Source organism: Talpa europaea, assembly GCF_964194135.1.
Source record: "Talpa europaea genome assembly, chromosome: 2".
Lineage (NCBI taxonomy): Eukaryota > Metazoa > Chordata > Mammalia > Eulipotyphla > Talpidae > Talpa > Talpa europaea.
The window spans coordinates 153,092,818-153,381,175 of record NC_140068.1 but is presented as its reverse complement, the minus strand read 5'-3'; the positions used below and the strand labels follow the sequence as shown (position 1 = coordinate 153,381,175).

Genomic DNA, 288,358 nt, shown 5'->3' with positions numbered 1-288,358 from the left:
TCCATCAGCAGGAAATACTTCATCAAGCCCTGCTGACCATGGCCCCTCTGGGTGGGGCTGGCGACAGCCTTGAGCTGGGGTAGCACCCTGGAGACGCAGCCAACACAGTGTCTGTTCCTGGAAAGGCATAAAACAGCAGGTGATTGTTCCTCTGGGAAGTTAGGGGACCGACCCCACAGTTCTTAAGAATACATTCCTCATCTACCTCATTATGACACGAAGGTCCCACAAAGAATTCGAATCATCACCTAACATCTGTCACTTTGAGTTGTGATTTGAGTCCTCTAACAGCTATGTGTTCCAACCTCGCCCACCCCGCCTTCGCGCCCGTCTAAAGCTGGGAACAACAATTACAAAGATGAGTGAAAGAAACCAGACCCAGGGCCTCCCCTGGTGGCGCAGCGGTTGAGCACTGGGCTGCGAAGCTGCCCACAGCCTCTGTAGCGCCGGTTCGATCCCCGGCCGCCAGGTGAGGGTCCCACATGGCGCAACAGACCTCTCCTGCCACGCCCGCTGCTCCCCTCAGCAGTGTACTTTGTCAGTCTGCCTGTTCTGTTCCCTGCTCTGGCTCTGGTGAATTCTCTCACCCTCCCACACTTCTGACTGTACTCAGTGCTTATAAATAAATACATAAATAAAATCTTAAAAAAAAAAAAAAAGAAACCAGACCCAAAAGAACACATGCTGTATGATTCCATTTCCAGAAAGCACGAATAAATGGGCAAAACTGAGCTGTAGTGATTAGGGATACAAGCTGAGGTGGTTAAAATGATGAGTTCTGTCTTTGACCTGGGGGATATGGAGGCATGTTCACTGTGCTGCACGTAAGTCCACGTTCTGTGCTGCTGCTATCTTTCACAGCAAAAGGTAAAAAGCAAAGAAATCTGTGGCTAAGTGTTTTAGGTATTTTTATAGTCAATTTTTCTGTCCATGGATAATTTGAGTCAATTTATCTCTTTTTTTCCTGTGACCTGTAAGCCTGTTCATTTTTTCCCACAAAATTGAAATGTCAGTCATTTATTTATCACCTTAATGTCCAGGCATTTGGGTAGCACAATTTAAATTTACTCCTTAGTATTTTAATGTTTTAGACATTATTTTCATTTTCTCTCTTTTCATTTCTAAGAATCTATTGTTATTATCGGAGAAGGAGCTCTTGCTTTTGGTTATTTATTTTGAATCCAGTCACTGACCAAATTCTCTTATTCATTCTAAAAGGTTTCACTGGGAGTCTCTTGGACTTGCAAAGTATACAATCATATCATTAGGAAAGAGATCGTTTTAGCCCCTTTTTTCAATATTTATTCCAGTATATTTATTCCAGTCACTCATTTTTCTTGTTTTAACCAACTCATTAAAGTTTCCAGTGAGAAAAAAAGACAAACTTTTGTCTTCTTTATTCATTCCTCAGAACAAAGAACAATACCCTGGTCTAAAATAGGTGCAGAAAAAAATCACTGCTGTGTGAGTCTAGTGATGGCCAGGTTGCTAGTTTCTAATTTTAATTGTAATGTTTTGTATGTTTTGCTGTTTAGTGATGATACTTACTGTGGGTTTGGTAAATAATCCATTATATTAAAGTAGTTTCCTCCCATTCTTTCTGTTCCAAATTTATACTTTATATTTATAGTGTCTTTACATTTTGTTGAATTCTTTATTGCTATCTACTGATATGATCACATGGTTTGGATTGCACTGATAAATTTCCACACTTGTATTCTTGGGATAAACCTACATGACCATAGTTGGGTCCTCACATACACAGATGGGTTCTTTCTGCTAATATTTTATTTAGGATGTTTGCATCTATATGCAACATGAACACTGTCTCCAGACATGTTGTGTATGAGAATTTGAAATTAAATGTATAATTATTTTACAAATGAATTAGGAATCTTTCATCATCTTCTAGAATATTTTAAATAATAAGAAGATAATTTATTTCTTAAAGGTTACATAAAATTCAGGGCCTCCCCTGGTGGTGCAGCAGTTGAGCGCTGGGCTGCAAAGCTGCCCGCAGCCTCTGCAGCGTCGGTTCAATCCCCGGCCACCGGGCGAGGGTCCCACATGGTGCACAGACCTCTCCTGCCGCCCGCTGCTCCCCTCAGCAGTGTATTTCATCAGTCTGCCTGCTCTGCTCCCTGCTCTGGCTCTGGTGAATTCTCTCATCCTCCCACACTTCTGACTGTACCCAGTGCTTGTCTAAATAAATAAATAAATAAATAATTTTTTTTTTTTTTTAAAAAAGGTTACATAAAATTCAGCTGTAACTCCACAGGACCCATTGCCTTTTGCTTTTTTTTTTTAAAGATTATTTTTTTATGCACACAAGAACTGGAGTACAAGCCAGAGGTGTGTGTGGGGGTGGTGAGAGGATTCACCAGAGACAGAGTGGGGAACAGAACAGGCAGATCGGCTGAAAATACACTGAGAGGGGAGAAACGGGCGAGTCAGGAGAGGTCTGCTGCGCCATGTGGGTAGCTCCCTGGCCGGGGATCAAACACATGTGCAGTGGCTGCATATATCGGTTGCCTTTTAACCCCTTGCACCACCAGGGAGGCCCCCCTTATTGCCTTTTGAAAGGATAAATCTTTACTCACTTTTCCACTCTCTTCTGTTACTATCAAATTCAAATTTTACACTTCTTTCTGAGTCAAGTTTAGACATTTATTATTAGCAAGGAGATAGCCCATTTCATTTGTTCTTTCAAATTCCTTGCCATAGAATCTTTGTTATCTTTAATTGTTCCTGCATCTTTGACCGTGTCCTCTTCCTCATTTCTAATCTTAAAATTTTTTAAATCTTTATTAATTTCCTAGTCCGACACACAAAATCTTTAATTTATTGTATTGTGCAGTTCAAAAAAAATTATTATATGGGGCCTCCCCTGGTGGCGCAGCGGTCGAGCGCTGGGCTGTGAAGCTGCCCGCAGCCTCTGCAGCGCCGGTTTGATCCCTGGACGCCGGGGAGGTTCCCACATGGCGCGCAGACCTCTCCTGCCGCCCGCTGCTCCCCTCAGCAGTGCATTTTGTCAGTCTGCCTGTTCTGCTCCCCGCTCTGGCTCTGGTGAGTTCTGTCACCCTCCCACGCTTCTGACTATACCCAGTGCTTGTAGAAATAAATAAATAAATCTTTAAAAAAAAGTTATTATATGTATTTTTCACTTCTGTTTTTTGATGATTTTTGTTGACGTCACATTGCATCATAGTATTATATAAGTTTCAGGTGAGTATCATTATTAATCAACATCTGTATGTACTACATTACTTTGACCACTAAAAATCCAATTGTACAATTCACCATACAATTGTCCCCTTTTACCAAATTCACCCTCCCACCTATTCACTTTCGGTAACCACTAATTTAATCTTATGGTCTAAAAGTTTATTTTTGCCTTATTCATTCATTTGTTTCTCCAATTAATTTCTATCCTTTTTATTTCATCACTTAGGTATTGTTGCCTCTTATATTAGGTTGTTATTATTTTTTCTCATTTCTTAACAAGAATGCACTTTGTCTTACTCTTAAATGATGAAAACATTGCTAAGACTATAAATTTCCACTGGTACAGCTTTCACTCTATTCCACACCTTTTGAATAAACTGTGCTACTTTCATTGATTTCTAGATAACTTCTAAATTGACTTTTGATTTATCCTTTGATACAGAGGATATATATATAATTGTTTTTAAATTTCCAAGTTGTAAAGTTTCTTTTTTATTACCTTCTGCTATTTAATTCTACTATCACTAAATTATGATCAGAGAACTAAATCTATAAAAAATCCATTTTCCTTTGACTTTGTTAAGGTCTTCTTTAGGGTCAAGTGTATGATCAAGTAAACCAGAAAAGAATATTCTATATTAAAGGATGTAAGGCTCTTGCATACCTATTAAATTTAACTTTTCTATGTTCACTTTATCTTAAGGGTCTATGCAAAGTTAAGACATATTGAGACATACAGGAGGAAAGCTTATTAAAGTATCATTATAACCATATTTGCACTGTTAACACTGGCTTTACAGATTTAGTGGCTACATTATTTTGTATATACAAGTCTATTTATTCTCCTCATAAACGGTGCTATTTTAAAAACATACCATGTCTTCAGGCCTTTTATTTAATACTGCCTGTCTAAACCTAATACTGCTAGTTCTTCTGACGCTGTATTTGCCTAGATGTTTATCCAATCTTTTATTTTCAATTTCTATCATTGTGTTTCAAGTGTTTCTTACAAGCAGCACATAGTTGGGTTTTACTTTCTTAACTCAGTCTGACTGTTCCAAATGATTAATAGGCAAACTCAGTTCAGACACATTTAATATGAAGACTGTTTGATCTGAACTTCTTCATTCCTTCTCATATGAATTAGTTGATGCAGAAAAATTTCCTCTCTTATTGTCTCTGCCTCATTCCCAGGTGTTTCCATTTAACTTTTTGTTTAGATACTTTTCGCTTGATACTGTCTTCTTGAGTATTTTCATTCGAAAATGGGTGAGGACATCTCTAAACTCTTCCATACAGTATATTTCTTTTGCCCTGGCAGGGAACTGGCAGCTTGCCTACCTGTAGATTTTCAGGCTGAGGGCTCTCTGACTCCATGCCCCATAGAAGTTACTCCATTATCTCTTGCTTCTGGGTCAGGAATGAGACTCTGCTAAGTCTGATATACTTGTTAGCGGTAGGTAGGCAATTTGTTCTCTCTACCTGGAAGCTTCTAAGAGCTTGTTTCGTTTCTTTCTCTTTTTTTGGAATTAATGTGTCAATCGTTTATATGATGCCTGTTATGTAACTTACACAACTTTGGGTTATACTTTTATGTCTCTGTATGTTCTGCACCAAGCCTCCTGTGCCAATACCTTACCCCCTTCACTCCCCAATTCCCTCCTCCTTTTCTCCCTCCAACACCCTTTCCTCTCTGGTGACCAGTATAATTTTCACGGAGTTTAAGATTTGTTTTTGTTGTGCTTTATAGCATAGTTTTTTCTTTTTGTTATTTATACACCACTGATAAGTGAAATCATCCTACGTTTGTCTGATATATCACTTTACATAACACCCCATGGGCCACCCCTTTTGTCCCAAAGGGCATAATTTCATCTTTCTTAATAGCTGAGTAGTATTCCATTGAGTATCTATTCCATAATATCTTTATCCAGTTGTTTGTCACTGGGGACTTAAGTTGGTTCCAGGACTTGGCAGTTGGGGACACTGCTGCTATGAACATAGGGGTGTATTAAACTTTTCACATTAGTGTTTTCATGTTATTTGGGTAAATACCTACCTAGAGAAGAGTTTTTTGACATTCAAGAACCTTCCGAAAATATACACAGATGTCTTTTTTCATAATCTTCCCTGGAACTTGATAAACCATTTGAATTTACAGACTCAAGTCTTGATTTTTAAGTTCGGAAAATTTTCTTATAGTTATTTAATTACTGCCTTTCCTCCATCTGTTCCTTTTTCTCCTCCTGGCTCTCTTGTTACTTACAAGTTATATTTCCTAGATCTATTTTTCCTTGTGATTTCCATCCCTTTACACTTTTGTTTTGTGCTCTCAGATTCCTCCCTTTGACGAAGCAGGCTACTAATTCAAGTCTCAAGAATGATACCACCTCCTTTGATTCATTGACTGAATTGTGTGTTTGGAAAATAGTGCATCTCATCTCCAGGAAGTCTGATTGTACTGCATCTAAATCTCCTTATGTGCTCTATTTTTTGTCAGGTTGTCCTTTGTCTCCAGCCCACTGTGTGGCATCAACTACAAACAGGACCATGAGTTACATCTGTGCCCCATCGAGGACTCTTCTCTTTGATGGCAGTGCCATGACTTTCCTTGGCTCTACCACTGGGGTCAGGTCTGGTGTTGCAGGGCCCACATGGCTGCAGCTGTAAGAGCAGAGGGGAGCCCAGAGGTCTCCAATCCTGTGATTAGACCTGCCTGTGATCTAGCACTGTCACAGCAGGCAGGTTGCCAGGCCTCTGCCAAGATGCCAGAAGACTTTCTGCTCCAAAGCAGTCTCCTCACACTCTCTCAGCCTCCAAGATAGAAGCACCAACTCAAGGTACATCTTCTCCTTGGTCTTTTGTGGGTCTCTCTCTCTCTCTCTCTCTCTTTCTCTGTCACACACACACACACACACACACGCACACTGCACACACAAATACAAATGCACACACTGACGTGAGGGCAATTTTCCTCCCGGAGTCCCCAAACCTCTCTATGACAAGTTCCTGAAAGAATTTCACCTGCAACACTGACAGCTCTTAATGGCTGCTTGGAGGCACACAGAGTGCTTCCCGGAAGCTGTCCTCAAACATTAAAACTTCTACTTTACCCCTCCTCCAAGACCAGGCAGTTTAATTTGATGGGGAATCATAATCTATTTATTAGAATATAGTCAGCTTAATGATCTGGAATTCCAGGCTATTAATTTTGAATGAGGCCACTATTTATGAATAGAGAAGAGGGATTTATGATGCAACATTTGCCAGCGGTTTTAAACTAATGTATGTTCTGCAATGAAGGAGAAAAACAAGTACTCCTCACTCATGGACAAATACCCACTACCTGGTCTGCAACCTCAGGACCCCAGGTGTGCAGCAGGAGCATGACCATCACTTGCAGTAAGTCAGAAATAGAAGCACACAGACTCTGGAGTTAGGAGACCTAGGTTTGGGGCCTACTTATGACACTGACTGATTATATGACCTTGAAGTAAAAGGTAACAATGGGAGGATTCAATGAAATCATATAGGTCTAAATAATTTACATAAATAAGCACTATATGGATGCTTTAGAAATTTAGAAATAATGTACCCATAGATATTTTTATAGTTCCTCAGCATTCTAAATTTATGGTGGACACAGAATATGCACTGAACACAGGTTTCTTACCCACAGAGAGTGCACACAGCTAGTAAGACAATCTACCAAGTTCACAATATCATAACAATCTCCACTACCTAACGAGTTCAGAGGGAAATTTCATTACCTATTTTTCTTGTTTATTCTACCTGCATATATAAGTTAATAACAAGCAATGCATGAAGTTTTGCAAGTTCATACTATCTCCCTGGTACATTACTTATTAGTTAAAAGAAGCCAACAAGATAAAATTTTAAAATTAAAATAATTCATAATTATTTAAACGTATAATTGAAGAAGATCACAGGTTAATAGTAATACAGGCTGCAAATTCCATTATTCAAAGTGGCTTAGTCCTTGCCAACTAGACAAATCTCTTTGCTATTCAATCCTTCCTTCTTAATTCCCTTCATCAAAGTTTAATAAAACTCTCTAATCATTTCAAGAAAGAATAAAATGTCTACAGCCAATAAAATGCTTCGCACCACTTTTACGATTTCAAATTTATGTGGGAGTAGGTCAATTACTTTGATGTTGATTTCACTAAATGAAACTGATATTACACATACACTCAAATGTTTCTTCTTCTTCCAAACCAGTATGACTGCCCTTCTTTTCAAAGACAAAATAGACTCACTGGCTAAAAACATATACATTTCTGCTGCTAAACCCAGGGCTGAAAAGCAGATTTTCAATATTTTAACAATTGATAAAACGATAGGCTAATCATGTTTAACGGCTACCGAAATTCACTTAAAAAAGCAAAAAATTTTGATTCTTGATGAACCCACTATGTAGTCCTCTTTTGATACCATCTCTTTCACATAATCATTTGACAAGTATTTACTTAATACCCGTTATGTGCCTGGCTGGGTGCTAAATGCTGGGAATGCAAAGACAAATTAAGACAAGGTTTCTGAAGACAGAAGCTGATTATAGAAAGTAAATGGTTCCAGGCCTCCCTGGTGGCACAAGGAGTTAAGATGCAACCTATGAAACTACCCACAGCCACTGCAGCATGAGTTCAATTCCTGGCCAGGGAGCTACCCACATGGTGCAGCAGACCTCTCCTGACTCACCCGCTGCTCCCCTCAGCAGTGTATTTCAGTCAATCTGCCTGTTCTGCTCCCCACTCTGTCTCTGGTGAATCCTCTCACCACCCCCCACACACCTCTGGCCTGTACCCCAGTTCTTGTATGCATAAATAAAAAAAAATCTTTAAAAAAAAAAGTAAATGGTTCCTTTTCTGCCCTTATCTTGCTTCACCTCTCAAGAGCTTTCTACTCAATAAACACTCTCTTCCTCCTGAAACTATCCCACTTGCCTGTTCTCATCCTGATCACTTTCTCAATGTGTCTATAAGTCTTTAAATGTAGAGCATGCTAGCACTTGGTTTTGAGCCACTGTGCCTTCTCCACTCACAGTCTCTCCTGATTTTCTTCTCTACTTCATCAGCTTGAAAGCCACCTGACAACTCCCCCAATTTTGTGTCTGCAGCTTATACCTTCCTTTGAGTTCCAGACTGCCCACTGGACATCTCCACTTATGTTTGTACAGATAAAAATTTAACCTGAGTTTTTTTGTGTGTTTGTTTGTTTTGTATAGAAGAACTGGGGTATAGGCCAGAGGTGTGGGGGGGGTGAGACGATTCATCAGAGACAGTGCAGAGAGCAGAACAGGTGGATTTACTGAAATACACTGCTGAGGGGAGCAGTGGGCAAGACAGGAGAGGTCTGCTGTGCCATTTGTGGGTTAGCTCCTGGCCAGGGATTGAACTCAGGCCATAGCAGTGATAGTACTGAGACTTAATCCATAGGCCACCAGGGAGGCCCTAACTTGAGTTTTGATCCTTACCTCTAACCCTCAGCCAACATAGTTTCACCATCACATTAAGTGGCACCACCATTCTCTCAGCTTTTCAGGTCAAAACCTGGGAGCTACCATTGTTTCTAGATGGCATCTCACCTTTAACACTCCACCCAGGCAAGTCAATTCTTCCTTCAAAGTGTGTCTCCAATATTTCCCCTTCATCCAATCTGTCCTTTAAAGCTACTTCCTAACTGATCTCCCGGCTTCTAATCTTGCCCCACTACAAATTATTTTCTTCTCAACTGTCAAAAGTTAGCTTCTGAAAATATGAGTTAGAGTATATCTATTGTCTGTCTGTTCAGGAGCCATCCATTAAGTAGAGAGTAAACTCTAACTCCATACAGTGAGGTATTGCATAATCTGGCCCCATCTTCCCACAGTTCCATCTTGAACTGCTGTCCAACTGCCTCCCTGGGGCACAGGGAGTTAAGTTCATGGAACAGTCCAAAGTGTAGTTTGTTGCTTTAGGATGTTTCCTCAATGTGATATGTCCTAACTAAGATCATTCCTTTCTACAGCTCTCAACTTCAATACAAAACACTCAAGGAGCTTCTTCCTGATTATCTTAATCTTTAAATCCCTCACCCTTTATATTCTGTAATAGCACTGTTCACTTTCTTCAACTTCAACAAGCCCAATTTAGCTAATTTGTTTGTTCTCAATTCCTCCAATGAAATAAAATGTAAATTCTAAGAATATGAGTTAAATGATATGCCATTTGCCACTGTAGCACACCACCATCAATCAGGCCAGTACAAATGCTCAATAAACACCTGTCATATAAATAAATGTACTGAATTATCTCTGAGACATCGTCTATTTCCACAAATGTTAGGGTAGACCCTTCCCTTCTAAGTGGGAGGAGGTCAGCATATTATCTTTTTTTTAAATACCTTGTCTTGATAAATAGTCTTTGATACCACATGTATTTTATAATCAAGATTTTAAAATCATAAATCTAGTATCCCAGAATTTCCATAAGGAAATATTAAATCTGATCAGCAGAACTTCCCAAGAAATATTTAATCATAAGATAATATATATATAAAAAATCATGAATCACAGCATCTCAAAATCCCTCAGTATATGTTGAATAAATAAAAGAAACTCTTTATCTTCATCATTAAAAATCCCTAGTTTTCATAAACAATTGTTCATAATCAACTTTGGGTTTAGGCTCAAAGATATTCATTAATAAAATTCATAGACTATAACTGCTCTAGGACTATTTTTCTGTATATGTCCAGACATCAGGCCAAGGAGGGATGGCTTGGTTTCTATGGCTTTTAAATTTTCTCTAGATGTTTCCTTATATGCTAAGTAAAACAGTCATCACTGCTATATCTCAATACTCACAGCTTTCTCAAAAATTATAAATAGACCAAAATCTAGAAATGTTATTTTTATATTACTCTAATATTAAAAAAGCCACATTTTTTTCCTTTTCATCTCTCCCAAAAGTGTTTTACTCACCTGCCATAATCCTGAAAATATATCATTTTTCCGCCAGCATTAATAAAAATTACTACCACAACTCTTGAAATGGAGCATCTTTATACTGAGCAAAGTCTAGCTGTACTGATTCAACAAAATGTGACTACCTCAATTAATGAAATGCTTCAATTAATAATAGGCATAATGGGGGCCTCCCCTGGTGGCGCAGTGGTTGAGCGCTGGGTTGTGAGGCAGCCCGCAACCTCTGCAGCGCCGGTTCGATCCCCGGCCGCCAGGTGAGGGTCCCACATGGCGCGCAGACCTCTCCTGCTGCCCACTGCTCCCCTCAGCAATGTACTTCATCAGTCTGCCTGTTCTATTCCCCGCTGTGGCTCTGGTGAGTTCTCTCGCCCTCCCACACTTCTGACTGTACCCAGTGCTTGCATAAATAAATAAATAAATCTTTAAAAAAAAAAAAAGAAGCAATTAAAAAAAATAATAGGCATAAAGGTTTTCAAAGAAAAATAAAAGCACTTTCTTAATTCTACTAGATGCCTTAATCTTAGCGTGGCAAAGAGAAACAGAAATGGAGATTAGATTTTATCGAGTATATTTGCCCAGAATGGCTTTTCTCAGCAGGCCTTTCGGGCTCAATCTTAATGAATGTGTCACTTTACAACACAGCTACATAATGTGTCATTATTGATTAACATGTACTCAACTGTGAAGATTAGGATAAAGCAAAAAGCAGAAGTGTTACTTTAATGACCTAAAAATGATATTCGTATAAGAAAGGAAGGACACTGTTAGGAAAGATGGTTTGTATTTACTACATATTAAGGTTACATGAATCTGTGGTGTGACAGACTAACCACTTGTCTCCTCAAAAGGCAAACCCAGGAGAGCATCGCTTCCTTTCTTCATGGAAAGAAAGGCAACTGCAGTGGGATGAGCGGCACTAGAAACAGGACGTCACAAAGCGTGAGGACACCAACAGAGATGAGGCTAAAACAGACAGCAGACACAAGCAGGTCGCCACAGAAGGGGCTTCTGCAGGATTCAGCCTACCTTCAAGATGTTTCTACTCAGTTCCTGAGTGACATGAACATATTTAAGCTACCCCAAGAAAATGACGTATTCTCCTCCCCTGGATTTTATTTTCAGTTCTTAAAAAAAAAAAAAAAAAAAAAAGTCAGAGCCTCCCTGGTGGCCTAGGGGTTAAGTCACAGCACTATTACAGCCTGAGTTCGATCCCCAGCCAGGGAGCTGATCCACAGGGCGCAGCAGACCCCTCCTGTCTAGACCACTACTCCCCTCAGCAGTGTATTTCAGTCAATCTGTCTGTTCTGCTCCCCACTCTGTCTCAGGTGAATTCTCTCACCCCCCTGCAACCTGGCCTACACCGCAGTTCTTCTATGCAAAGAAGTTTAAAAAGTCAAAGTTTAAATATCTTATACTTAAAAAAAATAAAAAGTAAATATCTTCTACTTGACAGTGAACACAGAAACAGAACTATCAGTGCTATAAAATAGGGACATAGCAATAAAGCTCGTCTGTCGGGAGAGAGACTGAAATCAGCAAAAAGAGACTGGGAGTTGTGAGTTTCCCCCAGAAGTTGAATGAACATAGAAAGTGAGAAACACCGAGAATATAAAACAAGATTCAAGGAATACCGTTATGGGTTGGAGAAGACAATAGAAGAAAACATCGCCAAAACACTCCACGACACAGGCCTCACAGATGCCTTGGGGGACTCAATTCCAATGGCAAAGAAAATAAAAGCAAAAATAAATGAACAGGACTACATCAAACTAAAAGGTGTCTGCACAGCAAAATAAATTACCATTAAAACAAAAAGACACCCTACTGAATGTGAGAAAATATTTGTATATCATACATCCAAGATCTACAAAGAACACATACAGCTCAAGAAAAAGAAAGCAAAAATCCCAGTCAACAAATGTGTAGAAGAGGGCCTCCCCTGGTGGCGCAGCGGTTGAGTGCTGGGCTGCGAAGCTGCCGGCAACCTCTGCAGCGTTGTTGGTTCTATCCCCAGCTGCTGGCAATGGTCCCACATGACACGCAGACCTCTCCTGCCGCACCCGCTGCTCCCCTCAGCAGTGTATTTCGTCAGTCTGCCTGTTCTGTTCCCTGCTCCAGCTCTGGTGAATTCTCTCACCATCTTGTGCTTCTGACTGTACCCAGTGCTTGTATAAATAAATAAATAAATCTTAAAAAAACACAAAAAACAAAAATGGGTAGAAGAGCTAAACAGACACTTCTCCAAATGAGACATACAGATGGCCAACAGAAACATGAAAAATGCACATTGTCATTTATGAGGGAAGCCCAAACGAAAACCACAATGTGATTAAAACCTTACTCCCATAAGAATGGCCTACATCAAAAATACAAGAAACAACAAATGTTGGTGAGGGTGTGGAGGAAAAGGAATCCTTAATAAATAAATCCTTAAAAAAAAAAAAAGAAAGAAAGAAAAGGAACCCTTGTACACTGTTGGGAATGTAGACTATTCCAGCTTTATAGAAAACAAGATAGGAATTCCTCAAAATACTAAAAATAGTATATACCATATCATAGGATCCAGCAGCTTTGTTCCTTGGTATTTATCCAAAGAATGCAAAAACGAATCTGAAGGAATATAAGCACTCCTATGTTCACCGCAGCACTATTTACAACGGCCAAGTTGTGGAAACAATCTCAGCATCCAAGGACAGATGTGTTGATTAAGAAGCTGTGGTGCATACACAGTGGAATACTACTCAGCTATACAAAGAAAAAAGATGAAAATTTGCCATTTGTGACAACAAGGATGGAACTGGAGGGGATTATGCTAATAAGTCAGAAGGAAAGAGACAAATACCAGCTGATCTCACTCACAGGAAAAATCTAGAAAAATAACAAAAAACTGACAGAACTAAACCAAAAATAAACCCTAGAGATATGACTGCAGAATTAAGGCTACTAGAGGGGGGAGTATGAAGCTGGGGACAAAGGGGAGAAGGTGGGCCCCGGGGACTATGGCGGAAGATTGTGGGTGCTTTGGTGGTAGGTATGGTGACACGCGTCTGAGGAGGTGTGACTCTACACCCCTCAATCATTAAATTCAATTTCAAATTCTAGGTTAACCAAATGTCAATTTTGCTTAACAGTAATGACTTAGTACTGGGGGAAAAAAACAATTATGCTAACATAGATGAAAATTATATAAAACTGATAAAGAATGGAATCTAATAAATCTAAAGAATCTAATAAAACTGAAAATGGTAACATCATGGATTTAACAGCTGCAGACAAAGAGCACTGGTCCTCTTTGTGACATCAGCACAACCAGGACATCCTCCTGGAGTGACTAGTGGTTCAGTAGTGGGCCTGCGGCAGACACTTCCCCAGGGCTCTCCTGAGCACCTGCAGGGCCCTCAGTCTAGGAAGAAACATCAAGCATATTAAAATTCCATAATTTCATGGTAAGACTTTAAAAAACTGACTGCTTTTGGAAGATGCTAGGAAATCAACTCCTTATTTTAAAATTGAATAATAAATAAAGGTCTGCCCTATTACCCACAAACACACCATTCCTTACCATGCCTACATGGTATGATTTGGTAGGTTATTTTGAGGGTCTGGAGACAAGCAAAAAATTTCCTTTATAAAAGAACAGAGAGAGCATAAGGTAATACTGGGAAGGTAATACTGTCGAATAGTGAAACTTGGAAGGGGAAAGTGGAGAGACTCAAGCAAAGCATCAATTCTGTCTTTCCTTTACAACCAAGTAATTGGTGTGATGAGGCAAAATTCTTTTTTTTTATAGAAGCATTTCAATTAATAAGCAAAGCGAGAATAACATAATTATAATATTATTGTGCCATCCCTAATGAAAAAAAATTGATGTAGGTGAGGAGCAAATAATAGCCAGCGGGCCATGGGATCTGGTAAATAAAGTTATACAGGAACACGGCCAAGTCCATTCATTTACATATTGCCTCAGGCTGCTTTCGAACTACAAGGACAGAGACCATATGGCCCACAAAGCTGAAAATATTCACTATTCGGTCCTTTACAGAAAAAGCTTGCCAAGCCTTGATCCAGACAGTAATTATCAACGGTGAAGCTAAAAGCAGATGAGAAGTTTATAATGGATGAATCAGAAAGGTAACACCTGCGTGCACTGGTCAACCCTGATCTCACAGAGGGGGACAAGGTAGCATGTTACGCCTGACGCCCCCAACAGAAAGTACGTAGCCCACCTCCACAGTCTTCTTGCCAAAAAATGGGAAATCTGATCAAACCTCCAACTCTAATGACTAGTTTAAAGGAAATACAGTGACGAGAAAAACAGGCCAAGCCATACCACGGGGCTACAATTAGAAAAAATTAAATATAGGAAATTCTACAGGCAAAGAATCTGGTTCCTTCAATATTCGATTACAAACTGAAAATTCAGATGACAAAGAATAAAAGATATGGGGCCAGACGGGTGATTAAAAGAAACCTAAGAGATGTATCGACTAAATGCATGTGTGATCCTTATTTGGATTTAGATCCTAACACACCAACTGGAGAAAAAGTTGACAAGACAATCAGGGGAAATGTGAATACTGAAGGCAGGTCTTTTCATTGTTTTATAGCTACATCCCGATGCATGTACAGATAAAATAATAACAACAGCTGGGCTTTGTTGAAAATAATCCAATGGGGAGAGGAGAGATAAATGTAGCAAGATGGGCCATATGTTGATCATTGTAAGCTTGAGTGATTGGTAAACGGGATTCATTCTATCACCTTCTCTTCTTTTGAATATATGTAAAGTTTTTCCATAATAAAAAGATAAAAATAAAACTCATTTGCAAAAGCTTTCTGTCTCTACTTTCCAACACTGGGGATCCTGGTTTTTGTGTTTCTCCCCTGCACATCTGCCACATACACCAGGTCATTACACTTCTATAGCCTGCACCTTGTGCCAGGTCGTGGCAATGATCTTACCTTCAAGGATTATACAGTCTAGAGGTGGAGCCCAGCAAGTGACTTTGTTGTTAGAGCACTTGATGATAAATGCTGCCGAAGGATTCAAAGGCTGCTAGGGGGCACCACCCTTTCTGTGCTCCTCGTTCCCACCATTAATAGTCTATGCTGATTTTCTGCTTTTCTCTCCTAGGAAACAGATTTCACTTCTCTAAGTGACCTTATCACCTACTGAGTTTCCTACTGTCTACTGCATGACTCCACCAAACAGAAACACTGGCTTCTTCCACCACTCTATTCCCCAGGGGAGCTTTACTTCTGTGATCGACTTACTCTGACTGCCCCAAACTCCCATCCTTGCTCAGTGCTCTCCTGCTTACTCATGCTCACCTGCCATTAACCACCACACAGCGACATACCCCCCAGATTAGCATCAACACTCTGTTCTCCATCTTCACTCACCTGTCCACTATGTAAAACAAAAGAATAAAGAGCCAAGCATCGCTTCCACACCGAGAGATCTACCTGTAGAACTGAAAAAAAAAAAGGACAACAAAAAAGGTGAGGGAAATATGGGACAATATCAAACTAAAATACACCTGCTCGGCAAAGGAAACAATCAGCAGAGTGAAAAGACAGCCTACAGAATGGCAGAAAATACTGAAAACCATATATCTGATAAGAGGTTCATAACCAAAACATAATAGGAACAACTATAACCCAATGGTAGAAAAATTTTAATGCCACTGAAAACACACTAAGGACTTGGGCAGACATTTCTCCTAAGAGACCCGCAAATGGCCAACAGGTCTATGAAAAAATGTTTAATGTCACGAATCATCAGGGAAACACAAATCAAAACCATAATGAGAGACCACTTCACACTGGTCAGTTTTACTACTATCCAAAAAATCCAAACACATCAAGTTTTGACGGAGGTGGAGAAGTCAGAACTCCTGGCACACCACTGGTGAGATGCAAAATGGAGCCGCCAGTATGGGGAAACATCATGCGAGGTCTTCAGAACTACTATAGGATTCAGCATTCCTACTTCTGGGTTTTTATCCAAAGGAAATAAAATGAGGATCATAAAGAGATTTTAGCATTGCCATCAGTGAAGCACTGTTATTCACGATAGCCGAGATGTAATAAAATCCTAAACGTCCACGCACAGATGAATGGATAGGGAAAATGTGACACACACACAGTAATACAATTCAGCCATAAAAAGGAAAAACAAAGCTGCCACTTTTGACAACATAGATGAACTCCGAGGACATTACTCTAAATGAAATAAGACAGTCACAGAGAAACAGGCACTGATGACTCCGCCGACATTAAGGATCTAAAGTAGCCAAATCCACAGCGTAGGGTAAATGAAAATTATCAGGATTTTCCGCCCTCCCGCCATGACATTAATGGTAGACCCCTGCGGTCCTACATGCATGCTTGATGGTGGGCATCTGGAGGAGGGTGTGGGCATGCAGAAGTGGGTGCACCGGGGCTAAGACTGGGCTTATAAGGGACAGCAGAGAGAACAGGATGAGAGCAGAGCCAGCAGAGCAGCAAAGGAGAAGCAGAGACCATGAGAGAAGGCCAGAGAACCCAGAAACAGTGAAGATTCATAGGGGGCTTGGAGGCATGCCAGCCTCCTGGACCCCGGGTCCCTCACCTGCCGTGTACCTGGGTGCCTCACTAGAAATGGTGTAAAAAGCTCAATAAAGGCCTGAAAAGCCTCCGAGGGCTCCAGGACTCTCCGATACCCATCTGCCCGGATCATAGGGAACCTGCCTGTGCCTTGCTGGCACTACACACAGAATCAAAGAACAGAATGTAGTTGTGGGGTACGGGGTGCAAGGAGGGGACAAGGAACTGTTACTAATCAACCAGCATAAAGTTTCAGTTGCACAAGGTAAATAAACTCTCTGGTCCTGCGTATAAACATGCCTCAGTGAACACTCAAGTATTGCACACTTATAATATGTTAAGAGGATGGCACCTAGGCTAAGTGCTCTTGCTACAATTTTTAACAGGTTATGTCAGTATTAGAAAAAAATAGGGGAAAACTGTCAAGCGAAAATGCAAGCATAACAATAGAGGGAAACTTCAATGAAAAGCAACCCTCTTTCCTATTTTACACCCAGAAGAGTATCAATTAATAGCTTTTAATAGAGAAATCTGAAACATTTAAAACATTAGAGAAAATGTTTTTAAAAGCTTGGTTTTTTCCCATCTGTGTTGGTAGTTTTGTGGCTAATGCCATGTTACTGTTACTGTGGTTTTGCCTAAGCTATAGTTTGGGCCAGGCAGGGGGAAGGTCCACTCAAAAGAGATGCAACAGATTTCCACAGAAGTGAGGGACAGCTCTGCTCAATCACCCGATGGGGGTACCATCCACCTACAGTTACTTTCTCTAAGGACTCACTGGCAATACTATGGGTCAAATCCACCCACCAGTCACTAACAATAACCCTGGTCATGTCATTAAAAATTCCACAGCCTCTTCATTTAACATGGAGCTCGCACTGACCTTACAGAGTTGTTAGATCAAGTCGAACCTGGTTAAACATTCTTTCCTTTCCTCCTTCCCAGTTCTGGACAGTGAATTCTTTTAGATATCCCTGACCCGCCCCCCACCTCCACTTACGGTTTCATTCTGGATTCCCATACACAAAGTGCCCTTGCGTTGCCTGTGTTATTGACAAACACTGTGTCCCTGACTAAACTTCAGGCAGGCTCTGCTGAGTCCTGTCCTCGACGCAGCCTCCACAACTTCCACCATCATGCGAACAAAAATTTCCCCAATTTCAACCATGTCCCACAATAGGAGACTTAAATACTAGCCTGGTTTTCTATCAACTGAAGGTTAGGAACCCAGAAAAAGGACCCAGCTCCCTAAAAGGCCTGCCTGAGAAAGCTCAGTCCTGCCAGTCAAAAATCTGATGACAGGCTACTGCCCTCCCTTTTGTTAGAGCATTTGCTTGAACATGCTTGCCATTATAAATTCTCTCCCTGCCCCTCTGAGATGTAAAACTTCCACCACCCAGAAATGTTCCTCTGGGTTCAAGGACCTGGGAGTGACCTTTCTGCACATGCACATCCACCAGATACTCTCCTGTGGGGGAGAGACCCCCAATTTGCAAAGCTACTTCCTGCCCTGAAGTAGCTTTTTTCTCCTGCAGATAAGAGCCAACAAACCAAGCGAGCCAGATCGCCTAACCACACAGACCAGCTTCCCTTGATGACCATGCACACCTTTCCCTTAGCACATCCCAGGACCTAAAGGCTTCCTGCCTTTTTTCTAGGGACACTGAGCTCAGTTTACATGGAGGCGTCTCTCCCCCTTCTGCAGTCACACTGAATAAAATCTGCCTTGCCATTTTTAATAAATGTCGGGTGCAACATTTTTCTTTGACATTATTCACTTAGCCAACACTTACTGAATGTTGGTATCTCACGTGCCAGATACCAGATGTCGAACAATGAGCAACACGCTGTCACCTTCCTCGTGGAGCTCACAATCCAGCCTAGTGACAAGGACTGGCATACACGCAAAATACATCAGTTACAGACAGAGATAAGTGCTGGCCACTCACAGTTTTGCTGGCATCTCAACATTCATACTGGGTCAAAGTTTGTTAAAGGTATAACTTACTTTCTATTAAAAAAAAATCCTATTTCTGTATCTCCATTGAAAAACCATGTACTACAAAGCAGGCACCCAGTCCCAGGGCCTAGTAATAATTGTGCAGCATTTTGTAATTTTATCAAGGGTTTTGCCATACATCCTTTTGTTGGATACACTTTGTTATTTAGATACATAAAATTATATAGCATTTTATATTCTAGAAACAACTACTTGCGCTACTTCGACATCTATAAGGTATCCAGTACCCAGCAGTGTGTCCTATGTGCATTAAATATTTATATAGCTCTACTAAGGCTTATTTTGTTTCTACTAATCTACCAAATAAGAAATCCGGGCCTCCCCTGGTGGCGCAGCGGTTGAGCGCTGGGTTGCGAGGCTGCCCGCAGCCTCTGCTGCGCCGGTTCGATCCCGGGCTGCTCCCCGGCCATGGGAGGAGGGTCCCACATGGCGCGCAGACCTCTCCTGCCCCGCCCGCTGCTCCCCTCAGCAGTGTACTTTGTCAGTCTGCCTGTTCTGTTCCCCGCTCTGGCTCAGGTGAATTCTCTCACCCTCCCGCGCTTCTGACTGTACCCAGTGCTTATATAAATAAATAAATTTAAAAAAAAATAAGAAATCCAGAAAAAGACCCCCCCTCCCCCAACAAAAGAAAGAAAAACCAGGGGAAGGTTTTCTTTCATGTGGTGCTAGAAAAATCACTGGTTTTCCTCCTTTTTATTCTTTGGTGTAATATAATCATACACTTAATACCTGGGAATTTTTTTATTTTATAATGCTATGGGCTCAGCTCTTGAGCTAATATTAATCCCAAATTAACTCCTATCAACAGTACAGCTTTTGGTCATGATAGTTCACCATAATATTCACTCACTACAGTGGGTATAGGGGAAAAAGCACTTGTTAATAATCGAGGGTTAGGGGCCTTCCCTGTGGCACAGCAGGTTGAGCACAGCACTGTGAAGCTGTCCACAGTCTCTGTAGCGCAGGTTCGATTCCCGGCCGGCCACAGAGGTACCCACATGGCACAGCAGACCTCTCCTGTCTCGCCTGCTGCTCCCCTCAGCAGTGTGCTTCAGGCAGTCTGCCTGTTCTGTTCCCCACTCTGTCTCTGGTGAATCCTCTCACCCTCCCGTGCCTCTGGCCTGTACCCCAGTTCTTGTATAAATAAAAAACAAATCTTTAAAAAAAAAATCAAGGGTTAATATCTGAATATTTCCTCTAGCAATATATCAACTTAACACTAATACGTCAAAGTCAGTTAGTGTAATTTCTGTGGATCTCATAGTTTTTTGGAGTCTTATTTTTTTTAGAGCAGTTTTAGGTTCGCAACGAAACAGAGAAGATAGCAGAGCAGTTTCTCACAGACTCTGCCTGCCCCACAGCACAGCCTCCCACCTCATCAACATCACTTAACAGAGTGGTACATTTGCTACAACTGATGAGCCTTATCCAAAATTTTAAAAGCTATTTTCAAGACTGATTTTTACTTTCTATTATTAGAGAAAAGTATTAAGTCCCTAAAAAGCTGCATTTTAAAAAGCACCCTGTGTCATTTCACCAGAAAACTAATACAATAATTGGACATTAATGAGTAAAGTCAAATATTTGTGTTTTCCTAGTAATAAATACAGTTGGTCTTAAAATTCCACAAATTACAAAGATCTACATTAAAAGTCATTATCAAATTTGTATGAAGTTGCCTAATTATATTTTACTGTGAAAAAATATCTGGTTCAAAAAAAAGTATTTAAAAATCCAATATTATCACACTGCAGGTCACTTTATCCTTTTATACAAAACAGTTAAATCTCATATGCCAGCATATACTGAGTAGAATTTCCCTACTTCACGTCGTACAAGACAACTTTTAATCTTTCCTGTCTAGTCATTGTCTCTTGAAAAAAACTACTTGTTTATTCCTTCATTATCACATATTTCGATCTACTTGAGTCAAATAAAGTGGAGACAGAATGCTTTTGGAGTTCCACTTCCACATGCAGCGAACTAGCTCATCTCAGACCAACCCACCCACGAAAGAAAGCTGTGAAGTTGTTCAAGGTCTAAGGCAGCAACCAAGACTCGAGAGAACAGAAGGGAAGGGAAATGCACTGAAGTGAAGGTGACAGTTTACTACTTTGTTCACTGAGGCGTTTGCTAATTTCTGTGCACACCTGAGGGCTGAGAGACCCCCAAGAAAGCAGAAATTCAAATATATTGGCTTACTGCTCTCGTTGTTCAAAAGTTAGTTTGCGTTTACCAAAGTAGGAAGGACTGGCAGAGCCAAGATCACAAAGGAAAGAGCAGGTCAGAACAGCAAGACCAACAATCTACAAAGCATTTTCCTTCAACATTCCTAAGTGACATGATACAAGAAGCCAGAAAGCCAAAGGCAAAGTGATACGTAAATTCTAAGCAGAGTTTTTGGTAGACTCACAAAGCTGAGAAGAAAAAAGTGAGGTTCAGGCACACCAAGGAAGAAGGTCCCTGTAGCGGCAGGAAGGGACAGAGCTGGTTCTCTATGACCCGAGCAAACTGGTAAGGAGGAATCGTGGAGCCCTCGGTGGCTTTTGCAGACTTTTATTGGGATTTTACTAGGTACACGGCAGGCAGGGGTGTCGGGGTGCCGGAAGGCTGGCAGGCCTCCCGGGCCCCCTGCGAATCTTCACTCTCTCTGGGCTCTCCTGCGTTCTCTCCTGGCCTTTGCTTCTCTGCTCCTTTCACTCTGTTGTTCTGCTGGTGACTCCGTGATGCCGTCCTTCTAAGCCCAGTCTCTCCACCCAGAAGTACCCCACCTACGTATGCCCACACCCCACTCCAGGCACCCTCCATCAGGCATGCATTCTAGACCACAGGGATCCCTCATCCATCCTAACGGCGGGAGGGCAGCAAAGCCTGACAATTATTTCAATCATTACCCTACAGTCCCCACAAACACCTCAAGTTTTCCATTGGGATCTCTAACAGACCATGCCCTGGGAATAAAGGAAAACCAAAAGGAAAATATTTCTCAGAAAATAAGAAACTCAAAATCCAATCTTTTCAATCCTTGACTGAATCAAAATACTCCCCCTACTCTGTCTTCCAAAAGAAAATCAAGTGCACTCTGAAGAAGGATAACATCATCATAACAGAATTTCTACAGTATTTTTCAAATAAACTGTCTGATAGTCTATCAAAAAATAACCACGTGTGCTAGAGGACACGATCAAGTGACCAAAATCTAGTGGGAAGACAGAGAAAGACACTGAAGTTATGAGATACGGACACTGAAAGCATGAAGATCACTACGCTCAAGAAAATAGATGACAAGTGAAGAATTGCACCAGAGCACTTGTGGAGGGCAGGACAGGCCACAGAGCAGGTTTTCTAGGATCCAGCAGACCGGGGTAAAGGAGGAGTCAGAGTCCTCAGTGGCTTTTGCAGGCTTTTATTGGGATTTACCTGGTACACAGCAGGCAGGGGTGCCGGGGGGCCAGGGGGCTGACAGGCCTCCCAGCCCCCAGCAGGTCTTCACTCTGTCTGGGCTCTCCGGCCTTCTCTCTGCTTCTCTGCTCTTCCTCTGTTCTGCTGCTTCTTGGCTCCCGCTGGCGTCCCCGTGATGCCACCCTTAAAAGTCCAGTCTCAGCCCAGGTGAATCCCATCTCCCTATGCCCACACCCTACTCCCGGTGCCCGCCATCAGGCATGCACTCAGGACCGCAAGGATCCAGCATCTCTCCTGATGGCGGGAGGGCAGAAAAGCCTGACATTTTTCCTTACCCTACGGCACCGAAATCTGTTTTAAAAATAAAAAGGAAAGAATCAAATAAAGAGTAAAAAGGAAAGAACCAAATAAAGAATAAAAAGGAAAGAATCAAATAAAGAATAAAAAGGAAAGAATCAAATACATCTCCTAATTACAATCACTTCAGCATGACGGAGTGAAGAGGGTGAAAAATCCTCTCCCCACAAAGCAACTATAAAGCTGGTCTAAACTGTCAAAGACAATCATTTCCACACTGTAACTTCCAGCACACCACAAACTGAGAAGCACTTCCTCATGAAAAGGACTGAACCCTGGGTGAGATTAACATAAATACTGCCGTGCTCTTGCCTGCAGCTGTGTCCATCACCTCATCCCACCCACCCCACCCCTTCAAGTGTGGTAGTTCAATGAGCACATTACTGACTGAGAACAGCAGCTACACTGCGGCTGCGGAGAGGTTATGAAACGTTGTTGTTAAAGTGATGCTCTCAGTCCAAGCTAATAGGGAGAGACAGCAGCTCCACTACCTTAAGATAACAAATTCTGAACTTCTCCAAAGAGGAAATGCGAATGGCCAACAGGCATAAGAAAAAATGTTCAAAGTCACTTGCAATCAGGGAAATGCAAATAAAACTACCGTGAGATACCATCTCACACCAGTGAGAATGGCACGTATTTAAAAAACTAGCAACAACAAATGTTGGCGAGGGTGTGGAGAAAAAGGAACTCTCCTGCACTGCTGGTGGGAGTGCAAACTGGTCCAACCACTATGGAGAGCTGCGTGGAGATTCCTCAACCTGCTAAAGATGGAGCTTCAATATTACCCAGCAATCCCACTCCTAGGTATTTACCCAAAGGACACAGAAACATTAAATCAAAAGGACACCTGCACCCCTATGTTTATAGCAGCACTGTTTACAATAGCTAAGCTTTGGAAACAACCCAAATGCCCCAAAATAGATGACTGGATCAAGAAGATGTGGTCCATATACACCATGGAATATTACTCAGCAATCAAAAAGATAAACTCATGCCATTTGCAGCAACATGGATGGAGCTGGAAGGGATCATGCTCAGCGAAATAAGCCAGAAAGAAAAAGAAAAATACCAGATGGTCTCACTCATAGCAGGAATCTAGAAAACTTAAATAAGGGACCAGGAAAAAGACTAATTATAATGAAGTCAAAATCAAAATCAACAAGCAACTATAAATCAGAGACACACTATGGGGGGAGGGGTAGGAGGGATTACCGTCAAAATAAGGGGGGTGGGAATTGTACGAGGACTATAACCAAGATGAAAATGCATACATTGTGCAAAAATGAAAAATATTGTAAAAATATATACAATAAAATACACATATATATAAATAATAATAATAAACAAATTCTGTTTGGCACAAGTCACAGAGGGCAGATTGGTCAGATAAGGAGTTTCAGAAGTTAAGAGAAAAAAAGGCTTGAAAAACTTCCCCTACAGTCTGACTTGACTAGAGGCTGAGCATAGTCATAGTTGGAGACTAGCATCCACCTCACTTAAACATTCCTGGTCTAAAAGAGCATAAATCCATGGACAAAGAAGACCTAAGCGTGTCCTTCCCAAAGCAAGTGAAAACTAGGGCAGGCGTCAATGGTCCCAACTCTGAAGGGGCTCCACAGCCCATATGCAGCCCATCCTAGAGAGTGAGAGCCTAATGGCTTGAGATACTGAGCACAGCCTCTGACTCATCTTTGGCTGAACCTTCGGCTGATCAGACACAGAAAGATCCCCAGGAAAGCAAGTTTAAAAATAAAAACAAAAAGAACTGAGCAGACATTAGCTGTATATTACGGGAAGACACACTTCACAAATGTAGGCCAGTTAAGCTTTAATCCCAAAAAAATGAAACAGTATCAAGCACCCCGGGGGGGGGGGTAAATCACAGTCCACAGTTGATATATAATTCAAAATGCCCAGTAGTCAACCTTTAAGATGTAAAGAAACAAGAAAGTGCGACCGATATTCCAGAGGGAAAAGAGCAGTAAAAAAAAAAACTGTCTCTGGGTGTCTCTAGATGTTGGATTTAGCAAAGGGCATCATACCGCTATTACAAACACACTGAGAGAGCTTTCAAAATAATCAAAAGAATTAAAGTTGAGTATGACAGTACTCAATAGAGACTCTCAATAAAGAGATACTATTTTTTAAAAAATTGAAATGTAACAACAAAGTTGCAGATGTTGAAAATGACAACAGCTAAAATGAAAAATTCGGCCGAGGGGCCCATTAGTGCCTTTGAGATAGCAAAAGAGAAAATCAATAATGTTACTATATATAAAGGGATATTATCGCATCTGGAAAACAGAAAGAAAAAATTTAAAAATTAACAGAGACCTGTGGAATATCAGCAAGTGCACCAACATGCATGGATGGGACACTCATATAGAAATACTAAAGAGTTCTTTAAGCTGAAAGGGAGAGACATCAGACATTAACGTGAGTTGACATGAAGAACTCTAAAGTATTCCAAATGCCCAATATGTAAGTAAATACAAAATATTCTATAAATAAATATATACTTCAAATTTCTTAATGTCTTTAAAGCCCCAAAATGTATAAAGTAATAATACCATTGGGCTTGAAAAATATAAAGAAGACCAATTTAGTTTTTAATATATAAACATGTAGTATACACCAATAAAAACCCAAAGAAAGGGGGAGGAAAAGGCGATATATTAGAACCAAACCTCTATATTTCACTGGAGTTAAATTACTATTAATCCAAAATACACTGCTCTAAATTTCAGAGCCATATTGTGATCTTTTAGAGCAGCCACTAAGAAAATAACTGTAACAATAAAGAAAATTTAGAAATCAACAATTTAAATGTCCCATTAAAATCAGCTAACACAAAAGAAGGAACTCAAGGAAGAAGGCATGTATGAATAGAGAACACAAATTGCAGAATGGCGGACATAAATCCCTATCAATCATTGCATTAAGTGTGAATACAGGCGCAGCAGACCTCTCCTGTCTCACCCGCTGCTCCCCTCAGCAGTGTATTTCAGTCAATCCACCTGTTCTGTTCCCCACTCTGTCTCGGGTGAATCCTCTCACCACCCCACCCCCGCATCTCTGGCCTGTATCCCAGTTCTTGTATGCATAAATAAATAAATCTTTTTTAAAAAAAGCGTGAATAGACTAAACATTCCCCTCCTAAAGCAGAGATCTTCTGACTAGATAAAGGAGCACAACTTAAATGGATGCTATAAAGAGATACATGTCAGAGTCTAACAATAGATTTAAGGTCAAAGAAGAGAAAGATAAATCACGTAAAAAGTCAACCAAAAGGAACCGAAATGACTATATTAATATCAAATCCAGCAGACTATAAACCAAGAAATACTACTAAAGTCAGAATGATACTTCATAATGACATAACTGTTATAGGCACATATACAGCAACTAATAATCCCAAAACTCAAACAGCAAACTCTGAATAGATTTGGTAGCACATTTAAACTAAATGTTAGCAATGATAACAAACACTTAAAAAAAAAAAACAAACCAGCTTGACCTAACTAGAAATCTCTATTCAGTGACTATAGGATACAATTTCTTTTCAAGCACATATAGAACATGCTTGTTAAAATTAAGTATATTTATTCTCTGATCAAGTATACTTATTCTCTGATCACAATGGAATTAAAGAGCCACAGAAGCTGAAAGAATTGAAAGTCCAGAAATAAAGTCATATATTTACCGTGAATTGATTTTTGACAAACATGCTAATTCAATAAGTACATTACAGTCTTCAACAAATGGTGCTGGTGACTGACTGGCTACCCATATGCAAATAAGTAAACGGACACACAGATAAACAGATCTCTACCCCACACCATATGCAAAAATTAATTAAGAATGGATCACAGATCCAAATGTGTTACTTGAAATTATAAACCTTCTAGAAGAAAATATAGAAATCTCTATGTATTATGAAAATTTAGAAAATCTCAGGTTATTAAACACATTCTTAGGTACAACAACAAAAGGATGTTATAGAAGGCATTAATAAACTGGAGTTCTCCAAAATTAAATCCCTTGTGCTTCAAAAGAGGGCACATTAAGAAAATAACAACATTAACCACAGATTTGGGGGAAATATATGCAAATTATTATCTAAAAAAGTATCCAGAATATATAAAATATTCCTGCAACTCCATAAGATGACCCAATTTTAAAATGGGCAAAAGAATTGAGTAGATACTAGGAAAATGCAAATTAAATCACAATTTAATGCAAATTAAATCACAAATCAAAATCTATCCACCACAATGGCTGTAATCAATAGTTGGTGCAAATGTGAAGAAACGGAAACCTTCCCACATTGCTGGTGGGAATAAAATGTTACAGGCAGTTTCTTAAATTAAACTTATACATGCCACACAACCCAGACAGTGTACTCCAATCTAGTTCTCTGAAAAAAATACGTGTCTACACAAACACTCACATGAATAGTCAAGGCAGCATAATCCACAGTAGCCAATACCTGGAAACAATACAAATTTTCATTAGCCAATGAATGGAGAAACAGACTGTAGTATGCCCATAAAATACTGCTTAGCAATAAAAAGGAATAAAATATTAAAGCATACTACAACATATATAAGACTTGAAAGCTGCAAAACATTATGCTAAGTGAAAGAAACCTGGCCCAGAAAACTACATATTGCACAATCGACATATATTGAAAGTGTAGAAAAGGCAAACAGAAACAGTGGCTGCCTAAGATTAGAGATGGGAGCAGACACTGCAAATGGAGTCAAGAGACTTTCAGGGGGTATGGAATATTCTTTTTCCCATTCTGCAGGTTGCCTTTTTTTGTTTTTGTGATGCTTTCTTTTCAGGTACAAGAGTTTTTTAGGTTGGTGCAGTCCCACGTGTCTACTTTTGCTTTTGTTTCCCTGGCTGCTGGGGCTGAGCGCCCACAAAGATCTGTCCTGTGGTGTGTCCCCTGGGTCTTCTTCGTACAAGTACTATATGGTTTTGGTTCTCATATCCAGATCTTTAACCCACTCTGAATTGATACTTGTGTTTGGAGTTCACCATGGATCTTGTTTAGTTATTTTCCACGTAGCTCTCCATGCTTTCCCTACAGCGTTTATTAGAGAGTCTATCTCTTCTCCATTGTGTAGCGCTAATTCCTTTGTTGAAGAATAACTGTCCATATTGGGTTTATCTCTGGATTTTTATTACATTCTGTTGGTCTGAGTTTCTGTGTTTCTTCCAGCACCATGCTGTTTTGAGTGTTGTGTAATAAGGTTTGAAGTTAGAAAGGGTGACGCCTCCATTTTTCTTAGAGAAGACTATTTATTGCTCTTCCAATTTTAGCACTGGTGATTGGACTGTTTAAACGGGGTCTCTTTCACCTTGAATCAGTCTTTGAAGGTCGTCTAAGTCTAAAAATTTGTCCATTTCTTCTAGGTTGACAAGCTTGTTTGTGCAGAGATGGTAATAACAGGATCTTATGATCTTATTGTTTCTACAGCATCTAATGTAATTTCACCTCTTTCATTTCTGATTCTACTTCTTTGGGTTTTCTCTCTTCTTTTCTTCACAAGCCTAGCTGAGGGATTATCAATTCAGTTTATTTTTTCAAAGAAGCAACTCTTGGTTTCATTTATACTTTGCATTTTTTGTCTTTTTGTTTTCTATTTCATTTATTTCTGCTCAAATTTTTATTCTTTCTTTCCTTCTATTTGTTTTTGGATATGTATGTTTTCTTTTTCTAGTCCGTCAGTTACAGACTTAGATTGTTTACTTGAGATTTTTCTTGTTTATGTGGGTCTGCATTGCTGTAAACTTCCCATCTATCTGCTTTTATAGCATCCCATAGGGTCTGATAGTTTGTCTCTTCGTTTTCATTAGTCTCAAAATACTTTTTTTTTTTAAAGATTTATTTTTATCTATCTACACAAGCACTGGGTACAGTCAGAAGCACGGGAGGGTGAGAGAATTCACCAGAGCCAGAACGGGGAACAGAACAGGCAGAAAGACCGAAGGACACTGCTGAGGGGAGCAGCGGGCGGCAGGAGAGGTCTGCGCGCCATGCGGGACCCTCCTCCGGTGGCCGGGGAGCAGCCGGGGATCGAACTGGCGCCGCAGAGGCTGCAGGCAGCCTCGCAACCCAGCGCTCAACCACCGCACCACTGGGGAGGCCCTCAAAATACTTTTTTGATCTCTTCTTTGATTTCTTCTTTGCCCAGGAGCTTTTCTGAAGCATTTTATTTAATTTCCACATTCGGTTTATTCTGGGATTCTTTCTGCAGTAAATTTCTAACTTTATAACCTTTATTATCTGTGAAGATGCTTAGTATAATTTCTATTTTCGTATATTTTCTGAAACAGGATTTATGTCACAATTTATGATCTGTTCTTGAGAATTTCCATGTGCACTTGAGAAGAAAGTATATTCATTTCTTTGGCATAGAAAGTTCTAGAAACTTCCATTAAATCTATCTGGTCCAACATTTCATTTAAGGACTTTATTTCTTTGTTAACTTCCTGTCTGGATGATCTATCCCTTCACGTCGTTGGTGTGTTGAGGTCTCCAACAATAATTGTATTTTTGTCAATCTGGTTTTTTAGGTCTAGTAATGGTTGTTTTATATAACTAGGTACTCCCATATTAAGTACATAGATATTAATAACATTAATATCTTCTTGCTGAATTGTTCCCTTGATCACTCTATAATTTGCACCCTTGCCCTGATTACCTTTTTCAGTTCAAAGTCTAGTTAATCCTATATAAGAATAGCAGTTCCTGTTTTTCTCAGTACATTATTATCATGTATGCCCCCACTCTAACCTTTTTACTTTTACTTTTAGTTTTGGGTTTTTTGTATTTTAGGTTTAAATGGGTTTCTTACACACAATGTATAAGTAGCTGAAACTTTTTTTTAAAAGATTTATTTATTTATGCATACAAGAACTGGGGTACAGGCCAAAAGTGCAGGGGAGGAGAGAGGATTCACCAGAGACAGAGTGGGGAGCAGAACAGGCAGCTCGACTGAAAAACACTGCTGAGGGGGGCAGCGGGCGAGTCAGGAGAGGTCTGCTGTGCCATGTGGGTCATTTCCCTGGCCTGGGATCAACAGATAGCTTCATAGCACTGACACTTAACCCCCTGCACCACCAGGGAGGCCCAGTGCCAAAAACTTTTTAAGCCACTTTGTCAGTCCATGTCTTCTAGCTAGTGAGTTCAAGTCATTCATATTTATTGATTATTTATTGATATGTTTATTATCAGTCATTTGTTTTTTATTTTTTATTTTTCTGTTGTTTCTTTTTCCATTTGTTTCTCTCTGGTCTTTCTGAATGGCTTTCCCTAGTGATACTATCAATTTATGCGTTTCCTTAACTGTCGGCCTCTATTCTGGATTTCTGGTTAGTGATTTTGCTTAAATTACTATGTTTCAAGTCCTTTATGAATTGGTGTCCATTCTCCAACATTTTAACTACACAGGTTCTGCCCTTTTCTCCCTCACCTTTAGTGTTTTGTTGTTGATATATACTGCTCTTGCTCATGCCTCTGGTTTTGTATTCCTATTGTCATTTTGCTCAGGATTTTGTATTTCATTTTTTTCTTTTCTTGTAGAACTCCTTTCAACATTTTTTGTAGAGCAGGTAGGTCTATTGGTGATAAACTCCACTAACTTCTGTTCATCTGGGAAAGCCTTTATTTCACATACATATTTGAATGATAATTTTGCAGGATAGAGTAATTTTGGCTGGTAGTTCATGTCTTTTGCCTGGAGAGTATCTGGCATGAAATCTGAGGAAAGCCTAGTTTGGGTGCCTTTGTAAGTTATTTTCATTTTGCTTGCTTCCTATAAAATTTTTTCTTTATCTTTGATTCCTGATAATTTAACAGTGATATGTCTTCATATAAGTCTTCCTGCATTTAAAAATCTGTGTATTCTCTCTGCTTGCTGGGCATCCATATTTATTTATTCCTTAGGTTTGGGACATTTTCAGTTATTATGTCTTTAAATAAGACGTCTGCTCCTTCTCTCCCTCTTCACCTTCAGGGATCCCAATTATTCTTAAGTTTCCACTTCTTCTTGAGTCTGATATTTCTCATAGTTTCCTCATTTTTCCTTTGTCTTGTTTCTCTCTTTCTAATTGAATGGTTTGTTCACTTTTGTCTTCTATTCTGGAAATTCTTCTGCCAGCTAAATTCTATTTAAAGTGCTTTCTAAATTTGTCTGCATTTCATTCGGTCTCTTTTTGTGATCTTTTAATATTTTCAGTCTCTTTGGTGAATAACTCTCCTTCCTTCTGGATCCCCTTTCTAAGACTTTACACCTGCCTATCTGCCTTTGACTGACCTTCATGTATCTCATTTAGCATGTTTAATATTGTTGTTTCGAAGTCTTTGTTAATAGGCCCTCCATTTCTAAATCCCTCACCACTGCAATGCCTCGGGATTGCAAGATCTGCTCACCATTTATTCATCTCCCAAGGGAGTCATGAGTTGTATCACAAGCCCTCTCTGCTACGGAATCCAGCCTAGCTCAGTCTGACATCTTTTTGCTCTCTTCTGAGGAAGGAAGTTGGGGGAGTGTCCATGTCCCATGGGTCACAGAGTACCCAGTGTCCAGGTTCAGGTCTGCACTCACGGCATTCCCACTGCCCCAGGAGCAGACCTATACCTGCACATAAGCACAGTACCTCCAGGAAATTTCACAAAGTCCCTCGGTGTCCTGTCATGGCTTGAATGGCTGAACCCTACCCAGCCATTCTGCCAGCTAAGATGTCTGCTCTCCCAGCCACACCGCCTTCACATCCTTTTACTCCTTCCCCTCAGTAGCCATCAACCTTAGTTCAAGATCTCTGTGGAAGAGTCCTGGGTGTCTTTGGGACAACTTCTGAGCAAATATTTTTAAGAGTTGTTTTTGGGGGAGAAGGCAATTCCCCTCTCTCTAATCCACCATGTTGTGGGTGAAGTCACAATGGCGAATTTTATGAAAATTAAATTATACCTCAATAAATGTGAAACAAAATAAAAGCTCAATACATGTTTGTAAGAGATTAAACACCAAGGAAAAACAAACACGAGGGCTCTAGAATATAAGCTAGAAATGTTTAAACTAAAGCAAAGAGAAAAAAGATGGAAAATAAGGAAAAGAGTATGGGTCAAGTAGGACACAGTGAAAAGGGCTACGTCTAACATATGGAACATTTCACTTTCAAGGGGAGAGGAGAGAGGCTGAACCAGAAGAAGAAATATTTGATTAAATATGTGCAAAGAATATTCTAAAATTGATTCAAGAAGCTCTATGCCCCCAAGAGCATAAATATTAAGAAAAACTCTCTGGGTACACTGCAGTAAAATTCCTCAATATCAGAGACATTGAAAAAAAAATGTTAAAGCAGACAAAAGGCACATATTTTTCAAAGGTCTGACAATGAGACTGGCAGCTAGTTTGTTAAACAAATTAATAAAATATAGAAGACAGTGAAATTATACCTTTAAAGCATGGAATGAAAGGACAACCTAAAGGCCTCCCTGGTGGCACAAGGGGTTAAGCACCACACTATGAAGCAATCTGCAGCCACTGGAGTTTGACACCCTGCCAGGGAGAAACCCACAAGGTGCAGCAGATCTCTCCTGCCGCGCCCACTGCTCCCCTCAGTCTTGTACTTTGTCAGTCTGCCTGTTCTGTTCCCAGCTCTGTCTCTGGTGAATCCTCTCACCCCCCACATCTCTGGCCTGTACCCCAGTTCTTGTATGCATAAATAAATAAATCTTAAAAAACAAAAAATAGAAAAAAAAAGTAGAAAGCGGGAAGAACAGATGGAATTAGAAAACAAACAGGAAAGTGGTATATTTTAATCCAAATATATTATCATTATTTTAAATACAAATGGACTACCAAATGTTCCAAACATTGTCCGGTGAAATAAATAAGCAAAACAAAACTATAGGCTTTTTATAAAAGAAACAATTCAAAAATAAAAGTCCAAAAACTTAGGTATAGAAAAAGATAAACAATGCAAATATTAATCAAGGAAAAGCTTGTACTGTTGACCCTTGAACAATGGAGGAGTTAGGGGTGCCAATACCAGAGTGGGATAACTTTTTTTTAAGCTGGTTTAACTTTATTTATTTATTTATTTTTTTAAATATATTTCTTACATCATTTTTCATTTTTGAACAATGTATGCATTTTCATCTTGGTTATATTCCCCATACAATTCCACCCCCCCCCCTTATTTTGACCCCAATCCTTCCTCTCCTCGCCTCCCCGCTCCCAAGTAGTATGTTTCTGGTTTCTAGTTGCTTGTTGATTTTGATTTTTTCTTTATTATAGTTATTTTTTTCCTGGTCCCTTATTTAGGTTTTCTAAACTCCTGCAGAGCAGGATAACTTTTAACTCTCCCCAAATTTAACTACAGTAGTCCCTTGTTACATCCATGGTCGGTTGGATTCTGAAAACCAAAGTCAGTACTGGCTCAAGTCCCTTCCAGTTAGCCCTCTGTATAGTGAGTTCCACAGATTCAACTCATCAACACCTGTGGTTTACTGAATGCATAAATATGAACCCACAGATATAGCGGGTCAATGGTATTTATGAAATAAAGTTCACATACAAGTGGATCCTCGCAGATCAAACCTGTGTTGTTCAAGGGTCTACTGCATTCTATTACTTTCAGACGAATAGATTATAAGTGAAGGACCATAATCAGAGCTAATTAAAGGCATTTAGTAACAATAAAAGGGTCCAATAAAATGAGAAAGTGTAACAATTATAAATGTATATGTACCTAATAACATAGCCCTCGGAAGTTATTTGAAAAAGCCCAAAACCACTCATCATAGTGAGAAATTTACCTTATCATTCTCAAAGACTGACATAAGCAGGAAATAAAGAAGCAGCTAGGAAGATTGATCATACAACTAATAAATTTAATCTAATGTATAGAATACTGCACTAGTAACTACAGTACAGTGTCATTTACCATAAGTGATCATTCAAAACATAAAACAAGGCTCAAAAATATCAAAAGACAGCATGTTATTTGACAGTAGTTAGGATAAGCTAGAAATCAACAAAAAATAAACAGGATATCCCAAGTAATTGGAAATTAAGCAATCAGTACCCAAATAAACTATAGGCCAAAGAAAAAAAGTACAATGACCATTTTAAAATACATTAAGCAAAAAACTTAAATTATGATATCAAAACAAATAGAATGTTATTAAAAACCACGGCTCAAAGGAAAATGTAGCACTTTGTATGCATATATGTTAGAATAACAAACTTAAAATCAATAATCTAAGTATCCTTACAAAATTTTTAAAAGTAGCTAATAAAAGCCAAAAAATATTAGGAAGGTAATGATATGCCAAAAAAAAAAACCCTAGAAATTAATGAATTAGAAAACAAGCATATCATAGCAAAAACAAAAAACCCAAAATTCAAAAAAATCCCCAAAAAATCAAAATATACTTATTAAAAGAATGATAAATTTGATGAATCACAGATGAGCTCAAGATTGATCACGAAAAAAAGAGCACAAATTGTGAATTTTAGAAATGAAAATTACTCAGGTTCTACAAAGGTTTTAAGATTATTTTATTATCAACTTTCAATTGTAAATTTGAAAATTTAGACCAAATTCCTCTGAAAATCACAACCTACCAAACTTAACAAAAGAGGAAATAGAAAATGTGAATAGGTCTATGCTCATTTACACAATTGTATCCATAATTTAAAACTTTCTTATAAGGAAAACTTCCGTCTCGGATGAATTTTCTATCAAGCATTTAAGGGATGAGGAATATCAATATCTTTCAGAAAATTGGACAGAAAAGGGAATGTTTCCCAAATTGACTTTATAAGACCAACCTATCCCTGATACCAAAACAAGGCAAATGCATTGCATATAAAAAGGAAAACTAAAAGCTAGTATATCACCTAAATATACAGACAAAAATTACTTACACAAAATACCAGCAAATTAAATTCAACAAAACATAAAAATGATAGCACATCTGCTCGATTTATAACAGGAATACCAGCGTGTTTGAACATTTGTTTCAAATGTGATTACCACATTGACAAAATAAGAGAAGCAAATCATAAGAGCATCTCAATAGATGCAGAAAAAGCATTTGATAAACCTTAATACATTTTCATGATTAAAATCACAAAATAAAATGACTTTGTAATCTGATAAAAAGGTTTCAACAATAGACAAAAGTAAATGCCATATTATAAATATTGAAAGCTTTCCCTCTGAAATTGGGAATAAGAATAAGACAAGCTCCTGCTATCATCACTTCTACTCAAAATTGTAACCAAGGCCTCATCCATCTAGTGCAATGACACAATAAAAAGACATATGAAAAGTGGACAAGAAAAAATAAAACTCCATCACATAGAAGGAGTTTGTACACAGAAAATCCAAAAGATTTTTTTTTTTTTCCAGCAGCCCCGGCACTGCCTGGAGCTTGTTAGGGTGCTTGAATGTAGCAAAATCCTTGGTTCACCGACAACATACCAAATCTGTTGTATTTATAAAAAAACATAACAAGAAATTAGAAGGTGAAACTTTTAAAAGTCACTTGCAAAAAAGAACCAAAAAGAATCAATGCAATGAAAAAGTTCTAGAGAACTTCACTTGTGGAAACATGGATGAAACTGGACGGGATTATGCAAAGTGAAATAAACCAGGAGACCCCATGGTCCATTTCTAATACCGCACTATAGTGAGGTCTATCTTAAATGAATCATAAATCTTGTTTTTAAAAATTAAATAAATCAGAGACATTCTGCAGGTGAGGGAGAGGGATCAAAACAGGGGAGGGAAGAGCACAAGGGACTCTGGTGATGCTGCACAGGTGAATTGGTGGTGGGAATTTTATGGGGACTACACTTGAGAGGAGTAAGCAAATACTGTAAAAATAACAGATATAAAATATAAATAATTTTTTTTAAAAATAGAAACTTTCCACCCATTATTACCATGATTAAATGATCCTAACAATCTTAATAGTTTCAATGACATCATATGCTATCCTTTTTGACTATTTAATGTTCTGACAGATTCCCCATGAAAATATCTTTTGCTTATTAACATGTGGCTTCTAGAGGTTACACAGTTAAAACAGGAGCGAATGATTTGCAATTCTAACCTAAATATTTTAATAAAAACCTTGACATTATGACTTCAAGAATTTTTTCCTGCTCGCTATAGTAATTTCTTTGGCTGAGCTACACATAAATCCCCTGTGTGTGATGTAAGGAAAACAATGACTCGATAGTTAAGTATACATACTTGAACTATATCTTATTCATTGTTGTTTCTCATCATACTTATCTAGTCACTTAAGCTCTAAGTATCCTGGTGTCCATATGGTGCTTGCTCTGAAGTGAACACTGGGGATATAACTCTAAGCAAAAAAATAAATTGCCTCTGCCCTGGTGTAGATTACAACCCAATAAGGGCAATATCCATCAAATAACCTCATAAATAAATGTAAGATTACAACTGTAGTTAAGTACACCATCTCTCATTTAGACTGCTGGGGGGTTTCTAACAACTCTCCCTGCTACCGCTGTGGGTCTCTCATGACCCACTCCTAAAATAGAAGCCAAGTATGCCCATCCCCTACCCTCAAAAGCCTTGCCCATGGATTCCAATTGCATATACCCTAAAACCAAATCCTCACCCTGAATGACAAAGCCTCCCACTAGCTGGCCTTTCTAACATCATCTCCTATCACTCTCCTGCCTTCTCTCAGCCTGCGGCCTTTGCACTTAATTCTTTCTCTCTAAATTCTTTCTCTCTAAAGCGACTAAGGTTCCCTTTGTCACCCAGATCTCAGCCTAAATGACGCTACCTTGTCTTCTAATCTGAGGTAGCCATCCCTTAGTTCAATTACTTTAAGTATCTGCATTTCCACTCTGCAAGTTTTCTTGTTTATTTGGCTCTTGTTTGGTTTTGCATATCTCATCACTAGAATGAAAGCACTGTGCTGAAATGAACAATGGTATAAATATATATATATAAATAAATGTTTTTGTTTATATAAATAAAATCATGTCTTCTTGTATTCCCAGAGCCTAGAACTCCTCCTGGCCCCCGGCAGCCACTCAGTATTTGTTGAATGAGTAGCGATGTCTAATGAGGTCAAGAATTTATTTTTTTTTTTATTTTTATATTCCCCATACAATTGCGAGACCCTTATTTTGACCCCAATCCCTCCCCTCCCCACCCTCCACCCCTCATAGAGTGTCTCTGGTTCATAGTTTTTTGTTGATTTTGATTTTCACTTTCTTATAGTTATTCTTTTTCCTGGTCCCTTATTTAAGTTTTCTAGATTCCTGCTATGAGGGAGACCATCCGGTATTTTTCTTTTTCTTTCTGGCTTATTTCGCTGAGCATGAGCCCTTCCAGCGCCATCCATGTGGCTGCAAATGGCATGAGTTTATCTTTTTTGAATGCTGAGTAATATTCCACGGTGTATACCTAAGCTTTGGAAACAACCCAAATGCCCAAAAATAGATGACTGGATCAAGAAGAGGTCAAGAATTTAAAGGCAGATTTCTCTCAGGCAGCACAACTGAGTGGAAATCTGAAAAATGAGCAAGTATTGACTGAGTAGAAGAGAGACGGGCAGTGCATTCAAACAGGAGAAACAGCCGGTGCAAAGGACCAGGGGCAGGATGAAGCATTGCACAAGTGAAGGATTGAAAGACCCAGGACACTGGAGCTCAGGATACAAAAAGAAATATAGCTGAGAAGGAAGACAGGAGAGAACTGCTAGCCTTTCAAAGGCTACAAAGGCAAGTATCACACAACAAAATGAATATGCTTGTCAGATTTGAGAGAAAACAAGAGCTGTATATATTTTTTAAATCACTACAGAATTCTTTTGCAATAATAAAAAATTCAGGCATTGAAAAACAAGATAAAATTTTTCTGATTAGTAATACTTCCAGAAAAGAAGCTACTGCAGCATATTTAACCCAATCCCACAACTTATTAACATGTTCTTATTTTTTTATCCTGATTCTAAACATTGATCCATCTTTTAAAAAATGCTATTCTATTACATGAAAATGTTTCACAAACATATCAAATTAATGAAAATTTATTTGTAGATTTAGTTTAATAAAAATACTTGGATTCAGATCTACAAAGAGCTGACAAAACTCAACAAAAACAAAGTAAACAACCCAGTCAAAAAATGGGCCCAAGAGTTAAAAAGAGGGTCTCCCCAGTGGCACAGTGTTTGAGCGCTGGGTTGCGAAGCTGCCCACAGACTCTGCAGCGCCGGTTCGATCCCCGGCCACTGGCGAGGGTCCCACATGGTGCACAGACCTCTCCTGCCTCCCGCTGCTCCCCTCAGCAGTGTACTTCATCACTCTGCCTGTTCTACTCTCCGCTCTGGCTCTGGTGAATTCTCTCACCCTCCTGCGCCTCTGACTGTACTCCAGTGCTTGTATAAATAAATAAAAATAATCTTTAAAAAAAAAAAGAGCTAAAAGGACACTTCTCCAAAGAGGAAATGCAGATGGCCAACAGGCATATGAAAAAAAAAAAGTTCAACATCATTGTAATCAGGGAAATGCAAATCGAAATTACAATGAGATGCCATTTACACCAGTGAGAATGGCACATATCAAAAAAATTAACAACAAATGTTGGCGAGGATGTGGAGAAAAAGGAACTCTCCTGCACTGCTGGTGGGAGTGCAAACTGGTCCAACCACTATGGAGAGCTGTGTGGAGATTTCCGGACCTACTAAACATAGAGCTTCCATAGGATCCAGCAATTCCACTCCTAGGTATTTACCCAAAGGACACAGAAACATCCATTCCAAAGAGCACCTGCACCCCTATGTTTATAGCAGCACTGTTTACAATAGCTAAGCTTTGGAAACAACCCAAATGCCCAAAAACAGATGACTGGATCAAGAAGATGTGGTGCATATACACCATGGAATATTACTCAGCAATCAAAAAACATAAACTCATGCAATTTGCAGCAACATGGATGGCGCTGGAAGGGATCATGCTCAGCGAAATAAGCCAGAAAGAAAAAGAAAAATACCGGATGATTTCACTTATAGGAGGAATGTAGAGGATCCAAATAAGGGATCAGGGAGGAAAAAAAGTTATTATAATAAAATGAAAATCAAAATCAACAAGCAGCTATAAACCAGAGACATTACGCAGGGGGTGGGGGGAGAGAAAACAAGGGAAGGGAAGAGCACAAGAGACTAAGGTGATGGTACATGGGTGATCCGGTGGTGGGAATTTCACGGGAACGATAACCGAGATGAGAAAGCACACATTGCACAAAAATGAAGAACGATGTAAAAAAATAAAATAAAATAAAAATATAATTAAAAAAATACTTGCAGTCTATGCAATGAGATGTTGATGCTATAGTGACTATGTCTGACTTTTTCATGTTACACTATTATTTTTTTTTTTAAGTAGAGTCGGTGCCGTTCTTAAATTACATGGGACTGGACATTTGAAGAGAGCTGTAAAGAACTTTGGCACTAAAAAATACAAAACAGAGATCTGGGGGGAAGTAAAATGCCAGAATTATTTGTTTAAAGAATGATTAAAACTGAGCTTCAAGCGTAAGTCTCATCTCTTGCACAAAAAGGCAGAAACGAGAGGTCAGATGATAGAGGGAGATGATGCCAAGCAGCGGAGAACTGACATTATTAAGTGCTTCTGTCAAGCACGCGTGTTGTAAATGTCCATTCATCCATCACTGACTCCGACAGCCCTATCAGGTGACGACACTACAGTCATTTCACAGTTCGGCGCCCACTGCTTCCTGGTCTCCTCCTTGTATGGATGCCATTTATTTTACCTGTGTAAATGTACTGCATCAATGAATACACTCTCATAAAACCAGGAAATTCCTGGGGCGAGTACAGGGCTGACACCTTCTGAATATAGAAGAGATTTCACAGAAAGTGTTGTTTATCCTGCTCTTTAAAATTGCAGACCTTCATCACTTATCAGTAGGAAGAACTTCTACCTTATCCTAACAGGTTTATCTGTTACAACAGTCCCCAAATGATCCCAACTCAGCCCTCTCTTCAGGGATACAGCTGAATCTGATCATTTCCAACCTACAAACTGGTGTCAGGTACAAAAGCAAGCACTTTGCCTCAGTGAAATTGGCGGCTAAATGGCAAAACTCCTTTAAATGGACACAAATCAACTTCCATTGCTGGGAGTGTTTATGTTCAAGATGGTTAAACCATCTTTCTGTATACAAGTGCAACCACTACAAGTTACTTCTCCTATAACACTCCCAAGCTAATGACATTGCAGAGATAATAAGAAATGTAATAAATAAGCTGATAGTAAGTACATCTACTCCTTCATCTAATCCTTTATCCTTCCAGACAACTCGCTATGTTGGCCCCATTAGGATCCCACTTTGCTTTTTTTTTTTTTTTAATTTTTAATTTTTTACATCACTGTTCATTTTTAAACAATATTTGCTCCCCGCCCCCATAAAGTGCAGTCCCCATAGAGTTTCCTTCCCCAAGGCACCCGTGCACCATCACCTCAGTCCCCTGAGCTCCTCCCGCCCTCCCTCTGATCCCTCTCCCTCCTCCTCCCCTGCAGGATGTCCCTGATTTGTAATTGTCTGTTTTTGCTTTGTTGTGTTTTGCACTGTTATTATTTTTCCCCTGACGTCTTATTTGGTTCTCTATATTCCTGCTATAAGTGAAATTATCCGATTATTTTTCTTTTTCCTTCTGACTTATTTCACTGAGCATAATTCCTTCTAGCTCCATCCACGTTGCTGCAGATGGCATGAGTTTATACTTCTTGATTGCTGAATAATATTCCATGGTGTATATATACCACATCTTCTTGATAGGATCCCACTCTGTAATGAGGAAAGTGAAGCTGCCATTAGGGGAGCGAGGTAACGCAATGCAGGCCATGCAGTTTATTAAGTGGCAAAGCCAGATGTGACTTCACACCTAGATGTGACCCCGAGGAAGGACATGCTCGTCATGTGGGTGCAATGCAGGCAGGGCACCAGCGAACAGACCACACACCCGTAACCACCTATTGATTTAACTTCCATCTTTGAGTACCTGGGTTGATAATCTTCAGTAAGACTGTTCACTTTCTCAGGAGACAAGATCACAAGCTCAAAAAGAAAAGGTTCATAAATAACACATGGGCATCAGCTCCAATAATCAGCAGGACTGTTTTTAATTCATAGGCTGGGAGTGGAGATGTATTTTGTGTTTTCTATTTCCTCGGTCTTTATTCTGCTGCTGTTTTCTATGCTCCGTGGCTGTGCTGAATTCCATGGACACTGTGAGAACTGTTACCTTGAATTTCTCTTCAGGCCTGTACTGCAGTGCTGCTGGGCTGAGACCTCCCTGGGTTTCCTTGCTCCAGCACTTGTGACATCTTCGGTGTCTTCACTTCTAGTTTCCATGGTCTGTAATCGGGCCAAACTTTCACAATGGGCTCTGCACCTGTTGAAGTGATTGGAGAACTGGTACCAACAAGGGGTAGACAGGATCTAAGGCGGCCAAGTACTGAAAGGTCACCTCCAATGAAAGTCAGGGACTCCAGCTTCCTCTTGTGCTGTGGGCCCCTGAGCTGTGTAGTGGGGAACCACAGCGATCCCTCCTCTAGGCCAGCTCTTCCATCTAAGCGCTACTTAGGTAAAGTCTTTTTTTATTTCCACCTCTACGCTATGCTTGAGCCTAGATGAGGCAGTAGGCAAGGACTGCAGTTGAGAAAGGGTCCCTTCTTTACCACCCCAGCTATAGTGCAGCTTTTTTAAGACTTCAACAAAATAGTTAAAAATTATGAGATACGAAAAGTTACAAGATTAGCAAAATCCCTCACCCATTTGCAAACATGTCTGCCATGGAAAGGCTCATCTCAGTGATTACAGATGTCTCAAGTTTTACGAAGTAAATAATTCTGATCTCTTTGCCAGAATAGAGGACCACACCCTTTGTGCTCTTCTCTGGGATCATTTGACTTGACAACACCAAGCAACATAGCTTGACAATGGAAATACAAAACAGTCTGGAGTTTGAATATTTCTTATTCACTTAAGAAATATTTATTGAGGGCCTCCCCTGGTGGTGCAGGTGGTTGAGCGCTGCGTTGTGAAACTGTCCGCAGCCTCTGCAGCACCGGTTCGATCCCGGCCGACCAGCAAGGGTCCCACATGGCACGCAGACCTCTCCTGTCACACCCGCTGCTCCCCTCAGCAGTGTGCGTCGTCAGTCTGCCTGTTCTGCTCCCTGCTCTGTCTCCGGTGAATCCTCCCACCCTCCCACGCATCTGGCCTGTACCCTGGTTCTTGTATAAATTAATAAATAAATCTTTTTTAAAAAGAAATATTTATTGATCATTTACTATGTTCCAGGCATTGCTCTAGGGACTGTAACTATAGCAGCATAAAAAAACAAATGAGGAAAGGCACTGTCTTAGTGGATTTTGCACAAAAGAAGACGACAAACATATACTTTGTGTGAGTTTACATGATGTGCCAGCAGTAATGGTGCTACGGAAAAGACCAGGCACAGAGAGTACAAGAGACAAAAAGATGTCGACTTTCACGCAGTGCTTGGGCAAGGCCTTCTGATAACATGCGAGTACGGACCTGAAAGGCACAAGGGAGTGAGTCATATACATATTTGGACAAGGAGCAATCCCGGTGAAGGAGACAGCAGCCCTGAGGTCCAGAGGCCAGAGCAGACACGCAGCAGCGTGGACTGCAGGAGCAAGGGCGCCATGGAAGATGAGGCCGGGGGCTCGCAGAGGACAAAGAACTTTGGAGGCCCTGAACTGCCTTCGCCACTTCTGCCTGAGAAGGGAGTCAGGGTAGAGGTTTCAGAAGCAGGTGGGGACCAGTGATTCAGTGGTGGAAATTTATGGAAGTTGTTACCTGCAGACAATAAGGAGAGAAGAGAGGCTACAGGCTTGAGGGATAAAAAAGAAGATACTATAAATGGTTGTCTAGGATAACAGGATCATGAGAGACCAGGAGAAAGAAGTAGTGTTTCTAGTCAGCACTTGGACTCACACATATATCACAGTTAAGTCTTAACATTTATCTCTAAATGGTAAACTACTTATAATGAAACAAAGATGGCACATGCCTACTTTGAACCTACATGAACCTACTGTTGTAAACAAAGTTGAGAAACCACTTAGAAAAACAGACAAAACTATGGGATATTTGTATTCCATGAAATGACATTAAAATGTCTTTCAAGTCAAAACAGCATAAATAAGAGACACCCTGCAGGGGAGGAGGAGGGAGAGGGGTCAGTGGGAGGGAGGGAGGCGCACAGGGGACTGGGGTGATGGTGCACGGGTGCCTTGGGGAAGGAAACTCTATGGGGACCACACCTGAGGGGGTGGGGGGAAGCCAACATTGTTTAAAAATGAACAATGATGTCAAAAAATATTAAAAACTATTTTGATTAAATTTTAAAGCATGAAATTTTTGATATTGTGGTTAAATAAAATCTAATATTAAACTGATTTTCTACTTTTTAATATGGCTATCAAGAATTTAAAACTACATCTTGGAACAGCACTGTTCAAAGGGTTAAAATACTGTCTGAAAAGCATGGTTTGGAGTCACCCATCGTCATGGTGAATATAAATAAAAGAGGGTCAAGCCTGTCCATCATTATCACAGGAAGAACTGTCCAGGATGTATTCAACCCACGTACAGCACCTAACCCTGAAATGTGTGAAATAAGGAACCATATTTCAATGAAAAATCATTAAGCAGAATTTGCAATCAATATGGAATCGTGCCATGACTCAAGCTCACCTGGAATAGTACCTTCACCTTACCTTAGATAATAAACTTCCTTCTATTAGGTATTTTCCCATCTAGAGAAGGTTTTGAATTAAGTAGAGAGATGAGAAGGTCAGACTTTTATTAATACTTTTTAGAAAAGTTTAGAAATATGTGTTATTAAATGAATAACATTGCTACATTGTTAGTATTTAAAAGATCTGACATTAAACTAATAGAGTAGCCTTGAGATTCTTGTTTAAAATGTGTAATAGATTTATTTAGATGGAAATGTTTTTAAAAATTTGGCCATATTTATAAAATATTGATTTTGCAAGTGATGGAATAGTCAGAGGTGCCTGAGCTAAGTATTTGGAAAAGTTTTACTTATTTGGGTCATAAATTTGCCAGATAAACATCTTATTTATTTAAACAGGAAAATCAGATACGTTAAATTTATACATACAAATGAAATTATTTAAGGATTTCAATTTTACTAAGTTTGTAACTGAGACGGATAGTTTAAAAAATTCCATCTGTTCAATTTGAATTAAAGTTTCACTGAAGAAAACATGAAGGATATTTCTTGTATTTATCAGATTTATTAGCATAATAATAAGTAAGTCTGAACTCAGAGACCTAAAAAAAACTAGATTTTTATTTTCACCTGTAAAGAAAGCAAATGTTAGTTGTCATTTCTGCACAAAAACTTACCCTTAACAGTTAATAATTAGGCATTTTTAAAATTCACTTAATCCTCACAACCACCCAGTGAAGTAAGAAATATTACTCTCTCCATTTTACAGGTAATGAAGATGAAGAGATGGCCCCAAGGTCAGACATGGAGAAGGTACGTACAGAGCCCAGTGTCACACTCAGGCTGGCAGTCGGTAAACCACTGTTTTATTGACTCTCATACTGTCCTTGAATGGGGGAGGGAGCCTTCACACTGGCCAAAATAACTAGCTGTTCACAAAAGGAAGCTTTTTCATGCTGTTACAATTTTAACTAAAAGTCTCTTGTTCTTCTTTTTTCCCAGTAGCTATCAAGAAAGATTTGCACTAGGAATTCCAGGAAAAGCCCTGATTACAGAGGAATCACCCAGATGACAATAGCTTTCAGGCTTAGAACTTCATCTGAGTCTGCACCCCCCTCCCCCCACTGTTGCTCTGCGCCTCAGACAAGGCCAGCCAGAGGGAGATGGTATTTGAGTTCCTTTTCATCTCATCTCTTTTCATCCTGTATCACCTCATGTGGCCCTGTTCTGTTCATTCCCAATCCAGAGCACAGTAAAACGGAAAACAAAGTTCAGGAGCTAGAAGCTAATGCCACTTAATTTTGTTTTTAATTCTAAAGTGGACTCAGAGGAAGGACTCTCTCACCCTTTCCACCCTGAAATCCCACCTGGTCTCTGCAGCAATATGCATAAACAATTTTTTCTTGGGTGCCCCCTGAGAACCACTTTTTCCCTATCAATTGCCCACAGGAATCACTCTGAATCTGCCCCACGTAGGCAGTCCTCAAGGCCACTGTCCTAAGCAGACATAACCAAAAAGGTGCTCTTTGTCTGCTGATAATTAACAAAGCCATCACAGCCAACTTCTGCTCGTGTTTACCCACAAATCATGCTTTTAAATCTATCGACTCTGTGGTCTTGGATAAGCTAGTTATTGACACTTCATGGCTGAGGAAAGGGGAAATTAAGAGACAGTTTATGAAGCATACTCGGCCGAGGACAGGGCACCCAGTAAGTGCTCAATAAGTGGTAGCTATTACAACGCTTGTCATTAAAAGCACCTGCAGGACTGTGCTTCATTACTGGCTTTTATGGACACATCTTTTATTTAATCACACTTCCATGGAGGCAGTGAGAACATGCTGGTAAATGGGGGACAGGGAAGGAAAAGGTTGGGGTGTAAGACACTAAAAGTATTATCAAGACAAATACAAATGATTTTCAAAGATCATTTTTTTTGCTTTCTTTGGGCAGAGCAATCAAAAGCTTATTCATAACCGCTAATATAAAATTAAACGAGCTCATTTTTTCTGCCTTTATATATAACATCTCAAGAAATCCAAATAACTTGACAACAGAATTGTGATATTTGATTTCTACTGTTATTTTTCAGAGTTAATTAAAAGCTCAAATTAATTTCATAGCACCCTGATTTTTTTTCATTGATTTATCTTCTTATAACAGGTTCGTTTTTCTACAGTAATTGGTTTCTCCCCTCAGGTCTAGTCCCCATAATTTCCCCAGCACCCCAGCACCCATGATCTTCCCCACAGTCCCTGTGCCCTTCCTCCCGCTTTGGCCCTGGCCCCCGCAGGCCTGGCCATTGGAACTCGGTTCAAACAGTAATTTTCTATCACATGAAAAATCTTTTAATCATTTTGTTCCAGAGAGGACACCTGTACCCGCCTTGGCTTTGGAAACAAGCAAACATAGCTGTCGTTCTTGAGAAACTTCGAGGGTAGCACAAAAAACAGGCAGATGTAGGTGTCCACACAACTGACTTGTTTTTTTTTTAAGAGAGTAGAAATGGAGTTTTCTCCAGAGAGAGTGTGAGAAAGGATAATCCCTGAATCCTTAACAAAGGAGGCCTCCCTGGGGCTCTGGGGGTGAAGCAGGGCACTGTGAGGCTTTCTGCAGCCTCTGCAGCAGGAGTTCCACCCCAGGGAGCTGTCCACATGGTGCGGTAGACCTCCCCTGCTGCTCCCCTCAGCTGTGTATTTCAGTCAGTCTGCCTGTTCTGCTCCCCACTCTGTCTCTGGTGAATCCTCTCAACCCCCCCCCCACCCCGCATCTCTGGCCTGTACCCCAGTTCTTGTATGCATAAATAATCTTTAAAAAAAAAACATATGACAGGTTAGAATTAGTTCAGGAATAAACAGGTGAGGCCTGACTGATAGTTCACATAAGCAATGCAAAATAGAAAAACATTTAGAAGATATAGTTACATACATCTAGCAAAACCCGCACCATAGAAAAATACATATCCTTGTGATTTATGAATAGAAGTGAAGAACAACCATTCAGAAAGTATCTTTTTTTGCGAATTAATCCTAGTTTCTATATACAGAAAAGAATATTAGTACATATCATACTGTGCCATGAAGAACTCTTGTTTTATGAATTTAGGTTTTCTTCCTTTTTATTAGGAAATAAAAGCCCAAGTGCCAGAACAATTAGTGCAATTATTTCTACTGTTAATATCCATCAGTGAATTGAAGTGTATTCTTTGATATCAAGAAGACAGGTTTCTGGTTTATTTTGTGGACCTTTGGATTAGTATAATAGAGAGAGATCATATCTGTTTCCTCCTCCTTGAAATGGAGATCGAAATAGTACCTACTTCATAGGGCTCTTGTGAGGATTAAATAAGTTAATATTTTGGGGCACTTACACAGTGCCCATAGAGAGCACTAGGAAGGTTTTGACTGATAGGAAAAAGAACTACAATCACAGGGTCTAAGGAAATCGTATATATCAAGAGGAAATACCAGATAAGGCCACAAAGAAATCTTTCACGAAGAAACCAAGAGTGAGTAAACATCTATTCTTCAATATAACTGTGCCTGACATGTTAAGTAGTAATCAAATTCTATAAAATGCCATGCCTCCCTTGAATCACTATGTCCTAAGAGAAGCAAGATGGTTTATGGTGGACAGATAATCAGAAACATAAACTCTTATTCAAATCTATTAGGCACATAATTTTATTTTATAGCTCCATTAACGTCTCCATTATGTACCTGACCAGTTAGATTCCATAACATACCCACACAAAACCTTTGACGTTCATAGTGCACTTATGCCACAATTCAAGGGAGTCACTTCTTAAGCAAGAGAAAAGGTAAAGGTAAGCAACCTGGAGCAGCATCTCTGTTGTAAGAGTGGCAGCTTCTGGAAACTGTGTAAATAGTCCTTGAGTAATTACTTCAGGAGCCTGGCCCATAAGGCGTTTAAGAAATTATTAGTGCCAACAGTCTTTTTTTTCCTGCCCACCCCTTCACAGCCAAACCCTGCAGGCTCTGAGTACATATTAATCTCCCTTTTTAACACCTTTTAACTCACTAGCCTCCACCTCGTGGCCATTTAGCTTTCACTTCAACTGATTACAAGGCACAGCAGCAGAGAGCTGGTCCAAGACACTTAGGGAAGTGGCACTCAATCACCTAACAGGATCCAAAATTTCCTATCCACCATATAACCTCTAGAAATGTGAAATGAAAGATTATAATGTGGTTTGCTGTTTTTTTGAGTGCACACCATTAAAACTAAGTTTCTAGTATTTTTCTGCTTGAATACCAAATTAACATCCTGTTTTTCTAAAAAGCCCTGAGGCTATAAAATTATTTTAAAAGCATTAAGGAATTCACTGGTAACTTTTCCCCTAAGAAAAAGAAGGCTAAAAACTAGGCCAAAAAGGATATTGGGTATTGTATAATGAGTTACACATAAATTTTTAAATAATCATAATAATTGGAAAAGAAGTAATTTCTAAATCTTTAGAGCCAAGATGACTTGCACTGAGCACTACGGAATATATAAAAAGAGACACTCAAACATTTGCGATGTCGGAAAAGTCATGACACATTTTTGCTTGAAAAATACAGAGAAAAATATGACTTTTCTGACAACTCAATATACAGTTGCTACAAATAACTGGTACAGAAGGAAATCAATCATTAGCCTTGAACTCTATTTATATCACTAATTATGTGGCCAACAGGATAAATGTCTACCTTCTCCCCAAGCATTTGTTTCACCAAGTGGCTTAAGACATCTTATCTTCATTTTAATTGACAGCACAATAAATGGAACACATGCCCACAGAAGTTTTTCAGCCTCCATCAATCGCTATTAATAATCCATGTCACAAAACACCACTTCCTGTCACATGTCTCCCACGCCTTTTCTCAGCAAGGTAGTCACAATCACCACCACCACAGCAGGTCAGTTAACAGTACCTGGTGTTTACAGCCTTTCTCCTTGAGGGGCTGCAGTACTCCCCGGGGCCCCAACTCTAAAAGTAAATGTTTTGGTAATGAAGACATCGCTAGGCACTACCATCCTTCCTCCATGGGCTTTGCACATGCTCACACACATTGCCCGACATGCTGAGTGACCGAGCATCGTCATGTTACCGCTGTGCAGTCAGACACTGCAAAAGAGCGCTGACCCAGAAACAGCCAGCACAGGCTTCCGTGGCCTCCCACTGCCGTGAAGGTCCACGTGGTGACAAATCAGTGCCTTTCCATGGCACGGATATCATGTACACCCTGACTCCACCGAGAACACTTCTTGGCTCGTTTCAGATTTGTGGACATCCTTGATGTGTTAAGTTGTAGAATTCTTCACAGGTTGTGGTTACAATTACCAGACCTTCTTCTACAACTTATACCAACAATTAGGACCGGTTTTATGTCACAAAATTAAGAGTCCTGAGCATAGAAATACAGGTGAAGGCTCACACAGCTGTACATCGGGGACAGTGACAGCAGCATTTTACCCCTGAAGACACACAGTGCCGTTGCCAACTTCCACCAAGCGGCTTAACCCGGGACATGAAGTTCTTTCCATCTGCATTTCCTAAGGAGACACTGGAGCAAGCAGAGTCTGTTTTTTTTTTGTTTTCCCTTCCTTACCTGCTTATGCACATCCCTCAAAACACCAGTAACACATAGAAAATAAAAATTACTGTCTTTTACTGCACCGACAAAAGTTTCATTTCATGCTTCAGAGCTTGTCTAAATAAACCACTCAGCAAAGCAGGCTTGCGATACATGGCTGTTCATTCCAGATATTTACTGATTTTATTTTTTGGCAGAAAGCAATACAGCTCTAAAGATGCCAAGCTACATCGAGCCTGGTGCCCTGTGAATCCTAGTCCTGAATCCACACTGGCTGTCCCCATTCTTCAGCACACAAACTAGGGCCACCATGGAGAGGGGGAGGCTCGCACTGAGAGTGGGGCTCCACCTGGCTGAGATGCAGGTCCAGAGACCCTGCATCTGAACGGCGGATTAGCCAACAAAGATCTTAATAAAACTGTACTCTGGGTACCACAGAAAGAAAACAAAAATAATTATTTTTAGTCCACAACATGAAACTACATATTCTGTGTTTACATAATATGCCTGGATTTCAATATTCTGATTGCCTTTCCTGAGTAAATGAGAAAATGCTGATTTTTTTTTCCTCCTGGTTATCTTCTCAAAACAGATCTACTTCATTTTAATCAATGTACCTTTTCATTACTATCAACAGAGTATTTAGCAGGGCATCTGTGAATCACTGTACAGGTATAACTCGATTTAAAAACAAACCGAATTATAAAATGATCTGCGAATTGCTGTTGCAACTTAATCCTTTAGATCCAATACAATCTTTTAATGAAGTGACATTACCTAAAATTGCTAGCAAATATGAACAGACTTAGAAGCCTAGCAATCAGCAGGCTGACAGGTGTTAAAATCCCAAAAGAGGGAAGAGCAATATTAGATAATCACTTTACGCCTGGCACCTCAAGTAGCTTTAATAGCCATAATTCCAATCAACTGCAATTCAAAACGATCAGTGACATGGGCTTCTTTTCATTAACTACCTGTTAGCAAAGATCTAATTTCTTCCATTCCATAGAATGTTTTCTACCTGACCTATTCTAACTTATAAACTATTTTACGAAGTTGGATATCCAATTACATGAGTTGAATCATTTTCCCGTTATGCTTGTGACAGCTCTCCTCAGTAAAACAAATCATGTCAACAACTATACTATTCCTTTAGAATAAATCAGCTGTATTTCTGTAAATGAATCCTATTTTGTCTTTGACGCTATTTCGCAGGTGACTTCTAAGTAGGAAAAAAAACAGACTTCACAATCTTATTTTTAATTCATTCTCTGCATCTGCACAAATCAAATATCACGAAATAATGGTAAGGCTTGGGGCCACTGAGAAAAACGAGGCGCACCCGTCACTGGAGCAAGTCCCCATCCAGTACCCCGTGCCCTTGGCAACAGCATCCTAACCCTTGTCGTCAGGCACATAAACACCATGCAGGTAACACCCAGCTACCTGCTCTCAGAGGTGCTGGGGATTTTAGACACAAAAACGTAAGGTGCTTTGCAGGTCCTTAAAGCATGACCACAACACCTTCCAGAAGCAACAGCAGCGACATCGGCACCAAGTATCTAGTCTGCAAAGTACCGGGCCTGTCAACTCCGGTGTTGCAGGACGCACTCCGGCTCCCACCCCCTCGCAGGTGCACCTGCCCCTTCCAAACAGAAAGGTCACCGTGCTCACAGCCCAAACGAGGTGCAGAAGCACCTGGGAACGCCTCACACTGACTGGGCTCACTCTCCCGGGGCTGCAAAAGTGTTTGATTCCCCTTAGGACCCCCCCCCCCATCCGGTGCTCCCCGAGAATGATCCATGAAACATGCAAGTCCAAAGGGAAATATTTATCATACCTTTTTTTCCTAAAAGCCTCGAGAACACACCAAAAGGAGAGCAGGAAAGAGGAAAAGCAGAGAGAGAGGAAGACAGTGAAGAGGGGGTGAAGAGAGGAAGGGAAAAGAGAGACTCGAGGAAGGAGCGAGGCGGGTACCTGTCGGCAGGTGCCACCCATGGCCTCGCCGCCAAATCCCCTCGCGGAGCAGCGGGCGCCCGGCGGGGCTGGGGAGGCTGTGCCCGCGCGGGGCTGGGGAGGCTGTGCCCGCGCGGGGCTGGGGAGGCTGTGCCCGCGCGGGGCTGGGGAGGCTGTGCCCGCGCGGGGCTGGGGAGGCTGTGCCCGAGGGGGGCTGGGGGAGGCTGTGCCCGAGGGGGGCTGGGGGAGGCTGTGCCCGCCCCGGGGCCGCCGCCCGCCGCGAAGTTTGCCGGCCCCGGGCTCGCGCGCGGGCTGCGGAGCGGCCGGCGGGGGCTGCGGGCGGGGGAGGCCGTAGCCCGGCGGGGCGCCCCCCTCGGGGCCGCGGCCGCAGCCGGGCCCGGCGCCCCGCGGCCCGAGCGCCCCTCCCGGCCGCGCCCGCCTTACCTGGCCCGGGGGCGGCGCGGGGCGGGCGCGGGGTCCGGAGCCGCTCGGGCGGCGGCGCCTGGAGCCGAGGGAGGCGCCCGCGGAGGAGGAGCCGCGCGGCGGGAGCGGCGGGCGGCGGCGGGTGGCGGCGGGCGGCTTTGTTTCCTCCGCGCGGAGCCACCGACCCTGCGTCACCATGGCAACCGCCCCGCGCCCAGGGTGCGGCGGGGACCCGGCGCCCGGGGTCCGGAGGGTGCCGCGCCGCCGCCGGCAGGGCTCCGCCCGCGTCCTCCGAGGCGCGGGGACCCCCTCGGAGCCGCCGCCGGCGCGCCCCACCCCTCCCGGCTCCCGCCCCGCGCGGCGCCCCGGCCCGAGGGGAGAAGACGAGGGGCGCCCGCCCCGCGCGCGTTTCCCCCCCGCGAGCACCCTGCGGCGGGGCGGGACCCTCGAATGGAAATTCACTCCCGGGAGAGCAGAGGAGCAGCGTGAACCCACAAAGTGTGGAGCAACTGGTGCCCCGCGCTCCGGGCTGTGGCCGCTGCCGCAGCCCGCAGGGACTGCCGGGCACCGCGCCTGCCCCGCCGCCCCTCAGCAAGCCCCCCTCACAAGCCCCCCTCACCAAGTCCCCTCACAAGCCCCGCTCACCAGCCCCCCTCACGAAGCCCCCCCTCACCAGACCCCCTCACCAGACCCTCTCACCAAGCCCCCTCATCAAGCCCCCCTCACCAAGTCCCCTCACAAGCCCCCCTCACCAAGCCCCCCTTACCAAGCCCCCCTCACAATCCCCACTCACAAGCCCCCCTCACCTAGCCCCCTCACCAAGCCCCCCTCACCAAGTCCCATCACAAGCCCCCCTCACAATCCCTGCCCACAAGCCCCCCTCACCAAGCCCCCTCACAAGCCCCCCTCACCAAGCCCCCCTCACAAGCCCCCTCACCAAGCCCCCTCACCAAGCCCCTCTCACCAAGCTCCCCTCACCAAGCTCCCCTCAGCAAGCCCTCCTCACAAAGCCCCCCTCACAAGCCCCCCTCACCAAGCTCCCCTCACCAAGCCCCCCTCACCAAGCCCCCCTCACAAGCCCCCCCTCACCAAGCCCCCCTCACCAAGCCCCCCCTCACAATCCCTGCCCACAAGCCCCCCTCACCAAGCCCCCTCACCAAGCCCCCCTCACAAGCCCCCCCTCACCAAGCCCCCCTCACCAAGCCCCTCTCACCAAGCTCCCCTCACCAAGCCCCCCTCACCAAGCCCCCCTCACCAAGCCCCCCTCACCAAGCTCCCCTCACCAAGCCCCCCTCACCAAGCCCCCCTCACCAAGCCCCCCTCACCAAGCCCCTCTCACCAAGCTCCCCTCACCAAGCCCCCCTCACCAAGCCCTCCTCACCAAGCCCCCCTCACCAAGCCCCCCTCACCAAGCCCCCCTCACCAAGCCCCCCCTCACCAAGCCCCCCTCACCAAGCTGCCCCTCCGCTGGGTCTGGCCTCCCTGCGCCCCAGTCCTGCATCCTTCTAGTGCAGGGCGCCAGCAGGAGAAAAGGCAGGGGCTTCGCTTTTGATTGCAAACCCAGCACACACTTGTCAACACAACAGGCTAACGCACAACTTTGCTGCTGCATTGTGAACCGTAGCTGCTGCCCTGCTCAGTTACTGGCTGTGCCTGCTAAGTGCCATGAGCGCGGGCTGTCCCTGCCAAGGACTGGCTGTGCCCTGCAGGGCGTGGTGCTCCGGGGAAGAGAAGGGCCAGACTCACCTTGGCACATGCCACGCATCCTTCCAAGGAAGTTCTTGGAGAGGGAAGGAAAAGTACTAGCAGACCCTCGGTCATGCTTCCTCTGAAGGACAGCCCTGGAGGACAGCTACCTTGGGGTGCATGAGTCATCACCCCAAACGATGTTTTCTCGAATCACCAGTTACTGAATACAAAGTCTGCAGCATCTTCATTTAGACCCTGGGGAGCATGGCATTTATTTGCTGCCTTTGTTAATCACCAAAGGAATGTCAATGACATATTAAAACCCCTTGGTTGGCCGTATTTTCTGGGTTTGCTACCTGTCTGAGGAAACAGAAGGTGAAATAATGTCATTACCGATTGAAACCACACGTACTAAATAATGAAAATAAAAGATCCGCTTTCTGGTGAAGAGCAACAGCTTCATCCTCAGAAAGGTCTGCCACTTGCCTGTAATTGCTACTTCTAGATGAAGTCAAGATACAAGGTCTTTCCGACAGGCCGTAGGGCAAATACAATATTTATCAAAATGTAAAAGGTACATACCTTTCCCCCAGCTAACTCATTTCTTAACAATCTGTCATGCAGAAATACACCAGTATGCAATGAGAGATTTATGAGGATGTGCATTGCCACAGCTTGGTAATTGCAAAAAGACTGAAACAGCTTATAGATCCATCAATAGTGATGTGGCTAAATAAATTTGGCTCATTCATCTCATGTAAGGGTATGCGGCCATTTGAAAGAACAAAATATATAGAAATATCTATTTTCTTACTGAAAAAAAAAAAGAGGGGCCACAGGACGATATGTATGGGGTGATCCCATGTCTGTATGGATAAATAAACATACATATAGATATATGGATAAATATCTAGAAAAGTACACGGAGATTCTTAAGTAGTTGTTGATGTATATATTACTGCCGACTCAAAAATACAAAAAAAAAAAAATACAGAATGGAGAAGAATCACATGCTGCTGAAGGCTTGAATGGGTCCACTGTTGCTGAATTCCTTAGTGACCTGTTCTGCCTTTTTCTGTGAGGCATTCTTGTAAACATTCACTTTTCCCAAGGAAGGTTTTAGTTTTATCTGAAGTTCTACCCCCATTCTAGCTCCTAGATAAAGTTACAAGATTGTAAAGAAGTTCTAAAATTTGCTACTTTACCTGCCAAGGGACAGCATTTAAATAGGTTAAGTGGCAGCCGTTAATCCACATAGTTATGTTGGAAATGATGGTACCAGAAGGGAAAAATTAGTGAATGGATACATGACTGCCTTTCTTATTCTCACCATCTTTGAAATATGTGAACTAATTAATTCATTTTCCTAAAAAGATCTTCTAGCACTGCACAGTCCAATTCAGCAGCCACTAGCCACACCGGCTACTGAGTATCTGAAATGGTCCAAATCCACATGTTCAGTAAGTACAAAACAAAGACCAGGTTTCAAAGACTGTGGGTGCTTCCATAGCTGTGGCCAGTATGGGGTAGTAACACACATCTGAGGAGGGGGAGCCTATTCCCCTAAATCAATATTACCTCAATTAAAAAAAAATAATTTTAAAAAAGAAATAATGTTTTTGATAAAATTAACCTCAAGAAATCTAAAGCTAGTTGTTCTTTTTAACCTTTAGTTATAACAAAATAAAATTACCTCTTTAATATTTCTCAATTCATAGATATGCCATAATGTAGTAATTTAGATTAAATTGTTTCAATTTATTAGAAAAATATATACCAGCATTAGCTCATCTCCTTATATTTTAGACACTAAATTAGATTACCTGGGCCTAACTCCCAGCTTTGCTGTTTAGCAGCTACGTGACCTGGACAAGCGACTTAACACATCTGGTCCTCAGTTTCTATATCTGTCAAAGGGATCTTAGTGGCACTTACCTCATTGCTTTGCTTATTCATAGAAAATAACGCACGAAAAACTTTCTTTTTATACCTGATCATAAACAAAGCTAAATAAATTTTAGCTGTTATTACTTATTAGCTACTATTTTATTTTAAAGATTTATTTATGTAAAAGCTGGGATACAGGCCCGAGGCACGGGAGAGTGAGAGGATTCACCAGAGATAGAGGGGGGAGCAGAACGGGCAGATGGACCGAAAGCACTGCTGAGGGGAGCAGTGGACAAGACAGGAGAGGTCTGCCGCACCATGTGGGTATCTCCCTGGCTGGCCAGGAATCAAACCCACACTGCAGAGGCTGCAGACAGCTTCACAGCATTGCGCTCAACCCGCTGCGCCACCAGGGAGGCCCTATTATTGTTATGCTTTGTTGCATCTGTCACTATTCTATTAACTTACTGGTCATGTTAGTCTACAGATATATAGATAATGATGTAGAGATAGATATAGATAGATATATCTTCCTTTAGTTAGTCTGGATAGATAGATAGATAATAGGTAGATATCTTCCTTTAAATTGGCTGATTGGAAATGTGGCTGGGTCATCAAAATTTAATTCTCTTCACCTCTGAACTTTAATAATTTATAAAATTATTATTAAAAATAATTTATAAAATTATTTTCAATATCAGAAATATTTTGGTCCATTTTAAGTTGGTAAAATAAATGAAGTTTCAATTACCAGATCAGCATTCATAATAACCTCATTTTGATAAATATTAAAATTAAATATTAAAATTTTCAGCTTTTGCCAAATACAAGTGTCCCCAAGTAGCTTACATTCCATTTATTATCTTCATATCCCTAATGTGTGAAGTAAAATAAGATGTCTTTACTGAAGCATTTATATATAGAAATTTTCCTTTTCTACAAGTTGGGTTTTTTCTACCCAAATCCTCATTTTTTTTCCTTGACTATAAATAATAGTCTATATTTATTGTACACTATATCCAAGGTCACACAGTTCTTTAGTAGCAGAATTACTAGGCTCTTAACCAGTACACATGAAGAAGTACCTTAAAATTATTGAGAGCTTGTTTTTATCCTATTAAACTGTGAGTTTTGGAATAGGCAGAACAAAAATAAGCAAATTTCAATGTTTTCTCATTATAACCTCATTAAGCAACAGCTCCTTTACCCCTGCCTTCCAGCCACGTTCTGACATTGTTTAATGAGGTGATAGCAACACATTCATAACATGAAAAAAGTATTTTTGTTGTCTATGTCTTAAAATGCATTTTCTTCATGGCTAGTTTTAAAATTGGATTGGCAAACCCTTGCTCTAGCCATTCAGAAGGCCTTAAAAAGAAAACAAGTCTCTGCTGAGTCCATAGAAGCTGAAAATTCAGAACTCACAAATTCCTCTCCTCCCAAGAGTCCCCCAGGGTACTCGCAAATCTGCTCTGAAAGGCAAATATTGACCATCACATCCCTGCAAGTAGAGAAAAATGCCCTCTCTTCTACACTGCTCCTAAGCAGCACAGACTCAAAGAAAGTATATTGGTCCATTGAACTAAAAAAATCTCAGGCCACACCCGAGAGTTTAAATCGTTTGTTTCAAAGGGGCCAACAGGCGCTCAATAAATATTCTCAACTCCCTCCTTAGAGCGAATCCCTTAGAGAAATATGAGAGCCATCAAATGTATGGGGACTATACCAAGATGAAAATGCATACATTGTGCAAAAATGATGTAAAAATATATATAAAATAAAATAAAAATGCTCGGAAAAAACAAACAAAAAAAGATGAAATACTATTCTGCTATTTAAAAATGAAAAAAAAAAAAAAAAAAGAAACACCTGCTTTCTTTGAGCGAAGCTTTGAACAGGAGCACATTAAAGTGTTTGTTGGCCAGGAAAGTGAAAAAGGCTTTGCGTTCTCTGGGAAATAGATTCGTACCTTCTACTAATGATTCCTTTTTTTTTTTTTTTAATTTTTTTTTTATAAATTTTATTGTTATATTCCCCATACAATTGCAGCCCCCCCATTCTGACCCCAATCCCTCCCCTCCCGCCCCCGCCCCCCTAAAAGTGTCTCTGGTTCATAGTTTTTTGTTGATTTTGATTTTCACTTTCTTATATTCATTTTCCTGGTCCCTTATTTAAGTTTTCTAGATTCCTGCTATGAGTGAGACCATCCGGTATTTTTCTTTTTCTTTCTGGCTTATTTCGCTGAGCATGATCCCTTCCAGCGCCATCCATGTTGCTGCAAATGGCATGTGTTTATCTTTTTTTGAATGCTGAGTAATATTCCATGGTATATATGTACCACATCTTCTTGATCCAGTCATCTATTTTTGGGCATTTGGGCTGTTTCCAAAGCTTAGCTATTGTAAACAGTGCTGCTGTAAACATAGGGGTGCAGGTGTTCTTTGGAATTGATGTTTCTGTGTCCTTTGGGTAAATACATAGGAGTGGAATTGCTGGATCCTATGGAAGCTCTATGTTTAGTAGGTCCAGAAATCTCCACACAGCTCTCCACAGTGGTTGGACCAGTTTGCACTCCCACCAACAGTGCAGGAGAGTTCCTTCTTCTCCACACCCTCGCCAACATTTGTTGTTGCTTGTTTTTTTAATATGTGCCATTCTCACTGGTGTGAGATGGTATCTCATGGTAGTTTTGATTTGCATTTCCCTGATGACAAGTGATGTTGAACATTTTTTCATATGCCTGTTGGCCCTAATGATTCCTTTTAAGGAAGCAGGACTAGTCAGTGATCCTTCTCTCTCTCTCTCTCTCTCTCTCTCTCTCTCTCTCTCTCTCTCTCTCTCTCTTTTAAAGATTTATTTATTTATGCATACAAGAACTGGGGTGCAGGCCAGAGGTGTGGGGAGGGGTGAGAGGATTCACCAGAGACAGAGTGGGGTGCATGACAGGCAGACTGATGAAATACACTGCTGAGGGGAGCAGCGGGCGAGACAGGAGAGGTCTGCTGTGCCATGTGGGTAGCTCCCTGGCTGGCCGGGGATCGAGCTCTGGGCCTCCCTGTTGGCACAAGGGGTTAAGCACCGCACTATGAAGCAATTCACAGCCTCTGTGATCCTTCTCTTATCCTCCAATGGGGGCGCCACTATGCTAACACAGACACTTCCTTGGTGTCTCCAGGATACACCCTCAGTGAACTGGAGAGTTCTCTAGTGTCCAAAGGAGCTTCTGTCTAGGTGACTCACCAAAAATAGCCTTCTCTGGTGGGTCTAGGCAACAGAGAATGATGCGGTGCTTTGGAAAGGTTGGATGGGGCACTGCTGAAGCTGTTTAGTCCCCAGTCATATAAATACATGTCTTCTAACTCACTAAGTTCTCACATATTTCAGTGACTTCTCAGCCCCTGCCGAGACGGAGAAATATAAGGTCTTGTAAAAAAAAAAAATTAAAACACGATGTCTTATGTTCAGAAAGGAAAACAATGAAATTAAATAACCCACCATTACATGGTTTACCAGTTTCTGCCGTGAAGCATGGTTTTAGTAATGGGACGGATATGTAGACAAATAGAAGCACGAACAAGAAAAAGGAAGCTCATTTCTCTTTTCTCATCTTCTCTGGATTTCTAGGTGACTCTGTTGGATTCTAATCTCCATAAATCCAAGCCACGTTACCCCCATGTTGTACAAGCACGCGCAGGGCGAGTTCATTGTCCATTTGGGCAGACGGATAAAGGAATCATGGAGCCTCTGATAGATTTTTTACAAGACTTTCATGCTTTTTTAGGAAAACAGGTACCTGGGCTCACCAGGCAGGGAGGCTGGCACTGGCTTGGCAGGGGGCCTGGGAAGCAGCAGGTATTCAAGGCTCTCAGCCCCCAGGATCCTTCGCACTCTCTCTTTCTCTGGTCTCTCTGATGTTCTCTCTCTCGTATCGTCTTGTGGTCTCACCTCAGAGTGGTCCTCGTGTAGCCGTAGTGGTAGTCTTGTCTCACAGTCACACTGCCCTTCTATCCCTGGCCTCTGGGCACAGTTGCCTGCACTTACAGATACGCACGCCCTTCCCTTGGCCCAAGTGTCCATAATTGAAGGCGTGTGTGCCCGGTTCTGGGCCTGGGGCATCCACGCTAGCAGCGGGTGGGTGGAAGAAAGTCTGATTTTGATTTACTTCACCCTGTACCCTATTTCCATGGAAACTATGCATCTGAAAAATGGTTGCCACACCCCCAATTGCATCAAATCATAATTTGATAGTGAGCTAAGTCCAAGTTTTATAGTTTTTTGTGGCTAGCCTGAAATCCCAGCCTTGAGACTTACCCAACCACTTCCTGAAACTTCCTGAACTTCTATCATATGAAAATGAGTGGGGAACATCCACATCATCATTTGACAGGTGGCGAGAGAGGGTTAAATAGTATAGAATGTGAATAATAGAGCATAGCACCTAGAGAGGGTTCAATAAATGGTAGTGATCATTAAAATGACGATTGTGTTTTGATCTCAGATGTGTATTTCTCCTATCCAGACAGATAAAGCTGCAGGTAACATAAATGACTCCAGGGAATGATCATAGAAGCCAAGCCACTGGGCTGTTAATTCTCCAGCCCAGGAAAAGGGCATGCCACTCAAGAGGATGCTTATCAGATGCTTCTCCTTGTCTTGCAATAAAAATAAGTTTCAAGAGTTTCCTGTGCACGCTAGATATTATTGAAGGCATACGGAGCGAAACACTCTTTTGCAAATGCTGATCTTGGGGGTCCTGAGTCTTATGGAAACCCTATTAATACTGACTGAGTCACATCCAACTAGATACTACCCTGAATCTGGGATGTTTTAACAACTGGGGTAGGTTGGGAGTGGTAAAATTTAAAATGTATTATTTTAAATGGAAAATAATACAATTTAAGTGGTAAAATAATAAAATTTGTTACTTGTCTCTACCCCCTCCCTCTGAAGAGTCAGCCACTTTTCCTAGCTGCTTTCTCTCAGTCACTATTACTGTGTCAAAACGACGGACTCCTTCAAGAATCAAATGGTGCTCAATTCAGTGACAGGAGAGTTGTGCAAACATTCCAAGTGAACTCTCTTAGGCTGTGGGAAGTGAAGGAGCTGAGAGGGAATTTTCCCTGACCCCACAGTGTTCTTTTCAGGTTGGCTGAACAATCAAATTAATATCGGGCAGATTAGAAGGAAAAAGAACACATTTCCTTACACATGTACGGAGACTCTATATGGATGTAGATTCTCAAACTCAATAGAGAAAAATGAGGTTTTTATTCTGTGCTCATGCTCTAGATGGGTTTCTCCAATACAAGGTTTCTTTCTGATTTAAAAAAATCCTTATTTTGGGCAACACCCCCAATTTCCAATCTCCCATGTGGTTAAGGGAACAGGAAATATTTCTTGTGGGCCTGTAGGGCCTCAATAGCAGAGGGGAGCAATCCACATGCCCAGAGGCGCCTCTTGGGAGGGTCAGCTCTGAACACCATGGGGAGGCTTGTCTGAAGATCCTGGTGCGGTCTACCCTATCGAAATAACTGGATTCTTAAGTCTGTGAGTTGATCATTCATTCAGTCTCCCAGACACATCCTGGAAAAAAGTAATTATTTTGTTCAAAACGGAACTGTGTCCTCCTGTTAGAGGATGTGGTTCTGCACAAACGAGGAAAGAAAAACCCTCACTATTCTTACAGCCCGCTGACAATTTAGTAATAAAAGCTATTGAGGAGCTTTTCCTGGTTGAGGGCTGTTGGGTAATTTACTCACTTGATAATGACCGGGTTGTTCCCAGTTGCTGAGGGAGATGCCAGGCAGCGCAGGGAATGTGGCTTGCCCTCTGCTGTCCTCTATCGGTTGGAACAGGGCATGTCCCGGCCCTCAGCAGCTGCTCTGTGCTCAAATTCTTCATCTCCTGCCTCTTGCACAGCTAGGTGAACCTATAAAGGTCTATTTGCATTTCAAATGAACACATTTTTATTGAATGTACTCTACTCTCCTTACCTTATCTCCTGACTTTGTTTAATTTCTCTTCTTAGCATTTATCCCATCTGACACACATCCACTTGTTAATTTATTTTCTGCCTGTTTCCCTGACTACAAGGTTAAGTTTCATAGGATAAAAGACTTTACTGCTGTGTTCTTAAGCCCAGGAGTTTCTGGCATGTAGTAGGTGGTCTGCAAATGTTATTGAGGAAATGAACAAGTACCAAGTATATTTAAGAACTGGATGCTGGGAAGAACATTAATAAAACAAGGTCTTGGCCTTCTAGAGGTCTGTAATCTGGAATAACAGGACCTAGGACTATGGTTGCAGAGGAACTGTCAACGGAACTAGTGCTTTGTAATCTGTAGAAGACTGGCCCGAGGGGGTCACTCATTCTTATCTCTGGTATCTGAGGAACTGTTAGGAGGAAGAAGGATTGGACTAGATCAATTATAAAAAAAAAAATTGATAGAAAGTACAGGGAAAGGATTTTGGCTCAACACAAATTTCAGAGTTCTCTAAAATGGCTTTGATCTACACTGAGTATCATCGAAGGTATTTATTTATTTTTTTGCATTGCCCATCCACAGTAAGTGCCCGGTGACTGCCAGCTCTGGAGGTGGAAATCTGTGAAGTCCCAGGGCCAGGATGTGAACTTAAGATGCATCACCTGTGGTCCCTGTTCTCGAGGAACTTGGGGTCTGGTGGTGATGACACATTCTCAACAAAAGTGACAAGGGTTATATTAGAGTCCTTACCACTTGAGCAAAGCAGCAGCAACCCAGTCTGAGCAGAGGTTGTGTGAATGGTGTGAGAGAGTAATCTAGTTTCAATTTTCTGCATGTGACTCTTCAGCTTCTCCACACCGCTCGTTGGACTCTTGGCTCTTTTATTGTAGATTACCTTTCCATATAAATTCATTTCTGGGCTCTCAATTCTATCCCATTGCTCTGTGTGTCTATTTTTTCTAATTCCATACTGTTTTTATTACCATATTATTGTAGAATAGTTTTTTAAGTCTGGAAGCATTATACCTCCATTCTGCTTTTCCTTTTTTTGGGGGGAGATCTTTCATAGCTCTACATAATTTTCAATAATGTTTGTTAGTTCTGTTTCTTTAAAGAATTCCACTGAAACTTTGATAGGAGTCATCACTAACATTTTTTCCATCACTTTCTTAAGACTGTAGTGCTTGCCAAAGTCTGTGGTACAAAAGCTTCTGCCATAGCTGATTTCATGCTACCCTCACATGACATCACTGAACAGAGATGTGCAGCAGCATGCTATTATGTGGGATTTCTACGACACAGGCACAGTAGTGGAAAATAAACTTGAGAACACAGATAACAGCAAACTGTAGTAAAATAGGAAGGACTTGTGAGTACTTATATATTTATTTTTTAATATAATTTAGTTGTAATTTATACAACGGGCTTGCAAAGATCCTAAAAAGTTAGCAATTGACTCTCAAGGCCTGGCACAAACTGACCTGCCTCACTCCCATTAGGTGAGAGAGACAAGTTTAAAACCATAAATGCTGTGGCACTGGGCTGCTAATGAGAAGCACATAAACAGGTGTCTCCTACATGTATGTTGCGTGAATGAAGAAATTTAGAAAAATACTACTTGCTCTTATTAAAGTATGCTCTTGCTTCTTATAAGATCACATAGCTGGATGGTAGAACAAGAACCTTTGAAACAGCAAATACTGCACTCACTGCAATCAGATACTTTTCTTGGCTGCAGGCTGAATTTCTTCCTTTCCTCTAAGGCACAGTTTGCATTTTTTAAACCAAGTCCACCCCCCCCCCCAAGTTTAATCCTATATTGTTCAGTTTGGAAGAACAAGCCATAACAAAGCTAATTTTCAAATACCATCAGGCTGCTTAGACCTCTGAATATAAAGTCCTCGCAGTTGAGCACCCGCTAATTGGCTAGCAGGATTCTGGCCTTTGGGGACTTGTCTCACCAGCTGCGCTGAGACAGGTTGTTTACATTAGAACATACTCACCTTTATCCCTACAATTAATCAGTGGTTGGGCCTCCCTGGTGGCGCAAGGGGTTAAGACTCAACCTATGAGGATATCCACAGCCACTGCAGCACGAGTTCGATCCCTGGCCAGGGAGCTACCCACATGGCACAGCAGAACTCGCCCGCTGCTCCCCTCAGCAGTGTATTTCAGTCAATCTGCCTGTCCTGCTCCCCACTCTGTCTCTGGTGAGTCCCCCCACCACCCACACCTCTGGCTTGTACCCCAGTTCTTCTATGCATAAATAAATAAATCTTAGAAAAATCAGTGGTGGGGCCTTCTGGGTCTTGCTTTGATTCACAACAGTCAAACAAATTCCTCTCCTACCCACTGCCTTGGGGAGTTTGTGGGCTCAGGGAGGAAATAAAGGAAGGCAAACCTAGAGCTGCACTGAGTCCCTGCTCTGCAGGCACAGTGGTGCAGACAGTCCCGGCTCTGCTCACCCACGCGCTTCTCACTCTCTTACTCATCCGGCTAATATGTGCCCTGTACCCACCTGGGATCTGAGCAGTGGGCTTTTTCAAATGTGTAAAATCTTACTGAATTCTTCTTACAAAAAAGCAAGGCACATTTCTTGAAGAAGACAATGCTATAGTAGAGATAAATGAAAGCAAAAGAAGAGCATCTATAATTCACCCTCTAAAAATTTATTTTGAAAAGTAACATTGCATGTTAACATTATTTAGGTTTCTGGTGTCCATCATCATACACCAACACCTGTATGTACCGCGCTCAGTTCACCACCAAATGTCCAAGGCCATCCTTCACGGCACAACTGACACTTTCCCTCTGGTAACAAGTGACTTGGCATTATTTTTCTTTTATTTAGTTCATTCCTTTGTTCCTGTATTTACAACACATGAGTTAAATCATATAGTGTTTGTCTTTCTCTGACTTATTAGGTCCATTCATGTTGTTGCAAATGGTAAGATAAAATGCAGATATCTATATATAACTTTATATATAATATCTATAAAGTTTTGTTTTATAGATAGGTCTTTTTTAAAGGATTTATTTATTTGTGCATATGAGAACTGGGGTACAGGCCAGAGATGTGAGGGGTGAGAGGATTCACCAGAGACAGAGTGGGGAACAGAAGACAGATTGACAGAAGTACACTGATGAGGGGAGCAACGGGCCAGTCCCGAGAGGTCTGCTGCGCCATGTGGGCAGCTCCCTGGCCGGGGATCAAACTTGTGTTTTAGTGGCTGCTGGTAGCTTCATAGTGCTGAGACTTAACCCTTTGCGCCACCAGGGAGACCCCTATATACATCTTGTTATATGTATTATACATACACACATATCTATATTACATTTATGTTATTGAGTGAGTAGTATTCCATTATGTGTGGGTATCCCATCTCCTTTATCCATCCGTTAATGGGCGCTTGGGCTGTTTCCAGCTCTTGACGTTCATGCATAGTGTTGTAGTGAACAAGGGGGTGGCTATGTCTTCAAATTAGTGTTTTTAGTATTCTTTGTGTAACTCCCCAGAAGTAGGTAAATGAAGTGAATTGTATGAAATCTATTTTTTAAATTTTTTGAGGACTCTCCATACTGCTTTCCATAATGGTCATACCAATTTAGATGCCCACCAGGGGTATATACAAGCTTCCTGTTTCCTCACGTCCTCTACAATACAATACAAACCTGCACTGACCTTACTTACAGAGGCAGCATATTTATTGTAGAAGGCAATATTAGAGTACAGATAAGTGAAAACAAACAAAAAAGCACAAGTCACTCAAAGACATTCATTGTTGTCCAATTGGGATCACACCTACTAGAATGCTTTTTTTTATAAGTTAAAATTACATAGCGCAGGGCCTCCCCGGTTACTCAGCGGTTGAGCGCTGGGCTGCGAAGCTGCCCGCAGCCTCTGCAGCGCCGGTTCAATCCCCGGCCGCGGGCGAGGGTCCCACAGGGTGCGCAGACGTCTCCTGCCACCCACTGCTCCCCTCAGCAGTGTATTTCATCAGTCTGCCTGCTCTGTTCCCCGCTCTGGCTCTGGTGAATTCTCTCACCCTCCCGCGCTTCTGACTGTACCCAGTGCTTGTATAAATAAATAAATACATCTTTTTAAAAAATTATATAGTGCAGAAAAAGTTTTCATTTTAATAAGGTTTTCACTCTGGTCCTAGGGGTGAACAAAATGTCTCCTTGGATGCACTGTGTTGAGGGAAATTAACGACGCCTCTCTCACTCCCCACCGCCCTGGGGAAACGCGGGGCTGGAGCAGAAGAAGTCGAGGGGCTGGTGCAAGTCCTAGCCTGTCTAGAAGATGGTACTCCAGGGATAAAGGAAACTGAAGTCTTGGACTCTTGCCACTGTTTTTTTATTTGTTTTTGTGATATCATTTGAATCAGGATCTTTAACTTTGGATATCAGGCTAGTAATATGTGCATACTTTTATAATTATTTCGCTTAGTTTACTGAGTGCAAAAATATTTTTAAAAGGTGAATGTATGTTACCTGTGCCTAGAAGAAACATGGGAAAGAGCAGAGGCTAAAATAGAGTCGTTCCCTCCACTTTCTCCAGGGACGCAGTGGGGCAGCTGAGATCAGATTCTCCTGCCCAAACTACCACCCACTCTGACGCCGGCAGCTTGTGGGCACAGTCGTGTCCTTGCGTCACGAAGCAAGTCCCTGCAATGCTGAGGTTTGGCTCTGGGCCCAGCCACATGTAAGCATAATAAAGGAAGGAAGGGCAGCAGAGCAGCCCCGCCTGGGAAGGAGGCCTGCCCTCCCTGCGGCTCTGCTCTTTCCACACCCATCCCCCCGGGGGTCACACCCCACACTCAACAATGACTTCAGCCCAGACCTCCTGCTCCCCCGAGCCCCGAATCCTCACGGCCAACTTTCACCGGATGTTCCTACCTGCTGTCCTGCCACCACTTTTCACACTTGGCTTGTCTAAAACTGCATGATTAAAAGTGAGCTCTTTTCCCTGCACCCCACCCTCATCCCTGTTCCTCTTCTGGGGTTCTTGGAACAGTCTCCATCCCTCAAGCCTGGTCGGTCCATCTCTTTACAAACGCTACAATCTGTCTCTCCTGTCCTGACATCTGTCACTGCCTTGGCGCAGGCCCCTTTTGGCCCACCTGCATTGCAGCCCCCGGCCTCCTCCTTCCAATCATCACTTCACACATTTCTCAACAGCCCTGCGGTTGCAAGCGTCACCCCTGGGTCAGCAGTGCCAGCAGCACCTGGGAGTTTTTTAGGAACATAGACTCTCAGGATCCATATTTTCTATCAGAGAGGATGGAGTCTGAAGACAGAAAATCCCATGAATGTGAATAAGGAAAATGGAACCTAGCCTAAGGGGAACGAATTAGTACATTGTATGCATCTATACAGTGAAGGCTATGCAGGGGACATCAAGAATGCATCACACAGGCATCTCACATCTCATAAAAATGACTAGGACTATAATTCTATTTATGCCACAAAGCAAAGCCTGAAAAGGCAAAACCACAGGGGCACAGATCCATGGTTGCCAAGCACTGGGAGCAGGGGAGGTCTGACTACAAAGGGGCAGCATGAGAATTCTTTTTTGAGGTGTGGAAAGTGCTCTGCATTCCGATTGTGATGGTGAGAACATTTGTTTAGACATGTTAATTCTCATAGAACAGTACACCAAAGCAAGCCTTGGACACTGGATGTAAGTGAAAAACAACAACAACATAAATACGCCTCCCTGGTGGCGCAGGGGTTAAGTCTCAGTGCTATCAAACTACTGGCAGCCACTGCAGCATAAGTTCAATCCCCAGCCAGGTTGCTAACCCACATGGCACAACAGACCTCTCCTTTCTAGCCCCTGCTCCCCTCAGCAGTGTATTTTCGTAGATCTGCCTGTTCTGCTCCCCGCTCTGTTTCTGGTGAATCTTCTCACCCCTCACACCTCTGGTTTGTACCCCAGTTCTTGTATTTGTAAATTAAAAAAAAAATAATAATAAACAACGAGTAATGAATAACACTACTGAATACAATTGGAAACTATGAATTTGTATTGATGTAAAAGTGTCTTCCCCTGACCACTTACAAAGAGGAAGAGTAACTTTCTGGAGAAGAATTCTGGCTGGCCCCATGATGGGGGACCCCCGACATCATTGGCCATTGATGATGCTAAATCACCTGATGAGATGCAATGTGTAGAGCACAGACAGGGCCAAACTCATGGGCAGGAGTTGGCCGTGAGCCTAGTGCTCTGGTATTGCCATCTCAAAATTCTCAATAATTAAAAAAAAATGTTCACATTTTCATTTTCCATTGAGCCCTGTAAATAATTTAACTTGTTCTGAACATAACATCATTTTTGCAGTATTCCTCCCAGAAGATGTAAAACCTGAATTTGATCCTGATTAAAACATCCTGACAAATCAAACTGTGGGACCTTCCACAAAATCAGTTGTCGATACTCTTCAAAAGCGTCAAAGACATAAAAGTTTCTGAAAGACTGGAGAATACGGATCTTGGAAAACATGGTGTTTTAAATCAAAAAAGACCAAGACCCATGACAAGTGACAGCAAGGCAGTTGGCTGTGTTGGGACAATTGGTGACACTTGAGTGGGGTCTGAATATGAGGTAGCAGTTATGAACCAATGTCAATCTCCCCATCCTGCTGGCTGCATTATGGTCCTATAGGAGAATGTTCTTGTTTGTGGGACTTTGAAACTTAAGTATTTAAGGGTGATGGGACACCATATTGGCAACTGACTCACACATGGTTCAAGAAAAAAGTTTTTCATACTCTTTTTTCAACTTATTAAATTTAAGATTATTCCAAATAAGAGCAATGAGGAGTGGGTAGAGTTGGTGGAGAGGTAGGGCCTCTTGAAAAAGATGACTTTTATTCCAAGACCCAAATAAAGAGAGGGAGCAAGACAGTGTGTGTCCAGAGGAAGAGCATTCCAGGCAGCTGGAACAAAATGTGCAAAGGCTTTGAGAAGGAGCCTGCCTGAGGAATTCAAGAAATAGCCAACAGTCCATTAAGGTTAATGTAGAGTTAACATTATGTAACCTTAATTAACATAAGGTTAATGTATGGGATAGGACACCAGTAGGTGATGAGCGGCCAAATCAAAGTCCTTGTAAAGATTTTTTTTTAAAGAGTTATTTATTTATGCCTACAAGAACTGGGGTGCAGGCCAGAGGTGCGGGGGGTGAGAGGATTCACCCGAGACAGAGTGGGGAACAGAACAGGCAGGCTGACTGAAATACACTGCTGAGGGGAGCAGTGGGGAGTCAGGAGAGGTCTGCTCGCCATGTGGGTCAGCTCTCTGGTCGGGAATCGAACTCATGCTGCATTGGCTGCGGATTGCTTCATAGTGCTGATGCTTAACCCCTTGCACCACCAGGGAGGCAGGGAGGCTCAAGATTTTAGATTTTGATCTCTTTGCTGGGGACATATGGGATGATTTGCTGTGCAGAGAAGTGCATAAACCCATTAATGTATTATAACTTCTGCTCTGTGTGGAAAATAGACTGTTACAGAGGGGTAAGAGTGGAAGCAAGGACACCAGTTGGGTGACTGTGGGAAACCTCCATATGCAGAAACCTCCATGGAGCGTCAATGAACCACTGACCAGCCCTAGAGCACAGAGCTCTGGGACCTTCCTCCCAGCAGCAGCAAAGCCATCTGACTGCTCCTGCCCATCTCCTCATCTCTGCATGGACCCCTGCCAGGAGGTGCCCACACAGAAGCTGCTCACCAAAGGGCAGCTCTAATCATGACTTGCCAAGAAGGTTAGGAACCATCTGGTTGCATCTTTAATAGAATTTTTCAATTATTTGGTACAAGTACTAGTGTGTCCTTTTAAATTAATTATCACAAAACCAAAGACAAGTACAGGAAGAAATATTGTAACAGTCAGATCTTAACTGGGGTTGCCCAAAACCACAAATGTTTTGTCCTGTGCAGAAGCTCCTCAAAGAAACCGCTCTTGGGGTTTAGATCTATTCCCAACCAAGGAAGAAATCTGTATTGATTGCTGATTTTGGACCCTAGAGGAACTTGGTGAGGAATAATTCCAGGCCCCGCTTTTCTGCACCCACTCAATGAACGCCAGTTTGTAGATTGAGTGGTTTTGCTTTGCCCCAAACTTTCCCTCAACTGTCCATTCAGTCCCAATGAGACAAAGACATGCAGTAACTTCTGAGTTGTGTCCAGCACCTCTGTGTCCTCTTGCCTTCCTGGAAGCCCCAGGGATCTCAAGGGCAGACCCAATAGACAATTTGATATTCCATTTATGTTTGTACAATGATATCTTCATCTATTATCTGATTCTTTTTATTTTTTTAAAATATTTATTTATGCACACAAGAACTGGGGCACAGGCCAGCAGTGTGGGGGGTGAGAGGATCCACCAGAGACAGAGTGGGGAACAGAACAGGCAGATTGAGTGAAACACACTGCTGAGGGGAGCAGCAGGTGAGACCGGAGAGGCCTGCTGCGCCATGTGGGAATCTCCCTGGCAGGGGATCTAACTCTCGCCACAGTGGCTGCTTCACAGGTTGCATCACAACCCCTTGAGCCACCAAGGAGGCTCTATCTGATTCTTTTTAAACATAAATATACACGGGTGGTGTTATACTCAAAACACACATTTTAAAATCCAAGAGCAGTTTCACTCTCAAAGAGTAACATTTAAAAATGTTTCTCTCCTACTGTTATTAACATATTCATTTCAAGTGTGATCCTAATCCTCTGAGATGGTTAATCTACAGTTTACAAAGCACAGACCCACACAATTTGAGGAGACAAAGCCAATGACCTTGGCAATGAGGCAGTTAGTTTGGGTTTTGGGATTTCCGAGTCATCTCGGGATGATGAGCAGCCAAGCAGCTCTTCCCACTAATTTTGTTGGGTTGATGATGACTGAACTAGTGGTTACTCAGCCCATGGTGCCTGTCCTTAGATTCACCCAGCATGGTGGCTTGACTTGAAGCGATTTATACCATTCAAAGGCTAGAGATGAAAACACAATTGCCTTAGTAACTTTTAGGATTATAATTCTGGGGCAGATGAAGCATTTAATCCTAAAAATGCATCAAAAATTGTTAAACCTGAAAATAATAGCATTTCAAACGATTTATAAAAGGGACATGACCCTGCTGTGATCCATCAAATCCCTAGTAAGCCTTTCAGAATCCATGGCCTTTCCCATGATCTTGACTGATCTTTTTGTCTTGTTTCCTGACAACCATTCATAGGTCTACTTACTCGAGACATATTTCCACTACCCTTTTTTTCACCTTAATAGGATATTAAGAATATATGGGTCTTGGGCCTCCCTGGTGATGCAAGAGGTTAAGATGCAACCTGTGAAGCTATCTGTAGCCGCTGCAGGAGAGTTCAATCCCCAACCAGGGAGCTACCCACATGGCGCAGCAGACCTCTCTTGTCTCGCCCGCTGCTCCCCTCAGCAGTTTGTTTCATTCAGTTTGCCTGTTCTGTTCCCCACTCTGTTTCTGTGAATCCTCTCACGCCCCCATACCTCTGGCCTGTACCCCAGCTCTTGTATGCATAAATAAATCTTAAAAAAATATGAGTCTTGGCTTAAATTTCTATGCTCATTAATGTTCTCCCCTGAGGCTACTGTCTGTTATGGGCTGAATTGTGTCCCCCTCTAAAATTCATAACTTGGAGTCCTAAGTCAGTATCTTTGGATATAACTGTGTGGAGATAAAGTCTTTAACGTAGTTAACATGCAGCTTTTAGGGTGGCCTCTGTAAGGTCAGGAAAGGGCACAGTGCAGGTTTTCTGATCCCATGCAGACCGGGTAAAGGAGGAGAAAGAGTCCTCAGCGGTTTTTTGTAGGTCTTTTATTGGGGTTCACCAGGCATATGGCAGGCAGGGGTGCTGGGGGGCCAGGAGGCTGGCAGGCCTCCCAGCCCCCAGAAAGCCTTCACTCTATCTGGGCTCTCCTGCCTTTTCTGCTTCTCTCTCGGCTTCTCTTTCGGCTTCTACTGGCGTCCCCATGATGCTGCCCTTAAAAAGCACAGTCTTAGCTCAGCTGAATCCCATCTACCTATGCCCACACCCTACTCCAGGTGCCCGCCATCAGGCATGCACTCAGGACAAGGATCCATCATCTATCCTGATGGCGGGAGGGCAGAAAAGCCTGACATTTTCTTTACCCTACACCTCTAATCCAAGAAACTGGTGTCCTTGTAAGAGGAGATTTGAACAGAGCGTACAAAAAGGGAAGAGGTCCCAGAGACGTGATGACAAGAACAGAGACATAAGACAAGAACGGAGGCCTCAGAATTAACCTAACCCTGCCAACTCCGGAGCATGGCCTCCTAGCCTCCTGAACTATGAGGAAATTAACCTCCGCTGTTGGAGCCACCCCCACCTGCGTTACTTTGTTTTGGCAACCCTGGCCGACTAATACAGCTCTCCTGGCTGGGAGCAAGGTGCAGCTCTAACAAATACCTAAAAATATGGAAGTGGCTTTGGAACTGGACAATGGGTGGAGGCTCAGAGTTTTGAAGCACATGTTAGAAAAGCCTCACTTGCCTTGAAGAGACTGTCGGTAGAAATATGGATGTTGCAGGTGCTTCTGATAAGATCTCAGTGGAAACAAGGAAGATGTTATCGGGCCCTGGAAAAGCAGTCCTCGCTGTGAGGTGGAAGAGACCTTGACTGAATTGTGTTTAGAGTTTTGTGGAAAGTAGAACTTTCTAACTAACAAACTTAGGTAAGTGGGGAGATTTCTAAGCAGTGTTAAAAGCCTGGCCTGGTTTCTCCTCACTGCTTATACAGAATACAATTCAAGTGTAGAGAACAAAATTGAAAAAGACATTGTCTTTTGCATCAAGGAACCAGATCTTGAAGACTTGGAAACTTTTCACCCCACCCATGTCACCACACATGAGTAACTGTTTTTATGTTATCAGGTGCCATGAGGAACAAATGCAGCAGGGATGTATGCGCTGAGAACTTTATAAATCATCATTGTTTTACAAAGATGAGGTGTGATAGTATTATTAGTGCTTTATATATTTGATAGCTCCCTCATGGAGTCAAGGGAGAGGAACGGTCAGCATGTTTTTTTTTTGTTTGTTTGTTTTTTGAGATCCTTGAGGTCTAGAGAGATGAAGTGATTTATATAATAATTCCATAGGGGCACAGGATCTGGATGAGTCTTGGGTCTTTCAAGTCTCAGTCCAGCATTTTCTTTTACTATAACATTCTCTCACGCCAAAGGATTTCAGCAAATTAAGTCAACAAGCATTTAATTACATATCCTGGCCTAGCACATAGCTACAACAAGTAAGGAATATTAAATAAGCAGAAAGCATAGTCTTGTCTGTACATTACCCACAAAACAAAAAGTAAACATAGATCACAGCTAGCAAACTACATAACTGTCTATAAGATGATAAATTTTAACGTTCCACATTCATTGGTTAACCTCTAAAGCCAGGTGGTGATTTCCATAACATTGTTTTCTGAGAAGTAATAAACACAGATTTAGAGTTTTAAAAGCTTATATTTTGCTTTTCATTTGCTGGGGTTACAATTTTTTTTCCTTACAAATGCTACAATTACCTTGAAAGGAAAAGGTTTTCAAATCGGAGGCTGCCATCACAGCCTGCAGTACCAGTAAAGCTAACGAGGTTCCAAAGGGGAATATTTGTGAATTTGGTTACTGATTTAATTACTGGAGTTCTTTCACATTAAAATGTTCCCAGGAGTGAAACAGGGCTAGAGGGGTGTCCTAGCCATCTACCTGTTCACTGCCTGTGGGGCCTGTGGGCCTCACCACATGCACAACCGCAAGAACACTCAAGCGCAGGGAACGCCGCGATGGGGTAAACCCCATTTAGCAAATGCAGAAAACAAAGAGTTACTGAGACCACAAGTGACCAGTTGTCTCACCTCAAATAGTGTCCACAGTGTCCAGAAGTCCCAAACTAAAGGCCACTTACCCAAGATGGCGCCATCCTGCTGAGGGCCTGGAGCTTGTGGCCGAGCTGGCGGGCCAGGATCCAGCTGACGGGGTCCTGAGAGGATGCTGCAGCAGCCATAGTAATAGCCCGAAGGTCTGGATGAACAGCACCGAATGCTGGAGTAACAGCAGCAGCAGCAGCACCAAGGTGGTGCTGGACTTGTGGAGACCCCTAAGGCATGAGGTGCTGAGACAAGGACAATGACAAGGTCGTGACTGGAAGACTGGTCATCACGGGCTGGAAGACTGCCTGTGTCCAGCCCGAGACGTCCTTCCTTCTGTCAGCAAAACTAAGCCTGAGAAACAGGCAAGATTAGGAAGGGAGTAGATACACCTGAGAAGGCAGAACCCTGGCGGTGAATGAGCCCGGACAAGGCTAAATACTAAGAGATGATTCATTGCCTGATAACTAGCAAGGAGGGGAGGGGCGGTTTGTATCAGTAAAAATGAGTTGCACTGGGCACTCGAGACACTTGAGCCTGAATGGAGGAGCCTTGCGTCCCCCGGGTCCTGCTTCTCTTTACCATTTTGTGTCTGTTATTTCGTCATTCATTGCTTCTTTTGGATCCTCTCCTCAGCCCTGTTCACCGGAGCTGGTCTCCGGCACCGGGTGATCTGATAAACAGCTCTTCATGACCCACTGGCCCACACCAATGACACACAGCTCACGAGACAGCAAGCCTGGGGCCTGGGGTGCTCTTCCCAGGCGGTGGCAGCAATAAGACCAGAGGCACACCCAGCTTCCAGCTCCATGCAAAACCCTTCGGCTTCTCTCTCTTCAGAAGTCAGCTGCTGGGAGCCTTCTTTCTTCTTTTGGAGGCCAGATAGAGAGTGATGAATCTGGGGGATCCCAAGCTGGCTCCTGTGCTGCCTTATTTATCCTTCAGAGTCCCCCACCCTAGATGACACCTCTTGACTGGACCATTTAACCTGGATGGTGCCTGAGGGGCTGCCCAGAGGCAGCTACCTTTGGTGTGGGAGGGTAAACCCATCACATTTTCTCTCTCTTTTTTTTTTTTAAAGATTTATTTATTTATGCATACAAGAACTGGGGTACGGGCCAGAGGTGCGGGGGTTGAGAGGACCCACCAGAGGCAGAGTGGGGAGCAGAACAGGCAGAATGACTGAAATACACTGCTGAGGGGAGCAGCGGGAGAGCCGGGAGAGATCTGCTGTGCCCTGTGGGTAGTTCCCTGGTCGAGGATGGAACTCAGGCAGCAGTGGCTGCGGATAGCTTCACAGTCCTGAGATTTAACCCATGCGCCACCAGGGAGTCCCCCTCACCACCATGTTTATCTACTGTCCATCACAAGCATTCTCTCCTCTAGGTTTACATGGTGTGTGTGTGTGTGTGTGTGTGTGTGTGTGTGTGTGTGTGTGTGTAGAGAGAGAGTGAGTTTCCTTCCTTCCAAACACAGTTGTCCAGAAGAGACAGGTGGTGAGCTGACCCGAGCACAGTGTCAGGTTAGTTCTGGCACCGAGTAATCTAAGCATGAACATTTTCCTCACCGTTCTTCTCAGCCTGGAGTCTTGAGACTGCAGATTAGCAAGTGAGCCACAAATCTCCATGATCTTCTACTGCCACCTAGAGCTCTTCTGTGGAAACACAGATTTGTGATAGAAAAAAGCAAAACACGCATGCACACGCATGCACAAACACACGCGCACACACACACACGCATGCACAAACACACATACACACAAACTCCCAATCCTGTCCAAAAGCAATCAGTTTTAGTCCGAGCAGTTTAGATCCACACCGTGATGGACTTTAAAGTTATGTGCCTTTGCTCAAGAGGCCAGCTTATCAAATCCAGTGTATTAAAAGAATTAAAAGATGAAGCTTGGGAGAGAAAGGAAGAGGGCTGTGAGGGAGAAGGGGAGGGGCAAAAAGAGGGAAATGCAGAGGAGAGGGGTGAAAATGCATTTTTGAAAAATGCAGCTTTCCATCACCTGACAGATGAGGATAACTAATAGGGTACTGGCAAGGTTGGAACACAGGGCTTGCCTGAACTTTTATTAAAAAATGGACTAATCGGGCCTCCCTGGTGGCACAAGGGGTTAACACACAATCTATGAAGCTGTCCACAGCCTCTGCAGCATGAGTTCGATCCCTAGCCAGGGAGCTGCCCACACGGCGCAGCAGACCTCTCCTGTCTCACCCGCTGCTCCCCTCAGCAGTGTATTTAAGTCAATCTCCCTGTTCTGCTCCCCACTCTGTCTCTGGTGAATCCTCTCACCCCCCACACCTCTGGCCTGTACCCCAGCTCTTGTATGCAGAATAAATAAATCTTTAAGAAAAAAAATGGACTAATAATATTGATCTAATATAAAACTTAAAATTTCCTCTCATTGAATGTTTTGAGGACTTTCAACTGCTCCACCCACAGTCCTGTGAAGGTGAAGGGTGTGCCAACTTGCGGGGCTGTTGAAAGGTCACCGATGGTAAGGGCTGGTGGTGAGGTTATTTCCCCAGGAGCGTGGGGTATCCACCACTCTGTGTACACCCTCCCCAACAGCACACACTTTTCACATGGTGGCCGAGAGCAGGGAGAGGTCTGTGATGGTAAAAGTGGATCAAGACTCTGATGTACAAGGAAAATGAGCACAAAATAAGGCCCGACAACGTGTTTTAAAACAAGACGTCTCCACCCTGGAGGCAGGAGCAAGCTGCTGCTATTAAGCAGAGATGTGATGGAGGGATTTGTGAGATTTCTGAGACGTCTTGTGCCAGGAATAATGCTTGCAAATGCTTCAAAGGAAATACTAAGGAATATAAAGGGAGCCAATTATGTGCAAATAAAGTTAACGGATTCTTTTATATGTGCTGCTGTGTTGTATGTGTGTCTTAGTCAGTTTGAGCTGCTATAACAAAGCACCGCAGCTTAAACAACAATTTATTTTTCACACTTGAGGCTGGAAGACCAAGATCAAGGTGGCAGCTGACTTGGTTCTCGACGACGGCCTGCTTCCAGGCTTGCACAAGTCACCATTTTGCTTCTGCTTCCTCTTATAACTTTATCTTGGATCCTCCTTCCTCATGACCTCATCTAACTCTAATTATCTCCAGGGTTAGGTGTTCGACATATGAATTTGGGGGGGAATACAAATATTCCTTAACAACATGCTTCTTCACTGATGCATTAAAAATAAGCCCCCTTGCGGACCTAACCACCACCATACTTTTAAAGAGGTGATGAGCACAATTCATCTTTTCAGCTGGTTGCTTTTAATGTCACATGATAGGAAAATACCAGTGATTTCCATTGGCGACAAAGTCACATAGGAATATGATTATATATATATATTTTAATGATTTTATTTTATTTATTTATACAAGCACTAGGTACAGTCAGAAGCACAGGAAGGAGGGTGAGAGAATTCACCAGAGCCAGAGCGGGGAGCAGAACAGGCAGACTGACAAAGTACACTGCTGAGGGGAGCAGCGGGCAGCAGGAGAGGTCTGCGCACCATGTGGGACCCTCGCCTAGTGGCCGGGGATTGTGCTGGTGCTGCAGAGGCTGCAGGCAGCTTTGCAAGGCAGCACTCAACCGCTGTGCCACCGGGGAGGCCCGGAATGTGATTTTTTTTTCTCTCTGCATTTGCAGACACCTACATTCTGTCCATGGACCTTGGTTTGTGAACCTCTTACTTAACGCATCACTGGACTACAAGGAGTTGAGGAATACTCTGTACCCCGCTGAATTAATGGTCATTTACACATGTGCCCGCAGAGACAATTATGAGGGTGCAGGCAGGGGGAATACCTGGGCGGGGCTGCTCCAGGGCCAGTCCTGTCCCCAGTGTGCATCTTTGCTGTGGCCCTATCACCTTTCTGGAATGGGGGACGGACGTGGGTCAGTTGTAGAGTCTGACCTTTTCTCACTGTTTGGCCTTGGGTGATGTGGTGAAAGGGAAAACAGGTTAAGTTGACCTTCTGGCCCAAAATCACTAACCCCAATAAAAACATCTGCTTTACTTTATATGCTTCCTGGAAATGTTATGAAACCCACAGATTTGTGTTCCTTAGGGAAACAGTTTGTGTTTCTAGCATTCAAGACTGAATGAATCCTTTCATAAGTAGAGTAAAAATTAAAATTAGATATGGGAGAGAGGTGGAATTAGTTGGAGGGTTGACAAATGTCAACAGAAATATCTTAGTAAACTCAAAGCAGATTTTCTAGAATAATTTCAGAATCTAAACTAGTTAAAGACAGATCAAAATAGCCTTTCTTTTTAAGTCGAGAGTAAATATTTTTACACCATCCTTTTGGGCCCGTCTTGTAATCATAACATTCAGGGAGGCATTTTAATTATACTTTCTAATTGCAAAGAAAAATTCACATAGCTTTATTTTGATATCCACTTCACCCCCCCCCAAAAAAAAGTTATTAATGTTATTGTTTAATATACAAGAGTATGTTAAACTCATGGAAGTCCTCCAATCTAGGTAGGCTTGGAGGCCACTGGGTCAGGTGTCCTGACTGTGGCTTTTCTGCAACAGCTCAGGGGAGGAAGCAGCCTTCAACTGCAGGCCAAGTCCTGGTCAACTTTCCAAAGTCTGGTGAATTATTTTTTCTCTACCTTGTTCTATTCTTGTGTTCTCTAACATTGTGTTTTTTTTTTTTTTAAAGATTTATTTATACAAGAACCGGGGTACAGGCCAGATGCACGGGAGGGTGAGAGGATTCACCAGAGACAGAGCGGGGAACAGAACAGGCAGACTGACGAAATACACTGCTGAGGGGAGCAGCGGGCGAGGCAGGAGAGGTCTGTGCACCATGTGGGATTCTTGCCAGCCGGCCAGGCTCAAACCCGAACTTTTTGCGGACAGCTTCATAGTACGACACTCAACCACCTGCACCACAAGGGAGGCCCTAACATTGTGGTTTTTAAGCTCATTAATTATCTGAGTTGCTTCTGTTTGTTTGCTATTAAAACCCTCAATTTTTAAAATCAGCTAGTGTCTCTTAACTCTATCATTTCTGAATGTGGCTGCCTCATAGTGTCATTATTTTTATTGTGTTGTTTTATATCCTGTTTTTTTATTTTTTCGACTTTGCTAGGACTGTTGCCTGAGGGCCCCTTCTGTCATGCACTGCAACTCCACTGAGTTGGACTCCTTTTGCGTGTTGTTCTGGCATTTGTACTGTGTTTTGTCTCCTCATCTCTGATTTTGTATGGGTCTTACTAGGGATAGATTTTTAAACTATTGTTTTTGCACCTGTTGGAGTAGTTGTGGAGTGGTACTAGTGAGGGGTAGTAGGTATTAAAGAGGACAGGGACAATAGACATTTCTAGTAGACTCAGGAATTTAAACCTCCTGTTGTAAAGTACTTTTTTGGGAGGTCGCAGGTGTTTTGAGAACAAGAGACTGGGGTGTGGGAGGCAGCAGGTATTTTGAGGACTTGAGGTTGGGGTGTGGGGGGCAGCAGATGTTTCAGATATCTTGGCCTGGAATACACTAGTAGCTTCTTCTATAGGGAAGTCCATGTGCTCTGACCTGATTCAGACAACACCTGTTCTGTGTATTGCAAACCACCAAACTGGGTCTTACACTCATTTCTGGAGTGTCAAATTCTGAACCAGAAAATATGTCTTTACACAGAGGAGTCAGTGGGATAAGCGCCCCTCAAAAAGTAGCTCCTTGAATGGCACGGATGCTGGTGATGCAGGGCAGCACTGTAACTGGCCAAAGACACTGCCCAAATAGTTCACCGGTCACCGTCTGAGTTCTTCACCTGCGTGCACAATTGCAAGGCTACTCAGGTTCAAAGAGCAACAGTAATGGGATTTATTTAACAAACAAGGGAAAACAGTCACTGAGGCCACAAATGGCTGTTTATCTCACCCGAAGCAGCGTCCAGTGTTTTAAAGTCCTATAAGCAAAGGCTCCCAAGATGGCAACTTCCTGCCACTGAAGGCCTGGAGCAAGCGGCATCCAGACTATAGGCTGTGATCCAGCTCACGAAGACTGCAGGAGACACAACAGGAGATGCAAACCAGAGCTGCTGAGATGCGCCAGCACAGCACGACAACCGACACTGCAGCAGCCAGACTGCTACGGGGCAGCCCCAATGGGAAATGGAGTGGCCTCAGTGTGGGTCCTCACCTGCATGCTTAAAAGGAACTCATAGTGAGACTCAACTGCAGGCACACACAAATAGGTTAATAGAGAGTTTATTTATAAAAAGGGGAAATGAGAGGAATACCCAGGGAGAAAAAGAGAGATAAATTAGTGAATGTGTCCTACCAGTTCCTCTGAGCTAGAACCCCAATAGCACGCTGAGAGCTGCCAAAAAACCCAGAGACTCCCCCAAGACCCACCTGTCAGGTTATACACCAAGCCTGGCTGCTTAACTCAACCCTCAGGTCCCAGCAACCCTCCCTTCAGTGGCGATGACATTATGGGATTTGTAGTCCTTGGTGCCTTGGTTCTCTTTGGTCTGGGGTGAGGGTGGGGTCCACAAAACCTATTTGGAGTCTGTTCAGGACCTCCTCTCCCCCCAAGGGAATGACCCCACAAATGGCCCACACTCACGCAGCCCAGCGAGCGAGTCCCAGCTCAGGGCTCTAGCCTTTTCCTTCCAGGTTGTAACAGCAACAAAGCTGGGGACAGTTTCAGTTGCTCGGCTGCCTGCAAAGCCTCTGAACTTTTCTTCTCTGAGGTTGGCGGCTGGAAGCCTCTTTGCATCCTTCAGAGGCCCGCAGCAGCCTTCTGGAAGATCAGTGTGGTGGGGGCAGGAATGGCTGACGGAATCGCTGAAGATCTGAAAATGCTGAAATCTCGAACACTGAATACTGAACACTGAGTCCTGAACACTGAGCCCTGAACACTGAATCCGTGCTCCTCCCTCCCTCCCTCTGGTCCCTCTCCCGCCTCTTCCCCTGCAGGATGTCTCTGGTTTATAATTGTCTGTTTTTGCTTTGTTGTGTTTTGTACTGTTACTATTTTTTTACACTGATGTCTTATTGGGTTCCCCTATATTCCTGCGATAAGTGAAACCATCTGATATTTTTCTTTTTCCTTCTGGCTTATTTCACTGAGCATAATTCCTTCTAGCTCCATCCATGTTGCCGCAAATGGCAGGAGTTTATCCCTTTTGAATACTGAATAATATTCCATTGTGTATATAGACCACATCTTCTTGATCCAGTCATCTATTTTTGGGTTGTTTCCAGGCTTTACCTATTGTACATAGTGCTGCAATAAACATAGGGGTACAGGTGTTCTTTTGAATCAATATTTTTGTGTCCTTTGGGTAGATCCCTAGGAGTGGAATTGCTGCTCATACTAAAAATGGAGCTACCTTCAGGATACTTTGTATCTCACCTGGGGCTACTCATCCCCACCAGTACCCCCTCCAGGGGCACCACCTGTAACAGTCTTTGGCTTCAGCCCCTTCACGCTGGGATTATCTAAGGGGCAAAGGAAAGTGAGGGAAGAGCAAGGCTTTTCATTTCCAGGATCAAGAAAGTGCCAGAGAATCTCAGTGACATGAGTCAAGGTGTTAACTTTCCTAGCAGGGTGTTTGCTGGGCAATCAGCAGGTGTTTGTTTCTGAAGCCAGTATCAACCCCTCAGGGACACAGAGAAATTTATTATGGAGGTAAAACAATCAATATTCCAAATTAAGTTAATGTTAAGTGATCCAAGCCACTTCATGTTAATCACCAGAAGGGAGTAGAGGGAAGCAGATCAAAGGGTGGTTAGAGTTTAATTCCATTTATTTCTAATTTTTAGGTCAGGGAAATTCTTTTCATTGCAGAATGGAGGGGATCTGGCTACATTCTGAGCCTCCGATTCAAGCCAGTAGTCCTGGCTCTGTGCTCCCACACCTGCTACTCTCCAACAGTGCACCATGGGTCCTAGGTGCCTGCTCCTGCACTCCCTATCCACTGCAGCACAGGCTCTAAGGAGTCCCGATGTTGCTTGAGTCAACAGCTGTAGGTGCTCTGTCACTCCTCCTGTATGGTCCCATTATCACTCTAAACAAAATTCACTTAGAGTTTTTCCTATCCATACCCCTTTCTATGGTGCTGAGGCTCCCATTATGTGTGCTGATAATCAGTTTTTTTTTTTAAAGATTTATTTTATTTATTCATACAAGCACTGCGTACAGTCAGAAGCGTGGGAGGGTGAGAGAATTCACCAGAGCCAGAGTGGAGAGCAGAACACGCAGACTGACGAAGTACACTGCAGAGGGGAGCAGCAGGCGCGGCAGGAGAGGTCTGTGCGCCATGTGGGGCCCTCACCTAGCAGCCAGGGATCAAACCATCAAACCGGCGCTGCAGAGGCTGTGGGCAGCTTCGCAGCCCAGCGCTCAACCGCTGAGCCACCAGGGAGGCCCTGATAACCAGTTTTTCCTCAGAAGGTTTTAGTTTTGTTTTGAATCAGTTTTATTGAGTGTGTCTGGAGGAGGAGAGCCCAGCAGCTTCACTTTGCTGCCTTCTTGCTGGATTCCATAGGGGTTTTTTCTTAATTTGAATTAAGGATATGCTTTTTAGGATAAATTTTCTAGATTGCACAACTGCATCATGGAATAGGAATATTTTATCTAAATCAATACAAAATCATTTTGTTTTGCAAAAAAGATATACAAATTGACGATGGCAGCAGAAATAAAAGAAGTTCTAATTTCATCATAAATTCAGCAGCATAGGGCTCTTTTTAAAAAGAAAAACAAAAGGACTCTTGACTAATTTAGAAGATATGAAATATCTGTTAGTTAATTCTAGTTAGTTCTGTTAATTCTTATCTGCTCATGGACAAGACTGTACATTTCCTCAAAGGGCTTTTTCCTATTTGCATTTTTTTTCTTTTCGAGAAATGCTTGTCCATGTCTTTCTTCATTTGTCTAGTGCACACTTCAAGTTTTCTTGTCGATCGAGGAAAATAATAGAAAAGCTGGAAAGGAGGCAACACAAGCTCAGAAACCTGGCTCACAGGGTTCTGGGAGCTGGAGGTGGGGGCAGAGGGATTAACATAGGCACTAAAGCAGATACAGAAATGAAAAATCCTTAGGGACCAAGGTGGTGGCAGACCCACGCCAGCCTCAGGCTGCTGCTAGGGAGTGTAAGGAGGTGAGGCTGTGGAGATGGAGGGGCACTGTAGAATCTCTGCTTCCTTTCAAATTCTACAGTTATTCAAAATCAACAAAAACAAACCACTCCACAAAGGAAGAAGAAAGCTCTATGAGTGCAGTCCCTGCACTAGCAGGGGGGCAGCAGTACTTTTGCCCACTTGTGGCTAAGCAGGTGTTTCTTTTTGCCAACCTTTTCCTTTTGTAGAGCCACCAACTCTCTCCCTCGGCCTCTCCCTCCACAGGGCAGCAGCCTCCTGTCTGCCCATGACCTGTGACCTTGCTAGGCCTTCTCTGCACTGACCTCCCTCAGCAGAGGCCTCTCTCCTGAAGGCAGCCCGCCTGTGACCATGCAGGCCTCACTTTTAGCAAACCTGCCCCTTTCTGGACAGCCCTTTCTGCCCACTTGTGTCTATGCAAGTGTCCTTTATTCTTCTCCCCCTTTTTGTAATAAACCTGCCATTTTGTATATAACTAATGTCTCTGTCTCACGGAGACTGAAAGGGGAGCCACTGAAAGGGGAGATCTGGTGAAACTTTTCCCAGAGTTAACCCAAGGACCCCACTCTCCGAACCCAACACCTCCAAAAACGACTTCACTACTACATTGGAAGGACTTCGTTATAGATAGTGACCTTGTGTTGTTATTCATATTTGTAGCAAATAAATTTTTATCATATAGAAATATTTTACATGGTCAAATATGTCGATCTCTATTTGTGGTTTCTCCTTATGTTTCAAATTTTAGAAAAGCATTAGCTCCACAGATTTGTTTCATTCTCCTTCCTGAATTTTTTTTTAAGATTTATTTATTTATACAAGAACTGGGGTACAGGCCAGAGGTGCGGGAGGGTGAGAGGATTCACCAGAGATATAGCGGAGAGCAGAACAGGCAGAATGACGAAATATGCTGCTGAGGGGAGCAGTGGGTGAGACAGGAGAGGTCTGTCGCTCCATGTTGGTAGCTCCCCGGCTGGCCAGGAATTGAACCTGTACTGCAGAGGCTGCGGACAGCTTCACATCAAGGCACTCAATCCACTGCATCACCAGGGAGGCCCCTCCTTCCTGAATTTTAAAAACAATTTATAATATTGAAAATTATCAGTCTTTCTGAGCCTCCCTGGTGGCGCAAGGGGTCAAGATGCAACCTATGAAGTTGTTCACAGCCTCTGCAGCATGAGTTCAATCCTTGGCCCCCCCACTGGCCAGGGAGAAACCTACATGGTGCAGCAGACCTCTCCTGTCTCACCTGCTGCTCCCCTCAGCAGTGTTTTCAGTGGATCTGCCTGTTGTGCTCCCCACTCTGTCTCTGGTGAATCCTCTCACGCCCCACCCCCTCTACACACACACACCTCTGGCCTGTACATCAGTTCTTGTATGCATAAATAAATAAATCATTTTTTTTAAAAGAATAATCTGGTATGGGATTAGGAGCCCAGGAACACTAAGGTAGACATTTACTTCCCGGCAAGAATGATGCAGTTACAAATGTCTGGTCTCTCAGATAAGAATGAACAAGTTTGTCTTTCCCTTATTTCTTGCAATTACCCCCTTGCTTGACAGGTTTGTCTTCTTGCATTCTAAGGAAAAGGAAGGACATCCCTAAGAGGATAATAAGGAAGTTAAACATCAGGTGTTAACAAAGCAAGCTGGCGCCCACCTGAAATCTCCGCAGGCCTGCATCAAAAGGACATGCTGACCCTTTCCAGCTCCCTTTTGTTTTACTCCTTTGTGTAAAGACCCTGCCCTCTGCCAAGGAGCAGGACGGTGGCTGGTCTTTCAGACATGAGGCCGCTGCCTACCTCCTTTGTCGACAAATTTGACCACTTTCCTTTTCCTCAAACTCTGTTTCCTTTTATTGGCTGAGGGAAACTGAGCCCCGCGTTTGGTATCAAGACTATCAGGTGTGCAGGCCCCGAAGAGACAGACCCCAGGATCCAGGGTTCCAGGGTCCCTGGAGTCTCTGCCCAGTAGCCTGGAGAGGTGAGGCCAGCATGGCGGCAGGTGGTGGCAGCTCTGAGGTCTGCCCCATGTCTAGGGGGCAGACCTGGCGCTTGCACAAGAGCACCCTTCTGGCCACTGGCCACGCCTCCCAACATAAAGTTTGCTGAGTTTATTTCCTCGTGAAAACAAAACCTGACGTAAGAGAGTCTGGACACGTAGGTGTTAGCCCTTGCTCTGTGCTTCTCCCCAAGCCATTGCGCAACACAGAAGAGGACTTCGGGTTTGAGAGCCTCACTGTCCTTCTTCTAAGATGAAATGGTTTGGGGTGAGCGCTCTTCCTCCTGGCCTTTCCAAACCCTTGGGGTTAGTGGCAAAAGGTTTACTTTGTAGGTAGGATTCTGGGCACCCACCATCTTAAGCGAGCAACTTTACTTGACCTGGCTTGTGTGAAAGCCTCCTCTTGAAGAAAGAACCCCGTTTTAAAAGCACAGTGAGCCATACAAATAGACCTCTCACTGGCCTCCCTGATGGCACAGGGGTTAAAGTGTCAGTGCTATCAGGCTATCACCAGTCACTAAAGCATGAGTAGGATCCCCAGCCAGGGAGCTACCCACATGGCGCAGCAGACTTCTCCTGACTCACCCGCTGCTCCCCTCAGCAGTGTATTTCAGTCAGCCTGTTCTGTTCCCCGCTCTGTCTCTGGTGAATCCTCTCACCCCCAGCACCTCAGGCCTACATCTAGTTCTTGTACTCATTAAAAAAAAGAAAAAAGATTTGGCTTCTCTGAGGTCCCTCCTTGTCCCAGCCTTCTGTGACTGTAAGAAAATAGGGGGTGATATACATGCTTTTCATTGTGAAGGAGGTGATTAGAGCAGGCACCCTGTGGTCCCACCACCATCAAACTGTCCCCACAGTTGCATGTACTGTGCTGACTCCTGCCAGTGTCTTCACACAACAGCTGCTCAAGGGGCTGGGCCTTAGCCAGGTTGTGTGGGGCACAAGGCCTGTGGCTGAAGCCTGCCCTCACCCACTGCCTGGGTCTCTCCCTGAGGCCATAGGGGGAAGTTTACCAGGAGCCACAGACGGGGTTTTCTGAGGTGGTGCTATTTTCAATACTTGGACATTTTAAGACCAGGATGACCTTTTCTAAGCTCATGGGAGTGGTTTTCTCAGCACTAGTTCCTGTAAAATCCTCTTTGAAAAACTTCAAATCTTCAAACTTCAATAGATCTGACTTTGCCAAGTTGGTTGCCATTGTCTTAAGTTCCTAAGTTTGTGGGATTATAACAGTCAAACACTGATTTTTTTTATCATCTCATCTCTCCTTGCAATTTTACGCTTGATCTTAGCCAAAAGGCTGAGAAGCAATCTCTCCTTGCAATTTTAAACAAGTTAACCAACCAAACTAGCTAACTCTATTTAAACATTCAAATGATCTAGGTTCAGGTCAGAACAATGCTGATACTGGGTGCCACCTTAAGGGATGTGATTTTGATGGTGCGGGGTATCACTTGGCATCAGTTTTTAAACTTTTTCTCCCCTGAGATCTACTGTGCAGGCAAGTTTGAGAATCACAGAACTGAAGGAAATTTGCTGAGAAGAAAAATAGTAAACACACACACACACACACACTATACATATACGTATACATATACCTCACACACATGCATACCATATATACATATCACACATAAACATACCACATACATTCATACCACACACACACATACACACCACACAAATACTTATCACACACTTTTACACACTACATATACAGACACTACACAATACACACTATACACACATACACATTAGATTTAATATCTTGAATGTGTCTATTTAAAAGTGTAATTTCTGTAATTTCATCTCTCAGTGTATAAAAGGTCACAGGGAGAATATTTGCTTCAGAGGAAAATGACTTCTGAATCATGGGAATGATCCATTTAAAGGGAACAGCTAAAGTAAAAGTCAAGGTCTAATTTATAATGAAGTTTATGCTCTCAATTTTCTTCGCAGTTCCTTCTTGCATTTTAAATCACATAATAGATTGTCACAAATGGGAACATATTTCCCTCCAGAGATCCTGCTCTAATTGTTGGTTGACTCCTGATGAAGGGCCAAGCATTCCATAAATAAATCAGAGATGGTGGTAGAAGTCTGTCAGAAAAGCAGCTATTCCTTCACTACAATATCTTAATTTTACACAGTAAAAAATCCAGCACTTGGCTGCAATGAGCTGTAGGCACAGATCATAGTAGAGGGACCCAGCTTCTAAGACATAGATGTGGACGCATATGGACAACCCGCCGGGCTATCCGACTAGCCTGAAGCACATAAAGCCAGCTGTGAGAAAGGCTGTTACAAAGGAAGGAGAGCAGCAGGCATTTCTGAAGATGAAGTGAGGATCACGCTCCTGAAGAAGCTTACTGAACGCCTGTGATGACCACTGCAGTTTGAGTGTCGCCTTTCTGCTGGGACCCGGGCACTGAACACGCTTCATCTCACTTCATTCTCATATTATTCCTTCGAGTGGGAATGAACTTGCCCCCTCTCCAGGCCACAGGGCTGGGAAGCAGTGACCCAGGGCGAGAACCAGCATCATCTCTCTGCTTCCCAGCAGGCAGGGCAGCGCCCTGGGCTTTCCACAGCGGGGCCCAGCCCCAGGGTTTCGCTATGAGGTGACCTCTGTGATGTAGTGGCTCAATCACAGGGCGACTTGGGAGATCCCGGAGCTGTAAGATGCAGGCTGAGGAGGCTTGAGGCCATGGTTTCTTTTTCACTGATGAGACACTTCTGAAACTCATGGGGAAATAACACCTGTCTGTTGACCTTGCAGCTGTAACTACAGAAAAACGTTTGCAAGACCTCACATTTCAGCTCTCTCTGCAGAGTGATCTCTGGGACATAGTGAAAAAAAGGAAAATGAGGTTTCAGAGCAGATAAAATGCTAAACTCTAGATAAGAAATAGGAGAAACCAATATGCAGGGTCTTATTTGCTTAGTTTATTATGTAATAGGATAAAGCAAAAAAAAAAATGATTACTTACAAGGGGAAGGAACAGGTTAAGATGGTGGGGATGGAGGCTAGACTCTCTGAATTTGCCTTGCTCTGTTGATGTAATTTTGGGCTTATATACATGTTTTATATATTTACAAAATAAAATTAAATCAACATAGAAGGCATCCTCAGAAACCAAAAGCAAAGCAGAAGAAATTACCCTCAGTGGATGGCTCAACCACGCCAGGAGATCCCTACCACTCTTAGAGTTTTCAAGGAATTATAGAAAACTCTCATAGCTATAGACTCTAAACACTGAATCTCATTTACTTCATTTTAGTCTTCGGTTTGATAATCTACAACAATTACCATGGTAATAATACTAATACTCTTACTATATATCATTATAATGATAATAATTCATATCACTGCAAAGCACAACATTTTCATTGTACATCCCTAGTGGGTTATGCCTTAAGGTACCAAACAGCTACAAATAAATCTTCAGTTGTACTAATTGCATATTTATTAGGCAATAAAATTGATATTGTTTATCTGAAACCTGTGTGTGTGTGTGTGTATATATATGTCCAAATAGGCAACTAATGTTAAAGTTATCAGGAACCAAGGTTCTTCAATTCATAAGAGATGTAAGTATAAATTAAACAATTTAAGTAAAGATCCTATAATTCTAATTATTGATTTGAACTCAGGACATATTTTCTCTTTTTTTTTTTTTTTTTTTTATAGAGGCATGCTTTATTTATTTGTTTGCTGGTTTGTTTGTTTGTTTTGTTTATACATGCACTGGGTACAGTCAGAAGCACGGGAGGGTGAGAGAATTCACCAGAGCCAGAGCGGGGAGCAGAGCAGGCAGAAGGACCGAGGTACACTGCTGAGGGGAGCAGCGGGCGGCAGGAGAGGTCTGCGCGCCATGTGGGACCCTCCTCTGGTGGCCGGGGAGCAGCCGGGGATCGAACCGGCGCCGCAGAGGCCGCGCGCAGTTTCGCAACCCAGCGCTCAACCGCTGCGCCACCGGGGAGGCCCAGGACATATTTTCTCTTAAAAACTATTTCCCACCTCTGGCCATTGGAAAGTCTAGCACTCAGATATTTGTCTCTAAATACCAATTTCCAATAAAAGGAGCCAGTGTTGCTTGGAAACAGCTGATGCTGAGTTTGGGAGAAGAGAGATATAAGGTGACCCTACAATACACTGGTTTACCAGAAAGTAAGGGACCAGCAAAGACTCTTTTTGGATTTGTGCCAAAACAATTCAGTACAACTTGAGAGTGCTCTCTCTGGGCAAGGCTGGAAATTTTGAGCATCAGAAACAACAATTTCTGAATCAACTAACTGTCATGAGTTGTACATACAAAATAAAATCATATACTCTAAAATACTACAATGAATTCATGAATTAATATACTCAATGAATTAATATATATTATAATACTAAAAAGTCACCTTCATTTTTTTCTTTCTGAAGGAGTCTCAGGAACCAACTCATTATCTTGAACCAATAAGGAAAGAGAAGACTGACACATGTATTCTGACTTGCCTGTATGAACTCTACTTCAGTGTAAGCAAGTAGTGGATATCTGGAAGTTCTACATGGATAATTTCAGGTAATCAGTGCAGAAAATATTTAAAATTACAGTTTTCAACCCCTAAAAAAATAACAGCTCTAGACAGTGACCCCCAGTGACATTCATACCATTCAGCGAGGCTGGTGGAGATCTTTCTATGGATGTACCTGACTTCATCTCTCAGCCTGGGATGATCAGCTATAACATCAGACACAGACATGAAGAGCCTCCTAGTGAATTCTCGCTAAAATTTATTTATTTATTTGCTTATTTTTAAAGATTTATTTATTTATGCATATATAGAGCTGGGGGTACAGGCTAGAGGCTCAGGTGGTGAGAGAATTCACCAGAGACAAAGTGGGGAGCAATGCAGGCACATTGACGAAATACACTCTGAGGGGAACAGCAGGCACGACTGGAGAGGTCTGCCACGCCATGTGGGTAGCTCCCTGCCTGGGGATCGAACTCGCGCTGCAGTGGCTGCCAATAGCTTCATAGCACTGTGTTTTAACCCTTGTGCCACCAGAGAGGCCCCTCTCGCTAAAATTTAAACCGTGTGTGAATCTGGTTTAGTTCTGTTTACCAGTCCACAAAGAATACAGCGGGACAAAGAAACATGTTCTATGGAATTTAAGGAAGAAATCAGCAAAATCCAGAAGAAAGTGGACAGTGTTCTGGATTCTTCAACAAATAAATCACAAGAGAAAAAAAGAGAGAAGGTAATTATTGTGGGATGGATTTTGTGTTCCCACCCCAAAGCCATATGTTGATGCTCTAATCGCCTTTATTTCAGAAAGTGGCCTGATTTGGAAAGACAATCAATTTAGAATGAGGTTGGTAGGGTGGGCCCTAACCCAGTGTGACTGGCCTTTTAAAAATGGGAACTGCACACAGGGTGAATGCCTTGTGATGATGAAGACATAGATCAGGGTGTGGGTGAGGCTTCTACAAGCTGGGGACACCAAACTGGCAGAAGCCAGGAGAGCCGGTGGGACAGATTGTCCCCATAGTTCTGACATCCTACTGCCACCACCATCCTGACCACAGGAGGTGCCCTTTGCCTTCGGATATTCTAGGCCTGGGTATGAGGGGTTCTTAGTCTTCAGGGGTACAGTAAACCTTCTCTTCTTTTTAATAAATGGTCCTGAAGCGGGCTTCCCCTGGGGGTGCAGTGGTTGAGCACTGGGCTGCGAAGCTGCCTGCAGCCTCTGCAATGCCTGTTTCGATCCCCGGCCACCGGCGAGGGTCCCACATGATGTGATAGACCTCTCCTGCCGCCCGCTGCTCCCCTCAGCAGTGTACTTCATCAGTCTGCCTGTTCTGCTCCCCGCTCTGGCTCTGGTGAATCCTCTCACCCTCCCATGCTTCTAACTGTACCCAGTGCTTGTATAAACAAACAAACAAACAAACAAACAAACAAACAAACAAATAAATAAAACTAAAACAAAACAAAACAAAACAAAAACAAAACCAGTCCCTCCTAACACCACCCCCCCAATAGTGTGGCACAATAGCAGGAGAAGGATCCTAATGTTGTGGAGCTAAGACCTTGCTGACTCCCTCTCAGGGTTGGCTAAGGGGCACCCACAAGGTGTGGATGCCTTAGCAGTTGAGGTTCTAGCCTTCATCTGTTCATTGGTTCGTGAAAATGGGAACTTGGAGCACACCTCTGTTAGTGTCCTCTGACAGACACGGGATGCTGAGATAAAAGGAATGTGGCTCAAGACTCTGAAAGGCAAGGTAGTGTTTAAGTGTGGGCTCTAGAGCAGGCTGATGTGTGACCTTGGTCTTGCTACTTGATGTCTCTGTGCATCAGTTTTAGTGATAAAATAAGGAGTTTAATAGACTCTCCTTCCCAGAAGTCTCGTGATGAACAAATGCAAAAACACTTAGAACAGTATCAGGCACCTAACGTGCACTCAATAAATGCTTATATTATTATTGCTGTTATTAGATTGTATTGTAGTATATTGCAGATACTGTTTTATCTAGATGCTTACTTTATTTATTTCTTGTTTTTGTTATTGGCGTCCTCACCATAAATCTTTCTGATTTCTGGGTATCAGAGCAAATTAAAAGCAATGTTCTATTCATGCAAGGACTTTTTTCAAAAATCCATATACTGCCTCTCTACAGGGCCCCAGAGGCTGCCTCAGGGGTGCCTCCTCTGCAATTAGGAGACAACCTGGCTTCAGATTGTGCATTATCCGTCTGAATGGCTCACTTTCTCAGCCATCATGCCCCCTCCCTGGCCACACCTCCAGAGTGGGCACAAAGCTAGCAGCCGCTTCATCAGTTTCCCTCCCAGCCTCTGCGGCTGCACCCGGCTTGTCCCTCAGCTCAGCACTGGACATGTGTGTCCTCCTTCCTCTGGTGCGCGTGTCCTTGTCCTGGTTTCCTGACCATGAGGCGGAGCAAAGCAGCCTGTCTCATCTTCTGTCACAACACCCACCATTTTCCGTGCACCCTAGTCCTAAAATCTCCATAGCTCCTGCCTGTGGGGATCTCAGGTGAGAAGGGAGGACCTCACACAGTAATGGTGCACCAGTTCCTGCTCTGTAACCGAGGTGTGCATGAAGCTCCAGCAGCCAATTTCACTGACCTGGGAGCTGAGGAAGTGACTCTGAGGTAGGAGCCTGTGACTTTCAAGGGGTGAAGGAAGAGGCAGGCAGGAGACTGTCCAGAATGGAAATCGTAACCATTTTTTCCTTCAACATCTGCTCCTCATGTTGTGATCCCTGATTTGAGAGGAGTTTGTCTGTTTAAATCGCTTTCTCTTTGCTTCAGTGGTGAAGAAGCAGTTCCCACCCAAGGGTTCCTGAGACAGTGGGACACTGGACACTGACTAGAGATGACAGCCCACGTGGGCTCACAGCCTGGTGAAGACAGTGCACCCCGCGCAGCAACGTGGGCATGCACTCGGGAGCAGAGTGACAACCCAGGTGAAGGGGCAGGCTTTGTAGGAGCAAGAGGGCAGGATGTGCCCCTGGTTCCCATGGGAAGATGATTGGCTTGTCTCAATAACTCCAGGGCCTGCAGGCAACTAAAGCCGATGACTCAAAGAAATTCGTCTGTTCCCTTGAAAACCAGGGTTGCTGAGTTGGGGAAACATTCCTGAGAGAGCGTGGGAGGGGAGCTTGCATCTGCACCACTCAAGGTCTTCCTGATTTTGCCAGATGTCAAGCACATAATGTCAGTTTTTGCCTTTACACCACATCATCATCCACTCAAGTTGCACAAACTAGAGGGTGGATCTCATACTTGACCTCTTTCTTTTTGATTACTCATGGCTATTTCTTTCTCAGTCATTAACCATTCAGTGCTGTGACTGCTGTCTTTTTGAACACATGGAATCCACCTGCTTTTCACTGTCCCCACAGCCATCATCGTCAACCTAGACTCTGCATCTCTCACACGCTTTTTGCCAAAATATCTTTGGGTCTCCCTGTGGCTTCCCCTGACCCTGTGTAACAGTGTAATTCCCATAGAAAAGGAGGTTCTGGGTTCCCTGCTCCACCTAAAGAAGGGTGGAGATGGTGGCAAGACGAAGCTAAAAAAGACTAGAAAAGGGACTTGGGAAAAAAAGGATGAGGGAGAAGACCTAGAAGAGGCACGTGGAGCAGAGAAGTGAAAAGAACCAGCACTTGCTTCTCAGCCTTGGACTTGCACCAGGGACTTGGGGGAGAGACTTGTGGCAAGCTTTCAGGACTCAGTCAACCCTGTTTGACTAGGCATTTACCCAGGAGAGGATGTTTCATAGGGAAATTTTTTTTTCTTTTTAAAAATTAATTAATTACTTTTCTTACATTATAGGCCCCGTAGTTCCCCTGCCACTGTGTCACCTGTGAACCATCACCATATTCCCTTGTGTTCTTCCCTCCCCTGTTTTGACCCCCTCCTGCCTCCTCCTTTGCTGTATGCCTCAGTTCTATGGTTGGCTTGGTAGTTTTGATTTTTTCTTGATCTTTGCTTTTGGTTTCTCTACATTCCACATGTAAGTGAGCCCATCCAGAACTTTTGTTTCTCCACCAGACTAATTTCAGCTAACACGATCCCTTCCAGCTCCACCCATTTGCTGCAAATGGCATTCGTTTGTCTTTTTTGATTGCTGAGTAATATTCCATTGAGCCATTCATCTATTTTGGGGCATGTAGGTTGTTTCCAGGTTTTACCTGGATAAATACTGCTGAACAAACATCGAAGTGCAGGTTTTCTTTTGAATTAGTGTTTTTGTGACCTCTGTGTGGATTCCTAGGAGTGGAATTGCTGGATCATATGGTCGATCCATTTTTAATGTTCTGAGGAACACCACACAGCTTTCCATAGTGGCTGGACCAGTTTGCATTCCCACCAGCAGTGTTCAGAGGGTTCTTTTATCCCACACCTTCTCCAGCATTTGTTGTTGCTGTGTGTTTTTTTTTAATGTGTGCCATTCTTACTGGAGTGAGGTGGTATCTCATTGTGGTTTTAATTTTCATTTCCCTGATGACTAGTGATATTGAACATTTTTTCATATGCCTGATGGCCATTGGCATTTCTTCTTTGGAGAAGTGTCTTTTTAGATATTTTGCCCATTTTTTGACTTGGGTACTTGCTTTGTTTTTGTAGTGCTGTGTAAGTTCTTCATAGATCTTTGATATCAGTCCCTTATCTGTCATATGAAGTGCAAATATTTTTCTCCTATTCAGTAGGATGTCTTGTTGTTTTGATCATTGCCTCTTTTTTCTGTACAGAAGATTTTTATTTTAATGTAATCCCAACTTTTTGTCTTCTTTGTTTTCCTTATTTCTGGAGAAGAATCCTCAAAGATGTTTCTGAGGTTTATGTCATGGAGATTTTGCCTATGTTTTTTTCTATATATTTTATGATGCCAGGTCTTACATTCAAGACTTTTATCCATTTTGAGTTGATTTCTATGTGTGGCCTGAGATAGCACTCTAGTTTCATTTCTATTTGCATGTTGCAGTACAGTTTTTCCAACACCATTTATTGAAGAAGTGTTCCTTGTTCCAGGGTATATTCTTTGCTCCTTTGGGAAACTATTTTATCTCTATTCTTTGTCTTCTCTCTATTGCACACTAATTGTATTAAATTTCTTTTTTTTATTAAAGATCTTAAGCATTAAGAGTATGTCTGTCTTTATGAGGTAGATGGCAGAACCAATTTAGAGCAGGCAGATTTGGGGGCCCCGGGATGCCCCTCACTCTGTCCGACAACACCTATGGACTATTTCACCAGAGCACACAACTTGGTGAATACAACGACGCTGGTGTCCACACCACTGTCTATCTGGCACTGTCATGCAGAACACATCTTGCACTGTTTGACAGACTTTGGGCCTGCCTCACCTATATACAGCTGTAACTATGCCATGCCTACTTGCTTCAGAAAATCTAAACTAATTGTCTTTGGTGTGAAGCCTTTCATAAACTGTTCCTGCCCTCCTGCTTTCCCCCCTCTTGCACAGATTTTTATCTCTGATAGCCAGCAATATCTAGCTCCAGTTCCTAGATCTGCACCTTCATTCTGGGCCTTTGCAGGAGCTGGCCCCTTTGCTGGGCTACTCATCCCCAAACAAGCACATGCTTCAAGTCTCAGGGGAGACCTTACTTCCACAAGTTTCCTTGAACCTGGCACCTCTAATGGGCTTTTAGCGTAATCCTGCGTTTGCACTTCCCGTGCTTTAGTGTTTGCTCATCTCTCCACTAGCCTGTAAGATCTTCAAGGACAGGGAATGCATCTTTTCACCACCATGCCCAGCCTCAGGCACAGTACAGGGCACAAGGACAGCTATAATAAATCTATCAACTGGGGCACAAGGGGTTAAGACACAGCCTACAAGAAGCCAGAAGCGCAGCCACTGAAGCAAGAATTTGATCCCTGGCCAGGGAGCTGCCCACAAGGTGCAGCAGACCTCTCCTGTTTCACCCACTGCTCCCCTCAGCAGTGTCTTTCAGTCAGTCTGCCTGTTCTGCTCCCCACTCTGTCTCTGGTGACTCCTCTCACCCCCACACCTCTGATCTGTACCCCAGTTCTTGTATGTATAAATAAATAAATCTTAAAAAAAAAAACCAAACAAATCTATCAACTGTATGAGGGGCGTTCACCCAAAGGAAGAATGTTAGCCACTACCAGCAACTAAGGGTTTATCACGTATCAGCTTTTGTACTGTGTTTCCTAAGCCAACCCTGTGAGAGAAATACTATAATCACCCTCATTCTACAGACAAAAGCAAAATGAGAGGCTCAAGTTTGCACCACTAATGAAAAAGTAGGGACACTTCTCAAATCCAGGGCCACCTGATTTCAGACACTTATTCTTAACAGAATCCAGTCCTGCCTTTCTGCAAACACAGGGCTGAACTGGAAAAGGATGTGGAGGTAGAAGGTGTGGGAGTGTTTCTGCTTAGGGAGTGTGGCATGGAAAGACTGCCTGAAGGGACAGAGGGACGTAATAGGTGTTAATGAGGGACACTCACAAGAGCACCTTAGAAGGCCCAGTGCCCACATGGCATCAACATTACAAAGTGCCTGATGGGGGGGGGTTTCGAACTAGGGAGGGGCAAGAATGATTAAGGTCACATTTACTAGGACCCACCGAGGCAGGGAATGCAGGAGGAGAGATGTTTTTTTGAGGTCCGAGAGAGAACAAAGAGAAAGTTCCCATCATGTGATACAGGGTTTAATTTATGTAAAGGTCGAAAGTTTACTCAAGGAGTAATGAAAGAAAAGGAGAAGAAAAAGCGAGAAAGACAGAGGGGAAGAGGGAAAGAGAAGTGCAGTGAGGAGAGGAAGAAGCTGGAAGAGGGGCAGAGAGAACTTGAAAGATCCAGTTGTTCCTTGAGCCGCTTGGGGACTAGGGTTGCTGACCTCCACGAAGTTAAAAATCTGCAGATAATTTATAGTTGACTGTCCTATTTGCAGCTCCAAATCTGTAAATACAACCAACTGACACCGTGGTTGGTGAGTCCCTGCACGAGGACTCACACAGTTCAAATCCCTCCTGCTCAAGGATCAACCATCTATGGGCCAGTCAACTGCATTCAACCAAAGAAAGTGTGGCCTGCACGATGAGTGGATGGGAGATGTGTCCAGTGGCAATTTCTGGAGAGACCACAGATTGACTTCCAATATGGTGCTAAGGGATTTGTCCAGGGCAATTTTGACTCACTGATTTCACTCACAGGCTGGCTTTAGATCCTGGCTCCCTTCTGATTCCATGTAGTATGCGTTGGTCTTGCCATTTTGAGTTTCACGATCTTGATGGTAATTTAGCAGGTAAATTCAGGTCAGGTACTGCTGGTTTCAGGTACTTCCCTTCCCTGAAGTACGTGGATAATTACCTTCTCTCTTGGCTGGTGATGTTGAATTATAAAATTTACAGCTAAAAGTAATTTAAGGATGAAGGGAATCAAGCTCCATCTTACAGATGAGAGGACTGAGACCCAGGGATGAGCCCTATGAAAATCGCAATCACCAACAATACAAATGTTAAGTCCTACTCCTTTACTCAGTGATCTTGTAAAAGAATTTCAGATTAGAAAAACCCCAGCGGAGCAGTAATATTTGTGCTTGCTCTTTACCTGGTCATGAATAGTGGTGCTCATTTATTTCCTGCTTTAGTACCGGCTTTGGAATTAGGTCTGATAGAATGATTAAATTTGCAACTTAATGAATTTTGAATTGGAATTTGTGGATAAGGAAGAAACAATCTGCCTCTGGAGGAAAGGTGAAATGAAGCAGTTATAAAGAAACTCCCCCTTGGAAGGATCTAGTGTTAGAGGAGCTGGGGGTGGGGTGTGGGGTGTGGGGCACAGATTCCAGATGTCTTCAGAGGAGATTTCTGGATTTAGGCCGCAGCAAGTGTCAGACTTTAGTGGTGAAGTTTTGAAGCTCAGCACTAAGAAAGAAGCTGTTGCTTGAAGCCCATGTTTTATGGAACACAGATGTAATATTGATGCTCAGAACCTCTTAAGGAGTAACTCTGTGCAGGTTTCCCAGGCGATTTATTGCACAGGTCTAGAGATTTGCAAAATGGATTTTATTAAATTCATATTTTGGTACTTAATCCCCCTTTATGCCAAATACTTCACATTTCTATTTGGTATTTCAGAACCTATTTAAATAAATCATGAGAGCTTAATGGAAAATCAAAATCAAATTAAATAAATGGGCTAACTGTTCAGCAGCTAGGTTTTGCTTCAACTGTTACAGGGTTAGGAAAAACCACAGAGCAATTTATAACGAGCCCATCTGCTTAGGGAGCGCCTACTACCTCCACCATACCCTCCTGGGCATTTAACCCATCGCAGATGGCACATAGGGAAAACAGCTTTTTTTTTTTTTTTTTTTGGACAAATCCCTACACAAGAGCAATTCAGACTGCAAACCCAAATCAATATCAAATGTACATCCTGCTGCATTTTAAGTAGAAATGGGAGATCTAGCAATGTAGATTTCATTGCAAGTCATTAAAGTTTATTTACCAAGCTTAGTGCTCCAGAGGGAGTTAAATTCCTTAAAACACAGAGAATTAAAGGAGGAGAGAATATGAGAGTGAAGAAATGTGTTTTCCTGAACTCATCCCTCTCTTTGGGTCTCTAAGCCTCTCAAATGTCTTTGGGACTTTATTTTCCTCCCCTTCCCTGAAAAATAATAGCTATGCTGATATTCTGTCTCCTACTTCCATTGCTGGATAAAGTTTCTGAAAAGATAATTTCCCCTTAATTCTTAAATTTTTCTTTTATTTCAGTTCACAGACCTATCTTTCCTCTCTTCCTTTTGATATGTTAAACACTGATCTTTGCTGGTGATGTGCTAGATTTTCCTGCAGTAATAAACCCCAATTTTAATGGTTTAGGAAAAACACTAATTTCTCAGCAGGTCAGTTGAGGCTCAGCGTGTGTCACCTGCCCTTGGCTGGACCCCACTGGACTGGACTAGGTTCTGTCCATGTTGAGTTCAGGTTCAGATCACCTCCTTGTGGCTTTCATTTGAAGACCCAGGCTGGAGGAGCACTAGCTGCATGAGACATCCTTTCCTCATAGAGGATGGCAGGGGTGCAAAGCAGTGAAAAGACAGTGCCTCTTCAATTCTCTTCTCAGTGCTGGCTCGCCACCAGGTGTAGCACACTCCATTGGTCAAAATAAATCATATGGAGCCTCCCCGGTGGCACAGCGGTTGAGCGCTGGGTTGCGAAGCTGCCCGCGGCCTCTGAGGCACCGGTTCGATCCCCGGCTGCTCCCCAGCCAATGGAGGAGGGTCCCACATGGTGCGCAGACCTCTCCTGCCGCCCACTGCTCCCCTCAGCAGTGTACTTCGTCAGTCTGCCTGTTCTGCTCCCCACACTGGCTCTGGTGAATTCTCTCACCCTCCCGCGCTTCTGACTGTACCCAGTGCATGTGTAAACAAAACAAACAAATAAATAAATAAAACATGCCTCTATAAAAAACAAACAAAACAAAAAAACTATTATAAAAAAAAATCATATGGCCAAGCCCGCTGTCAGGGGGATGAGGAAGTGTAGTCCATCCTGGAGTGGATGGTACCAGCAAGGGGCATGAATGCTGACTGGAGAATAATATAATCTACCCTCTCTCAATCCTTTTTCCTAAAAGAAAATTCAAATAGCTCTCTTTTATTTTGCTAACTGTGCCCTGCTCTTCTTTTCAGTGCTCTGGGTTAATGTTTCAAATTGCCTGAAGGGGAAAAAAAGGCAGATTGAAATATACAATGAGTAACAGTAATCGTGGTCAAACTAACTTAGAATTTATTCGGTGACTAACTGCAGGCCCTTACTGTATTTATTCACAGAGTGAGTACTCAACTCAGGTTTTGAAAACAATGCAACTTCATGACTGTACTTAATTTCTATTTCAGTTTTTGTTTCGTGCTCCCATTCCAACTGTCACAGAAACCCAATCTTAGTCACCGTGGGGCAGGGCCGCTGGAGGGGTGGGAGGGGAGTTACTGCCTGTCAGCGTCATTCTGTGCGTCCCAATTTCCACCTGGCTTCCCGTCAGTGAGGTGTGCAGCGCTGCTGCTTGAGCACCTCCTTTTCATGAGGCCCTTTGGGTCTGGTTTCCCCTCAGCCATTTCTTGCTAGTACCCCAGCCCCTCCCTTCTCTGAAGCCTGAAAAATTTCTCGTGTGCTGAGCAGGCCCCATGAAGAGTCCCACCTACCCCTCCACCTACCCCTCTCTGCCCCGCTGCTTCCCATCTGGTTGGGTCCCGGGACTGTGAGGGGTCTCATGGTGTTCCAAGATATTACATATGTTCTTGGGTCTTTCAACTGATTTGGGGCTTCTAGGGGTAAGCAGCCCACCCTGGGCTTGTCCCAGACAGGGTGGAGGGGCCAGGGCAGGTTCTTCTGGCCACCCCGCAATGACCAGTTCTTTTGACTCCTACCAGTTTCTCAAAACTCTCACCTGTGGGATTTTATCTAGGTTCAGGAGGACTGACCTGGCCTCAGAAAGTTTTTTTTTTTTTTAAGATATATTTATCTATGCATACAAGAACTGGGGTACAGGCCAGAGGTGTGGGAAGTGAGAGGATTCACCAGAGACAGAGTGGGGAACAGAACAGGCAGATTGATGAAATACACTGCTGAGGGGAGCAGCGGGTGAGACAGGACAGGAGAGGTCTACTGCGCCATGTGGGTCACCTCCCTGGCCTGGGATCGAACTCATGCTGCAGTGGCTGTGGATAACTTCATAGTGCTGCATCTTAACTGCTTGCACCACCAGGGATGGCCTCAGAAAATTTTCCCAGATGTTCAAGAAATAATTTAATGTTCTGATTCCTTCACTATCCTGTAGCTAAAGAAATTCCTTTTGAAGCAGGTGAAGTTGATGCTCAAAGCTAAGTTAGCAAGTGGGGAAACGAGGATTTTTTTGGAATTTAGCAGTGAACATTCCTTCTAGCATGTTAAGCTTGTTCTCTAGACAAAGAAGTTTTTTTCTAATCAAAAAAGGGCAAAGTGGAGATTTTCTGGCCCTTCACCTCCAGTATGAAGATCGTAAGGACTGTGTGAGACCAAATCAGACATCACTTGCAGCTCGGGACTTCCTGATGGGTGGAGACAGCCTCGTTTTGGGGGGCCAAGTGGAGGCGGAGCACTTTCAGCTCTTGTTTCTAAGCTTATAGAATACAATTTTGGTGAGAGTCTGAGACAAAATGGCCCCATTCCAGAACAAAATTCAGGGTTCCAAGACTGGGCTGGGCCACCCTGAACTCAGTGTTTGCTCAGATTTGGGGTTTGGAAACACACTGTAATCTGTGTACCCAGATAGTGGTGTTCACATGTGGCATGTTGGGGAAAGATAGGAGAAGTGTGAACTGTCACCTCATCTTCTCTACTCTCTACTGCAAGTGGTGCTTCTTCCATTTCAAGAGACTTGAATTCACTGTTGATGGGCGAGAAATAACCTTCTGTGCCTTGTAATGAAAACCAACTGTACTTACACACATTGGCTGGAGTGAGACAGCCCAGTCTCTTTATTTTCTGTGAGAACCACCTTTCCTCGGTTTCTCTCTCATTTGCCATGCGTTGTGGTGTTACATCCAAATACTATTCTCACAAGATACCATCACCAAAGAACAGGGAACAGGAAATCACACAACTGTGCTTTTCTGTGTATCTGTTTACCCTTTTTGGCTTCTTTACACTTTCAAAGAACTTGGAAGTTAGGAGTTCCAACTGTCCATCTGTTACTCAGCATCTTTGAATCTCATAAAATGGGAATAATAGAAATATTGACAAAGCATCAAATGGGGAGACCCAAACTACATAAATGGTGTATTCCATTTCTGTGAAAATATATACATGATGATAAACTTGCTCAACAAAAATCTCTCAGTGTGGCAGAGGTGGTGATCTCTGGGCTTTGAAATTATGGGCAAGTTTTATTTCTTCTATATATCAAGCAGCCTGATATCTCCTCTTTTTCACTAAACTTACTTCCAAATGACTTTTTCTATTTCCGAAATGACATTGATTCTCAGAGGACAGAAATTGACTGCCTTTAAAAATATTTTAAAAATGGACAGGTGTTGAAGGAAATCACAAAAATGAGTTTCAGCACAGGTCTGGACAATGGCAGCTCCTTGGGATAAGTGGATAAGGAGACTGATTTGAAGGATGGCATTTATTTGGCATATAACTTGTGATATATCATAAAATCAGTCGTGGTGCTTTGGTAGTTATGTCCATAGATGGGAGGAAAAGTCAGTTTTATACCATTGTTCAATTCTTTTTTTTTTTAAACTTAGATCAATGTACCGTGTGAATACAGTAATTTGACCAGTCATCTGGAAATTTCCCGTATATCAAAAGTAAATTCGTACCTCAGAAAAACCCAGGACATTGAATGCTTTAATATAAATCAGGTCTTTCTGCTTACATAAATAAAAAGAGGAACTACACTGTGTTTGAAACTAAATTGTGGAAAAAAATGCAATTCTGAAGAATTGTCTCTGCTTTTAAATATAGAATATGAAAATCAAAGTTTATTACCTCTCATATATAAAAGTATGTTTTATGAATAAAAATGAAACCTAGAGAGCTATCAGTTGGATGCGAATACTTACTTTTCACAAGGTTTTACTTCCTGAGTAGTTTAAATAGGTGGCTTCTCTAACTCACTTTTATTTTATTAATATATTTTTAGATGGGAAAGGGAAATTTTTTATTTAATATCTCATGGAAATGATTATCTTTATCAAAAGAAAATAAGGCACATGAAACTGAACGTTAATGGAACAGAGAGATTTATCTGATTGACAAAAACTCAATTATAATTGTTTTCCGAAGGACATTTCATAAATATATGAATGCCTCCTATGGCCACTGTGCACACAGCCTTACGCTAGTCCCGATATATAGAATCACCAAACGTTGCCAATTAAAACTAATCCCCTCATTCTGACAAGGATGGAGGGTAGTGTGGTACAGACATGTAACATGCATTGGGCGACTTCTCTCAGAGACTTCATGCATGTCTTACTAATAATCTCAAATATGAACATTTTAAATAATTTATCAAGCTGAGTTTTAGAAAGTATCATATTGAATGCAAAAAGGTGCACCCAAACAAATTCAGCACCCAAACATAAAAATTTTGAATGGTCAAGTTGTAGAGGGGCTGAAATAACCAGGGACCTTCTCATGGAAGAAGTTGTCTTAACGGGTCTCCATGCAGTGACCAGGGAATAATCTGGATGAGTTTGAATTAGACCTTGCTTTGGTGATAATGTTGTATAACGAATAACATCCAAATCTCAGGTGATTTATACCCCGGGCATTCATTTTCTTGCTCACAGTTGACTGAGATTCAGCTGCTCTTGGCTGGACTCAGCTAAATACGTCTCTGTGTTTTAAGTGCACTCTTGGCTTCTTTCTATATCTCATTCTGGAACTGGCACTTCCTGGGGCTGGCACTACCTAACTCTCATTATGACAGCAGAAACACAAGAAGCCCACTCAAATCATGCAAACAACATTGGAAGCCTCTGTTACATCATTGATCATTGTTGCTAACATCCTGTCGTCCAGGCAAGGCAGGCATCAAAGGGTGAGGAATTAATTCTAGTCGGGACACTGCAAAGTCATGGCAATATCGATCTGTAACTCGATAACAGGGGTGAAGACTAGTGAAGACTAGGAAGCAACAATTGGAAAAAATAGTGGAAAAACCGCAAATGGTATAATATGCCTCCTGCCGTGTAGAAACTGTGCAAAGAGCACAGAGATAAATCACTGTGCTCTGTGGATCCGAAATGGAAAGACTAATAATCACACTTATCTTTAAGACTTTGGAAACCGATTGATCTGATGCTGACTGCTTCATCTGTTGTTATGAACAAATAACAGACTGAGGTTAAATCAGAACTGGAGCTGGGAACTTCTTATCTGGAGACACAATGCTGACAGAAACTACTGAGGAGGTGGAATCTATTTCTGGCTCTTCTGGGAGAAAGAGCTGTATCTTGTTTCATGGAGGTGCCTACATGAGACAAACCCTTCAAGTCTTTTTCACTTCTATGTTTCTGTGACGTCAGTGTTACTTCCCTTTGCAAAACCCCGGCAGTGGCCAAGTGTCAGGATACTGCAAGTGACTGGACCCGTGACGGTCCTATGAGTTCTTCTTTTGGTTTCCGGGAGGGTGGGGGAGGAGTGAAAGGGCAGAGACTGCATTGGAGTTGTGGGGGCGGAGTGGCTAATTGAGACCCAGAAACTAGGCCCGGACACTGGCTGCTGACCTATGGCCACTAGCAGGGCTGAAGAGAATTGTGTGAGGAACAGCAGAGGCTTGACTAGCGTGACTTCCAGCAAAGGCTCGATTTATTTATTGATTGATTGATTGATTTTTAAAGATTTATGTATTTATGCCTACAGGAACTGGGGTGCAGGCCAGAGGTGTGGGGGCGAGAGGATTCACCAGAGACAGAGTGGGGAACAGAACAGGCGGATCCTCTGAAACACACTGCTGAGGGGAGCAGTGGGCGAGACAGGAGAGGTCTGCTGTGCCATGTGGGTAGCTCCCTGGCCGGGGATGGAACTCATGCTGCAGAGACTGAGGACAGCTACATAGGCTTCGTCTTAACCCCCTGCGCCACCAGGGAGGCCCGCAAAGGCTCGATTTACTGGGAAGTAATGTAGGTGGAGCTAGTATCAGCCAGCCTCAGTATCCTCAATGTGCTGTCTCCAGCATATTATATGTAGTTAATAAATGCTAGGTTTTTTTGCTAAACATAATATTGAAAACATCCCCTTATTTGGAAGCATTCAAATAACTTGTTTTTTTCCTTTTAAAATTCAGTTTGGTGTTATACAGTCACACAGGCAGTGTTACTTGAGTCCTGGTTAAGCAATTCCTCAGATGCTTCCAGCTCGGGGAGTCTGGTTAGGAAATCAGTTATAAGGAAATACCTGGATAGCAACATTATCTGGCCATCAGCCACACTGCAAAGGTTTATGCGTAATGTGTGCTTCCCTACCCCACAGGTAATGGCCCCAAGACATACACTGACCAGACTTGCCTGTAACTTGTTCCAGGGTCAAGCAAAGGCAGCATCTTATCGGTTGTTGCAGGCTCCACAATGGGAGGCATAAGGGCCTGCAAACCCTACACACTCAATTAAAGAATGTTTGCCAACAAACGTCTTAAAATATGCAGAATCAACCCATATCCTCTGTGCATAGTCACCATCTGCATCAGCGCTGGGGCATCACCAATTTTCAAACCATGGTTTAAACATGAGCGTAAGGCTCGTGACTATCCATCATGCTCTGTCTTGGAAGACCTTCATATCATTCAAGTTTGAGAACCAGGACTCTGTGCTGAGTGTGCCTTATAAGAAACACTGGCAGGCTCACTCACCAGGCTGAAATTTTATGAAGCTTGATAGACTTCTCAGATATTTACTGAGAACTTGTATTTCCTCTGTCAAAGGATAAAACTAAATTCACATGGACTTCCCTGTAAATGTTTGAAGACCAAATCTGGCTGCTTGTGGGTTCCACATGGCCACCCACTAGAGTGGCACCCAGCCTTCATGTTTCCACCTGGTTTCCTGTCCACCGTCAGTAGTACCTGTTCATACCACCTCCTGGGTTTAGGCCATCGGCACCCCCAGATCTACTACCTGGTCCTCATATTCTGTGTTTCTTGCTTCTGTACTTGCTTCCCTCTGTCCTTGATCCTGGCCCTGTACTGACCTCCCCTCCTGCCCAACCCCCTAGTCCAGCTGCCAATCTCTCACTTTCCCCGCTGTGGGGAGATACCCTAGGTTTGGTATCTCAACCAACAGAACTTGAGTCTTGATTCTCATTTCCTCTCTGTCAACCATGAATTTTATGTAGCAATTTGCATTTATAGCTGTGTCTGCAATTTCAGATGCCTCTGCGCCAAGGAGTTCAGTCATGAGCGAGACTGGTGGGCAGTGTGAGAAGTGGGGATGGGAATGACATGGGCCTCTGGTCTGATCTTTTGTTTCCCCACTTCGGAGGGGATAATAGAGTTATAGTTCTCTGCTCTGAGACACAGTGTGAGATGCTGAATGGTCGCGAGAATCCACCCCAGGTTCAGCTGCGGTAAGCAGGTGTGCGGGATGGGCTCCTGGAAGGCACATTGGCTTCTCATTCTTGGACAAAGGGGACATTTATGTTGCAGTGCTAGCCAGCATCCCTAAATTGTGTTTCTTTTCAAAGGAAGGCAACAACTGGATTTTTATGTAAAATGTCCCAATTATGAACAGTGGCTGGTTTATTTAAAAAATTCTGTGCTGGCCAATTGAAAGAGCCATGGGGTGTTTGCTAGAGGCTTACCTGGCTTACTGAGGCTGCTGCATAAGAGTATCAATTCTTTGATTCTGAGGGGTGTTGCTGTTGGTCTCCTTTCACACAGAAGGCTGCACAGACACAGGAGTGAGTGGAAGAACCAGGATCTGACCCCACATCTTCCATGGGTCTTACTGCTGCGGAGACTGATTTTCCAGTTGCTGAGCTTTCTCCATCCTGATTGTTATTCCTGGAATAACAGAACCTTCATTTTATTCTCATGAACAAGGTGTTTATTAGACCCCAAAGGTCTGTCTGGGCTGGAAGCCTAAGTGCATCCCAGTGAAGCTGAGGCCGCCCCAGGGGAGCTTTGTTGGCCAGGATATCCCCTGTCTCTGCCTGAAGTTCAAGACATCCCCTGATCATCTCAAGACATCCCCTGTCTCTGTCTGAAGGGGTGCAGTGAGTCCTGATGAAATCCACTGCTGCAGACAGCCAGGGGCGTGAGAATCTGCACTGCTAAAGAAGGTCTGGGGTACATGAGGTCGTAGGAAGAGGAAGCCAAGCGTTCTTCCTCTCTTTCCCTCTTCTAGTTTGGATGTAACCTGTTCCTCGGTTTCTCCCTCAGGTAAGCCTGAGGTGAAGGTTACCTACCACACTGCCTGTAATCTAAACTTGGCCCCTGAGCCCAACGCAAGCAGGGAAAGGCAAAATCTTGAAATGACTGGTTCATGTCATCAAATAAAAACATCAGATGCTTGAACAAAATTTCCATAAATTGGTCTCTTAGACCACTCAGCCCTGCTCTGCATTTGGGCTTCATTTCCAGGCTCTACGGGAGGCTGGGGGAGGAGTGAAAGGGCAGAGACTGCGTTGGGGTTGTGGGGGCGGAGTAGCTAATTGAGACCCAGAAACTAGGCCCGGACACTGGCTGCTGACCTATGGCCGCCACCAGGGCTGAAGAGAATTGTGTGAGGAACAGCAGGGGCTTGACTAGCGTGAATTCCAGCAAAGGCTCGATTGATTGATTGATTGATTGATTTTTAAAGATTTATTTATTTATGCATACAAGAACTGGGGTACAGGCCAGAGGTGTGGGGGTGAGAGGATTCACCAGAGACAGAGTAGGGAACAGAACAGGCAGATCCTCTGAAACACACTGCTGAGGGGAGCAGTGGGCGAGACAGGAGAGGTCTGCTGCACCAGGTATGTAGCTCCCTGGCCAGGGATCGAACTCATGCTGCAGAAGCTAAGGACAGCTTCATAGGCTTCGTCTTAACCCCCTGCGCCACCAGGGAGGCCCGCAAAGGCTCGATTTACTGGGAAGTAATGTAGGTGGAGCTAGTATCAGCCAGCCTCAGTATCCTCAATGTGCTGTCTCCAGCATATTATATGTAGTTAATAAATGCTAGGTTTTTTTGCTAAACATAATATTGAAAACATCCCCTTATTTGGAAGCATTCAAATAACTTATATTTTTCCTTTTAAAATTCAGTTTGGTGTTATACAGTCACACAGGCAGTGTTACCTGAGTCCTGGTTAAGCAATTCCTCAGATGCTTCCAGCTCGGGGAGTCTGGTTAGGAAACAGTTATAAGGAAATATCTGGATAGCAACATTATCTGGCCATCAGTCACACTGCAAAGATTTATGGGTAATGTGTGCTTCCCTACCCCACAGGTAATGGCCCCAAGACATACACTGACAAGACTTGCCTGTAACTTGTTCCAGCAAAGGCATCATCTTATCGGTTGTTGCAGGCTCCACAATGGGAAGCATAAGGGCCTGCAAACCCTTAGTGTTGACTTCATTGCATCCAGGTTATAGGAAAAATAAAACATACTGGAAGATGAAAAACTTTAGAGAAAATAGTTTATACGAGTTTACACATCCGGGTTCTCCTAATCACTAGTGGTCCTGAAGCAGTCAGTGAGTTCACCGAGAGGTCAGTCTTAATTACTTGGGGGTCATGAAGAGGTCAGTGAGTTCATAGAGAGGTCAAATCTAATTACTTGGGGTCATGCAGAGGCCATTGGGTTCATGAAGGGGTCAGTGAGCTCTGAGTGGATTTTCCTAGGCACTGAGGTCATGCAGAGGTCATCAAGGTCACAGAAAGGTCAAACCTAATTACCTGGGGTCATGCAGAGGTCAGAAGTGAACTCCTAATTGATAGCCTTATTAGCCTTATTTGTTCTCCAGGGCAATCCATTTTTCCCTGTGGAAGATTTAAAATAATGAAAAACTTCAGAGGAATGTCAAATACATGATCTCTACAATACCCTTTTTATGTGATATGTATTTGTAGGGGCAGGATGGGCACGGAGCAGGTTTTCTGATCTGGCAGAGGGGTATAGGAGAGTCTTGGAGGCCTGGGTGGCTTTCTCCGGCTTTTATTGAGCTTTACATGCAGTGTGGCAAACAGGTACATGGCAGGTGGGGGGGGGCAGGATACTATGAGGCCTCCAAGGCCCGCCCCCCCCCAAGTCTTCACTCTGGGCTACTCTGGCCTTCTTTCTCCCCTTCTCTCTCCTGCCTCTCTCTGTTGCTTCTGCTTCTCTTGGTGACTATCTCAATACCCCTCCCATGGCCCACAGAAGTAAATAAGACAGTTTGTAACAATGCAACAACTGCAGGTGCCCCACCAGGCAGGGCAAACCTAAGGTGGGAGGGCAGAAAAGCCTGAAAAACACTTACCCTACAGTAGTGCTTATAATTTTTAACAGGAAAACCATTTCCATGCTATTTCTTAGAAATCTAACAATGACAAAAATTATACTTTGAATTTATTTAGATAGGCAGTTAGTTAAAATTTTTTCAACATCAATGACACTATAATAGGACTAAATATATCAGGAAAAGTTTGTCTTAAATCCTATTAAGCTAATGCACTAGATTGTTTAAAAAACAAAAATTGGTATTTGTAAAAATACTAGTAGGAAAATTATAGGTATCAAACAGATTAAATAGTAGATAAGAATTTCAAGTTCTTGTGTTATTTTAAAAGAAAGCAATATATAATGATTTTTTGAGACTAGAGACAATGTATCCATAAGATAATTCACCACGACCAAGTAGGATTCATTCCAGGGGCACAAGGATGGTTTAACATCCGAAAATCAATCAACGTTATCCAACACATCAACAAAAAGAAATATAAAAACCATATGATAATATCAATAGATGCTGAGAAAGCTTTCGACAAAGTGCAACACCCATTCATGATAAAAGCCCTTGAAATTCTTGGGATACAAGGAACATACCTTAACATCATAAAGGCCATCTATGACAAGCCAACAGCCAGTATCATTCTCAATGGTGAAAAGCTGAAAGCAATTCCATTAAGATCTGGAACAAGACAAGGATGTCCACTCTCACCACTGCTTTTCAATATAATACTGGAAGTCCTAGCCAGGGCAATAAGACAAGAGAAAGACATCCAAGGAATCCAAATAGGAAAAGAAGAAGTCAAACTATCACTATTTGCAGACGATATGATGTTATACATAGAGAACCCCAAAAACTCCACAGAAAAGCTAATTCAACTCATCAATCAGTTCAGTAAAGTGGCAGGATACAAAATCAACATGCAAAAGTCAGTAGCCTTCCTATACACAAACAATAAATCTGAAGAAGAAGAAATAAAAAAACCCATCCCTTTTGTTATTGAAACAAAAAAAATCAAATATTTGGGAATAAATCTAACAAAAGAGGTAAAGGACCTATACAAAGAAAACTATAAAACACTGTTAAAAGAAATAGAAGAAGACACAAAGAAATGGAGAGACATCCCCTGCTCGTGGATTGGAAGAATAAACATTATTAAAATGGCCATCCTTCCAAAAGCAATATACAGATTCAATGCTATTCCAATCAAAATTTCAATGTCATTCTTCAAAGAAATAGAACAATTATTGATGAAATTCATATGGAATCACAAAAAACCCCGAATAGCCAAAGCTCTCCTGAAAAAAAAAGAATGGAATGGAGGCATTACACTCCCAGACTTCAAACTATACTACAAAGCCATAATCATCAAAACTGCATGGTATTGGAACAAGAACAGACATACAGACCAATGGAATCGAATAGAAAATCCAGAAATAAACCCACAGATTTATGGTCAACTAATCTTTGACAAAGGAGCAAAGACTATGCATTGGAGCAAAGAAAGTTTGTTCAATAAATGGTGCTGGGAAAACTGGGTCGCTACATGCAAAAGAATGAAGCTTGAACACTACCTCACACCATACACAAAAATCAACTCAAAATGGATTAAAGAACTAGACATAAGACCTGAAACCATAAAATATATAGAAGGAAATATAGGCGAAACACTACGTGATCTGCACATCAAAAACATCTTTACAGACACATCACCCAAAGCAGTGATAGTGAAGGCAAAGATAAACAGCTGGGACTACATCAGATTAAAGAGCTTCTGCACAGCAAAAGAGACAATAACAAAAACAAAGAGAAACCCCACCAACTGGGAGAACATTTTTGCACCCAACACTAATGATAAAGGACTGATCACAAAAATCTGCAAAGAGTTGATGAGACTCAACAACAACAAAGAAAATAATCCAGTCAAAAAATGGGCAGAAGAGCTAAAAAGAAACTTCTCTGAAGAGGAAATGCAAATGGCCAACAGGCATATGAAAAAATGTTCAACATCACTTGCCATCAGGGAAATGCAAATCAAAACTACCATGAGATACCATCTTACACCAGTGAGAATGGCACATATTAAAAAAACTAGCAACAACAAATGCTGGCGAGGGTGTGGAGAAAAAGGAACTCTTCTGCACTGTTGGTGGGAGTGCAAACTGGTCCAACCACTGTGGAGAGCTGTGTGGAGATTTCTGGACCTACTAAACATAGAGCTTCCATATGATCCAGCAATTCCACTCCTAGGTATTTACCCAAAGGACACAGAAACATCAATTCCAAAGAACACCTGCACCCCTATGTTTATAGCAGCACTGTTTACAATAGCTAAGCTTTGGAAACAACCCAAATGCCCAAAAATAGATGACTGGATCAAGAAGATGTGGTACATATATACCATGGAATATTACTCAGCATTCAAAAAAGATAAACACATGCAATTTGCTGCAACATGGATGGCGCTGGAAGGGATCATGCTCAGCGAAATAAGCCAAAAAGAAAAAGAAAAATACCGGATGGTCTCACTCATAGCAGGAATCTAGAAAACTTAAATAAGGGACCAGGAAAATGAATAACTATAAGAAAGTGAAAATCAAAATCAACAAAAAACTATGAACCAGAGACACTTTTAGGGGGGCGGGGGCGGGAGGGGAGGGATTGGGGTCAGAATGGGGGGGCTGCAATTGTATGGGGAATATAACAATAAAATTTATAAAAAAAAAAAAGAAAGCAATATATAACGATTTTTTGAGACTAGAGACCTAGCAAATATGTATTTTTTACAACCATATGTAAGTTGGTATCAATTGTCTTTTTGATGTTAATGATGTCTTAAAACCTCTCCTACTTAACACTTCATGTATTTCGTTATTTGCAACATATACTGCATTTTCTCATTATACACTAGAGAAATTATTTTTAAAAACATTCAACTGTTTCATGACAATAGGCAACATCTCAGTCTTCATTTCTTTACTACTTCCATGAATTTAATCTACTTTTTACAGAATGAACTAATGGCTGTATAATTTGGACCATTTTCTCCTTTATTTTTGATTTTTAAATTATTTAACAGTATGAAACATCAGTCATTGTTGATCAGACACTTCCACCCTTACTCCCAGCCACCCTCTACACTCACTCTGTTACCCTCTGATAACCTCAGTTTTGTTGACATGCACTGGCTTATTTTTATTTTGTTGTGTTCATTAATGTGTTTTGTCTCCTTATTAATCCCCTTGAGTTCCTTCCATTTGTGGCAAATGGTAAAATCTCATTTACTTTTTATAGTTGAATAGTACTCTACTGTATGTATACATCACATCTTCTTTGTCCACAAATCTGTCAGTGAGTTTCCATATTTTACTACTGTAAATAATGCTACAACAAACACTGTGGTGCAGATAACTCTTGCAAGTTAATAAATTCACATTTGTTAACAGATACCCAGAAGTGGGATTGCTGTATCATGTGATTTTACCTTTATTTTTTTTTTTTTGAGAACGGTACATACTTGGTCACACCAAGTTACATTCCCTCCAACAGTGTATGAGGTTCCTTTTTCTCTACATTCTTGTCTACTCATTGTTATAGTCTTTTTTTTTTAATGTAAGTCAGTGTCAATAGTGTGAGATGACATCTGATTGTGGTTCTGATTTGCCTTTCCCTAATAATAAGGGATGATAAGAATTTACTCATATTCTTGGTGGCTGTCTGTGTGTCCTTTCTGGAGAAGTATCTATTCAGATCATCTGTCCATTAAAAAATTTATTGTTGAATGATATGAGAAAAATAATCAACGATCAGAAGAATGAAATTGAGTCCCTAAAGAGGGAAGCAAAAGAAACGCAGGAGATCAAAGAATTAATGGAGGAACTAAAGAACTCTGGGAAAAGCAATGAAAGCAGAATAAATGAAATGGAAGAACGAATAAGTACTCTTGAAGACACAGAAATAAAAAGAACCAAAACAGAAAAGGAAAGAGAAGTACGAAGGAAAAAGAACAAAGAAAGACTTCGGGAACTATCTGACTCCTTGAGGAAAGGAAATATAAGAGTTATAGGAATTCCAGAAGGAGATGAGAGAGATGTAGGAACAGAGAAAATATTCCAGGAGATAATTGAAGAGAACTTCCCAAATGTGAAGAAGGAACTGAAAATTGATATACAAGAAGTAAGAAGAACACCAAATTTCCATGACGAAAGGAAAAATACAGCAAGACACATAATAGTAAAGATCCCAAGAATCCAGGACAAGGAAAAAATAACGAAGCTGACAAGAGGGAAGAAACAGATAACATTCAAAGGAAAACCAATCAGGCTGACATCAGACTTCTCTGAAGAAACACTACGGGCAAGGAGAGAGTGGAGGGACATAGTCAACAGACTCCAAGAAAACAGATGCCAACCAAGAATACTCTATCCCGCAAAGCTCTCCTTCCTCTTTGAAGAAAGAATAAGGACCTTCCCAGACAAACAGAAACTCTGGAATTTCATTATGACTAAACCCCCACTCCAAAAAATACTACAAGGAATCCTAAAGCCAGAACCTCAGAGGGACGAATAACAACGAAAGAATGCCAAAAAAAAATTATTAAAAGAATAAATAAAATCAAAGGAAAGACAAACATAATGGCAAATACAGATGCTAACATATCAATATTAACTCTAAATGTAAATGGACTAAACTCTTCAATAAAAAGACACAGAGTTGCAGCCTGGATTAAGAAACAAAACCCAACCTTTTGCTGTCTCCAGGAAACACATTTAGCTACAAAAGATAAAAATAGGCTCAAAGTTAAAGGATGGAAAACAATCCTACAAGCAAATGGACCAAAAAAGAAAGCAGGAACAGCTATACTTATATCAGATAAAACAGACTTCAAACTCAAAAAAATAAAAAGAGACCCCAATGGTCACTACATTATGATCAAGGGGACAATACTTCAAGAAGAAATAACACTCATTAACATATACTCACCAAATGAAGGAGCACCAAAATATATCAGACAATTGTTGTCATCTCTGAAAACAGACATCAGAGAAAACACATACGTAGTGGGAGACTTCAACACACCACTATCAACAATGGATAGATCAACAAGACAAAAAATAAGTAAAGAAACTAAAGCTCTAAATAAGGACCAAGAGCATTTGGGCTTAACAGAAATCTATAGAACACTGAACCCCCAAAAAAACGGAGTACACATTTTTCTCAAGTGCACAAGGATCATTCTCCAGGATTGATCACATACTGGGGCACAAGACAAACATCAACAGATACACCAAGATTGAAATCATACCAACCATATTTTCTGACCATGAAGGCATCAAACTAGAAATAAACCACAAAAAGAAGGCAAGGAACTTTCCTACCTCATGGAGATTAAAAACCACACTACTGGAAGAGGAGATCAAAGAAGAGGAGATCAAAGAAGAAATTAAAAAATTCTTTGAATTGAATGACAAGGAGGACACCAGTATCCTAAATGTATGGGATGCAGCAAAAGCAGTAATAAGAGGAAAATATATAGCAATAGAAGCTCACATCAAGAAACAAGAAAGAACTCAAAGAAACAATCTACTCTCGAAGCTCAAAGATCTAGAAAAAGAACAACAAAAAAAACCCAAAACCAGTAGAAAAGAAATAATAAAAACCAAAGCAGAAATAAATGAAATTGAAACTAAAAAAACAATCCAAAAGGTCAATGAAACCAAGAGCTGGTTCTTTGAAAAAATCAATAAAATAGACAAACCCCTAGCCAGGCTCACAAAGGAAAAAAGGGAGAAAGCACAAATAAACAGGATCATCTATGAAAGGGGAGAAATCACAACGGACACAGCAGAAATCAAAAGAATAATCAGTAACTACTATGAACAGTTATATGGAAACAAGTTCAACAATCTAGAGGAGATGGACAAATTCCTACAACTCTACAATCACCCAAAGCTAGATAAAGAAGAAATAGAACACCTAAACAGACCAATTACAAGCAGCGAAATTGAAATGGTAATCAAAAACCTCCCCAAAAACAAAAGCCCAGGACCTGATGGATTTACAAATGAATTCTACCAAACATTCAGAGACGAATTAGTGCCTATCCTTCACAAACTCTTCCAAAAAATTGAGAAGGAAGGGACAATACCAAACACGTTCTATGAAGCCAACATTACACTAATACCAAAACCGAACAAGGACAACACAAAAAAGGAAAACTACAGGCCAATCTCCCTAATGAACACGGATGCAAAAATCCTCAATAAAATTTTAGCTATCAGAATCCAACAATGTATCCATAAGATAATTCACCACAACTAAGTAGGATTCATTCCAGGGACACAAGGATGGTTTAACATCTGAAAATCAATCAACATTATCCAACACATCAACACAAAGAAATATAAAAACCATATGATAATATCAATAGATGCTGAGAAAGCTTTCGACAAAGTGCAACACCCATTCAACACCCTTGAAACTCTTGGGATACAAGGAACATACCTCAACATCATAAAGGCCATTTATGACAAGGCAACAGCCAGTATCATTCTCAATGTTGAAAAGCTGAAAGCAATTCCATTAAGATCTGGAACAAGACAAGGATGTCCACTCTCACCACTGCTTTTCAATATAATACTGGAAGTCCTAGCCAGAGCAATAAGACAAGAAAAAGACATACAAGGAATCCAAATAGGAAAAGAAGAAGTCAAACTATCACTATTTGCAGATGATATGATAATATACATAGAGAACCCCAAAAACTCCACAGAAAAACTAATTCAACTCATCAATCAGTACAGTAAAGTGGCAGGATACAAAATCAACACGCAAAAGTTGGTAGCCTTCCTATACACAAACAATAAATCTGAAGAAGAAGAAATAAAAAAAAAATCCCTTTTATTATCAAAACAAAAAAAATCAAATATTTGGGAATAAATCTAACAAAAGAGGTAAAGGACCTATACAAAGAAAACTATAAAACACTGTTAAAAGAAATAGAAGAAGACACAAAGAAATGGAAAGACATCCCCTGCTCATGGATTGGAAAAATAAACATTATCAAAATGGCCATCCTACCAAAAGCAATATACAGATTCAATGCTATTCCAATTAAAATTTCAATGTCATTCTTCAAAGAGATAGAACAATTATTGATGAAATTCATATGGAATCACAAAAAAAACCCGAATAGCCAAAGCTCTCCTGAAAAAAAAAAAAAGAAGGGAATGGAGGCATCACACTCCCAGACTTCAAACTATACTACAAAGCCATAATCATCAAAACTGCATGGTATTGGAACAAGAACAGACATACAGACCAATGGAATTGAATAGAAAATCCAGAAATAAACCCACAGATTTATGGTCAACTAATCTTTGACAAAGGAGCAAAGACTATGCATTGGAGCAAAGAAAGTTTGTTCAATAAATGGTGCTGGGAAAACTGGGTCGCTACATGCAAAAGAATGAAGCTTGACCACTACCTCACACTATACACAAAAATCAACTCAAAATGGATTAAAGAACTAGACATAAGACCTGAAACCATAAAATATATAGAAGGAAATATAGGCGAAACACTATGTGATCTGCACATCAAAAACATCTTTACAGACACATCACCCAAAGCAGTGATAGTGAAGGCAAAGATAAACAGCTGGGACTACATCAGATTAAAGAGCTTCTGCACAGCAAAAGAGACAATAACAAAAACAAAGAGAAACCCCACCAACTGGGAGAACATTTTTGCACACAGCACTAATGATAAAGGACTGATCACAAAAATCTGCAATGAGCTGATGAGACTCAACAACAACAAAGAAAATAATCCAGTCAAAAAATGGGCAGAAGAGGGCCTCCCCGGTGGCGCAGCAGTTGAGCTCTGGGTTGCGAAGCTGCCCGCAGCCTCTGCCGCGCCGGTTTGATCCCCGGCTGCTCCCTGGCAACCGGAGGAGGGTCCCTCATCTGCTGCCGCCCGCTGCTCCCCTCAGCAGTGTACTTCGGTCCTTCTGCCTTCTCTGCTCCCTGCTCTGGCTCTGGTGAATTCTCTCACCCTCCCATGCTTCTGACTGTACCCAGTGCTTGTATAAATAAATAAATTTAAAAAATAATAAAATAATATATTAAAAAATGGGCAGACGAGCTAAAAAGAAACTTCTCTGAAGAGGAAATGCAAATGGCCAACAGGCATATGAAAAAATGTTCAACATCACTTGCCATCAGGGAAATGCAAATCAAAACTACCATGTGATACCATCTTACACCAGTGAGAATGGCACATATTAAAAAAACTAGCAACAACAAATGTTGGCGAGGGTGTGGAGAAAAAGGAACTCTCCTGCACTGCTGGTGGGAGTGCAAACTGGTCCAACCACTATGGAGAGCTGTGTGGAGATTTCTGGACCTACTAAACATAGAGCTTCCATAGGATCCAGCAATTCCACTCCTAGGTATTTACCCAAAGGACACAGAAACATCCATTCCAAAGAGCACCTGCACCCCTATGTTTATAGCAGCACTGTTTACAATAGCTAAGCTTTGGAAACAACCCAAATGCCCAAAAATAGATGACTGGATCAAGAAGATGTGGTACACATACACCATGGAATATTACTCAGCATTCAAAAAATGCAATTTGCAGCAACATGAATGGCGCTGGAAGGGATCATGCTCAGTGAAATAAGCCAGAAAGAAAAAGAAAAATACCGGATGGTCTCACTCATAGCAGGAATCTAGAAAACTTAAATAAGGGACCAGGAAAATGAATAACTATAAGAAAGTGAAAATCAAAATCAACAAAAACCTATGAACCAGAGACGCTTTTTGGGGGGTGGGGGGCAGAGGGGAGGGATTGGGGTCAGAATGGGGGGGTTGCAATTGTATGGGGAATATAAAAATAAAATTTATTATTTAAAAAAATACAGGAAACATAAAAAAAATTATTGTTGAGTTGTAAGACTTATGTACATACCTTGAATATTAACTATCAAATGTATGCTGTAGAAATATCCTCTCCCATTCAATAGGCTGTGTTTATTTTGCCTGTGTTGCTATTTCTTTTGCTGTGTAAAAAGGTTTTTAATGTTATATAGTCCCAATTCATGGTGTTTTCACACCCTGCCTCGTCTCTAAAAATTTCTGCTTGTTGATTTGATCAGACAGTCCCAAATCAAGGACAAAGCAGTAGCTTTACACATCACTGATAACTAGTAAATGAAGAGAGGGTAGTTTGCCACTTACTTTCCTATTTACCTTTAAGCCTTGTGGGACCACATAACACTGGGCATAGGGGTGGGTCCTGGAAATGGGGCATGTAGGTGGATCCCATCCCTGGTATCATGCCCAGTAGTTGGGGATATGGGCCCATTCTTGTGTGTGGTGTTCTCCCTCGGATATGGGGGCAAGAGTTCTGTCTGCTACTTCCAGGTCCGTGTCCTTTCCCTTGGATCTCTCTCCCACCCCTTCATTCATCCACTGGATAAAGTAGAGAGTATCCATAAGATACTGAGGATAACAGAGCTATAAGAATATTCCCAGATCTTGGAAATATTGTATAGACCATCTGTCAATCACTGGTACTACTGCATACATTAGGAAAAAAAAAAAACCTATTGTGATAACTCAGATATTTTCAGACTTACTGTTAACCTAACCAAAATGAGAATTAGATGAGAATTAGATCATTAGGAAAGCCATCAACTAATTTAAAACAGTGGTCTCCTGGGAATGAGCAGAAGACTCTGTTGGGGATGTCTGTAATAGTTACAATTTGTTCGTTATCATATGCGTTAAGTTGAAAGGAAAGAAGTCTTACTGACATTAAATATATGCCTTACTGGTAGTATATACTTCTCATTAAATAAATTTACATATTTTCTTTGGGATGAAAGTGAAGAAAAATTTTAATAAAGTAGTGGGACAAGATTAAAATGATTTAGATCTCTCTGATCAAAGATCCAGCTCCAGGTGTAAAGTAGATACCTTGGATAGGAGCAAGATGTCCCAGCTGTGCACAGCTTAAATGGTAACCAAATATGAAACTTTGTTTTTAAATCACTCACTTTGGGATGATTTGCTGCACTGGAAAAGACAATGCATAAAAATGGTTTTATAGAAGAAACAGTATTACTTAGGTGAAAGTGCAAAGTTCATTATAGTTCAAGTTAATATGTTTAAAGAATCATAAAAATCATGTTAAGTTAATAAAAAATGGTAATCAATATGGTGCCTTGTAATTTCCAAGCTACCTGTAAAGGGTGAAATTGCTTACCAAGTATGTGATGATCTGAGTTAGTGATCCTACTTCATTTTATATCCCCAATGAACAGATCACTGTTACCATAACATTAGTGTAGCTAAAGTGAACTTCTCTACTCCATGACTTTAGACTTGGCCATATTACTCACTTTGGACACTTAAAATGTGCTTGTGTGGCTGGACTTGTCCTATTATCTATCGTCAAATACTCTGTTCCCAGATGAAATCCTAAAGTGAGACATCCTGAACTCAGGTCCTTCTGATGGCAAAGGACAAGCCTTGAGCTGCGAGGTTCTCTTTATCTGGAGAAGCAGAACTGCCTGGGAAGAACATGCTCATCTTGGTAATGCAGCCAGGCCAGAAAACAAAATAGTTAGACCTGGTTGACAGTTAAGCTATGAGAAGAAAGAATGCAGGGCTATTTTGGGGTGCATTTAAACCTTTGGGGACCCCCTGCTTTCAAAAATGAGCGTTACACAACAGTGTGCATGTATGTAATGCCACCAAACTGCGCACTTAATAGTTAACATATGCCTTCCTATGTACAAATAACGAACTAGAAGAAATTAACAAAGCCACCCCATTTACAATCTCACACACACACAAATAATCACCTTGGAGTAAGCCTAACAAAGGAGGTGAAAGACCTCTATAAGGAAAACTGTAAAACATTGTTAAAAGAAACAGAAAACATAAAGACATGGAGAGTTATACCCAGCTCATGGGTTGGAAGGATCAACATTGTCAAAATGGCCGTCCAACCCAAACCAAATTATAGATTTATTGCAACCCCAGTAAAAATCCCAATGGCATTCTTCAAAGAAATAGAACAAAGATTGCTGAAGTTCATATGGAAACACAAAAGACCCCAAAGAGTCAAAGCTTTCCTGATTTTTTAAAAAGGGGGGAAATGAAGGTATCACACTTCTGACTTCAAAGTGCACTAGAAAGCCACAGCATCCGCCCAGAGGAGACATGGGTGCAACCAGAATCCAACAAGGCCACAGCGGTCCACCTGTCTTCTGTATTTTTAGCGTCAGCCACTCGCCCAAGATGGGCTTCCCCCCACCCCCAGCCCTCAGTGGCCGGGCTCTATCTCCCCGTGGCTGGAGGGGCTCACAGGCTGCTGAGACCACCCAGGGCGCCCGGCCACAGCAGGCAGCGCGGCGGGACGCCTGTCCGGGGTGCCATGCTGGGGCAGACTCCCCAGGCTCTCCGCTGCGGCCTCCTCTGCCAGAGGCTGTGCACAAACCTGCCCAGTGGTGAGCCAGCCCGCTGAGGGGGCTACCAGCGTGGGTGTCACCTCCCGCGACGGCGCCGCCTGGATGCTGCCTGGAGGCGTCCTGGCCACCACCTGCCAGGTCCTGGCAAAATTGCTCTTGGTTGTTCGCAGGGATGGGAGCTATTCTTTGCATTAGTGGGATGTCTAACAACTTTCCTGGTCTCTCCCGGCTAGACGGCAGTGGCCCACGCACTCCCAGTCCAGTTGTGACAACCACAGATGTCTGCAAACACTGTCAACCATCCCCTGGTCTAAATGAAGGGGGTGTCCCTCATTAGGTGGGGGACCAAGTACATGCATGGGGGTCCTAAAGAGCAACGCATGAGCCAAGCACGCTGGCGCGAATGTGTGTGTGCGCCTGCCCGCAGGCCAGCAGCTCTCCAGGCTAGAAACACTGTTGAAAACTGCAGTGACCAATCCCCATAGGGCTTCCATTAAAAATTGTCTAGAAATAGACACAGGAGTCTCACTCAGAATTTGGAACATCAAAAACATTCGTTTTGAAACAGAAAAGTACAACTGGATAGATCAGTCAATAAATGATGGGAGGGCGCTCAGCCTCCTGCCACTACCAGAGTGGGGTGGGGGGTGGAGGGGGTGAGGTGGTGGTGGTGGTAAGGCCAAGCTGGTCGTGTTTCCCAGTTTATGCCCTGCAACTGCAGTTTCACAAGGACAAGTGACTTCAACACTTGACTTCTTTAATAGCAATGTAGTATTCAATTTATTCTGTCCATTAATAACTAATATTTGATGGCTCTGCCAAATGACCCAGGGATTGCACTCCTAGGACACAAAAACACTTAATTGAAAGGAAACCCTGCTCCTACGTTTCCGGCAGCACTCTTAACAATAGCCACCATATGGAAACACCCTAGACGCTCCAACAGATGAATGGATCAAACTGTGGTCTACAGACACAGTGGAATACTACTCAGCCGTCAAAACAGACAAACACATGCCATTTATAGCAACATGGGTGGAGCTGGAAAGGATGATGCTCAGTGAGATAAATCAGAAAGAAATACATAAATATCAGACGGTTTCATTTATAGGTGGAATACAGGGAACTGAATAAAGGGTCAGGAAAAAGACAAAACTTGCAGGCAAACCACAGGTCTGAGGCACACAGCAGTGGAGGGGGAGGGAGTCAAAACAGGGGAGGGAACATCACAGGGGACTGTGGTGAGGGTTCATGGTGCTGTGGTGGGGGGGATTATGGGGACTAAGCGTGAGGGGAGAACCCAAATAGTCTACAAAAATGAACAATGGTGTAAGAAAACAAAAATGAGTACTACAGTAGAGGGGCTCCATAGAGTTAACAGCAAGTGATGCGAAGAACCTAAGAAACTGAATGTAAAATAGAGAAAACAAAACAGCACGGAGAAGACAGAACTTTTAAAAAGCTAGTATTCGCGAGCGTTGACAGCATTCCTGGAGCTTGACGGAAGGGAAGAGCAGCTCACACTGTTGTCGTCCTCAGCACCGCTCAGTAAAGGCCAGGGACACAGCGGCGGCCCCAACGATAGGGTCAAGAGGTTGTGGCTGCCGCGTGGCTCAGCCCGGCGGGGCCGACCTGCTGCGCCTGCGGAGGGCGGGGAGCGCCCCGGGGCGCGCGTTCAGTCAACACAAGGTGAAAACGCTTTCGCACCTCGCCTGGAGCCGTCACCACGCGGAAGGCAGCCGCGGGGACAGGCAGGAGGCAGGTTTCTGTGATGGGGCGGACGGGGCGAAGCGGCGTCCTGGGCCTGGGCGACCCCCGCAGTCCCGCTCCCGCGGCCGCAGAAGCCAACGCCGCAGGGGGACCGGCGCAGGCCCCGGGCAGGGCCCCCCTGACGGCGCGGGCAGGACAGCCTGACCCCCTTCACCCCGCAGCCGCGCCCACCGCAGGGGGACGGCCTCGCACGCCCCGCGCCTGACGGGGGCTCCCCGCAGGATGGCCCCGCGCCCGCAGCCACGCGAGGAAACGCGGGCCCCGCAGAGGCGGCCCTGCGAGGGGAGCCCCGCGGCGCGGACCCCGGAGACAGAGACCGTCACCCCCAGACACCGCCCGGAGCGACCCCCGGGCGCGCCACGCGAGCCGCAGGGGGGGCCCAAGGGAGAGCGGCCGAGGGGCTCCCGGGGGGCCACGCGCTGAGCCCCGCGGACCCGCCCGCGCGCGGACGGGGCTGGACACCAGGACACTGACCCCGGGTCATCGGGAGGGGGCGCCCGAGTGCCCGGGAGTGAACCCCGCCAGCGGGGCCCCCCACCAGCGGGGCGGCCTGCCTGCCGAGGGGAGCCGGGCACCCCCCTTCCCTCTGGGCTCGCAGCCCCTTCTGGGCCTGTCCCCCGGCCCTCTGGGCTCCCCCTCACCGCGTTTTCTGCCTCTGCCCGCACAGGGCCCTCTGCGCGCCGCTGCGCCCGCCCGTCACCCCCGTCCTGGCTCCGGCGCCCCCCCTGCCCCCCCCCTTGTGCCCGCTGCCGCCGCCAGGCCTGGGACGGCCCCCGGGTCTGGCTCTCCAGCCGGAGGGGACGCCGCGCGCGCCCTGGCGGGACGGAGAGGCCGGGCCGGGGTTGTCTCCTCCGGGTGCGGGGGGGGGGGGGGGGGCCAGGCGCCGGGTCCTGGGGCGGGTGGGGGGGCTCCGGCCCACGAGGAACCTCTTCCCGGGCCCCTCCGACCTCCCCGCGGCCTCCTGCCCCCGCCGCGGGCGCCCCCGCGGCCCCCACGCGCGCCGGTGGCTCCGCCCAGGCCCAGCCGCGCGCGCTCGGCCCACGGCACCCGGCCCGCCCCGTGGCGGTTGGGGGAGGAGACGCCCGAACGGGGAGATGATGGAGAAACGACACTGGGGCGCCCTCGTCCCGCTGTTTCTACTGAAGAACAATAAAAATCTTCTGGATTCTGAAGGGCGGGTGGCGCGTCTTCCCAGGAACGGAGACGGGACGCGTCGTCCCTCGTCCTCGCCCGCGTGTCCTTCCGCGCCCGTCTCCAGGCTTCGGCGCCAAAGTCTCCGCCCCCCCCCCCACCCCTCCCGTCTGCGGGGCCTGACGTCCTCATGCCCCGCGGGCCTGTAACGGCTTCTCCACGCGGGCGCCCCGCGTCCCTGCCCGACCCCGGGCCCTCCCCTACCCCCCTTCCTGCCCCTCCCCCCTTCCTGCCCCTCCCCCTTCCTGCCCCTCCCCCTTCCTGCCCCTCCCCCCTTCCTGCCCCTCCCCCCTTCCTGCCCCTCCCCCACCCCCTCCCTTCTGCTCCCGCCCCTCCCCTCCCCCCCTCCCCTCCCCAAGTCAGCGCGGGCTCCGCCATCCCGGGCCCTTCCCCGTCCCGGCGCTCTGGCGCGTTGCTCCTGTTCGCCACGAGGCGGCGCCCTCTGTCGTTGCCCGGCACTTCCGCCCTGGAGGCGCTGCCCGTCCCCCTTCGCGCCCGTCACTTCCCGCGTTTCCCTCACCAGCGGCCCCGCCCATCACTATGACGTGCTCCGCTCCTTTCCCTTCTGCACCACATTCTGCGCCTGGCGCCCCGCCCTTTACCACGCGGCACCATCACTGTTGTCCCGCGTTCTTCCTGCACTACCCCTCCAGCCCACAAGACGGCGCACTCCGCTTCTGCCGGCCTTGTTTGCCGCAAGAGCCTCTCCTTCCTCCCACCACTTCCGTTGTCAGGCAGCGATTTTCCCATGTTACCACCACAGTCCACAAGACGGCGCTCTCCGATCCACCCGCCCTTGCTTGGGTCAAGGAGCCTCTCCTCCTCCCACCACATTCGTGTCGCGGCGCCTTGTGGGACAGGGCACCCTCTAACACGGAAGTGGCGGGAGGAAGGAGAGGCTCCAGGGGCAAAAGGAGGCGCGTATAAATGGAGAGCGCCGTCTTGTGGAGCGCGGTGGTAACATGGGAAAGAAACGCAAGCGGCAGGAGGAAGGAGAGGCTCCTGCGGGAAAACAGCGTAGGTAGAAACGGAGCGCGCCGTCTTGTGAGCCGGAGGGGTACTGCAGGAAGAACGCAGAATAATGAAGCCCCTGGGTGCGGTGAGGGGCGGGGCGCGCGAGGCACCGGGAGGGAGAGGGGCCGAGTGCAGAATAATGAGGGCGGGGCTGCTCGGGAAACGCGGAGAGTGACTGAGGCCCGAGAGGGAATGGAAAGCGCCATGAAGGTGACAGCGCGGAGAAACAGCAGAGGGCGCCGCCTGGCGGTGAGGAGCAGCAACGCCCTGGAACGGGCAAAAAACGCCCGTTCGAGGCGGGCCGGGGCCGGCGCGCAGGGGCGGGAGGCAGCAGTGGCAGGTGTCAGAGCCTTTCAGAGGCAGCTGGAGGGAAGGAGAGTCGGTGAGGAAGGGCTGGGAAGAGTGCGCCTGGCCCCTCCTGAGGAGACACCATCACACCCCCGTTCTGCAGAGAATTTTGAATTTAACGTTTTTATTTTAAATAGAAATAGGCATTCTGTATTTCGGAAATGACTTAGGAAAGGCTTTGAAAAACAGATAAAAATACATGTAAAAATGTTCACCAGCACTTTCTTTACAGTAATGAATGATTGGAAGAAATCTAAACGAAAGCTCCAAGGAATGGTTAATTACAGCATATGCATAAATGAAATGTAGCAATTAGCTACAATACTTATTAAGTTTTTTAATGTTGCAGGAGAATACTTACAATGTTAAATGATGAAAGTGGAATATAAAACCCCGGAGACATTTATAATTCCATCATAGAAGAAAAAATGAAATAATCCTTATGTGTGTGAAGACCAGAACGGAAAAATTATTACTTTGCATCAGGTGGAATATTATAAGCAGTGAAATTAGGCTCTAGCTGCATCCAATGTGGGTTAATCTTGCCTACATACTGTTGAAAGTGCCAAGCTAAGAAAATAAACATCATGTGATTTACTTTAATGTTAAATACTAGACAAAATTAAAATCATTTTAATTATACATTTCATGATACATTCTTAGGTGATATAATTTAGATGAAGGAGGAAGAAGATAATGAAAGAAGAAGATTATGATGTGTTGTGATTTTATATTTCTTGACCTGGTCAGCTGGAGGGATTTCATTTTGTAATTCTCAAACTCTACATCATTACTACCTGTCCTTACACACAATGAACAATATTGGAAAATATCAGGAAGAGAGTAAGCTAACTCATACCAGTATGTATGTTTTGATGGAAAAATCATAGTTGACAATATTATTCATTATATTACTTTTCAAAATTTCTATAATGTGCACACTCCCTTTTATTATCAGAACCAGTAAACTGAAGCTAATGAAAAAACATCATTGCTGAAATTGCCTCCCTGCTCCATAGCAGGAGAGCTGTAACTGGTAATTTTTTTTTTAAGTCTTCAGAATTCCAATGCGGTTATAGAAAAACATTTCAGGGTGGAAATATGGACTCCTGCTGGTCAAGCAGGCACGAGCAGAGCAGCAGCATTTGGAGTGTTAATGCCAAGGTCACCTCTTTGATTTTAGTGACGGGGTTTGGGCTTCTAGCCTGAACCATGCTCCTGCTAGTTTTCAAATCCAAGTAACACATTTTACCATTTTTGTTCATTTTTAAATTTAGAAAATTATTCTGTTTAATACACGGCTTTGGGTAGCTTGAGTTTAAAAAAACACAAACAACAGTGAAATAAGACAGGAGTTCAAAGACTGGGCCCTTTCAAGCTTCCCAAATAAAAAAGCTCTGTAAGTCGGATATACCTATGGGGGGGAAGACAAAATTAAGAATGGAGCCATGACATTTCATCAAACATAATTTTATATAACTGAAAGAAACTTCCTGGGGGTAGTGAATTTTCTTCACAAAAAGAAAAAGCAAAGAACAGAACACAATGAAGTTCCTGTGTCCAAATTAACTTGTCCCACATCAGTCTAACTCCAGTGTTCTGGCAACTGCTTGCTTTCATTTTCATCTCATCCTAGAGCTCAAATCCTGACTCATTTCAGCAGAGACTCCACAGGCCACGGGAAAGACTGTGACATTACAACACTCCCTGACACACTTTTGTGGTATTTCCACATGAGTTTTATTCGGGGCAGGCCTGCACACCATACAGGTCAGAAGCACCATAACCCTAAGACACTGTTGCTAAGATTCAAATAGGAAAAAGGAAGACTCCTGATGTACAGCTGATGGGGTGGGGGGGCATGAGAAGAGGATGGTGTCAGGCAGGGCTACCTAGAAAGCAGCTAATCTGAGGACTTACCCTTGAGGACTTATCCTTAGCCTAAAATAGAAGTGGGGGGGGTGCAGAGAAAAAAGAGAGTGAGCAGGTAAGAGAGGCCGGGGGCCTTGGGAAAGTGAGGGGCAGACAGCAAGAGTCTCAAACTGCATTCAGAGGCTTGGACTTAGAGACAGCGGGAACCAATGATGGACTTTAAGGCCTTGAATAAGGACGTGACACGTAGGTTTGCCTTTTGTAAGGGGCAGTGAGGCCAGAGGGAGGCTGCAGACGGCCCTTGGGACCGTTTGGTTCTTTCCTTTTCTCTCCCCAGCTCTGCACAGACAGCAGAGCGTGCTGAAGACGTGAAGTCAGCCCACCCAAAAACTAATAATATGCTGTTGCTCTCCTGTTAGCAAGGTCAGACAAAAGTGGAGTTTCAGAAAGCGCAGTCCCCTGGAAAAATGGATGAAAAAGGCCCTGAAGTTTTCAGTGGAGGGTGGCCAACTTTCAAGACTTGTGTATTTTAAGTGACACACGTGACCAGAGAGACGGGGCTGAGATGGGGTGCTATGTATTACCGATGTCACATTTTCCAGTTTTATGTAAAATTTCCTCACTTCATTCCCATATTTGATTACTTTATGAAACACACCGATACTCTACTGGAATTCAAAAGCACTGTAAGTGCAACATGTCATCTGGGTGTCACTATAAAGCAGCTGACAAAGAACAATCCTACTAGAGTTCCATCCAAGGCAAAGTGGGAGAATTTCATAATATTATCATAACTTGTCATCTATTATGTAAGAAAACACCTTTTATCACTGAAATATTCTGTCTTCATCTCCTGCAAACAGACCTATTGTGTCCTTAAAAAAAAAAACAAAAACCTAGTTTTTTTATCCTGATTTTAAAATGTCCCATAATTGGGAAAAGGGAACACATCTAGATGATACTCACTATTTACATGCAATTTACTTTAATTCTTTTCAATTTGGGGATAAATTTTTTTTTGGCAGATCAAAATGAGAAAATTATATACGCATGGGACTTATGATTTGGGAATGACCCATAAATAAAGTGATTTTTAAATGCAATTACAAATCTTGATTAACATGGATTCTTTTTCATTGTTATGTCACAGTAAAAGCTAAATAAGTCTCATTTACCTGAGCATCTTGTTCAACCTGAGCTTTGTCCACACCATCATCAGGGTCTCTATTAGCCTAAAATAGAAAATGTGTCAGTGTATTGAACCTCAGGAGCATTTTCATCCAATAGGAGAAATGGCTCCATCTAAAGATACATAAAGCTTTTCTTCTTAGGAAGAACATGTTTTTATAAAGATCGTAACAATTCTGCAAGATTTCACTTTATCAAACATCACTGTGCAAATCCAATATGACCCAGTTGATTTGAAATTCAAATATAATGATATTTAAAAAAAAAAAAAAGCACCTCTGAGTTAGCCATTAAAAGTTTAGGTCAGATGTTCCAAAACAACCAAATTCAGGCAGCACATGCCAGGATCCAGCAAGGATCAGAAATGGTTAAAAGAGGCAGCAGTCCTTCTGCCCACCTGTGGCTATGCAGGTGCTTCCCTTCACCAACTCTCTCCCTCTGCAGGGCAGCAGCCGTCTGCCTTGCCGTGACCTGCACCTGCCGGGGCTTCTCTTCACTGACCTCCCTCAGCGGAGGCCTAGCTCCTCAGGGCCGCCCGCCTGCAACCATGCAGGCCTCTCGCAGCAAACCTGTCCCTTTGGGACAGCTCTTCCTACCCGCTAGTGTCTATGCAAGTGTCTTTTACTCTTCTGTCCCTTTTCTAATAAACCTGCCCTTTAACTATTAAAAAAAAAAGAAATGGTTAAAAGAATTTGAAGTGAATTTACCTAACCATATTCAGGCCAGTCAGGCTTCAGATTTTTTAAAAAGTCATTTTAATTACTTTCTAGTGTCCTTGGGTTGCATCCTCAAGTGTCCCTACCACATCACCTTGCAGGCTTGAGCCATAATCTGCAATGGAATAATTTCCAACTTATTTACAACTTCTCTTCAACTAGGAAAAAAAAATATCCTTCCCCATTGATCAAATGGGAATGACATAAATAAGGAAATGCTTGATTCACGTAGATGTTCTCGAGGCTCCCCGAGTGCTCTAAATGCTTTCCCTGCGTGGCTAACAGAGACCAAATCATCTGCTAACTGGCTGGTCATGATTTAGACTAGAACCAAATGCTTTTTGCTCATGTTGTGTCCTAGAAAGGAGAAGGGGAGCAAGAGCAGCACAGAAAGAGGAAATTTACCCTCCTTCTAGCTCCTTCTACACAGATCTGAGGCCACACGTGCCATAGAAGTGACAGACTTCAGAATTTTCCTATCAAGGAAATCATGTTATTTGAATTTGTGAACCAATGATTCTATTTGCAAATGACACACTTTGAATTTCTTAAACACACCATGGAGACACATGTGATAGCAACTAAATAAGAGGGATGCTGCTGAAGCTTTTGTCTCTTTGATAGTTTTTTTTTTCTTTTCTGGAGGAATCGAGGCAAGTGTAAAATGCCTGTTGCTCTCTGGTGTCAAGGAAACTTCTATGCCTGCAGCCTGGTCATTTCTACTTGCAAAAGCCAATGTCTCCAAAGGTGACAGCCTTCATTTTCCAAATCCAAGACAAAACAGTGAATGTAAAGAGAGATTTTTCAAATTAAACATGATGTTTTAGGTACATCGCTCGGTAACTCTCTCCCTCACCTTTACTAGTGATAACTAGAAAATTCACTTGGCAGTGGAGGGAATGGGCAGAGAAGTCCAGAGCCAAGGGAACGGGGCTGATGTCAATGTAAAGGGACACGTGGGCACCGGGCACGTGGGCACAGCCCTTGGGAGGGCCTCACCAGTGGCAGGGAAGGGCGGGAGGGACGAGCCCTCACCCCCGTGGAGCCTCCCTCAAGGTCTCCCAGATCTAGAGGTGGAGGCGGAGGTCCTGGGACGTGCGGGGCCAGGTGCTCCTGAGTTACCGGATCCAAATAAACCAGTGCTTGAGTCCATGACCTGGTCTAAGGTCACCTCGTTGCCTTGACCATCTAAATTTTGAAAGTAACCACTCAATCTTCCAATATTACCCTGGCAGGAATGAGAAGCACCTCTATAAGTGAGGCTTAATCTCCTCACCTCTGTCTCCCAAAGGAGGCAGATCCTTGATCCTGTTCAGTCATTCATCTGTTACTATCTCACGTGAAGGGCTAACCGAACAGCCCTGCCCTCAGACAGTGAAGCTTGATTCAGCCGAACCGTCAGGTAGCCACTCAGCAACCTGAGCTGGGGGAGGGGCCGTGTTCCCAGGTCCCACTTAGTGAGGGGCGGCTGCGTGGCCAGGTGACACTCTGTGACATGGAAGGCAGAGGGTTCAAGAGAGACACTTGCATAAGAAGTGCTTGCTTCTTGGCTTTGGACTTGTATCTCGGCCTTGAGGGACTAAAGAAGACAAGTGGAGAGACAGAAACATTTGAAAGAGACTTGTGGGTGGGAGACAGGCAGGAAGGTGGAGGATGGCAGCCATTCTCTTGATTTGTAGATTTTGCTACTTTCATCTGAGACTTGCCTGGCTCCATCTGCCCACCCCCATTTCTGTGACTCCCCATCATAGGGTGTCTTAGACTGTAGCAAGCTTTTGGGCCTCTGTGGCCCTGCTCTGGGAGAGCTCTGTTTGGCTGGGCATGATTTATCCATGAGTGGATTTAACTACTCTACTTTCTTCTCTTCTCTCTCAATGCACACTAATTCTATTAAAGTGATTTTACACCAAGGGTCCTTTTGTCTTTTTTTTTTCTTTTAAATTTTTGCATAGAAGAACTGGGGTATAGTCAGAGGTGCAGGAGGTGAGAGGATTCACCAGATCCAAAGTGGGGAGACAGCAGGCAGATTGACTGAAATCCACTGCTAAGGGAAAAGCAGGCGAGACAGGAGAGGTCTGCTGCGCTGTATATGGGTTAGCTCCCTGGCCGGGGATCGAACTCAGGCCGTAGTGGTGATAGCAGTGTGACTTAACCCCTAGGCCACCAGGGAGGCCCCATCTTTGTGTACACAGATGGCTGAACCCTGTTAGATAATGTAAGTTTGAAAGCCCCCGGGGCTGCTCCTGGACATATATTCTGTACTCAACCTAGAAACCTATTCTGCTAACAGAAGCCATCAGATTATCATAGCAGTGCAGGGAGTACTTTTGAACAAATGAGATTCATAAATTAAAAGCATGATAACCACTGAAATTAAAACACTGGTGTCCATGGGATAAACAAATACAAAATCCAATGTGGCACAGAGACAATGTCATAGTCACTCTTAAACAAGGAAGGAAATTCTGATACTTGCTAAAACTTGTAGAAAACTTAGTCACTATAGTAAGAGCAATAAATTACCTAGATACAAAAGGACAAATGTAGATACTCACTTAGGTATGTATCCATAGTAGTCAAATTCAGAAATAGAACTTAGAATGTTCTGTCTCCAGGAGACTGGTCTCGCAAATCAGTCTTCCCAGGGATGGAGCTTTGGTTGGTTTTACGGGGTTGAAGAACAAATATATAAAAAGCCAGGGGATGAGGGGAAAGAGTTAGTGTTTAATGGGTAGAGTTTCAGGGGGGAATGATAAGGCTCTGGAGAGTGGAGATGCCCAGCTCACCTCCTCCTCATGCTTATAACCAAATTACCCCTAAACCAAGGCAGCAGCCTATGTGCCCACTGAGAGGCCTGGGTCAGGAGGATGTGGACAGTTCATGCAATGGGACACTATTCAGCCACGTGGAGAGACAGAATACCACCAGTGACAACAAAATGGAAGGAATTTGAGGGGCTCTATAGTAAAGCCAATCAGAATGACAAAGAGAGATGTTGGCTGTTTATGTAGTAGGTGAGAATACAAAGTAAAATACTCATAAAAACTACTGAACTCAGAAACAAGAGTGGTTTCTGAGGTGAAGAGGGAAGGGGTAGAGAGAAAAGGCTAAAGGGAAAAATGTCAGGTACTGCTGGGCCTCCCCTAGTGGTACAGGCAGTTGAGCGCAGCACTGTGAAGCTGTCCACAGCCTCCACAGCCTCTGCAGCGCTGGTTCGATACTAGCCCCCCAGCGAGGGTCCCACATGGTGTGACAGACCTCTCCTGTCACGCCGGGCTGCTCCCCTCAGCAGTGTATTTCATCAGTCTGCCTGTTCGGTTCCCCACTTTGGCTCTGGTGAATCCTCTCCTGCACTTCTGACTGCACCCCAGTTCTTGTGTAAATAAAAAAATAAATCTTTAAAAAAAATGTCAGGTACTAATAGGTATGAGGAACAAAAGTTCTGGAAAATAAATTGTGGTCACAGAGATGCTATTGTAGATTGTGATCTCTGAGGAGGGAGTTATTTGACAATGACCCAAATGAAATGCTACCGTGGGCACTTCAAACAGAGAGAGAGAGCCTCAAGGGCAAAAGCCCTAACATTGAAAATGTGTCTTATTTTTTGTAATGTCAATAGAACCAATGGGGGAAGGGGAAACATTAAGAAATCAAAGCGGAAATATTGGTTTGTTTTCATCATGGTTGTATTGTAATTCACCTTAAAGATGATAATTTCATTTTTTCTTTGGTTTAATACCACCCAAGAACTCAGCTCCATATCTGAGGAAGCAAACTCTTCAGTGCCCATGCAGGTAAATAAATGATGGAGGTGGAAAAAAAAAAAGGATGAGCATGAAAACCTAAGAGAAGGGTTAATTAGTGTTAAAAAGAAAAGACCACCCAGATTGTATGTCCTGCGTGCACATTAAATCCAGCAAGGCTGTGAAAATGAGCAGAAACAGCTTCCAAAAAGAGAAGATCAGAAAGGAATAAGATGTTTTCACGAAGTTGAGGCAGGGGGTCAAAACTGAAATGGGCCTTTGGATTGGATTGTAACATGGGAACCATGATGATAACTCCTTGGAGGCTATGTGTTGGGTCCCTAGAATACTTTGGTTAAATACAAAATGGAAAACTATGATGGAAACACCACAGAATGTTTCATATTAAGTCAAATACATGGTAAAGTTGGAATGTGAGTATAAGACAATGGTATCTGTACTGTTATTAAAGTTTTCTGTGCTTTAAATAAAGCCACACTTATATGGACAACTAATCTTTGACAAAGGAGCAAAGAATATGCAATGGAACATGGACAGTTTGTTCAATAAATGGTGCTGGCAAAACTGGACCACCATGTGTAAAAAAATGAAACTAGACCACTACCTCTCACCATGCACAAAAATCAACTCAAAATAGATAAAAGACCTGGACATAAGACCTGAAGCCATAAAATATATAGAAGAAAATATAGGTAAAACACTACAAGACATACATCTCAGTAACATCTTTAAAGACTCATCATCCAAAGCAAAGAAAATTAAGGAAGAGATAAACACCTGGGATGACATCAAATTGAAAAGCTTCTGCACAGCAAAAGAGACATTAACCAAAACTGACTGGGAAATAATATTGGCACTCCATAGAATTGATAAGGGACAGATCACAAAGATCTACAAAGAACTCACACGACTCACTAAAAATAAACAATCCAGTCAAGAAATGGGCAGAAGAACTTGAAACAACCCAAATGCCCTAAAACAGATGACTGGATCAAGAAGATGTGGTATATATACACAACGGAATACTATTCAGCAATCAAAAAAGATGAACCCATGCCATTCGCAGCAACATGGATGGAGCTAGAAGGAATTATGCTCAGTGAAATAAGTCAGAAGGAAAAAGGAAACCATTGGATGGTTTCACTTATAGGAGTGTTACAGCGTAGGGAGAGGGGCACCCGAGACCCTGCAAACCTGCCTGCTCTAAATAGGTTCTGCCATTCGCTGCATCAACACAAAACATATGAGACTTTAATGGGAAGGAACTTTCATACAACTAGGAAACAATACAGGAAAGGCAAAGAATCTAGTTTCTAAATCAAGCACCCAAAGTGACCCGTCCCCTCGGGGGTAAAAGTCCATCCAAATGGGATTGGCCCAGAGCAAGGCCCCAAAGCCTGCCACAAGTCTAAAGCATCTTCCAGTGGGGACCCACAGAAAAGGAGCAGAAACAACCAGACAAGTCTGAGGGAAAAGAGCAAAATCAAAATCAAGACAAAACCCGCCACTGTCCCCTCCCCACGGGTCTCACCCACATCTGTGTCACCCCGTCCACGACCACAAGGCAAGCGCAGTTTCCTCACGTGTCTCTCGGCTCCATGTGCCTCCTTTAAGTCTCCTCCTGGCTCCATCCTGCTTTTCTTCCTTCCTCAGTCTCCTCTGCAGCTTCTTCTCTCCTTGCTCAGCTCCACCCTCCCTTGAGTGGGGCAGGAAACCTGGAACCTCCACCTTTCCTGGGGACCACCCTGTTACAGGAGGAATATAGGGGAATCAAATAAGACATCAGTGTAAGAAAATAATAACAATACAAAACACAGCACAACAAAACAGACATGTATAAACCAGAGACATCCTGCAGGGCAGGAGGCAGGAGAGGGATCAGAGGGAGGGAGGGAGGAGCCCAGGGAACTGAGGTGATGGTGCACGGTGCATTGGGGAAGGAAATTCTACGGGGACTACACCTGAGGGGGGGCAGGAAGCAAATATTGTTTAAAAATGAACAATGATGTAAAAAATAAAAAAAAGTGAAAAAAAAAGTTTTCTGTGCTTTTGAAGTAAAGTAAATTACTTTTCAATGCCTCTCCAGAAAAACAAAGCAGGCAGTGAAATGCATTATGGAGCACAAGCTCTGATCAGATCCAAACCATCCAGTATTATGGAGTTAAGTTTCTTTTCAGATTACACAAGTTATTAAGAGGCACTGTGGGAAGATTTTATTAATAGATAGTATATCTTCAGTGTTGCAGATGACCCAGGTTGTGGTAGAAAAAGTAGTTTTTAAATTCTAAATTTCTACAGAACACACACAAGGAAAAAAAAAACATTAGAAGAAAGTGATGCCGGAATTGTCAGGCCTAGTCTCCCAGCCAGGAACGGATCCCAGGCTGCAGGGCAGCGCTGAGCCCCAGCCACTAGACCCCCACGGGGTGGTGTCTCACGAAGCCGCAGCAGGAACTTCGCAGACGCTCAGGCCAGCAAGCGAGAAGAGGCAGGTTTGTTTAGAGAAAGAAAAAGTTTATTGAGGAGAAAAGGAACAGAAATAAAGCGGGACTCCCAGGCCAGGGAACCAGGCCTGGGAGGGGCAAGGAAGCCCAAGTGGAGTCGTGTCTCAGGGAACATAGACCTTCTTTCACTCATGATCCTAAAGCTCCACCCGTCTCTCTGTGCTGGGTTAGTTCTCGGCTGTCTCACTTCATCTCCTACTGAGCGGGGGATCTTCACATTCCTTATCTAACGGGTCTGTCTTTCCCCATTTGTTGCATCTTTATCTTTATGGCCCAGTCCTCTGGATGGGCATCCCTGCATTGAAGCTAAACAGCTGCCCTTCTAAGCTGTCCATAAATTAAACCACTCTCCATTTCTCCAATCTCCGCCTCCCTTTACCACCTGAAGGAAACCAGGACCAGCGTTAACAATGTTGTCCTTGGTCCTGGGATGTTTGTTTTTCCAGGTGGAATTAGTTACACTCCTCTTGCTGCCCTTATCTCGGAAGCCTTCCTCAATTCTCCGAGGTCCCCTCCTGCAGTGTCCCTAAAACTGCCTAATTCCTAGCTTGCCCTGTGTCTCAAAAGGAATTCAATAAAGTTACAGAACACAAAATACCTGGGAAAACAATTAATGAAGCAGAAGAAAAACTATAAAATACTGCTGAAAGAAATTGAAAATATAAGTAAATGGAATGATATTCTGTGCCCATGACTGAAATAATTAATATTACTGAAAGGTGCAGACTTCCCAAAGTAAACTATAGAGACAGTGCAACCCTGATCAACATTCCAATGGCCTTTTTCACATTAACAGGACTAACTATCCTGAAATTATTAGCAGCTGGGTGAGGGCCACCCCAGGGTCCCCATAAACCTGTACATTCTAAATAGATTCTGTTATCCACCACATCAAGACAAAACATACTCTAATGCATAAGACCTTGGGTGGAAAGGAAACTTCAATAAAATTAATGTGTAACAATTTGTGTGCAATAAAGAGAAAGAATATAGTTAAAATAGCTTCCAGATGAAGCACCCAGAGTTACCCATCCCCCTGTGGGTAAATACCCAGCACGTTGGTCCAAAGCAGGGCCACTGAGGCCCGGAAGCTTGCCCCACTTCTAAGGCCCCTTCTGATGAGGATCCGCAGGAAAGGGGCAGAAGGGGCCAGGCAAGTCTGGAAGGAAAGGAGCAAAATCAAAATCCAGATTAAGAGAGAGGCTGCCATGGTCAGCCTCCCCATGAAAGGGAACTGCTAAGCAAATAAAATCTTTCCTGTTTCCTAAAGAGTCACAGGCCTGGTGCAGTAAATAATGCAAAGTAATTGTAATAGCAAGTTTGTGTCCTCAATAAGCATATCTAAAGGAGGTGCCCTGGCCTGGCTGATTAATTTCCCGGGGCCATCCTCTGGTATCTGCATTTTCCCCCCTTTTGTCAAGAACTTTGTGCTCACTGACCCGAGGTTATCACTGTAAGATGGTTATGTGTAAAAGAGACTCTTTGTCCTTTGTCTCTAGACCGGCGCTCAGACCTTACAGGGCTGCCCAGGTCTGGGACCTCATGCCTGAGCAATAAAGCTTCTCCTGACCTCACCATTCCTGAAGTACCGCTTGTGTTTCCCCTGCCTGGGTAAAGGGCTAGAATTTATTTCTGCAACACCCACAGGTCTCTGTCTCTTGCAAGGGTCTCCATCCATGTCTCCCAAGTTCAAGTCCAAGGCTGAAAAGCAGGCCTGGCTTTCTCCTCCACATGGCTGTCTTCTCCCTGCCCTTTGCTGCTTCTGCTGCTCAGTCCTCCCAGCCATTTCTAGCTTCACCTCCCTTCCCAGCTCAACCCTTTCGTAGCTGGGGGCACAGAACCCTGAACTTCCCCTTTCCTTGGGGATGACCCTGTTTTACAAAAACTTTCTGGCAGCACAAAGGACAGGGAAGAGCCAAAACACTCTTGAGAGGGAAGCTGGAGGCTTTTTGCTCCCTGGCTTCTAACTTAATTGGATGCAAGTCTCCACTAAAGTTAGACGGTGTATTAGATAATTAAAGTGAGGACTTGAACCCAGGAAGCAGGCTGTCAGATTTTCTTCCCAAAAAGCAGAGCTTGAATTTAGTTTCTCTGCACAGGAGAGTGAGTCACGGGCTCTGAGAATGTCACTGTTCTGCAGGGGAGAGAATGTTAGGGGGAAAAGGCTGTCCCAAAGCTAATTCCATACAGGCTTTGTGGACTCCACCCCCACCCCAGGCCAAAGCCAAAGACACTGGGAACTCCACATCCCATCACCACCCAAGGGAAGGTGGCTGGGACCTGAGGGTGGGGTTCAGCAGCCAGGTGGATAGAAAAGGCAGACACGTGGGCTTTGGGGATCCCCCATTTTTGGCTCTCGGCCAGCTCGCAGCGTCCGGCCAGCTTGGAGAGTGCCTTTGGGTTTCCAGGTCGTTGGATCGGGTAGGACACATTAAAGACTTTATCTCCCTATTTTCTCCCTGAGTTGTCCATTTTCCTTATTTCCTTTTCTCTTGTAAATAAACCTTTTATGAACCTTTTGTGTGTGCCTGCAGTGGAGTATTCATAAGTCCCTTTAAAGAGCGGAGTGAGGACCCACAGCCAGGAACCCGTTTAATATCGGGGTTGCTCTATAACAAGACCATTCCAGGCCGCCCCGACCTCGCCAGGTGCTGATGCTGGAGGGTTCAGTCTCCTCCTTTCTACAGAACACCCCGTGGAGAGGCCAAGGCTGAGCGCCCCGGGTTCAATCTTCACCCTCCACCTCCAGGGGCGACAGCGGGGTGAGGAGCCCGCCCGGCTTCCCCTTGGGGACAAATGCCCGGGACAGAACAGGGGGGGCTGCTCAGGCCCGGCGTCTGGGAGGCGGCTTTGCCCTCCCGCCTGCTACACCCGGGGCTCAGAGCGGGGCCGTCAGCCCCAGACTATGTTACCTGTGGTCCCCAAACTCTAAGGTCCAGCCGCCGTGATAAACACTCAGGGCAGCAGAGCGGAGTCCAGAAACCACCCCAGGTGCCTCCGGTTCAGCAGCAGGCGCCGGGGAGGGGGCAGCGCGCGCAGAAGGGGCCTCTCCAGCCGCGGGGGCGGGACACGGGGGTCACGCTCAGGAATGAACCCGGACCCCTAAGTTCCTCCAAGCCTAAGAATAAGCCCATTAAAGCTCCCCAGTTTCCTATGTGCACTGGGTCCTCCAAGGGGGACCCCCGCGCAGTCAGGCACCCACAGGGACAAGTTCTCACCGCGCCCTCGCCTTTGGCTCAGCTCCTCCTCTTTCCACGCAAGGAGCCCCCACATCGAAGCGCAGATGCGGCCTCCTCCGCGCTGGGTCCAGAAGAGACCAGGTTCCCCTCCGGCACCAAGTGCTCTCCAAACTGGGGGAGCAGCCCGCTGCGGAGAGACCTGCTTGGGCTGCGCGCATGCACTGGTCAGAGGGGCCGCGCAGGTGTCGCGGGCAGGTTGGGGTGCGCAGGCTGGACACACCCCCAACACGCTCCTGGGGGCCACGCCCGCCCGGCAGGCCCGCTGTTCCCTGAGAGTTTGGAGGCAAGTTATCCACGTCTTCTCCAAAAATACTGTCAATGAAAATTCCAGGAGGCCACTAAAATGGCAAACCGGGTCTACTTGCATTTAAAAGCTTGTTCAGGTTATTTAGCAGCGACCATGATGATTCAACCAACCCGACCCTCACCAGGGTGCGCAGATTCAGGCCTCGCTCTGCGCTTTGCCCCAGCCCCGGGGCCTCGCTCGCTGCAGCATTTGTCACCATCCTCCGCTGTCCAGCATTACCCCCTCGCCACCTCTCTGAGTCTTTTTAAAATTTTTTTAAAAGATTTTTTTATTTGTGCATACAAGAGCTGGGGTACAGGCCAGAGATGGGGGGTGAGAGGATTCACCAGAGACAGAGCGGGGAGCAGAACAGGCAGACTGACTGAAATACACTGCTGAGGGAGCAGCGGGCGAGACAGGAGAGGTCTGCTGCACCATGTGGGTAGCTCCCTGGCCAGGGGGAGAGCCCCGCGATCGAACTTGTGCTGCAGAGGCTGTGAACAGCTTTACAGGTTGCGGCTTAACCCCTTGTGCCAGCAGGGAGGCACTGTTGGCATTCTTATTAATACCATCTTAAAGAAAGTGATTGGCGCAATGTGTAAATTTTTCCTGAAATGAGATTCCTGCTCTCCATAGAGATGATTCTCAGTAATAACTATCATCTAAAACTTTTTAAGTGCTTATGAACCCAAAGTGCCACTTGACCCCAAACAACAACTCTGGTTTTGCTGTTACAATCATTTTTCTTAAACAAGGAGAAATAGGAACACCATGACCTACGGCTTCTGTTGGCTGTTCAGTTTATGTCTGCCACACGTGTTCTGCTTGTCGGTAAATGTATTCATTACCTAAAGGAGAAAGTTAATTAAATTTGAAAAAAAAAGCACTTAAATCTGTTCCTTCAGAATGTAAGAGTGTGAGCTCCATAGATAGGACAGAGGAGGAAGAGAAGACCTTGAGGAGGCACATGGAGCAGAGAGACGTGAAGAAGAAGTCGTGCTTGCTTCTCGGCCTTGGACTTACACCAGGGACTTGGGGCATCTGAAAGGGGACACTTGACAGAGACAGAGACATGGGTAAGAGACCAGGGGGAGGTTGCCAATGGTAGTCTTTATCTTGACCTGGATTTTGATTTTGCTCTTTTGCTTCCAAGCTGACCTGAGCCCTCTGTCCCTTTCCTGTGGTCCCACCAGCCCCCAGAAGGCTCCCTAGACTTGGGGCAGCTTTCAGGCCTAGTGGCCCTGCTTTGGGCCAACCCTTTTGACTGGGCATGTGCCACGAGGGGATGGGTAACTGGGTGCTTGATTTGGAAGCTAATCTTCCTTCTCTTTCTCTTCTTTTTATTGCACACTCATTGTGTTGGTTTCTATTGAAGGTCATATGTACTAGTAGTTTGTCTTTATGTGGCAGGTGGCATTTAGAGTAGGCAGTTTTGGGAGTCCCAGAAAGCCCCTCTTGTGCCCAATAGCAGATTTGGTGCCCAATGTGGAAGGAATTTAAGCCATCCATGGTTAGTCAGCCCTATGGAGAAAGTTGGCTTCCCCATGGCACCAGCTAACTGTAAGTGCAAAAGTGCTTTTTGTTTCTCTGCTGTGTGTTTCTGATACATGTAGATTTGCTTCCTGACCCTTACATTAGGTAAAGTGACTTGCTTGGACCTGTGCATACTTTGTGTGTATGTGTGCAATTTGTTTCTGTCCATTTTCACTTGTGTTTTGACTCTACTATGGCTTAACGTATTTTTTTGTGTGGTCAAATTTATCAAGCTCATCTTTATAGCATCTGGAGTTTTAGTCATACCAAAAGTCCTTTTGCTGCTCAGCTCAGATGTTTATTCACGTTTTCTTCTTATTTGTGCAATTTCATTTTACATGTGAATCTCTGATTCATTTGGCAATTATTCTTGTGTATAGTGCCAGAAGTAGATCTAATTTTTAAAATGACTATCCAGTTAGCCCCAGTGATTTGGGGGCAACCTTTTTATTTTTTATCATAACTTAGGTTTCTATAGGCATTTGGGCCTCTCTCTGACTTCTTATTCCACTGGTCACTTGGTCTTTTTAGGCACTAGTACTGTGCTGCTGTGATAACAGAGCCCTTGTAGTCTGTATTAGTATTTTATAGGATTACTCCTCCTTGATACAAGATACATTTTTAAAAGAGGTGTTGTAACAGAATATCTGTGGGCTGCTGGGAATGACCAAGTAGAGAGCTGGACCAAGAGAGAGGGTGGGTAAATGGCTGGGCAAAAGTGGAGATGGATTTGGGGCCTCCCCGGTGGCACACTGGGTTGAGCGCAGCGCTGTGAAGCTGTCTGCAGCCTCTGCAGTGTGCGGGTTTGATTCCTGGCAGGCCAGGGAGCTACCCACATGGCACAGCAGACCTCTCCTGTCTCGCCCACTGCTCCCCTCAGCAGTGTTTTCGGTCAGTCTGCCTGTTCTGCTCCCCACTCTGTCTGTGGTGAATCCTGTCACCCTCCCATGCCTCTGGCCTGTACCCCAGCTCTTGTCCAAATAAAAACAAATCTTTTAAAAAAAAAGTGGAGATGGATTCAAGAAGTCATCGATTTGTTGATAAGAATTCTCCTCTGATTTTGAACCACACTCACCAGTTGTGTGCGGGCAAGAGGAGGAGATGAGGGTGTGCCACGTGCAGAGGTGGCTTGGGGGTGACTGGGGGATTGCTTTATATTGCTGAGCCAACTTGAGGTTTGTGGTAAGTAAACGGAAAGTAAGACCGTTTGAATGGTTATGTGTTCTCCTTCTAACCTTATACAGAAGTTTGAGTTTGAGAGCTGAGTAAACAAGAAATTGAGGTTGAAGAGTTGGGATTTAGTCATCCAAGTATGACAAATGGGGGGGGCATGTAGTGAAAGGAGTGTGGGTACAAGTGAACAGAATGATAAGGGTCCACATTGGGTAGAGGGGGAATGAGTCTGTGGTTGGTTGAGGTGGGTGGATGTGAAGAAGCTGGGCATGTCAAGGGCTTAGAGATCCTGAAGGGGGTCTAAGAAAGCTTGGGAAGCTTGAAAAGCTTTGGAAGGGGAGTAATAATAATAATAATCCTGGGTAACGATCTAGAGTATGATCTCCAGAGGGGTGGATAAGGTAGCATAGAAGAAATGATGTCAACAATATACTTAAACACTGAAGATTTGCACTATTAGTGACAGAGAAGGAGAGCAGAACATTCTCATGAATTAGGGGCAGTGGCTACAGGAGGGTGGAGATGACTAGTCCATGAATCATTCCTCAAGTACCTGAAGAGCTGTAGCCCTAGTACGCGCCAGTGCTGCCACCCCTACAAATCTCCTCATGGTATAAATTCTATTATGGAAAAGATCCTGGGATTCCTCTGTGGTGTAGATGAGGTAAATGAAGAGTATGGTTGTCTTGTAAGAACTCAAGGCCTAAACTTTCAAAGGGTTAAATAGGCAAAACCCTATTAAAACCATAGACACTGTGGCTGCATGGAGAGGCACTGAGCACCCCAAGGACAGACACCTTTGCTTCAAAATCAAAACCTTAGCTCTTTCTCCAAGAGTTCCCATGTGGAAAACAGCCCTCCTACTTCAAACTTCCTTTTCCACCCAGCTTCCTAAGACAGCCTCTGAAGTCAAATACTGCAGGACTATGGTTCCAACCAGGTGAACTGGATCTGATCCACCTTCAAAATACCAAATCTTGTGTAATTATCTCTGGCTTCACTGGTGGCCCCTGTGTGGCTTTGACCATGCAGCTGAGACTGTCCATACTGAGGGAAAAATAATATGGAAGCCATTGATTGCAGAGGAAGCAGGAATTGTTAATGGACTTAACGATCGCATCCCTGTGTAAAGGGCAAATGAGACCTGTGGAGCAGAAGATCTTGGTCTTTGTTAAGAATGAAAGATTAACTCAACCAACTATGGTGTTAGAGATGAAAAGAGATCAATGTTATTTTCAGTCATAACACACAGACATTTGGAAGTTTGCGTAGAGGTGGAAAAAAGTGTGCACTGGGATTAGGGGTCCATTGGCTTATGCTCACATGGAGTGAGAACAGGCAAGGAAACTCTTCTTCTATGCTACGTCTCAGAAGATCCTTGTGTGTGGGGGGGAGGTAATGGGCTGTCAGCTCTTCCTTTTACACTGTAATCTACCAATGGAATTGACATCCAAGGTTAATAGACGGGGCTCGGATTGGGGTTGAATAGGGGGATATGTGGGGGAGGGGAGGTTTCAGACAGCTACACCCTCTGGGCTCCTTGACTCAGAGAGAGATGGTGCTTGGGGATTACCAACTCCTAATCCCCATCTGAAAGCTATGCCTCAGATTTTGTAGAAACACACACACACTCCAAATACAGGCATATCCTCAGCTTCAGAAACCCAGAGTTGTTGTTTTTCTCACCCAGACCTAAGCAGCAGCTATAGACCCTCTACTGAGGTCCAAAATAAGAGAGAAGCATCTCGTTAAACAAAGATCATGCTTTGAACCCCAAACACTAACGTTTGCTGAAAAAATACAGATCTATGGAAATATCCTTTTATAAATGAAGGCTCCCCAAATCCTGCATCTCCCAGTTTTTGGAGGATTACGTGTGTTTACAACACCCAGCTGTAGGCTCAGCACCCACAGGTAGCAGAACAAGACAGAGGATCCTATGTAGAAACTCTGCTTAATTCGGGTGGTTTTGGTCACACCCCTCCCCAAGACACACACATATACAAGCATATGCACTGTCCTTTTCTAACTTGGATCGGCTTACTGTACTTCAGACACTGCTGACATCTTAGCTTTTGCTCCCTATGTCTCATCTCTCCTTTTCCTGGTTGATTGACCTCCTTTTCCTGCCATATCTTTTGGTCTCATGTCCCCACTCAAGCCTGTCTTTGGAATCGTAGGCAGTTAATTATATTATCCTGTTTATATCTCCATTAAGGTCTGTTCTGTTAGTCATGAGAGGCAAGACTGACAGCCTTGAATTTACAGACATCACAGAATTTTGCCCTGTGTAAGTATGTGTGCTCTTGAAGAGCTGTCATTTGCTGACTTGCTTCTTTATTGTGCAACTGACCACAGACAAATTTGATTTCTCTCTTCTCTTTTGGCTTGACTCTTACTTGTATTACCTAAGGACATTTATACATTATGTTTTGGAGGGCTCTAGAAGCACAGGGCCCCTGATCCCTCATCAGCCTAAAGACAATGTGAGACAGATTCTGAAGCCCCAGTCAGGGAAGAAGCTTCAACTATGGATCAGACATACGGGAAGTTTCAGACATATGCTTATCATATCTCACAGGGCCGTTTGGGTCAAGTCTTTGGGCATCAACTACTTCAGGTATAGAAATAGACAGCGTACTGTCGCCAGTGAGTATTTTAAGGATTCGATGGTGTAATGTGAGTCCAGTGAGCATCATGCTCTTTCTGGTTCCAGTGACATGTACTTTCTGTTTCACTGTGGGTTGAGAGTCTTGCAAATAAAATTCTTAATAAACTGTCAGTGCTTTTGCGCCTGATGCTCCCTTGCTGCCATAACCATCAGCCAGGAGCACTGCCTTCTCTGCTCTTCCTCGGCAGCTGCTGCAGGTCTGTTCAGGTGGGGGAGACCTCTCCTGGCCTTCTTCAGAACCATCATTTGTGCGATTTCCCCAGGGCTACAAACAGCAAGGAAATGAGGGAAAGCAAGCAACATCTGCTACTAAACAAATACCATCATCTTACAAATGACTTGTCTCTGGGATAATGATTCTTGCATATGTGGAGCAGAAGGGAGTCGACACCAGAACCAATATCCTAGAATAACCACCTGAAAGGCAGCCATAGGTGTCTGTAGTTACTGACAGTCCTACAGTATCTGTAGTTAAATTCCTTTTTGGGAAAAAGTACAGGGGCTGATGTTCGTAGCTTTTAGTCACACCCGACAGAAAGTTAACCCCTTGCTCTCGGTTTGAAGAGCAGAATTCTGTGAACATAGTTATGTTAGTGTCTCCTGCCTTATTCCTTTGCACTGGCAAACATCATTTCTGTTTCTCTGTGTGGGTAGCTGGGATTTCCTGAAATGTCCTTAAGCATCATAGAGAGATTTATGCATGTAAATGACTAAGCCAGATGCTTTATGCATTTTCTGGTTACTCCTGGTATTATACCCCTAAAGAAGAAATATGTTAATGAATCATCAGTAACACTTAACTCCAATTAAGCTGTGCTGGGAATGTCCCTGGGCCAAATGGTGATGGAGAATTTTGTCTTTAGCATCTACTTTTTTATGTTCTCTCTATTCCTAGCTTGATTTTTCCTCTCTCAACTGAAATCCATCACCTGGTCCCATGTGAGGCAACCAGTAGCCTCATGCAGACCCAAACCATCAAGGATCTATTTTGCAAGTCTCAGACAACCCTGCTGCCACCAGATGTTTCACACCATGACATAATTGAGAGGCTGTACACTGACAAACATAGATGTGTTTAATTTGACTTGCATAGTGTTTTGAGCAAAAATAAATCATTTGTAGCATTTAAGAGATTTTATATAAATATCTAAATTTTCAACCTTAAATAAATTTGAAAGATTTGGCAGCACTGGGTTAACATTTTCACATGAACAATTGACCATAACTGAGTACTGATTGCTCCTTTAAGGTGGGCCATGACTGTTTAGTTTACCATAGTCTCCACTACTCTTTACTGCCTCCCTTCCCACGTAGGCAAAATTTATCAGAAGGCAACCTGCTCTTTTTATTCACTCACTTTTACTTTCTGCTTTGGAAATTCCAAGCTTCCTCCTTCCTCATCTGCTTCCCTCTAAACCCTGCCAATTTGTGCCCATTTTCACAGCTATTGTTTTTCAATGACAGCCCAGGGGATTCTTATTGGACCAGCAAACTCAGAAAAAATACCCATATCTTTATCAGTTAAGTGTGGGCATGTTGAAAGTAGGCTGCTTAAAAACTAATCACAAAATCTTTGCAGGCTCACAACATAAAGACTTTATTTAATTCAAATGGTGTGCTCAATGGGCCAAAATCAGTGTTCCAGGTGTGGTTTAATTGGAGGAGAGAGGGAAAGTAGCTTTGCTCCACATATCTCTCATATTCTTCCTTGGACTAATGGGCTAGCCTGGACATGTTCTTATGGTGCAAGAGAGAATTGGCATACCTTTTTGTCTCATTCTATTGATCAAAAAGTCACATGACCAACCCCCAGGGTCAAGAGGTAGCAGATATTTCCACTCACAGCTCAAGGTCACCGTGAAGTTACAAGGCATGTGTGTAGGAAAGAGTTAACCTTACCTAAAAAGAAACCTGGTCTATACCATTGGACACCAAGAAGTGATTGTGAGGGTCCTGGTCTATCTTGGCTGATAGATAAGAGTGTCTTTGTTTACTTGTGAATTCCGGCCACTTGTCTAACAATGAGATTTCCATTGGGAGCTTTATATAGAGGTAGGAGTATTCTTTCTCTGGAAAGATGAGACTAAAGGCCAGTGGTGCAGGTGAGTACGTGATTGAGTCCCAATAAAACCTCTGGACACTGAGGCCCGGTGAGCTTCCTGGTTGGTAGCATTACATGGTGTTGTTACACTTCATGACCAAGAGGAGGTATCACCACGCATGACTACAGGGAGAGGGAAAGCTTGTATCTGGACCACTCCTGGATTTTGCCCCATGTGTCTCCTCCATAGCTGATTTTAATCTGTCTACTTGCCTGGTCTAAAACCATGACTGTGGGTATAATATGGGTATAATATTTATCAGTGAGTTCTGTGAGTTCTGGTGAATTACCAGAACTGGTTTGGGGAAGTCCCTGAACTTGAGTTGTTGCCAGGAGTAAGGGTATTCTTGAGTGGGCTTTTCCCTAATTTTGTAGTTATCCTAAACTCTCTTACCCAGCATGGAAACAAGGAGGGTTGAAAATTCAAGCTGATAATGCAAATTACCAACATAGTGCTATGAAGTACATTTTTATTTATTTATCCATTAGGCAGACATTTATTAAGTACCTACTATGTGCCCCATTGTTGTATCTGAACCTGAGACTAAAACAAGTGCATAAAGACACAGCCTTAAGTTTTAATGGAGAAAATAAGACATGAAAAGCAAACAAATATGTACAATAATGTCAGACTGTGGAAAACATTATAGAGAAAAACAAAGCAGAGTCAAGTAGATGGTGGGAGTTAGCTCTTTTACACAGGGTAGTTAAAAAAAAAAATCTCTGAAAAAGTGACGTATGAACAGATTGGAGTAAAATGACAGAGAAAGCCAGATTATGGTTCAGGGAAAGAAGGTTCTAGAAGGGCAATTACGCAAGCCAAAGACACAGGAAGCCGCATATAAACAGAGCACTCCAGTATGGATGTTGCCATAGTGCAGGGAACCCATCCCAGGGAAGGTTTTCTTCACCTGGAGGTTGTGATTTGCCTCTGAGGAACCTGGGCCAGAGAGAAGAATCTCCTCCCAATGTCCTCAAACCAACTCAGAGGCCAATTTTTTTTTCTTTTTTCTTTTCTTTTTTTTTTAATATTTGTACATCTTGCATAGTTTGTGTGACTTCTTCCTCATTTCATCCCTCACAGAGGATGAGCAACATCTCCCAATGTCTCTAGCTTATCAAAGGGAAAAAAAAAATGAAAGCAAGAGAAGTACAGAAATAACTTATTTCTATTTATTTTGTTCATTAAGTGATGAACAAATAAGACCTGGAAAGTACAGGGTGACGAAGAAGTAGCCGAAAGGGAAAAACCTAATGGGGAAATTTTATTAAAAAACATAGTTTACAGGCTCACACTTTGGGCTTCCCTCTCAGTCTCTCTGTGGTTCTTGAGGCCCTGTGGGTGTGCAGGCATCGAGACGGGGGAAGCTTGAGAGGTGGAGGGTGAGTGAAAAGTCCTTATTGGCTTGAGGGAACTGCTGTGTGGGTGGGAGTCAGGGCCCAAAACCCTGAGCCACCTAGTGAGAGTTTTCCACTGAAGGTGCTTCCCATACAGCCTGACGCGTCACAGGACCCAACATTGGTAGGTTTATTAGAAGGATTAGTTCAAGTGCGTTCTTTTCTGTCAAAAAAACCCTTCTCTGGCAAGGAGGTTCAGAAGGCACCCTTGGGGCAAAGAGGAACCTTCTTCTTCCCCTTTTGTAGGACTTCCTCATCTCTCAGGGTAGTCAGCCTAAAAGTCCAGAGGTTGGGAAAAGAGGTCGGAGCACAGGGGAGTAACCATGGATTATGACCCCTCAACCAGCAGCCATCTCCACACGAACTATCCTGAGTCTGTAGCAAGCAGCTTTGGCGTGTTTGTGACATGCACAGCATTTAATGGACGTTTGAGGATAATACCGAGAATGTGTTCCCTCGCCCATCCTGTGATGCTTTTCCTTAAAGGGCAGCTTACTTCATTTTTTCCCTCCTTGGAGATCGCCAACAACCTTGAATGCTCCCCTCACTAATTCTTTCCCTCCTTGAAAGGCCCCCCACCTCTTACTAACTTACGTAATTTCCTCCTCTTCCCAGTCTCAGACTCGCAGAGAGAAAATGTGTGGAATAGAGACATAGCATGGTTTGCCTTAAGAAATAGTGTCCTTACAATTGTACGGGGAATATAACCAAAATGAAAATGCATGCATTGTGCAAAGATGAAAAAAGATGCAAGAATTATGTAAAATAAAATATTTAAATAAAAAAAGAGAAAGAAATAGTGTCCTACCATGCCAGCATTTTGAGAACAATCTTCTGTGTGTGACTTCCATGCTGCATAGTCAATGTCCAACAGTGAACTAAATGTTCTGTTCTCCGTGTCCAGCTCCCCTGAGCCCCTGTTTTGGGAGGGGGAGCTGAGGAGAACTGTTAGAATGTTCTAGAGCTCTCTCCTCTTCTGGCCTCCAAACTCTGCTCAAGTTCTCCAATGTCTGAGCGCCAAATGCGACGGCATGTTCTCTGAGAAAAATAAAATAACAAAACCACAGTCTTTTATTTTTAAATATATATTTTAAAGATTTATTTGTTTACAAAAACTAGGGCACAGGCCAGAGGTGTGGGGGTGGTGAGAGGATTCACCAGAGACAGAGTGGGGAGCAGAACAGGCGGATCCACTGAAATACACTGCTGAGGGGAGCAGCGGGCGAGACAGGAGAGGTCTGCTGTGCCATGTGGGTAGCTCCCTGGCCGAGCATTGAACTCATGCTGCAGTGGCTGCAGACATATTCATTGGTTGTGTCTTAACCCCTTGGGCCACCAGGGAGGCCCCAAAACCACAGTTTTGAGGAAAGTAATAAGAAGAGAAGATTTGAAGGTCAATTGAAATGGGAAGGACACTGGCTATCTTTGCTTTTTTTTTTTTTTTTTGGCCCAAGGTTAATGAATCCTGCCACTACAGTGAGAAGAGGTAACTACTATGTTTTCCAATGATGTGGGTTTTTTTCCTTTTAAAGTAACACAGCAGAAATACAGGATGGTGATAGCTAGTGGCTTCAGAAAAACAATAAAGCACTTCCTTTGTATTCACTTTTCCTTTCTCTAAGGAACTGAGCTTCAGCCTCTCAGAGGTGACCCTCTCTCGTATGTTCAAGGAGGATCCCAAGTTACAGCCATATACCTTGCCACTTCATATACATGCTGTGAGCATTTTGCTATAACATGGCCTGCAGTTGAGACCAGAATGTTCTATCAAGAAAAGCCTTCTCAGAAAAATCATCACAACTCAGTATGAGGGACTGTTTAATAAGGGAGTTGCTGTAAAGTTACAGTTTAGGTGATGTTGTCAGCATTACGGTTTTCTGTATAATACAAAAAAGAAAAACAGTTTTTACAGATTTCCAGACATGATGAATAAAGTCTAACTAAGATCAAGCTGTACCCAGAAGAAAGTAGGGCAATCTGAAGGTCCAAACTGAAGAAAGCTATGCACCAACAGGGACTGACCTTGGGGCTTGGGGTTGTGGGGGAGCTGGGGCACAGCAGTTGTCTAGGCCTGGGACTCGGCTGGGAATGAAGGGGTTTAGGATTTAAAGACCAGCAGGCTTGGGCTCTGGTAGAGTAGGAAATCAGAACTGAGACCACCTTCCCTCTTTTCCTTCTCACTGTAAGGATGAATTAAAAACAATTGCCTAGTCACACAGCAAGGTGACAAAGATACTCTCTGTGTGCATGTATTTAAAGTCTCCCTTTAAATTTCATAGTCAGATGTATCCTGACATGGATATGGTATTTAAATTTATTTTATTTAAGGATTACAAGGTTGTCTTTGAAGCAAAAAAACAACACTGGGTGGGTAGGAGAGTCACTAACTAAATAAAGATAAAATAGAACAATTATTGGGAAAAGATAACTGTAAGTTGCAAGCATCTAAATATAGCATTGTTTTATGAAACAAAAAAAATTGACAAAATTTCAAAGATAATTGGAGAATTTAGGGGAAGTTTCTAAACACATCATTTGCAGTAACTGATAGTTTAAGATGACAAATGTAACCAACAATATAGATCTGATCAACATAATGAACAAACTTGATCAAAAAGACCCGTGGGGAGAAGGCACATTTCTCCCAAGAACACAAGACACACTTATCAATGATTACATGTTTGACCACAAAGCATGTCTTGAAAAGCAGCAAAGAATCATAAAGATCAGCCTTGACATGCTCAACTATTAAACTCCAGTAGCAGCAATTAAAACCAAACCATATTATTTGGCATGAAAAAAAATACTAAAAAAAAAATCATGACTAAAGAAATGTCTCAAGGATGAGTTTAAGAACAAATTGCTAACTTTAATAAGAAAATCCAACAAGATTGGATTTTTGTTCACTGATAATGAGCAACTAGAGAACAACAGTTTAGAAAATATACATGTGAAAATCACAACCCAATATCTAGAAATAAATCTTCCAAAAGATAAAAAATAATTAGGTATGAAATTTCAAAAATTCTTGAAGATCTAAATATATGGGAAGAGGCCAAATATTGATGGATTTGTAGAATCAATTTATACATTCATTTATACAATGAATGTCTTCCCATTAAAATTCAAACGTGGTTTACTGAGGATCAGAAATTGATTCTAATGTGTGTAAAGGAAAGTGTAAAACCAAGAATACCAAGACAATTTTGAAAAGGAAGATAAGGACCTCCTCGGTGGCACAGCAGGTTGGGTACAGTGCTGTGAGACTGTCCGCAACCTCTGCAGCATGGGTTCGATTCCTGGCTGGCCAGGGAGATACCCACATGGCATGGCAGACCTCTTCTGTCTCGCCCACTGCTGCTCCCCTCAGCAGTGTATTTCAGTTGTCTCCCTGTTCTGCTCCCCACTCTGTCTCTGGTGAATCCTCTCACCCGCCCTCGCATCTGGCCTGTGCCCCAGCTCTTGTATAAATAAATAAAATCATTTAAAAAAAAAAAGAAAAGGAAGATAAGACTTAACTATGGTTGAGTAACTAGAAAGTACAAGGAGAGAGAGACTACTCTAGAAACAGGCCCACACATATATGGAACTCTGTCTATAGCACAAAATACCATAACAAATCAGTGGGGAAATAAAGACTTTTAGCAAGAGGCATTGGAACAATTGATTATTCACATGGAAAAATAAATGAGATCACTACATTAAACCATATTTATTTTTTTATTATTTTATTTTATCATTACATCATTTTTCATTTTTGCACAATGTATGCATTTTCATTTCAGTTATATTCCCCATACAATTGCACCCCCCCTTATTTTGACCCTAATCCTTCCTCTCCCCAGGGCCCTGCCCCCATGTGTCTCTGGCATTAAACCATATTTAAACGATTAAAGACCTACATATGGAAAAAGCATGACTTCATTAAAAGTTTGGGAAGAAAATGAAGGAGAATATTTTTATGATCTCAGGGTAGGAAAATATTTCTTAAATACAAACCATAAATGAAAAGAATAAATTTGACAACATTAAATTAAAAAACATAAACTTTTAACTCTTTTGTATATTTAAGATACAATAAAGCGAAAAATATAAACTTTAGTTAGACTTGGAGAAGCTATGTGGCATGCACCTAAGAAAGGATTTGTCCCGAAATAAACAGTCTCAATGCAAAAGGCCAAATGACATGAATGAGCAACCTCAAGGAGGTCACCCAATGATTGACCTTGAAACCTAAGAGGTTCCTCCCTCCTCATAATGTCACATAAGTTAAGCAAAAAGGAATTTATATTCCATGCTCATTAGGTTGCTAAAAACCTGAAAGGAAATCTGATCATGCCAAACTGTGCCGAGGGGAGCGTAAATGAGCACAGGCACTTTGGAGGATGAGACGGTGACATCTAACAAGGCAATGGAATTGCTGGGCTGGAGGCCATGACTATCCCAAACTTCCCGCCATATCGTTTATACACACACGCTTAAGCGCCAGGAACAATAGCAAGGGACAGGTATTTTATTTCTTAAAAATATATTGCACACAGGGCCTACCCTGGTGGTGCAGCCGTTGAGCACTGGGCTGCGAAGCTACCTGCAGCCTCTGCAGCACCAGTTCAATCCCAGGCCACCGGTGAGGGTCCCACATGGCATGCAGACCTCTCCTGCTGCGCCCGCTGCTCCCCTCAGCAGTGTACTTGTCAGTCTGCCTGTTCTGCTCCCTGCTCTGGCTCTGGTGAATCCTCTTACCCTCCCAAACTTCTGACTATACCCAGTGCTTGTATAAATAAATAAATAAATCTTTAAAAAAAATTGCACACAGATGTACTCAATCTTATTTTCTATACCAAAATTGTCTAAATAAAAAACGAGTCTGGTTAGTGTCACAGGGAAACAGCACTTAACACAGTTGGCCTGACTGTGCATTGGACAAGAGTGGAAAGGTCTGATAATACTTTTTTTTCAGTTGCATAGCTTTATTGCATAGCTTTATTTATTTAATTTTCCCTCAAATTTTATTAATTTGTCAGCTGTTCTGCATAGCCAACTTTGGGGGTACATCTTCACACCTCTATCTTTGTATGTGCTTCACTCATCTTCCACCAAACCTCCTTGCTGATGTCCGGTTCCCTTCTCTCTCCTACCCCACCTTCCCCCACCCCCATGACCAGTATATTTTCACAGAGTGTAAGAAACACCTATGCTGTGCATTGCCAGTTTGTTTTCTTTGGTTATTTATATTCCACAGAGGAGTGAAACCATGGGGTAACTGTCTTTTACTTTCTGATCTCACTTAGCATAATCAACTCAAGAGCCACTCATTTTGTGTTCCAGGAGCATGGGAAACAGACACCCCCAGACACTGCAGGTGGGCATGTAGACCGACACTGGTGGAGGTAACTGAGCAATAGTTACGACATTATAAATCCCCTTTGACCTTGCATAATTTCTAAGAAAATGAGCAATATTAGAACAAAGGACTATCTCCACAAAGTTTATCAGAGCAATTGCAGCATTGTTTGTTATATTAACAAAAATAAAAGAAACACTGGTTATTAACACCATAGAGGCTAGTAAACACTCGACCGAAAATGTCTCACGTTATCTAACTGGTTTTAACTTCATGGTACAACGGTGTTGTGGAATATTATACAACCACCAAAATAATGGTGTTGAAACATTTTGATGATGTGGAAACTTGCAACATAAAGTAGGTTACAAAACCATGTATAGACTAGCTCATTAAAAATACCTGTCTAGGGGGGCCTCCCTGGTGGTGGAGGGGGTTAAGCACAGTGCTGTGAAGCTGTCCACAGCCTCTGCAGTGAGAGTTCGATCCCCAGCTGCCAGGGAGCTACCCACATGGCACAGCAGACCTCTCCTGTCTCGCCTGCTGCTCCCCTCAGCAGTGTACTTCAGTCAACCTGCCTGTTCTGCTCCCCACTCTGTCTCTGGTGAATCCTCTCACCCCCCACACCTCTGGCCTGTACCCCAGCTCTTGTGTGCATAAATAAATAAATCTTAAACAAAATAAAAATACTTGTCTATGAACTGAAGCATAGACACTGAACCTTTTGGATGTGGTAGTGGTAGAGGTGGTTTCTAGTTTCTTCTAGAATTCTTCGGTCTTTATCAGAAATTCTCTGTGTGCTCAACAGACAGCTCCTCCTCGGTGGCCATCACCTGCAGAGGCTGGGTGATAGGACCTGATGACCCAGGCCAAAGGCAGGGGCTCAGTAAGGCGCTTTGGAAGTGGAGAGGATTTGTGATCTTCAAATATGGGGGAACAAATAAAACACAAGTGTAAAAAATAACAACAGCACAAAACACAACAGAGCAAAAATGGGCAATTATAAGCCAGAGACATCCTGCAGGGGAGCAGGAGGGAGAGGGAGCAGAGGGAGGGAGGGAGGGGCACAGGGGACTGGGGTGATGGTGCACGGGGGTGCACTGGGGAAGGAAACTGCATGGGGCTCCTCCTGAGGGGTGGGGGAGCAAATATTGTTTAAAGAACAATCTGGGGAACAAACAGAGAGGCCGGGCTGCCCCGCGGGGTACGGACAGGCTGGGCGCCGGGAAAGCTGCTCAGCTCGCTGACCCCTCTCGTCTCCCCCAGCAGCCTGTCGAGGGTCAGCGGCTGAAGTCGGGGTCCCCGCGCTCTGCGGCGCCCCAGGTGCAGGGCGGGGCGCGGGTGGGGGCGCCTGCCAGGTGTCGACGGCAAAGACACCGACTTGGGGCTCCAGGGCGACATCCGGGGGCGGGGACGGGGGCGCCCCGCTGGGCGGGCTGGGGCGGGCCCGCCCCGGGCTCTCGCCGCCCCTTGGGGGTTCCCCTGTGTCGCGGCCGGGGAAGTCCGGGTGCCGCGGGCTTAAGAGCGCGGCGCCCGCCCGCGCGCCCAGCAGCCGCCAGCATGCCGCGAGGTCTCCAGCTCCTGCTCCTGAGCTGCGGTAGGCCCCCCCCATGCCTGTCGCCCCCCACCTCCCAGAGACACCCCCTTCGCTGGCCGCTCACGCCCCTCTCTCCCCTTCTTGCAGCCTGCAGCCTGGCCCGCGCGGCGCGGGAGGTGAAGGTGGCCTGTTCCCAGGACGCGGAGCTGTCCTGCCCGGCCCCCCGGGACCCGCACGTGGCCTACAATGTTACCTGGGTCAAGGTGAGAGCCGCCGAGACGTGGCTCCTGCGCGGGGTGGGGGCGCGGGCGTCTCCGGGGTGCCCTGCACACCCCGACTCCGGGGCTCCCCACGCGGCTCTCCATGCGCCCCGGATCCTGCAGGGCCCAGGCCCCGGGCACGCTTAGCTTGTGTTCCACTTCCAACCGCTGCTCGCACCTGGAGGTGGCCCCAGGGGGAGCAAAACAAGATGCTTGGGAAGGGCCGGAGAACCTCTACCTGGATGGCTGCTGCACCTGCAGCCCACCTGCCAGGGGCCGGGGAAAGCCCTGAGGGCAGATTGGGACACGGGGCAGGAGGAGCGCTCCGGGCTCTCTGGTGTTTTGTGCTTTGATGCCCTAAAATTGTAGGGAGGGGTGTGGGGAGTGGACGGTTTGAGAGGAAAGGCTAAGATGTGGTTCAGGCTTGTTTCACAGATAATTACCTGTCGGTCATCCCCTTTCTGGGGTATCCTTGACCTCCCCCTCACCCCCTGCTGCTCCCCTCTCTGCATAGTGAGGGGTCCAGCAAAGGGGGGGGGTCCTCACCCACAAGTCTCGCTGTCCCTTCTGCAGGAGGACAGTCTCACTGAGGCTTTTGAAAGGTTTGGTCTCCACTGGAAGATGATCATCCTCTAAGATTGTGCTCTGCAGGCCTTGCAAAGCCCAGCAGCGGCTGCTGGCTGCCGGTGGTCCCTTGCGCCCCTCCTTCATTGAGGTGATGGTCACAATAGCACCTCCAGCTCAAGCTCAATGCATAGGACATCCCAGACTTGCTAGGGGTCGCACTGAATCGTGGTGGGCTTACCTTGGAGAAAATCTCTTGTGTGTTAGTAGTTTATCACCACTGCTGGGCTTTCTCCTGCGCACAGGCAGCATACCGTAGGACAGTCCCCACGTGTGTGTGCGTGTGTGTATTATGTGTGTGTGTCCTCTCCTGACCACTCTGTCCTTTCTGTCTGTTCATGGCAAAGGTTCTCTGTAAATGCAGAGAGTTGTGATGGTGGGTCTGGGGCTGCTGCCTCGGGGCACTGTGTTGTGTGTGAAAGTAGGTTTGTTATTATTCCTGCTTCATCCCCACCTTGTGCACAGTGGGAATAGAGAACACAGTAATCCCACCAATGTTCCTACAGTAAAAACAATTGTATCTTAACAAAAAATATTGCAAAAACAATCTGATTTGTGTGCTTACTATATGCCAAGATCTGAGTTAAATATTTACCTACATTTTCTGTTTCATTCCCTCCCATGGACTTGAGGGACCAGTGCAATCACTGCTCCCACTTTACAGATGAGGAAACTGAGTCCTAGGGCCTGCAGAAGCTTGCATGCTCTTGTTCCACAGCTGCCTCAATGGCCGAGTTGGGATTTGAACCAAGCAGTCTCATTCCACAGTCTGAGTTCTGAGAGGACTGTGTTGATATTCCTATTTTCCACCTGAGATACTTCAGGTAAAGAAAATAAAATGATGCTGGGTAAGCCAGGCAGAAGGGGTGAACATGAAGGCCTTATCCCTTCCGCAGAGTACATAAAAAAATGAAAACAATATTAATATCCCCAGGGGAGTAATTAAAAAGTACTCTTGAAGCAAGTAGATGAAATTTCAGACTGGGAGGTTCAAACCGTTGTCAAGTTAAATCTTCTTGCACAAGGTCATTTAGAATGATCCAGCAAGCCATGGCAATTAACCGTTGGCTTCTTCTTGGATGTCAACTGATGATGTAACTCTATAAAGTAGACGCTTGTTTATTGGACATGGTTCTTGTATAATTTGCCCTGAAGGTCTCTCAAAACTCTGTTAAAACAACAAAAGGACATCAGTCTGTAGCATTCTCTCTCTCTCTTTTATTGGTTCATGGACTAGGGTCATTGAAAAATCATACCATAGTTGTTTTTTTAAGAAGTTAACTGTGATTGAGGAGTGGTGGAGGGGAGAGCTTTGCTATGCTGGCACACTCTTCAGTTCCCTTGAAACAGGTAGAGGTATATTGTTCCTACAAGTGTTTTTAACAGGTCTCAGCATATTCTGTAGCTATTCATTTTGTTTCAGTCCAGTAATTACACTTTGGTATTGATTGTGCTTGTACAACAAAAATGGATAGCGTGTTCTGAAATCAGGCCAGTGGTAAAAAACCGAAATATTTCATTTTTCCAGAAGATTGAGCATCTTGTTGTGCCCCCGATCTCCTTTTTTGGTAAAATGGTTTAGTGAAGTGGAGAAGTAGCTATAAAGTGAGGAATTGGAACCCGGTGGCTGTGGCCAGTCTAGCTTACGTTGCCTTGCTTCGTCATCGCGAGTGTGGTTTGCACCGTCACGGGCTGTGTGCTGGATATTTTGGAAGCAGAGTCACGTGGAGCGTGGGTTGTCCCTGTCTTCCAGATTGAATCCGCTTCTTGCATATCACAGTTTCATCGTAATGATTTGCTATGAAAAAGTCCACTTTCCTTTCAGTTCTGCAGCACGACAGAGCATCCTACCACTGTCCACTCGGCACTACTTGTGATTTTAAAAAGGGCCCGTGTAAACCATGTGTTTCTTATCATGCGCGCTTTACCAAAACCCTCAAAGCAGTCAGCGTCCAATTGGTGCGTGTATCATGAGGGTGAACTGGGAAGGAACTGTATGTATTTCACTCTGTTTCAAAAGCGCAGTGAGAAGGGGCCTGCTGGAACTTAACATAGACATGCACGGAGGTGAAAGGTAGACCCAGAGTGGGCAAAGATCCCCCAGCTCTGTTAAGCCAACTCTGCTTTCCTGTGCACCAAGTCCCGCTGAGATTCAGCGTGCGTCCTCCTTGTGACTCCTCCCATACTAGACTTTTTGAGGTGGAGTGGGTGATGGAGAATAGCGTAGCTATTAGGATAGCCGCTACATTGAACTTTTAAAGTTGGGAGTAGATTGTGGCTTGGGAGGTATTTGTAAAATACCTGTTTTGAGGTTATTTTGTGTATTTGCAAAGTATGCAAATAGACTGGTACAGCACCCTTCCCCCCTTTGGTTGTGACCTTGGGTTGAATCCCAGCATCAGAGGACATAGCTCAGTCCCACGTTGTTGTGAGTAAGAACATTCATGAAAGCGCTACGCCTGTGCTTCTTGCTGTGCACCCCCAGGTTACACGCCCTGTAATGAAGCTGCCCTGTGTTTGGTGGAGGGGATGGCACTGAATGGAGCGTTGAGCATGGTTGACGCTCACCATCAACACTAATGAGTGAGTGGTGATAAAGGAGCTGTAGTACCAGCGTGTGCCATGCAGGCAGCCAGACAACCTATGCATAATGAAAGAGGATATGAAGTGTCACCCCTGGGTAACACTGCGGGGGTGAGGACAGAGATGTGTCACAGGACAAGGGCCATTTCAGATGCTTTCCAAAGGAAGGCGGAAAGGGGAAATAAGACTGGTTTCAGAGAAGAGAGCAGATGTGAAGTTTATATATAGTATTTACAAGAGTCCCCGCTATGGCAGATCACAGCTCTCACGTGGATTTAAAGCAACTGTAGGAGAGCATCAGGCTACTTCAAAAGTCCATGGACAGTGACCATGAGGATCTGGCTTGTCTTTGATTTGTTAGGAAGCTGTCTTCCGTATCACTAATCTCTTCATCTGCTACCTCTACCGTCTTGTGTGACAATGAGCCACAAAGCCAGGGGTCACTAAAGAGAGCAGAACACGTTCCAAGGAGTTAGAGTTGAATGGTCTGGCAGATGCAATCTGGATGGACCCATGGGTGAGTCACTGTTGTCACTCACTACACTTGCTTATTCTACACTTGATCTTAGCCAAAAGGCCGAGAAGCGATCTTGCTTATTCTAGAATGCCATCTGTTATAGGAAATTTAAGAACACATTTTTTAAGAGAAAAAGGAAACATTTCCACATTAAATGTAGAAGCAATGAAACATTAAAATGTGAGAACAGTGTATATATTAGCATCAGAGAACAACCATACTGTCCCATTGGCATCTATATTACTTGACCTGGTTGAATCAACCATAGGCTGATGCTGAGCATACGTGGGTTTTATGGGCTCAACCATAGGTCCAACAATGAAAGATATGAGGTTGTATTTCAGCTGTTGCTCATGTTCAGTTTCATATTTAGTGACTATTTCTAAGTTCCAAATACGTGCCAAGTCTCTGGGCCTGGCATTAACCATCCCAAGTTTAACCCAAAATATTTGCCAGATGATTATCTGAGTAAGGGCCTGGACACAGAAATCCATAGCATTTTGGGGAAACAGTGCGGTAACTAGTGCCTTAAAAGGAAGAGTTAAACGGCAGAGGATTGAGAGATAGTGTCAGAAGGCAGGCTGCAAATAGATAGTGAAGAACCTTGAATGCCAGGCCATAATGACTTGAACCTTATACTTTTGGCAGGAAGGAGCCATTGAAAGTTGGTAAGCAAAGAGAATGACATAATGAAAAATGTCTAAAGAAAAGCATGTTCTTGTGGTGAAGGGCGGAACATGATTCATCCTCAAAGATGTCTTGCTTTTATTCCAAGATGAAGGTATTATTCCTTCACTGTCATGAAACGCCCATCAGTTAACTCAAGTAAGATGGACACATTCATGGAACTTACTTGTTTTTCCCTCTTGGTCACCAGTGTGCCCATGTGGTTTTATGTAGGTGTGGATAAGGCAGAATGTGGCTGCCTCAGAGGTGGCTGTGGAAAAGTTATGTGGTTTACCAGAATAGTGGATCACTGAGATTTTTGGACAATGATGAGTGGGAGTAAAGTTGCTGAAGTCTTTCAGCTTGCAAGAGGGGAGGCAGGAAGAAGGCAACTGAAGTTAGAAAAAAAAAAGGACCCCAGGGCCTCCCCTGGTGGTGCAGCGGTTGAGCGCTGGGCTGCGAAGCTGCCCACAGCCTCTGCAGCACCGGTTCGATCCCCGGCAGCCGGCGAGGATCCCACATGGCGTGCAGACCTCTCCTGCCGCGCCCGCTGCTCCCCTCAGCAGTGTATTTCGTCAGTCTGCCTGTTCTGTTCCCTGCTCTGGCTCTGGTAAATTCTCTCACCCTACCATGCTTCTGACTGTACCCAGTGCTTGTATAAATAAATAAATAAATCTTAAAAAAAAAAAAGAAGAAAAAGAAAAAAAATACCCAAAACCACCAGACACTTGTTTTCCATGAGTAAAGGGGGGAACCTGGGTCACATGAGGCCTGTGTTGTCTGACTTCTGTACTTGGTTATGTCACTCCATAAAGAGGAAGTTACAAGAAGGTTTCAGTGATGTAAGGGAAAGTTTTATGTAGGGCAGAACTAAAAAGGGATTCATCACCTAAAAAAGAATTCCTCCCTCCAAAACTGTTTCCCTAATTCCTTCTTGGCTGTCCCTGTGATAACCCCACATTTCCCATTTGCAGTCCTTGAGCTACATTACTACCTAAGATTCCTTTACACTCATAAGCCTGGTTTTGATTTTTGTTTTAATTTTAAATTTAAAATTCCTGTGTGTCATGGAAAACTGGTACAGATGTCAGAGCCCAAGCTTCATTAATATCACTTAATTTTTTTTAAGATTGATTTATTTATACAAGAACTGGGGTGCAGGTCAGAGACGTGGGAGGGTGAGAGAATTCACCAGAGAGAGTGGGGAGCAGAACAGGCAGAAGGACCAAAGACACTGCTGAGGGGAGCAGCGGGAGAGCAGGAGAGGTCTCCCGTGCCATGTGGGTTTCTTCCTGGCCGGCTGGGAATTGAACCTGAGCTGCAGAGGCTGCCGACAGTTTCACAGCGCACGCTCAACCCGATGCGCCACCGGGGAGGCCCAATATCACTTAATGTTTTCATGGCACCCCACGTAGTCGACTGTGTGTTCTTGTTCTGATTCTCCAAGAAAGGATAGACCCTGGAGTTGCTGATAGTTATGTAGGATCATCTGTCCAGATGGGGAAAATCTATGGGAGATGAAGGATGCTAGTTGCCATAAACAATTCATAACCGTCTTGGACTGGAATCCCAAGGTTGGTTCTGGAGAACAAAGGTTCAGAATCAAATCAGACTCTGGAGTCTCATTCTCTGCAGGGCCGGAGGCCGATAAGCCTGAAGGACAAAGCAGGACTGACCAGAGGTTGGAGCCATGCAGAGGGAGACCTCTCTGTGCACATTTATTTAGGCGGTCGTGCAAAGGATTCTTTAAGCTTTGAGCGATTGTAAGTCCAGTTAAAATAGATTCAAAGTAAAGGGAATATATTGATGTTTATAAGTGAAATAGAAAAAAAACAACTTTAAAATTCAGTTTTTGGGTCATATTTCATTTATGGCCAGTGTTGTGGGCTGAATTATATCCCCCCAAAAGATGTCTCAGTTTTAATCCCTGATACCTGTGAATGTGACAGCTGGAAATAGGGTCTTTGCAAATGTAATGAAGGTGAGGTAAGGTCATACTAGATTTGAATGGACCCTCATCCAATAATTGCTGTCCTTGTAAAGAGTAATGGCGTGGACACTGGAAACCTTGCTATGAAGATAAATGCAAGTAATAACATGTTGAGGGCCCTCTGGGTGATTGACATTAAAAAGAGAAAACAGAGGCAAGCTCAGACACACACGAAGAATAGCATGGAAGATGCTGAAGGTGGAGCAGAGATCGGAGTGATGCGTCTAGAAGCCAGGGTCTGCTAAGGCTTGCCAGTAACATTGGAAGGTAGGAGTGGGGCATGAAACAGATTCTCCCCTTACCCCTGCCCCAGAGCCTTCAGAGAGATCATGACCCTACCTACCCCATGGCTTGGGATTTCTGGCCTCCAGAACTATGAGGGAGTAAATTTCTATTGCTTTGAGCCACTCAGTTTATGGTGCGTTGTAATGGCAGGCCTGGGAATGAACACTGCTCCATTTAGACTTTCACAAATCTCCCAGAACTTGTAGTTTGCTCTCAACTCTTTCTTCTTTCATGCTGGTTTTATTCTCAACCTCCGCCTGGCTGTGAGATAGTAACTAACAACTGCACTCTTGTTTACTCGCCCCTGAATCCAGTGCAAAGGAAAATAATATATTTTAACAGATATGCCACTAATATTTCACTTGGCACATGGGGTTATTTTAACAGATATGCGATATGCATTTTAGTGGCTTTGATTGGTCATGCGCCCATCAGAGGCAGTCTCTCTGGTCACAGATGTCAGGTCTGCATTAAGTGTGCCTCCTCGTGGGCCTCTCCTGGTGGCGCAGGAGGTTGAGCCAGTGCTACGAAGCTGTCCACAGCCTCTGCAGCGCCGGTTCAACCCTGGCCAGCCGGCAAGGGTCCCACATGGCACAACAGACCTCTCCTGTCGCGCCCGCTGCTCCCCTCAGCAGCGTACTTCATCAGTCTGCCTGTTCTGTTCCCAGCTCTGTCTCTGGTGAGTCCTCTCACTCTCCTGCGCATCTGGCCTGTACCCTTGTTCTTGTATAAATAAATAAATATTTAAAAAAAAATAGTAAGTGTGCCTCCTCAAGAAGCTGATGTGCTGTCCTTGAAGGCCCAGTACTCAGAGCTCACAGGGCTGTGTTCCTTACAGGTTGGAAGGACCCCTCAGTTGTCCATTGAAGGGTGATTGTCCCAGACAATCAATGGTCTAACATTGCCTCCAAATCGCAGGTCCAAAGGGCTTTTTAAAAATCACGTAGTTATGATAGTGCTTTAGAACATTTAGAGTGTTGTGGATGTTTTGGAGGGGGGGTAAATATATTTCTTTCTAGAGTGGAGATTGGAACTTTTAGAACAATTGTGCCAGAGAGAAATTACCAGCAGTGAGGAATGACTGGATGGATGGAGCTGGAAACTATCAGATATAACAGTAACTTCTTTCTGTGACCATCTTAACCAATTTTTGAGCACTTTATGTGTTTCTCATTAATTCTTAAAATAACCCCATGTGCCAAGTAATCTAGTTACAGATAAGGAAATAGGACTCAGAGGAAATTACTTACTGAAGATGACCCAGGTACTGGTGGAGGAACTGGAACTTGCACTTTTCAGGTCTTTTGATACCAAAATCAGTGTTTGGGTGACTTACTCAGTGTTTCTAAAATTCGTTCACTCATTCAGCAAATACTTTTTGGATAAATTTGATGTACAGGGAATTATTTAGAATTCTGAATGAAATCTGGGCTATGAAAATAAAAGCAGGTTGTAATATTTTCAGGTTTCCCTGTGATGGATACTATGATATACTCTCCACCTACATCATCATCCTAGGTGTCTTCACACCAACTTTGAGAGAGAAAATCATCCTAAGATCAGCAAACAAATCCTAAGAACTGTTTGGTCTCTTGACCAGGAGCAGAACTATGCTGGGGAGGCCTAGGGTTTAGTTTCAGGTCTGCCCATCTCCAAAGTCTGTGCTCTTAATTATGCTGCCTCTGCCATGCTCGTAACTCTGTTAGCAGCCATAAATCCACTCCTATCTGCTAGACCCAGTAAATTTCAAAATGGAAAATCATTTTTCTAATAAAACTATACTGAGAAAAACGATGTTAATGTTCATACATTCTACCCTCATTATGACATCAACCTCTGAGCTGAACTATTCTGCAAGTTATAAAGAGCTGTTTTTATGATGAATGGGGGTTATATTGGCACTTTAATTGAGTTAGAAACCAAGGTACATGAATGTTAGTGCACGAAAAAAGCAATAAAAAAAGCTGTTCGATGTGATTGGAATATATCAGATCAATTTAACACCACCTTTAAATACTCGAAAGTCCATACATTTAAATATGTTTTATCAAATTGCTGGGTGAAGTATTTATATGCATATATAAGTACACACATTTTGTCTTTCTAACCAATCTTTTCCTTTTCTTTTAGTTTGTTTCTTATCACATTTTTAACATTTCTCATGTGTGATAAATTTAGATTTTAAGTATGTGATCAAAATTCTTGGCTATAGCAATGGAACAGTTCTTTTATTTTCAGATATGGCAATTTAGGATATATTAGGATAAATATCTATATTTAGCATATATTAGCATAAAATTATATAAACTTAAAAAAATCACTTTCCACAAGAAGGGTTTTGATGGAAATATTGGTTCAATTTCAGCCTGACTTATTTGATTTCATTAATTCTAGTTCAAATTTGTTCATCTTAAAAAGAAAATTTAATTCACATGTCTTTAGAATTAGTACTTGCATTTGCTTGATTTTATACTCAGCAAATTAAAGAGAGTTTATTTTAATTTAAGGCTTTTGGTTTCCTTAAGGTCAAATCACCATTTTAGAAAGAGAATATGGTATTTAAGTTATTTAGTCACTGGAGATATTGAGACAAGTCAAGACTGTAAGTTCCCTGAAAATAAGATGTCCTATATTTTCTAAATCAATCAAAAGATAGAATTATCAGCGTAAGAGTTACCGTGTGGACTTTTAAACATAATTGGAATGAGTGTTTTGAGGAATTAATTCACCCAAATCATGTTGTGGTTTAGCATATTACAATACTAGCATTGTCGAGTGTGCATTAAAGAGTTCCTGTCAATTATGCTTGGCTGTGAGTGAATCTGAGGGTTCCTTTGTTATAAATTACTATTTCCTAAAATGCTTTTGCAGAGAGGCCATGGAACACTTTTAGATTTGGAATGTTTGAAGAGCCAATCTTGCCAGTGGTTGATTTTGAGCCAGGCCAAATGTTTGTAAGTGCTTGTAAAACAAAGTCAAGCTGGGGATGCCCATTTGCTGTTACTCCATTTTCCTCCCGCTGAAATTCTCCTTCGGTTACTGCTTCTGCCATCGCTAACTCACCTGATGGCACAGTGTGATAGCTGCCTGGCCGAGCTGAAGAGAACGACTTGAACTTCTGCAGAAAGAGTCTCTTGGTGCTGCTAGTGCCCTACTTGCGTTTGGAGCATGCAACAGTGACATAAAAACCACGACTGTTTTTGCAGCTGTAGGCAACTCACGGATTCCCAGAGAGAGTCACGTGGAAAGATAGGTCTTAAAAAGGCAAAAGGAAGGGGAAAAGGCATTGCATGTACCTAGTGCTTGAAGCTAGAGCAGGTTATGAAATATTTCCAGGTGTGTTGCGTGGCTCCTTTGGCGGTAGCTCATTTTCAGGCAGAGACAGTGGCTCATCACTTTGGCAGGAGTTCCCAGGTGATCCACCGGTTCTTTCATTTCTGTGTGTCTTTCGGAAAGACTTAAGATGGGGCCATCGGAAGATGATCCTGTGAGAGCTGGGACATTTTGCCACGATCCCACTGGTGGTTGTACCTTTCAGTCAATCGAAATCCTGCAGGTTGCGCTGGGGTTGCTCTGCCTTTTCCCTACTTCTTTCTGCCCCTTCCGTGATCTCTTCCTGCGTTTGTTTTGTCATCTGAAAATAAGTCCATGGAGGTTTTGCCAGAGGCTCATGGCAATCTTACCATCCAATGAATTGCTTTTTGTTGTTACTACTGATTTGTCGAAAACAGATTCTTTCTGCAAATAGGCAGGAGGCCCCTGCCAGCCAGTGCTGATCTCTGGCACATTCTCGCTGCAGCAGTTCCCAGCAGCTGGCATGGTAATGGGGTTATGTTTATGTAAATAAGCGTAATAGTTTATATTTTCACCAGCTCCACAGGGGTTCCAGTTTTGACTGACTTTCTGAGCTGGGCAAGGAGTCATTGCATGGGAGAGGTAGCCCCCAAAGAGGAAATCAGAGACCCAGTCTCTTGAAATGGTTGCTGCAGCCCAGTCTGCATCTTTTGGGATGCAGGGATTTCTAGCAAAACAGAGTTCCAGAGAAATCTGTTAGAAAGAAATCTGAGTTATAACCATTTGGAGGGTGGTTTACAAAGAAGAGCAGGATGAGACATCACTGTGGAGACTGCAGAGTGGAGTCTGAGTTAATTCATTCAAACAGGTCTTTGAGGAGGGTGGACTCTTTGGTACAGGTTGGTCCTGGTCCATTGGCCGGAGGAAGCACCTCCGCCAGCACAGGAGTTCCCCAGTACCTCATAAGTATGCAGTTTGTGCTTTACTCAATCTTGAGAAGGGAATAATTGGCTGAAGGGGAACGTTCTAGAATCGGTTGCATGCTTTAGTTTCCATGCCTTTCTTTTTCGCTTTATCTCTGAACACTTAAAGAGCACCAGTCTCTGGATCCTTGATTATTTAGGAAGGAAACTATCAACACAAGAACTATCAAGAAATGGGATTTATGTTCATAGACTCAGACTGAGAAAAAACAGTAGTCTGTGCCCCATGCTTGGGTTTCTTGCAAGAGGCATAAATCTGCCACCAGATGTCTCTGTAGCCCACTCCACGGGAATGCTAACAAGAACCCAAGCTGTGGCCGCTGAAACCTGAGCTTTCTTTTGACCTGGTGGTGCATTCCCTAACTTAATAAATTAAGTAGAAACCACTGAGGGTGTGTGTGTGTGTGTGTTTCCTGAGTTGGCTCTGCCTCGTAGGGTGTTCCCTTACTTCAAGGGTTATTTATTTTGCTGGACTGATTTCCTTTTGTAGAATAGGAGGGGAGTTACGGGGTGCTTCCAGAACAGGAGAGTAAGCCTTGGCAGGTGCAGGCAAGGACAGTGGCAGGGAAGGTGTCTTTCTTTATGGAGGGGCTTTGGTGAAGTCGCAGTGCTAGGGACAGGTAAGGATGCCATCAACTCCAGGACGCCCAGCTAGTCCCCACCTCCCCCCAGTAAAGGGCAGACCCGGACGCTGCCCATGAGCACTGAACACAGTGACTTGTCTTACTGTTTCTGTACGTCCCCGTTCCCAGCTTTAAAACATTTCAGTGGAAGATCAGCAGGCAAGTTAATCAGGCAAGATAAAAAATACATCCAGGAAAGAGAAAATTGATGGTGGGTGTGGTTTATGCCTAATCTTTGAAGCAGAACATTGACTCGTGAAGATGGTTGAAGGAAAGAAATGCAGCGGGATAAGTGGATGGATTAAATCTGGCATCTATATTCACCCCCAGAAAGGCTGGTCTGTGTTGAGTGTGCACTTGGAGGCTGTAACGGTGTGCCCGTGCTCCCCACACACGACGAGTGTGACTGACTAGTGACCCAGCCCAGGAAGCATTGAGGGAGTAAGAAGGGGCCCTCCCTCGACGCATGGACCATCACACAGACCTGCGGCCTTGAGGAGCGCTTCACAGGAGGCGCGGCTCGTCTGTATCTCCAAGTGTTGTTTGCTGAGTTGTCTGGTGATGACTGCACAGATTTAGGAACATTTCCAAGGAAAAGGCGGGGGTACAAAAGTAAGAACCAGTCCGTGGGCGAGTTGGTGTCTGAAGGAAACAAGAGAATATTTAATATAGAACAACCTGCAACATACCGATCCAGAATGATCCATGCCCTTCACTACCTCATCATTGCCAGCACATTATTATGGGGGAAGCGTCGGAGTACGCAGAGACAGAAGCATATAATGCAGTCCTGATCTTATTCCAAAAAAGATAGGCCTGAAGGAATGTTCACAGGTTCTGTCTTCCTCTCTCGAAGGTGACACAAGCGTGCAATATCTTGGTTTAACAAATGCGTTGAGGATGGAGTTTACTCTAACAAGAGGCGAAGTCTTGGCACAGAGGTCAGAGCTTGCAGCCTCTGTCAGTGACTGTCATTACTGATGTGACTTTATTCTTTTTTAACAGCGGACGAGGGGCTGTGGAGAGATGCTGGTGGCAGCCCAGGAAGACCGGGACTACTCTCAGAAGGGCTCTACAGAGGCCCCCAGTGGGGACCTGTATTCCCTGAAGATCCGAAACACTAGCTGCTGCCACTCGGGGGAATACGAGTGCACGCTGCAGGGCCCGACAGAGCAGAGCACCCACAAAGGCACTGTGATCTTGAAGGTGACAGGTGAGGTGGTCTATGGCATTTGTTTTCTCCTTGCATTGTCTATGGGTCCGCAAATCCAGCCTTTAGATCAGAGTCTAACTTGGAAGCTTTGGATGAAATCTGCGGCTCAAAGTCAAATTCTATTGCAAAATGTCACAATTTTTTTTCTTTCTCTCCTACCTTCCTTCCCCCACCTTGTTCTTTTTTAAATAAGGCCAGATGTACCCCCCAGCCTGACCAGGGGCTAGCCAAACAATGAGTCTGGCTGTTGTTCATTCATATAAGCATCCCTTGGAGCAGATAGCAAGTCTCCAAGTCTAATTTTTGCAAGACAGAGAAACTGTGTAGCCTCAAATGCATCAGATAACTCTTCCAGCCATTAGATAAGCTGTTCAGGTCTTGGGGGCTTTCTGTCTTGGCCCCCATCGGCGTTAGGGAAGTAGGGAGCAGCTCCATGTTTCCACCTTGGTAACACGAGAACAGCATTTCCCTCCCAGTTTCGCAGCAGGTGAATTTCCTACACCCCCACTTAGGCTGAGAGAAGGGATACTGCAGCAGGAAACTTCACTCCGTGCAGTGACACCAGGAGTGGAGTATCAAGACCAGGATCTTCCCCTTGATTTATTCCCCCAAACCCTTTTTTTTGGGGGGGGGGGTAGCTTAAGATATGCTTTGCCTTTGACTTCTGCCCAGCTGTGAGGAGTGAGTGAGAAGTGAAAGGTTAGACATGCTGCTGCCACTGCGTCCCCTGGCCTGCACACTAGCTACTTCCGCCTCGTCCCTGGTGTCTGGATTCTGAGTCAAGATGATATTCTCCTACTCATGAGAGCACAGTGGCTGTTTAGGGCGGGGTTGGATTTGGCTCACACACCCCTCCGTCTCCTCCGGCTCTGGTTCTCGGTGCTATGTTGTCTGTCCTCGTAGCCCTGCCACACCTGACGTGTGACGCTCTCCCTGTTTTGTTCTCTGCTGTTCCCTGGCTCTGCACGCCCTGCATGGCTGTCTTTCACCCAAATAAGAAATGAGAGCAGCCTTGCAGGGGAGGCCTAGCCTGTGGGGGAGCGGAGAGGAAATGAACAGAGAAGAGCTGATTCCCTCTCCTTCCCTGACGGTTAAGTGGATGGACTCACGTAGGGCTGGTTCGGATAGAAGCTCTGCTGCTTGTTAGCGTGTGACATTTGCCAAATCGCTGATCATGCCAAGCCTCAGTTCCCTCATCTCAGAAATGGGCTAATGGCTTCCACGACAGGGTTGTCGTGGGCTGCGCTGCGGAGCACTGTACCCGTGTAGACTGAGCCTGGACACTGGTTCTCAACTCTGCTTTTCTTGAGTCCCAGATCCCTGTGCAAATCCATCCCTAGAGCTTGACACAACATTTTGACTGTAGTTTCAGGGGATCAACAGCTCTCACGAGGTGCCTCTGTAGCCCCTGGGGAGGGAGCCCCTCAATCATCTGCACTCCCACCTGCTCCTTCTGGGCCTTCAAGCAGAGAACAGCCTTGCCACCCCAGGTGGCAGGCTGACTGCTGAGGGGAGGGGCTGATGGCCTCCCTCCTCCTGAGCACATCTCACCTGAGGACAAAGTGAAAGGCAGGAAAGACCCAGCATCTGAAATGGAAGCAGGTGGGCTGAGAGCGAGTCTGGACCAGCCTCTGGGCTCAGCCACCTGCCTTAGTCTCTCAGCTTGTCTGAGCCTCCAGCCCGTCTGCAAAATGGGGACGTCAGGCTTGCCTCTGACGACTCAGCACACAGTTGCACACGTCGCTGCTGTCACCACACAGATGGGAGACTAGGTGTGAGACAAGTAGGACTCCAGAGGCAGGAACAGAGCATCGTAGCTTCTTATGGTGGAATGCCACTGTGAAATGGCTTCATATTTTCCTTATTTGTTTTTAAAGGATGCCCGAAGGAAGACAACGGAGACAGTTTTAGTAAACACACGGCTGACATCATGCTGCTGTTGGTGCTGGTCGTTTTCTACATAACGCTCATCGTTTTCACTTTTGTAAGTATGTTTTTAAAATGTCTCTTACTATTATGCAAAGATCACCTGGGGCGCCAGTCTGAACATGTTTAGTGGATGGTGTGAGTCATTTCATAATGGTAAGGGGAACACTGAACGCTGGATTTGGGGAGCACCCCCAGCCCCTGAGACTGGGAGAATCAGGGTCACAGCCTGTGTTTTCTCCAGTGGCTGCACAGAGCTGAGAAAAGAAAATGAAGGAAAATAGGGGAGGGAGTTTAGAGGCCAAGGGCCATGTAAAAACACCAGAGGGCCTTGTAGTTTCAGGAGAACAAAGTGCAACAATGACCGACTTTCCCCATTTTGGCAAGAGCGTCTTCACCCCGTGGGCCAACGAGCAAGACCCACCACCCCACTGCCCTGGCAGTCTCCTTCCTCTGCCCTTGAGCTCTTTTCTCTTAAGGATTTTCTCCTTCTGGTTTTGATGCTTTCTCATACTGCTTAACAATTCGCCCCAAGTGGTTGGACCAGTTTGCACTCCCACCAGTGATGTAGGAGAGTTTCTTTTTCTCCACATCCTCGCCAAGAAGCCAGAGCAGTGGGGTTCACAGGGGTTGTCCTGGGGTATGGGATGACTAGCTGGGGCTTGCGTGTCCTTGAAATGCCCTTGAGCTACTAGTTGAAGGCTCCAGCTTAACCTCCCTGAGCCTTTCTGCACGATGCTCGCTGGGGTTGACCAAGGTCAAGGGGAACCCACTAAGAAGTGATGTCCCCTTTATCTCAATGTCATCAGGAACACCGGCTACTTAGGGGCCAGGAGCTCTCCCAGGGCTCGATTGAGTCACCTGCAGGCTCCGTATGTTCACTTACTTGATTCTCTGGCTAAGCACTCATGTCCCTGTTTGCTTTTTCATAGACTGCGGCCTATATTCCTTCATGCTAGGCATGATAGGGGATAGAAAAAGGTTTAAGACCGAGTACCTACTCCTAAGAAACTTAAAGTCTGGTCATAAGAGGTATTTGCACAGAAGAAGATAATGAGAATTATTGGGTAATACATTTAAAAAACAAGTGACCGTAGCTTCTTGTTGACAAATGCCTATTTGTAGGGGCACTGATTTTCGTAGTAGGGCCTTGAAATGACCCCAGTCTGATATCAGTGAATCTCCTGGTTGAAGTTATGACATACTAGTGAAATAGTACAAGGACCAATAGAGTGCGTGAGGTAGCCAATGTACCGAAAACTTCCAGAATGAGCTGTACAGCCAACCCGTAGTGAATGGAGCTTAATTCAAGGTATCCACTGATCCATTTTTTCCCCCATTATTCAACTGCCAATTTTTATTTTATTTTTCAGAAATTTGCAAGATATCAGATTATTTTTCCAGATTTTTCTAAACCTGGCATGAAACAAGCTTTTTTTGAATCCACCTTCCCCCAAAAGCCTTTGGAACTGGTGATTCTTCACAAGACAGATCTGGTATGAGCAGGATTTCTGCAGGATTTCTAAACTCAAAGGTTCAGTGCTGTGCCTGTTTGTCACACTGGACCTGAGAAGAATGAACCCACAATGAAGATGGCATACTTCTTGTGAAGTCCTTCACCAACTGGAATGTTCACTTTTTGTGGCTAGGACTTTGAAAACTGTTATAGAACCAAATAACATGGAGCCACCCGTGGGCTGCTCTGCAGGGCTGCTTCTACCTGCTCAGAGTGTTATTCAGCCATCTGGTCAACCTCTTGGAAGCATTTTCAGTCATATAAAAGCTAAAGTGAGATGCACTTGGAACAGGGTCTTGGGAAATATGAATGCCTAGAGCTGGCCTTGGGACAGAGTCTTGAAGATAGCTGTTCTCTTCCACATATGGAAAACATCTCTTTGACTGTGCAATGTTTTCTTGTACTAGCCCAGATGTTTTAAGTCTGGAAGAAATTGACAGGCCAAGCTGTGAGACAGTGGGAAATATTTAGCAAATAATTTCCTGGTGTGAAGGCCGTGTTATTACTAAGAAGTACTATGTGTACAAAGAAATAACAGGTCGGTGAACTGTTCCCCAACAGGGCCTTTTCATCTGGGAAAGACATCCATAAAAAAGCAATAAAGAAGAATGCCACATTTATTTTCATATCTACATAGACTGTCAAAGAAGGATTTGTGTGTTTTCTCCTTTTGAAATCTGTATCTGCAGTAGGGGTATTTTCTAACTGACAAGCAAGCTGACTATGGAGAGAAGAGAGAGTGACAGCAGGAGAAAGAGCTGGCATGACCCAATGAAGTGCCAGGCCAGTCATGCAATCTGAGTTTCAGTTCCAGCAGTTCCACTACCTGGCTGTGTGATTTAGAGCAAGATCCTTATGGTTTCTACATTCTGAGTTGTAAACTGAAAGGTTGTTGTGTGAATTGGTTGAAATAATGTATGTGCAATGCTTTGAAAAAGTATAAAGCACTATACAAATTTGAAACTCACTTGAGTCATTATCTTTATTTTCTTTTTTTTAAAGATTTACTTATTTATTTATACAAGCACTGGGTACAGTCAGAAGCGCGGGAGGGTGAGAGAATTCACCAGAGCCAGAGCGGGGAACAGAACAGGCAGACTGACAAAGTACACTGCTGAGGAGAGCAGCGGGCTGCAGGAGAGGTCTGCGTGCCACGTGGGACTCGCTGGTGGCTGGGGATTGAACCGGTGCTGCAGAGGCTGCGGGCAGCTTCGCAGCCCAGCGCTCAACCGCTGCGCCACCAGGGGAGGCCCATTATCTTTATTTTTATTGGCTACCCTGCCTCATGTTTTATTTGGCTATCTGGTCAACCTACTGGAAATTTTTTCAGCAATATGAAAGCTATGGTGAGACACCACTGGAAAAGGAGTTCTGAGCGTGAGAGAATGCTTGTCATTTTTCATGTTTTCCGTTGTTCCAACCAAAGAAAGCTACAAAGAAAACTTTCTCGTAGTTTTCTATTTGAATTCCTTCAGGGAAATAAGGCAGCCAGTACCATGGTCTGCTCTTGAATTGCCAGCCAATGGTAACTCCAGATAGGGAAACACAAGAGCCACTGGGCTATGGGGAAAAGGGAGTTTACAAGATGTTGCATTGATGTCTTGGCAATTGTTGGGTTTTTCTTATCAAACTTGGCCCTTCCCCTACATGTTTTCCAAAGAGATTTTATCCCTTCAGCATGTATTGTTCACTAGAGATTAAAAGGAATGCCAAGTTGATTGTTTCTGCGTCTTTATCATAGCTTTCATGTTATTAAATGTATGCCTATAAATAGGAACTGTTTTTCTTTTCATACTTAAAACTACTCATAACACATTGGCAAAAGGGATAGGATATTTATAAAGTAGTTTGAGAACTGGAAACCTAGTAGAGATGAAAGATGGAGTCCTTTCTTTAAGAGAGAGGACCTATGTGAAATAGCACCCTTCCCTTCCCAAGATTCTCCTGAGTTCGTTCTAGAGTTGTATTGGCACCGGGGTACTTGATCTGCTGGACCACATGCACAGGCACAGGGGAAGGGGAGAAAGAAGGAGGTCGTCTACTTCAGAGGAATGGACCTGGATTCATGGGGTTTTACTCAAGATTCTCAAATAATTCCATTAACTGCCAAATGATAAGATGATAAGAGCAAGCTAATAACTGTGGTAATCACACATAAGTGTGTGTGTGTTGAATCTACTTAGGAAGATGGCACTTAGGAAAACATAAACAGAAATGTACATAAGATAAATGTACAAATATAGATGTTATAGATTCCCTTTTTTTAATAGGGAGTTTTTATTTAATTTTTTTTTATAGAGGCATGTTTATTTATTTATTTGTTTGTTTGTTTGTTTTGTTTATACATGCACTGGGTACAGTCAGAAGCACGGGAGGGTGAGAGAATTCACCAGAGCCAGAGCGGAGAACAGAGCAGGCAGAAGGACCGAAGTACACTGCTGAGGGGAGCAGTGGGTGGCAGGAGAGGTCTGCGCGCCATGTGGGACCCTCCTTCGGTGGCCGGGGAGCAGCCGGGGATTGAACCGGTGCCGCTGAGGCTGCGGGCAGCTTCGCAACCCAGCGCTCAACCGCTGCGCCACCGGGGAGGCCCTAGATTCCTTTTCAATGGAATGAAATGAAGTATTCTCCAATACTTTACTAAGAGTGCTGGGGAGACCATTTGGCATGGTAATTAAGAGCTCAGGCAGTCCTAACCAAGCCAGGTTGGAAACCCAGCTTTCCTTGGAAGTTTTGCCTCTAAGGGGGCACAGGGACTTCCCTCTGTAAGCGTTAGCTGGCAGGTCTTTAGGATAGGACTAAGAATTCTATCTGCCTAATAGGTCTGTTATGAGGATTAAATGAGATAATACATCTAAGAGCTTTTCTCAGGTCTGACCAATAGTAAGCCCTGCACTAACATCAAAGTAGACAGAAGAAAAAGGCAGCAGAGAAAATAACAGCAACCCTGAACCTTTTGCTAAAAGGGATGGAGTAGTTTTGTTAAAAGGAGTGGATTTGACTTGGTAGGAGAGTCATGTTGCTCTCATAAGATTAATATATGATGAAGCTAAGTCCTTCATGGTCATTAGATGAGGGAAGGGAAGGGGGTGCCCTGCATCAGTGTTGACAGATTTAACCAAAACACATGATGAAAATTTGAGATGAGGTAAGCTTAACACTGCACACGTAGTCTTTGGTAATAAGAAAAGGGTGTGTGTGTGTGTGTGTGTGTGTGTGTGTGTGTGTGTAAGAGAGAGAGAGAGAGACACAGAGAGGGAGAGAAGGGTGGTTGAGATGGACTCAAGGATGAGGAGATAACTATTTATGAGGCAGGAGTGGTCTGGTTTTCCTCTGCTTTGATTGAAGCCTATCAAGGTATTTCAGAGGATAGCAGATGATCAGGGGCCATTTTTCTCTTTGTCTCCCATGCCAGAGAAAGCCTTGTTTCCAGGACCCTTCTTGGTCTATGGAATGAGATCTCTAGTTATAATAATTTCACTTTAGGATGTCCCAAGACACAAATACAAATAAGAATATCAGCTCCACATCCTCCCAAAATAAGGCCAGTGCTTTTTGTTTTCATAATAATTCTTAGCTGGTTTCATCATAGAAATAAATACTAAGCCTCTCTGACAGAACCTAACAGAGTCTGATTATTTGCTGGGGGAAGAGGTCCCACAACAGCCTGTGGACTGAGAGAGCTTACGTGAGACTCACGTGTTTGACCCCACAACACAATAAGGGTTGAGAGTCTCAGAATAATTCAGCCTGCTTCTCTAGCTCTTTCCTCTTTGGCAACTATATTTGGCTGCATTAATTGGATCATTGTTTAATACTTCGTCTTTCGTATGTAAAAATAGCCAAAGGTCTAAAAATCTTAGAATAGGAGCTTTTCATTTAATTCAATAGCAATTGTCCCTCATAGTTTTGCAAGTGATTGTTTGCTGAGCCAGATTTGATCTAATTGGTTGATAAGATGCAATCAACCAGTTCTTTGGTCAGAGTCTATTATTGCTATTTATTGTCTTCTCCAGACTAGATGTGTTTGTTTTCCCATTTCAGCTTTAAGTTGCATAAGAAATTAAATTACTACCACTGTCTTATTGTAGTGTGTATGTGTGTGTGTTGAATGAATGGAATTAACATAAGTGTATTTGCTGAATAATTACTCTAGAAAAAGTGCTGTTGTAGGCATTCTATGTAGTACTCAGAAGAAGCAAGACACAATCCTTTCTTTCAAGGAGCTTGCAATCCAGTGAAGGGGGACATGAGCTCAGGCTGCATGCACAGCTACTTAACATGAGGGAGCTATCGGAACAAGAGTGGGGACACTCTTGGGAGTGTCCAAATTCACCTGGGAGTGCAGTAGGAAGGCTTTATAGAACCAATGCCATTTGAACTTGAAAAAAACTTGAAAAATAAGCAGCATTTTGAATGACAGTAGTGAGGAAGGATGGTAGAAATGGCACAGGCACAGTGTCTAAAGCACAAGGCTAGAGGGAACACTTGAACAGAGAATTGTTTTCAAAGGAAAAAATACTGGCAATTTTTTTATTATCATAATTGACTTTAATCTGTACAGATATTAACCTAACAATAATATCCTTAAAACCAAAACAGATGTAGAAATATAAACCACGCTGAGCAAACATGAACTTTCAGATAAACTTCTATGCAAATTCGTAAAATGCAAACCAATCCACAGGGCCAGTAAAATTCCTCTCTTCTAAGTGGCCTCTATTAGACGTGGAAGTCGCACCCCTGAGTTTCTGCCGCGGCAGTGAGGCCGCGTGGCTTCACTCAAGAGGGTTCACTTCGTTTGTGCTGAAGTCCAGCCTGCTCATTTTCATGTGTCTGAGACAGTCAATGCAATTCTAGCTGGCACCTGTGCCTTCCTTCAGAGAAAAACACAAACTTAGAAGGGGCATAGAAATTCTGTGGTTTGAGCTGGTCACAGGACATTTAACATTGCTTATTTGTAGATTTTCATCAAAATGAAAGCCTATAAAAATATGTCAAAAACTCATAGACCCAGAGAAATGTTGAAAGGCCCTAGTCTGAGAAATACTGGTGTGCCAGGCCTGAGGGCATGACTGTCTCTCAGGAGAGGGCGGGATGTGGGCAGAAAGACTAGGGACTTAAGCTGTCAGAGGGTGCCAAGTTGGTGTCTCTCCGCTTTCTCTTTCACCTTGAAACTGTCTGTTCTCAGATTCCCTGTGGAAACTGAGGCAGCCCAGTTATTCCTTTTCTTGTCCTCATCCGTCATTCTGGATGTGGGTTTGTGTTCTGACAGTGACTGCATCCTGCTCATGCTGGATATAAAAATTGGGGGCTTCCATAGTGGAATCCCATCCCATCATCCAGAAGGACAGATTAGAAACATGCTAACTCTCTGAAACATGCTAATTCTATATTTAAATGGACCTGTCTAACATGAGGAGAATTTTAAATAACAGCTATTGAGACTCTGACAGAATTTTACTGACTTTAGTTGTACAGGATCTTTCAGAGTAGGGAAAGAACTTGACCAAGGAAATCTTCAAACAACTGTCAGGAAGGGGGCCTCCCTGGTGGTGCAAGGGGTTAAGCACAGCACTCTGAAGCTATCCGCAGCCTCTGCAGCACGAGTTTGATCCCCTAGCAGGCCAGGGAGCTGACACACTCCCCTCAGCAATGTATTTCAGTAGATCTGCCTGTTCTGCTCCCCACTTTCTCTGGTGAATCTCTCACCCCTACACCTCTGGCTTGTACCCCAATTCTTGTATGCATAAATAAATACATCTTAAAAAAAAACAAAACAACTATTAGGAAGCATGAACTTGATTGCCTTTTATCAGATGGGCAGATAAAGGAATATGGCCTGCCCTGTGACAGGCAGTGGTAACCCCAAACTCAATAAATCATGTTACTGAAACATGTTGACTTCAGTCTGTAGATACTAATCCTCATGGGCAAATGGAGGCCACATACCACCTGATCCTTGTTCCCAAAATCCAACTGATAGGCTTGCTCTCCCTGCAGCTCACCCTCACTGGGCTGTAGTCAGTTACCCGTGGTCATCGTAACCCAGGATGGACTTGCTTCTGAGCCAGTTGCTCACCACCCTGTCTGTCCCAAGGCCAACTACCCAACCTTAAGGAGTCTTCAGATCCCAATCAAGCATTTCTACCAACCTTTTTCATAGGCAAAAGACACCCACAGCGCAGAGCAAGTAGAGAGGAGGCAATAACAGAAGACAGAAGCGTTATGGTAGAGGATTTGTAGAGCGGGGCAGTGTCAAAAGAGCCATGTAATTAGATCCACTTTTAGGACAATAGCCCGGAAAATAAAGTGAAGGAGGAAATGAAAGAGCTGGAGGGGGCAGGAAGCAGGAAAACCTTTTGGGAGGCTGATGGAAGCCCAACAGAAGCACAACACGTGTGGCAGATAGAAGGAGGGAATGGAAAATAGTTGCTTTCCACACATCATTCTCAGTTCTCAGTTCTGGGTATTCTTCTGCCCCTGGCAACTAGACATATTTTTTTATTTTATTTTCATTTTTTTTAAAGATTTCTTTCTTTATGCGTACAAGAGCTGGGGTACAGGCAGAGGGGTGGGAGGTGAGAGGATTCACCAGAGACAGAGTGGGGAGCAGAACAGGCAGATCGACTGAATTACACTGCTGAGGGGAGCAGCGGGCGAGACAGGAGAGGTCTGCCACGCCATGTGGGTAGCCCCCTGGCCGGCCGGGAATCGAACTCGTGCTGCAGTGGCTGTGGATAGCTTCATAGGTTGTGTCTTAACCCTTTGCGCCACCAGGGAGGCCCTATTTTTTTATTTTTACTTATGTCTTCTTCCTTCTAAAAAATAGGGGAATGGAAAGAAAGAAACTATTCCTTTCATCCTGACCTTGACGTAACAGGCAGAAATTTACCATGTGAGACCACAGGAAAGGCCCCTCAGCATTCTGGCCACCAGCAGGAGGCTGTGCCCCCGTGGGAGACATTACCTGGTTAACAGTTGATTTTATCTGTCTTTACTCCCACTCCTGCCTCAACTTTTCCTACCCCAGCTGAATCCTCCTGGTCTTCCATATAAATATAAATACTTAATGATATTATACTCAAGCAGTGCTCGATGGACTTAAACTTGGAGCTCATCCTCTGCGTTCCTTGTGGTCATAGCCATGTAGCTCACACCTGTTTCTTTCCTGCGTCCTGTGCCTTTGTATTTTTGTCCAACTGATTGCATGTCATGTAATTGCTCCTTGGCAATTTTTAAAAATGAAATTTTAAAATTTGCAGCAGCTGGCTGACGAACAGAGCCTGCTACCAAAGTGCTATGATAGGTCAAAAAATACCTTTAAGGGAGCCGAGTGGGTCCCGGCGTGGTAACATGGGAAGGGTTTGAAATGGGAAGTGGAGCCACAGAGCATTGCTTTTTGTTTTTTTTTTTTTTTCTCCCTATTTAGAAGTCTAGTAAAGTTTAATATTTCTAAGGTGGTGTTTTTTTTTTTTTTTGTTTTTGTTTTTGTTTTTTTTTTTGGCAGAAGAGCTAAAAAGAAACTTCTCCAAGAAGGAAATGCAAATGGCCAACAGGCCTATGAAAAAATGTTCAACATCACTTGCAATCAGGGAAATGCAAATCAAAACTACCATGAGATACCATCTCACACCAGTGAGAATGGCACCTATTAAAAAAACTAGCAACAACAAATGTTGGCGAGGATGTGGAGAAAAAGGAACTCTCCTGCACTGCTGGTGGGAGTGCAAACTCGTCCAGCCACTTTGGAGAGCTGTGTGGAGAGTCCTCAGCCTGCTAAAGATGGAGCATTGCTTTTGGCCCCAGAGCTTGCCAAGCACTCTGCAAATGTGTGTGTGCTTTGCCCTGTCTGCCCTTGGGAGACAAGACATTTCACTTGCAGACCTACCTTTTTTTTCTTTTCTACTTCTTTATTTCACCCTCCCCATGGGATCCCCGGGAGGCACACAGTTATAACAAGGACTATCAGGAAACATCCTCTAGGTGGGGAGTGTTTGTTTCCATGGTTCCTGGGAAATTAGGGTGAAGGAAAGAGGCAAAATTTGGGCCTGAAAGCAAATCTATTCTTTTCTCGTTTTCACACATAAACACTCAAGGAATCCCTCTGGGCAAGGGAGACAGAACCTCACTTAGCAGTTCATTTAGATTCTGCATGAGAAGGAGATATTGTTTTATTCTTCATTATAAGAGGGGCAATTTCTTCAAATTGACCATTCCCCACCCCCAGCTCTTTTCCAAAGTAGCCTGTTTACAATCTACTCTTGGAGATTACAGTACTTAGTAGAGACAAGTAGAGAAAATTTAGACATTGAAAAAGCTTCGAGGCATCCCACAGAGTTGGAATGCTTTTTTCAAAAGGCAAAAAAAAAAATCTGCAAATGTGTGTGTGCTTGCTATGTACCCAGAGAACCAGCTGGACAGCCCATAAATGGCTCCCATTCAGAAACAACAAAAGCCCATGTCAGAAGTCAAGGGACAGGAGGCTGAGAACAAATAATAATTTTGCACTTACACAGCAGTTTTCATCCAAAGACCTCAGAGTGCTTTAAAAACATTAATTAAATTGCCCTACAGCCCTGAGAGATGGCTGTGTATCACTATTTCCAATTTGCAGCGGGTGGAGGCAGGAGAAACGTAAGCAGGGAGTGAAGCTGGAACCCAGCCATGCTCCAGTGCATGTGGATTGTGGACTGAGAAAAAGCAGCGTGACTTTACCCCAGTGAATCCGAGGCTGTGGTCACATGTCATGGCACCTTCTGGGTCAAGGATGGCTGGAGACAGAGCTGTCCGGGATGGCTCCCCAGTGGGACCCATCTTAAGGCATAATGTGAACAGCAGCTCCCTATAGTGGCTTGGTGGGTGCCAGCCCCATATTCTCCACAAGCTCCTCCCCACGTGCCAGATGGCCATCGTCACACATTCATTCCTTTAGGGGGACACTGTGGCATGTCAATCCCCAAGGAGGTGCCTCCCATTGCTGGAGGTATATGGTGCTTCCCATAGCTGTGTGGAGGATTGTGATGTCCAATCTGCTCCACAGAAAGCCCCATGGTTGATAACTGATGTCTGCCCTGCATGTGGGAAAAAGTTGTTGTTATATTGAATGAAGTCCCCTCAAGAGAAATGTCAAAGACTCAGTCCTGGCTCCCTGTGCATATGACCTTAGTTAGAAATAGGGTCTCTGTAGATGTAATCAAGTTAAGAAGAGGTCAATTTGGATTAGGGTGGCCTGAAGTCAATGGCTTTGTCCATGAAAAGTGGCAGTTTAGATACTGAGGAGCGAATAGTGGGTGAAGACGGAGCAAACGGTGGGGTCGTGTGCCTGCGCGCTGAGGAGCAACTAGGATGGCTGGCACCCAGCACAGCTGGGAGAGGCAGGGAAGGAGTCCTCCTGGGCCTTTGGAGGGAGTGTAGCCTCCAGATCTATGAAAGAATAAATTCTGTCTCTTCAAACTGTAACAGGGGGTCCCCAGGAAAGGGGGAGGTTCCAGGTTCCCTGCCCCACCCAAGGGAGGGTGGAGCTGAACAGGGAGAGAAGAAGCTGCAGAGGAGACTGAGGAAGAGGAAAGAAGGAAGCAGGATGGAGCCAGAAGGAGACCTGGAGGAGGCACATGGAGCAGAGACACATGAAGAAACTGCGCTTGCCTTTTGGTCATGGACGGGGTGACACAGATGTGGGGGAGACCTGTGGGAGGGGACAATGGTGGTTTTTATCTTGATTTTCATTTTGCTTTTTTCCTACCAGACTTGTCTGGTTGTTTCTGTGGGTCCCCACTGGAAGGTGCTTTAGACTGTGACAGGCTTTGGGGCCTTGCTCTGGGCCAATCCCCCATGGATGGAGTTCTACCCACGAGGGGACGGGTCACTTTGGGAGCTTGATTTAGAAACTAGATTCTTTGCCTTTCCTGTATGTTTCTTAATTGTATTAAAGTTCCTTCCCATGAAAGTCTCATATGTTTTGTGTTGCTGCAGCAGATGGCAGAACCTATTTAGAGCAGGCAGGTTTGGGGGGTCAGGGGTACCCCTCTCCCTGCCCTGTAACAAAACCACCCAGATTGTGGCACTTTGTAGCAGCAGCCCCGGGAAATAAATACAGCAGACTAGTTACCGGGAGTTTCCAAAGGCAGATCATTCAATCATTTATGAAAGACACTTGCCATGGCTGTAAAAAGCCAAGGTTTTCTGGAGAGCCTGGACTGTGCCAATGGAGAGCAGGACAGGGTAGGCACATCATAGTGGTGGGGACAGGAATTTCCTGACATGGCACTTGCTGATTGTTCTCAGCTGCTTATGCATTTTAACAGGTCAGTCCTGTTGTGATGTGTTGAATTGTAATCATGCAAATGCATTTACTGTATTCTACTTCTTAATCCCTATAATAAAAGAGAAAGCAGATCAAGGAATGCATTGAGAAATCAGATCAAATGTAGCAAGAAGGAAAAATAATCTATAGGAATTAAGATCCAAAATCTGAGAGATGAATCTGGCTTGATTGGGGCTGCGGACATATCAGACAAATGATGCAAATCTGTTGCATCCATCGTTGGTCTCGCTCTGTTCCGGTTCCTTTACAAATGTGCAAAGTCTGGGAGGAGTAACGCAAAACAATATAATCATGTCAGGCGACATACTAATTCGAAAAAGGGAATGATCCTCGGAGATAGGAATTGACATACATGAGTTAGGATGCAGGCTGTCCTTTGTTAGCTTTATGGTGTGAAGTAAGTCACTTGACCTCTCAGTGCCTCAGTTAACTCATCTGCCTGGTGGGTGTAATGACACTCTTACAGGCTTATTGTGAGAACAAAATGATGTGGTTGTTCAAAAGCCTACTCTAAAGATGTGTATTATCAGCAAAATTTGCTTCTGCTCAAGAAGTGATTTTCCTTAGGTAAGATGGAGAGAGGCAGAGGATGAGGATGAAGGACAAGACCCAGTGAAAGACCACAATCCAAGTTTTCTAGTTGATCTCAGGGTAGCCTGAGGCCTTCAGCTTTCCTCCTTGTCCAGAGTACCCCAGAGTTTCAGGGAGTGAGAGCAGCTGCCAGCTGAATTGGGCTGGCTGTGGTGATTGAACTGTTTCCTTCTCTGCTTTGCTCCCCGAGGCAGGGTCCACATTTGGGGAACTGCAGAAGGGAGCACTGGAGACAGCTCCAGCTGTCAATGGAATTCTTTTCATTGGCTGGGAGCCAAACAGAGCAAAGAAAGGAAATAGAATTTGCTCCTGTCAGACCCTGCCAAGGGAGAAACCAACACGCTTACCTCCTTTGAAAGTGCTCTCTGGACCACAATGAGATGAGTCAACCTTAATTTACCCAAACAGAAACAACCTCTGCTAAATGCCTCATCATCTTTTCATACATTTACGCGTGTTAACAAGTTTTGAATATAACTTATTTCCCCAGGCTCTACATTAACCGTGGGCTTCAATAAAAATATCTTCGACCTTGAATTTCTTCGCCAAATATGGCTGGTATTCTAAAATAGGTCCAGCTCCTTGTGGGTCCTCGGTGGCTCGCCCTTGGCCATCATGGCGGCCTCCTCATGGGACAGTCATGCCACACTTGCTCTGCCACCTAGTGGGCTCGTTCAGCAACTGCATCTGCGTTCCTGCTGCCAAGGTTGCTGCAGGCTCACTGCTGGTGTCCATGGCTGTTCTTGCGGCTGCTGCTGCTGCTATGGGCCCATAAAAGTTGGGAATTGCTCTTTTGCCAGTAAAAGCCTCCAAAAGCTAACTTCTTGAAATTTCTTTCAGTTCCTGGAATCGAGGTATTTTGCACCATCCCCGTGCTGCATTCAGAAACATCTTGTCTCCCCACGACTTGCCAAAACCCACAGTGCAGTCCAGGTACTTGACAAAGACTCTCCTTCTACCCAACTGTAAGCAGGCTCTTCTGAACCCTCTGCTGGACTAGGCCCCACTTTGGGCTTCCCTCTCTGTCTTTGCAGAATACACTTTGAGCAAGTATCTTGTAAAATCAATTTAGTGCAAGTTCCCACCCTTAGTATCTCACCCCCCTCGAGCCTTGATATTCTGTTAATATCCCCTGATCTTCCTGCAGCAAGAATCCCCCGTACTTACCCTGATGTCTCTTCTTAGGAATTTTCCATGTACTGATAACACCCCCGCTCTGTTTCTTGGGTAAAAATCCTCATTTGTTCTTGTTGGTTCAGAGCTGAGTCCAATCTCTCTCCCCTCCTCAACACCACGCTGTAGTAACTCCTGTAGAATAAAGTCTGCCTTGATGAGCTTATCAAGAGTCATAAACAACTTTTTCTCTTACATGCCTCAGCTGGCATGGCGGAACAACGGCTCCCATACGGTCGGAGTAGACTTTCTCCCCCATCTTTGACATGCTTCATCCCGGGAAGCGCCAGACCCATCAGATGTCAAGTCTCTCACTCAACCATCTCTCCCAGCAGGCCTGCTGAGCTCGGCAGCCACCTAGCTTAGATCTGCGAGGGCGTTTGTAAGTTCACATCACCTTTCTCATTGCCAACAAGTGAGACTTGAATTCTTTGTTTAGAAAAATAAAGCCTCCCGTATTTTGTGCTGGGGTATACCAGAGCTCGCCCCCAGCCCTGCTCAGGGTGAGGGGGTAAGTTCCCTGGCAGGAGGCAGGACTGAGGGTCCAGAGCTTGTGTCTCCTCAGAGCCCCTGACATGACTCAGCTCAGAGCGGCCCTGACTGGCAGGATGTGGCGGGAGGCCTGGCTTTCTAGGTTTCCCAGGTTGTCCTAACGAGATAGAAGTCCAGGAAGAGCAGGGAGGGAGAGCTGAAGCCTTGTTTTCTCTCTTTGCTGCTGCTGCCTAAATCACGCCAGCTGGTGAGGATGCACCACCCTGGCAGCTTTTTCTCATGAAAACCCAATCCTATCATCCCTGTGCTCTGTGAGGAGAGAGCCACTTCCAGTCTCCAAGAGCAGCCTGGAGATTCTGGGCACAAAAAAGAGCCCTTTTTTAGGTTAAGACTCAAACTATGAAGCTGTTTGCACCCTCTGCAGCACAAGTTCAATCCCCGGCCGGCCAAGGAGCTACCCACATGGCACAGCAGACCTCTCCTGTCTCGCCCGCTGCTCCCCTCAGCAGTGTATCTCAGTCAGTCTGCCTGTTCTGCTCCCCACTCTGTCTGTGGTGGATCCCCTCACCCCCCACACCTCTGGCCTGTACCCCAGCTCTTGTATGCATAAATAAATAAATCTTTAAAAAAAAAAAAAGATAGTGAGAAGAGAGGTCTGGGGCGATCCCCTGCTGGGAATGGGGCTGGAATACACACGAGGAGCTGGGGCTCGGCGCCGGGCACTTTACTTCCATTAGCTTTTTTTCCACTTTATAGATTAGGGAACTGAACCTCACAGAGGTTAAATAATTTCCCAGGGTCCCATAGCTCCGAATGGAGCCAGGATTCAGACTCAGGCCTGCGATCTATTTGACTTCGATGCTGCGGCTCTCTCCATGAAACCCTACTCCTCCCACGGGGCTCGGGGAGCTGGTGGAAATGTGTGTGCTCGCGGGGACATGTCCAGTAGTTTGGGGTCGGGCTTCTATTGCAGAAACCTGGCTGCCTTCTGTCTACTGCCCCTCTGTGCCTCAGACCCGTGACCATTCATGAAGTTCCCAATAAAATACTGGTAATGATGTCAAGGTGACAAAGGGCATCCCTCCAGACATCTTGAAGGACCCTGCGCTGAGTAAGCCCAGACCCGAGGTGACCACAGACCCCGGGGCAGGATGGGGCATGAGCAAACTGGCAACCAAGCCTGGAAGGTCCCTAAATCAGAGCCAGGAGTTAGTTATGTCCCTTTGGCGAGGTCGATCTGTGCAGCAAACCCTTGGGGAGCAGATCACCCAGTCTGACAAGTGACCTTGACAGACTTACAGCGGTCGTGTTTGCACTGGTCGAGTCAGTCTTGGTCAACTTCTCCAGAGCGTTAATTGCAAACATTTAAGTCTGCGACTCCACACAGCTCCCGCCCTGTCGGCTCGCCTCTCCCCCTTAGCTGTTTAAAGCAGCTCTTGTATGCATAAATAAATAAATCTTAAAAAAAAATAAAGGATTTATCTCGTGGCTTGCACGAGCGACATCTCTCTCTCCCCTGGGAGCGGGAGTCTCCAGCCTGCCTGCCTGCCTCCCCTGGAAGGGCGGCGAAGCAGCACCAGGAGGGCCTGGTTCTGAGCCCCCTGAGCAGCGCTTGCATTCAGTGACCTTCTGTGCCAGTAGCTCTGTCTTTCCGGGATGGAAATTGATTTTCCTCCTTTCTGTGTGTGAGCAGCACCCGAGGGTGCAGCTCTGTCACAAACGCTGGCCTCAGGTGTGTGTTTAAAGGTGAACAGCGATGCTCTTGAAAAGATAAATGAGGAAAGTTGTTGTGAGATGCCCACCATAACCTCTCCCCGTGAGCAGCATGTGTGCTTCCGTTTCCAAAGAGCAGCTTTCATGTCCCCAGGCCGTTTGGGGTGCTTGTGTGTGTGCAGGGGTAAAGGTAGGTGTCTGAAACTGAGAGAACAACTATCAAATTCCAGATGTGTGTCCTCAGGGCTGGGCAACATTACTCATTTTTCCTTTTGCCTCAGGCTCCAATACGACTTGACATGGCACATTTTGATGTTACTATAATTTTTTTTAAAAGATTTATTTATTTATTTATTTATCTATTTATTTATTTATTTATTTATTTATTTATTTATTTATACAAGCACTGGGTACAGTCAGAAGCACGGGAGGGTGAGAGAATTCACCAGAGCCAGAGCAGGGAGCAGAACAGGCAGACTGACGAAATACACTGCTGAGCAGAGCAGCAGGCGCAGCAGGAGAGGTCTGTGCGCCATGTGGGACCCTCTCCGGCGGCTGGGGATCGAACTGGCACTGCAGAGGCTGTGGGCAGCTTCACAGCCCAGTGCTCAACCGCTGCGCCACCAGGGGAGGCCCTACTATAAATTTTTTGACAAGAATTCTGATTTTAAAAATGCTGGGTGAAGATGCTAGTTATTGTGATGACTGAGCCCCCTAAAGGTTTGCATGCTGGTGAAGCCCCTTTCTCTGGTCCAGGCATCCTTTAGCATGGCTCGAATGAGAGGTAGGAGTGATTCTGAGATGGGCTGAAGATACTAACTGGCATTTATTTTCAGCCTTCGAACTGAAATTTGAGTCACTGGATCATTTCTCTCGGCGATCACAGTTTAAGCCCAGAATGGTGTTCCGATCTTGTCACCTTGTGGGCCACAGCCAAAGCCACGCTAGAGTAAAGTTGAATTGGTTCTCTTGGGGACAGTGTCAGTTCTATATATATTGTGGGTGCTCCAAGAACAGCCCAGTTCCCAGGGGGACATGATGTGGTCTTGGCAGATGCTCAAGTTTACTTTCGGTGCCCAGTTCCAGTTGATGCTCTTTGCAGAGGCGTCTCATCTTCCTCTTCCAAGCCCCTCAGCTCATTGCCCAGGAACAGCTGCTTGTCCCTAGCACCCCCACCCCCCATCACCTCTGTACTCACCTCCAACAGTCTGCATATGTGTCATTTTAATAGCTGCTCTTTGAGGATATGACCTATGACCTGATCACTTGGGTGCATCTGGATAAGTGAGGTATTCGAGGCCCTCTGTGCCCCAGCTCCACTACACACTGGTCCATTTGTTGGCAAGTCCATCTAAAGGCATTTCGTGGAGAGAGAGAGATGGGCAAGTGGTTGAAAATATCACAGCGACTGCTCTGCTCAACATGTAACACCCTTTTACATTCACTATTTCAGATCTTTCGTGGGGCTGTTGACTGGCAAGGTTAAGGGTTAACATGATGAGCTGAGAGACTGGTCACTTGGAGTAAGAGGTCAGTAAAACCTGACTCAGGCTTTTGGTTTTTACTTTTCCAGTGTATTCTTTGTTACCTGCAAACTGCTCTTCCTCTGTCTGTATATGCCTTCTTTCAGGAGCTGACAACATTGCCTAAACCTCACCAATGTTGCTAATTTTACCTCATTAACCATTTAGACCCCACTCTGCTGCCAAAGAGGTCTTGTTCAAATGCTAATGTGACTGCATCACATTTTCTTTTAGAAACTTCTGCACCTCCTTCTGGCCTAAATGATAAGGTTCAAGTTCCCTGATCTGGCTCAGCCCACCTCACTGCATTCATGGCTCACTGCTCTCCCTTGCAGCACTGTATCAACCCCAGGGACTTTGCACACACCCTTCCCTCCTATCCTATGCTAGTTTCCTGTCTGGGGTAATTGCATGTCTGTCAATCTTCTTAGAGTTGAGTCCCCAAGAAGGTCCGGTGCTGGTGGAGTGTTGGGTTCTGCAAGTAGACTTTTGCTCACTGCCTTGATATCAGTAGAATACATGCCCTGCCCATTGTCATTCCTGCTGGTCTGGATTCTGCAACCTCTCATGTCCCTTTTATCTCCCTGCATCTCTTGGTGGGCGGGGATGGGGACCAGCTGTCTGGCTGGACAAGTTGATAGCGCAGCCTGAGGGCCCTTTGGCCTCTTTCATGATTTCCGATCAGTCCTCCTGTTTTCAGACTCCTCCCTCCCTTACGTTTACATGGCACTAAGGGTCACTAATTTCCAGACCTTTCTAGGGCCCTAGTGGGCAGATCATTATCAGTGATATCTATTTTTTAGAGGTGCATAAGATACAGCTTTCCCAGGTTTGCCAAACTCTTTGGTCCAACTTAATTTTCTCATAAAAATCTTACATCATTTTCAATTCCATTAAAGGATTTAAGGGCGCTAATCCTCAGATGACTTCTGAGCCCAAGACTAGCCTATGATTCATCACGGAACTCAGGCCGTGGGAATGTTGTCTAATTCTCTTTCTTCTCTAGTCGATTGTGATCAGGAAAATCAGGCCTTATTGGCTTAGGAATAAGCTGGCAAAATACTGTGCATTTGCTTTGAGGTTTAAATAAAATGTTGATTGTGTGTGCAGATCATTTTTTTACGATTGCCCACTTCAGTAAACTTTCTGATTCACTGGCTGACAATGGCAGTGTTGAGAGGAAGGTCTGTGAAAAGGAACACGTGAGGTTCATGCTGGGGAGGAGCTGGAGGGCCTGCTAGGGGCATGAGTGATGTCACCTCTGGCCCAGAGAGTCAGCAGACTACCTGTGTCCCCTCCGTGACTTTGTGGCTAATGGCATAAGGTTCAGGGACAGATGTTATTGGACCCACTGAATAGTTCAGAGCACTTAGAAAAGACCAAGTTTTCATTATGCTTTCCAAGAGTGGGCTGTAATTTTTATTTAAGTCCACATAAGCCACAGAGGTCTGAAATGCATTATGACTCAAGGTATGTAACTCATTGGGCTTTGGGAGATTGCCCCAAATTGCTGCTTGGGGACCCATGTGGAGTCGCTGCTGGCAGCAGCCACTCACCGGGGCAGAGCTGCAATTATTTTGGAAAGGAAAAAGGAGCAGATGTGCCCCTTACCTGACTCTGTCCGCGGCCTGCCTGGGGACTCGTTTACACGTTCTATGGGGCTCGAGACCCCGAGGCACAGAGCTGCTTTGGTTAATTGTTATTACCGTGTGTGAGAACTCTGGCTGAAATCGCCCAGACTTTCACTTGAACCAGAAATGGAAAAATCTTTCAAATAGAAAATGAAGTTTAGTTTGGCATTCAAATAGGCCCTTAGCCTGAAAATGTGCACTTGGCCTTGCTGGTAGGATTGAGAGAAGGAATCCGAAGGATGCAGGTTCTGCACACCAAGGCCGGACTTCTGTTCTGTGGGTCCCCTAAGCCATGTCGGCCTGACACCTGCCCTCTCTCCTTGCTGTCAGGGGAAGGCTGGGCTAACCAGTGTCTCATCACCTGACATGGCGTGAATCTTTGGTTCTGTCGCCTATTGCACTCGATCTCTTTGCGATGGCCCCCTGTCCTTTCCAAACTGTAGGCAAAACATCTCTGCATCTCAAATTGTGCTTTGAGTGGAGGTCACAGACTCAGCAAGAGCTGCTGCCAACGTCCAAACCAAGCCTCAGTTGCCAGCTGACTCTGCATGTGAGCTGAGCGAGGGGCAGGGAGAGCAGAGAAGGAGAGAGAGGTCTGGGGAAGAGGAGATGGGGGTTGATAACTTGAGTGAAAAATGGGGCACATTCCAAGGAGGAAGCAGGGTATCGGATAAAGGATTTCTGGAACTTCATGCTGACAGAGCACACAGGAAGAGTAAGTGGGCTCCACCTGCCTGTGACCTTAGGTCAATTATGCAGAGTCTGGATCTGACCATGCTGGTCACTCTGAGACTGGACTCTGCTCACCAGGGACACTCAACAACCAACCCTCGTGACTGCTCGCTGGAACACTGAGACTCTGTTTCAGAGTGTGGTGTGGTGGATTATTGCAGGGTCGCAAAGACCAGGGTTGTGTCTGGGATGCAGTGAGCTCTCCGAGATAAAGGATGCTTAGATGCTAGAACCGAGTCAGGTATAAGGGGTGGGGGGTCATTTGCCCATGACCCCAAGTGGAAAGAGCATAGGGAAGCAATTAAGAAGAAATTCAAATCAAAACTTAAGCAGGCCACCCCAAGAGGCGTGTATGTTATCTTCACTACACCTTTCACAACAGAGCCCCAGAAGCCTCTAGAATGTACAGTACCAGGAGAAATCCCTGATGTAAACCATGCACTTTCAGTGATCATGATGTGCCAGCGTAGATTCATTAATTGTAACAAATGTACCACTCTGGTGGGGGATGTTGATAAAGGGGGTTTTGAATGATGAGGGCATCAGGCTTATGTGAAATCTCTGTACCTTCCCTCAATTTTGATGTGCCTTAAATTGTTCTAAACAAGTAAGGTTTTATTTGTTTATTTTTTTTTAAGATTGATTTATCTAAGCGTCCAAGAGGAACTTGTGCTACAGAGGCTGTGGATAGCTTCACAGTGCCCATCACAGTGCTGTGCTCAACCCCTTGTGCCACCAGGGAGGCCCTAAATAAGAAAGGCTTTAGTCAAAATAAGAAAAAAGAAAATATTTTCAGCAAACAGGTACTAGTGGTAGATGCCATCTGACCAGTGAAGAGAGGCTCCCAGCACTTGGATCTGGGTACTTAAATCTTTATATGCCAAGTGCCTTTTTTTAATTTAATTTTTTAAATTTATATGTATTTTACATCCTTGTTCATTTTTAAACAATATTTGCTTCCCCCCACCCCTTATTCCTGGCCCAGTTCTAGCATCTAAGCATCTCGGAGAGCTCACTGCATCCCAGACACAACCCTGGTCTTTGCGACTCTGCAATTATCCACCACGCCACAATCTGAAACAGATTCTCAGTGTTCCAGCGAGCAGTCATGAGGGCTGGGTGTTGAGTGTCCCTGGTGTCAACAAGAACAGACACTGAGCAGTGATCCCTCTCCTGCTTCCTCCCCTGCAGGATGTCTTTGATTTGTAATTGTCTGTTTTTGCTTTGTTGTGTTTTGTACTGTTATTATTTTTTTTACACTGGTGTCTTATTTGGTTCCCCTATATTCCTGCTATAAGTGAAACCCTCCGATATTTTTCTTTTTCCTTCTGGCTTATTTCACGGAGCATAATTCCTTAGAAATTGTCTTATACTGATGGCACAAGGTAGTCAGAGGTTATCTGAAGCTACACGTGAACACAACCTATGTCACTTCTTCCTGATGTTGTAGCCATGTGTTGGATTTTGGTAATTCTAAATACAATTTTCAATCCCACCAAATGTTATCATCTTTGATTTGACTTATTACTCCACCTTGCCAAGATCTTTTTGAGACTGGGTGTATTTTACAATATGTTACAAATTATCCTCAACTCTCTGATAACTGGAAACTAGATATTCATATCTGATATGCTTTTATTTGCAAAAAGTGTTGAAAATAAAAGATGAAGTACAGTTTCTATAGAATTCCATTAGACATCTCTCTCCAGTTTAATATCTGTCTGTTAATCCAATCTGGGTAATTTCAATCAGCCAGCTATTGATCATCTAAGTGAAAATACCAGATATAGAATCCATTCCTCCTTAATGGCTAATGGCTACACTGCAAAGGTCAAACCTTACCTTCATCCTGTCTATACCACATTTCTTCTAAGGGACGCTCCTTCCGACCCCCTGCGTAGGCAGTCTTGTTTTATGTCCTGTCGCCATACTCGTTGCTGACTCATCCCAACTCAAGAATAGTAATCTTGTCAGCTTTGGTCTGATGCAAAAAACAAAACAAAACAAAACTGGACTTATCATGTTCTTTCATTTTAAAATCTGAACTAAGGAAAATGAAAAGATTATAATCTGCACTAGATTTGGAAGTGAGGATATCATGAAGTTGAGTTGGGGCTAAGGCAAGTCAAACCTGGCTTCTCTTTATAGGAGGTTTGAAAGCTTTTTTTGTTCCTGTTGTTTCTTCTTTTGAAAGCTGTATGTTCTAAATCCCTCTTAGAGGGCCTCCCCTGGTGGCTTGGCGGTTGAGTGCTGGGTTGCGAAGGTGCCCGCAGCCTCTGCAGCGCCGGTTCGATCCCCGGCTGCTCCCCTGCCACCGGAGGAGGGTCCCTCATGGCACGCAGACCTCTCCTGCCACCTGCTGCTCCCCTCAGCAGTGTATTTCGTTGGTCTGCCTGCTCTGTTCCCTGCTCCGACTATGGTGAATTCTCTCACCCTCCCGAGCCTCTGACTGTACCCCATGCTTGTATAAGTAAATAAATAAATCTTTTAAAAAAAAATCCCTCTTAGAATCTTATGAAAGTTGTGGACTCAGCTGAGAAACCTACATAGTAACATATATACAACATATTGTTTACGGTATCAAGATGTTTGTGGACTTTGTAAATCTTAGAGTAATTAATCCTAGAAAGAAAGCTCCTAAATCCAGTTGGTACTGAGACAGCGAAGAGATTTGCAGGGAGAAGCAGAATGGAAGAAAGACAGATACCCCCAGACCTGCCTAATTTCCCCAGGTTTTCAGATCCTATTCTAAGCCCCTGATTTTGCCAATAAACCCCACTATCCTTGAGTAAATTGAGTGAGCCTCTGTCCCTGCAATGAAAAAATGTTTTATGTGAATAATCAGCTCACCATCCATCCAGTAATGTAAACCATCAGCCCTAGATTGAATATCTAACTCCAAACATCACTTTCCATGCTTGACTCATTTCAGACTGGGGACAAACTCATCCCTTCTTTATCATTTATTTGCCTATCTCTTAATGATTCTTGTGGCTCTAGCACACAATGCTTCCCACACCATAGACTCAAGCAGGCCCCTCTCCGTCCTTCTCTGCCTGTCACTTCATGCTCTAGGACCCTGACCTGTTTGCTCTGCTGGGCCAGACCCTCCTGTTTCTGGTCCAAGACATTGCTGGAGGCTTCTCATGGGGTCTTCTGTTAAGTTCCTTTTGGAGGACACACACACACATACACACACACACACTTGCTTGCATGCACATTAATGACTCCTAAAGAAATTGAGATTTGTATAGACAGACCACATGATCAAGCATCAGAAAATTCCATGGAAAACTGTCTAACATGTTGAGTAAGTCTAATGTTTGCTCTCGAAGGTCCCCAGGGCCCTTCTTTTCTCCATCTTCATGCTGCTGTCTGACTCAGGGATATTTACCTGCAGCCTCTCCAGTCACCTCACTTTCACCTTTGCTTCCTATTGTACCTATACTTTCCCACCAACTTCCCTTTTCAAACATAATTTTATTTTATTAAGACTAGTACATTTAGATTTTACAACTTGTGTGATAACTTCACATTGGATCAAAAGATGCAGCATTTTTCTAGAGCTCAGACTTCATTAGAAGGCAAAGTAAATATGAAATAATTTAAAGATTATACACATCTCAAAATAACACTTTTTTTTGTAACCCTTTGGTTACAAAAGTAATTTCTGCTTGAGAAAATATTAGAAATGATGAAGGACCATGAATTGGATCATCAGAATCCTAAATCAATCCTCTCTCTCTCTCTCACCCTCCTAAATTTCTCAGAAGGCTGAAATCAAGCCTAACTTGCAAGGAATTCTGAAGACAGTTGACATTTTCTTTTCTTTAAATGAAAGAAAACTTCTGTAACCTAGAAACCCATAGGTATTTACTTTCTTTTAGAGAAATGATTGATCGATTTAATATTTGATGTTGTAGATCATGCACGTTTCAGGTTGCTAGATGTATAAAAACTGTGTGGTTTTTAGAATATGTCTGCAAATTCTTTCCCATTCCTCACATCGAAAGAGTCTCATTCCTCTGCTCTTGAATATGAAGTAGTCTTGTTGACCCAAAGTCTTGGGTATTCATCTTGAAAAAAATAGAAATACTTGAAATAAGCCACTTGAAAAAATAAGCCACTCGAACAAATAGAAATACGTATTCTTTCCTCTTTTTTTATATATATTGTTTTATACCTTGATTATTTTTCACCAATTTGTATATTTTTGAGATATTTCATTCTTCTTTTCATTCATTTGCATTCTCTTGGCTGGGTCCTTTTTAATGGAAATGTCCTTTTTAATGGACATTTAGGTAGTTTCTAATTTTTTGTTCTTACAATGTAATCTTATACACACATCACTTCGCATATATATGTGGGTATAATTGTAGAATAAAGACCTTGTATTGGAACTACTATGTCAAAAGGTAGACACATTTATAAATTTAATACATACTGATCTTTGTAGTCCTTCAATTTATTCCTCCTCCAATGATAAATGAGTTTCTTTACTTTAAACCTCACCAACCCAGTGTGTTATTTGACTTTTGGATCTTTGCCAATCTGAATGGCCAAAAAAACAAAAAACAAAAAACACACAGACAAAGCTAACAACAAGCCTATTTCTCAGAAGAGCTTAAATTTATATTTTTTAAATGGGTGATTTTGAACGAAGTTTGCATTTTAATGGTTTCATCATATTTGCTTTTCTATGAACTGCTTATATCTGTTGTGAATTTTTGAGTGGCCTGATCTTTAAAAAAATTAATTTGAACATGCTTAATAGGGAAATTAAATCTGTTTGTGATGGGATAAGTCAGTTTTTCCCCCTGATTAATTATTATTCTTTTTGATTTTGCTTGTACTATATATCATACAGAGAAATTTTATTTTAATCTTCCTTGGTAGGAATTTATCAATTTTCTATGGCTTCTGAATCTTAAGTCACAACTGGAGAAGTCTTTTTCATTCTAAAGTTATTAAATTATCCTTGTTTCCTTCTGCTTCTTTGGGGTTTAAATTTTTTGCATTTGGAATTTATCTGCAGATAAGGAGTGAGGAATTTTTTTCAAGATGACTGACTCAAAGCCATTGGTCTAATAATTCACTTTCTCTTCTCTCATTTGAGATGTAATTTATAGATGTGTTTCAGTTTATTTCTAGATTCTCTATCTTGGACCATTGATTTGTCTGTCTATTTGGAAACAGTACCATGATTTTTAATTATTCATATTTTAGAACATGTTTTAATGTCTGCTCTGCATATTCCCCTTCATTGCTTTTTTATTCACAGTTTTCCAGGTAAATCTTAGTCCATACGAAATTTTTAATCATTGTGTCTGTATTTTTAGAAAAATAGAAGTTACTTTCTACCTTTTCTTACTTACTTTCCATTAGAAAACTAGTGGACATACGCGCACACATTTTCCCACTGGCCTACAAACTCTCCATGTGCATACTAATGCTAAGACTTTGATGATATGATCACTTTCTCTCAATGCTCTTATCTCTTTCACACTAAAACCTGAACAGTTGTTTTTGTGCAGAGGCAGTCCTGATGGACACAACTTCCACTACTTTCTGAAAATAAAATTATTGCCAAGATAATTAAAAGAAATCATGCATTTGGTGGGCTTAGTCATTACCACTTGTCTGGAGAGTTTAAATCCATCCTTCATAGTAGGCAAGTCTTAGGCGACATCATTCACTTTCTCTGTCTGGCATAGAGTCCTCACCACATTCTCTGCCCTGTGCGTCATGTGCGTGTATTTCCAGACTCATCCATTAGCAATTTGGGGGAGCCATGTACTACATTAGATAACAGTGATGTGGCAGTGTATAAAACAGATGACGGGCCTCCCCGTGGCGCAGTGGTTGAGCACTGGGTTGCGAAGCTGCCCACAACCTCTGCAGTGCCGGTTCGATCCCCGGCCGCTGGCGAGGGTCCCACATGGCGCGCAGACCTCTCCAGCTGCCCACTGCTCCCCTTAGCAGTGTACTTCATCAGTCTGCTTGCTCTGCTCCCTGCTCTGGCTCTGGTGAATTCTCTCACCCTCCCGCACTTCTGACTGTACCCAGTGCTTGCATAAATAAATAAATAAATAAATCTTTAAAAAAAAAAAACCAAAAAAACACAGATGACAAATCCCTGTTCTTGTGGATTATGGAAATTATTTCTAGACAGCTGATGGACACTCCCCCCGCCCCCACAATGCACACACACACATCCTACAAATAAAACTCTACTCCTCCACTACCAAGCCCAAATCAAGACCTCTGACCAGTGACCACTGCTGCAGGCATCTGCTGCTCTTGGCTGCTCAGACTTCGAGCTCCCTTCTCCGACAGCATCACTGTGGCTTTCCTCTCAGGAACCAACCTCATCTAGAGGAGTCAAAAAGTCCTTTAAACAAATCCTTGCTCTTTGGTTGGTTCAGGGACATGTATCATATTAAACCAGAAGAATGAGAGTCCAAGAATTTTTTCTGGAGCAGCTGAAGAATGGGAGCTCTTCACACGAAGATTACTAAACTGAGGAATGGAAACTATTTCCATGGCTACCTTAATCATCCTTCAAGGGTGGATCTATTTTACTGACACAGCTTGACTATTGTTTGCCCACTCTGTCATTTGTGTTTTAGTCCTGCCGCTGAAACTGAACCCAGGTTGGGAGAAGACTGCTTAGAAGGACTGTCCCAGCATGGGTGCTTCCAGGGCTAAGTTGGGCAAAATGGTCATTACAATGTCATCTCTCTGGGTTGCCGTGATGAAGGAGCAGTACAAAGACAGTTCCTAGGCAACCAAATCATGTTTGAGAGCTGAAAGTTAGCAGCATAGGGGACAAAAGCAGAAGAGCCAGCCAGAGTGTGCAATGAGAAGTAGGCAGGTTGAGAAGGATGCATTCAAGGTCTGGTGCTGCAGGGGGCATCACAGCCTGGACTAGGGCATAAACAAGTGGAATGAATAAGTCACAGGCTGGAAGTCTGCAAAACCCTCCACACCCAGCTGCTGTTCTGCAATGGAGTGGACATTTTAATGTGGCAAGCTGGGTTGGGCAGTGACATGGTATATGGTTGAGCTTTTCTCTGTTACACACTTAAATGTCATTCAAAGCTGTTGTGAACATATCATCAAGTCTACTAAGTATATGAGTCCAATATTTACTAGAAAAATTATCCTTTTCTGGGAGACTATCCTTTCAGTATAGCATACTAGAACACTAAATTGGGTTCTTTGAAAGTACCAAGTATCAGTCAAGTGGATGATAATCTCTAAAAGAGCAGCTGGATTTGTGTTGAGACATTTCAGTTGGCATTTTGGGCTGGCATTTGGCGATCAGCAAGAAGGATTGTACTTTGCCCATGAAAAGAAATACTGTCCCTCTTAAAATGAGAACAATGCCTACCCAAATGGAAAAATCTGAGTACATTCTAGATGATAAACTTCCACTGTCTACTTCTTAAAGGCTTCTTTACTTTCAAAGTCATGCAGCTCAGTGGAGGAAGAGCTAAAACTGCTACCTCTGCCTCACACTCGTCTCTGCTTCCCCTGTGGATGTTATCTGTTTTATACTTGCATCAGAGAAGCTGGGTAGAAAGTCTGTCAGGAAGTCTAGGGCACCCCCAAAAAGGGGACTATCATGTTTCCACACTCACTGTGCCCATAGCCCCAGATCTGCTGACAGGAGCTAGTAGCCACTGTGACCAATCTCTTCCTTCTAGGGCCAGGGTGAAGTCTTATATTGTCTCCTGTCGAAGCTTCAGATTCACCTCCTTGGAAAGAGGCTTTCCTTGATAGAGTGGGTTAAACCTTTTCCAATTACTCATGTAGTTTATTTATTCTTTCACTATGTGAATAACACGTGTGGAGGTTTTTGTACCAGACACCATGCTAAGGCTGGATGCATGTCTTCCCTGGACCACACACTCTCCATTCACTAGTTACTTGATATTCTTTGTGATTCTATTTTCTTAGAACTATTTTTCCTCCTTAAAGATAACTGAAAAAGCACCTCCTGGTGCTTTCTGTAATCGTTTTGTCTATTATATCTGGGAATTCTTTATCCTTGCTAGTCAGCCTGAGTTTAGGAGACTGCCCTCCAAACTATTTTTTAGCATGAAAACTAGTGCTCATATCACACTCAATCTGCAAGAAAGCAAATGTGTGTGCTTTAAAAGTCCCTAAAGCAATTCAGTCCTTACTCCTATATGTAGGGAGGCATCTGCTCCGGGGGTGCTGGAATGAGCTGAACCATTTAGTGGGTTCTTTTTGGACCCTTGCTCTATAAACTGCTGTGGTGTTGGGTCTCCCTGCCAGCCTTGTTTACTAGGTCATTTCTGGTCTTGGTGAGTTACTGGAAATGTCTATAGAGATGCAACTGTACAGTTTGACTCAGTGATATGTGTGTTGCTTGATAAGCAAAACTACAAACCTTTGTCATTTACTTTAAAAAATAAATCCCTCACTCCGCTGATGGCAATATTGTCAAGTATCTCTCCCTTAACTGGGCTTCTTTCATGAGGACTATAGCTGCCCATTCTCAAGGGCTTCTGACTCCAGGATTGCTGAATTTCTTTAATTTCCAGACCTGATTAAAAATCACCTTATCAAAAATAGCGTAGCAATCATCATTGGGAGAAACTTTAATTTGTACTATTGTTTAATTCTCATCTATCTCATCTCAAATCTTGTTTCATATGTTCACATTTTATGTACTGCCAAAGCATGAAGTTGGAGAAAGAGTTGGGATTTGGACTTTTAAGGGTGACAGAGTTAACTTAATTCTATAAGGGAACTCCAGGAATTCTGGCCCCTATAGGTGTGACAGGACCTGAGCCCATAGAGACACAACTTCAACAGCAAGGCTGAAAAACATAAAACTGAGCAGTAAGCACCTTTGTCTATTTTGTTAAAAATCTGATCCATCACAAAGCTCATGTGAGTGAAGTTACGCTTATTAAAGGTATCGGTCAAGGTTTGACCTGCTTCAATCTGATCTTCATTCATAAAATTGTACTCTTCTCTGAGATAAAAGGATTCAGCTTTCTTCAACAGAATGCCTGGTTCTTCTGCTGCACTTTCGGAGCAGACTTCTGGTCGTGACTCCAAGATCTAGGCTATAAACAGTGCTGTGGGTGCTTGCCTGGAAGAAGAGTGAGTGAACCAAGAGCGCATTTTTCTTTGAAAAAAGATTTTATTTATTTTTGCATAGAAAAACTGGGGTGTAGGCCAGAGGTGTGGGAGGGTGAGAGGATTCACCAGAAGCAGAGTAGGGAGCAGAACAGGCAGCTTTATTGAAGTACATTGTTAAGGGAACAGTAGGCGAGACAGGAGAAGTTTTGTGGGTCAGCTCCTTGGCTGGGGATGGAACTCAGGCCCTCATGGTGGCAGCACTGGGACTTAACCCCTAGGCCAGCAGGGAGGCCTGGTGAGTGCATTCTTGAGAGTAATTACAGAACATCAACCCAGGGACTCTGGAAGGAGTCTGTCTCTGAAGGCCTCAGTGGAGGAAGGGTGAATGAAGACAAAGGAGAGGAAGGAGAATTAGTGCAGGAGGCAGGAGTAAAAAGCAAAGATTGACAGGGAGATAGGGAAGGAAGGTGACATCAAGCTAGTAAAAAAAATGGGAAACCTTAGAGAGAAGAGACAAAGAATTGCTGGATGCTGTGATCAAAAAAATAGGGAGGTGGTAAAAAAATAAAAAAGAATAGTGAATAGTAAAAAGCAATAGAAAGGGCCTTTACTGGTGTCCCCTGAAGTGTGAATCTTTGCTGTAAGTAATTGTGCAATTGGCAGATACAAGCTGATTCTAACTCATGCCACCACTCATCTATGTATTGTTTACAGTTAGAGTCATGCATCGCTTAATGACTGGATACGTTCTGAGAAATGCCTTGTTGGGCGATTTCATGGTTGCGTGAACATCATAGAGAGCATCATCCAGTACTCAGTCTGCTGGCAGAGCAGTTTAGGAGAGCATCGCGGAAGAGCTCCTGTTGCTGCCATGTTACTTAGGCAGGCAGAATCTGGGGACACTGTGCCCAACAAATGAATGGAATTCAGTAGGAATGACTTCATAAAGTGGCCTTCTGGAACTTCTCAATAAGAAACCAGATGCCTTAGGGACTCCCTGGTGGTGCAAGAAGTTAAGCCGCAGCAATGTGAAGCTATCCACAGCCTCAATAGCACGAGTTCGATCCCCGGACGGCCAGGGAGCTACTCACATGGCACAGCAGACCTCTCCTGTCTTGCCCGCTGCTCCCCTCAGCAGTGTATTTCAGTCAGGTTGCCTGTTCTGTTCCCTGCTCTGTCTCTTGTGAATCCTCTCAACCCCTGCACCTCTGGCCTGTAACCCACTTCTTGTATGCATAAATAAATAAAATCTTAATAAAAAATGCCTTGACCCAACAAATAATGGAGAGATTCAGAGGATTCAGCTGTGAAAAGGGACTATGAGGAACAAGACCAAAGAAGCTACAGCAAGACATGATCTGGAGTAGGGGAGGCCCCCGAGCAAGAAGAAGAGGTATCGCAGAAGTAATGACAAGAGTTGGCAGAAAACATGAATTTTTGTCATGAGTGCATGAACTGGTTAGGGCCCAGAAAAAAAAGGAGGGTATTTAGGAGCAAAGAATCCCAGTGTCAGGTCTACATGGGGTGCCACAGTGAAAAATTATTTTCTCTCTGAAGAAGCTACAGGCTTGATGTGAGGGAGGTGAGTATTGTCTGGAGAAGCAAAGGCTACATCCACCTCAAACAGCACAAATGCTTCAACTTTGGACATACGAGGCCCCCTTGTATTCACATTTTCCCAAAACCTTCTTTTATGGTGACTCTAATAGACAGCAAGATAGTCTGTCCAAGGTAACAGATCAACTATGGATCCTGGACCAGCTAGAGTGGGCAAAAACAGGCATCACAGTCATTAAGCTTTACTACCAGGACTGTCTATCATCATTCTTTCTCTAGAACATCCTAAGCCATTCCGTGTTAGGTGCCAACACAGGATTTCCATTTCATCTTTTATACGAAATACAACATAAGTTGTCCTTCAAAGAGCTCTTCAAAATGCTTTCCTACTACCCACATACTGTCCTTGCTCTGATTTTCTAATTTTTCTTTATCAAAATCCTTCTGATTGCCTCAGCTATTACTTCTGATTGTTCCTGATGCCACACTCAGCCCACAGGAGTAGCTCATGTTACTCAGCTTCTTGGAGAAATTCCTGATTGGAAGGCCACCCAGCTGCTTCCTCCACGCCAGGAGATATTCCAGCTCTGATGGCTTTTTGCTCCCACCCGCTCTCTTGTCTAGCTTTGCAAACACTCTGCAGCAGCAGAGAGATGTCACGAGCCATAGTTTGTGCCCTTGAAGGCTGGCTTTTGATGTGCCCACACTTGACCTATTATCTGTAGAAGTTTTGCATGCCCTTGGCATTGCCACACCATAGCTGAAACCTGTGTCTTGGCATCCAGCCTACTTTGTAACTCCTACGATTTAGCACAGTTGAGAATGTCTCATACCAGCATCTTGAGGAAGGATGAAGGAACATAACTTCCTAAAAAATGGATTTGAAAGAAATAAAAACCTGTTAACACACAAAAAAACCCAGTCTCAAAATGGAGAAAATGGAGAGCTTGAGAAGGCTTTCTGGAGCAAGGGAATTTGCTGCAATTTTTTAAGATCCGAAAAAATAACTTTAAAGGAAAATAAAAATTGCCACACTAGGGGGAAGACTATGTATATAGCAGTTTTAAAATATGCATTTGTTCACAAACACAAGTATGAGAAGCCTCTTGGGTTCTTCTTCCTACAATTGCTTTTTATTCCACTCTAACTCAACAGCTGTAAATGGCTTTGGTAAATCGTGCTAGTACATTTCCATTGACATTAGCAAAATTTATGTCAACTGCACTGACAACAACTGTCAGCCTGGAAAGACCCTCATCTTTTGCACAGAGATCACACATCTGTGTCACACCTACAGTTTCTCCTACCTCCCAGTGCCATTTGTCTGTCTCATTTCCGTTTTGTTCTCCTCTGGACTCAGAAGACATCTTGCTCATCAATCAGCTTTAGTGTCAATGAGGTGTATTCTGACTCAATACAGGCTCCGCTATTACTCCTTCTCTGGCACAGCTGCTTTTTTATGCCAATGAATGAGGTTTTCCTTGCAGAATAGCAACATTTGTGTGGCGCAAAGACAGAAGATGAATTGGTTTTAAAACTGCAGCATACTGCATAACTTCAGGGTAATGTCCATTTTTCTATAAACAGAATATTTCTTTTACTGAAACATGTACATGGGTTTATGATTCCCACTGTCAGGAATCATTACCTCAGGTTTACAGTTTTTCTAGGAAGTCATGTGATAAGAGCACGCAGCGGGAACATCTCAGTTTCTGGAGGAGGGATGCCTCTGTGAGCAGTGTAATGGGCCAACAGGAAGCCTGGGTGGACAAGTTCCAACAGCCCAGTGGGCCCCACAGCAGAACTAGCAAATGAGACAGAGTAGGGAGCAGAACAGGTGGATCTACTGAAATATACTGCTGAGGGGAGCAGCAGATAAGTCAGGGGAGGTCTGCCACACCAGTGGATTAGCTCTCTGGCCAGGGATCCAACTCAGGCCACAGTGGTGACAGCACTGAGACTTAACCCATAGGCCACCAGGGAGGCCCAAGAAACTCACTTTAGATTCAGACAAACTAACATATTGAAATGAAAACATTGTAAAAAGATACTTTATGCAAATAGTAACCAAAAAAGAGTAGGAGTTACTGTACTAATTAATATCAGACAAAATAAATCTTAAGACAAAAAAATATGAGAGGCAAAAAGGAGAGAGTGATGAAAGAGTCAATCTATTCAGAAGATATAGTAAATAAAAACAAAAAATAACTCAAAATGGATACAAGACTTGGATATAAGACCTACAACCATAAAATACATAGAGAAAACATAACAAAACACTCCATGACATAAGCTTCGGTGATGCTTTTGTGGATTCCTCACCAACAGCAAGAGAAACAAAAAAGAATATAAACAATTGGAAATGCATCAAGCTAAATGCTTCTGCACAGCAAAACAAACAAAAATCTATCATTGAAACAAAAGGACAACCTATTGAATGGGAGAAAATATTTGTACATAATACATCTGATATGGGGCTGATATCCACCTACAAAGAAAACTCACGTAAGTCAACAAAAAGGCAACAAAGAATCCAATAAAAAAATGGGCAGAAGTGCTAAATAGACACTTTTTAAGAAAGACATATAGTTGACCAACAGACATATGAAAAAATGCTCATTTTCATGGAAATGCAAATCAAAATCAAAATGAGATACCACTTCACACCTGTGAGAATGGTCCATGTCAAAAAGACCAGAAAAAAAAAATTGACAAGGATGTGGAGAATAAGGAACTCTCTTGTACTATAGGTGGTAATGTCCATTCCCTATGCAAAACAGTATAAAGTTTCCTCAAAACATTAAACAGAGATCTAGGTATTTACCTGTTCTACTTGAAGGTATCAACCTGAACAACAAAAAACACTAATTTAAAGCGATATATGCACTCTTATGTCCATTGCAGCTCTGTTTATAACAGACAGCTATGGAGACATTCTAAGTGCCAAAAGCAGATGAAGATATTAGAAGATGTGGTATATACACACAATGGAATACTACTTACCTACAAAAAAGCGTAAACACTTGTCATTTGTGACAACATGGATGGAGTTAGAGGGGATCATCAAAAATGAAATAAGTCAGAAGGAGAAAGGTAAATATCAGATGATGTCACTTACATGTTGAATATAGAGAAAGAAAGCAGAATCAGATAAAACCAAATCAATAGCAAACTCCAGAAATCTGACTGTACAACTGAGGTCAGCAGGGAGAGAATCAGAGGGAGGGATAACAAGGCACTTAGGATGTCTCCACAGCTGTCTATTAATGTATGAAAATCAATCAACCCATTGAAAATCATACACCACATTAATAGACTAAAGGAATAAAACCCACGATGAACTTAGAAATTCCTTTTGACAAAACCCAGCTCTTTCATGACAAAAAATACTTAGAAAAACAGGAGTAGAGGAAATTTCCTCAATCTGATAAAGAACGTCTGTGGAAAACCCATGCTTACATTATACTTTCTAGTACAAAAGCTAAAAAATTTCTCCCCAAGTTGGTACCAAGATTAGGTTGTTCACTCATGCTACATTGTACTGCAAGTCAACATTGTACTATAAGCTGTAGCCAGGGCAATTAGCTAAGAAATAGAAACAAAAGGCATTCACTCTAGAATGGAAAAGTAAAACTATCTCTATTTGTACATATACCATCAAATACAGAAAATCCTAAAGATTCAGCATAAAGGCTATGAAAACTAACAAATGAATTCTGCAAGATTGTAGAATACAAGGTAAATGTACAAACATTAATTGTATATCTTTACACTAGCAGTGAATAATACCAATATAAAACAAGGAAACAATCCTACTTAAAATAGCATCAAAAAGAATAATGTCATTTGTGACATGGATGGAGCTGGGGGTGATAATGTTAAGTGAAATAAGCCAGAAAGAGAAAGACCATATGGTTTCACTCGTAAATGGAAAAATGAAGAAACAAAGCAAACCAACAAAGCAAACCAAAACAAAACAAAAAAAAAAAAAAAAAAAACCTCTAAGACTCTGACAACAAAGTGAGAGAAGAGGTAATGAGAGCAATGAGTAGAGGTGGTCAGTCGCATCCAATTGATTGTAACCTAAAGGTTACAAACCAAAACCATTGCAATCAAAAGATTATTTTTTGTTGATGTGTGAAGCTGTTCTCTTGGAACTAATGCAGTATTGTAGACCGACTACTTCAGTAAAGAAGTTTTAAAAAAGGTAAAATCCTTATGACTAAATTTAACCCAGAAAGTGCAAGACTGGTATACTGAAAACTGCAAAAGACTGCTGAATGAAAATAAAGAATACTTAAGTAAACAAAAATATAATGTATCCTGTATTAATGGATAGGGTAGATAAACATAGTTGAAATGGCAATATTTCCAAGTTGATCTACAGGTTCAGCACAATCCCTATCAAAATGCCAGCCACCCTTTTTTCCCTAAAAATTTAGAAACTAGTCCTAAAATTTATATGCCAAAGCAACTGACCCAAAATCATCACCCAATCTTGAAAAGGAAGAATAAGCTTGGAAGACTCATATTTTCCAACCTCAAAACATACTACATAGTTACAATAAACAAAACACACAATACTGGCGTGGAATAGATCTTTATATCATAGGATAAAATCGAGAGTCCTCAAATAAAGGCAACTTATTCTTGACAAGGACATCAAGGCCACTTTAAAGAGAAAGAAAAGTCTTTTCTTTTAAACAAATAATGTTGATAACCACATGAAAAAAGAATAAATTTTGACGTTGATCTCACCCATACATACCAATTAATTCATAATAGAGCAAAGACCTAAGTATAAGAACTAAAACTAAAACTATAAAAGAAATATATGTATAGGCCTCCCTGGTGGTACAAGAGGTTAAGCACAGTACTATGAAGAAATTCACAGCTTCTGCAGCATGAGTTTGATCCTGACCAGCCAGGGAGATACCCACATGGCACAGCAGACCTCTCCTGTCTCGCCCGCTGCTCTCCTCAACAGTGGATCTCAGTGGATCTGCCTGTTCTGCTCCCCACTCTGTCTCTGGTGAACCTTCTCACCCCCTGCACCTCTGGCCTGTACCTCAGCTCTTGTATGTATAAATAAGTAAATCTTTTTTAAAAAAGAAATATACATATAAATCTTTGTAACCTTGGATTAGTCAATGGTATTTTAACTATGATATAAAAAAAACAGAGATTGGACATTATAAAAATTAAAACATTTGTACATCAAGAGACACTATCAAGAGATTAAAAAGACAAGACATAAGGAAAGTATTTGCCCATCATATATATATATATGATCAAGGTCTAGCATCCAAAATACAGAAAAAATTCATTACAACTCAGAAACAAAAAAACCCAAACTATCCATTCAAAGATTGACAAAGGACTTGAACAGATACCTTTCCAAAGTGGAAACAGCACAGACATCCTTCAGCTGATGACTAAATAAATGAGGTGTGATGGAGCCATGCAATGCAAATTATTCAGCCATGAAGAGAATGAAGTACTGATAAATGCTCACATGTGAACGGACCTTGAAAATCGTGTTAAATAAAGGAAGACAGAACAGAAAGCCACATACTCTACAAGTCCGTTCACAGGAAACATCCAGAATAGGCAACTCTAGAGACAAAATAGAACGAATAGATTCAGGGGTAGAGAACTTCTTGTTGGGGTGATGGAAATGTTCTGGAATTAGATAGGGTGGCATTTACCCACAACTGTGATTATACTAAAAGCCATACAATTGAATTCTTTCAAAGTGATTAAAATGGTGAATTTCATGTTACCTGAATATTATCTCAATAATCTTATTTGAATCAATGCAAAGCCTTGAAGGGTTGTAAGTGACTTCAAGTATTTCAGCCCTTGGGCGACCACTAGAGAAGGAGTTGTCAAGAGCAGCTCTGCAGAACTGGCAATCAGTGCCACCCAGGATAAGGGCCAAAGCGAAGAACAGGGTCACCCTAGCCCTCGGGCACAGCAGGCCCAGTGCCAGGGCTTCCTGGCACACTTTAGTGACCGATAAACATATTTGTTTAGTTTATTTTAAAAATGAATAGAATAATGATGAATCTATACTATACTAGAGTCCACTTTAGATTCTATTTTTCTTTATACCAACAAAATTTAGATGAATACAAGAGATATTTATAAAAACTGGTGGGGTCAGTGGTTGACTATGGTGGATGGCCTGTGGGGATCTACACAACTGCTTGGATGACGGTGTCCAGTGCAGGAAGGGAAAGCGGTGGGAACACTGATTTAGGGGATTGATAATGGGCTCAGTTTCGGACACATTTAATATGAGGTGTCCATGGGAACTTGAGGGCACAAACTGAAGGAGTTGTGCTCTCAACAGCAATTTCATTTCTTTGATCTCTGAAACCAGGACAGGAACATTGCTTCACCAAACAGAAACTTCTTTTGAAATTGAATTCATTATGCTGGGGCTTTACCTGCCTTACTTTTATGATAGCAATTTGAGGTCTGGGAACTGTTTGGAGAGATTTGAAGAAGTGTCATTCCTTTGCTGAGGTGTGCAAACTCTATCAGTGCTGATTACATTTTGCAAAATGCCGAAAACCCATGTTGATTTAAAAATTTAAAAAGAAAGCAAAGAATAACAGAAACAGTCATCCACCCAGTCCCTCTCTGCACATTTAGGCATATAATACCTTGAATGCTGAAGCATAAGCAACAAATTATATTAAACAAGCCATGTTATGTACATCTCCATTGGAAACATGTTAGAAAATGAAACTCAACAGCTGCCAAATGTACTAAATGATGAGATGAGAAGGAAGCAAATGTCTTTTTGAAGCTCTCCAAAAGGATTTACAGCTGAAGTGTTAAAGGAATAGGGAGATAATGTGACCTTAGAAACGTCGTTAAGTGTCTTTGACAACAGCTTTATTTCAGGTTTTATGAAAAGCTTTGTTTCTGCAATTACATCTGATAATATGAAGCATTTTGAACATTAGAGAGAAACTGATGACTTTTGTTCATATAACAATCTGTTCCTATAAAAAAGATATGGCCTTCAATTTAGACGTTTTCTGTCATAAAATAAAACCTGACCCAAACACATCATAATAAAAGGGAAGTTGAGCCAGATCAGATGGTCCACCTCTGAGAAATGCACAAGTCATCGTTTTGAAAATGTCTTCTTCCTGATAGATGAGCAGAGGCGGGGCTTTTGTAAACGCAACTCGATGAGAAGACTCTTTTATCTTTAACTTTCTCCCTGACAATTATTAATTTTCAGGAACAACCAGAACCATAAATTCTATAAACATTGGTATCTTACCATCTCTTTTCTTTTTGACTCCGAGGCCTGGGGTAATGGTTAAGCCAAAAACAATCGAGCAGAATGTAGGTCAGTTCACCAGGTGAGAAATTTGCGCTCTCCTTTGGATCCTTGCTCTGAAGTTCTGAGGCCACCACTGTGGCAGGTGCTATTTTTGAGCAGTGATGAAAGAAAGGGATCTTCAAAGACTATGACTACACAATGCCAACGTGCTAGAAAGGCCTGCAGGAAGGGGTTTCAGCTTCAAGAGAAGCCTGCTGTCCTCGTCTTGCTAAGCAGGAAAGTAAGAGGCTACATCTGGCAACACATTTCTTTTTAAAATAACAGGGGCTGAGGGGGTGGGGAGGGTGGAGGATGTATGCGAGAAGGCAGGTAGAAGGGTTTGACTGTCTTGTGAAAACACAGACTGGGAATCCAGTGCTGGATTCCAGGTCCCAGGGGGTCACTAAAGAGCTGTGTGCATGTGGCAAGCATTTTACTTCTCTGGGCCTCAGTTTCCTCTTCTGCAGATAAGGGTGCTAGATGACTTTTCAGCTCCACTTCATGGACTTTCGTGAAAGTCTTGATGGCCTAAGAATCTGCTGTTGACAGTTACACTGTCTCTTCACATTTCAGTTTTCACATTCTTAAAATGGAAGTTAAAATAGAATCTCCTTGCAGGATGCTTAGGAAGAAAAAAGTGGTTGATATTTATGAAATGTTAAGCAAAGCAAGTGCCCAGCATGGGTTCAGCATTCAAAGAGAATGAGCCCTCATTATTATGAAGAATCAGTCTTGACGTGGCCTGTGAATGTTATGCATGGTGATTAGGTATTCTAAGAAGTTACGAGGTCAAAGTCATGCCCAAGAGCTTTGTGGAGGAGTTCAGGTTGATAACGAAGCCCTGAGTACAAATGCTCTGTAAGTCTGGAGCACCTGTTCTTCTGCTTTCATGACTTGGCAGCTTCCAGCAAGTTCTTTGGCAGGAGCAGCTCCATTTTGAATTAGGAGATTAAACTATCTTCCCATCCTCTGGAGGCTCAGAGCATACCTTAGGGCCTGAGGTTTGATTAAATATGGAAAATCCAGGACTGAGAGAAGCATTTCTTTTTTTCTTTCTTACCAGTGAGAAGGCATAGCAGTTGTTTCCAAATTCAAAGAAAAACTGATGCCCACACCCGACCCCCTTAGTTCTTGCTGGCAATATCAACAGTGCCCAGGGGTCCTGCAGTTCTGGTCATCCCCCAAGGCAAATTCCGCTCTTGCACAGGGGAGCTCCCAGGATGCCAGGACAGGGCAATCCCTGGGTTGGGGACAGGGTGCCTCTCCCCACCTCTCTTGTCTCTCTCCACACAGGAGTCATCTGGTTTAGCATATTGAACACCGAGTACCTCTTCCTTGTCTCCAGGCAGCCCTGTCTGTTTCCCTGTCCCTCTTTACAAGTGAGCCCCAAACGCCCTCGCCACCAGATAGGGTCAGCTGGAGAGAAAACAGCCACAACTCTACAGGGCCAATGGGCAGCTCTGCTTCCTGACTAGAGATGTTTCTTCCTTGACATCCTTGATGCCTTCCACATACTAGAAAGCCCTAGAGTTCAGCCAGGACATGGGAGCTTTCTGTTTGTCTCTACAGGGCTGATGGGCTTGGTGGGATGAGCAGGGGCAGCAGAATACAGGGGCAACCCAGCTGCCTACTGGGGCTTGGCAGCCCCTCTACCTGCTCCCTGAATCTCCCCACGCTCTGCCATAGCCAGACAGTTCTTTTCATTTCAAGAACTCCTTAGAGCTCACCGGAGTCTTACTTCTTACTGTGTTTAGGGAAACTAATTATTATTTATTAATTAAAACTAATTATTATTTGTTATTTGTTATACCTCACATCAATACCGTGTACATTCCCTAAACAGTAAGAATGACTGGTATTTACTCAGCATTTACACAGGCTGTGCGGTTATAAATGCTTCACAAGATTTTGTTTTTACTTGTTTCTCCTAATAGCCACATGAAGGAGTGTAACTATCACTGCCTACCTCCCACCCCCTTTGCTAGGTAAAAAAAGTGCTCTTTCGAGTTGACCCTTTCATTCAAAATCACCCCGTTAGTAGGTGTCCAAGTCCATTTTAAACCCAGCTGTCTGATGGTGGGCGTTTCTCTCCATTCCTGTGATAACAGCTCCACTGCAGGGTGTCAGAGAAATCTCATGACAAACATGCAAGGACCGGGCCTCCCTGGTGGCGCAGCGGTTGAGCACTGCGCTGTAAAGCCGCTGGCAGCCTCTGCAGCACCGGTTCAATCCCCGGCCACAGGCGAGGGTCCCATATGGTGCTCAGAACTCTCCTGCCGCACCCACTGCTCCCCTCAGCAGTGTACTTCATCAGTCTGCCTGTTCTGCTCCCCGTTCTGGCTCTAGTGAATTTTTTCACCCTCCCGCACTTCTGACTAAACCCAGTGCTTGTATAAATAAAAATAAAATAAAACAAATCTTTAAAAAAAACAAAACAAAACAAAAAAACATGCAAGGACCCATTCACAGTTTATAGATGAAGACAAAATCCTAGAATTGGTCCAAGACCGTATTCTTGTGGCCAAGGAGAATATAGGTGAAGACCTCGATTCTCTCTTGAGTCAGGAGTTCAGTTGCCCTACCCTCCCGTCAGCTCCCCATCAGAACTGTGGATGCTTAGAGACACTCATATTCTTTTCTCAAATTTGGCTTCAGGCCATGGAATAGTGACAGCATGGTAACTTCTAGAAGAGTCACAAGGCCTGGAATTAATTATATCCCAGATCTATGTATTGTAATCTGTAGAAGGCACAGGGTCACCCAGCAGCAGACTCTACTTGCTGTGGCTATCTAAGCAACTGGAAAAATGAAGTATCTGTACTTCCCCTACCACAGTTTTCTATCTAGAGATAGTTATGTGAAGCAGTTTGAACCAATAGACAAGGCAAATTTCATTTACTAGAGATTTATAAGAAAGTTTTAATAAGAGAAACCCATGCAACTGGCACCATTGTTTTCCTCACTTTTCCCCTCTTAATCCCAAATGTGATGCATGGAGTTTCAGCAGCCATGTTGTGATCACGAGGCTATAAGCCAAAAACATGCTGGAAATGGCAAAAGGAAAACTAGAAAGAGCATGGACCATCTGTCTTTCGACTTTGTGAGAAACTCCATTGCTCTCCAGCCCCTGCCATTATCCCCCCACACCTTTTTAAAAGTCACTATTTGTTGGGGTTCCTATTACTTTGTGAATGACACAGGGTCTGAACACCAAGATTAGTTCTAGAATCCCTGTATCCTTATGACTGTTAGAGTTAACTTGATTCCTAACCATCTCTGCTCCTCCTCAGCCCCCTCATTTATATGCAACATACCTTCAAATTCTAATTAACTCACCTCTTCTCCATCCCTCAAGATTTCCTGTTAAATGTGGATGCTTTGTCTCCCATTAACAATAAGGAAAGTATGAATAGAGGGAAGCCTCTACCTTATATTTTAATTTCTGAGAGAAGGGGAAATTTTTTTTCTAAGTTGAAGATTTAAACTGAGCATTATGCTTCTATGCAGCAATGTCAAACCAGCCTAAATTCCATATTTAAGGTTGTATAGATTATCTTGGAATCAGAGGGCATTTCCTCCAAATATGTCTCTGCTCGATACATACTAGTCTGACTGCTGAGATGGATGTGCAGTGTACTGTTCATTCACCAGCCACGGACGACCAAGATCCCCTGCTCTTTCTGTGGGGAAGTGGTTATATTGACTGGTTAATAAAAAAAGCTCCTGCTATTTTAATGAATTATATTCTTATTCTATTTGAATCAAATTTCATTTATCATTTTTAGCTAGGGAACTGGATCTCGAAAGCAAATGTAAGTGAAATAAGATCATACTAAGAATTTTTTTTGTACCAAACACATATTCATGCACTTATGTGCGTGTCTCTGTGTGTGTGTTGCATACATTCAGTCAGTAAGGCAAACTAGAATAGTTATTTTAACTGGTTTAAGAAGTGTGCCTGTGATGCTTGATGCACTTAGGTGAAATCTGGTGAAATGCTTTAGAGGAGGCCCGTGGGGCTGAGAGAGATGAGGTGGGAGATGACCTACCTGGGTTTGATTTTGACTGGGCCGCTATCCAACTTGGTGACCTTGGGTAGAGACCTGAATCTTTCTGGACCCCAAGTCTCTTACCTGAAAAAGAGAAAATTGAACATGTATTCTTTCAGGTCTTTTGACTGTAATAGTCTGTGACTTCGAGAACTGAAATTTTCCTCAGATTTTAAGAGCACTGGCTTTCTACTTAATGGAAAGTAAAATTATCTCTTTACTTCATACCAGTTACAAAAGAACTTTTAAAGGCATAATTTTTAAATTATATGAAAAATATAGATTTTTTAAAAAATAACTTTGAGAACAGTGGAAAGAGGCAGAGGAAGATAAACTATGAAAATCAACATATATAATTTATACATATAATTTAACAGTATCAAAATTAAAATTTCTGTGTTACGAGACACCAACTTGTAGACTGGAAGACTGTATCAGCATATATGAATCACATTATAGATAGGAATCCAGAGTAGATGTGTGTGTTGATATCTACAAATCAATTTATATGCTAGGGCTCACTTCATTGATCTTTCTGTCAGGGATCACAGTTTTGCACTGCTTATTTCCCAGTGTCTGATTGCAGCTGTAATTCTATCAAGATTGGAAGTCGAAGTCTTCTCAAGTTAATAAAACTTGAGTTTCCCCATGGGTAAAAAAAGTGGGCAAAATACATGTCAATCCACAGAAGAGGAAATAAAAAAAGATCAGTACAATATATATAAAATATACTTCACTCATTCCTAATCAGGGACATTAAGATTAAACTCACAGGGCCTCCCTAGTGGTGCAAGGGGTTAAGTCGTAGCACTATGAAGATATCCAGAGCCACTGCAGGAGGAATTCGATCCCTGGCCAGGAAGATACCCACATGGCATAGCAGACCTCTCCTGTCTAGTCCACTGCTCCCCTCAGCAGTGAATTTCAGTCAATCTGCCTGTTCTGTTCCCTGCTCTGTCTCTGGTGAATCCTTTCACTGCACCCCCCACCACCTGCACACCTCTGGCCCCAGTTTTTGTATGCATAAATAAATAAAAATAAATCTTTTTAAAAAGTAAAAAAAAAATATATGGAATGGTAAAAGCTATAGAAAGATGGAAAAAAGAAACAGACTTCTCAGGAAGCATTAACTTATAACTAAGACTAGTTCAAGCCCAAAGAGAATTTGGTTTCATGGCTATATATTCAAAGATTTATTTTCACTTTAAAATTGTTTTCCAAATATTTTAGAGAGTCACTGGGGGAGACTTTTAAATGAGTGGAAAGGAAAAGAAGTCATGTCTCAGTGTCTCAGTGAAGTTTTTATTAATTGAGAATTACTGTTGAGAATTTGTAAAGAGCTTCTGTGAGATTTAGAATGGAAGGAAAAAACCTGAAACATTCACGTGAGGGCTCTATTAGAAAGTTTGAAAAGACTTGAAAAGACATGTTAAAAATAATTCAACAAAAAGAGAGAGAGAAAAGGTAATTGCCAGATAAGGAGGCTTTTTATATGGCGAGGTGATAAAACAGGTTGGTTATTAACCTGGCAGGTAGAGAGAAAACCCACTGATGGTAATTGGGGAAATGAATGCTCAGGACGGTAATTCTTCGCCTTCCACCATTATTCTGAGGAAATAAATGCTTTATTGAAGGAGTTCCATGAGGATCTTTACAATTTCTTGGAAGAGTTGGTGATTCAAGAGACTTTGGTAATGACAAAACAGTTATTTAAATTGTTTCCCGAGGAAAGGTATTTGGAAGGGAAAAAATGAATGCCAGTTTAGTTATGAGAGTGGAAAATGATCAAGACTGCACTCGGGGGAAATGATCACCAGTGTCACTGTGCTCTCTGTGGTCCGAAGGCCACGCAAGTCCCCTTTGGGCAGCTGTGCACACTGACTTCCGCTGTGGCCAACTGGGAAACACCCTTGGCCAGGTGGAATCACATGAAGTAATTCTAGGAATGCTGCAAAAGATAGAAGACAGTGCATCAGGGATTTCTGGCAGGGGTGAAAAAGGAACATGGAATTCAGTGATATGCATTTCCCTTCTGTAGGGGGCAGGACTGGGCATGGTGCAGGTTTTCTAGGATCCCATGCACACCGGGTAAAGGAGGAGTCAGGGTCCTCAGTGGTTTTGCAGGTTTATTGGGGTTCACCAGGCATATGGCAGGCAGGGGTGCTAGCTGGGAGTCTTTACTCTATCTGAGCTCTCTGGAGTTCGTTCTGCTGCTTCTTGGCTTCTCTTTCGGCTTCAGCTTCGGCTTCTGCTGCTGCTGCTGGCGTCCCCGTGACACCGCCCTTAAAAGCACAGTCTTAGCTCAGCTGAATCCCATCTACCTATGCCCACACCCTACTCCAGGTGCCCGCCATCAGGCATGCATTCAGGACAAGGATCCATCATCTATCCTGATGGTGGGAGGGCAGAAAAGCTTGATATTTTCTTTACCCTACAGTCCACCCCCTCAGGGTTTTCTGCCATACAGTCTGTACATATATATACACAATTTTCTAAGCAAACAAACAATGCAGCCATGGCCCACAAAAGCAAATACATCAAATATAACAAAATACAATATAACAAAATACAACAGAACACAAATAACCAGGCAGGGCACCAACCTAGTGCAAAAGACAATTATTGGTACCAGCAGATGAGCCACCAAATCTGCTGCTGAAGGCACTGCTCATACGAGGGAGGGGAATCACTCACGGCATCTACTGCAATACGCCAGGAGCCGTCGGGCTTCCTGGCCTTCTCTGGCTGTCGTCTCGGCTACAAGCCACACACAGCATCCACCCCCAGGATGCACTAGCTCTGGGATTGGCGATTCTCTTCTGTTGTGGGTAATCGCCAGCCCTCAGGGTTTCTGTCTGCAGTCGCTCCAACACTCGGCCTTCATAGCCACCCATGGGACTCGCAGACCCCTGCACTCAGGCCAACCCACTGCACAAGCACATGGGTCGGGGATCCATACTCAGGCTGCTTAACAGCCGCTCAGGGCTTCTCAACTTAGCATCAGCACCAGCTTTTGCCTTCTCAGTTGGCTTTTCTCCTCCACCTGGCTGCTGGGCATACACAGGCTGCTTTTGGCCATCAAGGCCCACTGGCCACCCCCAGATTCCCATCTCCTGGGGTTTACAAACAAAACTGTTCCACCCCCAGGGTCCCAAAACATACTAACCTGCAAGGTCCTCCGCCTTCTGGCGGGATTGTCAGTCCAACTTCATCAGTGTGAGTCCATCAGTTCAAGTCCATCAGTTGAAGTCCATTGGCCTCTCCCTGCATCAGCACCGGCGAGCTCTGAATCGTGGTCCTCTCCTCCCCGACGATTCTGCTGCCTCAGGGGTCATTGGCCAGTCCTTTCGGGTGTTGTCGGCAGGTCCTCTTGGGCGTCTCCTTCATGCCCGGTCCCGTCCTGCAGCTCCCGGACCGCATCCATCTTCTGTGCCGCCATGGCGCCTCCAGCGTCGTCACAGGCAAACACTGTTATTCCTTAGTCCCTCCAGGTCTTCAGAGGGCTCCAGTACCCGTCTGCATGGATCATCTTGCCAACTAACGCCAATTGTAAAGGCAGGACTGGGCACGGTGCAGGTTTTCTAGGATCCCATGCAGACCGGGTAAAGGAGGAATCAGAGTCCTCAGTGGTTTTGCAGGTTTTTTATGGGGGTTCACCAGGCATATGGCAGGCAGGGGTGCTGGCTGGGGGGCTGGGAGGCCTGCCAGCCTCCCAGCCTCCCAGCAAGTCTTCACTCTATCTGAGCTCTCTGGAATTCGTTCTGCTGCTTCTCGGCTTCTCTTTCGGCTTCGGCTTCGGCTTAGGCTTCTACTAGTGCTGCTGGCGTCCCCGTGACGCCGCCCTTAAAAGCACAGTCTTAGCCCAGCTGAATCCCATCTACCTATGCCCACACCCTCCTCCAGGTGCCCGCCATCAGGCATGCATTCAGGACAAGGATCCATCATCTATCCTGATGGTGGGAGGGCAGAAAAGCCTGATATTTTCTTTACCCTACACCTTCCGAGAGGATTTGCATTTGAAGAGTGACAAGCTTGTTTTATGAAGGAGTCACTGGAACATACTTTTTTTTTTAAAGATTTATTTATTTATGCGTACAAGACCTGGGGGTACAGGCCAGAGGTGTGGGGGGTGAGAGGATTCACCAGAGGCAGAGTGGGGAGCAGAACAGGCAGACTGACCTGACACTGCTGAGGGGAGCAGCGGGCTAGACAGCAGAGCAGCGGCCTCACCGTGTGGGCTGCTCCCTGGCCAGCTGGGGATCGAACTCGCGCTGCAAAGGCTGTGGATTGCCTCATAGTGCTGGGCTTAACCCCCTGCACCACCAGGGAGGCCCTGGAACATACTTTTAATCTAACAGTTCTGTCCTTGGAGACCTGCATTCAGGAGATAACTAGAACCCACGTGATAGGGAGGAAGCTGAAGTCCTGCAGTCCCGGACCTTAGCACAGTGGGTACAGGGGCGTACAGGCTGGGCCTGGGAAGGAGGAACGTGAACAGGGCTGCGCTGAAGTTATGTGGTTTCTTAGGTATGTTAAGTAAATACTTGTGATACACAAAATCTTTGGGTTAATCCACAGTGTTTTCACTCTGGATACAGAAAGCAGATTATCCTGGATTTTTAACAAACACTGCCTGAATTATGGGCACTTGTAACTTGGCTTAGCTTTAAACGCACCTATTCCTAGTATCCTTTTATGAAGAACACAGCTGTCTGCATGTTCAGCCTTTCTTTTACTATTCAGAGCACATCGCCAGGTTTTTCTTGGTTTTTTTTTTTTTTTTGGTTTTAGTGCATGTGTAAATGATTTTTTTTTGTGTCAGCCTTCCCTTTCAATGGCATAATATTCTCCTGTGTGTGTGTTTGTGTGTGTGTGTGTGTGTGTGTGTGTGTATGATCATGCCCACTTGCACGGTGATGAATGGATGTCACTGTGAAGCCATCACAATGTTTGATGTTAGTAGTTTGCATTAAGTTGCCATTTAATTAAATAACCTCTGTCTTTTACTGCAAAAAATTCTTGAGCTTTATTAAGTTAGAAAATTTACAACCAATAGCATAATCAATAAAACATTAGCAAACATGTCACCCCAGACAAACCTTTTGTATTGATTTTCACATTCTTACAAAGCCTGCCTGTAGCCTGAAATAAAAATACTACCACTGAAATGGATGTAACAACATTAGCCAAATGTCCCATTCCACAGGGCGGTTGTGAACCTTTGGTAATTACTGTTGGTTTTAATTATTTGGAAATTTCTGCTTATTGATGCTTTTGAAATGGCTTCAGTGCAGAAAAAGTTTGACTCCAGAGTGCATCAGTGAAAGACAGAACTCCCAGCAGGGATGTCATCCTAGCCTTCATTCATAGGTGACTGCAGATTCAAGGAAGGATGAAAGCAATTTTCTTGCTAATCCAAATAACAACTTCGGCTTTGGCCTCGCTTGTCTAATTATTTTCGGTCTGAAATATCCAAATGATGGCATGTGTGCATTTTGTGGACTAGATGTTAGGAAGTGGGGCTTGAAAAAGATACGAGAACAGGGAAATTAAGGATGTCAATTCTGCATGGACTTTAAACCAGTCTGAATAGGCACAAAGAAAACTACATCCCTCTGTAGAGAAGAAGTTTGTAGCCTGGACTTGCAATTCTGAGATGAGAAGCTGCCTGGCAAGGATTCTGACTTGTACCCTGTACTGTTATTCAAGGAAATCGGGCACCATGTGGAGGCGATGTTGGTGTCCCCAGAAGGAGGAGGACCCACAGGTGGGGGAGTCAGCTGGTGGTGATTCAGCACCCACATGTATACTTGTACACTCAACGAGCTGGATTGTAGGGTCCTCTGCTTGGCCCTGACTCCATCATGCATCACAGGGCAAAAGGACTCACCCTGGAGCCTGAGGTCTCTGGCAATCGTGTGCACGGGTGAGAACCCATGGACAGTGACCTGTCCTCTCATCGGGCGCTGTCCTGTGTTAGTCTATATCTCCTGGCTTTGGTTTTTGGCCTTTTGGGGCTTTTTGGTGGCAGGGCAGGGGCTGGCCGTTCCATCCTTCCATCCGGCCTCCTGCCTTGCTGCCCTTCTGTGGCCTCTCCGCCCTGTTTCACAAGGACTCCGTAGATTACAAAAAGCCATTGAAAAACTACCCGAGATTTTCTTGTCACATTGGAGCAAGGGCGTCTCAGTAAAAGGTGCTGAAGGTCAAAATGTCTGAATGTAATTACGGAGGGTGCCCTCCCCAAACCAAGATCCAGTCCAGGCCTGGATGTAAGTCATTTCGGATTGTGAGAAGGCCTGTGTGACAAGATGCCTGGGACATTGACAGGAGGTTCAAAAATTGGGATTCAGTAGGACATGCCTGGAGGTTGTTGCTTATACCCAAGAGTGACTTGGGGAACCACAGAGAAATCAGTTACAGGCATTGTGATGCAATTGCTGACCTTATAAAAAGAGCTGCTGGAGGGGTGGTGACAAACCCAGTGGGTTGGTAGGCTCCAGTGGATGCTGAGGAGGGGAAGCTTGTACCAGGAACTTATTTTTCCATGTCAAAGAGGATGTGGTAGGATTAAAAGTATTAGGCATGTGGAGCCATTTTGATTATGTTTATTTTACCAAACAAACCGAAAAACTGATAATTGATAAGATTCAAAGTACAGAAATTTCAAATCAACTGAAAAGGAGAGAAACGAGGATATTAACAATAATGGATAAAAGGAGAAGACCATGATGATAATATTCTCAACTCTCATACGTGTTCTTCTGCTTTACTAGAACACCGAGGAACAAGCCCCCCAGTGTGGTGCAGGTCTAGCCTCCTCAGCATCTGAGGATCTCATGAACGTTGGGCATTTTCTGACAGAAAGAAAGGATGAAGTTGAAGATGAGTGGGTGGGAGAGACATGGTTAGATCATTGTCCAAGATTCTTTGACAGTATCTATTAAGTCTGAACTTTCAAATTAACAATAAATATCTATTTTAAGAAAGAAAACAACATTGGCAGAAGTGCCAATACACAGAGAGGTTTAGGGTTTCCAGACCAGTTGGGTGTCTTGGAGGAAGAACTGGTAGACCACTCAGAAGGAAGCCCATTTTTTAACTAACTAACTAATTATTATTATGCACTTAAGAACCAGGTTTATTTCTGGAATCTTATTTTTTGTCAGAATATAAAAATGTGAGCACTTTCCAAAAGGGAAGATGAGACAGGAGTGAGAGTGTGTGTGTGTGTGTGTGTGTGTGTATCTGTGTGATGCCACCTGATATCTTCATCTCCTGAGAATGGGCTAGGGAAGGAATCTCTTACAACTCATAATAGTTAGCTCTGTAAGTTACACAAAGGGCCTGCTGATAAGAACAAGTGCACATGAAATTATCTTGAAAATACATGTTTTGGTGCTTTCAGGGAAGGGGAAAACTTTCATGACATCTTATCAAAAGCAGAGAACTTTGTCCATTTATCAAGTGGAAGGAAAGGAGGTTTAGTTACTATGTAAGTACACTAAGATATTAAGGATTAATTTCAAACCTTACAACAAATTTATTAAATGTTACCCAGATTGATCACATGTAAGTAATCATAGGTAAGAAAACTCCCCAGGATTCCTTTCTCATAAACCTTTTACAACTTTCCTTTTCCTTTCTCATTGTGTCTTGTGTCTTTTTTTTTTTTTCTGTTTCTAGTTTCAGCTTAAGACAAAACTTTTCTTTTCTTTTTCATAAACAAGCCCACACATCCATTCCTTCTACCTTCTCTTTGACAATCACATCTTACTCCATTTATATACTGATTAGTATTAAAAACCTTGTTTGGCACCTGTGGGACCTTGAATTTGATAGGTCCATTTAGAATTATGGACCTTTATAAATATAAAGGTGAAACCCCAGGGCCTCCCTGGTGGCACAAGGGGTTAAGACGCAACATTATGAAGCTATCCACAGCCACTTTAGCACGAGTTCAATCCCTGGTCAGAGAGGTGACCCACATGGCATAGCAGACCTCTCATGGCTCGCTGCTCCCCTCAGCAGCGTCGTATTTCAGTGAGTCTGCCTGTTCTGCTCCCCACTCTGTCTCTGGTGAATCCTCTCACCCCCCACATCTCTGGCCTATACCCCAGTTCTTGTGTGCATAAATAAATAAATCTTTTTTAAAAAATAGTGAAACCCCAGCTTGTTGCCCAGACCCTACCTGTGCAGTGCAGCCATGTGAACAGCACCAGAACTTGGGGCTGGCCCACAGGCTGCATTTTCCATGGGCCTCTTGCTCTGCAGTTTTCTCCAGGGCTGGTCCTCCAAAGGACCAGTACTGAGGCCAGTCACGCCCTGTGGCACAGCAGCTGCAGGCCTCCTGTTTCATTAAGACACAGAGGAAATGCAAATGGCCAACAGGCATATGAAAAAATGCTCAACATCATTGTAATCAGGGAAATGCATATCAAAACTACTATGAGACACCATCTTACACCAGTGAAAATAGCACATATTAAAAAAACTAGCAACAGCAAATGTTGATGAGGATGTGGAGAAAAAGGAACTCTCCTGCACTGCTGGTGGGAGTGCAAACTGGTCCAACCACAGTAGAGAGCTGTGTGGAGATTCCTCAGCCTGCTAAAGATGGAGCTTCCATATGATCCAGCAATTCCACTCCTAGGTATTTACCCAAAGGACACAGAATCATTAAATCAAAAGGGCACCTGCACCCCTATGTTTATAGCAGCACTGTTTACAATAGCTAAGCTTTGGAAACAACCCAAATGCCCAAAAAGAGATGACTGGATCAAGAAGATGTGGTGCATATACACCATGGAATATTACCCAGAGTCAAAAAAGATAAACACATGCAGTTTGCGGCAACATGGATAGAGCTAGAAGGGATCATGCTCAGTGAAGTAAGCCAGAAAGAAAAAGAAAAATACCGGATGGTCTCACTCATAGCAGGAATTTAGAAAACCTAAATAAAGGACCAGGAAAAAACCTAATTATAATAAAGTAAAAATCAAAATTAACAAGCAACTATAAACCAGAGGCACACTATGGGGCTGGGGGGGAGAAAGGAGTAGGATCAAAACAAGGGGGGGTGGGAATTGTATGGGGAATATAACCAAGATGAAAATGCATACATTGTGCAAAAATGAAAAATGATGTAAAAATATATAACATAAAAATAAAGTAAAATAAAAAGACACAGACTGACTGCATCAATTGTCCATACACATTCTCAAAAGATCAGGACTCCTAAATAATATTTACACAGGTTCCCGAACTACCGAGGCCAAACATCTGCCTTCTGTAGGCTCTTCCAGCTTCCACTTCAAGTTATTTCTCAAGATGCTGAATACAGAAAAGATTACAGAGAAGATTATACTGAAAGAGTGCACAGTCCCACCTCCTAAAGGTAGGAGGTTTACCTGTAATTAATGCACACAATTTACATGGTTTACATGCAATTTTTATACGTACCCAAACCACATACCCACACATAATATTTTACTTGAAAGTCATTTGTGTTGGCATTCATCATGATTCCCAGATTTCCTAGTAAAATTTCAAAAAACAGCACATAGGATTACCATACCAACTGTTTATTTTGTTAACTGAGACCACTGAAACAGCAGCAAAACAACAAACAAAACTTAACCATCCAAAAATCACCATCACTGTATAAAAGAAAGTTAAATGCCATAAAATCAAGATTAAAATCTCAGAGTAAAGAACAACGCTATAAATTAAATATATTTAACTTTCTGAAAATTCAGCACCTTGCCTTTTTTTTTTCCCTCATAATTCCAGAGGCCAGCGGAAACCACTGTAGATGATTAGCAGTTGTAGCATTTTAGGGGTCTTTTTAAAATGCACATTTTGATCTAATAGGTCTGAATGGGGATGAGATTCACGTTCTAACTGGGCCCTGGGTGATGTTATTGGTTCACGGACTGCTTTATTCTTGGATTGCAAGGCTCCAGAGAGACGTGCATCTTTTTGTGTTCTGAATTTTTTTTTCTTTCATGAATCTATAGTGAACATTTTCACATAGCACATGATATTGATCGACAAGATTTTTAGTGGCTGCATTTATACCTAGTCATCTGAGTGCATTTTGACTTTTATAGGATCTCTTATTGTTAATTATGTTGCCTTTCCAGAGTCTTCTATTTTCCTCTCTCTTACTATAAATGTAGCTGTGATGAACATTCCACTCATTTATTCTTTAGGAAATATTCTATTTTTTAAATTTTTTTTATTTTAACATTTATCAATTTTTTTTTATGTTTTTAGACAATATTTGCTTCCCCCCACCCCCTCAGATTGAGTCCCCATAGAATTTAGGAAATGTTCTAGAAATGGAGCCACTGGTTCAAGAGAAAAGCACATTGTTCAAGTAAATTTTTAAGTCATTTAACATGTTTTCCTTTCATTTTAACCAAACCTTGAAGGTCAAAACTTGTACTTTTGAGTCTAGATGAGATGCTGTATCCTCGAAGATGCCTTTCAAGACATTTCAAGCCAGGTTCAGGTGCCTCGCCCTTGCCTGTCCAGCAGCCTGGACTTCTCCCATCCAGCCTGACCACCACACTGTCCCATGATTGCCTCGGACTGTGAGGGAGCGCTGTGACTCCTGAGGCCAGAGTCTGAGTCTCTCTGCTCAGCACTCAGCTGAACGAAAGAATGAAAATAATTCCTAATAACCTTGATAGCTAAGTGGCTTTTGGCATGACTGAATATCATCAATCTAAGTGACCCAAAGTAAGAGAATTTCTAATTTTTTAAAGAAAGACCTCTTCATACCAATAGCTCTAAGTTTGGCCCAAGAAATAGCAGATGAAGTTAATAGTATTCGTAGCAATTAGTGGGCTCAGGTTACACAATATGTCTTCAAGTTTTGTCTAAACTTTCTTTTCCATGAAGTAAGCATTTACCTGCTTTATTTCTCACAGCAATTTATAGAAGATTTGGGGGAGGATGGAATAGTCTCCTGTGCATGTGGTTTGTGCTCTCTCTCTCTCTCTCTCTCTCTCTCTCTCTCTCTCTGTGTGTGTGTGTGTGTGTCTTAGGCCAGACATAGCCCAGATACCATGTCAAGGGAGTGTCTCAAAATACTGTAGAGATCAGAACAGTTTGAAACCTACTGGCACTCCATGGGCCTTTTCAATTATTTAGATTTCTGTGAGGGGAAACAGACCCTAAGGCTCTCTGGGATGTGATTCTGCCCAAGGCAGCAGAGTGACCCACAAAGACCCCTTAGGTGCTTCCACTTTAGTATTCATTGGGTGTCAATGGGAGATACCCTGTAAGAATAGCTAAAGGGTATTCCAGTGAATGGGTACCAAGAGTAGAAGGAGAAGCATGGAATTCCACACCGCTTCACGGTGCTGGTCTTTGATATACAGATGACTAAATGCTATTCCTTTCTACTATACAAAAGAGGACAGCCCTTTATTTTATTATTACACTTTGCATTGCTCTGTCTCAACCGTTAAGCACTTTTATAACACAACCCTGGGTTGTTTCGATCCAAGAAGCTTGTTAGCAGCATAAACAGCGAGTGTTTTTATTGCTGGATCTTCACCAGGGATGACAAATACACAACAAACATCCCAACATACCCAACCCCCTTCCCACTGCTGCCTCCAGCTGGTCCTCTGTGTATGTAGACCTCCCTGATGGGCCCCTACACTCCTAAATCTACTCCAGCTCCCAGGCCTCCGCACTCAGAGCTGTTGGGTTGTGCCACTGCAGGGGCACCCATTTCCATGGAAATGCGCTCCCCACCCTACGCAGGCCCCAGCCAAAGTAATGATGGGGAGCAGCCCTGCATTGTGCCTGCGACATAGTAGGCACAAAATGAAAATTGTTGAATGAATGATTCAATACAACCTCTGCGTCCTTCTCAACATAGCACTTCAAACGCCCACTACGTATTGGACTTGGCACACAGGATGGACCTATTTGCTACTTGCTTTAAGGAAACTCAGTAAGAGGCTGCCAGCACACAACATATTTCATCGTCTTTGCACAAATGTGTGTTGGGTACCTGCATAATGTGTATGCAAATAGTTTGCTTAGAACATGCAATTCCCTCTCCCTCCTCCCTGACACACACTCCCTCAATATACAATTTCATGAAAACCACACCTGTGACTGCTTATTGGAATAGGAAGGAGTCCAACATATGTTCTCAAATTTATAACACTTGCCTGTGAATTTCTAAGCCCTGGTTCCTGTGATAAACTACAGTGCCTGGCAGAAAGGTACAACATATTTATATTTGAGCTGAACTATGTTGTCATTGGCTTCCACAACCCACGGGGGGCGGGGGAGAGGGTATGCCTCTTGTGGACATTGCTATTTTCTTTCATTTTCCCATGGTAACTTCTGACCTGTTCCTCCTCACAGCCCCGTCTATTAGCCAGAGAGATGAATGAGACATGATTGTACTAAAGTATGAATTTGCTTTGGCAAATTCCATTAGCTGTTCACATTTTCACGAAAACGAGTCCAAAAAGTAACCTAGGAAAGGAAGGCAGGATTTTTCACATTTTCTTTCTGTCTCCCAGGTTCCATGGGTGTTGCTCCACCTCATGGCGGGATGACAGCTGCGCTGCTGTACTTGAAACATTTGGAAAGGGTGTCACTGTTAACACTGGTGGAAAGACAATTGCACAATAGACGGCCTCTCCATCCTATTCCCCGTTCACCTTTTCTGAAGAATAGTATTAATTTAGAACTGATCGGCTCCTAAGCAGTCACATGGAAAATGATCTTACTTTCACAGTTATCTTCCCTCTTACACACCCCCTCGGACACCACTAGAAAAGGTTGTAAGATGATTTTAGGCCATTCTTTCCAGACCTTAGCTGAGTTTGCAGACTTAAAGGCGCAATTGTCCTTGACACTTTGACTTTGTTTGCTAAAGGACAGAAGGTAAATTTCTCTTTGCCAAAAAGCAAACAATAGCAGGCAACAGCAGAGGGAGAGAAAAATCTCTGGATTGATAACGATGGTTTGATTCAGCCTAGGGAGTGGCACTGGGTTATTAAGAAAACCTCAACTGGATAAACTTGGTCTTAAATTTTGTGGTGAGGGCCTCCTGGTGGCGCAGCGGTTGAGCACTGGGTTGCAAAGCTACCTGCAGCCTCTGCAGCGCCAGTTCGATCCCTGGCCACCGGGGAGGGTCCCACATGGCGCGCAGACCTCTCCTGCCGCCCGCTGCTCCTCTCAGCAGTGTACTCCATTCGTCTGCCTGTTCTGCTCCCCGCTCTGGCTCTGGTGAATTCTCTCACCCTCCCGCACTTCTGACTGTACCCAGTGCTTGTATAAATAAATTAATTAATTAAAAAAAATTTTGTGGTGAGGTAAAGACTATCCTGTGGGGAATGCAAACCACTCTTCATTTATTACAATTTTGGAAAATATCATGGCAACACATTTAAAATTCGTTAAACACTATTGGAGTAGACAGGATTTCTTCTGGTAAAAGCAAGATCTTAAAGTTCCCCATCAGTTCCGACAACCTTCAGTAGTAGCAGTTGAATGTGAGTTAAATTAATCAAAATGGGGAAAAAGCTAATGACCCACTTGGGAGCAAAAATAACTCCTTAATGAAAGAAGTGGAGTTAAGAAATTATAACAGAATATCAGCCGATGTGCCCTTTGGAAATTATAAATTTGCAAAATCCTCTTATGTAGTTATTAGTTGGAGTCAAATCAGCGCCAAATCTGACCCTGGAGATGTGCTAGGGAGGCCCATGTTAGATCAGAAATCTTGCTCCCTCTTTGAAGGCAGGGTGGCGTTGGCGACTGTGAGCGGCATGAGCTGGAGGCCGGGTAGTCTGAGTCAACTTTGGGTTGATTTTCTCACAGCTTTTGTTAATCCTTTTGAGAGCTGTCTTCTTTTCATTCCAGTTTCCAGACACTGGGCTCTGGGGAGCAGTAATCCTCAGTCAGACTTTCTGAGATTGTTCACATCCAAGAAAACATGGATTTTCTGAGCCAGCTTGATGGACCATTGGTTTGGGCAGAGCTTTTGTTTTATCAAGAGAGAGAAATGAAGCTGAGAACATCACCATCCTCTGTGCAGGGCTGGGAATTAGGCTGCAGCAGAGTAGGACTGCCCTTCAGTCTGCAGAAGCGCAAGGTTCACTTGTGCAAGGGGAGGGCTGGAGACTGCTTCCGGCGGTGGTGGGTGCTGAACACAGCCTTCCCGTGACCTTGACACCCACCATTCAAGGACTCAAGAGCTGTGGCGAGTGGCATGTACACTCTGAGAATCGAGCCTTTCTCTGTCTCTCTCTCCTGTGACTGTTTTGAAGTCAGGCCACAAAGTAGGTAAAATACCTACTGCAATCTCGCAATAAACATTCATTATTTTCATTATTATATAGTAAGTGTATGATTAGTAATAATAAAGTGACTCTGTGCTGTGTGCCAGGCACTGTCCTAAGTGTTTAGAGTAGATACTATTACTATCTGCGTTTAAGAAATAGAGAAATGGAGTTTCAGAGGCAAAAAGGGAATTTAGAAGGACAACAGCCGGGGCTTGTGGCTGCAAAGAGAGGCCAGTCTGGAGACCAGAGGGGGCCAAGGAGAAGGTGCTGGTGGTGGAGTTTTCTCCGTGGCAGGATCCAGCCCTCTTGTCATCTCTGCCAGCTTCCAGAGATCTCGGGGCTGTGCAGAGTGAGAATCCAATGAGCTGCCAGAAGCTAGTGCTACCCAAGAATTTATGGAAGATTTTATTGCTATTTCCAACCGAGAACTTTTCTTCAATCATTTATGGAAAACATAAAAGCCAGTGGGAATCAAATAGGATAAAACAAGGTCGGAACCACTCTTCCAGATGCTGTGCACAGCTGTTTTTTGCTTAAGCGGTGGGAGCAAGAAGGGAGGATACTTGTTTGCTATTTGGGTCCGAAACAGCACCGTGAAATCTCTCCTACATAATTCATCTCATCCCAAATAGGATGTGAGGTCAAATTTCAGGCCCTCAACCTTTTCACCAGTCTCTCTTTTTTTTTTAATCTTATGGGACTGGTATGAAAAATAGTAAGGATTCTATTCCATAAAGGAAAGAAATCTCTCTCTGGGGCAGTGGATATGGCAATTCCAGAAACAAAATGGAATGTGCCGAGGGCTTCCTTACGGGCCTGGATGCAGACGGTTCTGTCCTCTGACTCCATTTCAGAAAACCAGTGGCGTCTTAGCCCTGGGAACAAAGCGAAAGCAGGCGTGATCATGATCTTCATATTCATAATTCATGTGCAGGCTGAAAGTTTTTAAAAATAAGTTAATGGCTGGCCTTTGACCTTCTAATGTCCCTTTCACCCAAGGGGCTTTGGGGGGGGGTTTGAGAAGATCCAGTCAGCCAGATGGCTCTTCCCTCTCCATGTCCTATAGATAGAAGCCTCTCTGGGGGCTCGGCACGGAGCAGGCATCTGTCCATCCCACGCTGGCTGTCTCCCAGAGTCTAGAAGTGGAAGACTCACTGCACAACAGAACTTTCCTAGGCTGTCTGTGTGGCTGTGGAAGGGCGTGCACACAGGGGTTGACATCAGATTGGTGGTGTTGCACATTGGGCATTCTTGTAGGCGCTCCTAACACACATCTCCTTTTTTTCCTTCTGGGGATATACCTGGAATGGTTCACAGAGAGTGAGAATGAGAGCAAGAGAAAGAGAAAGAGACAGTCCTTCTGCCTGAAGCGTGGTGTGGGGTGAGGGTGGGGAGCGAGCATTGACCTTTCTTAGGAAGTCATGTTGGTTAACCCCAGGACCACACCTGTAAGCCAGGGGAAAATGTGGTTTGGACTCGATCACTGCCAACCTGGTGGTCCAGAAGAGTGGCCGGAGAGAGAGAGGATGACCTTTTAGGGGATGCAAGCATTTTCTCTTCAAGTAGGAGACAGGGAAAAGGTGGAATTTAGAATGCCCTGGAGTCTACTGCTGGGAAAGAATTCAGGGAACGATGCAAGCAGAGGAGGCTTTTAGGGAGGACCAACATGATTAGAGTCTTTATCTTATTCTGTTTGGAAATGCTAGCGAGCTATCGAAAAATATGCTGGAGAAGGAAAAGCAAGAGTTAAAGAAATCTGGGCTAGAAAGACAAGCAAGTTGTCTGGCAGAGTGGGTTAGAATCAGGACAGGGCAGGGAGGCGACTATTTAATGCATTTTCCCAGGACCTATTGAGACGACAATGCAATTCGTTGGGAACAGGGTTTGGGACTTTGCATTCTAAACGTTCCTTCTCGAGAGCATGATGCAGGCACTTGGCAGACCACACCTTGAGAAACATTAGGTGAGAGTGGCACAGCTTAGGAGACAAACGTGCAGAATCAAGAGTCCCGGGAAAATTCCTGGTGGGTGCTCAGAATGACTTTAGGGTAAAGATGGGGGAGAACGCTGCAGGAGCAGGGCAGCTGACTGTGTCTGGCAAAGCCAGGTTGTGGGGTTCATGAGGAGCTGGAGACTCCCAGGGTGGACACAAGGACAGTGTGGAATGCATGGGAGGCTGGGGTAGGGAATGCGTGAGAACGTTGCTCTGGGATCTGCTTCGCCAGGGAGCAAATCATTTAATAGTTTGCAAATGATTTAGCAACCCTCCCCCATCCCCCGCCTGCCTTGAGGCTCCCAGGGTAGCTGTCTCCATGTCCACCACAGAGGATCCCTGCTCGCCAACTGCTAAGAGAGAAGGAGCCACTGGCCTTGGGTGCTCTGGCCAGAAGTGACTCTGAGGCAATTACTGCTGAAGAACTAGCTGTAATTATTAATTACAACCCTAGCAACAATTAAGGTCATGCATAATTCTTTTTGTGGGCTGCTTTTTGCCTGCAGAGCCCATTTCTCAAACACCTCATTAGCTTTGTAATAGTGAGGTTTTCAATATATTTTTTCCAAATTCAGTTATATGCAAAAAAAAAAAAAAAACTACAGCAAGAAATATATTTATTTTTAGCCAAGAATGGCAACACCCAAGCTTGCTTTCTGGGTGCAGTATTTCTGTCCCCTGTTCTACTAAAATATTCAAATCTATTATTATGTTAGACTGAGTTTTGGCTTCTTTATTCAGGTGAAAGTAAGTAACTAAAGGTAATCACTGAGGAACTCATAACATCGTACCTTTAAGTGCCAGAGTAAAGTTTAGGCTAAAATTGAATTTTTGATTTTTACCTATGGATGGAATTCAGAAGTATTATTAACGTTGAAACATAAAAAGCATAACATATCACCTCCAGGAGAGCAGGAACACAACAGACTATGCTTATGATTTTATTTAACAGCTCAATCTTTATACACAGACACAAAACTATCTGAGTGGAAGCGAGTTTCTTAAAAACAAGAGAGGTGAATATTATAGCAAGTGCCCTTAAGACATCCCTGCTCATCACACATCTTCTTCTGATGTCTCATTTAGCTTTCCCTGACATCAAGCAGGGGGCTTGAAGTCACATTGCAGCTCCCAACTGCTGTGCTTAAATTGCTTCTGGAAGCACCGAGTCCTCTGTTGTTGCTGCAGATTTAGCTCTGGGCCGGGGAGAAAGTGGGGAGAAATCATTTGCATCAAACAACGCTAGCTGTCTATTCCCATTAGAAAAAACACTTGGTGTTTTAGTGCAAATTATTTTAAAAGGGCAGATAACTTATGGATGCAGAAAGGGTAATCCACAAAGATGTATGCAATTTTGTTCAGCTGAATGTCCTCGGGGCGAAAACATCAAGGATAACAAGTATACGAAATATAAACAGACACAATCATAAAACATGACACCCTGATTAAAACACCCTTTTCAAGGGTCCTTTGCACTTAGGAGAGGAGCTGCCTGTTCATATCCAAGCCCATCAGTTCCTAGATTCAGAGGCAGGTTCAAACAATGATTTTTATTTTTTCCTTAGCTGTGTTCTTAAGAGGGTTGTGACATCATGAGACGTTAATCAGACTAGCCTAGAATCATGAGCCGGTCAGCAAGGGGATTAGTTTAAGGGTTAAGGAGCTGGGGGCTTGGAGCTGGGTAGGTCTGATCCTTAGACGCCATCAGCTCTGAAGTCTAGGGGTCCTCATCTGCAAGTGGGAAATCGAGTAATCGAGAGGCTTAAACACAGCACAACAAAACTAGAAACCCAGGGATAACGTGCAGAGTATAGTGCCTGGCACAGAAACAAAAATGTGTGTATGTGTGTGCTTTTCCTCCCTTAGTGCTCTATTACAAAAAGGTTTGAGAGTAGAAAATCATGAGGATATGATGAGAAGAGATTTTTATGGTTTCGGGAAACCGCACCAAGATATGGGAAATTTTAGCTAGTAAGACAGAAATGGAATCTCACCACGAAGTTTGTGCATGGCATGGATAGAATTGCTCATAGCCAAGACTTAGGTGCATCTGCTTCATTTATCTGTGAACAACAGTTAATAGCTATTGAGGACTCGGTGCTAGGCACTATTCTAATGTATCCAAGGTCATGATACTTTCTGCGCATTGCTTCGCAGGTTCTTCATGAGTAGATGTTAATATTATCCCCATTCCACAGGTCTGGAAACATAAGAGCAGAGACAGTTAAATAACTTGTCCAAGGTCACACAGCTAGCGAAGAGTGGAACCAGAATTTAAATTCAGACACTTATGACAGACCTACCTTCTTAGTCAATGTGCTGTGTTTTGCTTATTTTTAAATCCCTCACAGTATCACACACAGCTCTTTGCGCCTAGTGGGGAGAGAACATTCATACAATGATTATTTAAATAATGCAAACAGTTGCTTTTAAAGTCAGGGAGAATGAAAGGGTTGACTTGTTTCTGTTGGAATTTAGAAAAATAAAGTCCAGGAAAACTACCTTGTCAGAAGATAGATGGTACCTTGCCAAGACCAGTGGGCTAACACTGCTTATGCAGCCCATCTCTAATCCTTTGAGAAGCCTTCATAATGTTTTCCACTCTACATTTCCACCAACAGTTAAGAGAATTCCTTTTTCTCCACCTCCTTGCCAGCACTTAACGTCTCTGGTCATTTTTATATTGGCCATTCTCACAGGGGTGAGTTTGTGGGTATGTCACTGTGGTTTTGATTTGCATTTCTCTGATGATAAATGATGACATTTTTTCATGTGCTTGTTAGTCATCTGGGTTCCATTTCTTTATAGGATTGCTTTTCCAATCATTTACTCTGAACCTATGTTTATTTTTGCAGCACAGATGCATTTCCTGGAGAGAGCAGAAAGTTTGATTCTGTTTCCTAAGCTGACCGAATACTCTCTTTTAATCAGTGAGTTCAGTTCATTTACATTTAGATTTACATTTACAGTTATTGGTATGTGACAGGCTGGGCTGCCATTTTGTCCTTAATTTTGTTGTCTTATCTGTTTCCTTGTTCAGTTCTTTTCATATGTTCTTCTCTTTGGTGTAGACATGGGAGAGCCTTTCAGTATTCCTTTGGGAGGTGGGGAGGTTGTCTGGTGTGCGTGAACTTCTTCAGATGCTATTTGAGAAGGATCTTATTTCTCCTTCATATCTGAATGAGAGTCTTGCAAGATCGAGTACGCTTGGCCAGCAGTTTTTATCTTTAAGAGTTTGGATCACATCATTCCATTCTCTTCTTGCCTATAATGTTTCTTCAGAAAATTATGATCTTAGCTTGATCAGAGTTCTTTTTATAAGTTATCTTTTTCATCCCCCTAATCAGCTTCATTTTTCTTTCTTTGTCTTGAACTCTTGGAAGTTTCATGGACTTGTATATTTTGTTCCTTCTGCAGGTCCAGGAAGTTTTCTTCTATTATTTCTTTAAATAGTTTCTCTGTTCCTTTCTCTCTCTCTTCCCTTTCTGGGGTCCCCATTTTCTTATATTGCCTTTCCTCTTGGAGTCATGTAATTCTTGAAGTGTTTATTTCATGTTTTTCTTTGTATTTCTCTTTCTTCTTCCATCTGGATTCTTTATGCATTTTCATCTTCAATGTCACTCATTCATTTTTTTATTTGATCTAGTCTACATTCATAACTTTCTCTAGAATTTTTAAATCCCATCTATTGATCTCTTTACATCCTGCATCTCTGTTATTTTCCTAAAGTTTCAGTTTTGATCTCTGTGTGTTAATTTTATTTCTGAGGATATTTCTGAGCTTTCTTCAATATCTTTGATCAGCTTTTCTATGTTTTCTCTCATTTCTTTAAATTTCTTTATCATGAAAACTTTGAACACTGTATGTGATGGGAAGAACAGATCTTTCATATCTTTGCAATTGGGTTCCAGAGATTTGTTCTCTGTGGTGTAGTGTTACCCCTAAGGACTCAGCTGTTTGTTGTGTCTTTTCATCTTTCCATTATTTGGTTTTCAAAAATTAAAAGTGCAGAATTTCTGCTTTTCCAGTAGATGGCACTGTACGTCAGGAAGAACTAACCTGAAACTGAGTCTTCATTAAGTTGGGGGAGGTCCTGTCTGCAGGGGGTTCTGCTATTGTGGGTTCATCCTCAGACTCCTTCCTGGAATTTACCAAGGTCATGCTAATGTCTGGGTGGTCCTATTGAGGGGGTACTCCACCCTTGTGTCTGTTCAGGGAGTTTACCTTGAGCAACACTGATGTTCGTGGGTCAGTGAGGGGTCCACTGGTCATGAACCCATCCTCACGCTTGCACAGGGAGCTTACTGAAGTCATGCTGGTATCAGTGAGTCATCTGCTGGACATGGCTCTTTCCTCAAGTTTGTTCAGGAACCCCATGGGGCCATGCTGGTTTTGTGTGATGTCTTTCCAGGGAGGGAGTTTGCTGGGCATGACTCAAACTTTGCTCCTTTTCAGGGATCCCACTGGGCCTGTGCTGATATTGGAAGGGATCCACTGGGTATGGTTTTGCCCTCACAGTTGGTGAGTTTGCTTAATGGAGCTATGCTGGCATTTGTTAAGATCTGCCTCTGGATCCTCTCATGGAGTCTGAAAGGTTGCTGTGCCTAGGCTTTGCTAGTTCCATTCTGCTCTTTTCCAGGCCTACCAGGACTCACCCCACCCATCTTAAATCACACAGGCTTGTTTGATCTGCTCTGTTCCTCACCTCTAGATGTTACTCCTAGCATGTGCTGCCATTCCTCTGTTTTGTTTTGTTTTTCCTTCAGGTGTTTCTTTGACTTTATTCTGCTACAATCCAGCTGTGAGTATACAGAGAAGTTGAGTTCAGTATCCTTACTCCACTGCCATCTTGCCCTGCCCCCCTCATTTATTTTTTTAAATTACGGATATCAAAAATATGTTAAAGTACATGGTGTGTGGGATGGTTCCAACAGGTGAGCAACCTCCTGAGAATTACATGTGGACATAGAATAATGGGCAGTAATGGACAGGTCAAATGCCTCCACACGAGACCATCTAATCATCTGAAAAATTCACAAAAATCAGAGAACACTGGACTCATTAAATAAAGAGGTTGAGAGAGAAATCTGGAAAGAAGAGCATGGCAAGGGCCAACCAATGATATGGATGGTTCATTGCCAAAGAGCTGTCACCTCTGTTTCCCATCCTGGCTATGAATGCCATAGCAATACCTTCTGAAGATAAGTGAATTTGTCATTCCTCCATAGGCAATCAACAGGGATTTCTTTGCGAAGAACAAATTCACATATTTTTCATAATAACTTGATTCCTTTTTGTTTGTTTAGGCTATTATTAATGAAGTGACTATGCATCCAGAAGCCTGATTTTCCAGGGGGGAATTGATAAATGTCATATATTTATTTTGCATCTATCATTACATGTTTTGGGTTTTCTTTAGTTTTGTTTTAAGGCAAACCCAGATGAATACAATGGATGCAGCATGGTGACAGATTTTTAATATATTCCTTGGGCTTCAAATCATACTATATCTTATTCAAAGAGCCATCAATGGTTTACCCTTTTCAATAACTCCTTTATTTCTTATATTCATGCCCTATATTATGTGCCATTCTTTATCTGGTAAAACATTTTTTCCCAAATTTTGTAGTCTTTGGAGTCAATAGGTCTAACTTCTGGAAATAAAGTTAGGGGTTATCAGCAAGGGAGGGGTTATCAGCAAGGCCACCTGTGAAACTTGATCTGATACAGCACACCTTGTCATACTGCTTTGCTGCTTTATTTTTCTTCTTAACCTAGTACATGTTTATTGTGTTTATTGCCAGCTGTACCTACTAGAATACGAATTCCATGAGGGCAGGGGCTTGGTTATTTCCCTCCCTCTCTTCCTTCCTTCCTTCCTTTCATTCTTTTTTTTAAAGATTTATTTATTCATGCATACAAGAGCTGGGGTACAGGCCAGAGGTGAGGGGGTGAGAGGATTCACCAGGAACAGAGTAGGGAGCAGAACAAGCAGATTGACCAAGGTACATCGCTGAGGGGAGCAGTGGGTGAGTCAAGAGAGGTCTGCTGCGCCATGTGGGTTGCTCCCTGGCCGGGGATCGAACTCCTGCTGCAGTGGCTGTGGATTGCTTCATAGGTTGCGTCTTAACCCTTGCGTCACCAGGGAGGTCCCATTTTTTTTTTTATAACTGGCCTCTAGAATAGTGTTTGGTTGGTACTGAGTAGGTGTTCAGCAATATTGGCAATAAAATAACTGAAGTTTCTGTGCGTCTGCTTCCTTTATCAGAGAACAATAAAGAGCTATTGCGCGTTTATTTGGTGCCAGGTGCCTTTCGAAATATTTTATATATTATGTGGTGTTTCATTTAATCCTCATAGTGCCTTCATGAAGTAGCATCCAAAAACGAAAAGAGACCAGGCCTTGACAGACTAGCTCTGGTGCATTCGTCAGGATAAAGCTCATGAGGTCTCCAGCCCCTGACAAAGACTCGGGACCACCCTCTGGTGTCTATCCCCAGATGCAGTCAATCTGAGAGCCACATGTCTTTCCACATACAATGGATGGAGAGAGACATGGGAAACGGGGGGATGTATGTGAGGAGAGTAGACTCACTAACTTTCAAGGAGTAAGTAGTTCTTACAGGAAATGAGCCCCATGGTCTTGGGTGGGGTGTGGGGAACACTGGGAGAAGAATTTGAGGAATAGTAAGTATTTTACAGTTATTTAAAGTCTTGCCTTTTACTATCATGGACCAAAAATGAGATCCATAAATACATAGGCCATAAAACAAGATTAAAGAAACTTGCCATTTCTTGAAAGATTATACCTCTCAGAGACAGAATTGCTTCTAGAAATTCCTATTTGGGGGCGGTAAGACCCTGCAGACATGAACAAGGGGATGACCTGTCCTGAGCAGAGATGAGAGGAGAGGAGAGAAGGGAATCCTGGCAAGATGACGGGGCTGGAAGAGAGAGGCCAGGCAGTCGCCCGGCAATCATGCTGGCCACTTTCCAGATGTTCCCTACAAGCCCTGCTAGCTTGCTGGCGTTCGCACGCAGCCTTCACACTGTGGCTGTCTCTGCACTGCACCCAAACGGGTCTGTGTGACTAAATAGAATATGGCAGGAGTGTGATAGTGTGTTACGTCCAAGATTAGGTTATGAAAGACTATTTCTGCCCTGGACTTGGTGTTCTTTCTTTCTCTCTCTCTGTCTCTCTCTCTCTCGGAAGCCAGGTACCTGCCAGAAGCTGTAAGCAGCTATGGAGAAGCCCGTACCCACGTACCTGAAGACTCCAGCCAACCATCAGTGAGGAAATGAATCCTGCTTACAACACCCTGAGTGAGTTTGGAAGCAGAACCATCACCCCAGTGAGTCTTGGGGTGATGGCAGCTCTAGCTGCCATTTTGACTGCAACCTCGTGAAAAATCCTGAGTCAAAACCAGCCAGCTGAGCTGCTCATAGATTGCACAGGAAAGAAATATTTGTTCTTTAGGTTGTTATGTTGGGGGGTCATTTGTTAGTGACACAGCAGCAGAGAGGCCAATGTGTAAATTATACACAGTGATGCCCACCGCAGAGGCTTCTGGATGGAGAACAGACCGTTTCATGCCTCTCTCTCGACTCTGGGACACATGTTTTGCAGTTGGGCAGCAAAAAGCAAAGGAGAGGGATCCTTGAGTACCTTAAACGACTTGGGGCTGAGTTTTCCTCTAGGGTGATTTAGATGGGCCTGAGAAGAGGTGAGCATAGTCTGCTATAACAGACACAAGCACCCATATATCTGGCTTACATCAGCCATGTGTCACAGTGAGGGGTGGTATTTCATTTTGGAGCAAATTTGTTGCAAGCAACAGAAATGTCCTCAGACTGCTTAGGTCTTAGGCACAAAGGGACTGACTGACTGCTGTAACTGAAGGGTGCAGAGATAGGCTGGCTCCGGTGACACTGGGCCCAGTGGCTCAACAGTGCGTCACCTGGTTTGATTTCCTCCTATCAAAGTCAACATTACGTCCCCAAGTCCCCACCCCCTTCTCAGCCCCACCCCCACCCTGTCCTGATCTCAGACAGCGGCCAGCTGCATCCGGAGGCTGTCCAATCATGTGCTTCATGGTGGCTGGACAAGTGACGTCATTTTTGTCCAATTCTGAACCTCAGCTCTTTGGCCTGGCTGGCAGCCTCCCCCAGTCTCTCTAGGATAGGCTGGGACAGCCAGAGTGGATTAGGACAGGAACCATGGGAGGAGTTTAATAATGTAGCAGAAGTTGGGCCTCCCCTGTGGCGCAGCGGTTGAGCGCTGGGTTGCGAAGCTGCCTGCAGCCTCTGTGGCGCCGGTTCGATCCCCGGCTGCTCCCCGGCCACCGGAGGAGGGTCCCACATGGCGCGCAGACCTCTCCTGCCGCCCGCTGCTCCCCTCAGCAGTGTCCTTCGGTCCTTCTGCCTGCTCTGCTCCCCGCTTTGGCTCTGGTGAATGCTCTCACCCTCCCGCACTTCTGACTGTACCCAGTGCATGTATAAACAAAAAACAAACAAACAAATAAATAATAAATAAATAAAACATGCCTCTATTTAAAAAAAAAAATAATAATGTAGCAGAAGTGGAATGGAGGCTGGGACGGAGGCCTAGAGAGGTCAAGGAGCTTGCCCGACGCCAAGTAGTGAGCAGGGATTAGAACGAGGTTGTCACTAAGTCTGGTTTCCCACTGATGCTTGGTTCCCTTTGCCACACGAATGACATGCAAGGAACGTTCAGAAACCACAGTGCAGGTGCCTAGCTCTGCGCTGGGTGTGTTAACTCATTCACTTTCCCAGTAGATCTTGGTGGGGGGGGGGGGTCCCGTTACCCCTTGTAAAGCAACCAACCCATTCCGGGCAGGTTTCTGAACGGTTCTAGCAGCCACATGCTCTTCGCTGTGGTTTGTAGTCGCCGCCCGCCTCCGTACACTCCACTCCCCCACCCTCGACACCGCACGACCACCGCCCCGCACGCTGCTGCGCCACCCTTATAAATCAGTCTCTTGGCGCAGGTGGGCCCACTTCAGGTGCCCGCCCTCAGGCACGCACCCAGGATCACAGGCCTCCCTCATCTATCCTGATGGCGGAAGGGCAGAAAAGCCTGATACCTTTTTCCTTACCCTACAGTCCACCCCCTCAGGGTTTTCTGCCATCTAGTCCACGTATATACAATTTTTTAAGGAAACATAAACAGTGCAGCCATGGCCCACAAAAGCAAATACATCACAAAATGACTAAACTCAATTTTCCTAGGGGCGGATGCTTAGCGGGTCCTCTCACCACTGCCTTTACCGCTCGCACTCTCAGGCGAAACTCTCCGACTGTGGTCTCCAGCCATAAGCCACGTAGTACATCCACCCCCGGGATGTACTCCGGGACGGGCGATACACACACTTTATACGCTTTCGGGGGTCATCGGCCAATCCCCAGAGATAGTTTTACTGCTGTCACCTTGACACTCTGGCCTCCATAGCCATCCGTATAACAAGTAGACCCATGACATCTCTCCGGATTTCCATAGAGCAGAGCACATTCTGCTCCTGTGTCTACTAGAGCTAAGACCCTTTGTACGTTAGTCGGGGACCAGGGGATGGCAAGCTCCCCATGTGGCCTCCGGTCCCTGCCCGTCCCCTGTGGACGGGTTCCTTGGCCCTCACCCTATTCAAAGGCTATCAGGCCATCCCCCGAGGACGGGGCTGGCAGCAAGTGGTCTTCCAGGCGCAGGGCGCGCGCCTGAGGCCTGGGGCTTCCAGGTTCCCCCCGAGCAGCAGCCCTTCTCATGGGCGGCGAGAACCTCTGGTCTTCTCGCAGCTGCTGCCATCATTCCAATAAATATGCATTGGGCTGCGCGTCTATTTTAGTGCCATCTACCCCTGCTCTCACTAAATCCATCCACATTTGGTTACGGGTGACTTTTATAGGTTCTGTGATGCCCAGAGGCCTCCTGGCCCTCCTTGGCATTCCTTTTGACCTTTCTGAAACTACCCGTCTTCCTTTCTGAGCGCGCCGGCTCTCAGCTTCTCCCACGCGGGCTGTCATGGTGGTGACGTCATGTATCTGACGCCCCACATAGGGGGCTGAACTGCCATGAGGGCTCCAAATGTAGACGAGGGGGCTTCTTTACTACCAAGTCTCTCCTCCCGGCTGTGACGCGCTCGTCGTCAGGACCCCGCGTATTCACATTGAACATGGCCCGCCGCAGCCCCCGTGCCCGAAGCACCTGCCCCAGCTCGGCGGCCGTCGGCCACCCGCTCCCTGTCTCCGGCACGTCCCCTGCGTCGGCCCATCCTGTCCGCACGGCAGCCACCGTCCACGCCAGGAGGGTGGGGGCGCCCTGGCCATACCGCCGGCTGTTCCGCAGCCTCTGTCGCAAGGATGGGTGTGAAGCCACGGAGGCCAGTCTCTCCAGCTCTCGAGCCGGGCAAATGCTCCCATCCAGCCCAGGCCCCATCCACGCAGCAGCCAGGCTGCCGAGGGCTCCCCTGGTTTCTGGCGGAACTGTTTGCCCAAGTCCGCCCGTTCCGCCTGGGGGTGTGGTCGGTAGGTAGTAACTTCCCTCACCTGTGGGGGTCCCGCAGCCAGACCCCCCGGGGCCAGGGGTGGCTGCCGCTTCATTGTCTGAGTCACCCCCGGGCGGCCCGGAGCGTGGGCCCAGCCTCCTCCTCCTCGCCAGAGGGGTCCGGCATCTTCGGGCTGGCGGGTGGGTTTGCCCCGGCCGGTTGGGGCTCAGGCAACGGTTCCGCCTCCCTCTCCCCCTCCTGAGCAGGGCTCAGGCATCTCTGGCGTCGCAGGCGGGTTGGCCACCACCGGCTGCGATTCGGGCCCAGGACCAGCCTCCCGCGCCTTCCTTCCTGAGACGGGGTCCGGCGTCTCCCGAGGGGTGGGTCGGTTTCTCCGAACTTCTTCCTCCAGCATCCTCAAACGTTGTTGCTGGATCCGCATCTCTTCTCGCATCTCTCCCCGCATCTCATCCCGTCCTTGCTGGAGTCGGGATGGCTCTTTCCGCCTGGCCTCCCGCAGAGCCGTGAGGAACACCCAGCCCACGGCTCCTGCCGCCTCGCGGGCCCTGCGTCCACTCAGGGTTTCTTCTGTTTCATGCAGGGCCTGTTCCAACCGCCCCGGGGATCCAGCTACCTCTGGCCATGGCTGGGGAGGTGCCCACTGGGCGAGGAGGTCGGCCACCGGGCACCATCTGCTCGTGGCCGGCCATCGGGGATCCCTCTCCAGATTTCAAAGGGTTTCGTCTGCGTAGAGCCGGCCTGCCTCGAACCGTCCTGCCCTCCACGCCAGTTGTAAAGCAACCAACCCATTCCGGGCAGGTTTCTGAACGGTTCTAGCAGCCACATGCTCTTCGCCGTGGTTTGTAGTCGCCGCCCGCCTCCGTACACTCCACTCCCCCACCCTCGACACTGCACGACCACCACCCCGCACGCTGCTGTGCCACCCTTATAAATCAGTCTCTTGGCGCAGGTGGACCCACTTCAGGTGCCCGCCCTCAGGCACGCACCCAGGATCACAGGCCTCCCTCATCTATCCTGATGGTGGGAGGGCAGAAAAGCCTGATACCTTTTTCCTTACCCTACACCCCTATTTTTCTGAAGCGGGAATTGGACCTCAGAATGTGCAGTCACTTCAAGGGCAACTGGCAGAGACCGGAGGACTCCGCCTGAGCAGGCAGCTGAGTGGAATTCTCTTTGAAATCCCGCCAACGCCTCTCCCCTGGAAGGGAGACCCAGCTGTGGAGGTCACGTGCTAGTGTGGTGTGAGGTGGTAAGAGCAACATTCCGGTTGGAATTTTCAAGCATTTTGGAAATATTTGCAAGCCATCTCTCAGTTCAGAGACTTTTGCAGTCTCAGCCATTTCTTTGGTAAGTGATAACCCACTGCTCCCCGCACCCCCACACATAGACACACACACACATACATGTAGACGTAACACACACAGACATGCTCCTCTTCCTCTTGGTCTCAGGCGCTGGTCTCCCGATTCCTTGCTCACTCCCACTCTGATTTCTGAACATGGTTTCTCCCTGTTGAATGGTTTCTCCCTTGCCAATTATCCCCTATTCTCTTGCCCCAGAATCAATCACTTGCCCCTCTGAACATTTTCCCGGCACTTTACTGTTAGCAATGATGAGACACATTCTAGAAGGTTCCTGTGTCACAGAGTATAGAGAAAGTCAGTACTTCAGAAGAACACCCCAGCTTGTTACTCTCCCTGTGGGGCGATGCTGGCCCCTGACGGGACTGAGTGCTGAGACATGGAGGCTGGAAAGCTGCGTGGGGTGGGCCTGGATTCCCCTGGGAATGGTGTTGCTGCATCCTTCCCTCTTCGCCTCTACCCCTCATCTCGATTAGGACCTTTCCAGCTCCCAACCCTCCAGGATGAAGAGAGGCGGGTTCTGCGTGTGGGAAGACCCTGGAGCAGTAGAGTCAGCAATCAGGACAGGAAGAGACAGCGAGGAAGTCCTGGGCGAGTCCCACAGGCCCTTACTTATGTTTTCCATCTAAAGGCTGCTCGGACATAAAGGACATTCTCATCTGAGCCAGTATGTCCAAATACCCAATCACCACACACCGATGCTCATATTTCTGTGTCGGGCCCAGTTCCACGAGGTTTCCTCTGAGACCTCTTGTGTCTTGTGGGTAAGAGGAGAGCACAGGGCCTGGGATTAGAGGAACTTCTGTAACTTTTAGTGCTCAAGTAAGTCACTCTGTCTCCCAAGTCACAGTTTCCACATGTGCAAGAGGGAGATAATGGCTCCTTGCCTGGTTGTACGGGAGGTTAAAGAGGGTGAAGTGTGTGCAGGTACAGAGAGTGGAAATTCTTGTCGCCTTTGAAGTGTCTTTATTACGAACACAGATTAATACAAAAGCAGCCAGCAGTCACCGGAGAGAGAGGCAGCCAGAGGCAGCCCTGACCTTCTACATCAACACATTTTTGGTGAATTTGGACAGTTCCTCTTCTTCCTGTGCATCTCGACTAACTAGATGGATTTCCAGTCTGGGCCTCAGAAGACCACGAATGCTGGTATTTTTAGGATGGTGAAAAGAAAATGTGTTCTAGCCACCATGACTCCAGTTGAAATGAGGATGTTGAGCCTCCCTGGTGGCGCCAGGGTTTAAGCACAGCACTGTGAAGCTGTCCGCAGCTTCTGCAGCACAAGTTCAAACCCCAGCCAGGGAGCTACCCACATGGCACAGCAGACCTCTCCTGACTTGCCCGCTGCTCCCCTCAGCAGTGTGTTTCAGTCAGTCTGCCTGTTTTGCTCCCACCCTGTCTCTGGTGAATCCTCTCACCCCCTGCACCCTGGCTTTGGTGTAGAACCCCTCTACTCAAGGTCCAGGATGCCAGGGGAGATTCATGGACATTAACTGTAGGGCAATGGGAAGAAGAATTGTGTACGAATCGCTCACATGCAGACTCTCTGAAGCACCCCTTCCCTCCCCAGTGCCTGGGATCTGGGGTGGGGGTTCCTACATTGCTTTTGAAATTAGGTGTTTCCTGGTTGGGTCGCTTGCAGTGCTGCTGCTGTCTTGCATCTCTGCATGGGCTTTGCTGTCGGTGCCTGTGTCGACTTACTGCTCCAAATGCAGCCGATGGGGGACAGGGGCCCTGCACACATCAGTCTTTAGTGAGTCCTCCAAGGGTCGTCTTGCTCTTACTGAATTTTTTTTGAAGTATCCCTTCTTGCAATGAAAGTGTTCTTGACCAAGTCAGAAGACAATTAAGTGGGTCTACCCAACTGCTCCAATCCTCAAGAGGTGCTCCAGTATGGACGCACCTGGGGAATTTCCTGAGACTTAGGCAGCACCTAGCTCTTGTGGGCTCTGCTTCCAGGGTCTGGAGTCAGGCTCCTCATTCCTCTGCCCTCTCCTTACCCTCCCAGGAGGGCCAGTGCTCTCAGGCAAGAGGGAGGCCCTGCTGTGGTCCAGGAGACTTAGAGAAACACTGAATTTTCGAGCTGCAAGGAATTTTAGAAAGAAATCATCTAATTTTGCTTCCTTATTTTACACAGAACTACAGAGGTGAACTAATTTGTCTGTAAGTTCATGTTTAGTTAGGGGCAGAGCTGGGATCAATTCTTGGTCTCCTGGCATCTAAGTCAGTGTTCTTTCCACTGGAATAGTCAACTCATTCGTCAAGAGGGATTTCCCAAATGGTAATTATCACCTCAGGGAGCTGATAGGGGGTTCAAATAATATATATGTGGTCAGCAAAATGTGGGGCAGTTTCCGAGCAACTAAAAATAGATTGGAAGAAAAGAGCATCTTTCTCTGCAAAATCGAATTTATTGAAGGGAGTGTAATTGATATCCACATACAGATTCAAGATTAATCTAATATAAACAAGTAATGGAGAGTGAACTCTACCACTATTGTTCTTGAGAATATGCATAACTGTTTGCTCTTTCTTGATAATGGATAAGATTATTTTTTATTGTTTCTGACAGCTCCAATAGTTTCAAGACAAAATGTGCAGTTTCTTGAGGCTGACATCTCTCAGCTGATTAGTTCCTGTTTAATACAATAAATATATGGCAATAATTTGTGTGCTAAGAAAATTATACTCATCTCCTTACGTACCTTTCTTTCTGATAGTAGGATACTGGAGTAACCCAAGTGGTCTGAAAAGAAAGGAAAATCTGATGGACTCCAGTGAGATGCAGTGAGATTTTCAAGAACAGAGACTGGACATAACCCAACCTGGGGTCTTCATTGTACCTCCCTGTAGAAATTGATATTTTTAAATCTTTCACACCCTGTGAAAATCAAAGTATTTCCCCCAGGTCTGTTGAGATTATATTGTATCAATGGAGTCGCTTCATTTCAGGGACTTTAAGTCTTGGGACACTCAGCTTGTGTGTCCTCGTGGTATTTCATCTGACGGTGTGTATGGACCGTTTGTAGCATGAGTGACCCCAGGAAACAAATTAAGCTGCCCCATAACCCCTTTGGGACATCACAGCTTCCCGAGAAGGCAGCTATTTCTTAGCTCCAATTAGATACATACATGACATTTCGTTGACTGGACAGTAACAGGGCGATTTAGAAGCCAGCCTTGGCCTGAGGGTATGGAAGGGGAGTCCAAGTCAGGCATCATCATCTTCTCCTTGTCCTTCCTACCTCAGTCTGTTCCAGGCAGTGGCTGCCCAGAGTACTAGGCGTGGGTCCTGAATATGAAAGTGTGGTCATGAGCTAAATTCTCGTGTCTTACTGACAGGGTGGGCATGCTGTCCCCTAGTACCTCCCTCTCTCCAGGCGGGCATGTCCACCCTCTTCTGCCTCAGCAGCCACTAATGGACAGCCGGCTGCAGAAGAGTGACTGAGGTAGGTGTTCCACTAGCAGCTCCGAGGAATCCGCATGCAAGTCTGGTAGAAGTAAAATCTTGGGTTGCTGCCCTTCCTGGTGACTTCTGAGGCACTTTGGTCATGTGAAATAGGTAAGCAACTTGGGAGCTGGGGAAAAGTAGGTTCAAATGCCACTTACTCACTGGGTGAATTAAGACAAGTCTCAAAACCTGAGTCTAGTGTCCTTATCTAAAAATGGAAAGGTAATAAAATGTTAGAGGTGGGATTGTTCTAAGGGATAACTAGATAAAGAATGCAAAGCGCTTCTGTCAGAAAACATGAGCCATGATCACAGTTAAGCTTTGTGATGTGAATACCAAGCACGCAAGCCCCACTCCTATTTCAAATATCAGAGGCTCAGACCTGAAGTTTGTTCTGATTGTGGTGCAATTATGGTTACTGATCGTTAAGATGATCTCTTTGCACTCCTGAAACTCAGTTCAAACCCACTCAGTGCTTTTCTACATTGTGCTCAGACTCAAATTTGCCATGTGACTTCCCCAAGCTCTGAGAAAAAGTCAAGTGGAAAAAAAAAAGACAGATATTTTAAAAAATATTTCTGATATAATCCTACTTGATTTGTGACTTGAAAATTTGAATGGTATGCTCTATCCAGCCAGATCACAGGCAAGTATGTGCTTAATAAATAATTGCCGACTAGAGGTAGGGTGTTAATATCAAGTTGATGGTTGGATAAAAGTTAACATTAGTGGGCCTCCCCGGTGGCGCAGTGTTGAGCGCTGGGCTGTGAAGATGCCCGCAGCCTCTGCAGCGTCGGTTCGATCCCCGGCAGCCGGCGATGGTCCCACATGGTGCGCAGACCTCTCCTGCCATGCCCGCTGCTCCCCTCAGCAGTGTACTTCGGTCCTTCTGCCTGTTCTGCTCCCCGCTCTGGCTCTGGTGAATTCTCTCACCCTCCCGCGCTTCTCACTGTACCCAGTGCTTGTATAAATAAATAATAAATTAAAAAAAAAATAAACTGCCTCTGGGATCCAATCTTCACTGTGATAATCTAATAAACTCTTTAAAAAAAAAAGTTAACATTAGCACGATGCACTGTTTCCGTCCCCCCTCACCCCTGCCCTACCAAATGGACAGAATCAAGGATAGCAAGTCTTGAGACTTGGTTGATGTTTTTATTTATATCTTAAATATTTTGCTGTTCCAAGAACAAGGAAATGAAAGAAAGAGTCAGTATGGTGAAAAGTCAAACTGCACCAACTTGTTTAGATTGTGGGATTAACTGTGAAGATCTGCCTGCAGATAGGGTCGTGGGGTTAGAGGTCATGAAAGAGGCTGATCACGTTCATCAGCTGGATACCGTATAGTTTACCACTTGGGGTAAAATCCCCTCTGCTCCTGCTCTTAAGCGCAGTTTCCTACCAATTACTCAGGTCTAAAGTTTACTTCCGATTCCAGCCTTAACAGACAAGTGCTGAGCCCATCAAGTTTTATTGCAGTCAATACATCTCCTTCCAGAAGCAACTGGTCACAGCTATTTCCAACACAAAGCTGCTTGGACCACCTTTTCTTCTTTTTATAGCCTGTTTCCAGACACTCAGTGACCCATAAAGTTAACTTATAACCAAGTCACAGCCATGACCAGAGCTGTTGTTCTTGCGTCCACCCTAAAGTTCCCTGCCTTCCCCGGCAGAGCCTCTTGTTGCCTTTTCCCAAGACGAGGATGTTCGGAGGCAATGAATCATGCTGTATGTCCCTTGTGGTCCAACCCCATCCACAACCCAGATTGTTTCCTTCAAACATTCTGCAGCTGCTGGGGTTTCTGCTTTGTCCTCAGGAATGCCCACACTGTGTTTAATGCCTTGCAGACCCTTATTCATGGAGATGTGGCTTCTGCTTGGTGAGTTAGGGTCAAGGCAGGCTCTGGGTTCTATCCACCTGCGCAAACAAAACAGGGATTCAGATGATCCTTCTACCTTGATATCCTGGTGGTGTCATTTACAACCTAATTTGTCTTTGTCTCATCCTTTTCTCTCTAAATAGGGTGGGTATCCAAGAGACTGTTGGCCCCCATTTAGGGTAGAATTGGATAGCGTTCTTTAATTTAAAGAAACTCCCTTGGGTCTGAAGCCAGCAATGATCACATGCATGCTTATTGATTACTATCCTCAAACCTCCTAATTTTATAGATTTGAACTCCTTAACTTGGCCACGGTTGTGGAAATAGTTAAAGGCCAGGGCCAGGGTAGAGCTCACGTCTTTTAACTCCAGTCTGGTGTTTTTCTCACCATGCAATACTATGTTCCACCAAAATCTAATTTTGCTATGTGCTGGAAAGATGGACTGTACAAATGGGGAGCGAGCAATGAAATGTACTTTGGCTTTAGTAAAGCTGGAGACTGTCTCCTATAACATATTAATAAGCTAAGGAAGAAAACACGGGTTAAATCTCATCACGGGGGCCTCCCCTGGTGGTGCAGCGGTTGAGCGCTGGGCTGCGAAGCTGTCCGCAGCCTCTGCAGCACCGGTTCGATCCCCAGCCGCTGGCGAGGGTCCCACACGCACGATAGACCTCTCCTGCCGCCCGCTGCTCCCCTCAGCAGTGTATTTCGTCAGTCTGCCTGTTCTGCTCCCCGCTCTGGCTCTGGTGAATTCTCTCACCCTCCTGCGCTTCTGACTGTACCCAGTGCTTGTATAAATAAATAAATCAATCTTAAAAATAAAAAATCTCATCATGGTAAAACACAATGGTAGAAAACATTGAGTTACAGGCTTTTAGAACGGGAAGTCACTTTAAAGATAATCACCTAGCACAGCGAGCTTCACCCTGGGATCAGTGGCACTCCAGGGTTCCCACAGGTTCCTCAAGGTCTTTCTAAGGACAGGGAAAGAGAGACTGTAGAAGCTTTCTCCCTTAGGGCTAGTAGAACAAGGCTGCTTTGGTCTTTTTTATATGTTGGGCTTTCATGTTAGATTTTATTTGAAAAAGGGAAATCCATCCTAAGGAAAGTTTGCAATCTGAACTTAAAGTTTGCAATTGGCACTTGAATCTAGTTCAAACCCTTCAACTTACTATGAGAAAACCAAGCCCGTGACTCTTCTCCTGTGGTGTTGCAAAATAAGAATCATCCTGTTCTAGGGGTAGGAAGCCAAAATTCAAATCTTAAGAGATTTGTAGAAAGTTGTAGATTTCTTTAAGTGGCAGAGCCAGAGCAGGTGGATATTTTTTAATTCCTAGCTTTGACTTTTCCCATCAGGGCATATTATTTAATAATCTTATGCACGTGTATCATCTCGTTGCTTCATGAGCAAAAAAGCCCAGAAAAAAATGAGGGATTAGAAGGTAGGAGCATGAGGCAGCAGAATAAGAAACAGCAAGTCAGCTGGTGTGCGGGAGGTGAAGTCAGACTAGGGAAGCAGGTCTCACTTCCTGTCTTCATGAATCTATTTCATTATGCAAGTTCCCCGCAGCAAAGGTCTATCTCCAGTATCTAAACAGAGGCCGGGCACCTAATTAGAGCTCAATAAATATTTGAACTTTGACTCAGACTAAATGCTCGTCCTAATGACATTTTCTGGTCAAGAACACGAGTATCATGCATTTAAAAATCAAATACTATATCAAATTTGCATAAACATAAGCGTCGCGTCTAGTGTATTTCCACACATAGCAAGTGCACAGTCTGCTGCTCACTCAATCAGTGACTCACCTGGCAAGGTTGGAATAAAGGCAAAAAAATATCACTCAAAGAGGATCACTTTCTCAAAGCCATCCTGGCAAATCCCCAAGGTGCCTGGGCACCAGGCAAGGTTCCCGGTGGTGGCAGTTCCACAGATGCCTGTTCCTTACACAAGGAAGGGCACATCCTGCCAGTTGTTCCCACAGGCTGCTGGGCAGAGATTCAACTGCCCTTTGGGGTAGCCTGACCCTGAGCACACTAAACAGAAACAAAACATGGGATCAGAAAGTTCTTCCCAGTCTTACTCAAGGTGGTTAGCTTTGTAGCAGGTTATCAAAGCGCACTGTGCAGCGTCTTTCCCCTGGGAACTTTAAGAACAGGACAGCTGGGGGCCTCCCTGGTGGTGCAAGGGGTTAAGCACCTCACTATGACGCTATCTGCAGTCTCCATAGCACGAGTTCGATACCCGGCAGGCCAGGGAGCTACCCACATGGCGCAGCAGACCTCTCCTGTCTCGCCCACTGCGCCCCTCATCAGTGTATTTCATCAGTCTGCCTGTTCTGTGCCCCACTGTGTCTCTGGTGAATCCTCTCACCCCCCACACCTCTGGCCTGCACCCCAGTTCTTGTATGCATGAATAAATCAATCTTAAAAAAAAAAAAAAGAAAAGAACAGGACGGCTGGGCCCGGCAGGTTGAGATATCCTTGTCTATCCAGGTAACACCAGCACAGGCGGAGCAGCACTGGCTGAGGGGCCCCTGCGAGGACATCTGCTCCCTGGGTTTGTTTTCAGAGGAAGGAAACGCAAGGTGGACTCCCCAACGAGAACTCACAGAACATTAGCAGGCCGAAAGGGAGGGCAAGAGAGGAGAGGGGGGGAGGAAAGGGATGGGGAGAAGGGGGGCGAGAGAAGCGGGGTGAGGGGGAGCGAGCTAGAGGGGCCTCATGAGGGGGAGACGTGCGCCTGAGCACGGAAGGAGAAGTGGGGGCTGCGCATCGAATGGAAACCTCGGGGTCTCTGGGGCCTGGCTGGCCCCGTCCTGGGACACTTCGCTGCGCTCTGCTCCGCCTTCGGGGGGCCGTGCAGGTCCCCAGGGCGCACGACCCTCAGGCCCGGCCGCCCTGGCTGCACGTGGCTTCTCCACGCACGATCCTTCACCCAAGCCCCGCGCGGGCCCTGCCGAGCCGAGCCCCGACCCTCCTCCGCCTGCGCTCTCGGGGTCCCCGGGCCCGGCAGGGCGGGGGGCCGGCCTGGCTCCCCCCCGAGACACCCCGGGGGCCGGCCCGGGCCGGGGAACCTGCATGGTTCTGTGGTTTCACCCCTTGGGCGGACCCGAGGGCGAGCGAGCGCCGGGGCCTGGCGCGGCAACAGGTGAGCGCGGGGTCGGGATGGGGTGGGGGCCCCCCGCTTCCCCCCGCTTCCCCCCGCATCCCCCCGCCCCGCCCGCCGACGGCGGGCCCGCCCCCTTCTGCAGCTCGCGGCCGCGCCAGACTCCGCGCTGCACCCCGCGGAGGGCCCCGATGGCGAGGCGCGCCCTCCCGGGCGCACGACAGTCCGCCGCCCCCCGCACCCCCGCACCCCCGCCCCCCCGGGCGCCCCGCCTCCCCGCCCCCCCGCGCGCCCATTGGCTGCGGCCTGTTGCTAACCCACGTGACCGGCGCGCGCGCCCCGCCCCGGGCCCTCCCCCGCGCGCCCCCGAGGCCCCCGCGCGCCCCCGAGCCTCCCGCGCGCCCCCGAGCCCCCCGCGCGCCGCGCCCGAGGACGGCGGCGGCCACTAGGGGTCAGTGCCGCGCTGCCCGGAGGTCGGGGCGCCGTCCCGGGGCTCCCCGCGCGCGCTGCACAAGTTCTCAGGGTGGCAGCGCGCCCGGGGCTCGGGGCTCCCCAGGCCCTCGCCCGCAGCCCCCCGGGGTCGGGGCGCCCTGGGGACAGCTGCCCTCGGGATGCCCAGGCGTCCTGGCTCCCAGCTCCGCTCCCCAGGGTTTGGGGGTGCCCCCGAGGCCGATCGCCGGGTGTTTTCTAGAGCATTTTGTTAGTTTTGCTTTGGGGACCTGACGCTGAGAGCTGGCTCTGAAAGAGGCGTGCAGACACGCTGGCGATTTTTTGGGGGGTGTCTTTCTTCTTGCAGCTCGTCTCGCCAGGACACCACCCACGGCCCCTCCTTGTCTGGGTGGAAACTCGAACCCGCCACCTTTGGGGGCCCTTCCCAGCACCCGAATGCTGGGATCCAGACCCGCTGCGGAAGGGGACCCTCGCCCTGCGGCTGTCCTGGGGCGGCCCCCAGTTCCCTGCAGCTCGGAGAGATAAGCCCGGCCGACCTCACGTGACCCCTGCAGGCTCCGGGCGTCCTGGGCAGAGTGTGGGACGCTGGGGAGCCCCTGTTTCCTCTGCCCAGGGGAATTTTTTTTTTCCTTCCTTCACTTTTCTTCTTGGCCTGCAGCTGGTGTTATGTCCCTTACTGGGGTCTAACCCCACCCGCGCCCACCCCTCATCCCACCGGCCACCCCCCGGCACAGGCACACAAGCACAGGCACGTGTTCATGCTCTCCATGCATACATGTATGTGTCTGTATGTATGCACACACGTGTATCTATGCATATATATATATCTCCACGCATGTATGCATGCAAATGCCTTGAGGGCTCCCCGCCACCTGCCCTACACTTGGAGAGAAAGAGCTGGAATGGGAGGGCCGCACCACCCTGGGGCTGCACTGACCTCCTTGTGGAACAGGACGGGAAACACTCCTTGGCGTCCACTGTCTACATGAAGTACCAATTCCATGCTGCTGGGCCCCCTCAGCTGCCCACAGTGCTTCTGTCTGCTCCTGCCCAGCGTTCACCCACTGGTGGCAGGGCTGGGAGGGAGTCTCAGCTCACCGCCTTCAGGGGGGACTCCCTGTTCACAGCATGTGCTGAGAGGCAGCTGCCACCCACGTTCTCCAGGGAGGCGTATGCCATCTTACGGGGCTGCTGAGGGGAAAACCCTGTCCCTCACTTCCAGCCTAAGGACCTAGGAGAGGCCAGCAGTGAACTTCTTTATTTTTTATTTTATTTATGCATGCATACAAGGGTTGGGGTGTAGGCCAGAGAAGCAGGGTGGGGGGTGTGTGAGAGGATTCGCCAGAGACAGAGTGGGGAGCAGAGCAGGCAGATCTGCTGAAATCCACTGCTGAGGGGAGTAGCGGGCGAGACAGGAGAGGTCTGCTGTGCCACGTGGATCTGCTTCCTGGCCCAGGGATCAAACTCGTGCTGCAGTGGCTTGTGATAGCTTCATAGTGCTGACACTTAACCCCTTGTGCCACCAGGGAGGCCCTGATGTTTTTCAAAGAAGGCTGTCCATGTGTGTGCATTTCTACCTCCATCAACGTAAGTGAGGAGGACCCTGGAGAACCACCTGCTGTTTTCTGGCGTTTGGGGAACATAGAGCCCAATGTGGCCTGAGAGCAGAGAGAGTTGTTTGCAGCGGTGAGAGGAAAACAGGTTCTGCTTCCAAGATATGGCAGAGCCAAAGCAAACGTGCTGGTTCTTCCTGTCTGCAAAGTGGACCTACTAGGGGAGCGGGGGTGGAGGAGAGCCGCACAAACCAGCACCTCCGGGGGAAGAACTTGGAAGCAGCCCGCACAGGATGCTCAGGGTAGGCAGCTTCCAGTGGTGGGGAGGGGGTATTGAAAAATCCCACAGAAGTACCCCATGAGACACAGAGCCAGCGTCTGTACATCTGCAGTTGAACCTAATCCCAACTGAACCCCCTTGCAGAACTTGTACTTCAGGCCCTGAGGCACCTGAAGCACCAGCCTGTGGTTGGAGAAGGTGGAAGATCCAAGAAGGAACAAACACTGATCCTATCCCCTCCCAGCCTAAGTTCCCACACCTAAGCCAGCCACTAGTTGTTGGTGGGAGGAGAGAAGCAGTGATTTAAGTTTTTGATTTTGATTGAACTAACCTTTTTAATATCTAATAAACTAGGCAATTCATGAATCTCTGCAATGGACCAGGCAATCTGGCCACTAAGTGGTGGAGAGCAATAGTGCTGGCAACAGCGAACATTTGCATCGTACTGAAACCGGATCCCAGCAGCAGCCCATCGTGCAGTGGCTGGGACTCATGTCCCATCACTGTAGCAGTGCCCCCCGAATTGTCAAACTCAGCCCTGCTGCGGGACACCGCTACAGTGTGCCTCTGGCCTCACTGAGGTCAGCTCGTTTCATGGTTCCAGGGAGCCCTCCAGTCTGCCCTGCCCTGTGTGCAGGCTGGCTAGGCAGGGGCTGGCCTTTGCCCTTTTGTATGTGGCTCCTGGATTGAGAATGGACCAGTCAGATCCAAGTTCAATAGACCAATCAGGTTTGAGTTCTACAGTTGTCATTCAAACCCTGAGATCATTATGTGAATTAAAAATGGAAGCAAACTTAGGTTGGACACAAAGTCCAATCACGTTTCTAGGGTGTGGTGGTCCCTGAAGAGGACATAAAGCAGAGCAAGAGCCAGCTTGACTCAGTAGCCAGCCTCTGAATAGAGAAGCACAGAAGACGACCTCTGTGGGATTCAGCAGAACTCCTTAGACCTTTGCAGAGATCTGGCTGCCTCTGACTCCAACATGGCCTGTAAGGAGCTCTGTCAGGCTCGGCCTAGTCTCTCAAAAGAGCTATTGGCTATTGGTTCACACCAATAGCTCACAAAGAGATGTAACACTGGTGTCTCGGACACCACCTCCTGGTGACTGGTGCTGACTGGCATTACTGAGCAGTGACTGGCACTCTGTCCAGTCACCTTTGAGAGCTGTCCACCACCTCTGGTTGTCTGGCCCTGCCTCCTGGTGTTGTCTGCTGCTGTCAAGTCTGGCATCTGGTGCTGGCCAGCCCAGTCTTCAGACTGTTGCTGTGGGCTGCTGTGGTGTCACCTCAGAGGTCCTACATGTGAGCACCTCCAGCTGCCACTGTGAGTTGGACCCTGGGGATTTGCTGACCAGTGTGCCACCAGCTCCACATCTTCATTGACAGGACAGCACTATCTTGCACAAGCGGCCTTTGTTTGGGACACTGCAGACACTGTTTGGGGTGAAACATCTGGCCACTTGTGGCCTTAGAAACTATTTCCCCTACAAATCTCCTATTTGTTGAATAAACCCTATTGTTGTTGGACACTGAGCCTGCAACTGAGCACGTGGGTGAAAACCCACAGAGAGTGACCCCCTGCTTGGCACTGTCCCTTGGCAATGTCTTTAGCACTGTTTTAATACTTTGTGTTCTACATATGTTATCTCATTTAGTCCTTACAACATCCTTGAGGGAGAAATAGGCATATTATTCCCATGTCATAGATGAGGGGGTTGAGGCCCAGAGCATGAGGTCTAAGCTCATAAATGGCAACACCAGCATGTGAATCCAGGCGTCTGAGTCTAGATGTGGAAATCAAGTGCTTGCTTCTCCATTTCTGGATCTTTTTTCTTAGTCAAACCAATTCTATCTTACCAATTCTATCTACTGTTCCCCTTCAAGAACCTTCCTTGACAGTGCCCAGGTAGGAAACCACCTGCTCCACTGTTTTTCTGGGATGCAGTCATGGTTGCAGAGAGGCTACAGGGGCATTGCCTCAGGAAAGGCCTTCAGAACGTGTGTGGCTGTTAAATAACTTTAATACTGGGCATGCCTTTCTGGAAGGTAAAGAAGATGTTGAGAATCATCCAGAAGTCTTTTGAAATCCAGTGAAAAAGCCAGAGAGTAAGCTAAGAGAAACCATTTTTGGTAAAAGGAAATGGGGGCATTCTTAACTGATTGGGACTGGTTTTCTTTTGTGATTTAAAAATGGATTTAATTGTAATTCCAAAAGAGGAAATCCACTCCGAAGGTGAGATGTGGTAGCCTTCCTGGAAAGTATATGTTCCAAGGGCTGAATGTGGGGTAAAGTTCATTTGAAAGGGCAGATTTTCCTTTTTTTTTTTTTTTTTAATATTTCTTTCTTTATTTATACAAGCACTGGGTACAGTCAGAAGCGCGGGAGGGTGAGAGAATTCACCAGAGCCAGAGTGGGGAGCAGAACAGGCAGACTGACGAAATACACTGCTGAGGGGAGCAGCAGGCGCACCAGGAGAGGTCTGTCGGGCCATGTGGGACCCTGTCGGGGGGCCGGGGATCAAACCAGCGCTGCAGAGGCTGTGGGCAGCTTCGCAGCCCAGCGCTCAACTGCACCACCAGGGGAGGCCCGTAAATTTTCCTTTTAATACTATATATTTTCAAGGCACTGTTCCCATTTGATGCTCAAGTTTCATTTATATTCTTCCTGTACAACCAGGTTATGAAACATGAAGAAAGAGATCGTATCTTTTCTTTATATTCTCGATCATACCAAGTATATGTAACTTGGTGATTTGTGCAAAGTACAAAATAAGTAAGTTGTACTTACAAGGTGCCTTGTGGGTTGAGGAAACATGCAACTTGAGTTAAGAGGGGAGGCCTGGCCGTGCAGATGAGCTTGGGGCAACATGGAGAAAAGATAGAGCAGGAGAATCACATGAGAACCACTTGACCTACTTGCCCAGAGTGTCTCGTGGGGAAGAGTTTAGTAGAAACAAGGGAGATATATTTAGAAAGGGATGTTTTATGGGCAGATTAGGGCTTATCTTCTAGGCCAGTGGTTTCTAATATTTTTATCATTAGAGATTTTTTCCTGCTATCCCTTAAAAAGTCCCCCCAAACAGAAGCACAACTTGTAGAACAGCTAAGAGCAAATGGTCTCTCCCTAAGTTCTTTGGGGGGAAACCTGAGACTGACTTCCTTGGCGAGATCCCTCATGCACCCATCCCTGGTGGCTCTGAGGAACCCTCAGGTTCTTCCAAAACAGTTTGAGCCACTGAAGCAGAGACTGGGGCGCCTTGAATGGTGTCCTTTTGCCTCTCTACACACGTGTAGTCCCTGGCTTCCTGGCAGTTCCAGATCTTTTTCTCACCACCTCAAATCTCCCTTCCTGGGAGACTTGTAGGACCTCCCTCTCTGTGCATACCCTACCCAACAAACCACTCCTTGCTAATGCAACCCAGTTTTAATCAGGACTGCCATTTATTCAGTGTCACCAGAGAGTCATAATTGGTCAAAGGCAGAGATTGGGCAAATCCAGCTACAGGATCTCAGTAAATAGTTTTATTGGAACGCACACACACTCATTGTTCACCCGTTGCCTTGGCTGTCTTCATACTACAGGAGCAGAATTGAATAGTTGTGATAGAGTCTATGTTGCAAAGAATAAATTATTTATTATCGTGCCCTTTACAGAAAAAGTTTGCAGACAACCGTGGCAAATTCCATTCTCCTTTTCCAGGACTAAGGAGTAGGCGAAACTAATTTTTTGACTTGGAAAATCTGCTGGAAGCATCTGAAAAAGAGTCTCTTCTTATTAAGAGAGGAACAGGAAAAGAAAGTTCTCCTGTTTCTCCTCACTTCCATTCTATCACATGAGGATGTGATGTCTAGAACTAAGGCAGCCACATCATAATCATGAGAAATAACAGATGAGTCTGATTCACTGGTGGTATCATTATGTCACCAAATTTACCATAGGACCATCTTCTTTCACACTCCTGTTGCGCAAATAATTAAAAATCCTTATGATTTAAGAAACCCATTGGGTTTGGGTTACTTACACCTGGATGTAGATTGTCTAGGGTATTTTGATCTTGCAGAAATTGTGCAACTGAGTAGAATACAGCAAATCTAGTGGATACTAACAAGGCTAGATAAAAATCCTTGGAAACTCACTATACTTTACATTCTTTTTCTTATTATCATAAAACTCTATGGAGACGCTACTATTATTGTTCCATTTTATAGGTGATGAAAGTGATATTTAGAGAAATTTAATGATTTACTCAAGGTGACCCAGTTAAGAGGCAGAGTTCAAGTTTGCACATGGGTCAGCTGACTTTAAAAGTCAAGCTCTCAATGGCAATTTTAAACTTCTATTTCTCTACAAGCATTAAAAAAAAAAACCCTCAACAACAACAGTTATTATAAGGAAATTCGAATCAAAACCATATTGAGAAATCACCTCATCCCTAAGTAACTCGGTGCTTTTTTACAGAAAGCAATTTAGAGGGTCCTGAAAAATGGAACAAGGAAATCCATATGATCCAGCAATACCACTTTTAGATATTTGCCCAAAGACTATGAAAACTCTAATCCAAAACGATTTGTGCATGCCTATGTTTATAACCACATTATTCCCAATAGCCGAGGGATGGGTCTGATCTAAATGCCCATGAACATACTGGTTGGTAAATGTGCAATGTACGCGGTGGAATGCTACTCCACTATTCTGCAAGATGAAATAGTGCCTTTTGGGACAACATGGATGGATTTTGAGGTGATCGTACTAAATGAAACATATCAAAAGCTAAAAGACAGTTACTGGATGGTTTGACTCATTTGAGGAATAAAAATAGCCAAAGAAAACAAATGGGCAAAACACAGCAAAAATAATTGTTAGGCTGGGCCTCCCCTGGTGGCGCAGTGGTTGAGCACTGGGCTGCGAAGCTGCCTGCAGCCTCTGCAGCGCCGGTTCGATCCCTGGCCATCGGCGAGGGTCCCACATGGAGTGACAGACCTCTCCTGCCATCCACTGCTCCCCTCAGCAGTGTATTTCATCAGTCTGCCTGTTCTGTTCCCTGCTCTGGCTCTGGTGAATTCTCTCACCCTCCCGCACTTCTGACTGTACCCCAGTACTTGTATAAATAAATAAATAGATAAATAAATCTTTAAAAAATAATAATAATTCTTAGGATCCTGGAAAATATACTGATTGCCAAAGGGGATGGGGAAATGAAGCCAGTGCTCCTGTGGAGGTGAGAACTTGTTCTCCTCGAATGATGCAGCTATGCAAATGGTTGGTGAATCAATAAAACTTGAAAAAACAAGACAAAGCTTTCCATTCCTATGGACAGACCTAAGTTCAAATTCCAACTCAGACTGGGTCAAGAAGATGTGGTACATATACACAGTGGAATATTACTCAGCAGTCAAAAAAGATAAACTCATGCCATTTGCAGCAACATGGATAGAGCTGGAAGGGATCTGCTCAGTGAAGTAAGTCAGAAGGAAAAGGAAAAATACTGGATGGTCTCACTCATAGGAGGAATGTAGAGGATCCAAATAAGGGATTGAGGAAAAAAACTAATTATAATAAAGTAAAAATCAAAATCAACAGGTAACTATAAACCAGAGACACCCTACGGGGTGGGGGTGGGGGCAAGGGAGTAGGATCAAAACAAGGGTGGGACGAGCACAAAGGACCAGGATGACAGTTCACGAGTGAGTGGGTGGTGGGCCTTTCACAGGGACTAGAACCAAAATGAAAATGCATACATTGTACAAAAATGAAAAACGATATAAAAATATATAAAATTTAAAAAATAATAAAAAACAAAAAGAAATTTTAGTTCCGCCAGCCGGCAGGCCAGTTCCCTGAGGTCCCGAGTCTCCGTTGCTGGGGGATCCTGGGGGAGGCCCTCCCTCTTCTGCCCTGAGAGGAGGTTCCCTGGCAGAGTGCGGGAGATGGGGCGATTACTGTGTTTTTGTGCATGTATGAGGGCAAGTGGGTGGCAAGTGTACCCAGGAGGCAGAAGAGAAAGTCACCAGGGACGCGAAAGTAGACTTGAGTGAGCAGAGACAGTCAAGCCAGTTCCTGAGAAGCAACCAGAGAGGGCAAGGGTGTGGGGAGGCTTCCAGAGCCAGAGTCTATCCTCGCTGCTCCACCGAGGTTGTGACCTGGGCACACCCCAGGGTGTGATCCCGGACACCTGGGCAGCTGCGGCCAAGGGCACTTCCTGGCTCTGGTGAATTCTCTATGGACAGACCTAAGTTCCATTATCCTTTCCCAAAATGCCTTGAAAAATTGTAAGGAACTCAACCAAAATACATTCCTTGAGTTGTTGTCATTCTCCTTTGCACGAAGTGAGGGTGGATCCTTGCACGCTGGTAACTCACGTGCTGGGGTGAGGCCGCGTGTCTGTGCTGAGGGGGGGATCTGAAGGTTGGGAGGAAGGACCAGCGTTGACCTTGGTGCTGCTGACCTCTGTTTCAGTGATTCCTTAGTGAGCATTACTGCAGGGCTTTTGACCAGAAAAGAATAATTAAGAGCGGCCCTCTCAAGGAGCTTATGGAAAATAGAGAAATTCAGAACTCAAAAACCAGATTTAATTGTTCGGATTATTTTTAAAAGGGAACAAAGGAAAGCAAGAAAAACCACCCCAGTGGCTCTCGTTACGTAACATCCAGATGTTTGGCATCCACCAGGCCAGCTGAGGGGTGCTTTTCCGTCCTTCCTCTGGTGGCTTTGACCTCACTAGAGACACAGGAGCAGGCAGTGGGGCGAACAGCTTGCCAAGGCCTCGTTCTTGTCTCCACTTGCCCTTCCACAGACCCCGAAACATTCAGCTGCATTTTTAAGCTCAGATGCGACAGATCCTTAATGAACACATTCCTTAGGCCCAGCATGAGCTCGAGAAGCTTCTGGAAAGCATCTACCGATTGGTTCCAGGTACACAAAGCAGTGAGGGAGAGATTTTTCCCTTCTCATGCAGACATTTCAGGCTCAGGCTGACCTCGAGTTGCTTCATGGGTAACATACTAATCTCACAACGGATTCAAATACGCTTGTGGGCCTTTAAGCAGAGACAGCTGCTCTTCGGACGGGTAGCTAGATGTCCGCATCTCAGCTCGCTTTGTCTGTCAGCCTGGGTGTTTGTTCTTGCCAGAAGTGCCGGTGCAGGGCAGGGCACTGTGGTGCTGGAATACGAAAACCAAGGCCTGATTAGTGGAAGCATTTGTTGAAAAAGCATTTTCAGGGCACGCTAATCTCTACAGATCCTGTGCGGAAATCCTTTCAATCCCATACCTGATAAATAAATCTGGCAAGTGAATAAACACTCTGTAAGTCTCTCACTGATATATAATTCCACCTGTTATGTGCGTTCTGGCGGCCCCTGCACCAGGGCAGCATTCTGTACCTCTCCGGCTGACCCGGAACAAAGCCCGCGCCGAGAAGACTTGTGTGTGCACGACCCGGCCCGGCGCTGAGCACTTGACTCCAGCCATTCACAGGAACCAAGGGGGCGTTCAGGGCGATTGTTGACGTTCTGGATTATGGTTGTTATTATTTGGTGCTTTTGTTGAACTTGAATACTCCACCCGGTATCGGATAATGCTGCAGGTCAGAAGCATCGCGCCCCATTCTCTCCTGGTTTCCCACTCGGAGCAATCGTAGGGGTCCTGAAGCTACTGCAAAAATCCTTTTTAAAAGTCTTTTAAAATTGGGTCTCAAAGCAAACACCAGCTCTTCTTTAAAGCCCAGGCCATCTCCCCACCCACTTGCCAGTAGCTAGAATGCTACGCCACTGCCCTGCAGGCCGAGGCACATAAAAATGATTATCTTGCAGGCTCTGAGGGCTCAGGCTATGCCTTTGAATATTTGTCAAGATCGGTGCCCGATGTATTCATTATTAACGAACTATTTATTAGTAACTAACTAACGCTCAGTGAATGACTTCAGTTCTTTGTAAGTCTGTGTGTGTGAGAGACATTCCTGTTACATTAGAAATTTATTTTTAAATGAATTAAGAAGATTCTCTTAAGTCTTTGATAGAACTGTCATACTACACCAGTGCCATCCCAAGGCATATCTTGTGTCTCCCAAAGAGAACTCTGGGTGTAACCTCAGCTCTCTGGACATACACATGCAATCCCTGAAGGACTCAGGTCCACTACCCGTGTACAATCAGTCACTTATGCACATGTTGACTGATTGATATCTTATCCACAAAGGAGCTTCTATTAGTTTTCTTTGCGTGTGCGTGTGTGTGTGTGTGTGTGTGTGTGTATAGAAGAAGTGGGGTATAGGCAGAGGTGCAGGGGCTTGAGAGGATTCACCAGAGACAGAGTGGGGAGCAGAACAGGCAGACTGACTGAAATCCACTGCTAAGGGGAGCAGTGGGCGAGACAGGTGAGGTCTGCTGTGCCATTTAGCTCCCTGGGCGGGCATGGAACTCAGGCCGTAGCAGTGATAGCACTGAGTCTTAACCCCTAGGCCACCAGGGAGGCCCCTATTAGTTTTCTCTTGCTACAAAACAAATTACCTTTAGTGATTTAATAGAACAAATATTTATTGTGTCACAGTTTCTTTCTTTTTTTAAAGATTTATTTATTTATTTATACAAGCACTGGGTACAGTCAGAAGCACGGGAGGGTAAGAGAATTCACCAGAGCCAGAGCGGGGAGCAGAACAGGCAGACATACGAAGTACACTGCAGAGGGGAGTAGCGGGCGGCCAGAGGGGTCTGCACGCCATGTGGGACCCTCACCAGCGGCCAGGGATCAAACTGGCACTGCAGAGGCTGCGGGCAGCTTCGCAGCCCAGCACTCAATTGCTGCGCCACCAGGGGAGGCCCTATTGGGTCACAGTTTCTAAAGATCAGAAATCTGGGCATGGATGGCCAGGTCATCTGGCTCAGAGTGTCCCATGAGGCTGTAGTCAGCATGTCAACAGGGGCTACATTCATCTGAAGGTTTGATCAGGGCTGGGAGATCTGCCTTCTAGAGGGAGCACTCCCATGGCTGCTGGCAAGAGGCCTTACTTCTTCATGATGGGGAGTTCTCCATAGGCTGCCTCAGCGCCCTCACAATGTGGCTGTTCATCACCCCCGGCCCCAAATGAGTGTGTGATCCAAGAGAAGGAACAATGAGGACACTGCTGTGCTTTGATGATGGAGTCTCCAAAGTTTCACCCCATCTCTTCTGCTTTCTTTTATTCATTAAAAGTGATTCCTGAATTCCAGTCAACACGAGAGGCGAGGAGAATTAGACTTCACCTCTTGAGGGGAGGCACTTCAAAAACTTTGTGGACATTTTAAATCCATCACAGAGCTGTTCCTTGCATTCAAGCTGACAGATGTATTTTGAGCACTAGCTGGTCTTTCCAGATGTGCGTGTTAAATATGTAAATCCTGTTCACTCTACATTCTGGAGGGAGCCTATAGAGTTGCCCAATATAAGAAACAGGTTGTCTGAAACTCAGGGCCTGTGGTTCGTAGTGACCTTCTGCCTTTTACTTTGAAACTGTCTTTGTTTTCTCTGTCAGCGGTACAGAGGGACTTCATGCAACCTCTCTGAAGAAGAGTAGCTGCAGCACTACTTAGGAGCCAGGCAAAGTGTTCCTTGAATACTAATTCATTAAATTTCCACTCCTACCCTTTATGCTATGTTGTCTTTATTTTACAGATGGGAGACTCAGCGTTGAAGTCATTTGCCCAAAGTCACATAGCCAGGAAATGGCACCAGTGGGATTTGAACCCAGGCCGTGTGGCTCCATAGTCTGGGCTCTTACTGTCTCCCCTCAGAGTGCCTCTTCTTTCAGGTGGACTGACTCTCCCTGCCCAAGACCCCTAACATTAAGTTTATATGTATGTTGTGTAGCTGCAGAAGATCAAAGTTTAGTGGGTGGTTCTCATGGGTGTAGGTAGCCAAGAGTGTTCAAATTGCTTCTAGGGTAAGCATCAGTTGTTTGGGAGTCTGAGGGACAAGCATGAAGATAACCTTGACTCTAGCTAATGAAGCTTTCTCTTTCTAGCAACAGTTCCCACAGCCTAACTCTCACCACCAGGGGTTCACAGGGGAGTGGGATGATGAGGACAGACAACCGATCCCCTCGTGCATGCCCTGCAGACTTCAAGTTCTGGTTGACTTTGCAGAGAGACTGGGGTGTGAGTTTGTGGGGAGGGACAGTGACTAGGGAGAAAGCATCCCCAGAGGGCAGGAGGTAGGAATGGAGGTGAACAGCAGAAAGATAGACTAAGTTAGGGCAGAGGAGGGAAAACTGCCTGAGGTGAGCCTGGTGACAGTTGGGAACTCTGGAAAGACCTAGTGAGCCTATGCAATGGGGAGTCCTCCAGACGGCGACTGAATCGTTCTGTTTCAGTCCAGTTTGGGACATTATTTAAACATGACTAAAGAAATGTAAGGTGATTATTGGAGGGCCCCTAGGAGCACTGATAGGAAAATGCCCACTCCCCCACCCACTTGAACCCCCAAACCCCCTAGTCTGCTCCCCACCCCCACACCTCTTCTTTCAGGACTCAGTTGGCTGCCCTGCATATTCTGCTATAGAGACCAGGAGGGTTATTGCCAGACCTTGGACATAATTAATATGTTTACTCTTCATGCCTATGTTTACAGCAGCACTATTTACAATAGCTAAGCTTTGGAAACAACCTAAATGCCCAAAAATAGATGACTGGATCAAGAAGAGGTGGCACATATACACAACGGAATATTACTCAGCAATCAAAAAGATAAACTCATGCCATTTGCAGCAACATGGATGGAGCTGGACGGGATCATGCTCAGCGAAATAAGCCAGAAAGAAAAAGAAAAATACCGGATGGTCTCACTCATAGCAGGAATTTAGAAAACCTAAATAAGGGACCAGGAAAAAAGACTAATTATAATAAAGTAAAAATCAAAATCAACAAGCAACTATAAATCAGAGGCACACTACAGGGGGGCGGTGGCAGGAGGTAGAGGAGGGATTAGGATCGAAATAAGGGAGTGGGAATTGTACGGGGAATATAACCAAGATGAAAATGCATACATTGTACAAAAATGAAAAATGATGTCAGAATTATATAAATAAAATAAAATAATATGTTTACTAGTCAGAATCACCCCCTCGTGTACACAGGTACCCCCTCAGGGTGGACTATGTGTCCCTCCCAGGAGACTGCGGGAGCTCCCCCTTGGTGAGGTTTTGCTGACCGCACAGATGTCTGAGCGCGTTAGCACCCACACCGTCCCTCCTGTCACCTTGCACTCCCCCAAAGTATCACTTGTCTGGCTTTCTTATCTTAGAGCTGAATTCTGTGTTTCCTGCTCTGTGGATACAGAACATAAGTGATTTCCACCCTGGTCTTTGCGTGTGTGGACACTAAGTCATGAGTGCTGTTCCCTAAGCAAATATTTCATGAGGGCTTTTCAGAGGGCTGCCTCGCATCTTTGCTCCTCCCCGATACATCATGACATTTCTTTCCTACCCTGGACCTGATATGGGGAAGATTATCTGTCTTGGTGGCAATACCTCATCCAGAATTTCTATCACTTTTGTAGCAGTGAGAAGCGGGATAATCAAGTGAACGATAAATATACTGGACCCATACGAACACGTTTTTAAATTTAGAGTGGAATTTACTGTCAGAAGTTTCCTTCTGGGATTCCAGCCAATGAGACTTAGGGGATTACCCCAAATATTTCATGATAAGACTGTGTGCACCTCTCATAGATCGTTCCTATGGGGAGGGGCTGGAGAGACTTAGTGTGCTTACAGTGCAACCAGGAAAGGAGAGCAGCATTTTGGGAACTGGGCCCAGCCTATCCTCTAGTGGGAGGGGAGTGCCTGCAAGTAGAATTGCATTTATTGGCGCAGTGGTTGAGCGCTGGGTTGCGAAGCTGCCCGCAGCCTCTGCAGCGCCGGTTCAATCCCCGGCCACCAGGTGAGGGGCCCACATGGTGTGCAGACCTCTCCTGCCGCCCGCTGCTCCCCTCAGCAGTGTACTTCGTCAGTCTGCCTGCTCTGCTCCCCGCTCTGGCTCTGGAGAATTCTCTCACCCTCCTGCGCTTCTGACTGTACCCAGTGCTTGTATAAATAAATAAATAAATCTTTTAAAACAAACAAACAAATAAATAAATAAATAAAAACTTTGGGGAAATTTGAACAAAAAGGGAAAACTTTGGGGGGAAAATAGACATTAAAAAAAAAAAAAATGGTCCACGCTCCTAGCCCTGATTAAATGGTGAATGTTCTGCTCCTGCAGGTGGCTCCAAAGTGAGACAATTCCAATTTCTTAGAGAGCTTGGATCTTGGAGTCAGATGACTGGGATTTGAATCCCGACTCTGCTTGCTCCTTCTCGGCTGTGAGACCTATGCACAAATTATTTAACATGTCTAGGCATTAGTTTTATGATCTGAAAATGATAATAATGAATGATAATAAGCAGCAACAAGCATCCTATCTATCTCACAAGTTTCTTTCAAAAATTAAGTCATATAATTCATGTGAAGTGCTTAGTAGCTGGCACATAATTAGCAGTCAAAATGCTGTCTTTATAGTGGCAGTAATATTTTTATATTGTTTGTAATACGTTGAAAAACTCATAATACATAAAATAGAAAAAATGCTGAGGATAGTAAATTTTTCGAAAAGTACAAAGTTTTGGATGATAATTGGGAATGAAGTGCTTGCTTCGTACTTTACAGGCTGTTCTCTCTCTAGTTCTCTCTCTATAAATTTATTGCCATTCATGGGAAAAAACCCTCCCTCCACCTTCTTTGGCCGGTGCACATGAGCAAATGTGTGTATATGGGCATGTGTGCATGTGTGTGTGTGTGGATACGTATACACTCTTGTACATACGCATGCTGCTTCATGTGCACCATTGCACTCTGTACACGGAAGCATATGGCTGAAAATGAGAGTGTCACAAGAAAGAGATTTCTCCTCAATTCTTTCAAGCAGATCACAGCCCCCTACATGACTTTTTTTTTTTTTTCCATTCTAAAACCAAGTGAAGGCATTGGTGTGATTGCCTTCAACAGCACTGCTTTTTCTTCTTCTGTTTGGAGTGCTCTTAGCATGGATCTTTGGAAAATTAAATGAGATAAATAAAATTATCATTTTCCCCTTTTGGAGTGAGGTTCTGTAAAAATAAAGGAGGCCACGATACTTACAGTGGAGTCTGTAGGTTTTAAAGAACAAAGAGTGACAACAAGCACATATATGGCTTAAATAGCCACGCTTTAGGGTGACTTTATGATACTGGTGCCAGTCCCAGCCACTGCAAGGAAGATCTAATCTCCACTTACCAGTAAAAAACATTGCCTTCTTATTACATCTCTTACTTTGGCACTAAACAGCAATATGGGTGAAAACAGAATTGGAAAGGGGCAGAAAAATTGGGTTAGAAATGGGACTTATTATCAAAATTAATTGGGATTAGCATCTCTGATTGACCAGGTATTTTTCTTTTCTTTTTCTTTTTAAAGATTTATTTATTTATACAAGAAACCAGAGTATAGGCCAGATGTGCGGGAGGGTGAGAGGATTCACCAGAGACAGAGTGGGGAGCAGAACAGGCAGACTGACCAAAGTATACTGCTGAGGGGAGCAGCGGGCGAGTCAGGAGAGGTCTACTGCACCGTGTGGGTATCTCCCTGGCTGGGAATCAAACCCGCGCTGTGCTCAACAGCTTGCGCCATGAGGGAGACCCTGACCAGGTGTTTTCCAAAGGCCTCAGTCAGCCTTTGGAAAGAGTGGGTGTGCCATAACTGGCAGGCAAACAGTTTTAGGTAAACCTGAACAAGAATCCTTGTCAATACTCAGTTCGGGATGAGGGAAGCAAATTGGGATAATAGAAAACAACCATCTTCTGATACCATCCAGTCTGCAGAAGGGCACAGATTTTCAGAGAACTTGCTTTACCACCATCTCATGCCAACAGGTCTTTACTCAATATCGAGCTTATTATCTTAAGAAGGACTGGGAGATATTCTCTATTCCAGGAAGATCTTGAAAAGGAAGTTGACAAAAGAAATTTCTGGGTTAGAAATCCTCAAAGTGTAACTGAAATGGAGAAAACAGAGACCATTTACGACTTCAAGAAGCCTTCAAAATGCCACTAAAATTTTCTGAGTCCTTTTATGCTGCTCCAAACTTGGCTATAATGCTTTGGAGAAAGGCAGCAGGTCATATTTGAAGGCTGAAAGTATTGAAAGAATGGGTAAACAATATGTATACACCTTTACCACTCAACTTAGGGTTAGTTATGTTGGAGTAACAAAGAATACCCAACTTTCAGTGTCTTAACAAAAGCAAGATTCTTTTTTCTCTTTCAGGCAACTCTTTGCAGGCCACCTGGTCTCTGCTCTGTGTTTTTTATTCCAAAACCTAGGCTACAGGAGCAGCCCCATCTGGGACATGCCAGGCTCATGGCAGAGGGAACATGCCATGCAAGACCATGTTAGCTTTGACAGCCTTGGAGTGAGACTGTCATCCACATTTCACTGGCCAAATCAATTCAAATGGTCAAGCTCAGTATTAGCAGAAAGAGAAGGATAATTTTTCTGCAGGCACTTGTCTCTAGGAAGAGGCTGAATATTGTAAGCAAATAATACAGTGTATGACAATGCCATATGTTGCTGTCTGCATTTTTTGAACCCACTTTAAGGTGGAAATTCAATAATAATCCTACATTAATAGAGCTGAAGCCTTTCAGATACTGTAATTTGGAATATGATTCAATCCTTGAAAATTAGCATCATAAGCATTCCTTTTTAAGGATAACTCTTAAAAGTCTGATATAAGTCGTTTAGAGGTGATTAAGCACAATCTTACTAGAAGAAAGAACATTTAATAAAGCAGAGCGCTCAGTTCCAAATCTGATCTCTCAAAAATTTGAGGCTGACTGCTAGGAGGACGTTTATGTTGAAAAAAAGGGGGAAAAAAAAAAAAGATCTTTTATTTCTTTGTTCAAATGCAGGTAAATGGGATGAAAGGAATATATTGGTAACGTCATTTAAGAAAATCTGTGTGATGTGATTAGCTGTGGAGTATGAAACTATTTCTATCAAGGAGGAGAAAAAACCAATTTGTGTGAATCAGGGAAAATATCTGCCAAACATCAACCATATGTCACATCTAGTCAAGGGCCCATATGTTCAGGCCCGGATCACAAGCAGTGGTCCTGACTCACCTCTTTGCTTCTGCCTTCCCCCCACCCCCCACCCCCGAAGCATCCTCTGCACAGCAGCCAGAGAGGATCTTCAAAATCATACATCATGTTCTGCTCGGAGTCTGCACAGAACCCCATAAGGAGATGCCCAGTTTGCTCTGAACCAAACCCAAAGCACTTTCTGTGAAGTTTTCTGACTCCTGTCTTACCGCTCAACTCCCTTCACCCCACTGCAGTCACACTGGCCTCCTTGCTCATCCCTGTCCTCTGACCAGCCACGCCTCGGCTGTCTCAAGGCCTTTGAACTGACTGCACCCTCCACCTGACACACCGACCCCAAAGATGCACCTGCCTTACTCTTTTGCCTCCCTGGCTCTTCCCTGCACCTACACCTCTGCCCCGACCCTGCTTTATATTTCCTTCTTGGCACATAGTGAAGGAGGAAGTTAGAAAATGGGTATAGGTAGTCAGTTAGGAACAGAGTGCCCCAAGCCCCCAAGTCCATTTATCAGCCTGATTAACCCTTGCTGGAACCAGGAGGGCACTCCCATCCCCCAAGACCAAGTGCCCTAGGTCCATCGATCAGTCTGATTGAAGAATTCAAAACACCAGCACAATCATGCAGGGCTAAAGCAAGGGAGCAAAGCTTGTTTGGGAAAGGTAGGCCACGTAATATGGGCAAACTCAGTGGGCCTTGGTGGCCTAGGAGAACCCCACAAACTCAGTAGCCTAGGCCAACCCCACAAACCCAGTGGACCTCAGTAGCCTAGGAGATCCCCTTGGGTCCAGGCAATCAATAAGAGACACAATGCAGAGACCCCAACTACCAAACCCTCACTCCTTGCCCGCTATACCCACATAAAAACCTGCTTCCTGCCCCCTCAGTGGCTACCCACTCAGGCCCTCCCTCTGCTGGGAGAGCTTTCCTGTTCTTATTCCTACATATCAATACATTTCTTGCTTTTCTGTACCTTTGGCCTCGGCGTTGAATTCTTTCCTTGATGAAGACAGAAACCAAGAAGGAATCCGCCTCTTCAGACGCGAGGCCTGCTCCCCAAACCCCGGTTCAATATCACTACCTGACATCATGTACACGCTTGTTCTTGACCTTTCTCGAGACTGTAGTTGCCAAAGGAGCAGGAACTTCATTTCCTTCATTGTTTTGGGCTTGGTGCTGAGGACGGTGACTGGCACATGGTTGGGACACAATAAAATTTGTTGGATGATGAAGGAGCAATTGCTACTAGCTACCTGCGTAAAAACCTTATGTGTCATTAGTACAGAAATTATAGAAATGTATTTCTCTGCTTAAAAGATCCACCCCATAAATATATAGTTAAAAACCTAGGTTGAGGGCCTCCCTGGTGGCACAGCAGTTGAGAGCTGGGCTGCGAAGCTTCCCTCAGCCTCTGCAGCATCGGTTCGATCCCCGGCCACTGGAGGAGGGTCCCACATGGCACGCAGACCTCTCCTGCCACGCCCGCTGCTCCCCTCAGCAGTGTATTTCGTCAGTCTGTCTGTTCTGCTCCCCGCTCTGGCCCTGGTGAATTCTCTCACCCTCCCGTTTTTCTGACTGTACCCAGTGCTTGTGTACCCTCTTGGTGCTCTGCCCCTGCACACGTGACTTGTCCTCTCTGCACCTCCCATGCAGAGCCAGTTGGCGAGTGACAGCAGGAAGGGGGTCCTGTGTGCAGCTCCCCTGAGCTCCTGCAGGACGTGGCTGCCCGTTTTATTTGTTAATGCAGACTTTACCGTCATGATTTGTGATCAGGATGCTTTCATGATTGAAAATGGATTTGTCGATTATGGCCCCAGAGCCTGAAGCTTCTAGCACACCACCCCCAGAGAGAAGCCCTGCCCAGCAAGAACAGCATAGTCTCTGGATGGGGACTCAAAGAAGAAATCCCAGCCCTGCCAGCCTTTGTGGTCTTCCTGGCCAAGTCAGAATCTGCATCATGCAGGTTTTATCTCAGTTGGTGTGGCCTGGACATGGTCACCAAGCCTGTGTCACATCCAGGGAGCGCGTGCTTGTCTTCCAGCTACAAGCTGATTAAAACATCTTCATAGGCCCCCTAACTGCGGGATCTGGGAGATCTGGGAGGCTGCACCCCTGCAAGGGCCTTAATGTTCATCATTGCCCTCATATCTCTTAGAAAGCCCAGGGGCAAATTCATGCATGTAAGATGCGTGATCCAGTGCCAGGCACATGGTGGGTGCCTATTAGATGTCTTCTCACTTAGCCTAGTAACAGCCTCGCCCTGTATGACCACCTTGGTTTTAGAGGCAAAGCAGTTGCCACTTAGGGACGTGAAGTAACTAGCAGGTAGGACCCAGCAGGAAACTCAGAACCCACTCCACAAGGTTTACTTGTCAGGGGGGATGCCATTGACACTTACTGAGGGTGGGTAGGGCTGACAGGGGAGGGCTAGGGATGGCTTCTTGGGGGATGAGTAACATGGGGAAGCCGAAGTGGGGGGTACTCTTATCTGCTGCTGGGTAGGGAAAAGGGAGCTGCAGCCACAGCAATCCCTTGTCTTTGCTGCCAAAGCAATTTCTCTTTATTCCTGTCCTGACCCTGCTTGCGGCGCCATTGCCTGGCAGGAAAGTCAGAGAAGGAGCAGGGGAGTGAAGCCACGTTGCTCAGCCTCTCAGGCAGGGCAGGGCAGAGACTGCATCTGGGGACCTGGGGGCAGGGTGAGCAGAGAACCCTAGGCTTACCGGCTTGCCTTCCCACCTCACCAGCTGCTAGGCTGCCTGCTTTGCAGTGTACTTTACAATTTCATCTTTAGATTTTTAGATTTCATTTTTAAAAAGGGCTCCATATGTGAAGTCCTTGGAGCCGTCCCCCCTACCCACCCCCGGGTAAGAGTATAACCTAAGTCTACAGCTTCCTTCTCCGGGGGGTTCACATGTCAGGAGAAGCTGCCTCCATTCAGCCCCTGGTACCCCAAGCCCGGCTGCTGTGCTCATTCCTTTATCTTAAAATCTATTCCTCATGTTCAATCACACCAGAAAGGAATGTCTTTTGAAGTCCATTTTTGGAGGTTGCTGCACAGGGAATTCTCTTGGGAAAGTGGGGTGCTTGGGACCAAACCTGTAAGCAGTGACCCCTGTCTGGGCCAGATAGAAGCAGGTGGGAGTTAGGACTCTGCCTCCCGGTGCCACAAATTGGGGCAAACCACTTAAGCCTCTCTCTGCACCCCATTTATAAAATGGACATAATGATGCCTTTTCCTTTTAACGGGAGTGCCAGGAGGCTTTTGTGCATTTCTAAAGTACTCAGAGCCCCCGGTTTGTTGAGCACAGAGCGAACTGTGGTTCTCATTATCCAGAGAGAGGCGCGTTCACTTCAGCTCCCTTCCAGCTCTGGCCATTTTCCCTGGTATTATTGACTTAAGTACTCTTCAAGAAGAATTTCTCCGAGGCTCCCATGTTGACATCCTGCTTGAGTCTTGAGAGCCAGGCTTGCTAGCTGTTTGTTCCTTTGGATGAAAGCCTGCAATCGCTCTATTAAACACTCTCCATTCAGCGGGGAGAAGCAGATGAGGGGGTGGACGATGAAATCCAATAACCGCTCACAAGAAAATAGGCGGTGGTCCTTTCGCTTCTGTGTCCTCCCTACTGTCTCGTGATCCTGGACTTCAGTCGTCATGTGTCTTGAGAAAATAAAATAAATGATGACTGTGTGCTCTGCAGGGACCGGAAGCTTCCACAGCACAGGTTGCTGTGGAAGTGCCCCAGTGCTTGGCCCAGGGTGCTGCAACTGACTCAGAGATCAGGGGTCAGAATGGGGAGCATGCATTGCATGCTTTCTCTCTCTCTCTCTCTCTCTCTCTCTCTCTCTCTCTCTCTCTCCAGCAAAATCATTTGTCCTTCTCTAACTTTCCGTCACTCAATGCTGCTCTTCTTTCTTACCTTATTGCCAGAGAAACCATTAGAAAGAAGAAAACTTAGAGGCCACGAGTGCATCTCCCAAGGAAGAGGAACTAATATCTGCATGCAATAGAACCTAGAATTCTAGGCATTTCTGGGCACATCAGAGCAAAGCAGCCACATTTTTCCTGGCAGCTCAGGGGCACCCTTGGCAGGCAACTGGGGAGGTAGAATGAGCACCCATCAAGAAATTAGAAATCTGTCTTCTTCTTGGATCAGCTTGTGACTTTAAACAAGTCCTTAAACATCTCCAGACCTCAGTGTCATCAGTTATAAGTGAGGTAAGAACATGGGTGCCAAGATTCTTGTATTAATTCATTGACTCAGCAAACATTTACTGAGTGCCTGGACACTAGGCAGTGTGTGAGGGCCTGGGCCGAGTCCCTGCTTTTAATGTTTCTAGTCTATGGGGAAAATGGAAGGAAATAGTCAAAACCACCAGTGTGTGCTACAGTAGGGGTGCAAAGAGAGACAGGAGTTGCAAGAGGGCACTCAACCCCATCTTGGGGCATCAGGGAGGACTGCTTGGAGGAGACCACAACTAAAGTGAGAACTGACCAATGGAAGGAATGGGGAAACAGTACAGACCCCAGAGGACACTTCCCATGCATTCAGAGTGGCTGCAGTGAGGAGAGAGAGGAAGAGCAATCAGGATAAAGGGCATATGCGTCGGTGGGGTTGATGGGTGTCGGCGTGGAGGTTTAGGCAGGTCCACCATGCAGGGGTGATGGTGAGTGGTTCAAACACCCTCCTGGAACATTGTGGAGCTGTTGGATACTTTTAAGTGAAGGGATGACCAAATCGGATTTGTGCAATGGAAATGTCCTTGAGTGGTCTTGTGGAAATGGATTTAGAGAGGGTATGAGAGGTATTATGTTTGCTCCTCCAGCCCTACTTGCTACCTCTCTCCATCCTGCTTCTCTCTGTCCCAGCATGTCTAAGTTCTTTTATATTGTCTTCCTTCAGGTCCGCGGACCAAAGTCTCTATCCTCATTGTCACTAACCTCTTCACCCCACCAGTTTCCTTTGTCAGTAGGGAGTTTTTAAATGCTCCATGGCAGTGTGACATTTGCTGGAGCCCTGCCCACTAGTGGGTGATAGCTGAAGCAGTGCGGCTGTTGGAGGCCTCATGGCAAGTTTGGGGAAGCAGCACAGGGAGCCAGTGGACCCCAAAGATATTAAGAGACAAAAAAGACAGAAAGCTGAGCATGACCCCTAGACTGACTCCTGTACCTGGGAAGATGCTGATGTTTATTGAAATAGCAGGAAACTGGGGATTGATACATTTCCAGTGGAAGGAAATACGGAGAGGCTTTCTAATGGAGATGCCCAATCGCCAGTGGAATATAAAATCTTTTGGTTTAGAAGTGGCATCTGAGCTGGATGGTCATTAGATAGAGTAAATGCTGTAAAAGAAAGCCTAATAACCATTACAGAAAATACTAAGAAGGGTGAGACAGGGAGGAAGAACTCCTGAGGAAGAGCTACTTGGGAGGATTGTGCTGATGGGCTGGAGGTGGAGAATCCCTTGCTGGAGAGCTAGGAGGAAAAGCAGCAAGTTGAGATGATATAAAACTAAGGGCTGGTGGTTGAGGAAGCAGGAAAGGCTGGCTGTGTTTGCAGATATGAGTACTGGGAAGTGCCATTGGGTTCAAGAGCAAAACCATGGTTGACCTTCCAATCAAGGCAAGAGCCATTTCATGGAGTCCCTGGAGACCAAAGGAAGGTTCACATGCAAGTGAGTTAGTAACCTAGGGTTTGGCATGTGATGGTTTATATGTTTTCTTCAGAGTGAGAGCTGAGCTCTGCTGAGAGGCAGAGGAGGTTAGGAAGAGAACAAGGAAAGGCGCCTAGAAAGTGATGCAAGCCTTTTCTTTCCCGCTCTTTGGTGAGTCAGGAGCTCCTTACATCCGGGGTCTGCTTTCTGGGAGTGGAGCACTGAGATAAGGGGAACAGAAGAGAAAGTTACAGAAGCTGAGCAAGAGCAGCTGCTGGTGGTTCTGGTCCTCCTGCTGGGAGAGCCCTTCTGTCTCCCTTCAGCAGAGGATCTTCTGAGCCCGTGAGGGTCGATGCAGCCACAGCTTTACTATCCAATCAGAGCTCTCTTCTCTGAGCCCCCCACCCCCACACAAGCGAAAACACAAGAAAGAGTTCAATTCTATAAATATTTATGGAGTGTTTCTTATAAGTAAGTCTCTTAAGCTACGTGGCCTCTGGGAGCACATGGCTATGCGGAGCTCCTATCTCCTATTTTTGTTTTGTAAAATTGTAGTAAAATGTACATAACATAAAATCTATCATCATAACTATTTTTAAGGGTACAGTTTATTGGTGTTAATGTTACCAGGACCCAGCTGCTCAGCAGTGGGAGCTTGCAGGAGCAGTGGTGTTTTCAACCTGCTGCTGCACCACAAGTAGGTTGTGGCAGTTGCTCCTCAAGCTCAGTAACTACTCTTTCATCAGTTGTGGCAGTTGCTCCTCAGAGACATTTTATGTAACAGTGAACTTCTTGGATTGTGGAATGGACCAATCGGATGTGAGCTATGAGCTGATTGGTGCTAAATGGTCCAATCAGACTTTTGTTACCAGGACCCAGCCTCTCACCACAAGGCAATTGTGGCAGTTGCTCCTTAGAGCCCTTTTATGTAAAGTGCACATCGTGGATTGTGGAATAGACCAATCAGGGGCTGTGGGTTGATTGGTAAATGGTCCGATCAGCCACAGGATTGAAAAATGATCCAATGAGACTTGTGGGAGGGGCACCCTGAAAGAGGATATAAGCCAGGGTCACAGGAGCTGAGGGGGAGACAATGCCACACCAGATGCCAGAGAAGGAGAGACAGGAGACAACAACACCAGCCCTGAAGAAAAGAAGACTATTCCAGCCTCCAAAGAAGAGAAGAAGCATCCAGCAGCCACCTCTGACGAGAGGAGAGAAGAGAGGCCGAAGGGCTCTATCCCAGCCTGGGCCTCGGTCCTGTCTCTGCATTGCCTGAAAGGAGTGCCAAAGGCCCTGGGCCTGGCTTCTCAAAGAGCTGCTTGTTGTTGGTGTTGCCCAACAACTCACAAAGACCTGCTAACACTTGGTGTGTCTGACACCACCTCTGTGAGACCAGTAGTGGCCATCACTACTGGCCAGTGCTGTCCAGCCCTCCTGGTGACCGGTGGCAACCATCACTGATGGTACCTGGGTGAGGCAGCAGCATCTTGTGGCTACAGTGAGCTCTCTGTTTCCCCTGCTTGTAAAATAAACCCCATGGTGGTGATTCCTGGAGCCTGAGGTCTCTTGAAATCGTGCGTGAAGGTGAGACCCACAGACAGTGACCTATCCTCTCATCCAGCACTGTCCTTTGTTAGTCTATAGCTCTTAGCTGTGGTTTTTGGCCTTTTGGGGCTTTTTGGTGGCTCTCTGTCTCAGAGCCTGGGCAGGGGGTGGCCATTCCAGCCTTCCATCCGGCCTCCTGCACTGTGGCCTTTTTTGTGGCCCTCTCTGCCCCTGTCTCATGAAGACTATTTATATTGCTGTATGACTGGTCTCTAGAACTCTTTCCATCCGGCAAAATGAAAATTCTGGATCCATTAAACACTAACTCTTTCTTCTTCCCCAGCCCCTGGCAACCACCATTTTGCTTTCTGTCTCTGTGAATTGGACTATTTGAGGCACCTCCGATACGTGGAATCCTACAATATTTGTTTATCTGTGACTTGCTTATCTCACTTAGCATAAAAACCTCAAGCTTTATCTATGTTGTAACATGTGTTAGAATTTCTTTCCTTTTCAAGGCTGAGTACTATTCCTTTGGATGGGTGTGCCACATTTTGCTTCTCCATTCTGTGTGTGGATGGACACCTGGATTGCTTTCACCTTTTGCCTTTTGTGAAGAATACTGCTAAGAACAAAGGTGTAGAAGTATACACTGGAACCTCTCTTAGTAATTGTTTTGGGATAGAGATCCAGAAATGAATTGTCATAGGACTTTCGCATTTAAGAAGTACTCTTTGTACTTTTACATTTCTTACATTATCGTTAATGTTTGGAGAATATTTATTCCTCCCCTTCGGTGTAGTCCCTGTAATTCTCCTACCACCACAGTCCCTTATGCTCTTCCTTCCTCCTTCTCCACTGGATGCCTCAGATCTGTGGTCAGCTTGCAAGCTGTGTCTTGTTCCTGATGCTTTTTTCAGTTCTGCATATAAATGAAGCCATCAATATTTATATTTTTCCTTCGACTTACTTTGTTTGGCATGATCCCTTCCAGCTTCATCCATGTTGCTGCAAATGGCATGCGTTTAGCATTTTTGGTTACTGAGTAGTATTCCATTAACAAGTACTCTTATTGAAAGTTTACATCTCAATGATTGAACAATACCAGTGAAAGAAAATTTTTGAACTCCATTTTTAACACTTTTCCATTCTGTATTACCTAAATGGGCAGAGTTCTGTGAGAGAATTCTGGGAGACCGAATATTCCTCTGTTACATGCCTTTGGAATACTTTTGTCCTCCTCTGGGTGTTATTTCCTTATCCTGTGCCTAGTTTGGTCACCGTAGGGAGCTTCTACTTTGGTGACTGGCTCACCTCCTTGGTGTAACATCCAGGTTCCTCTGCACTGCAGCATGTGCCAGCATCTCCCTTTTTAAGGCTGCATGTTTCTTAGTATATGTTGTTAGCATGTTTCTCAGTCTTCAAAGGCTTTTCATACCTACTTTTTTCCTTTCACCCTCATTTTCTCCACATTGGGCCAGAGAGTGTTTAGCACCTCCCGTTGAAGCTGGGAAACAAACCTGTAGTCTCAGGACCGCACAGCAGGCCCAGGCCCGGGACCAGAACTCGAATTTTACTCAGGTCTGGTGCGCATCCTCAAGCACAGCTGTGCGTGCAGAGTCCTCACACAAGCCTGTGTGCGTTCCACTAGCAGGCTCTCAGACAGGGCAGGGGGAGTGGGGCAGAAAGAAGACCCCCAGCGAGAGAGAACAGGTCAAGGACAAATCAGGGACAGAAGTGGAGGTGAGTCCAGAGGTGGCAGAGAACTTGGCCACAAGCCCACTCTGGTGCCCGCGCAGGTATTGGCCCTGCTCACTGGGGCAGCTCACTTTCCCTCCCAGACAGAGGAACCAGGTGAGACCTGAGTGCTGTGGGACCTGCTGCATTAGCAAAGTTAATAGCCATGATTAGATCAGCCAGACAGGAGTGCTGGGGTATGAAGTAGGGGTTTGAAACATGCATTGCTGGTATTGCTACCTTACAATACTGCCCAAGGTGTAAGAAGCTCCATAAATTAACTGAGTGAGCTACCATCTTCTGGATGAATTCTATTTGGAGCATCTTACTGGGGTTGGTGCAGATTACCTTTGATGCTGGTGTAATCATCCCTTTTTTAGCATTCATATCCAGGCCATCAGACAGCGCTGCGTAAGAAGAAAGCTTTTGTGCTCTGGAGATTGCACCTGTTAGGAGCACTAGCTGCTCTTTGGATGCTCCTGGCGGTCAAACTTACAAGCAGTAGTGTCCTATCTCCGAAAGAGCAGAGTCGCCCACTTGGCTAATATTTCCGTAATGATCGATAGGATCTGGATTTGGCCAATAGGAGGAATCAGCAGGGGCTTGTCCTCTGGCATCCCCCTGGGGGCTTCTTTATGGTCTGCCCTGCTCAATCTTCCAAAAGACTTTCCAGAACATGTGTTACTTGTCACGGGCAGGAGGTGGATTATCCTGGCTAATCATACCTACCGGTTAAAGGTGAGCTATTAGTGATCCTTCACGGACCACGACTTTTCAAAAGCATTAGAATGCTCTGAACAGTATATTACAAGGAACATAATCCAATGTAGCATTTAAAATACTGAAGTGCTTCTATTTCCTTAGGAACATCGTTATGATCCCCATGGACCAAAGAATTGGTAAAACATGCAAATGGTAGCTAATCAAATCCTAGATAAACAGCTTTTAAAGGAACTTCCCATGCCTTGATTCTGTCATCTATTAATTTTCTTAAATGGCACTGAGTGTTTGAGGATGATTAAGATTCAATAAACTCATGTAAGAGTGACCTGAGGGGCAACTTAAACCAACTCTGCATCCATCACAAAATTTCCCTCTTACAACTTTCTGATATTTTTTTCCTGCCTTTTATCAAAAACCTTGGTGCCAAGGGACTCATAATTCCATTCTGTTTATGAGTTTACTGTTGGAAAATACCTCTTAAATTTCAGCACTGAAGCAATGGAGAATAAGTCCCATCTCTCTGTTTTACGGCTTTCCAGATAATTAGGGCAGCTTACACCTCTCTGTCCAGTTTCCTTTGAGCTGAGTGTGCAGGGATAAAGAGAATCTTGAGGCCTTGATAGATTTGACAGGACTTTAATGCTGAAGCAGGGGGACCTGACACAGCAGGTCCAGCAGGCAGGGAGGCAGGCAGCAACTGATCTCCCCGTGCTCCCTCTCACTTCTCTCTGACTTCTCTCTCTCCTCTTCCTAGCTCATAACCTCCCAGCTGTCCTCACGTGCAGAAATGCATGCCCCAAGCCCTCTGGCTTCTCTTCCCCGGAGAAGAATTATAAGTACCTGTGCTGATGTTCACGCCCCTTGGCCCTGGGCATCTGAGCAAGCAAGCCTCATGCTCAAGTTCTCAAGCACTTTTTGCACCCACCCAATATCGTGAGGGGAATGCAGCCAGGGAGGAAAGCAAGACCACAGGTGGTGGCCAGAGACACCAGTGGCCAGAAGGTGGAAAGAAGCTGGATTTACCTCCATTTTCCCTACAGTCAGTCACCTCTACTTCCCACATCTTTTTTTTTTTTTAAAGATTTATTTATTTATTTATTTATTTATACAAGCACTGGGTAGAGTCAGAAGCACGGAAGGGTGAGAGAATTCACCAGAGCGGGGAACAGAACAGGCAGACCAATGAAATACACTGCTGAGGGGAGCAGCGGGCGCAGCAAGAGAGGTCTGCATGCCATGTGGGACCCTCTCTGGTGGCCGGGGATAGAACCAGTGCTGCAGAGGCGGCAGGCAACTTCACAGCCCAGCACTCAACCACTGTGCCACGAGGGGAGGCCCTACTTCCTGCATTTTCCGGAGATGTTTGCTGACCAGAATATAGATCGTGGAGCTGGAATAGCTGGTCGTATTCTAGATCCTAGGTACAAACGTTGAGGCCACCACCTAATGCCCTTGGGTAAATGGGTAAAAAAATACTTGTGTGCCTCAATTTCTTTACCTACAAAAGGGATACATAGGACTATTGCGAAGATTAAATGAGCTTTTTAAATCTAAACTGCTTGGAAAAGAGACTGGAAAGTAGAAAGGACTATTTGAGTGAGAGTTATTATTATAGCTTGAAGGTATGGCTTGTCTCTGAAAGGAGTCACATCAAAAGTTGGTCCCTACTGGAGCGAAGGACTCCAGCACACCTAGGCCCTCGCCATCTGAGGCTCTGTGTGCATGCAGAGTTCTTGCTTTTATGCCTTTGTATCTCAAACTACACCCCCAGCAGAGCATCTGCAATATGGTAGGTGCCTTAAAAAGTCCTGGCCTTTGGAATAAAACCTTTCTTTTCTCTGTACTATTTGAAATCTGTTTTCTTAGGTTCTGGATAGTTTGACTATGTTCTTCTTCTTCCTCTTCCTCTTCCTCTTCCTCTTCTTCCTCTTCCTCTGTCTTCTTCTTCTTCCTCTTCTTCTTCCTCTTCCTCTTCCTCTTCTTCCTCTTCCTCTTCCTCCTCTTCTTCTTCTTCTTCTTCCTCTTCCTCTTCCAGATTTATTTATTGGACTTCCATGGTGGTGCAAGGGGTTAAGACACAACACTATGAAGCTGTCCATAGCCACTGCAGCACGAGTTTGATCCCCAGCCAGAGAGGTGACCCACATAGTGCAGCAGACCTCTCCTGACTCCCCTCAGCTGCTCCCCTCAGCAGTGTATTTCAGGAGATCCACCTGTTCTTCATTTTAAAAAAATATTTATTTATTTATGCATTTGAGTACTGGGGTACAGGCCAGAGGTGTGGGGAGTAAGAGGATTCACCAGAGACAGAGTGGGGAACAGAACAGGTGGATCTACTGAAATACACTGCTGAGGGGAGCTGCAGCTGAGACAGGAGAGGTCTGCTGCGCCATGTGGGTTAGCTTCTTGGCCAGGGATGGAACTCATGCAGCAGTGGCTGCCAATAACTTCACAATAGCTAAGATTTAACCCCTTGCACCACTGGGGAGGCCCAAAGACTGGTTTTCTAAAAGCTGCTGAGATCCTTCCCTGTGGAATCAACTCCCCCAGCACAACATGCCCACTTCTAGGTGCCAGAGGCTCTGCCCTGGCCATGTGCTCAACCGCCTCACTCCCTGCTAGGCTGCCAGACCCCTACATGGGGCTGCACTAATGGATTTTTCTATATTCATTAGGTCCAGGTACATTTAGAATTAACAGGCTCTTGCTCACTGCCAACTAGCAAGAAATTCTTCCCTTTTCAGCACTTAGCATAGAGTGGGTGGCTTAAAAACATTTCTGGAATCAGTGCCATGCTTAATCTTGACCAGTATCCCCCCATGATAAAAAGTTTCCTGTCAGAGAACTTGATTAAACTGCTAAGTATTTCCAAAATGATTATTATCATTACTTCTAAAGTAGAAAAGTTACTTTTCCTAGATCATTTTCTTTTCTCTATCCTAGTCAGCATTTCTGAAAGGAAAAACAGAGCAGTCTGGAACATATCCTTTATTTTTCTTATCTTAATACAGTTTAGAAATTCAATTATTTTCTCAAATAAAAAACAAAATTGTACTTTGCTTTTAATAAAATGAGGCTTAGACCAGATGCAAAGATAATTGAGCGATTTCCATTGCCCCTATATACTGCCTTTCGGTCAGTTTTGCCACCAAGGGAAAGCAGTGAATTATTTTTTCCCACCATCACAACTTCCCCTAATACCTAACTCCAGCTCTCCACATAATTATTTTAACCCGATTTTACCTACAATGGAAATAAAAGCAAAAGCAACACAAAGTAACAACTGGGGAAATAGCTGCAGGATATATTATAGATAAAATCTTAGTATCATTTAGTGAGACAAAGACAAATCCACAATATAAAAATGGGGAAAATATAGAAACAGGTAATTCAAGGAAGAAATAGAAATGATTGGTTGTCCAAGCAGGCACAGGGCAGGCTCACCATTGATTTGAACACAAGGATAAAGTAGAGTCCTGGAGACCTCAGCGGCTTTTTCAGGCTTTAAGCTCTTTCTACACCATTCGTTGTGGGACAAGCCTGAAGGCTGACAAGGCTGAAGGCTGACAAGGCCAGAGGCACAGGAGGGTGAGAGGATTCACCAGAGACAGAGCAGGGAACAGAACAGGCAAACTGACGAAGTACATTGCTGAGGGGAGCAGCGGGTGGCAGAAGAGGTCTGCGCACCATGTGGGACCCTCGCCAGCAGCCAGGGATTGAACCGGCGCTGCAGAGGCTGCGGGCAGCTTCACAACCCAGCGCCACCAGGGGAGGCCCTTCACTGAGAACTTTAAAATATTTTTACTGATAGATACAATTTCACTTTAGAGCTATGTTCCTAAGGAACAATAATGACCATTGTGCAGAGACAAATAGAAGGCAGACATTATAGCATTGTTTTTAAGAACAAAAGAAATCAGATGTCACATATATCCCCATGAAGTAGAGTAAATAAATAAATGGTGGAACATGCACAAGTAGAATACTATGTATCCAAAAAGAGGATGAGATGGAAGTGTGTGTCCATAATCTATATGGAAAAGAAAAAACAGATTATAGAAAGTTATATGGTATGGGATGATGTGTCTTTATTTTACAAAAAAAACAGAAGCAATAGCTGAAGTAGATAAGAACACATTTATTTTCAGTTTTATAAACTTTTTTATATTCCATATTTCAACATATATTTTATAATATAAAACAATTCTATTTTTTTTAAAGATTTATTTATTTATTTGTAGAAGCACTGGGTACAGTCAGAAGTGAGGGAGGGTGAGAGAATTCATGAGCCAGAGCGGGGAATAGAACAGACAGACTGACGAAGTACACTGCTGAGGGGAGCAGCGGGCGGCAGGAGAGGTCTGTGCGCCATGTGGGACCCTCGCCAGTGGCCGGGGAACGAACCGGTGCTGCAGAGGCTGCGGGCAGCTTTGCAGCCCAGTGCTCAACCGCTGCGCCACCGGGGAGGCCTCTAAAACAATTCTGTTTTTAAAAAAATGTTGGAAACCTGTTGTTTCTCCCTCTCAGTGAGTTGTGTGTAAGGAAAATGGAGTGGCTCAGGCTGTGTTTTCCCCCTCCCCCTGCCACCAGCCTCTATGACCGCCACCTGTGGCTTTGGCTTCCTCCCAGTGACAAAGTGTTATTGCAGAAAGTTCTTGGAAATGGGAGCACAGGGCACACATGCCTACGTGCCTACAGACACCTGGGCCGAGAAGTGAATGTTCGAGGGGAGATTTGCAGGGCCTAAGGGGCTCAGTTGCTGCCTGCTTGCCTCTCTGCCTGCCGGTCTGCCTGTGAGTTCAGTGCCCTGATTCAGCACTGAAGGCATGTTAAGGATACCGAAGGCTCCAAAATTCTCTTTCAGTCCGCGTGAATCAATAGTGAACCTATTCAGCCTAGGATGATTGCGCAACAGTGTGTGTGCCATTTGGAAATGAAATCAATGTTTGTAGGACAGTAAAGTAACACAGCTGATTTTCTCCCCAGAGAACATGGAGATAACAGTTGGAAAGGAGTAGAGGTGACAATCATCACTTTGAGGAAGCCAAGAACTTAACAGAACATAGATGACTCATACACAGGGCCCTTGTACCTGAATCCTTCATAGACACGACACTGGCCCAGAGGTTGGCTGATGGCAGTAATATCCCTAAGTACTTCAAGTTTCGAAAGCTTCAGGGGAACTCTGTTCTCTCTGAACAGGCCTAGTCCTTTGTTCTTCTCGGCACATCTGTCAAGGGGCTAACTCTTAATAAAGAACAATGTCTGGGCATTCACAGCAAGTATTGCAGAATAAGTAATGTGATTTTTTTATTATCTCAAACCTGCCTTGACCAGTCAATCTTCTCTACTTCCCCTACCCCAACCACTAGTTAGTTCTACATCATTAATTTCTCATTTCCAAGAGAGCTTCCCACAAAGACTCAAAGGGATCTTATCAAATTCCTTTCTGAGGAATTTAAGTCTCATTACACCTTCCTAATCCTCTTGGCCTTTGCTGACCGTTAACATGGTCGCCAATCACGAGTGCCCACTGAACTTTTGGAATGTGACTAGTCCGTGATGTGTAAGTGGAAAATGTACACATTAGATTTGGAAGATTTAGATGGGGAAAAGGATGTAAAATATTAATTTAAATGGTAGTATTTTGAATAGGTTAGGTTAAATAAAAGTATTTTTTAAATAATATTCATCTATTTCTTTTTATTTTTTAAACATGACTATTTGAAAGTTTATAAGCACAGATGTGGCCTGCATGGCATTTCAATTGTAAGAAGGCTATTCTAGACTTCACAACCATAGAGTTATCCTTTATTTTCTTGCTCTTGGAGTTCCATTCTAACTTTGTCAACAAGCCCTGACACCCAGTCTCTTGGTCTCTTGGCCTTTTACCCTTCCTCTTTGTGAGTCTCCAGCCCAGACAACAACCCCCTCCCACAGCAGCACCTCCTGCATCAGCCTGCTTCCTGCCACTCTACTCCAGACTCAACTCAGCTGCCAGCAAACCAACTCAATAACCTGAATAACCGAGAGCTAACCTCGTTAAAATCCCCCTTGAGATTAAAAAGAAAGCAAATAACAAAATAAACTCTCTGAATAACTGCACTGTAAAAAAACGCCTATGTGCTAGAAACTAAATAACCAGACACTCATTCAATTTTATATGCTGCCCTTAACATAAACAAATGCCTCTCACCCACAAATGAAATGCTCCTGGAGAGGGAACAGGAAGCTCTTTCAAGCACCAGAGGAAGGAAATGGAGTTTCTGACCTTTAAACCACAAACAGATACACAGATTCTCTTTCCCTTTGGTTTCAGTTCAGTCTGGTGAATCCTCTCACCCCACACCTCTGGCCTGTACCCCAGCTCTTATATGCATAAATACATAAATCTTTAAAAAAAAAAAAAGACTGAACTGAAGCCGCACACCTGGGCCTGGGAGTGGACTAGAGACCCCTCTGGATGGAGAGCATCCTCTAGCCAGCAATGCATCTCTTCATCTGAAGAAATGGCCAGTCCTCCTGAGTGCCTGTCCTGCCATCCAGTGAGGGCTGAAAGCGGCTCCTGACCTGTGTAAAGAAGAGTGGGATCTTCTGCCTCACCTGCTGCGAACCTCCCACCACAGACAGACAACCCTCTTAGTATCAGGAACTATTCTCTGTTGGGTCTCCAACTGATGACTATAGAAAAATAAGATCGATTCCATAGGTTTTAGAGTCAAAGTGACCTCATTCTCATTTTCAAATGGGCACCTCGCAGATGTGTATGATAAGGAAAAATAGAAATAGAAAGTAGAGGTGTCCATGAGTAGTTGACCAAAGCAGAGTGTGGGGCTGATGAAAATGCCTCAGGCATACCTAGACATGTCTACCTCGCATAGGAAACTAAAACAAAGCTAGCTTGCCACAAACCATCCAGGACTGAAACTAACCAATTACCACCTCAACTAGCTTTCCTCCTACATTACATGTTATTGCACCCATCATAACTGGACTGAATTTTGGGGTAATTTACATAGTGGACAGAGAGAGAATGATGACTTTCTTTGTGTATCTAAGTTCTGTCCATCCCCAGGCAACTTGGAACATGACTCAAGAGCTTCTTGGGTCTTGTTCCCAGGGCTGCCATCCTAATAAAGTCCCAAGTATAGGCCTCTGTTTTATTCCACTGGACCATGTTTCTGTTTCTTGGTTTTTTTGTTTTTTTGGTCCTGATTGGGCCGACCCAACAGGCTTGGGCAGCTGGTCCCCATGACAGGACAACTTTCCAACAGCAGATACCAAGTGCAGAAAGTGCCAAGCAGAATGCCAGAGAAGAAAGTCAATGGATTCCCCTTGCTGTGCCCCAAGCATCAATTTTCTTCCTCTTTTTCACACACGCTGACAGGAACATTCCGAATTTGCTCAGGTGTGAAGGTTGGCAGACATGGTGGCACAGGCCAGCCTGCAGGGAGCCTGTGGGGATGTGGGAAGTATGACCTATATCTGCCTAAGTGTTGCTAGCAGGTTTCCAGAGCCTTATTTTTTCCCTTCCTTAGTTTTTAACCACCAGCTGGAAAAACCAATTTCTTTCCCTCAAGGGCTGGCTCTGTGAGTCACTACCCATCTGCCAGTAGCAAGAAGATGGAGGAGAACATCACATGAGGCCCTGGGTATTGCCCTGATTTGCCGTGAGGACAGCAAGGGGTTTGCAGCTGTCCATGGTAGCATAAGTGGACTGAGGTCTGCACCACACTCATCTCCTTGTGCCTTCCCTGACAAAGGACAATTTATCTTCTGAGATGTGTCCCTCTTGAGACTAGCTTGAACTCCTCAGGCTGATGAAAATGTATTTCAGATGACACTGGAGTTGCACTGATTGAATCACACTAACTACAGTGTGTGGTAGACTGAGACTGTACTAGAAAATACTAGAATAAAGACCATAACTGCTAAAGAGTAAAGAAACGATGCTTGTTTATAAGCCATTTCTGTGATAGGTACTGTGGAAAGCATTTAATAGACATGACTCCATGCATTCATGGCAGCAGCCTTAACAGAACAAGCTCATTCCCATTCTACAGATGAGGGAATTAAGGCTCAGAGAGAATATTAGCCTGAAGAAGCTAAGTCATGCTGTCATAACTATCTCAAAATATCAGAGGATTCTGACAATAAATGTAATTTCACACGGTTAGCAGTTCTGGGTGGATCTCAGAAAGCCTCTCCTACACATGGTGACTCAGAGATCCAAGGGCTTTGATACGATTGGGTATGTCATCTCGATCCTAGGCTTTCAAATGTGCCCCAAAAGTGGAAGTGAGAGACTAGAGACTCTCATGGGGGACTCTGTGTGAAATTACATTTATTGTCAGAAGCCCCTGAGATTTTGAGATTGTTATGACAGCATGACTTAGCTTCTTCAGGCTAATATTCTCTCTGAGCCTTAATTCCCTCATCTGTAGAATGGGAATGAGCTTGTTCTGTTAAGGCTGCTGCCATGAATGCATGGAGTCATGTCTATTAAACGTCTATTAAATGCCCTGCTAGGAAGTGCTACATCTTCCTTCTAGGTAGATAGCCCTGGTCATATGCTAGGGCTCGGGAAAGAGAAAGAGACCAGATATTGGTGGGCACTATGATGTCCACCACAGTGAGGTTAAATAAATCTTCCTGTCCTCGCTTCATCTTTATGTGTGCCTCATTCCGCCTGTTGTATAATTCTCTCTCTTGCACACTGACAACCTTGAATTTTGTGGTACATATGTTGAAAACAAGGACACCAATAGCACTCGATATTACAGATTCAGTCACCCGAGGCATCTGAACTCTCTTGCTTTCTCTTTCTTCCAAATTTCCCAGGGAGAGGACAAGCTGACCCAGTTTAGGATGTTTGTCCTCTATAGAATCAACTGTGTCTGAGAGAGAAGGGAGAAAGGAGTACATTGTTAGGAATATCATCATTCCTGCTGCAATCTTGCAGACAGAAAGTGAGTAAACTGCCCTTTGAGACAGTGAGTGACAGAATGAGGATTTGGACACATATCTGTCTGACTCCAAAGTTCTTTCACATTTGCCACATGCACAGCCTCCTTGCTATTTTAAAAATCAAATAATTAGGATAAATAGACCTTGAATATACATAAACATGGATACTGGGCCTCCCTGGTGGCGCAGGGGATTAAGATGTAACCTATGAAGCTATCTGCAACCACTGCAGCTCAGGTTTGATCCCTGCCGGTCAGGGAGCTACCCACATGGTGCAGCAGACCCCTCCTGGCTCACCCACTGCCCCCCTCAGCAGTGTATTTCAGTCAGTCTGCCTGTTCTCCTCCCCACTCTGTCTCTGGTGAACCCTCTTACCCCCCGCACCTCTGGCCTATGCCCCAGCTCTTGTGTGCATAAATAAATAAATCTTTAAAAAAAAAAAACATGGATACTGCAGAGAGCTATGTATGTTCAGATTTACTATAGCATGACAGGTTATTCTAGAAAGAGGGGTAATAGCTATAGGTTTAGCAGTTTTTTAAAAAAGATTTATTTATTTATGTGTATAAGAACCGGGATGCAAACCAGAGGTGTGGGAGGGGGTGAGAGGATTCACCAGAGAGTGGGGGAGAAAAACAGGTAGATCTACTGAAATACACTGCTGAGGGGAGCAGCTGACGAGACAGGAGAGGTCTGCTGCACCATGCAGGTTGCTCCCTGGCTGGCTGGGGATTGAACTCATGCTACAGTGGCCAATAGCTTGATAGCGCTGTGTCTCTAACCCCTACGCCACCAGGGAGGCCTGCTATAGGTTTAGCAGTTTTACAGTACTCAAAATATTGTGTAGCCACCCCAATACTATATGAAACACTCTTTTTCTTCTCAAGGGTCTGTATCCAGATCAGTAGCTCGCCAATATAGTAGTCACTAGCCACATAGCTGCTTAACTTTAAATCCTTTAAACTTAAAGTTTCAGGTCCTCTCTCATCTTAGCCACATTTCAAGTGCTCAGTAACCTCATGTGGCCAGTGGTCAGTGGATTGGACAACTGAGACTTAACACATGTCCACCATTGTTATATGTTCTATTGCACAGTATTAGACTAGACCTTAACCTGGTAGGTCTCTCTAGAGAGGAAACATACCCAGAGAAAGAGAAAAGAAAGTCAACATGTAGCATGGAATCAAGAATTTCATATCAAAGAAAATAATTTATCTTAATAAATATTCAACCAGCCCAAAGAAAAGACAGGAGGAAAGGCAAAAGAAGAAACAGGTACTCTTTGCTCACAATAAGAATGTTCTGAGCAGAGTTCAATGAAGTTAAATGAAGGCCACATTTATTATATTCACGAAGACTGTTGGTCCCAGGGTGGATGAAGTCCCACCTCATCCCTCAGGAGTGAACCACACATTTAAGCAGCTCAGTCCCCCGCACAGACAAAACAGGTCTCTACAGCACATGTTCTTACCTGCCTCATCCTTTTCCCATTTTCTCCTTCCTCCACCTCCATTCTCTTCGTACCTGTACTTTCTGTCGCAAAAAATTTACTCTTTGCACCCTCAGCTTCCTTCAACTGTCAGGTCAAGTCAGAGGCCTGAGGTGATCCTTTTCACAGGGCGCCTTACTAGCCAACAGCCGTATTGGCAAGGTCAGATCGAAGGGACTTGATAGATGGTTGTCATGATCAAGTGTGAAATGTTGACCTGAGAGAGGCTTGATTCCCTTCCCTGCCTTTCAGTGGGATGCAGAGTCCAGTAAATATAAGATAAAATTATAATGTCAGTGTGTGCTCTGTGCAGTGGGAGTTAAAAGGTGATAATCAACCAAGTCAGACCAAAACTAAATAGTAGTTTCTGTGGCTAAAAAAAAAAAAAAACTGAGGTCAATTGTGAGTTAAAATGTGTATCTGAGAGCTTTTGTTTTTTAAATTTTTTAAACGATTTTTTTTAAGATTTATTTATTTATACAAGCACTGGGTACAGTCAGAAGCGCGGGAGGGTGAGAGAATTCACGAGAGCTAGAGCGGGGAACAGAACAGGCAGACTGACGAAGTACACTATTGAAGGGAGCGGTGGGCATGGCAGGGGATGACTGCGCACCATGTGGGACCCTCTCCTGTGGCTAGGGATCGAACTGGCGCTCAACCACTGCGCCACCAGGGGAGGCCCTATCTGAGAGCTTTTGATAAGCAAATATGTCTTGTAAATTTCCAGGAGGTAATATAATATAATATAATACAATACAATACAATACAATACAATATAATATGTAAATCTATTGTCACACTTCCTAAACTTAGTCATATCTCATTCTTTCTAAACTTATTTGATGCCAGCTCTTCAGTCTTGCAGTTTTCTCACTGGATACAAAATCCAGCCCTAAAGTTAAGTACCAAGCCTGATTTTCATGGGTAACTTGGTCCTGAAGATAATTTCAAAGGAATTCTCATTCCAGAATATTTTGAGATTTGAGAGTCTCAATGGAATAAGAATGTTGATCATGAAAGGCAAGTCGAGTTTGAACACATGTCTGTTGTAATCATCAACAAAAGTTACTTTCTAAATAGTTGGTATGCTTAGTTGATAGAAAAAGCTAGAAGTAAAAAGAAAAAAGTATAAAGTATAAAGCATAAAGCCATGGAGAAAAAAACCCTAACTCTTAGTCTGCGTTAAGCTTGCCTTTAAGCATTTACTTGTCATGTTTAATGATATATGGCTATCTCCTTTGAGACTGACAGTTATTAAGGGAAGAGTATAATAAGTTTCTAGCAATCCTTGGGGATGAGGTAGTTATTTTTCCTAGCAAGATCTAGGCTGGCAAGGACATTAACTTTCTTTCCAAGCTGCCCACTAATGCATGTGGTTTTGTCAGGTTGTCCACACATAACATGCTACTTGGCTGCCCCAAAGCTCAGCTCAGTGCTTGATTTCCTATCCAATCTCCCTTGGCTTTTGATAGAATGGGAGGACCTGTGATCCTTAATGAATTTCTTGTTCAGTTTGTGGACTGATTCTGTTAAACAGCGAAGTTCTGACACTTCTGGCAACATTTGTCTCAAAAAATGTGGTAGGTGAAAAGAACTCTGCAGTAACTATTTCTAATAGTTAAATATGTAATTCCAGAATGACTCGGCCCAAATTAAGACCACTCCCTTAATGAACACAACTTGAGTGAAAACAGAAGCTACTTTACAAAAGTACAGCTGTCAGGAAGTACCAGATTTCAGTCCTGTTTCATGAATCCAGCTTAATGTTTGTTGGAGTCAGCAAAATTGCCTAAAAGATCACATATATTAGGGCACAGTAAATAGTAGCAAAAATATTTGGAACCTGTTTAAATACACATAAACATAGCTAGTGAGAAGAAGAAAAATCAGCCAACAGAATTTGACAGCCATTGATAGACAAAAATCCTTAGCAAAATAAGAAGCAATTAACTTAAATTTGATAAACGGCAAAGACAAAAATCATACAACTAACATCATACTTCATAAAGAATTATTGAGCCCATACTATTTAAAAGACAGGACAAAAACACCTGCTTTTATCACTTCTGTTTAACATTATACTGAAAGTCCTAACCACTGAAATGAGGCAAGAAAAAGAATCAAAAGATTTAAAGAATAAAAAAGGAAGATTAAAAACTGTCCACAGATACAAACGACATACTTAGAAAATCCTAAGGACTGTGTGGTATCATTGATAGAAATAGCAAATAAGTTTATCAAATTTGCAAGGTATAGATCAATATGTACAAATTTATTTTATCTTAATATACTAAAATTATAAAATTCAAAAAATTATAATATCACCAACACATACAATATTTAGGAATAAATTTAATAAAATTGCAAAATAATGTTAAGAAATATTTAGGAAGACATACGTTAATGGAAAGATATACCATATTCATAAACTTTCTTTCTTAAGACTCAATGTTGTCAGTACTCTACAAATTGATTCATGTCTTTCCAGTCAAAATCCCAGAAGGCTTTATTTTGATTCTAAAATTCATATGTAAATGCAAATGCCCTCGAACAGACAAAGTTGGATGTGTGGATAGATGGGTGGAGGGGTGGGTGAATAGATAGAGAGGGTGGGTAGATGGAAGGGTGGGTAGATGGAGGGATGAACGGATAAGAAGGTGATGAAGTTTGTGAAACAGACTGTGGTGAAAGAAGAGAGTCTGGTGCTCAGTGCTCTAGTCCTGTGTATCTGTTGCAAATTTGTCATTTTCCTATCCCACCTTCCTTGCTCTATTTTCCTACTGCTTTGTTTCAAGATCAGTTTGGCTGGATAATAGAGAAGATCATCCAGGAGTCAGAAATCGTGAATTTCTCTTTTACAATATTTGTTGTACAATGGGTGACCTTTGGGCAAATCAGAAACTCTCAAAGTTGACTTCCTTATCAATGACATGGATTTAATGATAACTGTCTTGCTTTCCCCAATGGTTTTGTGGGGGTCAAATATGATAATAGACTTGGAAAATACGAGATATTGTTGGGATTCCTCTCCTCTTATTCCCCCTTTATGGCTGCCTGTAGGATTCCTATATGGTTAGCAGAAAACATTGCTCCAGGGGATTCCACAGCTCCAGCAATAAGCAGGGTGACAGAAATCACAAGATGGTTGTGGTATGTTATGCTCCTCGTGTAACAGGAAGAAGGACTTTTTTTGTTGCTCTTTTACTTTGTTAAGGCACTGAAGTCAGAAGGTGTATTTATTACAGGGAGAGTAAAAACCACGGTTTATCTTCTTAAATAAGTGAGATTTTCTACCTGAACTAAATGAGGTAGTAGAAAATTTCCAGTAATATAATAAGCCAACATTTGACCATGAGTGAGATAAAACATGTCATATCTCCTGGTGAGAGTGCAAACTGGTCCAACCACTATGGAGAGCTGTGTGGAGATTCCTCAACCTACTAAAGATAGAGCTTCCATAGGATCCAGCAATTCCACTCCTAGGTATTTACCCAAAGGACACAGAAACATCCATTCCAAAGAGCACCTGCACCCCTATGTTTATAGCAGCACTGTTTACAATAGCGAAGCTTTGGAAACAACCCAAATGCCCAAAAATAGATGACTGGATCAAGAAGATGTGGTACATATATACCATGGAATATTACTCAGCATTCAAAAAAGATAAACACATGCCATTTGCAGCAACATGGATGGCGCTGGAAGGGATCATGCTCAGCGAAATAAGCCAGAAAGAAAAAGAAAAATACTGGATGGTCTCACTCTAGCAGGAATCTAGAAAACTTAAATAAGGGACCAGGAAAATGAATAACTATAAGAAAGTGAAAATCAAAATCAACAAAAAACTATGAACCAGAGACACTTTTTGGGGGGTGGGGGGTGGGAGGGGAGGGATTGGGGTCAGAATGGTGGGGGGGTTGCAATTGTATGGGGAATATAAAAATAAAAAAATAAATTTTAAAAAAACATGTCATATATGGAGATACAATAGTGCTAAAAGGTGCAGACAAAAGTTAAATATTTGTGTTAAGTTTGTCAATAGCAGACAGATCTTATCGCTGTAACTTGAGGTCGCTTCTTATGCGACTCTTAGTTTGTGGCATCTTAAAATTTTAGATTTTGAAGAGAACTTTGAGTGATCTACTCTGGCCTTTCCCTTAGTTTGGTGGTTATCAAGGTATGCTGTGAACCAGCAACATCAGCATATCATCTGGAAAGTTGTTAGAAACATAAGCTCTTGGGCCCTGCCTCCAGCTTACTGAATGAGGAACTCTGGACACTGCAAGTTTTGAACACGTCTTCCAGGTGATTGCAGTAGACCTAAAATTGGAAAACCAAGGTCCCAATTAATTGTTTTTCTAAGTAATATACCTGCAGGATTATCTTTGTGTTCTGCACTTGAATACTACTGGTGACAGGGAGCTCACTACTTCACAAGACATCTGGTTAGAATGAAGCCCTGCTCGGAGACATTTTCTCATTATAATGAGATAAATCTGACTTCTTTTCACTTCTACCCTCTAGGCTTTTCTCTATTCTCTAAATGGAATTCAGAGTTATAGCTGACTTGAGATCACTGGTAACTGGTCTAATTATTCATGTAGGGGGTGGGTAGAAGCAAGTACAAGAGGATAAACTGGGAGGGAGGCCAGGGCCTTGCATTTTCCTTTCAACCAAATAAAACAGCAAGATTAAGGGCTGTCCCCGGGAATTTGTGAGATTAGGATAAATATCAGTATTAATAACAATAGTGACAGTAATAATTACCCACGGCTCGATTTGGATGCAGGTCAAGAAACCATCCAAATCAAATTACATGTAAGAAAAATGTGTGT

The 288,358-nt window shown here is 44.2% G+C and overlaps 1 protein-coding gene across 1 annotated transcript; it reads left to right on the top strand.

The window, feature by feature from the left end:
* Positions 1-152,637: 152,637 nt before the first annotated feature.
* Positions 152,638-169,080, top strand: CD83 (CD83 molecule; the record flags this gene model as incomplete). The annotated part of the gene is made up of 5 exons (XM_084259534.1): positions 152,638-152,674; positions 152,762-152,877; positions 165,445-165,652; positions 167,530-167,636; positions 168,952-169,080. The coding sequence occupies 5 exons, from the start codon at positions 152,638-152,640 to the stop codon at positions 169,078-169,080; spliced, it is 597 nt and encodes a 198-aa protein (XP_084115660.1).
* Between the last annotated feature and the right edge of the window lie 119,278 nt (positions 169,081-288,358).